A 286,289-nucleotide genomic window follows, 5' to 3' on the forward strand; every position below is an offset into this window, starting at 1 on the left:
TTCCCCGCCCTATAATTCCCTTTCCGTGATAGTATCCACACACCCTGGTCCTGGGTCTCCATTGACTGGTGCCCTTTCCTGTTAACACGCTGAGGGTGCTATGTCTGATGGCAAATGTCTGATGGCTATGTCTGATGTCCAGCCCAGTTTGCAGAATCGCCCCTCTGTGCTTGTCTCTGCTGTATGTGCAGGTTGGTGCTCGTCTGCCAACAGGAGCCTTATCCCAGGCTCAGTGGAGGAACAAACAACGGACTAGAACAGAGCTTGTAGGTCATGAGGGCCAGTCCCCAGCTCTTGCTGGCAACCCTGTCATATAATCCAAACTCCCATCTTAAAACCAGCTCAGTTTCGTGTCCCTGCTGCTCCTATTGCGAGGCTGTTCCAAAACCTCACTCCTCTGATGGTGAGAAACCTTTTAATTTCCAATTTACATTTAGTCATGGCCAGTTTAGCCCCATGTCTTCTTGACTCAATGTGACCTTTAGCTTCCATAGGTCTTCTCCCTCCCTGGTGTTTGCCACCCTAGTGTATATATAGAAAGCAATCAGATCTCCCCCCGCCCCCCGCTTGCAGTTTATTGGGCTAAACAAGACAAGCTCTTCCAGTGCCCCCTTGTAAAAATACTCGAGGGAATTCTGTGCCAAAAGAATACAAATTCTCACACACTATTTTAAAATTCTGCAAAATTCTGCATATTGTATTTGTCTATCAATAAATAAATCCCCACAGTATGACAGTGGGGAGCACAGGACACTGGCTGCACGGAGGTGGGCGCTCACCCTGCAGTCCCCCGCCCCGCCCCGCCCGGGACATGGACTCAGGGGTGAGGCTGCACCCAATCGTGACACAATGCAAGGACTGGGCCTGCCCCTCCACGCCAGGCACAACAAGATAGCAAGCAAGAGGGACAAAGTCTTACACACATAGAATCATAGAATATCAGGGTTGGAAGGGACCCCAGAAGGTCATCTAGTCCAACCCCCTGCTCGAAGCAGGACCAATTCCCAGTTAAATCATCCCAGCCAGGGCTTTGTCAAGCCTGACCTTAAAAACCTCTAAGGAAGGAGATTCTACCACCTCCCTAGGTAACGCATTCCAGTGTTTCACCACCCTCTTAGTGAAAAAGTTTTTCCTAATATCCAATCTAAACCTCCCCCACTGCAACTTGAGACCATTACTCCTCGTTCTGTCATCTGCTACCATTGAGAACAGTCTAGAGCCATCCTCTTTGGAACCCCCTTTCAGGTAGTTGAAAGCAGCTATCAAATCCCCCCTCATTCTTCTCTTCTGCAGGCTAAACAATCCCAGCTCCCTCAGCCTCTCCTCATAACTCATGTGTTCCAGTCCCCTAATCATTTTTGTTGCCCTTCGCTGGACTCTCTCCAATTTATCCACATCCTTCTTGTAGTGTGGGGCCCAAAACTGGACACAGTACTTCAGATGAGGCCTCACCAATGTCGAATAGAGGGGAACGATCATGTCCCTCGATCTCCTCGCTATGCCCCTACTTATACATCCCAAAATGCCATTGGCCTTCTTAGCAACAAGGGCACACTGCTGACTCATATCCAGCTTCTCGTCCACTGTCACCCCTAGGTCCTTTTCCGCAGAACTGCTGCCTAGCCATTCGGTCCCTAGTCTGTAGCGGTGCTTTGGATTCTTCCGTCCTAAGTGCAGGACCCTGCACTTATCCTTATTGAACCTCATCAGATTTCTTTTGGCCCAATCCTCCAATTTGTCTAGGTCCTTCTGTATCCTATCCCTCCCCTCCAGCATATCTACCACTCCTCCCAGTTTAGTATCATCCGCAAATTTGCTGAGAGTGCAATCCACACCATCCTCCAGATCATTTATGAAGATATTGAACAAAACCGGCCCCAACCGACCCTTGGGGCATTCCACTTGATACCGGCTGCCAACTAGACATGGAGCCATTGATCACTACCCGTTGAGCCCGACAATCTAGCCAGCTTTCTACCCACCTTATAGTGCATTCATCCAGCCCATACTTCCTTAACTTGCTGACAAGAATACTGTGGGAGACCGTGTCAAAAGCTTTGCTAAAGTCAAGAAACAATACATCCACTGCTTTCCCTTCATCCACAGAACCAGTAATCTCATCATAAAAGGCGATTAGATTAGTCAGGCATGACCTTCCCTTGGTGAATCCATGCTGGCTGTTCCTGATCACTTTCCTCTCATGCAAGTGCTTCAGGATTGATTCTTTGAGGACCTGCTCCATGATTTTTCCAGGAACTGAGGTGAGGCTGACTGGCCTGTAGTTCCCAGGATCCTCCTTCTTCCCTTTTTTAAAGATTGGCACTACATTAGCCTTTTTCCAGTCATCCGGGACTTCCCCGGTTCGCCACGAGTTTTCAAAGATAATGGCCAATGGCTCTGCAATCACAGCCACCAATTCCTTCAGCACTCTCGGATGCAACTCGTCCGGCCCCATGGACTTGTGCACGTCCAGCTTTTCTAAATAGTCCCTAACCACCTCTATCTCCACAGAGGGCTGGCCATCTCTTCCCCATTTTGTGATGCCCAGCGCAGAAGTCTGGGAGCTGACCTTGTTAGTGAAAACAGAGGCAAAAAAAGCATTGAGTACATTACCTTTTTCCACATCCTCTGTCACTAGGTTGGCCTCCCTCATTCAGTAAGGGGCCCACACATTCCTTGGCTTTCTTCTTGTTGCCAACATACCTGAAGAAACCCTTCTTTTTACTCTTAACATCTCTGGCTAGCTGCAGCTCCAGGTGTGATTTGGCCCTCCTGATATCATTCCTACATGCCCAGCCACAGACCCTGCTCCAGGTGTGGAGCAAACAGACTCAGGTCAGCAGGATCCAAGTGTGTGTGTGTGTGGCGGGGGGGTGAGGGGGGCAGCACTTAATGTGGGATGAGAGGGTTCTGTGTGGGGCAAGCTGGGTGTGGGTGGCTCAGTCAGGGGTCTGGGTGTGGTAGGGAGATCTGGATGTGCAGGGGCTTGTTGAGGGGTTCCAGGTGAAGGTGGTTGTAGCTCAGCAGGGGTTGTCTGGGTGTGGGGGAGGGTGGGGCTTAGCGGGGGTCTGGGTTCAGCTGGTTGGGGCTCACTGGGGTGGGAGTCTGAATATGGGGGAACTAAGTGGGAGGTGGTCTGTGTGCAGGGGGTAGAGGTCTGGATGCAGGAGGGTGGGGCTGGGCAGAGATGTCTGAGTGCAGGCAGACTCCAGGTGCCTGGGGGTTGGACAGACTGGGGAGCAGCTCCCCGTACAGTGACCCCCTCCCGCACAGCTGCGAAGAGACTATGAACTTTTCTATTGTGTTCCCTGTGCCCCTAGGGCAGATTCTTTGGTCCTTTAACCTTTTCCATTTCCCCTTATTCCTCTTACAATTGCGGTTTCATAAATTTGCTTTGAGCTTAATGTAGTGGTCAGTGGGTCAGGGAAATGCCTGGTGTGGAGAAAGCACCCTGGAGTGGGGACACCCTAGCCCCATTCTAAGTGACCATGAGAAGACTGGAGGTTAAGCTTTCCAGGAATCATGGGCCCAGCCTTGTCAGGGTTACGAGGACTCTGCCTCACAGGAGAGTGGAAGGGGAATCCTTGAGGTCAAGCAGGCCTCCAGGTAAAACAAGGTGGAGTGAGGACTCACATCCTTTTGGTATCCTAGTCCACTGGGGTAGTGCAGAAGCCAGGAAAGTTCTTCACAATAGCAGGACCATTCTCACACTTACATGGTCCTGCTTTGAGCAGGGGGTTGGACTAGATGACACGCCATTACAATCCCCCTCCAGCAATCCCTCCTTTTGCATTTATAGCCCTCTATACCTTTGTACCCATCCCCTTTTCTGAATATCTGAGTGCCTCACACTCTTTACTGTATTTATCCTCAGAAATTCCCTGTCCCTTACAGATGCGGAATTGAGGTACAGAAAGACCAGGTCACCTGTCCAGTGCCACAAAAGGGAGTCCTGTGCAGAGCAAAAAAATTGAGGCCAGGTCACCCTGTTATGAGAGAACTGGACTTGACATAACTGGAGACATTTTGGGATACAGCCACTATTGACTAAAAGCGGGAACATCTCAGTCAGGAATCATTTGTATTTGCATAAGCAGGCAAAACAGCTGCACAGCTGCAACTCTGCTAATAAGAATAGAGAAAGTAACAGATTCATGAGACTGGGAAGGAGTGTGGAGAGCTGATCTTGAAGCTGGGTGCTTCTGATTGTGAGTTCATTGCTGTTGCTATGACTAAAAGTTGCTTTGCTAATAAATAAAATTATGAGTTGTTTTTGCTAATGCTAGGAGAATAGTCAGCCCACTAGGGGTTACTAAAAGTTATGTGGATTATTTGAATAGTCTATTGAAAGATAAGTAAGAGTATGCAACGTGGAGCACTTCGAAGAAGCTTTTCTACAAGCAAGGAGCTGACATCTTACTCCCTAGCAGCTAGGAAGAAGGCTGGTCACCTGAAACCTGCTGTTGCCACTCAAAACCATGTCAGACTTTTGGTAACTATATCTGGGGTGCTCTATCCTATTGCATATGCTTGTGTGCTTAAGACTCAATGATGAAGGAGCTTTGGGTGAAAGCACTCTTTTTTGTACCATTCATTTATCAGCCAGAGGAGCTGTGACCTCCCCCTTGACTGAAATCTCCTAGAAAGATAATTGTAAATTACCATAGGTTTGGGTTCAGATACTCCCAGGTGACAGATTTGGCAAGCCACCCAGGACTGGTTTGTTGCAATAGGGACTAGAGGATGGAGAGACAGGGTCGCAACCTGTAATTCCCATGTTTTCGTCTTCAAGTAAATTTACGGATATATTCCATTATGGGGACTTAGGACTAAGGTTGGTAGCCTGGTCAAGGGAGAAAATATGACAGAAGGAAAGGGAACATCTGGAAAGGTTGGAAATGCTTTTGCGGTGCAGCTTGACAGAATATGGTAATGGTCTCTGGAAGCTTGAAGCTTCTACCAGTCCCATGGCATTCTTTAAAAAATGGGAAATGTGGGTCAGCATGGGAAACTCCAAATTTTAAGGCGAAGAAAAAGACTGCATTACAGGGATTGTGTGTGGTAGCAATACTATTAGATACAGAGATAGATACGTTAAAGGCAAGAGTGGATGAGTTAGACACAGATAAAGCTGGGAGAGAAAAAGAAACAACTTGCCTAAAGGCAGAGTCAGACACCCTCAGGGATACGACCCTCACTCAGGCACCATAGATAGTGGCAACGCAGAAGCAAGTGTGTGACCATGAGAGAGTGGAGCAGGAAGTATGCGAGTTGAAAAAACAGAGAACAGCAAGGCAGTGGTTAGAGTCTTATTGAAGAATACCCAGAGTAAGACCCAGGCAGACCATGGGGAATGTAAGAGTCAGATTTATGCCCTCAGAGTGGAGCTGGGAGGGCAGAGGGGAATAGTGGCTGCGATCAGAAGGTCTCATAGTCTAGGGAGGGGGGATGAGTCAGAAGAAGGCCCTGATTTTCATCCTCCTTATTAATGCTATGAGAAGGATAACTCTAATGAGTTTCTCCTGGGTCCTTTCAGGTAGTCCCCATATGGCTCTTTGCTCCAAACACTGGAAGAGCTGCAGAAGCCCCTGCCCATAGCCCCAATAGTAAACACCACAGTATGGTAGACTGGCCTCCCAGGAGGGTAATTTAAAGGGCCGGGGCGGTAGCGGTGGCTGGAGCCCCAGGGTCCTTTAAATCCCCGACAGAGCCCGGCCGCCACTACCCCAGGGCTCGGGCAGCAGGGCTCAGGTGGGGATGTAAAGGGCTCGGGGCTCCAGCAGCCGCTAGCACAGCAGAGCCCCAGGCCCTTTAAAGCTCTGCCAGAGGCCAAAGCCCCGGGGTAGAGGTGGCAGCCGGGAGCCCCCAGGGCTCCTCAGTGATTTAAAGGGCCCGGGGCTCCGCTGCAGTAGTGGCAGCTGGAGCCCTGGGCCCTTTAAATCACCCCTGAGCCCCGTGGCTCCCAGCCACCTCTGCAGCTGGTAGCTCGGGGGTGATTTAAAGGGCCCTGGGCTCCCAGCCGCCACTACCGCAGCTGGAGCCCTGGCCCTTTAAATCAAGATTTAAAGGGCCCGGTGATTTAAGGCCACGCCTCTTCCGGTTGAGGCCACGCCCCCTGCTCAGGACTCCGGCGTACCGGTAAGTCCTCTAACTTACTTTCACCCCTGCCTAGCACTGACATGCTGGATTCAGAGAAAATTCAATCGGTTGCAAGGCTTGTGCCTCTACAGACCATGGCACTTCCCAGGGGCAATTACATGAAGATTGGTCACTGATGAGGTAAACTCAGGAGCGAAAGCTGAGGGTGCCAGTGAGAAGATCTTCACTTGGTCTCAACTGAAAGCCTTGAACCCATGCTGGGGTCTCACTAGTAATCCACTGAATTTATTGTGTGACTGTGTATGTGCATGTGTGAATGTCTTAATTGTACTTTTATGACCTTCGAGGAGGGGAGTATTATGAGAAAACTGGACTTGACATTTTGGATATACAGCCATGTAGCAAGTTGGGACTCACCAAGCGCACCTCCTGCTGGTTGCTCCTGGGAATTAGCTCAGTCCAGTCCTGGAATGCCCTCTGCAGGTGGTGACTCGCCCATTCTGCTCTCTCTCCACCATCTGGGACCCACGTTGCTCTTGGAGCGCAGCATCCTCTTCAGAGCACAGCCCTCCAGTTCTGCCCCAACTCAGTTCTTCCCACTTCAGGGGGAATCAGCAGTCCTCAGTTCAGTCCCACCGCAATGGTGAACTGCAGCTACTTAGTGTAGCCCATCTCCCAAGTCCTTTATATGGCCACTCCCTCCAGTGGCCAGTGGGGCAAAGGTGAGGGAGACGCAGGCCCACCCACTACTCTGGGCTGTGGTCCAGGGACCCTTGAGCAGCAGCCGCTTGCTTCCTTCTTCCACTCCCCTTTACTGCCTGCCTTCACTGGGACACTTTCCTGTAGCCCTAGCACCCAGTCAGCCCTTGTTTCAAGGCCTGCAGTCAAGCAGGGGTCAGCCAGAGCTCCCGCTGCCCTGCTACGCTGCCCAGCACTGTTCTGTCCAGGGTGCTGTTCCTTCTACCAGGAGCCGGTCCTCCTCTCTTGCTGGTTGCAGGGAGACTGATCTCTCTTGCTCTGCTGGGCAGCCCTTGATATCTGGGCTGCACTAGCAGGCCCTTTCCTGATTGATGCCCTGTCAGGACTGGCTGCAGCTCTGTGCAGCCTCCCTGGCTGCTTCTGCCCCTCCCCCTTTGGAGCGGGCCACTGCACTGTGACAGGTTTCGCCTCTCTGGCTGCCCTGCTGGCTGGAGCTTTCTCCCTTGTGCTGCTGCGGTTGGCTGGGACCCCTTCCATAAGCTGCTGCTGTTGCTACTGTTGTGGGGAAAGGGGGCCCTGCCGGACTGCCCCCCCATCCCCACCCCTCCGGAGGGAGAGCATTATCATCACCACTGCTGCCACTACTTATCTGGGTCCTCACCTGGCTGGCTGGTCCTGGTCAGGGGCTTCAACACCACCCTTGAGGACTGGGACCACTCAGGACTTGAGAGCTGCGAGGCCACCATGGGCGTCCTCAGGGAGATCGTGATCTATCTTTCCCTGGTGGATGTCTGGCACGACCACCACCTGGACAATGATACCACCTTTACCTGTGTCCAGGTGGAGGACCATATTTATCTATCTTGTTTCCATCTGACATGAGCCCACTCCTCCAGCATCTGGCCGGCTCCATTCTTGGGCCACCACCTGGCAGCCATGGCAGCCTCTCTGAGTTCAGAGAGGCTGGGGCCGGCCTATTGGCATTTCAACAACAGCTTGCTGGAGGACAAGGGCTTCATGGCGTCCTTCCAGGAGTTCTGGCTGGCCTGGTGAGGGCAGAGGCGTGCCTTTCCCTTGGTGTGGTGGTGGTGGGATGTGGGGAAGGTGCGTGCCCGGCTCTTCTACCATGACTACACACGGGGCACCAGCCAGTGGAGGGATGCAGTGATAGGGCAGTTGGAGCGGGAGGTCTTGGAGCTGGAGAGGCGTCTGACCACCAGCCCTGAGGATCCATCCCTCTGCGCAGCGTACCAGGAGAAGTGGGAGGAGCTCCAGGCCCTGGAAGACCGCCAGGCCCAGTGTGCCTTCATTTGATCCCGCATCTGTCTCCTGCGGGAGATGGATCGTGGCTCCCACTTCTTCTATGCCCTGGAGAAAAAGAAGGGGACAAAGAAGCACATCACCTGCCTCCTGGCGGAGGACGACACCCCCCTCACGGATCCGGAGGAGATGTGTGGAAGGGCCAGGAATCTTCTCCCTGGATCCAACTGAAGCCAAAGCCTTCAGGGTGCTCTGGACCGAACTCCTGACGGTCAGTGTGGGCGACTGAGACCATATGGAGCTGCCTCTCACTCTGGTTGAGCTCTTGGAAGCCCTCCGCTGCATATCCACTAATAAATCCCCTGGCATGGACGGGCTGACTGTGGAGTTCTACCGCGTGTTCTGGGATGTCCTCAGCCCAGACCATGTCACCCTCTGGGCTGACTACTTGGAAAGTGGGGTCCTCCCTCTCTTGTGCAGGTGAGCCGTGCTCACCTTGTTGCCGAAGAAGGAGGACCTCCGCAACCTTCAGAACTGGTGTCCCGTCTCACTCCTCAGTATGGACTACAAGGTCATAGCGAAGGCCATCTCGCTGCAGCTGGGGTCCATGCTGATCAGACCTACACTGTCCCGGGCTGGACCATCTTTGATAATCTGTACTTGGTCCAGGACCTCTTGGCGCTCATTCACCCTCCTGTCCCTGGACCAGGAGAAGGTGTTTGACAGGATGGACCATGGGTATCTCCCGGGCACTCTGGGGGTGTTCGGCTTTAGGCCCCAGTTCGTGGGCTTTCTCCAGGTGCTGTACACTGACCTGGAGGGTCTGGCCAGGCTCGATTGGATCCTGACCGAGCCAGTCAGCTTCGGGCAGGGAGTACGGCAGAGGTGCCCCCTTTTGGGCCAGCTGTACGCTCTGGTGATTGAGCCCTTCCTCTGTCTCCTCTGCCAGCGGTTGACGAGGTTGGTGCTTTGGGAGCCGGAGATGCGGCTGGTTCTGTCGGCGTACGCCGACGATGTGCTCCTCGTGGTCCAGGATCCGGGCGACCTGGTTCAGGTAAAGGCTTGCCGGGCCATCTACTCAGCGGCCTCCTCCTCCTGGGTCAACTGGGTCAAGAGCTCTGGCCTGGTGGTTGGGGACGGGTGGCAGGTGAGCTCCCTCCCACCAGGGCTTCAAGCCATCCAGTGGCACGTGGGTCCACTGCTCTATCTCAGCGGCTATCTTTCTGCCATGCATCCTTCTCCACCGGCGAGCTGGCACAATTTGGTGGCCAGGGTGGGAGAGCAGCTGCAGAGATGGACGGGACTGCTCTGGAGTCTCTCCCTGGAAGGGAGGGCGCTGGTGCTGAACCAGCTATTCCTGTCCATGGTCTGGCACTGGCTCAACACCCTGAGCCCGGCCCCGGGGATCCTGGCCCAGCTCCGGAGAACAGCTCTGGAGTTTTTCTGGCCAGGACTGCACTGGGTCTCTGCAGGGGTCCTGAGTCTTCCCCTGGAGGAAGGAGGACAGGGCCTGGTCTGCCTTCATAGCCAGGTCCACATCTTCTGCCTCCAGGCCCTGCAGAGACTCCTTTATGGTGCAGGTAGTCAGGCATGGAGCACGTTGGCACACACCTTCCTCTGCCGCCTTTGAGGGCTCCAATACAATCAGCAGCTCCTTTTCTCCACCCGAGAAATCTTCCACGAGATGTCTCCAAGCTGCCGGTCTTCTACCAGGACCTCCTCCAGACCTGGAACCTGGTCTCAGTGACCAGGTCCATTGTGGCCATGGAGGGGGTGGACCTCCTTATGGAGCCCCTGCTACACAACCCCCAACTTTATGTGCAGGTGGCAGAGTCTCCCTCGTTGCGCCAGAGGCTGGTACTGGCAGAAACCACCAGGGTTGGAGACCTCCTGGACTACGACAGGGGGGGACTGGGTGGACCCCTGGGTGCTCGGTCGGCTCATGGGGCTCTCCACCCTTCTGACTCCCCTGTGCATGCTCCAGGAGGTGGGGGCAGCCTTATCGGCCACTTCTCTCATTTTTCTGCAGCGGGCCCTGCGAGAGAGAGCTCCCTGCCCACCCTCACCCCAGGCCCTCCGGACCTTTTTATTGGGCTCCTGTTCCACGAGTTCCCCCGGCACCCACCCTGTCACACTTCAAGCCGGCTGCATACCCTGCAGCCAGTTCGCTTCCAAACCGTGCCTAGGGACCAACTGTACATGCTCGTGCGCCACACGTTGCATTTCCTCATCCTCGTGTCCCGCCCCCCGACACCAAATGGTGGGGCTACCTTCCACCAGCCAATATTCCACCTTCTTCCCACGGCCCGCTGGGGCCATCAGTGGGTGGCTCCTTTGCAGAGACGTGAGCACGGGCATGTACCTGGCATGGTTCACCCCCATACCCGAGGCCTGCCCCTTCTGCAACATGAGGGAGAACCTGGCACAACTCCAACTGCCACCAGGTTGCAGCCCCTATTCCGGCTCCTCCAGAACCTCTTGCTGAGGTTCTGGCTGCACTTTTCCCCACGCCTGTTCATTTTTGCACACCCTATCCATGTCCCCATGAAGTCACGAGACCTCCTCGTCAACCTCCTCCTGGACCTAGCCAAGGTCACCATCTAAAACACCAGGAGGAGGATGCTAGACAAGGGGGTGCTCTGCGACTGTGGGGCCTATTTCCGGTCCTCCCTGATCTCATGTTTCTGGGCAGCGTTCCTCTGGGCAGCATCCGCTGGCTCCCTAGACACCTTTGAGGAGCAGTGGGCGCTGTCCATGATTGTGTCTCCATCTGGATCCCACATTTTGAACCTCTGACCATCACTCCCAAACCTGTTTTTCATTGGTGGTCCCAAGTACTCATTTGGAACCCAGGTCCAAGGTTCGAGCCGCTAGGCTAAGGGAGGGGCCTTTAGATGTGGGTGGGCACAAGCACCTCCCAGGCTTTTCCAATAAGACCACTACAGGTGTCGTCTCTCTGGCTGCTATACTGGCTGGAGCTTCTTCCCTCCCTGGACTGCTGCTGTTGTATGTGTGTTGGGGGAGGGGCACAGCCAGCGTACCCCATCCTATGGAGGGAGAAGCGAAGAGCCCACCACCATTTCTGGGTCCCTCCTGCTTGGCTGGCTGCCACCTGCTTGCTGCTGCTTCTGTCTTGGAGCCTGCTGCCCTCATTGAGGAGGAGGAAGGCTGCTGTGAGGGGCAGCACTGTGGAGGGGGTTTGTTTCTGCTTTTGGACTGAGTGACTATAACACCTGTGGTCCTGGGGGGGGCGTTAGCCTCTGCTGCTGTGGGGGGGCTGGGGGAGAGGCATGGAGCCCCTCCATGTGCCACCTACCCTGACCGCCACCTCCGGTACCATCCTTGGTGGCTGGGGTCCCATCCCCTCGCTGACTAGGAGGCACGGCGTCCGCTGCCTCCTGGTGTCCACCTCGCTCCATGTCGAAACTTACGTGCGGGTGCTGGCGCGGATGGTGGGGCCCAAGGCCATCGTGGCAGCCTCCAAAATGTATGGGAAGGTCATGGTCTTCCTGGCATTGGAGGCTGCCACTCAGGAGGTGGTGGAGAAGGGCCTTACAGTGGGGGTGGAGGAGCTGGGCGTATGGGTGGTACTGACCTCTGTCCCATCCTTCCTCCCCAGTGCTGTCCTCTTGCCTTCCCTCTCCACCCTGGGGGAAACCGTGTCCGTCATCAGCCCTCTCCCATTGGGCTGCAAGGACCCCGCCCTCCGTCACGTTCTGTCCTTCTGCCGGCTGGTGCAACTCCAACTGCCACCGGTGGCCCGTGACAGGGCAGCGCTCAAGGGCGTCCTTCCTGTTGCACTACTAGGGGGCCCATTACTGGGTCCACTACTCGATGGTGGAGGCCCGGTGCTTCCTCTGCCAGGCAATAAAGTAAGTAACGCAGTGCCTACTTGGACACTGCGTTGCCCTAACTATATTGACTGAAGCATTATGCCTCTTGTGGAGGTGGAATTATTAGATTGGTGTAGTGGACGACTTATAATTTTATAGTATAGACACTCAGTGTAAGTTGCCTTACGTCAATCTAACTTTGTAGCGTAGACCAGGCCTCAGATTTTGGTTTAAAAGGGATTAAAATTGATTTTGCTTAAATCCAACTTCAGCTAATTTAGTTTTGGGCCTGTCTGCATCAGCAACTTGCAGTGATGTGATTTTTAAACTGCTTATGTTAAATTGGTTTCAATTCCTGTGTGGACATCTTTATTCCAGGCTAAGGCTGACATTCTGGTTAAGCTGACTAGGAGTTGGGTTAAGCTAAACAGAAATAAGCCACTCTGACACTGAAATGAGAGTATTCACACAGGATTTTCAACTAGTTTAACTAAACAGTATAATTAAGCCAGTGGAAGTTTGAAAGCGGACTTGGCCTGAAATCACCTTTAAAATCAATTTAGTTAAATTACTGCAAAAATTACTGGAAAAAAAAAAAGGAAACTGGCCTTGTTTTGGTTCAGCTTAAATGTTTTCCCAACTGGTTTAAGATGAATTGATATAAAACATATTTATATCAGTGGAAGAGCTCAGCCTTAAACTGATTTAAATTAAACTGATCCAGTTTCTTTGTGTGGGTGTAATGTGCCCTAGCGGCAGTAGATTGAACCTGTGATTATATATAGAGCTAAAAGCATGAGCCTCTCCTACATGAGCTAAAAGACCTCTGTAGCCAAACGCAGCAGCAGGCTCATTTACCTGTCTGGTTCAACTATTGGCAGGAGGGAGACAGATGGTATCCTGTGTAACGGTGGGTTATATAGAGAAGGCTTAAAAAGTGGAACCGAGAAATCTTTGATAATTTTTTTTTCATTTTAAAATGCAGATTCATTGAACCAAGAATGGGACTGGGTTCAAAAATTTTCCTGACTCAAAAAAAAAATTTTTTTTTGAGAAAAATGTTTCAAAATTGTCAAGACATTTTGTTTGGAGATTTTCGAAATGAAAAAATTGTTTTCTGGTGCAAAATAACTTTTTGTTTCAGAATTGAAGCTGATTATACTGAAAACAAAAGGTTAAAAAGAGAAAAAATGAAATATTTCAAAGCTATCACAATGAAATGTTTCAATTGACCCAAAATGGAAAAACAAGGTTTTTTTAGTTTGTGAATATTTTGGGGATTTCGTCGTCTTGTCCTCATTCAAGGTGGGGGGAAATTTTGAAAAATCTTTTGAAAATATTCACAGAATGGGCAAACGCTATTAAAAGAATTCCTAGTCCAATTCATTTCACTAGAATGAAAAGATAATTTTCTCCCAAATGCCCACACCTAAGAGTGCACACACGCATAGACACGGACAGGGTTCGCTTGCACATTCTCACTTTCACAAAGTCTTCAAACCTGGTAATAACTAGACGAATGTGACACTTTCTTGTTCCATTGTTTACTGCGAGGCACAGGGAAATGTCTGCATTGAAAGCCAGGCGGAAAACGATACCTGCAAATATTTTTTCTAACACCTAAATTTCACATAGCTGCAAAACACTGAGCAGAGGCTCACAGATTGTAAGGCCAGAAGGGACCACTGTGATCACAGAGTCTGTGATACGGCGCATGCCATGACACTGCAAAAAGAACTGACGATTTCATCTGCTAAAGCCCAAGTAAAGAGCTAGAATACAATGGAGGGCGATTCGGACCAAGTCTGAGATAATGCACCACAGACTTTAAAAATTAGGGGCCTAATGCTCTGTTATCCATGGGGAATTCTCCTCCTCTGCTTTGCACTTTGTGTCATTCTTGCACCAAGAGAGGGCACCGTGGCTGCAAAGGACCTTTCTGATTTGGCGGTATTTTACACGCGCTTTGCTCAGGCGCAAATGACAGCAGTAGTAGCCAGGCTGAGAACCAGCCTTGCTGACTCCAGTGCAAGGCCTGGCCTACACTTGGAAGTTGGGTTGGCCTGACCATGTCCGTGAGGAGTGTGATCATTTTACCAAAATGCCCTAGACGGGGGTCAGTTACCCCTGTATGATAGCACCTGGCGCTTTTCATCTGTAGATGCCACAGCACTTTATGTAACAGATCAGTATCATTTCCCCCACTTTACTGAACAGAACATAGGTCTCCGGAGGGCTTGGCTACACTTGCAGCTGTAGAGCGCTTTGGGTTAAACCAGCCTTCGTACAGCGCAGCAGGGAAAGCGCCCCAGTCTGTCCACACTGACAGCTGCCAACGCACTGGCGTGGCCACATCTGCAGGCCTTGCAGCGGCATTGGGAGCGGTGCATTATGGGCAGCTATCCCAGCGCTCAAGCGGCTGCAACGTGCTTTTCAAATGGGAAGGGGGTGGAGTGTGTTGTGTGTATGTGGGGGGAGAGCGAGCGGGTTTTTGGGGTGCTGAGAGTGCATCACCATGCTGTCTTGTAAATTCAGACCCCCCTTTCCTCCCCCGCCACTCTCACTCACTCAAAGCAAACAGTAGCTGTTCGTTTTTTTCTCGGAGCTGATAAGCAGCTGGCTGTTTGAAAGGGAGCTTTGGAAGGGCCACTTCCGCATTCCTGCCGGAGTTCACAACAAAGACAAGAGAGGCCACTTCAGTTAATGGGATTATGGGAGGTTTCCAGAGGGCAGTCAGAGCGCTGTAGTGACGCTGCAGCGTCTCACCCAATATGCAGCAAACCGTATCCCTCTCGGGGAGGTGGAGTACCAGCAGCGCCCTAGCCAAAGAGTCAGAGCGCTCTATGTGCCTTGCCAGTGTGGACGGGGAGTGAGTTAGAGGGCTCTGGGCGCTTTGTTGTGGTATAACGTGCAAGTGTAGCCAAGGCCTGAGTCCCATTCCCCAGCCCTAGTTACCAGGCTTCAGTGCTTCCCCTTACAGATAAATGCACTTACAGAGGTATCGCTTATTCCCCTTATCGTTAAAGCACTATGTGTTGACAAGGCCCAAGTGGCACGAGAATCATGCCCATCATTTGTAGTTCTCGGTGGGTGAAATTCACTCGCTTGCAGAGAGCAACACGCAGAGCAACACTCGCAGAGCTGGTCATGCCCGTAACATCTCCACTCAAATTCCCGGGCCTAGGCACCACTTCAATCTGATTGATTCAAGTGATGCATCGGCCTCGTGATTTGAGACTCACTTCTTAAAGAAACTCTGCTTCCTAAATCTCTGCGGATTACAGGCGGGGCGCAGTAATTGGATTTGCTATCCACAGGAAACAATTCACGGACCCATTCACTCTTGGCTGTAGGAGCGGGTGTATGTTTTGTTGATTAGCACGGCAGTTTTCCACACTGAAATGACCTTCTTCAGCTGAAGGTCTGGGCTCACAGCGCTGGTCAGATTCATAATGTAATTTTCTTCTTTTCCCTCTTTTTCTAAATATTCTTGAAAGGTCTCCACTATCCTGTTCATAAAAGAGAACGAGATTGTAAATGTACAGGACACTGGTTCGGAAAGGCTAAGTGCCAAGTCTGACAGGCACACCCAGTTTCTTGAGTTCTCTTTTCACACTGCTGGTCACTTCAGATGGTATAAAGTAGGGTATTTTTCTGCAGCAAGTTTTGACTTTTTGTCAAAAAATGAACCCCCCCAAATCTGAAAATAGTTTGGTTTTCAGCAACTAAAAAGTAAACATTTTCAGCTCAACACTGCTGAAAAGTGAAATGTTGATGGCTCAAATAAATGAAAAATGTCTAAAAATTTCTGGTTTTCTGAACTAAATTTTTTTGAGGAAGGCAGATGCTTTCTGAGAAAATTTACATTTAATCCAAAACTCAATTTTTCATTCAAAAAAGCCCTACGTGTAACGTTTCTAAAGCCTCAATTAGTGAATATTCAAGAGTTGTCAGACAAGAGGTAACGTTTCCTTCCATCAATTTTTAAGCAAAACAGTGTGCTCTTAAACAGCAGTGGGTGAAATTATCCAGTACTGGAGATAATTCTGGGGAAGAAAACAAGGCATTAAAGGGTTATAAGGAATAGAAGATTCCAAAACTCCAGCCCTTACCTAAAGAATGAGATTTAATATCCCTGCTGGAATTTTTATCAACAACAACGGATGTTCTTATTATCCATAGACATGCCTAATCCATTCTTAAGTCTTACAAAATTCTCAGCCTCAGTGACTTCATGTGGCAGTGAGTTCCACAAGCCATGTAAAAAACTATTTCCTATGAATTTCCTACCTTTCAATTCCACTGAACATCCCTTTGTTCTTGTGTTATGGGAGTGGAAGAACAGATGCCTCCTGATCTTCCTTCTCTAGACCAGTCAGTATTTTATAGACCATTATTCAATCTCCTCTATTCCTAGGTAACAACCTCAATCGGTTCAGTCTCTCTTCATAGTAGTTTCTCCGCAAACCTGATCATTCTCATTGCTCTTCTCTAAGCCCCTCTAGTTCTGCAGTATGGAAAGCCTGAGAATCTCTAGCCAAGCAGGTTATCCAATTCTAAAGACTTGGAGATCTAGGGAAAAAGACCTTTTATACGTGATATGATTTGACCTTTCCCTTTTAATACAGCATACGAGTAATATACCAGCAATTTTAAGAGGCTGGGTTTCTTCCCCTACATTTGCCTTGATCTTTTAACCTGCATTTAAAAGAAAAAAACAACCAAACATACCCACAAAGTCTCTTAAATCAATAGGGAATCATATCTAAAGTGGTTTGTGCCTGCTCCAAATTAAAAGTAAAAAAAAAAAAAATTTTTTTCATCTGGATCTAAATGTTCGTGCAGAGGCCCTTCCCATATTCACAGACAAGAGAAACATGTTGTTACCCCCAACTGTTTTCGTAGCTTTCCAATGTCACTGTGATCATTTCGTGCAGCTCAATGATAAAGAACTCAATATTGACAGTGGATAGCGCAGTTGTCAGCTCCTCCCGCTCCTGGGCAGCCAGCTCGTCATGGAAGCCCTTGTCTATCAGGAAGAAGGGATTCTGAAATGAGAAGCACAGTGTCAGTGGGGGCAAGTGCAGAGGTGCTGCAGGAGTGGCTGGATGCCCCATGCACAGAGCAGTTGAGGATGTACCTAATGGAAGAGTCTCCTCATTTGGCTCAGAGTAGGTGTAGCCTGGTGACTCTCTTGCTTCTACCCTATGCATAGGGGGTGCTCCTGGGGTGGGATGGAGCAGGTGGCTCTGCACATGACCTCAGGCCAGTGCTGCAGTCCCTGTAGCCAGCAAAACTTTCATAGCTTTTATTGACTAATGTCTGTCCATCCATCTCACATAATCAATATTGATACCACAATGCATTAAACACACAATATCAATAGAACATTATATTGTAGATAAATTTCTAGCAATTGCCTGAATTGTCTGTCTTTTTATAATCCTGTTCTCTTGTGCTAAGTATCCCATAACACTTTGCAAAACTGAAGTCAGCTTTGGCATTAGAAAATAAGAAACTTGCCAAACACAAAATACATTAATGTTGTGCCCAGTACAAGCTGGACCAGTACCTGGAACACTAGTATCCAAAACAAAGTAAGGGAAGACACAGAACAACAAGTTAAGGAACTGACACAAGCTGATGGGCTGGATTTTTGTGACGTATAAAGCATTTTGTAACTTGTTAACCATCCTATAAATACTATTTGCTGAAATATGTAACTGGGAGCACACCTTCTGTGTAAAGTGAATTGAACAGCAGCACAAGACAGCTTCACGGAAACGGCTATATTACAAAGCCTTTCTTCCAGTACTATGCTATTATTGTCAGTGTTGTTGTAGCCATGTTGGTCCCAGGATATTAAAGAGATGAGTGGGTGAGGTATTCTCACTGGAACAACGTATGTTGCTCAAAGAGAGACACTTTTGAGATGCACTGAGCTCTTCTTCAGGTCAGGGAAAGACCAACAGACATCTCTCTATACTCTTCCTGACTTTTAGCAATAAACCCGACTGATCTCTTGAATATACTTAATAACTAACCAAGATGTGGACAAACAATTGTCTACGCAATTTATCAACAGTATTAAGACCATCAGGTCCCATCCAGCCCAGCCTCCTGCCAAATCCGGGCCAGAGAATCTCCCCCAGAGATTCCTGCCTCTGGCACAATAACTCCTGGATGAGCTAGAGTGCAACTTTGGGAAAGGGACGACGCACCTAGATTTACAGACTCCAAGTGATGGAGCCTGACAGCAGCAGGGGAGGGACTGCACAGCAAGTGAGCAGAGAATGTTGGTCATAACTAGAGCTGGTGGGGAAATGTTGGGATATTTTCCTGCACAAAAGTTTGACTTTTAATCAGAAAACAAAACAATAACTAAAATAATTGTATCTGTGGCTTGCAGCATGACATTTGACAGTGGGATGGCCCTTGGGCCAGGCAGGTGCCATTTGCTGTGATCAAGAAACTCTGTTCAGATCTGGTGGAGTTACAAGCAATTGAAAATCACCACCCATTTCACAGTGCAGCTGGCTTTCAGAAACATGTCCAAAAGAGGAATAGGTTTTCAGCTGGAAAGTTTTCATGTTTTCTTTTTGCAGCAAAGTCAAAATTTTCTGTGGGAAAAACTTCCGTTTGTCAAAAACCCAATTTTCTGATTTAAAAACAATTGCACTGAAAGTTCAGCCTTATCACAGCCCCATCCCAGGCACTCACTGGGGTGGGTTCCTCCATTACCTGGTTCATTTGTACAAGTAGCACTGATCTCTTTGCTGACAGGATCTGCCACAGAGACAGGATGTGCTTCAGCCGGGTTTGTGGGACAACCTGGGATGAAACAACACAGACAGGGATTTACCCAGACCTTGGCACCCAGAAAGCCTTTACACCATTACTTAAATCCTCATCGCGAAAGTGAGTACATTCTATATTTGTTTCACAGTTACCTTGCTACTGCCAAAGTTTTAAAGAATGTCAAACCACTGAGCTGGTGGGAGTCACTGGCTAAGCACCTGGAACCAGAGTTTGCTGAAGAGCAAAACCAGCTTTTGACAGCTTTTTGTCGGCACAGAGAAGATATTTTCTTTGTTTCAGTTTATTCAACTAGTTCAGTTCAATGAATAGTTCATTGAGTAGAATGGCCAAGCTCTGGTTTGAAAAGTTGGGATCCTGCTGGTTATCTTGGAAAACTCATGGCGATTGGGGGAGGTCCTGGAGGACTGGAGAAAGGCTAATGTAGTACCCAGCTTTAAAAATTAGAAGGAGGAGGATCAGGGGAACTACAGGCCAGTCAGCCTCACCTCAGTCTCTGGAAAAATCATGGAGCAGGTCCTCAAGGAATCAATTCTGAAGAGGAGAGGAAAGTGATCTGGAACAGTCAGCATGGATTCACCAAGGGCAAGTCATGCCTGACTAATCTAATTGCCTTCTATGATGAGATAACTGGCTCTGTGGATGAGGGGAAAGAAGTGGATGTGTTGTTCCTTGACTTTAGCAAAGCTTTTGACATAGGCTCCCACAGTATTCTTGCCAGCAAGTTAAAGAAGTATGGGCTGGATGAATGGACTATAAGGTAGATAGAAAGCTGGCTAGATTGTCAGGCTCAACGGGTAGTGATCAATGGCTCCATGTCTAGTTGGCAGCCGGTATCAAGTGGAGTGCCCCAAGGGTTGTCCTTGGGCCGGTTTTGTTCAATATCTTCATAAATGATCTGGAGGATGGTGTGGATTGCATCCTCAGCAAGTTTGCAGATGACACTCAACTGGGAGGAGTGGTAGATACGCTGGAGGGTAGGGATAGGATACAGAGGGACCTCGACAAATTAGAGGATTGGGCCAAAAGAAATCTGATGAGGTTCAACAAGGACAAGTGCAGAGTCCTGCACTTAGGACGGAAGAACCCAATGCACAGCTACAGACTAGGGACCGAATGGCTAGGCAGCAGTTCTGCGGAAAAGGACCTAGGGGTGACAGTGGACGAGAAGCTGGATATGAGTCAGCAGTGTGCCCTTGTTGCCAAGAATGCCAATGGCATTTTGGGATGTATAAGTACGGGCATAGCGAGCAGATTGAGGGACGTGATCGTTCCCCTCTATTCGACATTGGTGAGGCCTCATCTGGAGTACTGTGTCCAGTTTTGGGCCCCACACTTCAAGAAGGATGTGGATAAATTGGAGAGAGTCCAGCGAAGGGCAACAAAAATGATTAGGGGACTGGAACACATGAGTTATGAGGAGAGGCTGAGAGAGCTGGGATTGTTTAGCCTGCAGAAGAGAAGAATGAGGGGGGATTTGATAGCTGCTTTCAACTACCTGAAAGGGGGTTCCAAAGAGGATGGCTCTAGACTGTTCTCAATGGTAGCAGATGGCAGAACGAGGAGTAATGGTCTCAAGTTGCAGTGGGGGAGGTTTAGATTGGATATTAGGAAAAACTTTTTCACTAAGAGGGTGGTGAAACACTGGAATGCGTTACCTAGGGAGGTGGTAGAATCTCCTTCCTTAGAGGTTTTTAAGGTCAGGCTTGACAAAGCCCTGGCTGGGATGATTTAACTGGGAATTGGTCCTGCTTTGAGCAGGGGGTTGGACTAGATGACCTTCTGGGGTCCCTTCCAACCCTGATATTCTATGATTCTATGGTACCTGGCAGGCATTTTCAGAAACTGTGCCCATGTGGATTATTCATTAGTATTATTTATTTGTATAGCAATAGTGTCAAAAGGCACCGGTCACCATGTGCTGGGTTGTAACAAAGAGACAATGCATGTCTGCAAACGAATGCAAGGTAATCTTTTCAGAAGTGTCTAAATGATTTGGGAGCCTCCCATTCTGACCTGGGGCTATGGAGGAGCTGAAGAACCTGGGGAGGTAGGAGTCAGCTGAATTCCTGCAGATTGTTTCAGTTTAATCAAGTCGGCATTTTCTGACAGAAAAATCTACTCTACTCTAGAATTTATACAGTAGGGTTGGTCAGAGAACGGGTTTTCTTCCACAGAACATTTCAATGAAATGTTTTGTGGAAAATTTCAACCTTTCCTTAGAAACCTGAAAATTGATGTTTTTGTTTCCATTTTTGGGGGAAACTCAAAAGTTTTCATTTTTCTTTTTTGATGGAAAGTTGAAATTTTCCACAGAAAGCAAAAATATTCATTTAGTCAAAACCACAATTTTTTGCTCAAACAATAGTTTTGGAAAGAAACTGTACTCTATATTCATATATTCAGAATGTATAGTAGAAAGCATGAAAACAAAGAATATTTATTATAAAGAGCTTCGTTTTCATTGCTGTGAATTCAAACCAAAGTTAATCTCTTACTGGTAAGTCTCTGAACTGCTTTGCATTAGCCTCCATCTTCAGGTCATTTCTGACATACTCAGTCAGGAGCCGCTCTGGGTCCCCTCCAGTCACGGCCAGGAACTCTGCAGCCACTTTCAGGGTGGAGAGTGCTCTGGAAATGTCGTTCACTGAACTGGCCTCTTCCATAATGCGTTTCATTAGACTCATGCTCAGGGGTTCCTATGGATAGCAACAGGAGATGAAAGGCTGTCTGTAGGATTTCCACATCCAATTTCCATTACAATCAATAGCATCCAAATCCCCTAAGCAACTTTGAAAAACTCAGCCTTAAGTGTTTCCACACTGGCCTTATATGGTCTACGGGATTGTATACAATGTGTGAAGAACCTATGAGGAATTTTGTTAGAGATGCCATATATAAGACAAATGAATATTAAATTAATAGATTCTATGGCCAGAAGTGACTGCTGTGATGGTCTACTGAGTCTGACCTCCTGTGTAACACAAGCCACAGAACTTCCCCAAAATAATTTCTGTTTGAAGTACAGGTCTTTTAGAAAAGCATCCAATCTTGATTTAAAAATTGCTAGTGAGAGTGAATCCACCACAGCCCTCAGTAAATTATTCCAATGGCTAATTACTCTCACTGTTAAAAATGTTACTTCATTTCCTGTCTAACTTCAACTTCCAGCCACAAGATCACAGTTTACCTTTGTCTACTAGATTGAAAAGCCCTTTATTATCAAGTATTTGTTCCCCATGTTGGTACTTAGACTGTGATCAAGTCACCTCATCGTTAAGATGTGTTAATAATGCCGTGTTAATAATACACAAATACTTTCATGACGTATTTTATCTCATTCTGATAGTTAAGATTGTAAAGTTAGGTGACCCTCTAAGCAAAACTCCTATAGAATGTAAGTGCTATACGTTTGATGATTTTGCTATATAATTCAAGTGAGAATTCTATTCCTGCTTGGCATTCTAGGGGAAGGTGACAAAAACTATAGAAAGGATAGGAGTACTTGTGGCACCTTAGAGACTAACAAATTTATTTGAGCATAAGCTTTCGTGAGCTACAGCTCACTTCATCGGATGCATTCAGTGGAAAAAGGATATAATTCTCTATGAAACTGGAAAGATTTAGAGACCAGTTTCTATGGAATCACACTACAGAGACCTTTGGTTTCATCAGTACTAAATTCTATGGGACTTTACCAGAAGGGAACATGGGTATTGCCAGACGGGATCAATGCCAGGTCCGTCTAGTACAGTCACCTGTCTCTGACAACACGCAATAGCAGATGCCACAGAGGAAGGCATAGGAAATGCCCTCCCGCCCCAGATGGAAAATAATCTGCTCCCATGCTAGACCCCATCTGATCTCTGATAGTAAGAGACCGGCTCACACCCTAGAGTGGGAGGTTTAAAAATTTTTGTCATCACTAATTATTGCTAACTGTGGATATTTCTGTGATCTACAGAAATGTCCAATCATTTCTTGCTAACTTCTTGGCCTCAGTGACTTCTTGTGGCAATGAGTTCCACAGAATAGCCACATATTGTGTGGAAAAGTATGTCCTTTGATCAGTTTTAAATTTGCCACCTTTTAATTTAATTGAAAATCCTGTTTTTCCTGTGTCATGAGACAGGGAGAACAAACAGCCCTCAAGTCACCCTTCTCTAAATAATTATTTTATAATGGGAATTCTTTCAAAATGTGTTTGAACCAATAATGAGAGCATTACATCAGCGTAATTCAGGAGTAAAATCAGGGCAGTCAATGGAATAAAACTGTTGTGTAGCTGGCATACGAGGGAAGAGAACCAGCCCCCCTGACTCCAAGTGGCCAAGGAACTGTACAAAAATGTGCTTCTTAGTGGCTAAAGCTAGACCTTGATGGGCCACTTGGCTCATCATAGGCCTGATTCTGGCCTACTCTACGGCCGCTTTGTGCTGCTCCAATGTCTCAAGCTGAGCACTCAAATCCTGGAGGCACCCAGAAATGACTGGAGTGTTTAGAGAATGGTGCCCTTAATGGATGAGTGGACATACTGTAGGTTTGGGATATTTACTCAACCTTCTGACCCTATAGTGGCTATGAAAGCTATTTACAGTGGGGGAAAGAGAGAGGATTATCTGAGTCTGAAGCTGCGGGAAAACCCAGGGTTGTTTTTGATCTCACCTGGCGCGGTTGTTCTTTAACGTTATCTTTCGTGGAGTACAGAGTCTTCACATTGTTCAGCGTAATGGACGGAGTTGTCTGAAAATGAAAATGTTAGTGATTAATAACTGGTTTATGAAGTACAGCATTGTTCAGTACAGAAAAAAACCTGAAGCACACTCCAAGGGTTAAAGCATAATTTTCAAAATGCACCTAAGGGATTTAGGAGCCTATAGCCCATTTTGAAAAGTGTCTTAGGCTCTTAAGGCTGGATTTTTAAAAGTGCCCAATGTGATTTTAAAAAATCATCTATTGAAATCAATGGGAGTTCAGGCTAAAGTGTTCAGAATTGCCTAAGTGATTTTGGAATGTAAGAACCATTTTCAAAGATGATTTAGTCACTTGGGTGCCCAAATCCCATTGTTTTGCCGTGGGACTTAGGCATCTAACCTGCTCAGGTGCTTTTGAAAATTCCAATAGGCCCCTAGATGCCTAAATAATTTCAAAAAAGGAGGAGTCCGGTGGCACCTTAAAGACTAACAGATTTATTTGGGCATAAGCTTTCATGGGTAAAAAATCTAAAGAAAAACCTTGCATCTGAAGAAGTGGGTTTTTTACCCACGAAAGTTTATGTCCAAATAAATCTGTCTTTAAGATGCCACTGGACTACTCGTTGTTTCTGTGGATACAGACTAACACAGCTACCCCTCTGATAAATAATTTAAAAAATCTGGCCCCTAGGAGCCCAAGTCTCATTGCAAGTCAATGGGATTTAGACTCCTAAGCAGACCTGGGAGGGAAATGGTTTTGCTATCCTGAGAGAATTTGAGAGTTCAAAAACTTCTCTCTTACAAATTGATATGGGAACTCAAAATCTTGAAAATTTTCACAAACAGAAAAATGTTTTGGTTTGGGTCAATTGAAATGTTTTGTTTTGATAATTTCAAAAATGTTTAATTTTGATTTTGACTTTTTACTTTTATTTTTAAAATTTAAACTAATAAATAACTCTAATTTCAAAACACACAATTGTTTCAAACCAGAAATCAAATGAGGAAATGAGATGTTTTGATATTTTCAAAACATTTCTCCAATTTTCTTTTTTATTTAAACGAACAATTTGTCAAAATCAGCATGTTCCCATGGGAAGTTTTGGTCCTGATGAATTGGCATTTTCCAACAACAACAAAACTGCGTCAGCAAATTCCCAACCAGCTCTGCTCCTATGTCCCTTGTGAAAATGGGTCCTAGGCTCCTAAGTCACTTAGGCATGTTTGAATATTTTAACCTAAGTCTAAACACAGTGGGGCTGATTTGCCAATGCACTACCCCCAATTTACATCAATGTAACCCCACTGCAATCAATGGAGCTAAACAGGTGTAAATCTGGAAAAGGCCATAGTGGATCAGGTCTTTCACCGGTCATCACCATTCTACCTATGCGTTCTGAATTGTTTGTGGTTTGCACCCATTTTGTTCAGGTGTGAATGACTCCACACAGGTGCCAGGCAGCAGAGCAGCAAGCACTGAGAGTAAAATCCTGGCTGCACTGAAGTCTATGGCAAAGCACCGCCTCCATGATTTCATCCTGAACTCACCTGGGCTTTCACGACAGGCTTCCCGCTGATGAATCGGTGAATCGCTTGCCCCTGCAGAGTCAGAAAGTTATAGTGGGTGGTCTTGGTTCCATCTTCCTCGAGCACATACTGGAAGTTCAACAGCGCCATGGTGATCAAGTCGCTCTCAGTAACACTTAACACAGAGGCGTGCTTCACCTCTTCCGCTGAAACAGACCTGGAGAAAAGGGAAGAATAACATGAGGGGTCTTCTTCTTTACTGCCAAAAAAAATCTAAGATGGAACAAGCCCTGGTGGGCCATTTAGCACATCTCTCCAGCCTTACGCTCAGTTGCCAACTCTTGGGAGTCTCATGCTATTTGTGGTTCCAGCTCCTGGAGTCATGGGAGAAAAGCAACTCCCATTTTAAAAAAAGGCACGTTTCCCACTCTGGTAGCTGCAGGGAAAAGCTTGAAATCTTGACCCTGAGAGGAAAATAAAAGCACCTCCATCTTTATTATTGTTGACCCTTTGACCCAAGAAATTAGCCAGCATTTAGGGCCTTGTGGGATTGTTTCCATTAAGAGGAGAAATGGATGATACAGGTCAGGTATTTCTTTGGTGCAACCCTATTTATTTACAGAATGCACATGAAGTCCTGGTTCCCTGAACACAGCAGAAACATACAAGCAGGAGGCAGGTCCCTGGCTCACCATTTCCAGTCTGGAGGCTCTCTGTCTCTGCCATGTCTCTGGACCATGCTCACCACCACTTCTCTCGTTTTCTGCTGGCTTTTTTTCCCCTGTCTTTCTTCTTCTCACACATACACACAGTGTGAGAAACAATCCACTAGCCTTTTACATTTGCAGTCAGTCTCAGGGAAACCCCTCATCCAACATGGCTTACTCTCTGATTGGCCTTAGAATCATAGAATCATAGAATATCAGGGTTGGAAGGGACCTCAGGAAGTCATCTAGTCCAACCCCCTGCTCAAAAGCAGGACCCATACCCAATTAAATCATCCCAGCCAGGGCTTTGTCAAGCCTGACCTTAAAAACTTCTAAGGAAGGAGATTCCACCACCTCCCTAGGCAACGCATTCCAGTGTTTCACCACCCTCCTAGTGAAAAAGTTTTTCCTAATATCCAACCTAAACCTCCCCCACTGCAACTTGAGACCATTACTCCTTGTCCTGTCCTCTTCCACCACTGAGAATAGTCTAGAACCATCCTCTCTGGAACTACCTCTCAGGTAGTTGAAAGCAGCTATCAAATCCCCCCTCATTCTTCTCTTCTGCAGACTAAACAATCCCAGTTCCCTCGGCCTCTCCTCATAACTCATGTGTTCCAGTCCCCTAATCATTTTTGTTGCCCTTCGCTGGACTCTCTCCAATTTATCCACATCCTTCTTGAAGTGTGGGGCCCAAAACTGGACACAGTACTCCAGATGAGGCCTCACCAATGTCGAATAGAGGGGGACGATCACGTCCCTCGATCTGCTCGCTATGCCCCTACTTATACATCCCAAAATGCCACTGGCCTTCTTGGGAACAAGGGCACACTGCTGGCTCATATCCAGCTTCTCGTCCACTGTCACCCCTAGGTCCTTTTCCGCAGAACTGCTGCCTAGCCATTCGTTCCCTAGTCTGTAGCTGTGCATTGGGTTCTTCCGTCCTAAGTGCAGGACCCTGCACTTATCCTTATTGAACCTCATCAGATTTCTTTTGGCCCAATCCTCCAATTTGTCTAGGTCCCTCTGTATCCTATCCCTGCCCTCCAGCGTATCTACCACTCCTCCCAGTTTAGTATCATCCGCAAATTTGCTGAGAGTGCAATCCACACCATCCTCCAGATCATTTATGAAGATATTGAACAAAACCGGCCCCAGGACCGTCCCCTGGGGCACTCCACTTGACACCGGCTGCCACCTAGACATGTGGCCTAGTGCCTGGGGTGGTGTCTTCTATTGTTTCCATGTATCATTATACACAGGGGTAGTAAACCGCTCCTTCCATTCAGCCTGAAATAAAGGTGCTCCCTACAGTCATCAGCTTTAAGGAAGTCTGTGATTGTCTGTAGATCAAAGATCTGCTTGATGGCACCTTCTAGCATAACAGTATTTTTAAAAAATCTTGTGACTTTTGAGGAATCTTGTGATTTCTGGGGGGTGGACTCATGTTCTTTTTCATGCTTGGCAGAGCTGCTGACAGTGAGCCAAACGCTACTCTCCGTCACATCAGCGCAGTAGCTCCACGGGAGTCGGTGGAGGAAGAGCCCAAAGCTGCTCTTAATGATGCACTGCTAGGCTGATGTTCTTGCCACGTGCGGAAACAGCACTGGCTGGCTGTGTCGCTTGCTGAGTGAAAAAAGCCCTTGGCTTATATTAATACCTGTACACAGAGAAAATCACCGGTACTAAAGGGCTCTTTAATCTAGCAGGGAACAAAAACCAATGGCTAGAAGCTGAAGCCTGAGAAATTCAAATTGGAAATAAGGCACCAACTGTTGACAGTGAAGGTGACTAACCCTGGGATAAACTGCCAAGGGAAGTGGGGGATTTTCCATCCCTTGGTGGCTTCCAGTCCAGATGGGATGCCTTTCTGAAAGATACTTTAGCCAAACACAAATTGTTGGTCTTAGAGCTTGTAACTGGCTGATACTAATGGCCTGTGCTATACAGGAACTCAGACTAGATGATCCAAGAGTCCCTTCTGTCTTTAAACTCTGAACATGAACCTTCGCGACGTTTACCCTGACAGCACAACACCCCGTCAGTTTGGCCAACCCCACACATGCTGGGCTCCAACAATCATGCAGCTGGCTTAAGATTTAAAGACTATTATGTTCTGAGGCATTTCTATTCACCTCCTGGAGTTGGCAGACTTGGGGACCACATTTCCAGGCTTTTCCCCACAGCCACAAAGGCCAGAAATGGACAGGGAAGCGAGACTGGCAGTAAAACAGGGTGAGTTGGCAGCACAGTCATCCAGAGAGATGAGACAAGGGGAAAGCAAAGAGAGACTATGCAATCTCCAGCACTGAGCACCTTCGCTGTGTGAGCTAAAGGATCAAAGGTCAGCTTTACAACGGTCTTTGGGCACCTACAGATGCAGATAATAAGAAGTAATAACCTCTAGCTCTTAGAACTAAGTACCATTATCCCCATTTTACAGTTAGGAAGACTGAGGCACAGAGGAAGGCAATGGACTCACCCAACATGCCCCAGCAGAGCCAGGATTAGAACCCAGGTCTTCTGTGTCCACTAGCCTATAGTACCTCCCATTGCAACTATTGAAAACAATGGGAGTTTGGAGCCTAATCTGCCTTGGCACTTTGGAAAAATCCCACGAGGTGCCTCTTTGCACCTTCAGGTGCCTAAACACCGTTGTAAATCCCTAAGAATATGGCCCTAAGAGTTTCAACCTGCCCTGTTAAAGCCAGTGGAAGTTTTGCTCTTGTGGTTGTACCAGCTGAACTGAAATCAAGCGCTCCTTGAGCTGAAATCGGTTTTAAAAAATCAATGTAGTCGCACTGGTGCAAACCCCTGTGTGGATGCTCTTATATCCGTTTGCAGCTGTAGTATATCGGTTGAGCTAGCGTGTTCTACCAATAGATTTTGTACCAGTTTAACTATTTTTTGGGTTGTGCGAGATTTTTTTTTTTGCTAAATAGATTAATTGGTTCAACCCCTAGCCGGGTGCAGCTGCACTGGTATAAAGACGCTTACACTACTATAACTTGGAGTCCAGTGGCACCTTAAAGACTAACAGATTTATTTGGGCATAAGTTTATACCCAAATCAATCTGTTAGTCTTTAAGGTGCCACTGGACTCCTCCTTGTTTTTGTGGATACAGATTAACATGGCTACCCCTCTGATACCTGTCACCACTATAACTTATTACCCCAAATTTATGGGAAAACTACACTGCTGTCAACATCTTCATACTGGTACAGCTGCGATCACACTCTGGATTATATGCCGCTGAATGTCTGTGGCATGCCCAGGTTGGCTGTAAAAAGGCAGTTCCCTGTTGGGACCATAAGTATCTTGCTGTGCTCCTCAGTCCGTCCTTATAGTAACATGACAAGTTACCCTGGGGTCAGAATGGAGTCATCCCTTGATTGCTGTAGGGTCAGGGTTGGATTCGGATCTCAGCTACCCTAAGGTAAGTCTGGGACCAGGGTGCTGGGTGCTGAAAGCTATTGGACAAACCTGTAAACCCTGTATAGAATGGAAACCACTTTAAGCCAAAAGAAAAGGAGTACTTGTGGCACCTTAGAGACTAACCAATTTATTTGAGCATGAGCTTTCGTGAGCTACAGCTCACTTTTGTAGCTCACGAAAGCTCATGCTCAAATAAATTGGTTAGTCTCTAAGGTGCAAATTGGTTAGTCTCTAAGGTGCCACAAGTACTCCTTTTCTTTTTGCGAATACAGACTAACCCGGCTGTTACTCTGAAACCTGTCACTTTAAGCCAGGGGTGCTACAGGACCCCCTGCACCCCTAGTTCCAGCACCCCTGTCTGGGACACTAAAATAAGACCAAATCAACTTTACACGCCACCTGAGCACACCTTGGTACAGCTTCACCCTAACTGCCTCATTGCACAAGGTCGCAAGAGTTATGTTTTCTTCTTGGAGAAGTCTGGCCTGGCTCTCACACAGATGGCTGAAATGAGATGAGACTCAGGATCTATGTTTTAAGCTGAATAGTTGATTTATGGGTAACTAAAGTTACCTAGTCAGAGTGGTTCACCTCTAGGGGCGAGGATTGAAAGATACCTTTGCTTTTCCTTAGTGAGTTGAGCAGCGGTGTCAATGCAGCTGTTCTGGAGCTGTATTAAGAACCTCGTAACAATGGAAGTTATGGATGGAGTGGTTGGCAGGAGGTCCAGTATGGCAGTGTCAGCGTTGATCTCCTTGCACCACAGTTCCTCAGGGATATTGATTTCTGTAACAAAGCAAAGAATCTTTCACACTGTGTGCACGGAATCACAGGAACCAGGGGATCAAGTGGCAGGGGAGAAAGAAAATGGTTTTCACAAAATTATTCTCCACATTTTCCATGCCGTCTTTTTGTCAAAATTTCAAACTGAATCTAAATAAATAAACAAAATTCAACCAACTGGCTGGAAAAAAACCCAGCAAGTGTTTTATGAAAAAATAAGTTGTGAAAAACTTGCAACAGTTAGAAAAAAATTAAAAGTCACCCCCACTTCTAGCTAGCAATTTCCATATGCAAAAATGCTCAGTTAGCTTACACAACTGGGCAACCTGACTATCACTGCCCTTTCAGTACGCAGCTCCCTTCCTCACCAACCCTGCAAAGATTTACATCCATGCTGAGCTTTAGACATTTCGAGTAGCCCCAGTGAAGTCAGTGGAACCACTCAGAGTATGTTAAGGATGTTCATGTCTTTGCAGGATAGGGGGTAATTTGGGACCAGCTGCGTGTCAGGGAATACTTGGTAATTACTCTGGAGTAGACTCATACTCAGCTTCACAACTGAATCGTTTGTTTGTTACATGATAGAAAAATATCTAGAAAGTAGAGTAAGGAAAGTAAAGTAGAGTAAAGGAAAGTAAAATACCATGAAAGTCAAAATACCTGAGCTTCTGAGGCTTGATCTTATATTGCTCCAGACTTTCCGAACAGTTTGTATGGCTCTTTTGAAAGTCAAACGCTGATCATCTGAAGTTGGAAGAGAACATGGCATTTATCAACATATGTTTTCCAGGAAAAAGAAACAGTTTCCCTCTTGCAAAAATACTTCTCATAGTAAAAAGACTAATTGAAATGTTAACATACCTTGCAACATTAAAAAAGATTTACCAACAGGTATGAGGTAACATTTTGAAAAGTGCCTATGTTTTTTGGGAGCCTGACATTGATTTTTGAGAGATTTAGGCACTGAAGGCTAGATCCACAAAGGGATTTAGGCACCTAATTGTCATTTTGTGCACCTGAAGCCAAAATTTAGATATTTAAAATCACCACTCAGCTGCCACTTAACTCTGCAGTTGCTTAAACTCCCACTGGTAAAGTCCGCTAGGTGCCTAAATGTCTGCTAGGCGGCATGTACACAACCTTCAAAATCCTGACGCCACCCAAGCCCCAGCAGGGTTCATGGGAGGTCACCGATCCACTCGGCACTGCGGAGGCCTCAGCTGGATACTGTGTCCAGTTCTGGGCACCACACATGAGCGAAGATGTGGACAAACTGGAGCGAGTCCAGAGGGGAGCAACAGAAATGATAAAAGGTTTAGAGAACCTGACCTAGGAGGAACCTGGGCATGTTTAGACATGAGAAAAGAAGACTGAAGGGGGGGACCCGATAACAGTCTCCAGATATGTTAGGGGCCGTTATAAAGAGGACAGAGATCGAGTGTTCTCCATGAAGACAGGACAAGAAGTAATGGGTTTAATCTGCAGCAAGGGAGATTTAGGTTACACATTCCATACATTCTGGAATAGGCTTCCAAGGGAGGTTGTAAAATCTCCATTATTGGGGTGGGGTTTTTTTAGGAACATGCTGGACAAACACCTGTCAGAAATAATCTAGGTTTACTCGATCCTGGACTTGACGACGTCTCGAGGTCCCTTCCAGCCCTACATTTCTATGAGTCTATGAACTAGACATCTCTCCACCTATCTCATCTGCAGAAGCCCAACCCAGTAAGCATTCTCAGAGGCCTGCTTTCAAGACAGAGCTGAGACAGAAGAGGTAGTGATGGTGCCCTTGTATCAGTGGTTAGAGCACTCTCCCTGGAAAACCCCCATCTATCTTACTTAGAGCTGGGACTAGAACCCAGGGTCCCTAGGATTGCAAGTGAGTGACCTAACCACTGGACTATTGGGTATTCTGGGCTAGCATCCTCTCAATCTCTCCTGTTGAACCTGCTTCACTTTGTATAAACTACTTAAATATTAGCTGGAGCAGGGGGACTGGAGCCGGGCTCTCCCAGGTGGGTAACCTAATCACCAGGCTACAAAGCCGTTCTCTCTCTGGCCCAATCAGGGTAAGTATTAAGCTGTGGATTCCCTTAAGCAGCCTGGTGTGTAGCTGTCAGGCATTGCAATGCTGACTTTAAGTCCCCTTTGCGGATCTAGCCCTGAGAAGATCAAGGCCAGGTCTACACTTGGAGCACTTTGCCGGCGTGGCTATACCAGTATCCTGTTCCAGCAAAGCGCTCCTAGTGTGGACACCGCGTACAGCAGCCAAAGCACTTTTGCCGGTTTGGCTTATTCCTGCCTCCCTGAGCAAAATAAGTGGTCCTGGCAAAAGCACAGTGCAGCTGGTAGAACTGTCTCTGCACTAGGAGCTTTTGCCATCAAGCTCCATCAATCACAAAATTGCACCTCATCACACCTGACCAGCCTGGCCATGCTGTCAAATGTCTGTACTGTGGACCTGCCCACCGTCTTATGGAAAGCCAGTGGCTCTTAGCATTTTGATTGATTGCTCTCATTGGCTTCTTTGACTGGTGTTTATAATTTGCAAATAATTGCAGAACTGCAGGTGTTCTCTTTGATCCTGCTCCAAAGCCCACTGCAGCAAATGGGAGTTTTTCCCTTGATCTCTACACTGTCTGGCTCAAGCCCCAGGCATGTCAGTATTATCCCTTGTACAGAGACCATGCCTAGCTCAGCCATGAAGTTCCTTGGGTTCTTTATGGATGCTCAAGAAATAGGGTCATACAGATTCTTGGGCGCATTGAGGCTGACAGAGGTTGTCCCCACAATGCAAAGCTGCCCTAAAGCCACAAGAAGATCCCTGCAGCACTGAGGACTCCACAGGTTTATAAGGCCAGCGCACAGTAATGATTCACACCAGCTGGAGATTTGGCCCCACTGACTCCAACACAACTGTTCCAAGGGTGGATTTGGTACCATAACCCTAGAAGTATGACGTGTACCTGAGAGGTCATCCCGTTCCAAGAACTTTCTCACAGAAAGCCTTTCACCTTCATGGATATCGCCGTTTTGGAAAAAGTGGATCAGAGAGCACTGCAGAGCGAGAATTTCGGGCAGGTGCTGCACGTGTCGGATGTGCTGGTGCTGTAAGAGAAAAGTAGCCACCTCTTTAACGTGATGTCTGTGTTCAGTGGGAGAGAAAAGAGGTTACTGGGAAGGGCGTCGTGTGGTTTTGATGTTCCTGCAAACTTCATGGTTATGTGGGTATCTGGCTGCTTTGCATTACTGGAGCAGTGCAAAACAGCAGGCGGGGACCAGTCCATCTGGCTCAAAGCCCCTTTGGACTTTTTAATAGTAACCTACTTTACCCCTACAGTTCTCTATTGGACCCTAGGAAAGCTATACAAAGATCCTGCTACCTGCCAACCCCCTGGCGTTTCATACTGGTCATTGCTAGTACACCTGTTGTAATACAAACTCAAAATTGTCCATAGGCAAGCACTGCAATCAAATAAAGCTGCCTGACTGGAATGGAAGTAGCAGATCACACCTGCCTTGTTTCTTTGGGCCAGATTAAGAGGTGTAAACATAATGGTGTAAATTAACCCCCTTGTGAGGATAGCTGTCCTATTTCTTTACATGTGTAGCAGGAAGCCTGTTAGAAGGGGAGGAGTTTAAAGTAGGAAAAAATGGTGGTTTTTTAGAGTCAGCTAAAATGTATTAAGTGCTGTTCATAAGACATGTGAAACCTGCCTACACTAGGTTTTTTCCTAGTCTGGACAAAGAACATTAGGATTAGAGAGAGACAGCGGGCTACAGGGAAACTGTGAGTTTCTTTATTCTAGTATTCTTTATGCTGGTAATAGCTCATCGTAAGTGAGTGTGTATGATCACACAGAACATGAAAAAATGGGTGTTTATATAAATCTCCTCACTGTATTTTCCACTGAATGCATCCGATGAAGTGAGCTGTAGCTCATGAAAGCTTATGCTCAAATAAATTGGTTAGTCTCTAAGGTGCCACAAGTCCTCCTGTTCTTTTTGTGAATACAGACTAACACGGCTGCTACTCTGAAACCTTTTATTCTAATAAAGTTCCTTGTTCAGTGTGTGAAGAAAACAGCCATTGTCACATGACTCACTTGCACGTTGGTCAGTGCATAATTTACGGGCATAATTTAAACCTGTATGTTCATGTTTAAATACAGACATGATGGGAAACCTAGCATAATTATCTCCTGTCTTTAAATCAAGACCTCAGTCTCTTTCTAAAATATCCATTCTAGGTCACCCAGAAAACACTGGGTGAGGGTCTCTGGCCTGGGTTACACAGGAGGCCAGACTATAGACAATTATAACAGCCCCTTCTGGCCTCAAAATCGACAAATACTAGATTTTTTCTTTTACCTGGAATATCGCTTCATTACGGTGGAACAATGAGTTCAGGGGGGCGAATGCCAGGGAGGGAGAAGAGCTACTGAAGCTGAAGGACAATGTTGGCACAAGAACAAATGGAGATAAACTGGCCAAGAATAAATGTAGGCTGGAAACCGTCAGAGGAGGGAGGGTCTGGAACAACCTCCCAGAAGGAGTGGAGCCCAACACTAACTGGGTTTTAAGATGGAGTTTCATAGAATAATAGAAGATTAGGGTTGGAAGAGACCTCAGGAGGCTATCTAGTCCAACCCTCTGCTCAAAGCAGAACAAACACCAACTAAATAATCCCAACCAGGGCTTTGTCAAGGCGGGCCTTTAAAACCTCTAAGGATGGAGATTCCACCACCTCCCTAGGTAACTCATTCCAGTGCTTCACCACCCTCCTAGTGAAATAGTGTTTCCTAATATCCAACCTAGACCTTCCCCACTGCAACTTGAGACCATTGCTCCTTGTTCTGTCATCTGCCACCACTGAGAAGAGTCGAGCTCCATCCTCTTTGGAACCTCCCTTCAGGTAGTTGAAGACTGCTAGCAAATCCCCCCTCACTCTTCTCTTCTGCAGACTAAATAAGCTCAGTTCCCTTAGCCTCTCCTCGTAAGTCTGTGCCCCTGCCCCCTGATCATTCTCATTGCTCTCCGCTGGACTCTTTTCAATTTGTCCACATGCTTTGTGTAGTGGGGGGCCCAAAACTGGATGCAGTACTCCAGATGTGGCCTCACCATGCCGAATAGAGGGGAATAATCACTTCCCTTGATCTGCTGGCAATGCTCCTACTAATGCAGCCCAATATGCCATTAGCCTTCTTGGCAACAAGGGCATACTGTTGACTCATATCTGTCTTCTCATCCACTGTAATCCCCAGGTCCTTTTCTGAAGAACTGCTGCTTAGCCAGTTGGTCCCCAGCCTGTAGCGGTGCATGGGATTCTTCCGTCCTAAGTGCAGGACTCTGCACTTGTCCTTATTGAACCCCATCAGATTTCTTTTGGCCCACTCCTCCAATTTGTCTGGGTCACTCTGGACCCTATCCCTACCCTCCAGCTACCTCTCTCTCCAGCTTAAACAACAAGAAGTCCGGTGGCACCTTAAAGACTATACCATCATAGGACCCAACCACATCAGCCACACCAACAGGGGCTCATTCACCTGCACATCTACCAATGTGATAGATGCCATCATGTGCCAGCAATGCCCCTCTGCCACGTACACTGGCCAAACTGGACAGTCTCTACCTTAAAGAATAAATGGACACAAATCAGACATCAGGAATGGTAACATACAAAAGCCAGTAGGAGAACACTTCAATCTCCCTGGACACTCAGTAACAGATTTAAAAGTAGCCATCCTTCAACAAAAAAACATCAAAAACAAACTTCAAAGAAACTGCAGGCTGCAAATCATTTGCAAACTTAACACCATTAATTTGGGCTTGAATACGGACTGGGAGTGGCTGGCTCACTTCAGAAGCAATTTTCCCTCTCTTTGTATTGACACTTCCTCGTCAACTATTGGGAGTGGGCCACATCCACCCCGACTGAACTGGCCTTGTCAACACTGGTTCTGCACTTGTAAGGTAACTCCCTTCTTTTCATGTTCCTGTATATTCGTGCCTGTATCTGTAATTTCCACTCCATGCGTCTGATGAAGGGGGCTTTTTGCCCAGGAAAGCTTATTCCCAAATAAATGCGTTAGTCTTTAAGGTGCCACTGGACTCCTCGTTGTTTTTACGGATACAGACTAACACAGCTACCCCTCTGATACTTGCCCCCAGCTTAGTGTCATCTGCAAACTTGCTGAGGGTGCAATTCATTCCATCATCCAGATCATTAATAAAGATGCTGAAAAAAAACCAGCCCCAGGACCGACACTTGGGCACTCCACTTGATACCGGCTGCCAACTAGACATCGAGCCGTTGATCACTGCCCGTTGAGCCCAACAATCTAGCCAGCTTTCTATCCATCTTATAGTCCATTCATCCAATACATTCTTTTTTAACTTGCTGGCAAGAATACTGTGGAAGACCATATCAAAAGCTTTGCTAAAGTCAAGGTATATCACGTCCACTGCTTTCCCCATATCCACAGAGCCAGTTATCTCATCATTGATAAGCTATGAAGAAGTTTCTATGATGAACAACAGCAGGGGACTGGACACGATGACCCGGGAGTATATTTTTAACAATGAGAGTAATTAACCATTGGAATAATTTACCAAGGGTCATGGGGGAGTCTCGATCACTGACCACTTTAAAATCAAGATTGGATGTCTTTCTAAAAGCTCTGCTCTAGGAATTATTTTGGGGGCAGTTTTTTGCCTATGTTAGACAGGAGGTCAAACTAGATGGTCCCTTCTGGCCTTGGAATCTATGAGCTCCCTTCTAGTCCTAATGTTCCTATTACTCTAACTTTATAAATGAGTATTGTTATGAGCTGGGTGAAACCTTATTACGGGCGGAGTTAAAACCCTACTGAGATTGATAGGTGTGAACTCACCCTTCAGTTAACATAACTGTAAGTAAAAGCTCCAGCTAAGACAAAAGACATGTGTGAACCGGCCCAGGAGCTTTTGACTGAGTATTATTTTGGGTAGCTGTGTTTGTTTGTGGGAAGAGAGATCACAGAGGGCCTCCTGTTGACGTCGGGCGCATCTATACTGAAGTGCTACAGCGGCACAGCATTGTAGTGTAGACGAGCTCACAGAAACAGACAAGAACAGACAGAGAAGGAGGGAGCAGCTGCAAGCCAGTGGCAGAAACCTGGGAAGAGGTCAGGTGCAGGCTCTAAGATTGCTCCTGGTCCTGTGAGCAACAAAAGCTGTTTCCTGCTAGTTGATTCCCCCTGTGTTCAGAGAGACAGGACTTTGTATATTCTTTGTAAATGAACAAAACTGCAGTAAAGAAAATACCAGACTCCATCAATTTCTACTTCCAACTGGAACATCCACAAGGCCCCAAACTTTGACTAGCCTGTTGGGCTGAAAAAGGGTTACAATGTATTCACATCTGTGCGTGTGTGTGTGTTTGCTGTTCTAACGCATGTGCCGTTTGTGTGTACACATTAGTTCAAATCATCCCAGAGCACCTTGGACAGTAGTTCCAGGAGCACAGGGAACTGGTCTGCTCCATTTTCTTGTTGCACCAGATGGGTCAGGCGTTGGAGTGTCATCCTCTGTTCAAATCTCCACATGCAGGGCATGTTGATCAGCCAGCAGCTCGGCAGGTGGCTGAAAGGCGGGGACTGGCCATAGGCTACTTTCAGGAGAACATTTGAACTGTGAGCTCCCTCCTCTACGATCTGCTGCTTTGCAGAAGCAAGTTTCTGCTCCAGCACCTGTGGAAGTGAGATGTCAGTTAGCAATCGAGTCTTGTTATAAAGGGGCCAGCTCAGGGTTAAGGCACAAGACTAGAGATCTGGGTTCAATTCTTGGCTCTGCCACCGACTCCCTGTGTGATCTCTGAGAAGCTATTTCATGACTCTGTGTCTCCATTTCTCATCTGTAAAAAGGGACAATCATCCTGCCCTTGTCCATTTAGACTGTGAGCCCTTTGGGGCAGGGACTGTCTTTCACTGTGTGTCTGTGCAGCACCCAGCTAGGGATGATGGAAGCTCCCTAGGAGTGGGGGGGCCACCGGCCCCCAAAACATAGCCCCATCCTAACCCCTTCTCCCCAAGGACTTGGACCCCTGCTCTTCTCCTCCCCCTCCCCACTGTTGCTCGCCCTTATTGCTGGTAAAAAGTCGGAGGGCCATGGCTCCCTGGCCCCCATGCCCAGCACAAAGAGACTCTTTGTGTGTGTCTGTGAATTGCCTGGCAAAATGGGGCCCTGATCTTTGTTTAAGCCAACAGGCCCTACTGTGATGATAATAATAATAATAATAATAATAATTAATAATAATGAAATGCCAACAGAACTCTTGGAAATACAGAGTGGCAGGCCGTTTAATACCAGGTTTGTAGACACTCAAACACACAGGGTTTTCCTCTCTAGTACGCTGAACACAATGAACAAGTTTTGCATTGGAAAAGCGAGCTAGGCTTAATATAGTCTATGTTGTTCTATCAGGTTCTTATAACGCGCCCATCACTGTGGCACCTGAACACCAAGGGGTTCTTTGGAGGCAAAAAAATGGCATTTTAGAAATGTTTTGTGTGACTTCTGGTTTCATATTGTGGCATGGAAGTCTCAGGTGGGCTTTTTCTGGCTCTCTCTCTTACCCTGAGTAAACAGCTAGTTATATTTGTGATATTTACCATGTATAGAAAACCAGTCCTCACATACCTGGAAGAACGACTGAGTTACGGCTTTTAAGCAGCTTTCCCATTGTACTCTGTCTGCTTTTTCATGCATAAATTTAATAGTCATGTTTGTGTCTGTAAGAAATATACAATTACACGTAAGCTTTCATCATTTAACATAAAATAACGAGCAGATCTAAAGTAGAGGAGTTGCAGTAAATATTGTCGTTCAAAATAGTGAAATGAATTACAATGTTACCAGGCAACTGGATTCTTGAGTCATAAGATATAGGAACACATTAAAATATTAGCCAGTTAAAAATCAGTTTATTGATAGATTCATAGACTGTAAGGCCAGAAGAGAGCGTTATGATCATCTAGTCCTACCTCCTGCATAACACTGGCCATAGAACCTCACCCAGTGATTTCTACACCATGGCCATCACCTCTGTCTGAGCTATAGCAGACTTTTAGAAAGAAATATCAATTCTTAATGTCAAGGCTCCAAGTGCTGGGGAATCCACCTCATCCCTACATGAGCTGTCCTGATGGATCATGCCCCTCTCGGTTAAACATTTTGAACCTAATTTTAGTCTGAATTTGTCATAAATACAGCAGCAAAAAACAAAACAAAAGAAAAAATAACAGCCCCTAAAACGAGGCGTTCCTTTACCTGCTGTGCTGTCGAGGATGTATCTGAGGAAGAGGTGGACTGTCATTGTTGCATCGTCTATGTTTCCACTTAGTGACTCTGCGAGGAACTGGATGTCTTTTTCAAGGTGGTCACAAAAGAACTTTTCTGCGTCCTGGGGCTTCACTTTCATTAGCTCCAAAATGGACTAGAAGGCAAAGTATTTCCATAGCTTAGCTCTGAGGAAGCATTTCCCCTCTTAATTGTACAGACACCTCCACAAAGGCAATGTATAAGTCAGACAAAATTACCATTACAATTTATAGCCTGTTAGTGGTGTGTAACACTGATCAGTTACTGCAGACAGACAGACAGATGTTTTGCCGGGGGCATTTGTTTTCCCACCTGTCTATCGGTAAAAGTCCCCAGTAGCATTGAAGAATGGAGCAGTGCTCTGGCGATGGAGACTGAGGCTGCAGGCAGATCCCTCTCGGTCTCATTGTTCCGTGAGGACGGACTCCCCAGCACGTAGCCTCTCTCTGTTTTATCCTTCGTGCTGTATTAAGAAACCACAATTTATCTGACAGTCAGAGGTCAGACTTTTCTCCCAAACCGTGTACTTTTTGGTGTTTCACCCAAATCAGTTCACAACTATAGTGACCGTGGAGTCACACTGGGGTGGGGAAAATGATTGGAATTTTGAACTTTCAATGAAATTTCCCCTAAAATTGGCACCTATAGTTCACCCCAGTAGACAATTCCCAGACAGCTGTGTGGGTTTACGTTGACACAGTCTCATTCATTCCTTTTACATTACATGCAATGACTTTAAACTTACACATCTACTTCCTCAAATCCCTTCACCGGTTTGTGATCAGTCCCACCGACCTCGGAGCCACACACACATTTCATAATCTCCATGGGCAGTCCGCACTGTTGTCACAGGGATAAGGCCAGCTTTAGTCATTTTTTAAAGAATCAGCAATGCAACAATTGTACAATGGATTGCTCAGCTGCTAGCCAGACAGCATCACTCTGCAGCGGAGCAAGAAACAGACGTTGCACAAACCACTGGAGGCAGAAATGTTCAAAACAGTGAACAGGAAAGACAGTGAGTGTGCAATATACTGGCTTTGTGTGTAGGATCATGTTTCTCAGACTAGCCTAGTGGAGTTAGGGCTTGTCTACACAGCCCCTCAGTGCACGGGAGGTTGGGGTGTGAATGTACACGCACCAACTGTCTGCATGGCACCTGCTCCAGCACATGCTAGTGAATCAGCAGGACATCCAAGTGCAAGACGGAACTTTTAGTGCACAAGAGGCAGCAGCGTCCACACAGTGACAATGTGCAGGACAGTGTGCTGTAGTTCACACCCCGGCTTGCCGCACACACAAATGGACACGTAGACAAGCCCCCAGGCTCCCCAAACACACTGAAATTCGGGGGGGAGGGGGCAGCTCCCTTTGAGTGTATACAGCTGTGGTCTCACCAAATGTACGCAGAATGAGCATGACTGCTAGTGGCAAGGCAAAACCAGATCGGTCACTGTTGAAAACCATGTTGCTAGAACAGAGGAGGAGGATTAGGTGCAGGGTACTCAGACCTGCACTTGGGAAGGCCCAGATCCACCAGGGTACTTTGTGGCTAAGTCCCAATTTCAGGCATCACTGTGAGCCCCAAAACTCCTGCTCAGCTACCAACTAACCCTGTAGACATCTACACTCACTCCACGCCTCTGTTTTCAGGGTACAAGTTCCCTCAGTGCTAAGGCTTCTGCCTCTGGGCATGTGCACTGCTGCCCCACTCTTGGTGTCCAAATACTGATCTCTTGCCTCAGCTCCAGAGCAACCCATGAACTGGGGGAAGACAGGAAAAGGAGCCCGTTGAAAACCTAGCCAGAGGAGGAGGATCCTTCATACCTTTCAGGCCAGTGGTTAGAGCACTCACCCCAGGAAATCCAGGTTTAAATACTCCCTTGGCCCAAAGGATTTAAACTAGGGGCTCCCACCTCCCAGAAGGGAGCCGTAGACACTGAGCTATGGGAAATTCTGATGGGGCTTCCTCAATCTCTCCTTGTGATGCTGTTCCGCTGAGGCTAAACAATGAGTCATTGGAACAAGGGGACTGGTCCTCCACCTCCCTAATCACCGGACTGCAGACTCCTTCTCACCACCACTACCTCCTCCTCCTCCTCCTCCGGTTGTTTTGTGTGGAGTGACACAGGCTTCATACAGATGCAGCTTTGGATATGATGAAACTCTAGTGTCACAGGAAAGTAGCTTGAATGTACAGCAGTGAAAATCTCAATCTTTGTGCAGAGTGACACAGAAATGACTTAGGTGCCTACGCCCCTTTGGATCACTGAGCAGAGCTAGGTGCTTCCCTGCAGCCTGGACCAAGGAGTGGGGAAGGGCTTAGCACATACCCCACTGATCAGCATCTCCCACTGGCTGGCTTACGCAGCTCCTCGCCTGGCATGCTGGCTTGGTGTGTCACACTGTCCGGTGCCTGTCTCTGCCCAGGCATTGTACAGGGAGCTGGGTGCCTAACTCGGGCTCTGTGGATCCCACTGCTGCTCCAGCGCTTTTCTAAGCGACTAAAAGTTAGGTGTTGCCACGTGCAGCGTCACAACGTCCAACCCCTTTGTGAATCTGAGCCTAAGGCATTTTCAGGGCAAAAGCAACTAACTTTACAAATACCACATGTTTTGCTCTTATAGGCCATGCCATGGAACACTTTATCTTCAGTAACTGTCTCCACAGACCCATCTACACATGTAGCCCACGCTTACCAGTGTGGGGCCCTGCCCAGCTCTAGCGATGGCTGGGCCGTACATAGAGGTTGATGAGCCTGCTACAGCCTGGGCTAAGAGAGGTGGGTCTTTCGGCTCAGGCAGGAAAGACTTGTGCTCTTAGCTCTGGAGGAGGCAGGTTCAGCCCCCACCCAGGGGCTCTACCACCCTTACAGGGGTGCCCCAGGAAGGGGCTACATGTGGATACAGCTCCGGATAGGATACTCTCGAATCACAGGAGACTAGCTTGGGGATGCACAGCAGTGAAAAGCTCAAGCCCAGACACTACGTCAGCCCTAACGTGAAGATTTAGGTGCAATTTAAGTGCATGTTTTTAAGTAGGGAGATCAGGTTAGGAGTCAGCTTGGGCCTCTGGATCCTTGTGTCAATGGCAAGTAGCCCTGTCCCAAGAAATCCTACACGTACATCCCAGAGACACAGAGACGCAGCACGAGGCTGAAGATACACCCCCAACAAACAACAGCTACGAAGAGACACTTACAGCTCGAATGGGCCAGTGCTGCCCGCATCGGCATCCTGTGTGAGAGAGAGAATCAGACCAGTCAGCTACTGGTACAGTCACAAAAACAACAGTAATGAGAATGCACCAGAACCTCAGCTGGTGGATCAGCACAGCCCCACTGACTCCAATGGAGCGACAACCGATTCTCCTCAGCTGGGAATCTGGCTCACTGACTCCAACGGAGCAATGGCCAACTGACACCAGCCAGGGACCTGGTCCCAAATTTCCTGCTTCTGTAAAAAATGACCTTGTGAACCAACATTCTAAACCAGATTTCTGGTCCGTCTGAAATGCAGTCGCTGTTTTCAGCAGCCTTTACCCATCCCTTGCACCACGGCTGCCAGACCCATCTTTAACCTTGCTCTAATTTAAGACCAGCTTCCTATAGCCTCAGGGTACTTTTCTGCCAAGCAGGGATCAGCTGGTCTCAGCTGTGTCCCAGTCATGCCGCATTTTTCCCAGCCACACCTCCCCCCGGGGGCTTGGAAAGGAGCTGGCACAGGAACCTCTCTGTATGTAGGCACCATTTGGGTTAAGCGGAATGGCTGCCTCCTGGCAAGCACACCTGGTATTACAACAGTGGTGCACTTAAAAGCAGTAAGAAAAAATATTAATATAAAGTTTTTCTGAGACTTACTCCACATCTTTGTAAAGCCAACGTTTTTCCAATTCATCACATCAAAGAGAAGGTCGCCCGGCATGGTCGGAAGGTAGGTCCCCTTGTAAACAAACCACAGTTGGACACCTTTACTACAGCACTGGGGCAGAGTGGAAGGAAGAGTATGTGGATAGAGCGCTGGATGGAGACTTGGGAGATATAAGGTTTTGTTCAAGTTGCAGTGGGGGAGGTTTAGGTTGGATATTAGGAAAAGCTTTTTCACTAGGAGGGTGGTGAAACACTGGAATGCGTTACCTAGGGAGGTGGTAGAATCTCCTTCCTTAGAAGTTTTTAAGGTCAGGCTTGACAAAGCCCTGGCTGGGATGATTTAATTGGGGATTGGTCCTGCTTTGAGCAGGGGGTTGGACTAGATGACCTCCTGAGGTCCCTTCCAACCCTGATATTCTATGATTCTATGATTCCTGGCACCTTCCAGACACACAGTGAGTGAAGCTCAGAACCTCATTACACCAAGCGCTGCACAGACATACAGTTACCGAGATCAGGACCCCATCGTGCCGGGTGCCACACAGACACACAGTGACTGAGATCAGGGCCCCATCATGCCCCCATCAGAGTCCTGCACTTAGGAAGGAAGAATCCCATGCACCGCTACAGGCTGGGGACCGACTGGCTAAGCAGCAGTTCTGCAGAAAAGGACCCGGGGATTACAGTGGATGAGAAGCTGGATATGAATCAGCAGAGTGCCCTTGTTGCCAAGAAGGCTAATGGCACATTGGGCTGTATTAGTAGGAGCATTGCCAGCAGATCGAGGGAAGTGATTATTCCCCTCTATTCGGCACTGGTGAGGCCACATCTGGAGTACTGTGTCCAGTTTTGGTCCCTCCACTACAGAAGGGATGTGGACAAATTGGAGAGAGTCCAGCAGAGGGCAACGAAAATGATTAGGGGACTGGGGCACATGACTTATGAGGAGAGGCTAAGGGAACTGGAGTGAGGGGGGGATTTGCTAGCAGCCTTCAACTACCTGAAGGGGGTTCCAAAGAGAATGGAGCTTGGCTGTTCTCAGTGGTAGCAGATGACAGAACAAGAAACAATGGTCTCAAGTTGCAGTGGGGGAGGTCTAGGTTGGATATTAGGAAACACTATTTCATTAGGAGGGTGGTGAAGCACTGGAATGGGTTACCTAGGGAGGTGGTGGAATCTCCATCCTTAGAGGTTTTTAAGGCCCGGCTTGACAAAGCCCTGGCTGGGATCATTTAGTTGGTGTTGGTCCTGCTTTGAGCAGGGGGTTGGACTAGATGACCTCCTGAGGTCTCTTCCAACCCTGATAATCTATGATTCTGTGCCAGGCACGGCTCGGACACACAGCGACTGAGATCAGGGTTCTGTCGGGCTGGGCGCTGCACAGACTCACAGCGACCAAGGTCGGGGTCCTGTTGTGCCCAGCACCATACAGACATATAATGAGACAATCCCTGCCTCAACGAGTTACAAAATAAATAGACAAGAGGTGGGAGGAGAAACTAAGAAGGAGAAAGGTTCAGTGACTTGCCCAAGTCACCCAGGGAGAGGTGGGAAAAGAACCCAGGAAACCTGAGTATTAGTCCAGTGCCTGATCCCCCAATGATCCCCCACTGAATGAGTAATAAAATACTGGTATGGAATCATAAAGCAAAATGGGCTTGTAAAAGTGCTCAGCCTCCAAAGCAGGCTGCTGGCTAGGCCAGATCAATTCTCACAAGGGGTGTTTGTGCTACGCCAACCCAGCTTCATGCCAAATTCTCCCCCTTCGTCCCAGGTACAGGTTTCCATTTCCTTGTGCTGTGTGGCTTTCTCTGCCTAAACAAAGACCATATTCTTCCTCTGGGAATTTGGTGCCATAACTTGGGAAACCAGCCACATGAGCACAAAGGGAAAGAGTCATCGATGTCAAGGCCAGAAGGAACCTTTCTGACCATCCAACCCAGCCTCCTGCATAGCACAGTCCAGAGAATCTCACCCAGCAATTCCTGTATCCGGCCCAATGACCTGTGGAAACTTTGATTTCCCTTTTGATTTCAACAGGAAAATCTATCTTTATCAGCTGACATTAAGATAATGAGTCACTGCAAACAGACAGACACACACATACGGACAGACAGAGAGGCGAATAATTCAGGGCTCCAAACAATGGTAATTGAGTGAGATTCTCTGGCCTGGGTTATGCAGGGGTTATAATGGTTCTTTCTGTCCTTAAATTCTTTCGGTACTATTTCCCTGGGGCCCCCAGAACCTCAGGCAGGTGCTGTCATGCACATATCCCCAGCATGTGTCATTGGACAAAGGGGGAAATGCAAATAGTGACTTTGGAAGTTTTTGGACTAGAAAATCCAAAGTCTCTGGTTAGCGATTGAGTTAACAGAAAGAGACGAGAACCAGAAGAAAAGTGCAGGTGGGATGTGGCACGATGGCCATGATTTTGGATGATTTTAAATATATCTGTATTTATAGGGACAGATCTTAAGTTCCTCCCACACCCAAAAGCTGCTGTAACTGACACTTCAGACAGAAAGGGGCATAAAGGGGATTAGGTCACTGGCACTACAGAGCTGCTGGGGCCGAGGAGGAATACAATGGCTCTTTGCTTTAGACTCACCTTGACAGCGCTGGGCTGGAAGCAGATGGATTTGAACAGCTCGGTGAGTGGGTTCTGGGACAGGGTCAGCGTGAGAGCAGTATGCAGCACCACTTCCAGCAAGGCTGCATTTTCCTGGCTGCTCACGTCACTCATGATCTTTTCCAATTTGTTTTCCACGGATTCTTCTGATGGCAGCGGTGCCTGTAGGAGCCTCTCCATTTGCTTTGTGATGGCCTAAATGACAATCAAATAAAACAGAGAGAGGTTTATGGGCTCCACTTTGCACATTTCACTCCAGAGGGTCACACCACTGTCTGTTGTGTTTTATAATCAGGGTGAAATTCACCACTGTGCAGAGAAGCCAGCGCAAGACCAAGGTGTGGTGTTCAGTGATTGCTCAGTGCATAGAAGCTTGCAAAGAGATCTGCTTTGTTCTGTCTGTTTCCAACTGGCTATAATAACAAGAGATTCACAGCAGCCCACCTGACTGTCTGTCTGGGAAGCTCAGACCTTAAAGGCACATTCCCTATAATTACAGTAGGCACCAGTTAAGACCCATTGCCCACAAGAGCAAACTATCCCACTGCATAGGAATCATAGAATCATAGAATATCAGGGTTGGAAGGGACCTCAGGAGGTCATCTAGTCCAACCCCCTGCTCAAAGCAGGACCAATCCCCAACTAAACCATCCCAGCCAGGGCTTTGTCAAGCCTGACCTTAAAAACTTTTAAGGAAGGAGATTCCACCACCTTCCTAGGTAACGCATTCCAGTGTTTCACCACCCTCCTAGTGAAAAAGTTTTTCCTAATATCCAACCTAAACCTCCCCCACTGCAACTTGAGACCATTACTCCTTGTTCTGTCTTCTGCTACCACTGAGAACAGTCGAGGTCCATCCTCCTTGGAACCCCCTTTCAGGTAGTTGAAAGCAGCTATCAAATCCCCTCTCATTCTTCTATTCCGTAGACGAAACAATCCCAGTTCCCTCAGCCTCTCCTCATAAGTCATGTGTTCCAGTCCCCTAATCATTTTTGTTGCCCTCCACTGGACTCCTTCCAATTTTTCCACATCCTTCTTGTAGTGTGGGCCCAAAACTGTACTCCAGATGAGGCCTCACCAATGTCAAATAGAGGGGAACCATCATGTCCCTCGATCTGCTGGCAATGCCCCTACTTATACATCCCAAAATGCCATTGGCCTTCTTGGCAACAAGGGCACACTGTTGACTCAGATCCAGCTTCTCGTCCACTGTAACCCCTAGGTCCTTTTCTGCAGAACTGCTGCCTAGCCATTCGGTCCCTAGTCTGTAGCGGTGCATGGGATTCTTCCATCCTAAGTGCAGGAAAGACAGAAAGTATGGCTAGAGACCACCCTGACTTAATCAGGAGATCTTCAGTGATCTTAAAAAAAAAAAAAAAAAAAGAGTCCTTCAAAAAGTGGAAACTAGGTCAAATTAAATAGGATGAATATAAACAAATAACACAAGTATGTAGGGACAAAATTAGAAAGGCCAAGGCACAAAATGAGATCAAACTAGCTAGAGACATAAAGGCTGAAAACAAAACATTCTACAAATACATTAGAAGCAAGAGGAAGACCAAGGACAGGGTAGGCTGGTTACTCAGTGGGAGGAGGGAACAACAGAAAATGTAGAAATGGCAGAGGTGCTTAATGACTCCATTGATTTGGTTTTCACCACGAAGGTTGGTGGTGATTGGGCATTTAACGTAGTGAATGCAAGTGAAACTAAGATAGGATCAGAAGAGGCTAAAATAGGGAAAAAACAAGTTAAAAATTACTTGGACAAATTAGACGTCCCCAAGTCACCAAGGCCTGATGAAATGCATTCTAGAATACTCAAGGAGCTGACTGAGGAGATATCTGAGCCATTAGTGATTATCTTTGAAAAGTCATGGAAGATGGGAGAGATTCCAGAAGGCTGAAAAAGGGCAATTATAGTGCCCATCAATAAAAAGGGAAATAAGGACAACCCAGGGAATTACAGAGCAGTCAGCTTAACTTCTGTACCCAGAAAGATAATGGAGCAAATAATTAAGCAATTAGTTTGCAAACATCTAGAAGATAATAAGATGATAAGTAACAGTCAGCATGGATTTGTCAAAAACAAATTGTGTCAAACCAACCGGATAGCTTTCTTTGACAGGGTAACAAGACTTGTGGGGAAGCAACAGATGTGGTATATCTTGACTTTAATAAGGCTTTTGATACTGTCTCGCATGACCTTCTCATAAACAAAACTACGGAAATGCAACCTAGATGGAGCTACTATAAGGTGGGTGCATAACTGGCTGGAAAACCATTCCCAGAGAGTAGTTATCAGTGGTTCACAGTCATGCTGGAAGGGCATAACGAGTGGGGTCCCGCAGAGATCAGTTTTGGGTCCTGTTCATCAACAATTTAGATAATGGCATAGAGAGTATGCTTATAAAGTTTGTGGATGATACCAAGATGGGAGGGGTTGCAAATGCTTTGGAGGATAGGATTAAAATTCAAAATGATCTGGACAAACTGGAGAAATGGTCTGAGGTAAATAGGATGAAATTCAATAAGGACAAATGCAAAGTTCTCCACTGAAGAAGGAACAAACAGTTGCACACATACAGAATGAGCAATGACTGCCTAGGAAGGAGTACTGTGGAAAGGGATCTAGGGGTCATAGTGGACCACAAACTAAATATGAGTCATTCAATAGTGTAACACTGTTGCAAAAAAAGCAGACATCCTTCTGGGCTGTATTAGCAGGAGTGTTGAAAGCAAGACACGAAAAGTAATTCTTCCACTCTACTCCGCGCTGATTAGGCCTCAACTGAAGTATTGTGTCCAGTTCTGGGCACCACATTTCAGGAAGGATGTGGACAAATTAGAGAGTCCAGAGAAGAGCAAAACAATGATTAAAGGTCTAGAAAACATGACCTATAAGAGAAGATTGAAAAAATTGGGTTTGTTTAGTCTGGAGAAGAGAAGACTGAGACAGGACATGATAACAGTTTTCAAGTACCTAAAAGGTTGTTACAAGGAGGAGGAAGAAAAATTGCTTTTCTTAACCTCTGAAGATAGATCAAGAAGCAAAGGGCTTAAATTGCAGCAAGGGAGGTTTAGGTTGGACATTAGGGAAAACTTCCTAACTGTCAGGGCGGTTAGGCACTGGAATAAATTGCCTAGGGAGGTTGTGGAATCTCCATCACTGGAGATTTTTAAGAGCAGGTTTGACAGAAACCTGTCAGGGATGGTCTAGATGGTGCTTGGTCCTGCCATGAGTGGAGGGGGCTGGACTTGATGGCCTCTCGAGGTCCCTTCTAGTTCTCTGATTCAGGTCCTATGTGGCAGATCCTTAGCTGGTGTAAATTGTGCTGGCTCTCTGCACAGGGGTGAATTTCACTTGTACAGAATTTCACTTGTACAGAATCACAAACCAAACCATGTTCCATTAAAATAGAAAACAGACACTCACTGTTATTTGCTTGGCTTCTTCAGATTCTGTGTTTTTAATGTGGCCTCTTGCTCTGTCTAGCGTCACAAGCATCAGTGGTGTATTGGAGCTGATTTTTATGTCCTAAGGAAATAAAAATATTTTATACTTTTGTTATAAAGAAGCGGTTTATGTATTATTTAAGGCACATCATTTTACAGCAAGAGGCTGCTAAAGAATCCTATCAGACCAGTTACATTTGAAGGTTAATCAAAATGTTTTTCATGTATTTTATTATTAATTATTATTCTTATTTTATTTATTGGTTTATTATTTGTATTATGGCAGTGTCTAGAAGCCGTGATCTTGATTGAGGCCCATAGTGCCAGACATTGCCCAGACACACAGCGACTGACATCAGTCCCCCTGAGCGATGTAGTTATATCAACCAAACCATGTAGACAGTGTTATGTCAGTGAGCAGGAGAACCTCTCCTGCAGATGTAGCTACCGCCTGTCGGGGAGGAGGATTAACTACATCGACGGGAGAGCTCTCTCCTGTCAGCATAGGGCATCTTCATTAAAGAGCTACAGCGGGGCAGCTGCACCAGTGCAGTATTTTAAGTGTAAACCTGCCCACAGTAACTAAGATCAGAGCCCCATTGTGCAAGGCACTGCACCCACTTACTGAGAGACAGTCCCTGCCATAAAGAGCTCTCAGTCTAAATACCAACATCATTTTGAAAATAACACACAAAAGCAGAAAGGTCATGTCTTACCAATGTTATGGTTTGGAGCACTTTTTGCTTATCAAGAACAAAACTGCTTTCAGCAGAGCCATTGGACGGTTTGGGGTAGTTGCCCCAGGCCCCACACTTTGGGGGAGAGGTGGGGCAGGGGTTTGGGGGAAGGGGCAGAAAGAGGCAGGGTGGGGGCAGGGGCTGGAGGGAAGGGGCAGAATGGGGGTGGAGCAGGAAGGGGTGAAGCGGGAGCAGAGTGGGTGAGGGAAGAGGCGGGGCGGAGCGGGGGCAGGAAGAGGCGGGGGGGAGTGTTGTCCTAGGCCCTGCACCCCCTTAGGGATGCCCTTGGCTTTCAGGTGAATACAGGTCTCTTGAATTAACCATCCCGTAGAAAGGAGATACAGAAACTGTATGAATAGTTTGTAAGCATAAAATTCTGTTGCCTTTGGAAGCCACTTACCTGTGAAGTCTCAATCCCTCTGGGTAAAATCCACTGCTCTCGCTGAAGAATCTTCTGCATTATGTTCATCCCATAGAAATTACAAAGATTTCTAATAAGGAATATTTGAGGCCAAGGTGTTTGGGCCTTTTCAACCAGAGTTTTCATTGAATTCACAAGTTGGGACTGTTTTTCTGCAGTTTCAGCACTGGTCCCTGTATTCTGGTCTGCAGCTGCCAAGCAGAGTTCAGTATTAGCCCCAAACCAATGCAATATTGCTGCCTAGCTTCACGGTTGTTCAAAGCTCATATGCAATGAAATCCCTGCAGTAATGTTACCATAGTATTTAAGATAAAAGGGGAAAAAAGGAGAAAGTCAAGAAAGACCCCATTTGAATAGATACACTTCATCTGAACCAGAAGGAACAGTCCTTCCGTTAACCCTTCTGAAGTGAAGATTTACAGGTATAAAATGCAATACCACCTCCCAGTGAAAACTGCTTCATGGATAAAATTCATCCTGTAGGACTAAATGTGGCCACCATTAATTTTGTGGCAACAGTGAGTTTGGTCTTGCAGAGCCTACAGCATTCAGAGAGGTCAGACATTTTTAGGTCTCAGATTTTCAGGTCAAATGGGCTCATTGTATCCACCCAGTTCAGCCTCCTGCATAATCTTGTAAATCAAGATTGGATGTTTTTATAAAAAGTGCTGCTCTAGGAATTATTTGGGGGAAGTTCTGTGGCTTATGCTGCACTAGATGATCATAATAATCCCTTCTGATTTGGGAATCTATGAATAACCCAAGCCAGAGAATCTCGCCTGGTGATTCCTGCATCTGGCCCAATAATTCCTGGCTGAGCTAGAGTGGAGCTTTGAGAAACAGACTTAAATTCTTGACTTAAATACTTTAAAAACTCATTTAAAGAAGATTTTACCCTGTCTCTTTTAATTTGGTGACCTCATACCAAGTGAAATTGAGGGGAAAGATCATTTCACTAAAGTCAGCTGGGTAAACGTGCTGGCCATATAGAAGTGGGACATTTGTTTCTGTAGGTACCACACACTTTTGTACATCTTGTCATTTAAGGTTGTATTTTCCAGTAATGATCAGAGCTGGCTGGAAAATGGAATTTCTGTTCTGTGGGAAATTCTGACATTTCTAAATTTGTATTGGTCCCAAATGATGAGGAAAAGTCAAAATCTCAAAATATTTCATGTATGAAATATTCCGATTCAGAAAGATCTGTAAGCAGAGTCTGACTGAGCTCTCCCCTGACATCTAGTGATGAACTGGGGAAGAAGACATCAGGAGCCGACCTAGTTTGCATAGACATGCCCACTCTGCCTAAGTGTGCAGCATGATGGAGCAGCTTTGCCCAAATGATCACTTTTGGCTGGTGTTGGATTGCATTTTGGTATTGGGTGCAGGAGTAATACAGTTTTATTACCCTTGTTGTGTGAATAGAGGGCAGCAGATCTGTGCTTGGCATACCCTGACTGAGAGGTTCAACCTCAGCTGAACTCCACCTGCTAAGAAGGAGGTAGGAGAGCTGAAGCCCAGTGAAGAGGTGAGAGGGTGGGGACAGGTGTCTGTACATGGTGGTGTGAGCTCTGCCGAAGAGTTCTCGACACATTTGTCCTTCCCCCTCTCCACTGTTTAATGACAGAGCTGATTAAGATTCAGTTGAGAGTCTTTTGTTTTGGATCACTAGAGCTGAAATCACTGATAACCAGGTCCAAGCATTAGCGCTGCTATGGGACAGCGTCTCTGGTAAAAGTGACTGCCCAGCCTGCCCTAGCAATGAGGCTCCCCCTGTAACAGCTGAAATCACTGAGAGCTGTGTTAAGTGGGGGGACCTCAAGACATTCCAGAGGTTGCTCTAGAGGGCAGTGGTGGAGTGAGCGATGGCAGAGCAGCTGACATAGGAGTGAGCGGCTGCCAGAGCAAGCAACAGCAGAGTGAGCTGGTGGAGTGAGTGGCAGCAGAACGAGCGGCCAATAAAGTGGCTGATGGCTCCGCGAGCAGTGGTGGAGCGAGTGGCCAACAGTGGAGTGACAGCTGAAGCATTGCTGGGTGTCCTTCATCCCCTGGATGGGAGGTGAACTCACAGAGATGCACCTCTGAACTCTGGGTCTTCACTGACCAAGGACAACAACTGTGAGTGGGGTGCGGTGGAGGGACAGGGGAGTGGTGTGTTAAAGGGACATTTGTTTGTCAGACTTTCATACCACAAGGTGAGAGACTGAGGAAAAGGACACTCCCCTGTGTACTCTGGTGTGGGTGTTTTGTTCATGGCCATCTGTTTCTGAATCATGTTTGTCGTGTTTTCCCCAATTAATGCTGGGTTCCTTTACCCTTTTATTAAAAGTTTTCTTTTCCATACACAGACTCAGTGCTTGCAAGAGGGGAAGTACTGCCTCTTAGAGGCGCCCTGGGGGTGGTGTGTAATTGTCCCAGGTCACTGGGTGGGGGCTCAAGCCAGTTTTGTGTTGTACTGTCGAAAAGGAACCCCTAGATACTGAACCCGGCCCTTGTTGCTGCCAATTCCAACAGGCAGAAGGGTTTCACATAGAAACAACCTTATTGAAATGAAACGTTTGATAATGTCAAAACATTTCAGTTTGATCACGTCATACATAATATATGAAAGTCAAAATGAGAAAATTGAACTGAAATGATAACGTTAAAACAAAAAGTAAAAATCAAAATGAAACTGAATGAAAATGACAAAAATCAAATAAAACGCTTCATTTCAATTGCAAAATGTTTCAAAACTTTTCTGTTAAAAATTTCATCAAAATCGACGCATTCCCACAACACATTTCAGTTCGGATGGGACAGCGTTTTCCAATAGAAAACTGTTCAGCTGAAAATGTTTTGATCAGCTCTGGAAATTACTCTGGACAAACACAACCCTTAAAGCAAACAACATCCATGGAGCTGAACGGTTCTCTAACCAATCTTCCCTGATGTCCAGCACAACTGGAAAACGGTTAGAAACTCCACTTACCACTTGGCAGCTCTCTGCCAAGCACAGCTGCAACGTTACCGATGGCGAGTCGGAGCTTAGCAATGAACTGCAGGTTTTCAATGCTGGTGAGAGTGACAGAGCTGGGAGCAGACAGATCTGCAGTGGAGAACAAGTGCTCTGAATTCTGGCTGGCGTCTTCTTGAAAGGAGGAATACATAAAATCCTGTTCAAGAGAGAGAATTTTTAAAAATGTACAGTAGTGAACAGACAGTACCCCTGTGGTAAAGGGGATGCAGTTGGTTGGGCAGGTTTTTTTTAGTGACTCAACTTTTCCCTTCTCCCCGCACCACACAGCAGACATTAACTTTAAAGGCTACAAAAAATAAAATTGTTCTGGTCATTTTGAAACAATGCCACTGATTAAAAATAACAGCCTGGGGGTAAGAGCTCCTGTCTCTCTCCCGTCCACTTCTCCCCACCCTGGTTTCTATCCCCCCACATCTTTTGCCCCTCTCTGCGAGCCTAAGGGTAAAATTTTCCAAAGTGCCAACGTGATTTAGGAGCCAAAAGTCACTGAACATCTATGAGACTTAGACTCCTAAGTGACTTAGGCACCGCTGAATTTTCCCCTAAGTCTCATAAAGTCAGTGAGATTTAGGCTCCTAAGTACCAAAGTTATTTCTGAAAATGGGAGAACTGGCCATTAATTGTATGTTTCTCCATTTCTGGGTGCCCAACGTGAGATACCTGGGTCTGACTTGTACAAGTGCTGAGTATTCACAGCTGCAACTGAGGTCAATGGGAGCTGTGCTATGAACACATAAAAGGCTATAAAAATTCTAAGTACTCTGCTTGTCAGCCCTGGGGATCTCAAATCGGGCACCCAAAATTAGTGGAGACGTCTGACAATTTGGCAGAAATCTCTCTGTGTCTCAGTGCAACAGCTGTAAAATGGGCATAATAATATCACCTATTCTCACAGGGGCATTGTGAAGATGAATTCATTAACGTTTGTGAGGCACTCTGATACTCTAGCGAGAGCACCGTAGAATTAATACTTCTGAATTCGGTGCAGGGTCTGGGTGGTGTGCAGAGAATAAGGCGGGGGCACACAAGTTTGTACAGCATCTGGTACAATGCGGGGTAAATGGCCCATAACTAGTACTCCTAGGCGCTACAAAAATACAAATACATAAATAAATATTGAGTAACTTCATATACTGATTGAGGCAGGCATTCTGTGGAAAAAATAGTATCTGGTTATGTAACTTCAGACTGTATTGTAAAGCATATGCCAGAGCAAAAGTGAAGACTGCACAGGTAACCTTAATTTTAGCATTTCCTAACATTGGAGTACTTGACTTTGCAACCTTAACTATTCTTTTAACATAGTTATTATGGATGTAATAAAATGTCTACGTTTCTCCACAGACTCTTCATGGGACTCACCTCAAAGCAGCACACTACCATGAAATAGAAATCATTGCGACTGCTTTGATTTAATGATAATACTTCCTCCATCCTGGAGAGATACCCTTCCAGGTGTTCCTTCACATCGTCTAGTCTAGGAGGAAATGGACATAAGTTATAAAACTGAATATACCCAACGTGGATCTGTGAGTGAAACACAGTTAATATAGCCACTGGAAGAACTAGAACCAACCTGCACCGAAGCAGCATTTTCAAAAGGGAGGACTTGACAGTAGGACTCGGATCCATGCATTCTTCAAAGGGCGACAAGTCACTCGTTGGTTTGTACACTGAAAACAAAGAGTAGAATGGATTACTTTTTTTTTTTCTGAGCACAAGACCAGATCCCTCACTGGTGTGAACCCCCCATAGCTACACTGGAGTCAAAGGGTCAGACCCCCAGCTGGTGTGAATTGCCCTAAAAGCTCCAACACCAGAAGGCAAATAAAAAAACCTCGTATTTATTGTTTGGGTTTTTATCTCATGATTTTAAAGTCACTGTCATGAGTTTTGGGGCCTGACTCGGGATATCTGAACAACTGGGATTGGCAGGATCGAGCCGTTTCTGTGTTACACACATCACTCACCCTTTCTAACCCCTTGATGTTCTGCGTTAGAAGGTTTGCAAGCCACGAACTTAATCAGTTGTTCGATGATCTCTGCAGATGGAGGGATTTTGTCCCCAAAACAGTAACTACTGACAAACTCCACAAAGAAGGAGTTGCACTTCCTCCTGAATTTGTTGTGATTTGCAACTGCCTCCCTAGGGCGAGAAAAAGATTTTTTTTTTTAAATGTTACTATTTTAATATATAAGGTAGCAAACAAAATGAGAATGGCTGGAAGCTGAAGTTACATATATTGAGACTGGAACAAAGGCAAAAATTGTAACCTTGAGGATGATTAACCATTGGAGCAAGTTACCAAGGGAAGTGGTGGTTTTGCCATCATCTGAAATCTTTAAATCAAGACTGAATATGTTTCTAAAAGATCTGCTATAGCTCAAGCCAAAGTTATGTGCATGATGTAGACATCACTGGGTGAGATTCTCTGGCCTCATGACCTAATGGCACCTTCTGGCCTTAAAAATCTATGAATCTTCAAATCTCTCTGTGCTGAAACATGCACATAGCTCCACTACTCTTGCTAAGTTAAGAGGACTTGATCCTGTAAAGTCAATAATAATTCTGCCCGATATGAATTATTCCACATTCTGGGCAAAACAACTTTATTCACTGGGAGTTAATGTTGCCAAATTCTATCACACATTTCAGCCCTTCTCCCAGGAACGTCAGCCCAAAGCTAATCACCCAGTCCCCAGGGAGACAGTCCATTCTAAACAAGAGCCCAAGGCAGACAGCAAATTCTCCTGCTGCTCACACAACTCTCCCTACCCAAAACTCTGCATTATCGCAAAATAACAACACACATTGTCTTCCCTAGAATTGAAACCTGCTCGCATGCTGTGAAAAAACAGTGTGTGTAACAGCCCTACCTGGTGACAGCTGCCATAATGACACAATTCCAGAAAAATGCTTAAAAAATCATTTATGGCTCCTAAAAATGTATCTAAAAATAATTACCTAAAATCAGAAGAAGCTGACCCCTGACACTGGAGCCCTGGGCTCAAACCTCCAACGCGTGCTGGGTGAAGGTAAGATGGGGAGCACAGAGGGGTCACTTGCAGGTTTCTGAACCTGGGACCACCATAGCTTAGGGCTGCCTGTGAACGGATCAGCTGGCTATGAGTCTAAGGGCTGGATGTTCTGCAGCCAGCCGCCTGTCCCCCATACATGGCCTCTGCACCAGCTGCAAGGACAGGCTTGACACAGAACTCGCCACAGATACACAGGTGCTGACTTTTGTTTTTGACAGTAGGTGCCCCACCCCCACGCTGGGTGCCCCACCCCCACTCTGTCCCTCCCCCAAGGCTCCTCCCCTACTCTGCCCCTCCAGAGGCCCCGCCCCTACTCTGCCTCTTCCTGCCCCCTGAATGCCTCCCACTCCCTCTTTTCTGCCTCTGCCCCCGAGGCTCCCCCTCAACCCTGCTGCCGCTCGCTCCTCTTCACCCCCTCCCCCAAGGCCCCCCCTGCTCACTCCTCTCCGCCCCCTCCCCAAGGCTCCACCCACCTGCCCACCACTCACTCCTCTCTGCCCCCACTCCCGAGCACCTCTTGCCTGCTGCTTGGTCCTTTCTGCCCCCTCCTGCCTTAAGGGTGAGTGAGGAGAGTTGAGGGTGAAAAGGAGCAAGTGGCGGGAGCCACTGAAGCCATGGCCAGCCCCAGGGGCCACCGCACAGCTGATCAATGGCCAGCCCCGTGGGTACTGAGCACCCCCAATTTTTTTCTGGGGGTGCTTGAGCCCCAGAGCACCCACAGAGTCAGTGCCTATGCACAGATACCATTTTCAAAAGCATGATTTTTAATGGGACCTAGGTTCCTAAATCCTAAAGCCACATTGGAAAATGCTACTCTCCATCAGCTCTATGCGGGGAGATGCACCCGCTTTCAGTCCCCTTTGTGCCACCAGAGCCCCCTTTTATAATCTGCAACTTCAGATATTTACAATCCCAGGCCCCCAGTCCTGAAAAGGGATCAGTGTATGCAGACCCTGCATGCACGAAGTCCCATTAAAGTCATTGTTTACGGACAGACCTATCTCGGGAAATCCTTCAGCAGAACAAGGAGCTATGTCCGGTACCAGTCTTGGAGAGGGAGCAGCCCGTTTTTCTAAGAGCTCAAAGAAACGTAGTGGAGGGGTGTGGAAGAAAAGCAACCGTTCCGGCCACGCTGTCAGTAACAGAGATTAGCAGGAATATTACTGCTAAACAAGTGTCCCAAATCACAGAGTCAGGCAACTGTGCAGTACCTGGTGATCTGGGAGGCGGTGGGAATATAATCCTTGGGGACGCTCTCCTTGCAGATCTTGCACTGCCTGATGTTCCACTCCCGGATGCACTGTGTGCAGAAAATGTGACCACAGGGCAGCTCAGCTGGGTCAGTGATCTCGTTCTGGCAGCTTTTGCACTCGTTCACGCCCTTCCTGAAAGACACCACGAAAGCAAGATGCAATTCACGGGATCTGATTCTCCGCTGCCTTGTGCCTTACAGAGTTAATAAATAAATAATAATAAAGCCTTGCATAGCTGGGCCCAAGCTCCACGGCAATATACATAAGTCCGATTGCACAGGGTGGCTGGCTTCTTTCAATAAAGCAGGTCCTGCTCCCCTCTGCCAGAACAGGTGCTTTCAGTTTGGCCAATTACAATGCAGAACAGCACCTGGGGATATATAGGATCAGGGAGAATCAGAGAGGGAGGAAGTCCCTGAAGGAGGCTGCAGGAGGTTCCTGGGGAAAGGCTGAAGGCAGAGAAGCAGCAGAAGGGTTCCTTGGCTGACCTCCCCAAGCCAGAGAGCCAGGGCCAGAAAGGACTGAAGGCAAGGGGAGCAGCAGAGGGGATTACCTGCTGACATCACCACCCAGAAGAACTGGAAAAAGTTAGCGTAATAGGAGGAGTGATGGATGCTCCCCTGGTGAGGATGATCTCCCAGCAGAGAGGCTGGGGGAGTGGGGGTAGGCATTGCCACTGGGAAGAACAGGGTTGTACTCCAGCTGGAAGGGCTGGGGTGGTTTTCCTGGGAGAAGGACAGGAGAGGACTGACAAAGGGCTGTGGTGTGGTGGAAGATGCCAGAGAGTGGTATGTCCTGCTGCTGTCTTGTGATTTTAAGGACTATAGGTGCTGCGGGTTATAAATGGACAATGTTTTGGGACTCTTGTTCTGGGTTCTTTGCAGTAGTTTTTTGTAATAAGTTGGCCAGAAGGAGGAGTATTTTTTGAGGCAAGAGAGTCTGTTGGGGAGGCCTAAGGGGCCCGAGAGGAGAAGTGGGACATTAGTCCTGGTATGAAGGTGCCCAGCCGCAAGGGGGTGCTCAGGGGAGGGGGAATCGTTCAGACCTATGGTACATAATGCAAAATGTTTTCCATATGTGTGGGTACAGCACTGAACGCTGAGTTACATGGTACATGGAAATAAAAATATTGTCAGGAAATAAACTAATTTGCAAGCGTAATTAATAGACACATTGCCTGCTAAAAATGCTCTTGCTGAAAATTTACCCACAATGGTCTTTTTTGCTTGTTTGCTCGACTTACACAAGGTAGACGGTAGCAGCATTGTTGCTGCATCTCTTCAGCACTTTTGTCACAACTTCAAAAATCTTTGCTGGTTTATGGTCTTCAATTTTGTACAGTAACTACAGAAAATAAAGCACAGTGAATGTCATTACATTCTAAGTGACAAAAGAAGTGTTAAAAAAGTTACATTTGCAAAAGCAAGCACTCAAAAGTTAGGATATGCCAGCATCAAGGTTGCCCATTCAACCTTAACTCTGCCCCTTTAGCGCATGCATTCTGATAGTCTTGTACAACATCACATAGGAAGTCTGGGGCAGAGCCCAGATTAGATCCCAAGTCTTCTGAGTCCCAGCCCAGAGCCTTAAACATTCTCCCTCGTTCACTGTTCATCCTGTGCACTGAATGAGCCAGGAGTCTGACAGAACACATGGCACATGATCATGTAATTAAAGACTGTATCATAATGCAGAAGCACAGGGGGGCTGAATTAAGGTTACAAAGGTTTTCAGAAACACCTGGGGCCAAACTTTGAAAACTTGAGTGCCTGATGTTACACACACGTCTCCATTGCTGGGCACACCAGCTGAGAAAGGATGGTCAAAGCATGTTGTTGACGGAAAACTGGGTTATTGACTAACAAAAGCTTTAATGGATGTGTTCCTGCAAAAACTTGTTTTTTGTCGGAAAACCAAAACTCTGAAACACGGAAATTATATTTTACACTACAATACCCACATATTTTGTATAGTCTAATACCAAAATATTAAGAATCAAAACATTTGAATCAACCCAAAACTAATTTTTCTTTGTGGAAATTTAGAAATTTTCAGTTTTTGTTCCAATTGGGAATTAAGCCAAATTTCCAAATCCCTGTATCCTTTTGCCAAACAGATTTTCTGTCCTGTGTAAGGCTCTAATTCTGGGCTGAGGATTGCAGGGGGCCTGGGTGTAGTATCACTGTGTAACAGGGGCAGGAGACGGTATGTAGGGGAGCTGTGCAGAATCAGTGCAGCTTGGGCCACCTGCAGGCTACCTCCTGATCTCTTGTGGGGACACCATGTCTCATGTGGGTGAAGGTGGGGGTGGTTGAATCCTCTGAGGACAGGAATCCTCTCTAGAGCTGGGTGGATAATGGATTTTTCGGTTCACTCACAATTCCAAAAAAAATGGAGCCGGGGGGCGGAAACTAGCTTCATGTCAAATTTGTTTAGTATCGAACAAAATATTTTGGAGAAAGCCGAAACATTGTTTTGATTCCAACCATTTTTAATTTTTTAAAATTGTATTAAAAACTAAAATTAAAGGAACTTTTGAAATGGAAAAGTCATTTCGAACCAAAAAATGGAAATGTTTTGATTTTTTCCCCCTGATTTTTTTCTTTGTAGTTTTTTTTCTGACTGAAACTATTGAGATATAAAGTAGTATATGTTATAAACCGCTATAAGCCATTTGGCCTCGTATAAATGCAGTGTGCTTGACATGAGTACGTGAGTTGCGTTTTGGCAACTGAAGCGAGGATTTAAGGTTATGAGTGGTCAAGGATTGTCTGCGCAAAACAACTGTGTCATGTCCATAGGAGGAAATGGAATGTCCTGTATTATGGAGGCTTGCCAGGAACGGTCTTCCTGGAGTTATTGGTACAAGGCTTTAAACAGACAAAGAGCCAATGACGCAACAGATGGACTGGTCTATAAATAGTTGCCTGACATATCTGAAATTTGGAATCAGACATCGATCCAGAGCCCTGATAAAGAAGAGATGTGTAGTGCCAGGCTCCCCATGCCTCATGACTGGAGCAGACCTTGACTGGCCATTAGGACTTTGCTTTAATCTTCACACTCTGGTGTAATATGAAAGGGGTGTGAACATGGAGTGAGTGTGGAGTTATATTGTAATCAATACAACTATTTAGAGTATTATATACCAACACTGTATCTGGTATCTGCCTGCTCCCCCATCCGTATCAGAGCCTAACAAAACAATCTGACAAAACCAACATCAATTCAGGAAGCATTTTGGTATTGCCAAATCTGCATTTTTCTCCAAAAAAACTTTTGGATGAAAAAGTTCTTCTAGCGATCCTCCTTCCCTACTCTGCTGGGGCCTTAGTGCTGTAGCCTCTTGTTCCATGCGGTTTCAAAGGGGCAGCGGGGAGCTATTTTATACACCTACATTCCAGAGGAAGACAAACTGCTTCACAACGAGCTTTAGCAGCTTCTCGTTCATGTTGGTTTCATCATGTAGCAGGTGATCGATGAGCAGGTAGACAATGTTGGTGCAATTCCACTGGTGTCTGAAAAAGAGACAGAATTGCCTCACTGAGAGTAGCTGCGCCTTGTCTGCTGGGAAAAATAATTCTTCCCCACATCTTTGGACAAAAGCAGCCACCTGGAGATAGGAACTGAACATGTAAACAGGTCCTTTGGCTCACAATCCCCTCAGGCTAGGTGTGATGGCTTACAGTCAGGGACACCCTTTACCCGCTGCTCAGAGCGGTTTACAAAAGGAAGGGGAAGTGGATACAATGGGGAAATCAAAGGGAAAAAAACTTTGTCCTTTCCTCTGCTGTCTGTGTAACGCTTGGAAAGACTTGGTGGGATTATGGCCCAAGGTTTTTAAGTGGATTTGTTGATAGAACAAGCTCTAAAGAAAGGACCATAACAGGACTAATACCTGGGGTTTTAATAGGAACGTAGGACTGGAAGGGACAACTTGGGCCGTGGAATCCAGTCTTTGCTATCACTGGCAACCCCGTCAGATAATCCTGTTCATAAACTTATCAAGCTTCATCTTCAAACCAGTTAGGGTGTTTGCTCCCCTCCCGTCCCTCATCCTACTGGGGGCTCTTCCAGAGCCTCCCTGCCTCTGATGGTTAGAAACCTTCTTCTTATTTCCAGCCTAAATTCAGCCATGGCCAGTTTGTCCCCATTTGTTCTTGTGCCAACACTGTCATTTAGCTTCAATAGCTCTTCTCCCTCCCTGGCATTTACAGCCACCCTTCCGCCTCCCAATGTATTTATAGTGAGCAATCCCGATCCCCGCACAGCCTTCCTTGTGTTAGGCTCAACAAGCCAAGCTCCTTTAGTTTCCTGTCCTCAGGCTCTCCATTCCCCTGAGCATCTTCTTCTCTGTTCCTGGTCCAGTTTCATTCTCCTTCCCCACCTGGGGAAGCCGCTCTCCAATGCATACATTCAATTCTACAATATTAAAATGCAAGTTTCCAAAGGCAGGATTTGTGCCAGCAAAGCAAGCAGCCAGCTGTGGGCAGGTGACATAAAATACTGGACCTTTAGTGACAAGATGGCTCTGATCCTTCATGGACTGGTGCTCTGACCCATTATTACATGTGTAAAACATTCCCGGTGGTGTGAGAGGAGAAGTCTGATCTAGCAGACACTTACACGCAGTCTGCACAGATGTAAATAGCATCACAAAGGGCCAGATGTGAAAGTGGGCCGATATGGGCTGGTACAGCGTACCGGTAAGAAGTGGCCACTGGTACCGGTCTATACACAGCCTCAGTGCTGCTGGACTGTACCAGCAGGGTCGCTGATAGGGTGGGGGGAATGGCGGGCAGGGCCACCAACAGGGGGGAGCAAAAGGGGCAACTGCCCCAGGCCCCGAGATTTAAAAGACCCGGGGCTCCTGGCTGCCGCACTGAAGAGCTGGCTGAAGGAGTCTGGTCCCCAGCTCTGCCCCTTCCACCCGAGGCCCCACCCCTTCTGGGGGGTCCCAGAGCCACCCCCTGCACTGCGTACTGTAACTTTCATCCCTGCAAAGGGCCCAGAAGGGGGACATCAAGGACTAGTGAAGGGATCTAGGATGTTTCCTTTACCATTTGAACTAACAGAGTGTAACAGGACCTCCTGGCTCCTCCTTCTGTTCTGTTCTACAAACTACTCAAAGACCCTTCTGCTGGTCCAACAGGTTGTGCAAATGAATTCCCACCATCTTCATAATATATACAGCTCCCGGAACAAGCAAGGGAGAGCAATCTCTCTCTCGCCTGACTGCCTGCTTCCTTCTTTTCCAATTCCTTCCTGTGCCTGTTTGTGGGCTCGGCCTGATGACTTAATTAGCCTTTCTGCCCCGCCCCACCCACAAATCAGGCGCAGCCCTGCTTAATCAGCTCCATTCTGCCTTGCTTGATTGGAGCTGCCGGGAAGAGATTGCTGACTCAGCCTTTCTCGTCTGTCACACAGAGTAACACAGTGGCAAAGTAATGGGCTTTTATCTGCTATGTAGACCAGCCACTAATGGGGTCACAGCAAACACTGAGTCACCATGTGGAACATGGAAGGTTTTCCCCCACCCCGTGGAAAATTATGACTTTTCATTGAGAAAACAAAACGCATTTTTTCCCCAGTAACTGAAGGTTCTGGTTTAAAAAAAAATCAAAACATTTTTTGATTTCCAGCTGAAAACTGCTGGAAAATTTTTAGTTTTCAAGTTTTTCTACATGCATTTGGAAAATTCTGAGAAAATCTGACACTGTCTGCAAAAAATATTGTTTAAAGGAAAACCCATCTTTCTGTCTGGGGGAAAAAAGTTTTCATAGAAAAGTTTTGACTGTTATAGGCTTTAAAAATGTTTATATTCTTTAAAATACACAGTTTTTTGGGAGAAGGGGTAAAACTTACAATACGCTGTTCAATAATTCCTCTTTGTTACAGTAAAGTCTCATCTGGTAGTCATCCGATGTGATCAGCTCCACAGTGTGCTTAATGGACTTGATCCTTTTCAGCCAGCTCAGGCAGGCGTTGAATGGCAGAAGCTCCTTCTCTGTGGGCTGCAGCTGCTTCAGGATGACGCTCACGGCATCAAGAGCTACAAACTAAAATGACATTTAAAAACAAATCCCATGAGTTTCTGAGCTAGCCATTGTGTTCTGGGGTGAGGGGCAAAGAGGAGAGAAAACAACAGGGCAGGAGTATTGCTCGCTGAAGACCTGAAGCAACAGAACTGGAGCAGGTTACGAAGGAAGGACTGGTGGCTGCACACACACATATAGATACACACACACACACACACACACACAGAGGCACACCCATAGATACATGCACACACACACGCAAGATGTGCTCATCAGCCGGGACTGAGCTCTGGTGATTCGGCATCAGTGGCAAAGACTCCCACCACCTGAGCTAAAGGGATAACTCCATTAAATGCAAGACAGGAACAGGAGTCGAGATACAGTCACAACTACTGCGCCACCGTGTTACTCATCCCGCTGCCGAGGCAAAGGAACAAGGAAAGGAGGGAGAGAAATCCCACATTTGTTTCCAAGCAGTGCAGATTGTAACAGTGCCACAGAATATCATTCCCCCTCCCCTTCAGGACCTAAGTGCTCTGAGTCGAGGATCTTGTCACCTTATCAAGTTTTAAGCCTGATCTAACTCCCCATGAAATCAATCCATCTTCCCACTGACATCAATGAGAGTTGGGGCCAGCCTTTAACCACCATGGTATTAAATTGGTTCAGGCTGCCTTGGATTTAATCTGCTTTGGCTTGTTAATGTGAACCGGTCCATAGCAGGTATAAGCCATTTTTAAAGAATGGTTAAAACTGGTTTGGATAATGCAGCTCCTGGTCCAGTGTAAACAGCACTTGCATCAGACAAAACCAGCTGGCTTAAAATTGTAGTGACCACCTCCTAATGCCAAGGACATTATATTATACAAAGCACGTGGCTTAGCAGCAGCACTGCTGAGAAGGATCTGGGAGTTGTGGTGGATGTGATGTTAAAATATAACCATGTATATCATGTTGCTACCACTGTTATATAATTGCTACAAATATTACACAAAGTATATCATGTAAGGCGTGAATGGAAAAGTTATGATTCCTGAATATGATTATCCTATTTGTATGCATGTGTCATTGTTATATCTGTTATTATGAATATTGACTATGTACCAGTATTTCAAATGTGTTTGCTCCTGGGGTGACACCCACCAGGTAACAGGTTTCAGAGTGGTAGCCATGTTAGTCTGTATCAGCAAAAAGAATGAGAAGTACTCATGGCACCTTAGAGACTACCAAATGTATTTGAGCATAAGCTTTCGTGGGCTAAAACCCATTGGATGCATGCAGTGGAAAATACAGTAGGAAGATAGATATATACACACAGAGAACATGAAAAAATGGGTGTTGCCATACACACTATAAGAAGAGTGATCAATTAAGGTGAGCTATTATCAGCAGGAGAAAAAAAACCTTTTTCAGTGATAATCATGATGGCCCATTTCCAACAGTTGACAAGAAGGTGAGAGTAACAGTGGGGGGCCGGGGGAGGGAAATAGTTTTACTTTGTGTAATGACCCATCCACTCCCAGTCTTTATTCAAGCCTAATTTAATGGTGTCCAGTTTGCAAATTAATTCCAATTCAGCAATCTCTCGCTGGAGTCTGTTTCTTAAGTTTTTTTGTTGTAATATTGCAACTCTTAGGTCTGTAATCAAGTGACCAGGGAGACTGAAGTGATCTCGGACTGGTTTTTGAATGTTATAATTCAATAATAAGGTTAGGTAGTAATTACCACCAGGTAGTTTACATCCAGTCAGCACGCATGTTGTGAATGGGCTATTCAAGTTGATGGCCCATTTAGTAAAACAATGGGTCATTGAAGAAGCTTATCTCCACCTGATGGGCTTTCCTGGGGACGTTTTAGCCAGAATATGAATAATGGCTCTTGCTATGACTCATCGAAGCATGCAGGGGCATGTGACGAGCAATGTGACCCTAAACTCCATCTTGTGCCTGTACTTTTCCACAAACTATGCTGGGAGCTTTGGTTGGGACAATGAGTTTCCCTCCACATGGCAGAAGCTATAAAAGGCCCTGGAAATATCTCCATTTTCATCTTTCCTGCTCTGATCTCTGGACTAAGGACTTATATTAAAAGGAGCATTCTAACCAATGGATTGAGGACCTTCCAATCTTTTGGATGCCACCAGAGACTTAACAAGCCAGCAGTTTATTCCATCACTGCTTCAAATCTGATACAAGAACTTTGCAATGTGTGTATGTATTTGATTCCTTTGATCATTTTAACTCTCACCTCTTTCTTTTCCCTTATAAATGAATCTTTAGCTATTAGATACTAAAGGATTGGCAACAGCATGAATATTGGGTAAGATCTGACTATACATTGACCTGGGTATGTGACTGGTCCTTTGGGATCAGAAGAACCCTTTGGTTGATGAAACTGGTTTTAAATAACCACTCATCATTACCTCTAGTGTTTTGGTGATGAAACAAGGACTGGTATACCTAAGGAGACTGCATTTCTGACTTCGTTAACCAGTATGGTGAGACAGAAGTTTACTTTTGTTAGAGATGTGGTATATCTTATGGAAGAATAACCACCGGTTTGGGGTGAGTCTGCCCCATTTCTCAGCAGTTTGTCCTGAATTTGGTATTCTCAGCTGTGACCCACTGAGACACAGTGACAATAGATTACAACCTCAACATGAGTCAACAATGCAATGGTATTGCAAAAAAAAGCAAATGCAATTCTGGGTTGCATTAACAGAGGCAGAGCATGCAAGTCATGGGAGGTGACAGTACCGCTCTCCTCGGTGCTGGTTAGGCCTCAGCTGGAGTTCTGTGTATAGGATGTAGAGAAACTGGAAAGGATCCAGAGGTGAGCGACAAAGATGATCAGTGGGATGGAATGCAAACCATACGAACAAAGGCCGAAGGAACTGGGTATGTTTAGTTTGGAAAAGAGAAGATTAAGAGGGGACATGATAGTGGTCTTCAAACACTTGAAAGTCTGCTATAAAAATATGGAGAAAATTTGTTCTTTCTTGTCACAGAACAAGAGGCAGATCGAGAGACAATGGGTTCAAATTACAGCATGGCAGTTTAGGATTAAATCTCAGGAAAATCTTCCTAACTGTAAGAACAGCAAGACAAAGGAACAAACTGTCTAGGGAGGTCGTGGAAGCTCCTTCACTGGAGGCTTTCAAAAGGAATCATAGAATCATAGAATATCAGGGTTGGAAGGGACCTCAGGAGGTCATCTAGTCCAACCCCCTTGCTCAAAGCAGGACCAATCCCCAATTTTTGCCCCATATCCCTAAATGGCCTCCTCAAGGATTGAACTTACAACCCTGGGTTTAGCAGGCCAAAGCTCAAACCACTGAGCTATCCCTCCCCCCAGGAAGCTGGAGCCATCTGTTTTGGATGATTTAGACACAACAAATCCTGCATCTTGGCAGGGGGCTAGACTAGATGACCCTTGTGGTCCCTTCTAACCCTATGGCTCTACAGATTCTGAGATTGGAAGCAGGGAAATACATGGAAGATTCTTCGAATTAGAGATTCTAAGGCCAGAAGGAACCACTGTGATCACCTAGTCTGACCTCCTGCATAACACAGGCCATAGGATCTTGCTGAATTCATTCCTGTTTGAACCACAGCAGATGTTTTAGAAAAATGTCCAATCTTGACCAACTCACCCCTTAGCTTTCTTTTTTTAAATTAAGTAGATTGAGCTCTGTGAGTCTGTCACCATAAGGCAGGTTTTCTAATCATTAATCATTCTCATGGCTCTTCTCTGAACTCTCTCCAATTTATCAACATCCCTCTGGACTTGTGGGCACCAGAACTGGACACAGTATTCCAGCAGCAGCCACCCCAGTGCCAAATATAAAGGTAATGAAACCTCCCCACTCCTACTGGAGTTTTCCCTATTTATGCATCCCAGGATCGCATTAGCCCTTTTGGCCACAGTGTCTCAATGGGAGCTCTTGATCAACTGATTAACCACCATGACCCCCAGTCTTTTTCAGAGTCATTGCCTCCCGTGATAGTCCCCCATCCCATAAGTGTAGCCAAAAATCTTTGTTCCCATACATATACATTTAGCCATATTAAAATGCATATTGTTTTCTTCTACTGAGCTTACCAAGCGATCTAGATTGCTCTATATCAGTGACTGTTCCCTTCATTATTTACCATTCCCGCAATCTTTGTGTTCACTGAAAACTTTATCAGTGATGATTTTATGTTTTCTTCCAGACCATCAATAAAAATTTTAAATAGCATAGGGCCTAAAACCAGTCCCTGTGGGATCCAGTAGAAACACACCCTCTCAATGATGATTCCCATTTACAATTACAGGTTGAAAAGAGCAACAATGAAACACTGTTCAGGTAACCTCGCTCACCATTTTAGTTGTGTCTTCTTTATAAACTTTCTGCAGCTCATTGGCTACAGTCTCCTCATTCTTTACTAAATTGATGAATAGCTGATAATTCTCTTGTAGGTAGAAATATTCAATGTGCAGCCAAATCAGGGAAAACTCCACATCACCATGTGCCAAAGAGGTGCAGAGCCGTTTCGCACCAGTTACGAGAACATTAGACAAAATCTGGTGATAAAATAAAAAGTATTATTTCAACTCATCATCAACCACAAGAATAGAGATTGACCCATAGAATTAAGTTCTCTGTTGCTGCCATGTTTAATGAAAGATGTATGAAATTTTCATCATCACTAATTCTAACCCAAGTCAAAAAAACGACGTTAAAATGCAGTTAAAGTTGAGAGCACTTAGCAGTAATTTAAGAGCAAATACAGGGTTTCTGTAAAGTGCATTTATCAAAATACAGAACAGTTGGACAGGAAGTGATTTTATTTTTGGCAGAAAATTTTGACTGTTAAAAATCAAAACCAAAAACTTTTTTCCAAAATAACTCAGGCAAGACCTTTTTGATATGAAAAAAAAATCGACAAAAAATTGAAATGTTTTAAAGGAAATCAGACAATTTCTGCATTAGCTGGGGATCTGGCCCATTGAGTCCAATGTTCTTGTGGCTGATTGACACCAGCTGGGGATTTGCTCGCATTGACTCCAATGGAGACAGGGCCGATTTACACCAGTTGGGGATCTGGCGGTAAGGTTTTTATTTTTTCTGCATTAAGTCTAATATGTCTACTATATCGTTGGTAATCTCACCCCAACCATCCAGACTGATAATGTTTAAAAGTGCTTTTCTTCAGAAACCCGTTTACCTCATAAACCTGAACATCTTGCCCCGGAAAAGCCATCCTCACAAAATCACTGGCATAATGCTGAACCATTTCTGGATTATTGCCCTCTGGCACTGGCATGTTCAAGACAGAGCTTTGAAACATCACAGCAGAGTCCACAGTAGGGTCCTTTGGATAACCTAGGATGTCACAGAATGAACAAAGGAGGGGGGCTTATTCAATTATAGCAGATCACTATAAATATTGTTTGTTAATTATTAATATACAAGTGAAAGGGGGCAAGAGTATAAGCATGGTGGGGCAATGGGAATCCTGTTTTTCTCCATTATAAATGGCTACTTGTTAGAATTATGATGCAGAGTTCTAGGTCATTCTAGTTGGGTAGGGAGGTTCTAGGTTATTCTAGCTGGGTGGGGAGAGGAGCAATTGACTACCTTTCCAAGGAATGAAGGACTGGGCTTACAAAGGACAAGAAGGCTCAGACAGTCCTATAGGGCAATCTTCAACGAGGAACTCTTCCTGCTCCCACCAACAAGACTCCTCTAAGCAGCAGAAGATTAAGCACAGACCCTACTGATCTGCAAGTGTGAGACCCAGGCTGAGAGTACCTAGATCCCCAGATCTATCTACAGATTTCTTTCCCAAGTCACTGATTTCCAGGATACCGTCCGCCATCTGGTAAGAGTGACCTACATTCTTTGATCCTTGCATTTGGCTGAATTAAAAGTAGAGCTGGTCAGAAAACTTGATTTTTGTTCCATGAAAAATTTTGACATTGTGCATTTTTTTTGTCACAAATCGTGACAAAAAGACAAATTCTGAAAATTTTCACAAAATTAACTTATGATTTTTTTTGTTTGGGTCAATCAAAATTATTAATTTTGATAAATTTGCAATGGTTTATTTTGATTTGACCATTTTTATTTAATTTTACATGTATAAAATAAACTTCAAAAAAATATCCTTTAGAAACAAAAAAACGAAACTTTGTGAAAATGTTGAAACACGATGTCTTGACATTTTCTGAACATTTCTTCCCAATTTGTTTTCTAACAAAATTTCATCTAAATCAACAAAATATGATGAAAAGTTTCAGTTTTCTCAAAATGGCATTTTCTGATGCCAAACTGTTTTGACTAAAATTTTTGAACCAAATTTAGTTAAGCACTACCAAGACTCCAAGTGATGCGGATTCCACCCCATACCTAGGTGAACTGGGCCAATGACTCCTCCCTGTTAATTTCCCTCCCTGTTATAAATGTACTACTTATTTCCTGTGTGAATTTCAGAGTAACAGCCGTGTTAGTCTGTATTCGCAAAAAGAAAAGGAGTATGTGGCAGTACTCCTTTTCTTTCTGTGTGAATTTGTCTCCACTCAGCTCCTACCCAGTGGATCTCATTCTGCTTCTCTCTGTTAGATCACAGAGCTCTCTATTATGAGACATCTCCTCCCCATGCAGCTCTTCTATAAACCTGATCTGGATTTACCCTGGCAAAAGCAAGAGGAGAATTGGGTCCCGTATTTTCTTCCACTGCAATTAATTTTAATAGATGCAGAAAGTGTGAAGTTACCTTTCACCCGACGGACTGTCTCCCATATCTCATCCAGGCGAGCTTTCAGAACCCAGCTGAAAGGAAAGCAGCACTGTGTGGACCTGCTGGGGTCTTCGCTCATTGATAACACAGATATCTTAACATCAGGGGCCCTTTAGTGTTTAAAACAAACAAACATATCATATATATATATTTACACACACACATATCCATATAATCTTGCTAAGTTCTCAGCCTCAGTGACTTCATGTGGCAGTAGATTCCAGAGGATAATTACGTGTTGAGTGAAAAAAACATTTCCTTTGACGGGTTTTGAATTTGCTGCCTTTCAATTTCATCAATTGTCCCCTTTGTAAAAGGATGGTCTCCCGCTTCAGGGGCCATAGGCCTGGGGCCAGCCAGCCTATTCGTCAATCAGACCTGGCTAGGAAGGGGTTAAGTGTTCTCTCTCTTGTGGTCCCTTCTAACTCTATGGCTCTATGATTCCAACACTTCCTTCTGGTCTTATAATTTATGGATCCATAAATAAATAAGAAGAACAATAACAACAACTATAATAATGATGCACTTAAAAGCTGGCACAAATGACTTTGCCTGTAATTCTGTTCCCACAGTTGTCTGACTAAATTTCTGCCTTCTGATTCAGCGAGTTCCATACATTTCCAATACAGTGAGTTCCATGGCTTAAACTTCTATACGTCTGTTGCCTTCCCACTTCACTATGCATCTACTCATCTAATGAACGCACTCTCCACCATCCCAGACTCTCTCACTGCTCTCATTGCTATGGCACTGTACCTTTGCTGATCTGGAGAGAGGTTGGTTTTCTCAATCCTGAATAGAGATTGGTCAGGAATTTTCTGATTAAACATTATTTCATCTGAAAATCATGACTCATTGAAACCGAAACAGTTTGCAGGAAAAGGGTCGGTTTCACCAAGCCTCTTGATTTGAGCAATTTTTGGAAAAAAGTTTCAAAACCATTAAAACATCCTGTTTTGACATTTTTTGGGGGGAAAAAACAACAGTTTTGGTTTATAATTTGAAATGACTTTCCACTTAGCAATTGTAGTTAATTTATACTAAAAAAATGTAAAACCCTTTTTTAAAAATTTTAAAAATTTTAAAAATTCAATTTTACGATGGAGCCAAGATTATTTTCAGACTATCAGTTTGTGAAAATTTTCAAGATTTCAACTTTTTATTCCAATTCAGGATGGGGAAAAAATGTTGAAACCTCAAAAACTCTTGCAGTATGGGAACAGTGTTTCCCACTCAGATCTAATCCTGAGAGTCTGAGCTTTCCTAGTGGTTTCTTACTTGCTGGTATACTTAATCTTCAGAAATGATTCATCTTTGAACATCTGGAGCCAGAGGTCAGAGAAAGGAGTCTCCTGAGAGATATGATCCAAGTTGTTGTTTGCATCAATTACTGCTAGAATTTGAGCAAACATGTTTGCCACAATGTCTTCCAAATGAATCCAGACAACATGCCTTTAAAAGCAAGGAAAAACATGTCTTATAAAATAATTCTTTCGATTCCCCCCCTCAACCAGCTCATTCTGTGTGTCTGTAACATGAGGGTTGCTTTGCAGGGCTGAGCCCTAAGATACAACTATGTAAATATCCAACAATCAAAATAAGGCATAGTCATCCACACAGGACAAAACAGGGAGCAAATATAGCATTGGCTGGGTGATGTCTCTCAAGCAGATTGGGAGTCAGCTGTCTGCAGTGACTGAATACCATAAATATGAATTTCCAAAACTTTCAAGTTATCTGTAGGGTTCGGCACATTTCATACAGCTGATCAATTTTGTTCTTGTTCTTTGTTCTTGTTACAAACAAGACCCTTTAACTGTCCAATGACCTAAGATTTTGTTGCCAATACCCTGATTAATTCTGATTTTTAAAACATATGCTAGTCTTCTATATAAGTACTTATACCACCTCATCACTGTTGTACCCGAGCCCCGTAAAGGAATACTTTAAGTGACGTGATACAAACATATCACTTCTTGTTGGTATTCCAAAAATTTGAGCTATTTGAAATTCAAATGGCCAACATCATGCAACTATACAAGAACATACGTTACCTGAATGAGGTTCCTTCAAGTATGAACTCGCTAGACAGAGCTTTGCGGAAAATCCACTCTTTAGGCTTATGGCTCACCTTCTCTCGTTCTTGTAAAAGGTTACAAATTCTCCTTTTCAACACTTCCATAAAATGACAGGCAACTAGCCATAAAAGAAAAAGAAATCACTTATCCCACAATAGGGCTGGTCAACATTTTCTTAATGGAAAACTGTTTTCTACTAAATGAAAAGTAGGGTAGAAAGTCTCTGCTTTCCTCAAATTTTTGATTTTTTTTTGTCAGAAAGCCCCAAACCTGAAAAATTTCAGCCGAGAGCCAAAAATGTTTTGGATTTCAGCAGTTTTGGGCCAAAATTTTTTGGGTTTTCAGGTGTTTGGTTTCTGGAAAAAAAATTGAAAATTTCCATGGGGGAGGGGAGAAAAACATTTTCCAAGCAGTGCATCTAAAAGCATTTCCTATTTGTCTTCTTTGAAACAGTTCCTTTGGCCTAAGCAAGCTGACCTGCCAACTGAAATCAAGAAACTCTGAGATAAAGGGTTCATGGAAAAAAGTGAGCTGTAAGACCTGAGGGTTCCATGTGTCTCTCAGGTCTGGTCTACACTAGGGGTTTACATTGGCATAGCTACATCTCTCAAGCAGGTGAAAAATCCACACACCTCACAGATGTAGATATACCTACCTAATCCCCAGTGTAGACAGCATTAGGTCAATGGACAAAATTTTGCATTGCCCTAGCTACTGCCTCTCAGTGAGCTGGATTACCTGCACTGATGGTAGACGCCCATGCCTGTGCAGATAGTGTCACTAAAGCTCTACAGCGGGGTAACTGTGCTGTTGCAGAGTTTTAAGTGTAGACATACCCTCACTTTTTCCAGTTACTCTGGTGTAGCTCTGTAGTTACACTGTTGAATTCAGTGCAGTTACTTCCATGTTGTACTAATGTAACCAAGAGCAGAATCCACCCCCGGCCGGGCTAGAAACTGAAGCAGTCCACTGGTATTTAAAAGTACAGCTGGTTAGAACTTCTTTTCCCTCCACGGAAGATTTTGACTTTTTAGCAAAATAAATAAATCTAAAATGAAAAATGTTGATTCTGAAATGCCACCCTGGTGCCTCATGGGAGTTATCGTTTGTGTGCCTGTGACCGAGAGCTGGCTGCAGCACCCTGATCACTGACATCACGGCAGCACAGAAAAGGCTGAAGGCTCGGCTTGGAGCAATTAAACACTTTCAGCTGGGCAATTACAAACCCCTGGGTGGTAACTGCTGGACTGATGAAAATCACCAGTAATGGGGAGGATATAAAGGGGAGGAACAAGAAGAGGGTGTGCTGTGCAGAGGAGAGAGGCCTCGCGAAGTCTCCTCCTGCAGTGTCCCTGTGTCATGTACTGTTTTCTGGAGAACTGAAGGTTAAAGGTACATACAGTGAAAGGGAAACAAGTTGGGTGTGCTAATGACTGAGGGATCACGGAAACAGGCTAGGCAGCGTGGCACACCGGGCAGCTGAAGAAGCGCTCCGCAACACATGGGGGCTTGTCCAGGGTTTTATCCCTCTTGACTTGAGAAAAGGAGACTCAAGGAGTGACCGGTGCTTGGGCAGGAGGATCCAGATGCCAAGGAGGAAATGTAGTTGAGCAGCAGACAGAGAAGCAGAAGACCCTGCTGGCAGGCACTTCTTGGCTGGCAGATAGAGCAGCGGCAGACGTTACAGCAGTTTATTAAAAAGTGGTCTTGGGTACAGCAACAGCTCCTCTGGAGGCGGGTGAGTTCCAGTGAGAGAACTGGAAATCGTGCAGTGGGCCTGGGAGATGACCCTAATATGGTTTTGTTGATGTTTGAGCTGCTGGCTACCAGCACTGGATGGGACAAGGGAGTCTGGGCACTACGGTGAGCCCCTTGTCTGACCGGCCAGGCTCAGCTGGCTTATATGGCCCTGAGCGAGCACCAAGCTAAAGGCTGTGATACTGGCAAAAATGTAGAGCAGCCAGATGGCATGGCGGGATACATCCCAGGGCATTTGGGATAGGCAGGACAGACAGACCCTGATGAACTCTTAAACACAAAAAAGAAGCTTACAAGAAGTGGAAGACTGGACAAATGACCAGGGAGGAGTATAAAAATATTGCTCAGGCATGCAGGAGTGAAATCAGGAAGGCCAAATCACACTTGGAGTTGCAGCTAGCAAGGGATGTTAAGAGTAACAAGAAGGGTTTCTACAGGTATGCTAGCAACGAGAAGAAAGTCAAGGAAAGTGTGGGCCCCTTACTGAACGGCGGACGCAACATAGTGATAGAGGATGTGGAAAAAGCTAATGTACTCAATGCTTTTTTTGCCTCTGTCTTCACAAACAAGGTCAGCTCCCAGACTACTGCACTGAGGAGCACAGTATGGGGAGGAGGTGACCAGCCCTCTGTGGAGAAGGAAGTGGTTCAGGACTATTTAGAAAAGCTGGACGAGCACAAGTCCATGGGGCCGGATGTGCTGCATCCAAGGGTGCTAAAGGAGCTGGCGGATGTGATTGCAGAGCCATTGGCCATTATCTTTGAAAACTCATGGAGGTCCCGGACGACTGGAAAAGGGCTAACGTAGTGCCCATCTTTAAAAAAGGGAAGAAGGAGGATCGGGGAGACTCTGGCCAGTCAGCCTTACCTCAGTCCCCGGAAAAATCATGGAGCAGGTCCTCAAGGAATCCATTTTGAAGCACTTGTAAGAGAGGAAGGTGATCAGGAACAGTCAACATGGATTCACAAAGGGTAAGTCATACCTGACCAACCTGATTGCCTTCTATGATGAGATATGGGGAAAGTGGTGGACGTGATATATCTTGACTTTAGCAAAGCTTTTTGATATGGTCTCCCATGGTATTCTTGCCAGCGAGTTAAAAAAATATGGATTGGATGAATGGACTATAAGGTGGATAGAAAGCTGGCTAGATCGTCGGGCTGAACGGGTAGTGATCAATGGCTCAATGTCTAATTGGCAGGTGGTATCAAGCGGAGTGCCCCAGGGGTCGGTTCTGGGGCCAGTTTTGTTCAACATCTTCATTAATGATCTGGATGATGGGATGGATTGCACCCTCAGCAAGTTCACAGATGACACTAAACTGGGGGGAGAGGTAGATATGCTGGAGGGTAGGGATAGGGTCCAGAGTGACCTAAACAAATTGGAGGAGTGGACCAAAAGAAATCTGATGAGGTTCAACAAGGGAAGTGCAGAATCCTGCACTTAGGATGGAAGAATCCCATGCACTGATACAGACTGGGGACTGACTGGCTAAGCAGAAGTTCTGCAGAAAAGGACCTGGGGATTACAGTGGATGAGAAGCTGGATATGAGTCAGCAGTGTGCTCTTGTTGCCAAGAAGGTAATGGCATTTTGGGCTGCACTAGTAGGAGCATTGCCAGCAGATCGAAGGAAGTGATTATTCCCCTCTATTCAGCCCTGGTGAGGCTACATCTGGAGTATTGAGACCAGTTTTGGGGTCCCCCCACTACAGAAAAGATGTGGACAAACTAAGAGAATCCAGCGGAGGGCAACGAGAATGATTAGGGGGCTGAGGCACATGAATTATGAGGAGGGTCTGAGGGAACTGGACTTATTTAGTCTGCAGAAGAGAAGAGTGAGGGGGGATTTGAAAGCAGTCTTCAATTACCTGAAGGGGGGTTCCAAAGAAGATGGAACTAGGCTGTTCTCAGTGGTGGCAGATAACAGAACAAGGAGCAATGGTCTCAAGTTGCAGTGGGGGAGGTTTAGGTTGGATATTAGGAAACACTATTTCACTAGAAGGGTGGTGAAGCACTGGAATGTGTTACCTAGGGAGGTGGGGGAATCTCCAACCTTAGAGGTTTTTAAGGCCTGGCTTTACAAAGCCCTGGCTGGGATCATTTAGTTGGGGTTGGTCCTGCTTTGAGCAGGGGGTTGGACGAAATAACTTCCTGAGATCTCTTCCAGCCCTAATCTTCTATGATTCTATCACACGTGCCCTATAGCTCCATTCTTCTCTATGGACCAGATGACATCTCTCATGATGCACCATGGTGTCCCCACTTTCATGGTACTACTGCAGCCACAGTGCATGATGGGAAATGCAGTTGAGCTTGGAGCCCAGCCCACAGAAGAGAATGGGGGCTTGAGGTAACCAAACTTCAGCTCCCATGAGACATTTTAGTGGCATTTCCAAATGGAAAGGTTTTGGGTTTGGCTGTTTGGTTATTCAGTGAATGAAAAGTCAATATTTTCCAAGAAAAACAGACACTTTTCACAGAAATTGTTTTGTTAAAAATACAATTTTCCATTGAAAGTTTTCACAGTAAATTCTTGACAAGTTATGTGGCTCCTTCCTTTAGTTTTGGCAACGAAGATTAGACAAATCAGATTAGACATGCCATTACGAAAGCTTATGCTCAAATAAACTGGTTAGTCTCTAAGGTGCCACAAGTACTCCTTTTCTTTTTGCAAATACAGACTAACACGGTTGCTACTCTGAAACCTGTCATTAGACTATAGTTTCCCTCCATGAAAAAAGCACCTTCCATTTACTTAGTCTGAAATATTTACACATTTGTTTGCTTAAAGTTGGATCCCATTTAATCACTAAGGACGATTGCACAGTTGCCTTGAATAATTGTGTAGAACTTAACAAACATTGACAGCCACAGCAGCATGAAAGACCGCCACACTCATTTTTCATTTGCATTTGATGTCTAAATGGGATTTTTTCATCTAGGAATCCACAGATATAATACTAGTGCCCGAGCTGATTATACCACTAATCCAACCAGTTTGTTCTCAGAACATCTTGTAATATCCAGTCACACACAAATACAAGGTCTTTTGTTTATACTTACGTATATTCTTGCTCTGAGACTGAAAAAGTGCATCATAGAGAATCTGTATCCTTTTTGTAGCTCGTTGGCTGTTGTCTTTCTTATCCTCCAGCTGGATCACAGCTTTCTGGACACTTTGTTTGATCATGAATTCAGTGTTGATCAGCTGCAGCTGGAAAAATATTTGGCAGGGCAATGCTATTGTTCCCATTGGGCAGATGGGAACTGAGACATGGAGACTAAGGGATTGACTCTGGGTCACACAGGAAGTCAGCAGCAAAGCAAGGAATTGAACACAGATCTTCTGAGTCCCAGGCTAGTACCCAAAATACTATAGACCATCCTTCCTCTTCATTTTCATGGCCATCAGCAGAATAGCATCTGAGCTGTTCCCTGGCTATCTCTGTAGCAGTTTTAGGAGGCACGTGCTGCATCTCAAGTCTGCAGTTCCTGTATCTGTCTCATATAGCCCCATCTCTGCAGTATCTGAGCACCTCACAAACACCGATGAGTTTATCCTCATGAAATTGGCAGCCCTATTCCCCCTCCCAGTCACAGGGGGAAGCTGAGGCCCACAGACATTCAGTGACTTTCCCAAGGTCACACAGGAAGTCAGTGACAGAGACAGATATGGAACCCAGAAGTCCTGAAACTTAGTCCTAGTGCCTTACCACAGGGCCAACTTTGCCACACTACTTAACAAGGGAGAATGGCTGGTGATCACCTCTAAAATGCCAGGCATGATGCCCTGCAACCTTTCCTCCCTTGGGCAGGGACCTCCCCAATTTCAACCTGTTATATTTGAAAAGCTAACACTGGATTTGATAGTTCTCACTTATGGCAGGCAAGATAGATAAAACACTTACATTTTCCTCTGGGGAGTAATTGGCTTTTTCAGCATCTTCAGGGGCAATAGAATCCTCTGGACAACCTTGAATGATGAGCAATTGCATGTTACTTATCTGTTGCATCAAAACCTTCAGATATTAGATACTTAAGGACTGGCAACAGTGTGATTACTTGGTAAAATCGGAGTCCTACATTGACCTGGGTATGTGGCTGGTCCTTTGGATCAGAAGAACCCTTGGTTTGATTAAACTGGTTTTAAATAACCACTCATCATTAACTCTAGAGGTTCAACAAGGGCTGGAGTGCCTAAGGAGACTGCATTTCTGACTTCTTGTTAGCCAGTGTGGTGAGACTGAAGTTACTTTTGTGAGTGGTTTGGTAGCTCTCATGGAAGAATAACCACCGATTTGGGGTGAGTCTGCCCCGTTTCTCAGCAGTCTGGTATTCTCAGTTGTGACCCACTGAGGCACAGTGACAGCCCCTGCCAAGTGTGGGCCCAGTGCGATGGCACCATTGCCAGCATAGTAAACCCAATGACTGCCTCTGACTCCTGCGCAAGTGGACCCGTGGACTGGATGACCCAGGCAGGAGCATGACGGGATTCCCTACCCCCCTCTTATGTCTCTGTGCAGGTGTGTAGCCTAAATCACTACTGAGTCCTCACAGGGAATGTGCGTGGAACCCCACAGCTCCATTTGCACAGTCGCTTTTAAACGTACGGTGATGTCTCCTTATCTGATTAAACTTCACTCCACTGATGTTACCATCCCCTTATAGGGGCAGGGAAACGGCGGAAGGTAAAACAACACATCAGAGATGGGTTTAAAGCAAGAAGTCAGTTACTTGTGTCGGTTCCCTGCTGGGTGCTGATCATGAAAATCTCAGCAACTGTCATTCTGGAGAGCTGTCCCAGATTGGCTGCAAAGGTCTCGGGAGGCAGCAGGTCATCCAAGTGAACAGTGCGCCACTCACCTGCAGAGGCACAAATGGAATAGACCACAAAATGTCATTGAGTCACAGAGTTTTAGGCCAGAAGGGACCATTAGATCATCAGTCTGACCTCCTGTATAACACAGGCCATTAAATTGCACCAAGTTACCCCTGTATTGAGCCCAATAACTTGCGTATCTTTCCAGCCAGGCACGTAATCTGGATTTGAAGACATCAAGGGATGGAGAATCTATCACTTCCCTTGGTAGTTTGTTCCAGTGGTTAAGTCTCACACTGTAAGGCATTTTCTCCAGCCTTCACATAATTTTTGTATCTCTTCTCTGCACCTTCTCCAATTTTTAGCATCCTTTTTAAAACGTAAATATTAGAACTGGATGCAGTATTCTAATGTTTGCCTCACCAATGCCATATACAGGACTAAAATCATCTCCCTACTGCTCCTAACTCCTCCTGTTTATACACCCAAGGATCACATTAGCCGTTGTTGTCACAGCATTGCACTGGGAGCTCATGTTGAGCTACTTGGCCACTGTGACCCATAGATCCTTGCAGAGTCACTGCTTTCTCGTATACAGTCTGCCATTCTGTCCATGTGTGATTTTTATCATTTGGGGATAAAGCTCGATTTCTTGAGCACCCAGCACCACCAGCCTTTTCCCCTAAGAGTTCCCAACTAGAGCTAACAGAATTTTTTTTTATTGTTGACATTTTTGTGACATTTTTCATCAAAACTTCAAATTTTGATCAAAAACGGGGGTGGGGAATTCCCAACAAAAAGAAGCAGCTTTCCTTGGAAAAATTATTGTTTTTGTTGAAATTCCAGTTTTTGGTTGAATTTTGATAGCTCTCCCTCATGTGACTTAGGAACACAAGTTCCATGGAAACAGGGACTTATACTTCTAAGTCATTTAGGCCCAGATCTTTAAAGTTATTTAGCTGTTGCTGTGCTCAGCATTGCAACACCAAACTGATTTAGGAGCCTAAGTCTCAATGTCAAACATGATTTAAGCACCTAAGGTCTAAATCCCATTGACTGTCAGTGGGATTTTGGCTCCTAAGTGCCTAAATCCCTTTTGAAAATGGGACGGAGATGGTGCAATGCTGAGCACAGCAATGCCTAAATAATAGAAATCGGGGCCTTACATGCTATTGAAAATTCCACCCTAAAACAGTGAATAAGACAGTTAAAATTATTCAAATGTTGCAATAATGTTAATAATCCCTCTTACTTTCTCCTCTTCTTTCAAGCCTTTCCAAATCAAGGCACATTCTTACCAGCACTGAATGCCAGGTAGCTGCACCCCCCGAGTATCCTTGGGACTTTGGTTATGATGACGACGTGTGATGGACTGGTTGTTCCTGGTTTTCTTCTCTCATCCACTATGCAGTACCTGAAAACACAACAGAAGTAAGATTCATAGTTTCATAGATCTTCAGGTCAGAAGAGACCTTCTGATCATCCAGTCTGACCTCCTGCATGATAGCACAGGCAAAAAAATCTTACTTGGTGATTCCTGCATCCAGCCCAATAACTTCTGTGTGAGCTAGAGTGGAGCTTTTACAAAGAGATGCACGGCCATGATTTACAGACTCCCAGTGATGGAAAATTCACCCCATCCCTAGGTGAGCAGTTCCAGCCGTTAATTTCCCTCCCTGTCAACAATTTGCACCTTAGTTCTAGTCTGAATTTGTCTCATTTCAAAGCTCCCGGCCACTGGATCTCCTTCTGCCTTTTTCTGCCCTCAGAAATCTCCTCCCCATGTATGTCCTTTAGGCCATGATCAAGACAGAAAATGTGTTATTTGTCTCTCCATCCGTCTCTTCCCTCTGGGTGAAATCCTGATATCCTGAAGTCAATGGCAAAGCTCCCACTGACTTCAGTGAAGCCAGAATTTCACCCTGTTTCCATTCTCCACTGTAACGTCCTAGAGTAAAGCTATATCTACGCTTAAACTGCTACTGCAGCTGCACCGCTGTAGCGCTTTAGTGTAGACACTCACTACAGCAATGGGAGGGATTCTCCTGTCGCTATAGGTAATCCACCTCCCCAAGATGCGGCAGCTAGTTTGACAAAAGTATTCTTCCATCAACCTACTACTGTCTACACTGGGACTTCGGCTGGCTTAACTACATCCCTCAGGGGAGTGAGTTTTTCACACCCCTGAGACGTGTAGCTAGGTTGATCTAAGTTTTAGACCAGCCTTGAGTCTGCTTTTGACTTTTTGCCATTATATGAGGTGATACCAGCACAATCAGCCATCCCTGCTGTTTGCAATGGATACTGACTTGCCAAGTCTGGTGATTTTTCTCCAAGCCCCAGTTCCCAAAATGGCTAGATTATGGGAAAACCTGCTTTTGTTTAAGGTTGGGTGCCGAGCTGGCCTCCAAGATTCTTTTGACAGCTTTATTTTTCCCATTCAGCCTCCCTCAGACACTGCAATGGAGTGGAGCGCTGGAAATTCCACCAGCAGGAAGATCTACTAGCACAGAACCACCATGGTTATTTTATAAGGCCCCAATTCAGCAAATCATTGAAGCACATGCTTTACTCCTCCACTGTATTGGGACCTAAAATGATAAGAAAAGCTACTTACTTTGCACAGGCAAGAAGCCTTTTGCTGCTCTGCGGCTCGTCAAAGTTGAACTGGACAAAAAGCAGTTTCTCTTCAGTCGATTCTCTGAAAAACTTACTGCACATGATGAAAAAGTCTCTTTAGATACTTTTTAAAAAATCACACTGAAGACATAAAAAAAATCACATACAAGACTAAACAAAAAGAAAAAGAGTAGGACCAAAAAAACTCGTTACCTAAGTTCCCGGCGGAATGCATGTTCTGTGTCAAACTGACTAAGAAAAAGACAGCGGATTTTATTTTGGAAGTTCAGCCTCTTTCTTACCACTTCCAAATCTCTCTGGTTTAGAAGTCTGGCGTGTGTAGAAACCTATGAAAAAGAAGGTCAATTTAGGCAAGATTTTTGCACCTGATTTTGCTATTGTAAAGACATAGGAAAACTGCAATAAAAATCATTCCTTTACCGGACTTTTGAACGGTTGCCCAATAGAACTGATGTGAAAATGGGTTTTTCCCTCTCATGGAAAATGTTGATTCTTTTTGTTGAAAAACCAAAGCCATGAACCACCCCATTTCCTGCAGCGCAGCGCTCCCTAGCACTGCACTGGGGCATAGGGATCAGCACTGACTGAGAGGGGAGAGCACCCCCTACAGAGCCCCCACCCCACTCCCTACAGCACAGCGCCCTCTAGCACCACAACTGGGGCATTGGAGTCAGCACTGACTGGGAGGGGAGAAAGCCCTGTTCTGAAACATGTCCCCTCCAGACACATGCTGTATGGGTTTTGAGAAGACATAGCATGAGGTACCAACACCAAACATCAGTGGATCATAAGAATTTCCTTGCAATGGCCACAATAATAATGACTCTCATTCACTTTCTGGGCTTTGGGTCAGTGAAAAAGGCTGGAGGATCTTAGGCCGGGTTGGGATAGCTGGGTAAGATGCAGACAGAGCTGGGTAAGACGCAGAGAGTTAGGCAAATAGGCACTTAGCAGAAACCCACCTACAAATGAATTCAAAGTTGAGCAGGTGCAGAGCAGAGCTACTAGGATACTCAGGGGGATGGAGAGCTGATCTTACAAGATGACACTGGAAGAGTGGTTTAGCCTAACAAAATGAAGGCTGAGAGGGGATCCTATTGCTCTCTATAAATACATCAGGGGGTAAAAACCATGGTGAGAGAAGGGCTATTGAAGCTAAAGGACAATGCTGGCACAAAAATAAATGGGGATAAATTGGCCATGAATAAATTTAGAAGAAGGTTTCTCACCATCAGGTGAAGGAAGTTCTGGAAGTCACCCAATAGGAGCAGTGGGGGCAAGAAAACAAACTGATTTTAAGATGCAACTTGATACATTTATTAAGGGAATTATCTGACAGAATTGCCTATGTGAGCAAGGACGGAACTAGATGTTCCAGAAGGTCCCTTCCACTCCTATGTTCTTATATATAGAACTAACCTCTTCGTTTCTCAAAACCACAAACATTTTACCTGTAATGACAAAGTCAAAGAACCAAGAAAAACACTGCTCTGTAGAAAGACTGAAGGAGTGGGATTGTTACCACAGAAAGGAGATGAATAAAAGGGGTCTGGATCCAAATCTTTAAAATACTCACTGTTCTAGAGAAGGGAGATAAGGAGCATCTGTTCTCCCTGTCTCATAACACAGTAACAAGGGGACAGTCAATGAAAATAAAAGGTGGGGAATTCAAAACTGATAAAAAGAAATCATTTTTCACACATGTAATTAGCCTGTGGAACTCACTGCTGCAATAATTTGCTGAAGCCAAGAACTTCAGTTCATAGATTCCAAGACCAGAAGTGACCATTGTGATCATTTAGTCTGGCCTCCTGTATAACACAGGCTATAGGATTTCCCCAAAACAATTCCTGTTTGAAGCAGAATAGAACTTTTAAAAAAATCCAACCTCAATGTTAAGACTACGACTAATAGAGTCCAAACATAGCCCTTGGTAAGTTATTCCAATAGTTAATTATCCTCACTGTTAAAAATGTATGCTTCATTTCCAATCTGAATTTTGTCTTCCTTCAACTTCCAGCCATGGGATCATGTTATACCTAGCAAACTGAAGAGCCCATTATCAAATATTTATTCCCACTTATAGACTGTCATCAAGTCAGCTTTGGACTTTCTCTTAGTTAAGCTAAATAGATTGAGCTCCTTGAATCTCTCGCTATAAGGCTTGTGTTCTAATCCTTTCATCATTCTTATGACTCTTCTCTGAACACTCTCCAATTTATCAACATCCCTCCCACGTGTTTGTACAGTGCCTAGCATAATGGGGCTCCGATTGTGACTGGGGTCTATCGGTGCTACCTCCATACGAACGATAAATAAAAACAGTAGTTGTTGTCGTCTAATACTGTGTTTTCAGGGGTGCTGCGCACCTGCAGTTATCACGGAAATCAGCTGGAGTTCTGGTTGCCCCCACCTCTTAGAATCAGGCCCATTATAACAACACTAAAATAAAACCTCTCACCTCCAGGCACAGTCCATTGGTGTCATCTGCATTTGACTGTTGATTCACGGCTCCCCTGAGAATGTCAATCAGGCCATTGTGCTTCTGCTTTCCAAAGTACAGGTCCTGAATCTGCTCTGCGTCCTCCAGCGGAGAATATCTGAGGCGCAGGATGGAATCAGGGGTTGCACACTCGATGAGTTTGCTTTTAGAAGCTGCAAGGACTGACTCTTCATTGGGCAGACAGATCCCCTGAAGGCCACTCGGAGAGCACTGCAGAACAACAGTGGCAGAAGTGTCATCGCTGAAACCAATGAAAACATCATGTTCCTGGGGAGCCCGGTCTGCCGGCCTCGTGCAGCAGAAGTCCGTGTTCTTGATAGTGACGAACAACTTGGCCCATTTGTCCAGCTCCATCCTCAGGTCCTTCTGCTGCCAGTGTAGAATGGTGTTCATCTCCAAGCAGTGCTTCTCCAGCCTGTTCAACAGTGGAGTGGGGAACTGTTTGTAAACCACGTTCTTCTCCTCAATCACAATCAACCTAAACTCCTCCTTCACGCGGCATTTAACTCTGTGAGTTCCAAGGCCAAGGTCGACATAATAGTTTCCTCCTAATCTGACAAAGCACTGGTTCAGTGCATCATAAAGGCTTTCATACAGGTTGTGAATGTTTAAGAGAATGACGGGCCTGCCTGTCTCCATGCAGATTTTCACTCTGTTAACAGACCGACACACCTGTGAATATTCTTGGTCCCGTGGGAAACCCGAGCCAAATATAATATCACAGTTCTCTATGTCCATGAGTTTGGTCATCTGTATGATCTGGAAAGCCGCGTGGTTTGTTGTTAACAGCAACAAGTATCTAGATACAAACCCCATCTGTTTCTTGTCTAAATTTTCCTGTAACAAACGAACTGTATGGATGGTTTCTAAGTTGGAAGGCAGAGACATGGGTGAGTACTGTCTGAATAGCTCTAAAGGATTCAGAACTTTTAAACCTCCAAAGTTTCTCAGAATTGCTTTTGAAATAAGCTTCTTTTCTTGAGAGATGCTTTCTATGTTCTTGGCGTAGGACAGTATCATTTTGATGAGGCTGTAGAAGTCACGGAGCCCAAAAAATTCCATGGACTGTTCCTTTAACACTTCACAATAGAAGTCAGCCAGGGGGGGGAACAAATGCTCAATCTTGGTAACATGCATCTCGTCAGCACAGATTCCCTTGGCCGTCTTTACCAGCTCGTCATTGTTGAGGTCGGTCCGGAACACAAGGAGACCCCGGTTCATTTTAGCAGGGTCCAGGGCCCAGTTCGAAATGCCAACAAAGCCAACTTTTTTGTACGGTTCTGGGGCTTCATCATCAACGCAACCATCTTCAAGAAGAGGGTGCAGTGTCTTCAGGGGCATCTCAGGTGAGTCTTCTGCAAGGCCTATCTCATCCAGGATAACCACAGAGGCAAACTCCTCCAGTTTCTGGCCCCTTTGGAACTGTGCACATTGTCTGAAAGTGGAGATGATTCCTTCTGGCTTGGAATGAGGGCTGCACTGGAATGACACCAGCTGGACTTGCTTGCAGCGTTTGAACAATTCTGTTTTAGACAATCTGCCCTGCATTGCATCAGCGGCTATGGTCTTAGACAAGGATTTGGAGCTACCTGGCTTCCCGACAAGGAAGAGCGGCACTCTCAGGTCCATGCATATGACCATCATGAAGATGTTTTCCCTGAGGGCATCGTTCCGTGCTGTTGTCTTGGGAACAGAGAGGTTATCCAGGAACACCTCTTGGCAAAGTACAATCTCTTGCTGAAGCAGGGATTCAGGCACAGAGAAGCATTTCGCTATCTCTTTCAGATAATCTTGGCGACTCTCGAGAGATACATAATAGCAAACCCCAACTGCAAGAACCAGAGATCTTTGTGCTTTGTTTAATAGAGATATCTGATCTTTCTCACACCCCTTTGCAAGGGCATGAATGGATGGGTCTTGGTCCTGTGAATGTTGAGCCCCACTCTTTTTTTTGTCGATAAGTGGAAAAAGCAGGTCTCTTAAGTTATAAAACCACAGCAGCACCCCCATGCAGCGCTCTATGTCCCGGAGGCTGGCGATTCTGCATTCCTCTCTCTTTTCTCTTAAAAACTTCTGGGAGGTGGAAATGACGGAGGTAAAAACATCCATGTTGTCTTCGGGAAGCTTTTCTTTCACGATGGATTTAACAATCTGTCTGATGTACAGACTCTGAGTCTTTTCATTTAGTTCCCCAAAGTCCCAGACAAGAGGCAACATGCTCGGTGGAAGAGGCTGCACCCGATACACCAGCTGCCTCAAAGGGATATAGCCCAGCTTTTCTAGGGTGTCTTCACTCCGAACTCTGTACCCCAAGCCGGCTTTCTCTAGCTTCTCAATGGTTTCCTTGGTGTGCCTTTTGTAAGGGTTGCAAGCAGCCACCACTTTTAAGCGAGTGGTGGAGATTGGCTCTCCATTCACACTCTGGTCACACAGGACCTCTTTAATTGCAAACACGGCTTCGGTGGTGTTGGCTTCATCAAAGAACAGCACCGTGTCCATGTTGTGCGTCTCTTCATTGTAGCGCGCCAGCTCGATGGCTTCCTTGACTTTCTGGTGGATGATTTTGGAGCTGGTGCCTCCATGAACACGCACCAGGATCATATTCTGAACATCCCTTCCTGCTCTTTGCAAGCTGCACATGAACTGCACCAGCTTGGTCTTCCCACAGCCTGTTTCGCCCATGACGATCACGGGGATCCCACATTGGAACCTCAGGTGAATGGCCAGCATTTTCATGGTATTGTCCAGGGTCAGCTGGTAGGATTCATCTGGGTCCTGGGAGCTTCTCACACCGAATACGCTGCAGAGAGTTTCTAGCTGCTCTTGTCTGGACAGATCTTCAAACTTTTTATTGAAAGGGACTTTCTGAGCCTCAAGGGTGAGATATAAATGTCGGTCAATAACCTTCTTCTCCAGAACAACCTGTGAATGTGCGTCAACAGCATCAAAACTCCGATTGATATGGAAACCCAAGAACTCCATGGAGTGGTTGTCAGCATGAAAAATTATGTAGGGGTGAGACTCTTGCTCCCACTTGCGTCTTAACTGGTACCCTCTCAATACACTGTCCTCATCCATTTTATCCTCTTCACTGGGTGAGCTTTCATCTGCCATGGCTAGGGAAGGCAAGGCAAAGTCCTTGGACATGGTGATCATAAATTTTACAATAAATGCTTTAAACCCCTTAAATTCCTCTCCGGCTAATTTGCTGTTGCAGAACACTGAGTTTTCACACTTCATCAGCTGGAGATTTAGGAAGCGTGTGAAGTTGCTGAGCTCAGTCCAGGAAGGGTTTTTTCTCCCGCAGGACTCCAACAAGAGCCTCAGACACTGTTCCTGGGTCCCTTCAACCCTCCCAGGGGTGAAACAGAAGCTGTCAAGATTAGCCTTTCGCTGGTATCTGCTGATGTACTGGTATGACCTTTGGAAGCCATCACCCCTGAACGTGTCACTGTCCAGCAGCTGCTGTTCCACTTCAGCAGCAGCTCCAGAACTGTTATTGGTAAGCATCTCTAGTACTTCTATTGGTGATATGCATTTCACAGCAGGAAGGAGACCTAGAAATACTTTCTCCATTTCACTGGTCATCTAAAAGCCAAATGACAAGGAGTTAAAGGTTTAAAAACACTGAAGTTACCCGCACAAACTGAAGAAATCATCTACACATTGACACTAATATTATTCATGAGGACATGGCTTAATGAGCAGAGCACAAAGAATTTGGATAAGGTAGCACCATGTTACACAGTGCATATCATTCACTGATACAGCCAAATTTAGATTTTTGAAGTAACTTACCTAATCCTCAAATATAAATGATACCATCTCATCTTCCTATATGATAGTGTTTAATTCACAGGATTTTAAAGATGAGAAGTAGCCCATTTTAGGTAAACCTTAACCCTTGCTATGAAAAAAGCCTTACTCTAATATAGTCCAATGGTCTTGCCTCTTGCACACTTCTGTGTGTAGTTGACACTCTAAACAAGCTAAGTACCAATCTTGAGGTCTGATTTTCCATTGGTTGGCACCTTGTGCTATCATTTGTACAACAGTATTAGATTAGAATGGTAGCATCATATACGTATAAACAGCTTCACAAGATTCAAGGCAGGATGCTTAACTGTAACATATACATACACAATGTGGCCAACCTAATGCTCCTCTGGATACTGACTAGAGCTGGCCAAATTTTTTGACTGAAAAAATTTCCTGACAAAAAATGTGGTTTCACTGAAATTTTCTGCAGGAAAGGGTTGATTTTGATTACATTTTTATTACATTTTTCAATTTTCCATAAAAAAAACAACATTTTTGTTTTGAATCACATGTCCAAAAATGGTTTTGATTTGGTAATATTAAAATGAAAAAAAAATCTTTTTGACCTGTCTGAATATTTTCTTTCAGTCAGAAATGTTGCCATTTTTCATTTTGATATTTCTGAATCAAAACTTCGCAGAACTTTCCAAAGTTAGGGTAAAAAGTTGAAATAGCAGATTTTCCCACAGGATGGAAGTTCCAGTATCCAAACAGCTCTAATACTGACAATATGTGTCTCCTCCATCAACAATTTTATACAGCTCACTCATTTTTCTCTATTTTTGGACAGTACAATACTGGCCAAAGATTTGTAGTTCCATCAAGGTCTTCTCACTTTGAATTTTAACATGCTGCTATCACACGCACTTTGCTAGGTTTCTGAGAAAACCTGCCATTCACTATCATTTGGAGAGTACCTCTTGTTTTCTTGTGCTGCTTATGCCTTTTCCTCTCACCAGGTATTCAATCAAATAAAGATGGGACTCTCTGCACTTCCAGACCATGCCATCAGGGCTTTGGATGTGTCTCAGAATGCACAGCTCAATCAGTAACTTGTAAAGACCCTTCGAGACCTGTCAAGAAAGATGCAGGAGTGGTCAGTTTTGCTTCATCACAATGTCAACTGTTCATTGCTTCCCATAGTTACTAAAGTTTCTCTAAGGTGCCATAAGTACTCCTTTTCTTTTTGTAAACTTTCTAAGTTATTGAAGACCCAATAAATCAATGAGAAGAGATGCTCCATGAAAGTACACCCCAGGTAGAACCTCAGCTAGTGTAAAACAGGCACAGCACCATTGACTTCAAGCAAGCTACATCGATTTACACCAGCCAAGGATTTGACCCATTGTGTGGTCTCCCTGCTGATATGACAGTAAATGCTGGGCTGTCGCTGTGCCAGTGACAGAGACAATGGCAATATAAAGAGATTTGCTGGCATTGTGACAGAGTAGCAGGTCCTGGGAAACTGCACAGTGATGCAGAGTTAAAATCTACTGTGAGCATCATCTTCTTCTGGCATCACAAGTGGGTGGGTTGAGTTTGGTTTGTGGTGGAACTTCTGGTAAGACAACTACATTTTTGTGATACCCCTGTTCACAGTTTAACTGTTTGTTACAGAAATTGGATGGTATTAACTGCTTTCCATAACTACCAGTGGAAGGAGTTTATTTATCTGACACTGACAGGCACATTCACAGTTTGAATGAGAAAATCCATCTTCACTGTATATCATGGCATGGACATTGCGCTCGGTAAAGAGACACTTACCACAGGGGATACGTCAATATGGAAGATCCTGGGCCCAGCCTCAGTTGGTTTCTGTTCCAGTGAGCGAAGCTCTTCCAGGAGAAATCCAAAATCTATTTCCGACTCTGTCAGCCTAATGGTTTTGTGGTGCAGTCCTGCGTTCTCTGGTCGGGTTTTGGCTTTTCTGGTGGTATTTGCGACAAACAAAGACTTCCCTAAAATGAGAGAGAAGGTCAAGATTCAATTTCTACAGTGCTCTGCTGTCTCAGATTCTGTCTTTAATGTTTCCATTTCTTCCCCTGAAACAGAGAAGACCTGATCCCCAGCTAGTGTATCATAGAATCATAGGATACCAGGGTTGGAAGAGACCTTGTGAGGTCATCTAGTCCAACCCCCTGCTCAAAGCAGGACCAATCCCCAATTTTTGCCCCAGATCCCTAAATGGCCCCCTCAAGGATTGAACTCACACCCCTGGGTTTAGCAGGCCAATGCTCAAACCACTGAGCTATCCCTCCCCCCATCAGCCATAGCTCTATTGGCATCAATGGGCCAGACCCCCAGCTAGTATAAATGGACATAAGTCAGCTGGAGTCAATGGTGCAGATCCCCAGCTGGTGTGAATGGGTGTGGTGCCATTGGAGTGAGTGGAGCTGCGCTCATGTACACAGGCTGAAGATCTGGCCTTTTTATATAATTTTTCTTCAGCTGGGGAGCTAAAAGAAGTTTCTACACTGGAGAAATCTCACCTTTGCTCCACAGGCCAGGCATGGTACAACTTGCTGTAACTTGAGCTTTCTACATGGTAAAGGCCCAGTGACTGTGGTACCAGTTCAGGTTCTGAATCCCCACCCCCTCAATAAAGAGCATAAAGCAGAGCTAAAACTGAGGGCAGATTTTCTGCTCCACTCTGATGTAGATTCTCTTCAGCCAGCTCCTTTGCCACCCCCTGCAGCCCCAGAGCCAAGTCTGGACCCAACAGCCCATTTGATTAACAGGGTCAAAAGATACGCAGGAGCCTCACAGGGAAAGTGTGCCCATGGCTACACCTCCAGCTAGACCTTGACCCCCATGTGTAGGCCATGGGTCTACCTGTTCCCTATGTACTCTGGGGCATCGCCAGAGGAGCTGGGACAGAGAAGACTGATTCTGCTCCATCTCCCAGTGCATAAAGGATAAGCAGAATCTAGCCGTTAATCTGTATTCAATTCATACTTATCGGGACAACGATAATCCCGATTAAGGGCTTGGCTACATTTGCAGATGTAGAGCGCTGGGAGTTAAACCAGCCTCCGGAGACCGCAGCAGGGAAAACGCTGCTGTGTGTTTACACTGTCAGCTGCAAGCGCACTGGCGTGGCCACAATAGCAGCTCCTGCAACGCCACAAAGAGCAGTGCATTGTGGTAGCTAGCCCAGTGTGCAAGTGGCTGCAGCGTGCTTTTCAAATGGGGGTGGGGGTGGGGTGGAGTGCGACAGGGAGTGTGTTGTGTGTCTCTGGGGGGAGAGACAGTGTGTTTTGGGGGGCAGAGAGTGTGTCAGCATGCTGTCTTGTAAATTCAGACAGCAGCAGACCTCCCCTCCCCCAGCCTCTCTCTCACACACTCACAGCAGCCGCATTCCACAGCAATGGTTGCTTTGTCCCGGAGCAGATAAGCATGTCGGCTGTCAGAAACGGAGCTTTGAAAGGGGATATCCGCACACCTGCAGCCGAGTTCAAAACAATGAGAAGAGTGGCCACTTGACTTCAGGGGATTATGGGACATTTCTGGAGGCCAATCAGAATGCAGTAATGCAACATGTCATCCACACTGACGCCTGGGCGTTCAGCCGGGGCACAGCAAGCTTTATGCGTCTCGTGGAGGTGGATTACCAAGAGCGCTCCAGCTGCAGAGTCCAGGCACTCTAAGTGCCTTGCCAGTGTGGACACCTCACGAGTTAGGGCGCCTGGGGCTGATTTAATGTGCTCTAACTGGCAAGTGTAGCCAAGCCCTCAATCTCTACTAAAACCTACCCATGCCAGCTCGCTCTGAAAATACAATCTTCACGTTCTGTTGAAAGGGCTCTTCAAAGACCTGAGCAACAGGTGCCACCCCACTGGGCACTCTCAGATGTGTCTTCAGGTATTTCTGAATGTCTACCCCCGAATCACAAGAAAAGGAGACTTTGTATGTGTCGAAGGCCGTCATAACATAAGAATTGTGAGCTTTGGCGTCACAGAAGATAAGAAACCTGTAATTGGCATTGCTGCAAGATTGTGCGAAGAGGAAGAAGAGGGACTCCAGTTTCTTGGAGACTTTGTAAACTAATTTTTCTGCACCAAGCAAGCAATAGATCTTTTTGTGTCTGGGGTCTGGGGAAAGAGCTCTCCTCACAATCAGCTCAATGTCTTCTTCCTCTGTCTCAGGGGTACAGACCAGCACCTCATCATACGTTGGAAGAGGTGCCCCCTCAGAGTGCGTATAGACTGACAGCAGGAGAAGTAACATCTGCTCTTCTTTACATGTGACAAGGCAAGGCTTCCCCGCTTCCAAACCCACTGGTAAATTTCTCTCAGTGACAGCGGTTTCAGGAGACGTCAGGTATTTCAGCATTTCACCGAAAACATCCAGGCTGATGTATTTGTCCGACACCAAGCCAGTGAGCTTGCTGCAGTAAGCGTTCCAGAGAAAATGCACCTTGGCATGGATAGACGGCAAACTCTCAAAGGAAGTGGCCAGTTCATCTTTCGCAAGGCTTTGGAAGGTGGATGGATCCACATCTCTGTTCCTATTTTTAAACTTCATGGACTTCTGCAGAAAGGCTTCTCTCTGCTTGTCATATAATTTGCTCAGCTCTTCAATCTTTTCCTCTTCATCAGCATAGTCTAAGGCAAATTCCATGAGCATTTGCTCTGTGATGGCTGAGTTTGGCAGATAATTCTGCAGAGCTGCCTTACCCACCGATTCGTCATACCCAGACTCAACCAGACCTTGGATGAGCTGAGGAAATTTAACAATGTAGTCATTCCAGGACACGGACTGATCATCTTTCTCAGATATATCAACGGATTCTGCAGGAGTTTCAATTGCTCTCTTTAATGCCTCTCCGATATCCTCTGCTTTAACATCATGCTTGAAAACAGAAAGCATATTGAGAACCTGTGGGTCTGTTTGTCCTTCATGCAGTTGGGCTAACTTGCTACACAAGTAGAAGAGTTGGCGTGCAGTGAACATGTTTAGATGGCAATAATTGTTCCTTTGAGTCTCCAGATATTTTTTCCACTCTACAAGGCAATGCTCCATGACTTTGCAAATGCCATCTAATTCTTCCAGGAGGGGTTTGTTGGTCTGAACAAGGATTCCGGCTATTCCAAACTCAGCGTAGATTGTTACTTTGCGTTTGGGGTTACAATAAATTTCAGCTTTCCAGTCTATGAAAAGGATGTTGCCAACGCTGAGAAGTTGCAAGTAGAGCTTCCCAACCATTTCAATTTTTTCCAGGATCTGTAATGTGTCAAATACATAATGGGAAAATAGAATTTATAAAATACTGCTAGTTTTCAAGATCATTAGGACACTATGAATATTATACTTTCTTTTAAGGATCTTTACAACTTAACCTAAGTAATTTGAATCATTTGATTAAGTGGGGATTCATCTTGGGACACCCAACTTTTCTCATTTTACATTTTACAGAATGCTGACATGAAAAGGACCTGCTTTCTGTGGAATATTTTGATTTTTCATCAAAACCTAAAATCTGGAAATCACAATATTTCCATTTGGCTATCCTTCTATAGTGCCTTATGGGAGTTGTAGTTCAGCTGTTGTCTCATGTCCCTGTTCTCCTCTATGGGCTGGGCTCCTCAGCGGGTCATCATCTTCCATGATGCAACCATTTCTCCTTGACATGGCCGGTGCATCATGGGAGATGTAGTCCAACTAGGGAGCCCAGCCTTTAGAGGAGAATGGGAACATGAGTCACCCAAACTACAATTCCCATGAGACAGTACAGTGGCATTTTGAGAGGAAGGATGTTTCAGTGGTTTGGGCACTAGCCTAGGACTTAAAAGACCCAGGTGCAATTCCCTGGTCTACCTCAGACTTTCAGTTTGACCTTGCACAAATCATTCAGCCTCTCAGTTCCCCCTCTGTACAATGGGGATAACTGCCCTGCCTCACAGGAGAGTTGTGAGGATAAAGACATTAAAAACTGTAAATTCTTTAAGATCTACTGATTAAAAGGTGCTACATATTATTTCAGAATCAAAATATTTGGGTTTTCAGCTGAAAATTTCTGGTTTTTGATTTTTCACCAAAAAGTCAAAGTTTTCCTTGAAAATTTTCAGTGAAAACAATTCCCCCTCCCATTTTTCTTGAAATTCTCCATGAGCAAAATTTTTTTTTCCACCAGCTCCACTCAAGAATCTTGGCTGATCTCACCACAGAACTAAGATAACTTCTAAGAGAGCCAAGCCCCAACCTTTTAGGGCCTAATTTTGGTAGGTGCTGAGCATGGACCACACAACTAAGTTAGTGACAACTAAAAGTGGGAAAAGAAACATTTTGGCTGAAGTTTTTTTCACCAAAAAACGCACTTTTGGGTCAACTAAAACCTTTCATGAATTCAAATCAAATTCGTCAAATTGTTTGGTCAATCTCCCCGACAAAAAAATTGCAATATTTAGTTTAGATATTTTCTAAATGAAACTTTTCTGTTTTTCAATTCAAAACCATTTTTTGTTTTGAAATTCAATTTTATTTTAAAAACTCAGAAAACATGTTTGAAAGCTCAAAAATAAAATGAAATGTTTTATTTTGGGTGAATCAAAATATTTTGTTCGACCCAAAATGAATTTTTCTTCAACTTTTTGGTGGGCTGAAAATATTTTAAAAAATCATTTTAGGTTGACTCTTTTTAATATTATTTTTCGGAACAGCCAGTGGACAACAAAATCAGTCATTCACGTAGCTCTTGTGAGCCCTTCTGACAATCAGAGACTTAGTGCTTTGTTGATCAAACCCAACATAGCTCCCATTGATGTCAATGGAACTGAATAAAAACTTCTCTCCCTTTCTTAAGGTGCTTAAATGCCACCATTTTTCATTCATTGCCACAATTTATAACTGAGGCCAAGAGTGCGCAGGATTAAAAGAAGAAGAGTTGGGATGGTTGGTGTAACAGAAGGAGGCAGGTCCATACCAAGTTATGCCATGCTTTTTGCTTGCTTGTATCAAACTATGCCATGCATGAGGCAATGCCAAGATATGTGCTCTACCTAGGAGGGGATGTTGTGGAACTGTCAGGGAACATGCCACCCTGGCCCATCCCCAGTGAACAGATGAGCCCTGTATGGGTGAAGGATGGAGCTTGGCAATACAAATACATGGTTGAGGGAAGAATTTCTCAGGCTGGGATTTTATTTAAAAATGGGGTTTCTCTGCCCCTTCCTACAGATTGACGTAGGGGAGGGGGATTGATGTGGTGGAAGGGCTTGAATGCTCATGACCCTGAGAGCTGAGCCAGCGGTAGCTTTGCTGCCAACAGAGTCTCCCACATTGGATAGGATAGGTGCAGGCCATTGGTTCTCCATGTTGGGGGTTGGAATAAGGCTAACAATCTTATCCCATATAAAGTACATCTGTTAAGGATTTCTCAAATAAACCTGGGAAAAACACAAATGATGATAACGAGAAGTCCTGTGGCACCTTAAAGACTAACAAATTTATTTGGGCATAAGCTTTCATGGGCTGGAACCCACTTCGTCAGATGCATAAAGTGGAAACTTCAGTTTGGCAGGCATATATATACATACAAAGATGGGTGTGTTACATGATTATGTGGAGGACCAGTGATAACTAGGTCAATTCAATTAGGGTGGATGTGGCCCACTCCTACCAGTTGATGAGAAAGTGTGAATATGAAAAGAGGGAAAATCACTTTATTCTAGCTCACTACAAAAAGCAATTTTCCTTTTTTGGTATTCACACCTTCTCATCAACTGTTACGAGTGGGCCAAATCCACCCTGACTGAATTGACCTCGTTAGCACTGGTCCTCCGCATAGTAATGTACCACAGCCATCTTTGTATGCATATATATATCTGTCAAACTGAAGTTTCCACTTCATGCATCTGACTAAGTGGGTTCCAGCCCATGAAAGCTTATCCCAAACAAATTTATTAGCCTTAAGGTGCCACAGGACTCCTCGTTGCTTTTGCTGAAACAGACTAACACGGCTACCCCTCTGAAACCTATCCTCCAAAGTGTTGGCAGTCCCCTCAGCTTTGAGTCATCTGCAAATCTGATCAGTACGCTCTCTATTCCTACATCCAGATCATTAATAAAGATGTTTGGTTTGGTAAATCCGCTCAGGTTTACAAAGGCTGCTGCATATCCACTTTCCATTGATGAAGTGGTGAACCAATTAATAAACTTGCACGGCTCGTCTTGAGTAGTGCAAGATGGTATATTCCTGAGGTGCAAGGCTGGGAGCTGGGGGGATTCAGCTGATGCATTTCTCTGTGTGATTCATGAGTGGCTCTGGGAGCGTTCGTGCAATCTAGCTGGGTGCGGGGCGCCATATGCAGTTGTGCTGAGTGATGATAGCACCTGGAGGGGTTTGCTGCTGGTCACTAGCAAAGCATTGTGAGAGACAGCCCAGGCTGGAGAGTTAAGGGGACTCAGTGGTCCCACAGTTCCAGGCTGCACCCTCGGGATCTCGTCACATTGGGATCCGCAGTTCAGCTGCCCTGGACCTAGAAATAAGTGCTGAGACCTCTCGAGAAAGCAGGTAAGAAATTTTTTGACAAAACATTTTTTCACCAAAAAATGCCAATTTGTCAAAATCAAAACTGTTCACGAAACAGAGATGGTTGTGACAAATTTTCCAACTCAAAAAAAGTAGAGAAAAAATGTTCCAAATTATTGATACATCCCATTTTTATATTTTTGAAACGAAAAGTTCCAATTTTTTTACTTCAAAAAGACTTTTTGTTCTGAAATTTAACTTAATTTACACTAAAAAAATGAAAATGAAAAAGATAAAAATCAGAACAAATTGTTTTGACAGTATTGCAAGAACACATTTTAATTGACCTGAACTTAAAAAATGCTTTGGATTTTCAGTTAGTGAAACATTTTGACATTTTGACTTTTTGTCCCAGTTCCTGTAGGGAAAATTTTTCAACATATTAAAAATTCTCTCAGGATGGGAAAATTACTTCCCACCCAGCCCTCCTCCCAAGTTCCCCCAGCTTCCTGCTTGCAACCTCAGAGCTGCACCTGGTCTATGGCAACTCTGAGTTTGTGTTTCAAAAATTTAATTTCATCTGACATTTTCTTTTTTGTTGTTGTTTTTGTTCCTATTTGGAATGAAAACAAATGTCAAAATATTGGAATTTCCCATGGAATGGAAATTCTGAGTTTTGACCAGCTTTAGTTTCTACCTTGGCCTCCTAACACTGAACTAAAGGCATGAGACAGTCTCCTCCAAAACATCAGTTCTACAACAGGAAGGCATGTTGCTGGAGAAAGGGAACTTCCCATCAAAAAGAAGCACAAATATAAAGGAGTACAAAAAGTCACATTTCCTGGTTAATGCAGAGATCAGGATTTACCTCCAGGAACCTGTTCACCTCTTCTCTCCCCTGCTCAGCCTTTGTGGCTATCAGCATGAGCTTGTTCTGCAGCTCAGTGAGCTGCGCCAGGCTGTACGTTCTAGAGTCCGTCTTGTCTGTCTGGTGTCCTTGAGCAGCCTTTTCAGCAATATCCCCTGGTAGCAGCAGTGAAATGCAATTATCGAGAGAAGGCTGGAGGGAAAACAGAGTTAAAAAAGATAAATGCTGCTGTGTCTTTATTCTGTGGGACCAATATGTGCACCCATCAAGGCCAATACAAAGCATTTCAGAATCTGTTATTGTGCAAGGGTTTTAATCTTAGAAATCTACTCATTACCTGTGCAAGACAGTAAAGGTGGAAGAATCATTCTAGATCTTTGAAGGTATTATGTATAGCAGACCAAAGATATGCAGAAGCAAAATGAACTATTTGGAGTGCTATGATTTTTTGGGACCAACTTGAAACATCTTAAAGGAGCCTGATTTTCAGACCCATCCGAGCACGCATTGTTAAGGTGCTTCCAACTGGATATTCAAAATCATTGGTCGCTTCTGAAAATCATGGCCAGGTTCCAGCTCTTGGGTCTCGAGCTTCTAGTATGAACCAGGTCTGAATGGGGAAAAGGGATAATTCTAAGTCTGTAGACTCAGTGACTAGTGATTTTGGGAGCCAGTGTGGCTCCTTTTAAAAGAGGCTGATTTTCAGACAGTGCCAAGCTCCTGTTATGTTCATGGCACACACGGAGAAGTTAAATAAATATATAAAATACTCTTGCTGGAAGTTTGCATCATAACACTACTTTACTTCTTAGAATTCATCACAATAACACGCAAGGATCCCAACAGAGAGAGAGAGAGAACAGGCTGCTCCCTAAGGCAGAGAGGCACAACTCACTCCACCTTGTTCCAGGCTGGCTCTTTCCAGACTGACTCTGATTGCATGTTTCCCTAGAGCCTGCAAGCAGGATCAGGAAAAACTTAATTTTTAAAGGTTTCAGAGTAGCAGCCGTGTTAGTCTGTATTCACAAAAAGAAAAGGAGGACTTGTGGCACCTTAGAGACTAACCAATTTATTTGAACATAAGCTTTTGTGAGCATCCAATGCATCCGATGAAGTGAGGTGTAGCTCACGAAAGCTTATGCTCAAATAAATTGGTTAGTCTCTAAGGTGCCACAAGTCCTCCTTTTCTTTTTTTAATTTTTAAAGTGACGGCCTCCCATTTTAACAGAGCTTTTAATATACCACAGCCCCCACCCTTGAAAACTAGGCCTCTTTCAGGCAGCTCAAGCTGGGCAGCCAAAGTCCCTCTGAAAATGTGGGCCCTTGTATTAAATGCTGCTGAACTTTTACCTTGAATTTCTGAGGTGTGGAGATCATAAAAATCCCACTGCCATTGATGGCCCTGGCCTGAGACATCGAGGAGCGCTCCACGGACCCGTGACAATCGTGGACCATTTGCAGCCACTCTCTGTTGTGACAGGAATCTTTCTATTGAAAACAATTAATGTGTTAGTTCCTGAAGAAGGAATAAAGCTACACACACCAGAACGCTATAGCATCGTTTGCTGAGATACCCATAGTACCCCAGTCGCTGGAGTGTTCGCTCCCCTCACAACTTCCCAGAGAGAAAGAGTTAGAATCATTTCCATTGGCAAGATGGCAAAGGAAGTGGTAGCACATAGGAGTTGTGAAGGGCACAAATGATAGACAGAAACACATGTGGGGAAAGACGCTAGAGCAGAGGTGGTCAAACTATGGCCCGTGGGACCATCCTGGCTGGCCCCTGAGCTTCCAGCCGGGGAGGCTAGCCCCCGGCCCCTCCCCTGCTGTCCCCCCTTCCCCGCAGCCTCAGCTCACTGCGCCACCGCTCTCTAGCCCACCGCTACTGCCGGGCAGCGCAGCGGCGTGGCTGGCTCCAGCATGGTAAGGGGGTGGGGAGTGGGGGAGTCCCAGGGGACAGTCAGGGGACAGGGGGCAGTTGGATGGGGCAGAGGTTCTGGGGGCAGCAGTCAGGGACGGGAAACACGGGGGGTTGGATAGGCGTGGGAGTCCTGGGGGGCCTGTTGGGGTGGGGGTGTGGATGGGGTCAGGGCAGTCAGGGGACAGGGAGCAGGGGGGGGTTGAATGGGGGTGGGGTCCCAGGGGGGCGGTTAGGGGCGGGGGATCCTGGGGGGGTGGTCAGGAGACAAAAGCAGGGGGCGTTGGATGGGACAGGGGTTCAGAGGGGGGCAGTCAGGGGGTGGGAAGTGAGAGGGGATGGATGGATGGAGGGCAGGGGCCAGGCTGTTTGGGGAGGCACAGACTTCCCTACCCGGCCCTCCATACAGTTTTGCAACCCTGATGTGGCCCTCAGGCCAAAAAGTTTGCCCACCCCTGGGCTAGAGGAATACTGCGGTAACATTATATATAACTATTGCACTCCTCTTTTTCCTTCACCTCATAGAATATCAGGGTTGGAAGGGACCCCAGAAGGTCATCTAGTCCAACCCCCTGCTCAAAGCAGGACCAATTCCCAGTTAAATCATCCCAGCCAGGGCTTTGTCAAGCCTGACCTTAAAAACCTCTAAGGAAGGAGATTCTACCACCTCCCTAGGTAACGCATTCCAGTGTTTCACCACCCTCTTAGTGAAAAAGTTTTTCCTAATATCCAATCTAAACCTCCCCCACTGCAACTTGAGACCATTACAGCTTAACTCTGCCAAAGTTTTCTCTTTCCAGCATGTGTCATTTAAAAAAAAAGGATCACACCACATTAAACCTACCACTCTCCTAGTGAGGATACAGTTAAATCGATGTAATTGTCCTTATACCAGCATAGTTATTCCTGTATTGGAAGGGGAATAAGTGTAGGGCACCAGTATAACTATGCTCATGGTAGGGGCTATGCTGAGTTAAATATTTTGGTTAAAAAAAATCACTCCTATGACTGAAACAATTATACAGAACAAAACGGTGCGGAGAGCAAGCGTATCATTTTCAAGGGACCAAACTCCTAAGTACCTTTTTCAAAAGAGACTTAAGCACTTAGGACTAGCGCTGAACGAAAAATTGATTTTATTTTTTTTGGGGGGTTAAGAGAGGAGGAAGGGGCAGCAAACTGAAAAGTCCAAATCCAAATTCAGTTCAGTTCAATTCAAATCAAAATTGATTTTTTTTGTCACTATGACAGAATGTACCCGTGTCCATACTCTACACACTATTGTAATAATCTTTCTACAAAGTATGCCTTGCAATGTATCATCTGAAAATGTATAATTTGAAGGTGAATATTCTCCTAATAAAATATGTGTGGCAACATTGTATGTGAAGTTACAAGATTTCTTTTTATAATGTTCTTAACACATGTTCCAAACCACAGCAGAAGTTGGCAAACAGCTCTGTCTCAAACAAAGAAATGGGTGCTCTGCTTAATTTGCATTTCAGTGGTAAAGAGAACCATCAAGCAGGAAGGGTAGACATAGAAACCTCAAACAGGTGAGGAAAAGCAGCAGAGAACATCCTTCTCCATAAAGAACGAGGAGTACTTGCGGCACCTTAGACACTAACAAATTTATTTGGGCATAAGCTTTTGTGGACTAAAACTTACTTCATCAGATCTGTGCAGTGGAAAATACAGCAGGAAGATATATATACAAGATATATATACAGAAAACATGAAAAAATGGGGGTTGCCATAGCAACTCTAACGAGACTAATCAATTAAGGAGGGCTATTATCAGCAGGAGAAAAAAAACTTTTGTCGTGATAATCAGGATGGCCCATTTCAAACAGTTGACAAGAAGGTGTGAGTAACAGTAGGGGGAAAAATTAGCATGGGGAAATAGTTTTTACTTTGTGTAATGACCCATCCACTCCCAGTCTTTATTCAAGCCTAATTTAATGGTGTCCAGTTTGCAAATTAATTCCAGTTTTGCAGTTTCTCGTTGGAGTCTGTTTCTGAAGTTTTTTTGTTGAAGAATTGCACCTTTTAGGTCTGTAATTGAGTGTCCAGGGAGGTTGAAGTGTTCTCACACCTTCTTGTCACCTTCTCACACCTTCTTGTCAACTGTTTGAAATGGGCCATCCTGATTATCACTACAAAAGTTGTTTTTCTCCTGCTGATAATAGCCCTCCTTAATTGATTAGTCTTGTTAGACTAATGGCAACCCCCACTTTTTCATGTTCTCTCTGTATATAGATAGATAGATAGATAGATAGATAGATAGATAGATAGATAGATAGATCTTCCTACTGTATTTTCCACTGCATGCATCTGATGAAGTGGGTTTTAGCCTACGAAACTTATGCCCAAATAAATTTGTTAGTCTCTAAGCTGCCACAAGTACTCCTCTTCTTTTTGCTGATACAGACTAGCATGGCTACCACTCTGAAACCTGTCATCCTTCTCCATAGACTCTTTGTCTCCTGAGTCTCTGCTGGAAATGTTTCTCAAGGGAGGGACTATAAAAAGGAGAGACAAGCACCCCAAGACACCCCTCGCCCCCTGCCCATCGATTCACTGCACCAGAAAGGACAAAGGAAGCAGTCATTGAACAGGAAAAGGGGTCCTGACCTAAGAAGTTTGGTCAGTAACACTGCTGAAAGCATGCAGTGAGAAAAGTTTGCTTTGAATTTAACATAATTTATTAAGTTAGGCACTAGTAGTGTTTTTATCTTTATTATTCTCATAACCATTTCTGACTTTTATGCTTCATTACTTGTACTCCTTTAAAATCTCTCTCTTTGTAGTTAATAAACTTGCTTTCTTGTTTTTTTCTAATCCAATGTGTTTAGAGTAAAGTGTCTGGGAAACTCTATTGGGGGTGACAAGATGCATGCATATTATTTCTATTAGGGCTGTCAAGCAATTAAAAAAATGTATTGTGATTAATCACGCTGTTAAACAATAATAGAATACCATTTATTTAAATATTTTGGATGATTTCTACATTTTTAAATATATTGATTTCAGTTACAACATAGAACAGAAAGTGGACAGTGCTCACTTTGTATTTATTTTTCATTACAAATATTTGCACTGTAAAAAACAAAAGAAATAGTATTTTTCAATTCACCTAATGCAAGTACTGAAGTGCAATCCTTTATCATGAAAGTTGAACTTACAAATGTAGAATTATGTACAAAAATATAATTTCATTCAAAAATAAAAAAATGTAAAACTTTAGAGCCTACAAGTCCGCTCAGTCCTACTTCTTGTTCAGCCAATTGCTCAGACAAACAAGTTTGTTTACATTTGCAGGAGATAATGCTGCCCCCTTGTTGTTTACAATGTCACCTGAAAGTGATAACAGGTGTTTGCGTGGCACTGTTTTAGCCAGCATTGCACGACATTTACATGCCAGATTCATAAAGACTCATATGTCCCTTCCTGCTTCAACCAGCATTCCAGAGGACATGCATCCATGCTGATGACAGGTTCTGCTTAATAACAATCCAAAGCAGGGCAGACCAACGCATGTTCATTTTCATCGTCTGAGTCAGATGCCACCAGCAGAAGGCTGATTTTCTTTTTGGTGGTTTGGGTTCTGTAGTTTCCACATTGGAGTGTTGCTCTTTTAAAACTTCTGAAATCATACTCCACACCTCATCCCCCTCAGATTTTGGAAGGCACTTCAGATTCTTAAACTTTGGGTCGAGTGCTGTAGCTATCTTTGGAAATCTCACATTCGTATCTTATTTTGTTTTTTGTCAAATCTGCAGTGAAAATGTTCTTAAAACGAACAACATGTGCTGGGTCATCATCCAAGATTGCTAGAACATAAACTATCTGGCAGAATGCAGGTAAAACAGAGTGTGGCCAAAGCATGAAGGGGCATATAAATGTTTAGCATATTTGACATGTAAATACCTTGCAATGTGGGTTACAAAAGTGCCATGAAAATGCCTGTTCTTTCTTTCAGGTGACAATGTAAATAAGAAGTGGTTAGCATTATGTCCTGCAAATGTAAACAAACTTGTTTGTCTGAGCGATTGGCTGAACAAGAAGTAGGACTGAGTAGACTTGTAGGCTCTAAAGTTTCACGTTGTTTTGGTTTTGAGTGCAGTTATGTAACAAAAAAAATCTATATTTGTAAGTTGCACTTTTATGACACAGGGATTGCACAATGTCAGTACTTGTATGAGGTGAACTGAAAAATGCTATTTCTTTTGTCATTTTTACAGTGCAAATATTTGTAATAAAAATAATAATATAAGGTGAGCACTGTACACTTTGTGTTCTGTGTTGTAATTGACATCAATATATTTTAAAATGTAGAAAAACATCCAGAAATATTTAATAAATTTCAGTTGGTATTCTACTGTTCAACAGTGCGATCAAAACTGTGATTAATTGTGTTTATTTTTTTAATCACGATTAATTCTTTTGAGTTAATCGCCTGATTTAACTCTGATTAATTGACAGCCCTACTTTCTATTGAAGAAATACAGAATTTACATAAACTTGTATTGTCCAGGAGAGGGCTGGGCAGTACAAGACATAGATTTCTGGGGGGAAATCTGAGATTGGGAGTGAGTTGGAATCACCCTGCAGTATAACCAAGGCTGGTAAGAGCCAAGGAGTGGCTGGCTGGCTGCAGCACACAGACCTTGCTGGGAGTGATTTGCATGCTGGAGACTGTTTGTGAGCAGTCCAGGCTGGAGGCTACAGCAGAAAAGCCATGTAAAGGGCACCCCAGGTTAGAAATCAGGGGTGACACAGGTACTCATTAGTCTGGATTGTACCCGGGTACATCACAATCATCAAAACAAAAAACTGGGAGGAAAAAATTCGTTTTGGATTGAACAAAATGTTTCATTTGACCTGAAACTAACTAACTTTGTTTCAGAGTAGCAGCCATGTTAGTCTGTATCTGTAAAAAAAAAAAAGAGGAATACTTGTGGCACCTTAGAGACTAACAAATTTATTAGAGCATAAACTTTCATGAGCTACAGCTTACTTCATCACTATGCATCCGATGAAGTGAGCTGTAGCTCACGAAAGCTTATGCTCTAATAAATTCGTTAGTCTCTAACTTTGTTTGTTTACTTAATTGTGGGTCATTTTTGTGGTTTTCACCTTTTTTGTGTTTTGTTGTTGTTGTTTGTTTAAACTAGCTATATTTTAAAATGAAATGCCATTTCAAAATGAAAAATCCAAACAAAATGTTTCAAAATGGCTGAAACAAAGCACAGAAATGTTAACACACCATTTCAACCTGAAAAAAAAAACCTTTCCTTTTTTTTTGGCCAAAACTATTCATGAAATTCACCCCAAATTCACCATTTTGGTGCCCTCAGAATGCATTTTGCAGCTAATGTACTAGTCACCATGCTCTGTTTAGGAACCTGACTGCCATTAAATTTCCATGAGGCATTAGGCTCCTAAGTGCCTAAATCACTTCTAAAAATGTGACAGTCTCCTAAGTCAACTAGACATTTCTGAAACTTTTACCCCAGGACTTAATAATAGAATCAGAGAAATATAGGGCTGGAAGGGACCACAAGGGTTCATCAAGTCCAGCCTTCTGTACCGAGGCAGGACCATCCCTGACAAACGTTTGCCCAACCTGCTCCATCCTCCAAAGATAGGCTCCCTTGGAAGCCAATTCCAGAGCTTAAATATCCTTATAGCTAGAAAGTTTTTCCTAATCTCCCTTGCTGCAGATTAAGCCCATTACTTCTTGTCCTACCTCCAGCAGACATAGAGGACAGCTGATTACAGTCCTCTTTATAACATATTTGAAGACCACCAGGTCCCCCCTCAATCTTATTTTCTCAAAATTAAACATGCCCAAGTTTTTTTTAACCTTTCCTCACAGGTCAGGTTTTCTAACCCTTTTGTCATTTTTGTTGCTGTCCTCTGGACTCTCTCCAATTTGTCCACATCTCTCCTAAAGTGTAGCACCCAGAACTGGACACAGTAATCCAGCTGAGGCCTTACCAGCCCCGAGTAGAGCAGGACAATTACCTCCCATGTCTTACATACAACAGTCCTGTTAATACACCCCTGAATGATATTAGCCTTTTTTGCAACTGCACCACATTGTTGACTCACACTCAGTTTGTGATTTCCTATAACCCCCAGATCCTTTTCAGCAGTACTCCACCTTGCCAGGTATTCCCCACTTTACAGTTGCACATTTGATTTTTCCTTCCTAAGTGTTGTACTTTGCAATTGTCTTCACTGAATTTCATTTTGTTGATTTCAGATCAATTCTCCAATTTGTCAAGGTTATTTTGAATTCTAATCCTGCCCTCCGAAGTGCTTGCAACCCTTCCCTGCTTGATATAATCTGTAAATTTTATAAGCACACTCTCCACTCCATTATCAAAGTCATTAATGAAAATATTGAATAGTACTGGACCTACAGGACACCATTAGATACATCCTCCCAGTGTAACAGTGAACCATTGATAACTACTTTTTGAGTACAGTCTTTCAACCGATTGTGCACCCACCCACCTTGTAATAATTTTGTCTAGATTTCAGCCATTACTTGTTTTAAAATTCCACCAAGTGTCACGTCACAATGTCTCTTTAAGATATTTATTTTGAGCAGAAAACAGAAAAACTTACTAGCTTCTTTGGAAGGTTATTGTCATTTTCTACAGCGTCTCTGATGGGATTTAGAGCTGAGGAAAAAGCTTCAAATCCTGATTCGGGAGTCAAGTCGAATAAGATGGGCACAGAGGCAGAGACAGCATCTCGGAAGAACCTCACTTTGTCAATGTCCATGTCGTTTTCTCCTGCAGAAATGGACGCCAGCTCCACAAAGGTAGGAAGTTCCGTTTTGTCTGCAAGAAGAAAAATCCAGCAATGCACGTGAAACAAGCAATCTAAGCTCAAGAATCTACAAATAGTTTTAATCAAAAGCTTCAATGTCTTTGCCCTCCAAAGCTGAAAAATCCCTGTTGTTGCTCCATTTGGATACATCAATTAAATCAAACAAATAAAATCTCAGATCTAGGAGTGGCCAGAAATTTTCCATCAAAACTTTTTTAGAAATAAAATTGTGTTTTTGACTAAACAAATTTTTTGTAGAAAGTCTCTGTTTTCCTCAGAATTTTTTTATTTGTGATTGGAAAACCAGAAACTTGGGAAAATGATTATTTTTTTCTTCATTTTTTAGATTTTTGGCAGTTTTCAACCACAAGTTTTTGGTTGCCAATAGTCAAGATTTTTTCCAGGTTTTAAAGCTGCTCATTTCCACGAACAGTAAAAGTATCAGGGGCTCGCTGTGTTAGTCTGTATCCACAAAAACAACGAGGAGTCCGGTGGCACTTGATGAGGAGATGTCAATACCAAGAGAGGGAAAATTGCTTTTGTAGTGAGCCAGCCACTCCCAGTCCCTATTTAAGCCCAAATTAACAGTGTTAAATCTGCAAATGAATTGCAGCTATGCAGTTTCTCTTTTAAGTCCGTTTCTGAAGTTTTTTTGTTGAAGGATGGCTACTTTTAAATCTGTGTCCAGGGAGCATCCAGGAGATTGAAGTGTTCCCCTACTGGTTTTTTGTATGTTACAATTCCTGAGGTCTGATTTGTGTCCATTTATTCTTTTACGTAGAGACTGTCAGGTTTGGCCAATGTACATGGTAGAGGGGCATTGCTGACATCTATCACATTACTGGTATTGACACCTCCTCATCAACTATTGGGAGTGGGCCACATCCACCCTGACTGAATTGGCTTTGTCAACATGGTTCTGCACTTATAAGGTAACTCCCTTCTTTTCACGTGCCAGCATATTTATGCCTGTATCTGTAACTTCCACTCCATGCATCTGACAAAGCTTTTTGCCCATGAAAAAGCTTATGCCCAAATAAATCTGTTAGTCTTTAAGGTGCCACCAGACTCCTTGTTGTTTTTTTACCAACAGTTCAGGCACCTTCTCTGGCAGCTCACCTCTTACTGTGCTCAGAAAGTGCAACATTACAAGTGCAACGTGTAACGTCTTTCCTACTGACCTTACAGAGCGCTCTGCTACTGGACACCTTACGACATATGCGGGAGAAAAATATTTTGCTCCATTTCATAATTTCCTACCCCAAACCAATGCCTGTCCAAGTGTTCTTACTACACATAAAAATGTCCAGCAACAACCCCCATGGCAGTGAGTTCCACAGTCTCATTATTAGTTTCCTTTACTAAAAAAAGAAGGAAATTGCTGCATAAAGATCTTGATTTTTTTCCAGCTACAGTCACAGAACTATTGAATAGAACCCTTATGTGAGAACGAACTCCAGAATTATCTTTAACATAATCTGATCTTCAGAAAGACAATGAAGGACCAATTAGGGAAATTTTCAGTGATATTTTATAACTGTTACCATTCAAACACGTGAAAACTCACCATATGCATTACAATCACAAACCTATCTCCGACCCACTGTGAACTTATGAACTCAAGCACGTGAGGGCTACAACATTGGCTCTACATTCTTACTTAGTTTATAAATACTGGTCTAAAGCGCACCTTTTATGACGGTTGTGATCCAAGAGATAAAGTCTTTCTTTGCACACTCAAGAAGTTCCTTCAAGAAGTCAAGCACACTCTCAGGGATGTTACTCAGAGTATCTTTAACCTTTATAATATCATCAGTCATATAATCAAGAGTCTTGTCCTTGAAGTCCTCATCTTCCTGTTAAAATACAGGATAAAGAACTGTGTTTCTTAGCAAAGAAATGAGACAAGCATTTATTTTAATTAATTTACTGTTTGTGTTGCACTAGGAGCTGCACAAACACAGAGAAGAAAACTGTCCTTGCCCCCAAAACTTTGTTAATGCCGCGTTAAGGTTGCCCAGTGCTGCTTTGTGCCCTTCTAGAATGTGGAGAGTGCCCATACTTAAACCTCTGAAACATAAACCTCTGAAAACAAGGAAATCCAAAATTAAAGTACATGCCACTCCCACTATGCAACCTTAGCTCTGCTTCCAAAAGCTGGCAACAGTTAATAATATAATCCTGTGGGAGTCTATAAAAATCTGCTCAGCCATTTACTATTGTGGATTTTTAGGACTGATCTACACACAAACATTCATTGGTTTAACTAAATCAGGTTCTTAGAACTCATTTAGTTATTTTGGTGGAAATCTGTTTGTTGGACACTCTCATTTTGGAATAAAAGTGGTTAAAGTTGAGTTAACTAAAGTCACTTTTGACTTGGCCTACTCTTATCCAAGAAAAGAACTGTCCACTGAATTGGTTCTAACTCACACCCTTTTAGTCTCTAAGGTGCCACAAGTTCTCCTTTTCTTTTTGCAGATACAGACTAACACGGCTGCTACTCTGAAATTTGTTATTAATGTGACTAAATTTATTGCAAAAATGTTTTAGTCACTGAACCCCAAAGAGGGTTCTCAGCTGTGAATCCCTGAAAGAGATAGGTGCCTCCATGCAGCTCTGACTTCGGCACCTATGTCTGAAAGAGGGGCAGAGCCTGCACATACCCCTTGTTGTAGGCATCTCCCACTGGATACCTTAGGTTGCTCCCCATTCGTAGGCACCTATCTCTCTCCACTCATTGTACAAGGAGCCTGGGCCCTAACCCAGGCTATGTGGATTGCAGTGTTGTTCTCTAGGCACCTAAAAGTTCAGTAGCTTTGTGAATCTAAGACTGAAAGTCTGTGCAGCTCCTAGCGCAATGGTGCCCTGATCTCTGTCACTGAGTCTGTGCAGCATCCAGCCTAACAGGGCCCTGATCTCAGGTTATTGCTTCTAGTAGCTGCATAATACAAAAAATTTTTAAAAAATTCATCTTGCTTATGCCATTTTTACATCACTGGAACTCCAGTGTTTTCCATGGAGTCACTCCAGGCTTTCACCTGAGTATATGAGATCACAATGAGTAGATGCGTAAAATGAGACTGCATTTGTCTAACTAATTGCCCTAATGATATTTATGAGAGTCCTACGTACATATTTGGTCAGGTCATCAAGGAGCTGGAAATCTCCACCAAGTCCCAGTGTCCTTCGTAGCTCATCTATCATTTTGGCTGTGTTCACCACCATGGAGAGTTTCATGTAGTTATGAATCTTAACCACCGCAGCCTCAGCCCATTCAGACTTGCTGCCAGGTCCTCCCTCGCTCTCCTCCATGATTTTAAATTCCTTTCTGAGCACCTGTTCATCTTTTAGCAGCTTTCCAAACTGACTCTCAATGTCACCAAGGCTGATGGAAAAATCTTTAAGGGCCCGATAGGTGTCTCGAAAATCGTCCATGGCCGGGATGTAAACGTTTTCCTGCACTTCATCCAGGGAAAGAAGGGCTTTGTCTGGGAATTCATTCTTGGCAAGTTCCGCTTTCAGCTTCCACAGTTTCCGGAAGAACTGGCTTTCCTGGAGGGTATGAACTTTTCTAACCATGTTGTTGTGTTTAGCGAGTGGGTTCGACTGCAGACCTTCACTTTTCTCCTTTCCATGTATGGAGTATTTCTTCACCAGCATCTGATTCTTAATGCTTTGTTTAATTGCAACACTGAGTTTCATGGCACCTATGTCAACTAAACAGTGTGGGGATAGAAATTTATTAACATGTAATTAATAGATTCCAAGGCCAGAAAGAATCAGTGTGATTATCTAGTCTGACCATCTGTGTAACACAGGCCAAAGACTTCCCCAAAATAATCCTGTGTGAACTAGAACAGATCTTGTAGAAAAACATTTAATAGAAGATTAGGGTTGGAAGGGACCTCAGGAGGTCATCTAGTCCAACCCCCTGCTCAAAGCAGGACCAATCCCCAACTAAATCATCCCAGTCAGGGCTTTGTCAAGCCTGACCTTAAAAACCTCTTAGGAAGGAGATTCCACCACCTCCCTAGGTAACCCATTCCAGTGCTTCACCACCCTCCTAGTGAAATACTATTTCCTGATATCCAACCTAAACCTCCTCCACTACAACTTGAGACCATTACTCCTTGTTCTGTCATCTGCTACTACTGAAAACAGTCTAGATCCATCCTCTTTGGAACCCCCTTTCAGGTAGTTGAAGGCTGTTATCAAATCCCCCCTCATTCTTCTCTTCTACAGACTAAATAACCCCAGTTCCCTCAGCCTCTCCTCATAAGTCATGTGCTCCAGACCCCTAATCATTTTTGTTGCCTTCCGCTGGACTGTTTCCAAAACTGGACACAGTACGCCAGATGAGGCTTCACCAATGCCGAATAGAGGGGAACGATCACGTCCCTCGATCTGCTGGCAATGCTCCTACTTATACAGCCCAAAATGCCGTTAGCCTTCTTGGCAACAAAGGCACACTGTTGACTCATATACAGCTTCTTGTCCACTGACACCCCTAGATCCTTTAAATTTGCCCTTTAAATGGCCATGACAACTAGATTTTTATATGAACATTCACAATTCTCATGGTCTTTTAATAAAATAATGACATGGTAATCTGGGATAGCAGCTAACTGTGTGTGTAGCAGAGTCATAGGGGGTGGGACAGTAAACATTATGAATATAATTAAATACAGAGAGCTACACCAAAAGAAGGTTACAGTTGCAAAGTATTCAAGTATTAGGAAATTCCCAGGGTCACAAAGAAGACCATCTAAATGTAACCTGTGTGTAACCACTGCTGTGACATCTGCCTGAGTCTGCAGAGACCCTGTGACAATCATTCTGAAAGGAGGAACTGCCCCAAGTGTAACCGTTCCACAGAGGAAAATTTTTCTCAATCTAACTGTAAAGCAGATTCACAGAGGCCATAAAGGATTATTCCGATCTTCCAATCCAGCTTCCGGCATAACCCAGGCCAGAGACTCTTCCCCAGTGACTCCTGCATCCGGCCCAGTAACTCCTGGCTGAGCTATAGCGGAGCATTGAGAAAGAGACACCTCATCTCCATTGACAGATTCCCAGTGATGGAGAATCCATCCTGTCCCTAGGGCAGCTATTCCAGTAGTGAATTCCCCTTGCTGGTAAACACAAGCCCCTTATTCCCAGCCAAAATTTGTCTCCCTTCAGTTCCCAGCCAGCAGGTCTGGCTTTGTCTTTGTCTGGAAGTTAAAGACCTCTCTGCTCCCAGCTATTTCTTCCTTGTGTTGGTCCTTATAGACCAGGATCATGTCACCTCTTAACCTTCTTTTGGATAAGCCCAGTAGGTTGAGCTCCCTCACTCTCTCACTGGGAGGCAGGTTTTCCAGACCTCGAATCATTCTTGTAGCTCTTTCCTGAAACCTTTCAGTTTTGCAACATCCTTTTGGAAGTATGGACACCAGAACTGGACACAGAGTATACAGTAATGGCCTCACCAGTGCCATATACAGAGGTAATATCATCTCCCTTCTTCTATTCTATATTCCCCTGCTCATACAACCCAGGACTGTATTTGCCCTCTTAGTCACTGAACTGCACTGGGAGTTCATATTCAGTTGATTTCCATCAGAATCCCCTTTCTAGTGTTGCTGCTTTCCAGGATATAGTCCTCCCTCTGACATTGCACCCGATAATGCTTTATGGAAATATGCTCATGAATGTAAATATGACATAACTGGAATATGTTTTATGCTACATATGCCATGTTACATATCTCTGTAAAGGTTATGATCTACTGAATATATTCATCCTATTTGTATCCATGTGTCATTTTTGTACTCAACGTTATGAATATTGGCTGTGTACTTGCTTGATTTTAAGTAGCCTTAGCAAAGCATTTGGTCAGCTTCTTGAGAAATGAATGTGCAAGTTACGTGCCCAATGAAGAAACACTTAATGGACAATGGATCTTGGAAGGCTCCAATCCACATAAGAAGTCTACTTGAAGATGTTCGAGGTAGCATGTGAGCCATGGCTGCTACCTGTAAGTCCTGAGTCATGCATGGACATGTGACTTGCCCATGTGACTTCAAAACTCCATCTTGGAGCTGGGATTCTACACAGGGGCAGGGAGGGGTGTCCACCCACAAGAGAAAATCTATTTAAACCCCTGGGAGACCCCTCCATTTTGTCTTCAGCTGGCTCAAGAGATAGCCTCTCCACCCCCAAAGGATACCTGAAAGAAACTGGAACAAAGGACAGTAACCACAGGGGGTGGGAGTGATTGCCGGACCCAGACTAGAAGGAGTCTAGCCTGTAAAAGGAAGCTTACTGGAACACCTCTGAGGGTGAGGTTTTATCTGTATTCAGCTTTCTTACGGTATTAGGCATAGACTTGTATGTTCTATTTTATATTGCTTGGTAATTCACTTTGTTCTGTCTGTTACTACTTGGAACCACTTAAAATCCTACTTTCTGTATTTAATAAAATCACTTTTTACTTATTATTTAACCCAGAGTATGCATTAATACCTTGTGGGGGAGGCAAACAGCTGTGCATATCTCTCTATCAGTGTTATAGAGGGCGAACAATTTATGAGTTTACCCTGTATAAGCTTTATACAGGGTAAAACGGATTTATTTGGGGTTTGGACCCCATTAGGAGTTGGGCATCTGAGTGTCAGAGACAGGAACACTTTTTAAGCCTCCTTCAGTTAAGCCTGCAGCTGTTCCGGGACATGGTTCTGACTTGGGTCTGGGTTTGCAGCAGGCTAGCGTGTCTGGCTCAAACCAGGCCGGACACTGAAGTCCCAAGCTGCCAGGGCAAAAAAGCAGGGGCAGAAGTAATCTCAACACATCAGTTGGCAGTTCCCAAGGGGTTTTCTGTGATCCAACCCATCACACCCCCCATCCAGTAAGTGTGTAAGAAATTCTATTATTATGTACTGTAGGAGAACAGAACAGGATGGTACCATTTATGATGCCCGAGATGCAGATGCATAGATACAGAAATGCTTGTCTTTGCTCTGTCTGCTTTTTCAGCTGCTCAAACTCATTTCTTCTGACATCCAGCACTTCCTTTATATATTGAGAATAAGATGGCTCTGGAAAAGAGATACACAAGATTTTTGAGACAATCTCTATGATATGGGGAAGGTGCTCTGAATTTAACTGATGCAACAACAAATATCTGCCTGAGTCTGCAGAGTGCCTCAGATAATAGCACTGAGAACTACTGGGTGGAGCTTATGTTGTGGGAAGAGCTTGGAAGAGAACTTTTGTCCCTCAACTTCTTACAAATCATACAAACATTTTGCAAGCAGCATGAAGTATTGGAGTTCCTGATATAATCAGCATAAATAGCCAAAACTGAATATTGTAAATGTCTAGAATGTAACTGCATTTTTAAAATAAATGGTAAGGGTGCTGCAAATATCTAGCTGCTACCAGGTGTTCATAAAGAAGGAGTGTTTTAACTTAAAAAATGTCAATCCATCACATTTAACACAGTGGTTTTCAATTACCCCCCCCCCCATATTTTAAGACTCCACCTTTGAATATTTTATTTATTAACAACAACTGGTTTTATGATATTCTATAGAAGTTGCAATAACATACGGTTTGCATTTTATATTCATTTTTCTTTTCTGACTGTATTAGAAAAAAATTAATATGTTTAAGGCACCTCTTAGGGATAAAAGTATGAAGCTGCAAACTCACCGATGAGAGTCAGCATCTCGGCAAATTCCTGTGTGTGTTGTAGAATGGCAGGTAGCATCTCGAATGGGATGTCTCCAGAAAATACACTAAGACCCACAAAGGAGAACAACTCAGACACCTTTGAAAACAGCAGTTGTGCGTCTCCGTTGATTTGATTTTGAACCTTGGGCTTCAAATTTTCTGCAAAATACAAAAATACAAAAAATATAGTGAGATACTGGGAATGATTTCAGAAAATGCACTGGAGTTTTCTTCTTTATTTTAACAATAAACCCCAGAAAATATTAACAGTTTCTCACTTCCTTGACTTCATTGGGACAACTCAGCTGCATTATGATAAGCCCTGGCCTACTCCTAAGTAGAGCTGGGCAAATAATAGATTTATCAGTTCACCGGTAATTCAAAAAAAATCCGGGGGAAAATCATTTTGAGTAGACCCAAAATTGAAATTTTTTGAAACTTTTGGTGAATCAAAAAGTTGAAATAATTTTATTTCCTGGCAAAACCATTTTGTTATGCGTTTGTGTGTTTTTAATGGTTTTTTTAATTTTATTTTTATAAAATTGAAGGTAATTTCAACATAAACAGTTGTTTCAAACTCAAAAATTGGAACTTTTTTTCCAAAATGTCAAAACAAAACATTTCAATTTTTTTTGTTTCCCCCCCTCCCTCAAAACAGTTTGGTGAAATGGACACAAATTCATAAAACGATGATGCTGAATCTATATTTTTTGCCAAAAAAAGGTTGTGTCTAAAAAATTTTAACCATTTTTAGTCTTAAATCTCTAAGGGCCAGATTTTCAAATGCATTTAAGGCATCTACAGCTGGAGATAGATGACTAGTGGGATTTGGCACCCAGCCAACTCCTTTTCACTTAACTATGATCCCAATAAGTTGAACCCATTCTGAGATCACTGGAACAAAATGTCCACATAGAAACTCACGGACAGCTGAGATAATATCCAAGCCCATGGAGGAGTTGAGTAGCCATTTGAGAACTCTGGCTGTGTTCTCTTCAAACCGGTTAGCATTTGCTATCTGATTCAATTCTTCAGTCCACGTACTTTCAATGATAATAGATACGATCTGTGCAAGAACTGGCTTGTTTGTCTTTGAAAATTTGTGAAGAATTTCTTTCAACATTGACTTCTATAAGAAAGAATATTTTCTAACTATATGGGTAGAGATATTTTACACACACACACACAGAGCTTAAAACCATCTCTCAAATTCTGCTGATGTTTTTGTACAGTGTATAAAGCACTACTCACATCTGTAACATAACTACAGCTGAGGGAATAATGGATTTTTGGGTTTAGGGGCTGAACTAAAACCCCTTTATTAAGTTTCTTGTTGAACTTAAAACTCAGAAAATGCCATTTTGAATCAAACAGTTTCTGGTTGACTCAAAAATTAATTATTTAAAAGCAGGGGCAACTCGTGGGAGGGGAGAAGTGGGTCACATGATGGCCTGCACGTTGGCGTGGCCCACGGTGAGCCCCCCACACACACTTTTCCAGAGGTGCCCCCCCCCCCCGCAGCGTTGCCACTGTTTAAAGGGTTTTGATTTGATTTAAGTCAACCAAAACATTTTAGTCAACTTGAATAGTCAGGGTTTAGCTGATAGCCATATTTGGGGTTGGGAAGGAATTTTCCTCCAGGGCAGACTGGAAGAGGCCCTGGAGGTTTTTCGCCTTCCCCTGTAGCATGGGGCACGGTTCACTTGCTGGAGGATTCTCTGCTCCTTGAAGTCTTTAAACCATGATTTGAGGACTTCAATAGCACAGACATAGGTGAAAGGTTTTTTGCAGGAGTGGTGGGTGAAATTCTGTGGCCTGCGTTGTGCAGGAGGTCTGACTAGATGATCATAATGGTCCCTTCTGACCTTAATATCTATGAATCTATGAATAGACATTGTTTTTGAGTTTTTCATTTTGATTTGGCTATTTTGGGATGTTTTGCACTTTTTGGGGGGGTCCATGTGTATTTTTTTTAATTGACCAACTTTGAGAATAAAATGCCATTTCAAAATGAAAAGTCGCAATGTTTTGAAAAAGCGAAAATGTTCAATTTTTATGATTTTTTTCAGTTTTTCCCCCCAGAACTATTTGTTGAATTTGACCCAAATTTGTGAATAGCTTTGGAGCTCCAAAAAATGCATTTTGGGGGCAGAAAAACTATTTGCCCCTCCAAAAAATTGCCCCTTATAACACCTATTAATCATTTAGTAACACTTTATAATCTATTTGTAAGTGTTCCCCTCATATAAAGTGTGACCAATAGTATAATAAACATGCACAAAACCATCCAACATGACAGAGTGGGGAACAGAGCTCAGGATTTCCTGGCTTCTGGTCCCTCTCTTCAGTGAAGGTCAGGCAGGTGCTACACAGGAGGGAAGAGAGAGATTCTGCTATACCTTGCTTTTTGTCAGCCCTTTGATACTCTGAATGATGTGTTGTGAAAAGCAGTTTTCCAATTCTGTATCTCGGAACTTGTTAATGTTAATGAAAACCAAGTAGTGATCAAACAGATGTTTATGGTTCACCTAGAACAAGGAAACATTTGTTATGCAACCATCCTTTATACCCTCAGAAAAACCTTTCTTAAAGCTCATGATGAGTCAGATAGGAACATAACAACGGCCACACTGACCAATGGTACTCCTGGGGGAATTCTGTGCCAAAAAATTAAAAATTCTGCGCACAATATTTTAAAATTCTGCAAATTTTATTTGTTAAAATAACACTACATAATCACATCAGATTCAATTATTTTGGTAATTTATTTCAAAATACCTGTCAGCAAGTATGTCTGTAACAATACAGACACACGAAAGATTTTCCCCCAGGAGTAGAGAGTTAAAGAAACCCCTATGACAACCCAAGTTCCTGTTTCTCTGCCCCCTCCCCTGGCCAGAGCCCAGCCAGGAGGCTAGACACCCACAACTCCTCTCAGGCAGAGCCCAGCTGTGGGGGGCCCCCTTGTCCAGATATCCACAGCCTCTCCCCCCGCCCCCGCCCCCCCCCCGAGGGTCCAGCCACCCACCCCTTGCCCCTCAGGACACAGGGATCCAGAGGTAGAAACAGCCTGATGCTGGGTCCCAGGTTTGTGTGGAGTTTGCTGCACACCACCCTCTCCTTCTCTCAGGGCATGCAGGGAACAGCAGCAAGAACCCTCTAGCTCCTTCCCCTTCCCTCCCAGCAGTGTCTTCTATGTGCGAGCTGGGCTCTGCCAGGTCCAGAGGCCCCTAGTGGCAGTCAGCAGCACTGCAACCCATTTCTGTAGGGGAAAGGAAACTGTGCAAAAAACATTAATTTCTGCAAAATTCTGCATTGTGCAGTGGCGCAGAATTCCCCCAGGAGTACAATGGTTCAGCTAACCTAGGATACCGGGCTAGATGAACCATTGTACTCCTGGGGGAGTGGCCAATGCCAGGTGCTTCAAAGGTAACAAACAGATCAGGGCAATTATCAAGTGATCCTTCCCCTGTCATCAGATCCTCAGCTGGTGTAAATCAGTAGGTCCACACTGGAGTCACACCAACGTATACCAGCTGAGGACATCATTCGCTGCAATGTCAAGTGCGGGTGAAATGACACCTGATCATGCCCCTGATGGTAGCAATTTACATTCCCTTTGCACAGATGTAAATGATGCACAGGTTGCAAATCCATGAGGAATCAGGTCATAGTTTTCAAGGCCAGAAGGACCATTGTGATCATCTAGTCTGACGGCCTGTATAATACAGGCCAGAGAAGGGGAGGTAACTTACCTGTAACTGGAGATTCTTCAAGATGTGTGGTCCCTATCTGTATTGCACTGAAGGGTGCCCAGAGCTGGAGCTTTTCAAAGTACTAGTATCCATCATTGCCTTACACTGTGGTTTTGCCTGAGGCAATAAAGGGCGGGGTGGACTGACTGTGTCTTCGGTTCCTTCTTCACTGCAGACCTATCAGATCCGCAGCAAAGGGGAAGGAGGGTGGGTTTGGAATACAGATAGGGACCACACATCTCAAAGAACCTCCAGTTACAGGTAAATAACCTCCCCTTCTTCTTCAAGTAATTAACAAGCAGTACCTAGGTAGGCGGGGGTGTGAGGAAGACAATGGAATCGTTGAGGGAGAACAAACAAGGGTAGAAAGTTCAGAGACTTACAGAACTTTCAGAAACAAGAAAATTACTACTGAACACCATGGAAGGTCCTGTCTACATGCAGTACCCAGACATGGGTGCTGGAGGGGGCAGGGGTGTTTTTGGTTGGAAACTGCCAAAATGGTGTCTCCAGCTGTTAACTCTATGAAACTCTCAGAAACAAGAAACTACTACATAAACCATTAAAATTCCTAACTAAAGAGTAAAAACCATTTTATTTGGAAAATGCATCACCAAGGATGAGAGGCCAGCAGAATCTGTGACTGAGACCACGCGGCAGTAAGAAGGAACTGAAGACGCAGTCAGTCCACCCCATCCTTTATCATCTTGGGCAAAACCACCAGGCAATGTAAGGACACATGCATGGACCGACAGTCACCACTACACTGAAAAACTCTGGGTGCATGGTGCACACACATTGCCTTCAGTGAAATACAACAGGGACCCTCCATCACTGAAAGAACTTCCCTGATTTCTTCCCTTTAAAAAAGGGAAGAAGGAGGATCCTGGGAACTACAGGCCAGTCAGCCTCACCTCAGTCCCTGGAAAAATCATGGAGCAGGTCCTCAAAGAATCAATCCTGAAGCACTTGCATGAGAGGAAAGTTATCAGGAACAGCCAGCATGGATTCACCAAGGGAAGGTCATGCCTGACTAATCTAATCACCTTTTATGATGAGATTACTGGTTCTGTGGATGAAGGGAAAGCAGTGGATGTATTGTTTCTTGACTTTAGCAAAGCTTTTGACACGGTCTCCCACAGTATTCTTGTCAGCAAGTTAAGGAAGTATGGGCTGGATGAATGCACTATAAGGTGGGTAGAAAGCTGGCTAGATTGTCAGGCTCAACGGGTAGTGATCAATGGCTCCATGTCTAGTTGGCAGCCGGTATCAAGTGGAGTGCCCCAAGGGTCGGTCCTGGGTCCGGTTTTGTTCAATATCTTCATAAATGAAGGTGTGGATTGCACTCTCAGCAAATTTGCGGATGATACTAAACTGGGAGGAGTGGTAGATACGCTGGAGGGGAGGGATAGGATACAGAAGGACCTAGACAAATTGGAGGATTGGGCCAAAAGAAATCTGATGAGGTTCAATAAGGATAAGTGCAGGGTCCTGCACTTAGGACAGAAGAACCCAATGCACAGCTACAGACTAGGGACCGAATGGCTAGGCAGCAGTTCTGCAGAAAAGGACCTAGGGGTGACAGTGGACGAGAAGCTGGATATGAGTCAGCAGTGTGCCCTTGTTGCCAAGAAGGCCAATGGCATTTTGGGATGTATAAGTAGGGGCATAGCGAGCAGATCGAGGGACGTGATCGTTCCCCTCTATTCGACATTGGTGAGGCCTCATCTGGAGTACTGTGTCCAGTTTTGGGCCCCACACTACAAGAAGGATGTGGATAAATTGGAGAGAGTCCAGCGAAGGGCAACAAAAATGATTAGGGGTCTAGAACACATGACTTATGAGGAGAGGCTGAGGGAGCTGGGATTGTTTAGCCTGCAGAAGAGAAGAATGAGGGGGGATTTGATAGCTGCTTTCAACTACCTGAAAGGGGGTTCCAAAGAGGATGGCTCTAGACTGTTCTCAATGGTAGCAGATGACAGAACGAGGAGTAATGGTCTCAAGTTGCAGTGGGGGAGGTTTAGATTGGATATTAGGAAAAACTTTTTCACTAAGAGGGTGGTGAAACACTGGAATGCGTTACCTAGGGAGGTGGTAGAATCTCCTTCCTTAGAGGTTTTTAAGGTCAGGCTTGACAAAGCCCTGGCTGGGATGATTTAACTGGGAATTGGTCCTGCTTCAAGCAGGGGGTTGGACTAGATGACCTTCTGGGGTCCCTTCCAACCCTGATATTCTACGATTCTATGATTCTATGATTTAATTCCTATTTGAACTAGAGCAGATATCTTAGAAAAAACATCCAAACTTGATTTTAAAATAGCCAGTGATGGAGAATCCACCAAAACACTTAGTAAATTGTTCCAATGGTTTATTCCCCTCACTGATAACATTTTACACATTTCCAGTCTGAATTTTTCTAGCTTCAACTTCCAGCCATTGGATTATATTAGACCTTTCTCTGTTAGACTGAAGAGCCCATTATTTAATATTTGTTCCCCATGTAGGTGCTTAGAGACTGTGATCAAGTCACCCCTTAACCTTCTCATCTAGCCCCTCATCATCTCGTGCTTATACAGCTGTAACCTCCTCCTCTCTGGCCTGGACAAATCCCATCTTCTTCACTGAATCTGTTCAAAACCCTGCCACAAGGATCATTGTCCTGGCTCGTCACTTTGCTCACATCACACCCAACACTGTGGCATTTTCTCTGCTCCATCATATCAAGCACAAAGTACTTGTCTTCACTTTCATGGACCTGCACTGCTGGTACTCACCCTGCCTCTCATCTCTCTTTTTCTAAATATTTCCTTAAACACAACTGATGCTATGACGCCTAGAGCTGTGTGAATCATGGTTGTGGGGTTATTTTGGTTTGCTGACAATTCCAGAAAAAATCAGGAACAATATTTGTTTTGGGTCAAACATTTCATTTTGATTTCAAGCATGTTTAAACTATTTTTAAAAAAATAAAATCAAAGGAAATTTCTAAATGAAAAGTCACAGTTCAAATCAAAAACTTGAAACGTTTCAGTTGATAAATATCAAAACAAAAATGTTGTTTTTTTTCTGTTTGGTTTGGTTTTGTTTTCAACCAACCAAAGCAACTGAGGGAAATCAACACAAACTTGCAATATTGTTTTGATGTCACCGAATTTGCTTTTTTCAGCAAAAAAAATTTTGTCCAAAAATGTTCCCCAACTCTACTTTCAAGGACCTTCACAGCTGGTCCCTACTCTGTCCCTCATACTCCATCTCCCTCTAAATCTCTCCTTAAAAACAATGGATGCTGTGATGGTCCCCCATGGTACGCTGCTACTGTTGCTTATTCTTCCAATAATAATCATCCCACTGCTCTCTTCCCCATCTGTCTGTACCTCCGTTTCAGTTCTCTGAGGGAAAGACCATCTTTCTGATTTTCAGTTAGTCAACTCACCCTTTTTATCCACTCCGCAAACAAAGATTTAATAAGTTTTTGCCAGTCACGGGTCCACTCTTCACAGAACAGCCCAGTGGAAATGAGCTGCTGCCATTTCTAAGAACAGAATAAACCTATCAGTTGACTATTTTTAATAGGAATGAAAAAATCAGTTTCACTGGAATTTTTTGGACTCACGTCAATATAATCAAAAAAGACTTTTTCCTGTTCAGACAATTTGGGGAATAACTCCTTGATCCATAATTCTGCTACATTCATAAATTCCTTGAGCCCCTGGGTCCGCTTAAGGTCCTGGAAATCCTTGAAAATAAAAAAAGAAGCAAGTTACAGAAGTGGTAAACTCAGCTTTTCATCTCCTTTATAGACATTAAATCAAACACTTGAAAAGAAAGTCACCAATTTCAAGACTGCATTTCAAGATTTGGTACTATTCAGAAGCCTAAATATCAGGTCATTGGAAAATTCAGTTGTGCAAAACTCATTATCAGATGGCTGGAGAAACGACAGATTTAAGTAGTTCTGGGAGCTACAAGAGAAAATAACTGAAACCAAGGGCCTGTCTACATTGGGAAGCTACTGCGCTGAAACTTTCTTGCTCAAGGGTGTGAAAACTCACCACCACCACCCCCAAGCGCAACAAGCGTCAGTGCTGTAAAGCACCAGTGTAGACAGGATCCGAGTGCTGGGAGCGCAAAGTGGTTTACCTAGAGCGCTGGGAGAGCTGTCTTCCCGGTGCTCACGTACAACCACACTGTCCCTTTAAGCACTGCCATGGCAGTGCTTTAAACTGCTAAGCGTAGACTTAGCTCAAGAGACAAATTGGGCCAAGTTGAAGTGATTCAGTGAGCAAACCCTTTTTTTAGGTTTCAGAGTAACAGCCGTGTTAGTCTGCATTCGCATCCGATGAAGTGAGCTGTAGCTCACAAAAGCTCATGCTCAAATAAATTGGTTAGTCTCTAAGGTGCCAAAAGTACTCCTTTTTTTAGGGTTGCCATCTTGCGCTTCAGAATCTAAACTTAATTAAAAATAAAGTCATTCTTCTAAGGCCTTAAGGGTGCTAATAAACCCTCCGAATTGTGAACAAAGCGCGATTCATAGTTTGATAGATTTAAAAGTCAGAAGGGACCATCGTCATGACCTGGCCTGACCTCCTGTAAACACAGGCCAGAGAACTTTCCCAAAATAATTCCTGTTTGAACTAGAGTATATCTTTAAAAAAAAAAATCCAATCTTGATTTAAAAGCTGCTAGTGACAGGGAGAATATTTCAGTGGGGTGTTAACTCTGAATCATAGAATATCAGGGTTGGAAGGGACCTCAGGAGGTCATCTAGTCCAAGTCCCTGCTTAAAGCAGGACCAAGCCCCAGTTTTTGCCCCAGATCCCTAAATAGCCCCCTCAAGGACTGAACTCACAACCCTGGGTTTAGCAGGCCAATGCTCAAACCACTGAGCTATCCCTCCCCATTGTAATTGAAGCCTCATTGTAATTGAAAGGACCACATTGTCAGCTATTTTACTGCTGATCAAAACATCCAAGAGATGAGGTCACATTGTGAAGCTTCTCCACTATCTACTGAGAAGCACTTTCTTGCGCCCTTCCAGAGCATCTACACTTAAATCTCTGAAAGCCAGGCAGTTTCAGAATTAATGTAACACAAACTTAAACGTCTGAAAACCAGGAAATACAGTGTTAACGTCCAGGCCACCCCCACAAAACAACCTTAAATCTTTGAGCAATGTATGCCCCAACACCCCCAACAACACACACATCAGCGCTCTGCCCTGACAGATGCAACAGAAAGTGTGAGCACTGTAGGACACAGTCTAACACATAGGCACCGACTCGGTGGGTGCTCCGGGGCTCGAGTACCCATGGAAAAAAAATTGTGGGTACTCAGTGCCCACTGGCAGCCAGCTCCTCCTGCCCCCCAGCACCTCCCATCTGCTGGCGGCCTCGCCGATCGACTCCTTCCCCTCCCCTGCAACGCCTCCCGCCTACCACGATAAGCTGTTCAGTGGCATGCAAGAGGCACTGGGGGGAGGGACCAGAGCGGGGGCGGGAAGATGTGGGGCAGGGTGGAAAGAGGCAGGGCAGGGGTGGTGCTTTGGGAGACGGGTGGAGTGGGGGTGGGGCCTGGGGTGGAGCGGGAGTCGAGCACCCCACCCCTCCCGCCCCCGGGAACTCAGAAACTCAGCGCCTCTGGTCTAACATGTTCTCTTTTCTAGAGCAAAATTCAGTTTTCAGTCAGGCGTAGCAAACAGGAGCTACCTACCCCTGGCCTACACCCCAACACTGAGCCTGCTCTACACAAACCACCCCTGACAGGCAAACAGTTCCCTGCCCTTCACCTGTGCACAGAGAATTCCTCCTGAGACGTTGCTTTCGCTTGCCCCTCAGAGACCACAGGATGTGTGCGACCAGATTACTGACCACCCCCACTGCTACTGACACAGGCTAACGACCTCAGCCCTCATCCTGGATCCCTCACATTACACATGCACTGTGCCTCAGATCGCAGTCACCGCCCTTCCAAGCTGCTCCAATGAATCTCTCCACCACACAGTACAGCTGCACTTAACACAATGTGGCGGGATTGGTTAGAACAGGCTGGCAGAGCTGGTTGATCAGTAGCTGGTGTAAATTGGCAACAGCTCCACTGCAGTCAATGATACCACAGCTGGTATGAATCATCCAAAGGTCCACTGGAATCAATGGAGCTGTGGCAACCAGAGGAGGACCTGGCCCACTGAGTGCACACTAGGAAATTGTATAACAAGATTCCACCATTGCTACCACTGGTTCACCAGTGGGAGCCCTGGTGTAGACAAGGCTCTGGGGGTTTCTGGCATGTTTGCCATGCTTCCAATTAGCCTGCTCTGAGCAGTTTTATTTGAGAAGGTTTATGCGGGTTCTCTGCCAGATCACATATGGCACCTCGGTGACAATTCATGGTTTTACAAATGGACATTTTTGGCACAGCAAAGTTCATGGCCGCTAATAAGGGTATGAGCATCCTGAAAGAAACCTTGGAACATTTAGAGAAAATTCCTCATAAAATCATAGAGTATCAGGGTTGAAAGGGACCTCAGGAGGTCATCTAGTCCAACCCCCTGCTCAAAGCAGGACCAATCCTCAATTTTTGCCCCAGATCCCAAATGGCCCCCTCAAGGATTGAACTCACAACCCTGGGTTTAGCAAGCCAATGCTCAAACCACTGAGCTATCCCTCATCAATAACTTAAAATGTTCATTTTACCCGTTTGGTTTGCAGTAAATCTTCTGTTCCAGAGAACAATTCAAAAATCTGCAGTGACGTCATCACGGGGTTGAATGGTATTTTCTTTGGGTGTTTCAAGAACTTTCTCACCAAAGTAAATGTTAAATTAAGGCACTGCAGAACATCCTCCAACTCCTTTGGCTGCAGAGCATCCTCTGCACTTCCTGTCTGATGTCTGTGGATACAGCAAGGGAAATAGCATTGAAAACTCAGCTCTTCAATAATTTACGGCAGGGTTTATCTTCAAATCAACAACTCTGGAGTGGGTACATCTATACCAGGTGTAGCAATGGGCGTAAATCAGCTCTGTATGCAGTATACGACACCATCCTATAATTATAGGATTGGAAAAGGTCCCACATTTCACCAAGGATTAGCAATAGCTACATTGTATTGTAAATTACTGTTTTTAAAACAGGAAACAGGAAAAGCCACTTGTTTAATTCTTGAAGTGCCACTGAAAGCAATTCAGGTCTGGGGTCTGTAACACTGCACCCTAATTAAAACTCTTATTTAACTAAGATTATCATGGCAAAATCTTGTGTGTCCTGTTCACAGCCTCGTTGCCTGTGTTCAATCCAGGTGAGAATGTGTTCGGTCACTTGGCAGTTACCCACTCAGTAGGTCACCTTGAAGACAATGTCTCTAATAAATGCAGCAATGTATCTCATCTGGTAGTTTATCACCCAAACAGAAAAATTCCACCGATGGCCTGTTGCTCTGAAGAGGGGTATCAGCACATTGGCAGATAAAATATATTTGAGGTGGACACACCACGGTGTGGTCAGAAAGAAGGTACCATAAAATCCGTTGTCATCGTTGGTAGCCTGCCAGGCTAACCAAGCCGTCATAGGCGCCGACTCCGTAGGTTGGAACACCCATGGGGAAAAATTAGTGGATGCTCTGCACCCACCAGCAGCCAAGCTCTCCTCAACCCCTGCCCCACCCCCTCCTCCCCTTAGCGCACCACGTCCCCAGTCCTCCGCCTACCTCCCAGCGCTTCCGCCCTGGCCGCCATCAAACAGCTGTTTGGCAGCGTTAGCACACTCCGGGAGGGAGGGGAGGAGTGGGAAGATGGTGCGCTCAGGGGAGGAGGCGAAGAAGAGGTGGGGTCAGGGCAGGGATTTGGGGAAGGGGTTGGAATGGGGGTGGGGAAGGGGTGGGAAGAGGCAGGGCAGGGGCAGGGGCAGGGCCTCATGGAAGGGGTGGAGTGGGGGTGGGGCCGGGGGCGGAGTGGGGTCGAGCACCCATGGGAAAGTGAGGAAGTCAGCGCCTATGCTAGCAATAGGCTTGGATGTAGAGGGTAACATATAGTGAAGTGGCTGGTATTCTATTATTGCAATATACCTTAAAACTACTCTTTTGGTCAACTGGAGTGCAGGATCACAGGGTTAAATTTTTGCCAAACCCCAAAGGCACATATACACCTATACTAATTAAGTAGGTGGCAATTCCCATTTTCCTGTTATCTATTGTGTTAAGGATAAAGTCCTCATCTTATGTAATAGGGACAAGGGTTCATTAACACCCATAGCCTAGTGGGCTAGTTGGCCTTTGTTATATTCACTGCTACTGCAGCCCAGTGGGCTAGCTTGCCTTTATTATATTTACTGCTTTACATTATATTCTGCTTTGCATTATATTCAGCAGTAATGCAGGCAACCTACAGGCCTGTATCCTGGAAGACATTAGCTTCTACAAGTTAGCATAAGGCTTAAGGCCTATGAACTTTGAACAGATAAACATTGCACAAATAAACAGCCCAACAGAAAACCCCAAGTATTTGGGGAGCTGAAAATAAAGGTTAAGGGCCTCAGTACATCTGTAGATGTAATGTGTTTGAGACAGACACTGTTTTGTGTGGTAAGACTGACCAAGTGGAAGACTCTGATGGAGAGGGTGACCTATGCTGGAAATAGCCCATTTTGCATGGTAACCAATTGTAAGGAGACCTCATAAAAATTATTAACGATATGTATAAAGCCAAACAAGCTATTACCCAATTAATGAATGAAGGTGATGAGTCTTCAACAATCCCCAAGGTAGATTTTGAAGTAAAAGACTGGGTTACGGTCCAAGGAATTGCAATAGAGATTATTTTCCTTATTTTAGGTTGCACTCAGTGTAAATTCAATTGGTATAAGCAAAAAAAACCTAAACAGGTACCAAACATTAATGATGGCAAATATATATATATGGTACCCATTCCAAAAATGCACTAGGATCTAGAGTATCATCTTCATGATACCCTTCCTCCACCCCAAGCGGTGGAAAATGGCATTGAAACTGTTCCCACAGATGTTTGACCATCTACATCTGCACCTGTGGTGATGGGGTTCATTTACAAAGGGGGGCATGTAGCCTATAGGCTAGCCTGTTTGCTTGCCTATATATCTTTTCTTATAAGTTTCTTATTTTCTTATAGGTTTGACTATTTGTTTTATTAATAGGTTGAGCTAAGGCAAAGTTAGCAAACATATGTCCGGGACCTTTCACCCAGATAGCAAAGTTAGTATACACACTGATGAGCTGCCAAAATCTTAACAACGGGTTCCCTATAAAAAGTTCTGATTTAAGGGATGTGCCCCAGTATGTATTTTTTGTATCCACAGGGTTATCATACGTCCGCATTTGCCCGGGAGGAATTTTTAAAATTCAGGGCAGGGCGTGTGGGATCAGGAGCCCCAGGGCCAGGGGAGCAGCAGCAGCAACAGGGCTCCTGCAGCGCAGCGCTCCTGGTGGCCGGAGGAGGAATTACATCACTTCCCGGCCAGAGCCCATCAAAGCCTCAGCGCCCCCTGCAGGGAAGCAGGTTAACAATCGGTTCTAAAACCGGTTCAAAATTTAACAACCGGTTCGCGAGAACCGGTGAGAACCAGCTCCAGCTCACCACTGAGTATACATATATTTGGGACCTTTCACCTAGATAGGTGGTTATGAGCTAATGCATAAGGTCCATGTATGGCTGTGACTTTTAGTATAGAGGATGCATTAAAGCAGGTTAGCATAGGGGCTTTCCTAAGTTCATACCCTTTTAAACTTAACAGATACACCACAACTTGGAACTTGGAAAGAACCAAAATAAGCAAGTAGGACAGAAACAACAAATGTGATACCTAACCACAAAAGGGCCATGGTAACGAATTGACATATATGATACTAAGTTAAGATCACTGATGTACTAACCTATAGGAAAAAGACATTCCAATATTAGTAAGATGAGGAAAGCAAATAAGGAAAAGGGGGGAAATCCCCTACTAAATATGCATCTAACATAGTGGTGTCAGCATAACATATTATAAAAGTAGCATCCCAGCCTAGGGAAGGTAGGAGAAAGAGATGTAGTCATTGGGAGGTGCCAGAATGATGGCCACTGGCAATGGTGGGGAAGGTGATGGTGATGAGGAAGATGATGGCTAACACTTCAGGTTGTTCTGCAAGGGATGATGTGAGTATCTGGAAGTGCAGATGTACATTCTGTAGCATCTCTATTTTACTAAGTTGGGGTGTTTGTGACTGTGCTAAATGTACTAATAAACTATATTTGTAAATATAAAAGAGTTCCTATAGTGTGAGTTGTTGCAACTGTGCACATTGGGGTTCCCAACTATATAACAATTTAAATAATACTGGGCCTGATCTTGGGACAAGAACCTGTCAACCCTCAAAGTGATAACTGGGGATTCTTAAGTAATCTATATAATTAATACACAATCTAAAGATCAGGCAACAGCACCATCACCTCCTCCTGCGTCTCCCCATGATGGTGGTGGCTGCTTTCTGTTTCTTTGCTACCTTGTTAAGAAGTTTGGATGTAAAATACTCACCTGGTACCAAGCCAAGCCTCTGTCCTTCTGGCAATGTCCTGCAAAGCTACATTGACATCACTTTCCTGAAACCACAGAAAGAGCGCATAGCATGGAAACGGGTCAACTTTAAAGCTCATCACAAATTACATCTCTTCCATGGAGAACTTCAACTTTTTGGAAGAAAGAAAGAAAGAAAGAAAGAAAGAAAGAAAGAAAGAAAGAAAGAAAGAAAGAAAGAAAGAAAGAAAGAAAGAAAGAAAGAAAGAAAGAAAGAAAGAAAGAAAGAAAGAAAGAAAGGAAGCCCAGTGTCTTCAGGTGAAAGCCAAAACCTTTTGGATATTTGTTTCTCCTATGAACAATCAAAAATTTTACACCAAAAGGAAAAACAAAACAAAGATTTGTTGAAAACCCAAACTTTCTTGAAAAACAGTTTTGACAGAAAATTTTCAGTGAGCCCTAGTCACCTTTATTCTCCCAGACTTTGCAGATCCTGCACCTCGCATGGCTAAGCCACACCTAAGGATCATGTACTCCATGCCCAAAATATTTAGCTTGTGTCCTGATCCAGCTCCCATTGAAATCAATGGACAAATTCTCATTACACTGGTGTGACAGCACCTCTAGACTTAAAGCTGATTAAGTTCAATAGTGGTAGGGTTACCAGATAGCAACTGAGAAAAAACTGGACAGGGGGTGGGGGGTAATAGGCACCTATATGAGAAAAAGTCCCCAAAAATGGCACTGTCCCTTTAAAAATGGGACATCTGGTCACCCTAAATGGTGGAGACTGAGCCCTATGCTATTCAGTTAGACAAGCTGTGGTGGGAAGGCTTGGGTTGGGAAACAAGCAATGAAACCCAAGCAAGGCACCTCACCAAGGCCTTACAGGAAATTACTAGGGCTGCTCAAAAGTTTTCCTCCAGCATTTTGTTCCAATGGAAAATTGTAGTTTTGACTAAATGAAAGTTTCACCAAAGGTGAAATTGACAATTCCAATTTTTTGTCAAGAAACACTACACACACACCTCTAAAATTTGCGATTTGGGTCATTTTTTCAATTTTTGGCCCTTTATGGCTGCAAAAAATTTTGGGCTCAGTTTGGTGAAATCTGAAAAAATTTCACTATCTTGGATTTTGTTTTTTTGATGAAAAGTCAAAATTTTTGACAGGAATTTTGATTAAATTATTTTTTCCTGTTTTTGTCTAAATTCCCAGATTCAATTCTAGTGTCCCTTAGACCCCTGTCCCCCAATATTTGCCCCCTTCTTTATTTTGTTTTAATTTACATTTTCCATAGGAAAAACAAAGATTTTATGACCAGCTAGAAAATATGGTTTAGGAAATAAAGATTAATGGGAGGTGGCCCCATTAACGTGCTTGTTGTCCATCAACCTTACGTTTATTCCGCGACCCTCTGCTAGGCGATTGGTGATCCGCTGGTAGACGTTGTTCAAAAGAAGCTGCAGGGGCACATAAATGTGAGGAACAGGCTCTCTACAAAAATTCTTCAGGGCAAGCATCTCAATGACTTTCTCTGCCAGAGGAGCGCAGCTCCCGATGAAGGTCTGATGGTCTTTTATCATCGCCAGAACTTTCCTGTACAGGTGGGATATCGCTTGATGTTAATAAAAGTCTGCATTTGGGGAGGTATTTGCTGTGGGCAGACTGGTTTATTTTTTTAAACTACACTAACTACACTAACTATCATTACAGTTTTGGCCCAAGGAGCAGGACAAGAGGCAATGGGTTTGAACTACAGCTTAGCAGATTTAGATGAAATCTCAGGAAAAACTTCTCAGGAGTAATTCTCTCCTCAATACTGTTGCTTTACAGTGACCTGCAAAGGAAAACAAAAATTGGGCTGGCGATGTTTGTGGCCTCTTTAGGATGGATGATGATTTGTACTGTTCTGTGCTATAGCTGCTGTTTATGTCAGTCACTTGCAAGACAGCATGTTGTATTTTGTATATGTCTACAGTGTGATGTTTGAACATCTATAAAACTACTGATTACAGACTGGAGTGGTTCTTGGTGAATTCATCAACCTGTGGATTGATTAAGAATAACTACTTGTCCAGCTCTGAGAAACACTGTCTAAGGTAAAAGTAGACCTGAAAGGAACCTAGAATTAAAAATATAGATTAATAGATTCATAAATTCTGAGGCCAGAAGGACCACTGTGATTATCTGTTCTGACCTCCTGTATAACACAGACCACAGGACTTCCTTGAAATGATTCCTTTTTGAATTACAGCAGACCTTTTAGAGAAACATCCAGTTTTGATTTATACAGTAAATTGCCACTGGTGGAGAATCCACCACAGTCCTTGGTAAATTCTTCCAATAATTAACTACTCTCACTATTCAAAACTTATGCCATTTCTAGTCTAAATTTGTCTAGCTTCAACATCCAGCCATTGGATCTTGTTATTCCTTTGGGCTGGTCTACACAACCGCGGTAAATCAATCTTAACTTACGCAACTTCAGTTACATGAATAGCGTAACTGAAGTCGAGGTTGTTAGATCCATTTACCGCGGAGGCTACATTGCGCTGTGTCAATGGGAGAGTGTCTCCTGTTGACTTCGTTTATGCTTCTCAAGGAGCTGGAGTATACAAATTGATGAGGGAGTGCTCTTCCATTGATTTAGCATGTCTTCACCAGACCCACTAAATCGACACTCACTGCATCGATTGCAGCAGTACCAATCTACCGGCAAATGTAGACATACCCTTTGTCTGCTAGACTGAAGAGTCCTCTATTCTCAAATTGCTGTTCCCCATGCAGATACTTATAGACAGTGATCAAGTCACCTCATAAACTTCTCTTTGTTAAGCTAAATAGATTGAGCTCCTGGAATCTCTCACTATAAGGCCTTTACAATCCTTTAATAATTCTCCTGGCTCTTTTTTGAACCCTCTTGAATTTCTCAAAATTAGTAAGCTCACACTCCCTGGGCTCAATAAAAAGGGTTATCCTAATGAAATCCCTCTCCAATATTGCCTGTAACATTAATCAAATTGGCAAATTTAGTTTACTAGATTTCAGCTTTAAAATCTAAAATCAGCAAATTCATAACATAGACACTCCCGCCCCATGGTGGATTCTCCATCACTGAGAATTTTTAAATCAAGTTTAGAAGGTTTTCTAAATGGTCGGCTCTAGTTCGAATAGGAATTAATTCAGGGAAGTCCTCTGGCCTCTGTTAAACCAGAGTCAGACTAAATGATCACAGTGGTCTTTTCTGGCCTTGGGATCTATGAACCAAAGCACTCTGAAGCCACATCATTATCCCCATGTTACAGATGGAGGAACAGAGGAGGTGAAGGGATTTGCCCAAGGTCTCCTAGCAGACCAATGGCATGTCCAGGACCCAGGCCAGTTGCTCTAACCACTAGCCCACACAGTCTTCAGGGGTACTACCCATTTGGAGGCAGCAAGCAAAGTGCTTCCAAATCATTATACCACAAATAATGATATTACATTTTGCGAGACAAAAGAACGACAACGTTCTTTCACAGAATATTTCCCTTGTAGACTCACGTTTGCTTCTCTTCATCATGCCTCAGCTGAGCAAAGGGCAGAGACTGCATGTCTTCTGAAGTTAAAGGGTCCTCTGCCTTTTCAAACGATTCCCTTTGAATTTCATACAGCAAAGGAAGCAGCCAGACCCAACACGCGCTCTTAGAGTTTTTGGAGCTTTGGATGCAAACATGCTTCAGAGCTAAAATACATTCCCTGCAATGACGGGGATGCAAAATGTTAAACAAACAAACAAAAAAATTCCTTGTATTCAGACAAATTGTATCCACAATTATGTCAGTGCATCTCTTAATGAGTTTGAACTTCAGCTGCAAACTGGGTGGCTGGACGGGTGACAAGGCAAAGATACACATGCAGCTGCACAAATAGGGCCACGGTCATTTTGAGAGCTGCGTGAATAACTGATGTTTTTGTTCCAAAATATTGTGGGGGGGGGAATATTCGGTTCAGGTAGAACCGAATGCGAAAATTCCAACGAATTTCAACGAATCCAAAAAGTCTATTTTGGGTCAAATGAAACATGGCACTCAACCCAAAACAGTTTGTTTCCAGGCATTTTAAAGGGCTAGCCACAAAACAGCCAGAGGAGGACATGCTGCCTGCTGTTGACTTTTTGTCCCACTTTGTAAATTCTGCTTTCTGATAATAAGGTTGCAGTAGCTGGAAAGCTGGCAGATGTTCCTCCCCTCACATCTGTATGTCCATCTTCCCTGGATTCAATGGGCATTCTACAAACCACAGGTTAAAGACTCCTGCACCTAAGACCATCACAGAAAACAGGTTTGGGCTCTTGTGTCAATCAGCTTAATGCAGATTGGGCAGCCCTGCCAGAGCTCTCACCCATCTGGGGACAGCACCTCTAGCAGCCAACTGGAGACCTGTTCCTTGGAAGCACTAACCCTCTGCTCCCATTGACTTTAAGGCTGTCAGATCTGAGGGATAGACTAGGTTTCCATCTGACGAACATTAGAGGAGAGCTAGGACGCATTACCTGCCACACAGCAGCCTCTAAATTTGGTCTTGCTGGTTCAGTTTGTGGTTTCTAGGTGCTACTGCAGTACAAATAATAAACTATAGTAATTGTCACTCTAGGGTTAACCCTGAAGAGGGTGATCCCATGCTGAGCCCCTATTATACATAATGAAAACCCATAAACAATTAAGTCTTCTACTTTCCAAGCTGTGTGCTTTGCAAATATGTCAGTTCAGAGCATTTAAAGGGAAGTAAATGTGTTACCTTTAAAACCACAGACAGAGTTCAAGCAAATAAAACTAAATATTTAGTGAGTTAGATATTACCTTTTTCTTGGTTCTTTCAGGTTCATGAATTTGCCTTCCTGCAAGCCAACATTTTGGGCCATTTGTTCAATCTTGCTCATGGCCTCTGCACTTATATGGATACTGTGGTGAAATACTGTGCATAATGCAAAGAGGAGAACATCCATTGCTGAAATAGCAGGATTCTGAAATTTGGGGTTTCCGAGTACATTTTCAATGAATTTGCGGATGTAGTCATAAACCTAGACAAACACAGTAATAACATGCATATTTTACCGGAAGCATCAGACATGCCTGAAATACAGTTCTCCCAGCATTGTCTCAGCTGCACTGGCCAGTGGATGGGGACGGATGATAGAGGAGGTATTTACCATTACTTGCAGAGTGGAAAGGTGGCCTTGAGGCTAAAGGCTCTAGCATAGTATTCAGGAGATGTATGTTCAATTCCTCCCTTTGCTACAGACTTCCTGTATGACTTGGTCAAGTCAGTTAATCTCAAACTTTTCTATTTACATTGTAAGATCTTCAAGGCAGGGACTGTTCTTGAGTTTGTGACTGTTCAGCACCTGTGTGACAGGACCCCAAACTTGGTCACTGTGTGTTTGTGCAGCACCCAGCACAATGGAGCCCCCATCTTGGTTACTATGGCCTGGTCTGCACCTAAAATTTCGGTTGACCTAGCTATGTCACTCAGGGGTGTGAAAAGTGTACACACCTGAGAGATTCAGTTAAGCCGACCTAAGCCTCAGTGTAGACACTGCTAGGTCAAGCGAAGAATTCTTCTGTCGACCAAGCTACCACCTCTTGCAGGGGTGGATTAACTACAGAGATGGGAAAACACCTTCTGTAGCTATAGGAAGTGGGTACCCTACGGCGGAACGGCTGCAGCGCAGTAGCTGTACTACTGTAGCACCTGTAGTGTAGACAGAGCCTGTGTGTCTACATAGCCACTTCTCACCATGGTACGAGTGCCTTTGTCAGGACCGTAGACAGGATGGAAGCTCTGCTTTGTGGAGGATTTTGAAATTTGGCTTCGTTCTGAATTAGAACAAAACCCAAACATTTCAAAGCCCACGAGTAGAGACACTGTCTGCTCGTTTTCTGTCAGAAGAAGCTATAAATACAGATTCCAGGAAAGATCCTTCATCTATGGACTGTTTGGACTTTTACAGGGAAGTGTACCAGATGTAAAGCGGAGATCACCAGAGACAATCTGGGTACCCTGAAAGACTTTTGGGAGACTGGCAGTTTATTACATCACTGTCAGTTTGGAATTACAAACTGTGATTCACATGTGCATATATTTTACCTGCTTTAACCTCTCAATAACTCTCATTTCCTTTTCTTAGCTCATAAACTTTTGGTTTACTATAGGATTGGCTGCCAGGGTGGTCTTTGGTGTAAGATCTGGAGTACCATTTGACCTGGGATAAGTGACTGGTCTCTTGGGACTGGGAGCAAACTGATGTGGTGTTATTTTTGGTTTAAGGGACAATTTATCACAAAGTCCAGGTTGTCTGGGTGGCAAGATAGACTGGAGTGTCTAAAGGGACTCTCTGGTAAGACTAGTATAATGATCCAGGATACACATTTGTCACTGGCTTGGCGAAATCTAATTATAGAACACACCACCAGTCTGGGGTGTCTGCCCTGTTTTCTGACAATCTGCCCTGAGGTCATCACTCACAGTTGTGAGCCACTCCAGACAACGTGACAGCGCTCACTCTGTTCTATGTTTTAGAACTCCCCAGAAACGAGTCAGAGCAGTGGTGTGTGTAGCTGAGACTGGTGTGTCTGTGTATAGTTAGTAAACATGGCTATTTGGGACCTAGCTCCACCTGTCTGGATTCTTCATATTGTTACTGTGTAAAGATCAAGGGACACAACAGACAGTCTCTGCCCTATGACTGGTTTAGGTATTGGATGTAAGGGACCGGGGCGCAGGCAGCCTTGCCTAGCAGTCGCAGCTGAGCTGAGGTCTGCCCACCAGGGACAGGAGTCGCCAGGCCAGGAGCCAGGTCCCATAAACAAGAGTCAGGGTCAGAGCCAGGCTGTGGTCGGAGGCCAGAGATCAGAGGTAGTACCAGGTTGGAATCGAGAGGCAGGAATCAGGGTCAAAGTCAGGCTGGAGTCAGAGACCAGGAGACAAAGCAAAGTCTGGCATTGCAGCAGGCCAAGATCTGGGTGGTTTCCCAAACAAATTCCTAGGGCAACACCTGGGATTACAAGGGGCACTTGGGCAAACAGAGGGCTGCAGGGGTACTGTCATTCTGGCTCTTGTGGGCGGTACTTCGTGTGGCACCTACTCTCCACAGTGCGCCCTGGCTGTATCTTTCCCTGGCCTGGGTTCTAGTCCCCAGGCCCTTACGGTAGGGCTTGATTAAAGCAGCAGGTTTGTCACAGTGCAGAAAATGTCACAGATACCAGATTTCTCCATTTGTCCGTGACTTCCTGAAGGTGGGTCCCTGGCTCAGCGCTGAAGGGAGCATCTGATGGGGGGGCAGCAGGGCCAAACCTGAGCAAATGGTGCTGCAGCCACACGCATTAGATCACAACTCCCAGAGTGGGGAGCTGGGGACCAGCCACACAAAAGAGCTGCCTGAGCCTGGGCTGAGTGCGGGGCAGGGCCTTGCCCCCTCCCCAAGCGGAGATTAGGGTTGTGGTGTTGGGGCAGAGGGGGCTGCTATGGGTGGTCAATGCCCCCTCATTTGTCAGGGCATTATCTAGTCAAATTCATGGAGCAAACACTAAACCTATGAATTTTACGATATTGACCATGACCGCTCTGTGATTTTTGATTAAAAAAATGCCATGACACATCTGCAGCCCTCATCATAATGAATGAGATTTTGCCAAATTTAAAGCCACCCTGCCTTTTATGGAGGCAGCTCGTTCAAGAATAAACTCTGGAAATCAGGTCCAAAGCTGGTACAGATGATTCTTGTGGCAGCCCAGTCCAGCTCCCATGAAAGCTGATGGAAATCCTTCCATCTCAACAGGAGTTAGATTGGGCCGTTAGGATCTCATCCAAAGCCTGTGAAGTCAATGGAAAGACTGCTGTAACTCCAATGGGCTGCTGTAACTCCAATGAGCAGACCCTGAGGCTGGAGAGGGAAAGAACACCAAAAGTAACGTTCAGCTTTTAATGATTCTTGGATGATTGTCAATGCACCATGCACAGGTAGAGCTATCTCCAGAAAGGTTCAGTGGGGGCCTTTCCAGCTATTGTGGAGCTGCCATGAGAGATGGGCACTGCTCACTTACCTTTGTCTCGTCAAAGTCAGTTTGGTGATCATTTATTTTTCGCTCTGCATCACCGATGTTGCTGGTTTTCAAGCACTCCTTGTAGCAGTCAAGCTTCCTTTCCACATCACCAAAGTCCTTTCGGTGAGAAAGTTCTCGATATAGCTCATTTTCCAGGAATTGTAGGATAGGCTCACTAGCTTTCTCTTTGGACTTTCCTCTTGATAAAAAGCCAAACCAGGACTTTTCTGGAAACTGACAGATGTCATCAAATTGGGTCCACATACCTAGTGGGAAATAAACATGTATACACCTTCAAATAAATGCTTGTAAACTTTCAAACTTGCAAGGGAGCAGACTGTGGGAGCAAGCAGTCCACAATCGTCACAGAGCTAATATTTTCATTTGCCATTTTATAGTGCTGTTTGTGCCATTCAGTTAATAGATTCCAAGGCCAGCAGGGCCCTTTGTACCCATCCAGCCGAGCCTCCTGCCTAACCCAGGCCAGAGAATCTCCTCCAGTGATTCCTGCCTCCAGCCCAGTCACTCCTGGCTGAGCTAGAGCAGAGCTTTGAGACAGGGATGCCCCATCTCACTGACAGACTCCCAGTGACGCAGAATCCATCCTGTTGTAGGGGAGCTAATCCAAAGGCTAATTCTTTCCCCTGGTAAACACGGGCTTCTTATTCCCACACTGAATTAGTCTCCCTTCTGCTCCCAGCCATTCGCTCTCGCTCTGCCTTTGTGAGCTTAAACTGCCCTCTCCTCTCAAAAATCTCTTTCCCACGTAGGCGCTTGTAGACCAGGATCATGTCACCTCTTAACTTTCTCTTAGATAAACAAAATATATCAAGCTCCTTCAATCTCTCACTCTAAGGCAGGTTTTCCAACACCTCGGACTGTTCTCATAGCTCTTCTCTGAGCCCTCGCCAATTGGTCAAAGTCCTTTTGGACGTGCAGACAGCAGAACTGGACAATGTGGATACCAGAACAGGGCCTGAGACTAGAGAGGATGGCCAGGCCAGAGTTCCACCTCCTTCCCATGTCCCTGCTCGCATTATGGCACTAACATAAAGGAGGGAGTAAGCTGCAGCTCATGAAGGTGTGCAGCTGCGCCGATGTAGCTCTTCTAGTGTAGACCGGCCCACAGATTCATAGATACCAAGGCCAAAAGAGACCACTGTGAGCATTTGGTCTGACTTCCTGTCAGACAAGCCAAAGAATGATCCCAAAATAATTCCTAAAACATATATTTTAGAAAAACCACTTACCCAAAGAATTGGGCACATCCCACATGCCCCTGGAATCTCTGGGAGGTATTTTGCCTCCCCAAACCAAAATGTTTCCTGGAGCTCTCCTAATTATGGGCTACATCTAAACGGAACAGTATCATTCATTACTTATTGGGCTGCTCAAAAAAGTTTCCACCTAAATTTATTTTCTATGTGAAATTGACTTGTCAACCAAACAACGAAATGCACTGAAAATGTCTTATTTCCTTGATTTTCTTTTATTTTCATTGGAAAACCCAAACCCTGAAAACTGAACATTTATGGCTGAAAACCCCATTTTTTTTTTCCTTTAGACAAAAGCCCCATTTTCTAACCAGCTCTAATTATTTATATTGTAGAAGCACCTGAAAGCTCCAGTCATGGACCAGGATCCCACTGCATTAGGCACTATAGATTACTTATTGGGTTTGGGTGTATTATGGTATTGCCTAGGCACCCCAGTCACGGACCGGGACCCATTGTTCTAGGCACTGTATAAACACAGTCCCTGCCCCAAGAGCTCACAATCTAACACCCAACAATGACCATGGAGATTCTGTGCTCGAACACTCACTGCACAAACTGCCCACGTTTTCCATTTATTCAGACTGATTCTCATGCTGCTGTAAATCAGAAATGGTTCCACTGAAGTCAATGACATTACAATCAGATTCACTTGTACTTATACTTGGAGAGCCTGCAAGCCTGGACCTTCAGTCATCATTTTCCACAGGGCTAAACGTGATTCTTACCTCCTGCTTTGATGGCCGAATCGGGCACAATTAGAACTCGATGGGACTCTGCCTTTTCATTTTTTTGCACTGTTTTATAAATATGCTCTACTCGAACTGCTCTCGGATCAGTGTAGGTATCAATAATCCCATATTTATAATAGATGGGTTGTCTGCTTTGCAGATACGAAACAGGAATTTTTGCTTGGCCTACGGTAAGGACGCCGTAATTATTCTTGAAACTAGGAAAGTAAAACAAAACAGAAGAGTTGGCTGTTTATTTTAAATCATAAAGAGTTTATTTTAAATCAAATAAATAATAGTAAATATATTATATATTAAATAGAATTTAATTTATATATATAAATTATAGGATTTAATTAATAAATTAAATATTAAATAAAATATTTTAAATCAAAGAAAATAAATTTAAGTTTATTTGGAATAAAGAGATTATTTTAAATCAAAGTCAATAGCAACCTCCCTTTGACCTCAATGGGCTCATGATCAAAGCCAAATAAGGCCTTGATTCTGCAGTGAGGTCAGTGCAACAAGACCAGAGTTACCAGCACTCAGAATTTATTGCAAGCTGAGAATCTCAGCTCTCATTTAAACAAAAGGTAAGATTCTAGCCCTCATGATTGCGGAGAAGAGCTTGAAAATGTGACCTGTAAGGGCTGAGAAACCAGAAGATAAATAAAATGAACCCATGACATTTATTCTGTAAAAATCTCATGAGTTTTAAGCCGCTCTCATGATATTAACGGAGAACCTCCGCCCTGTTGCTCGCTTCCCCATCCCCGGGACTCACCTGCCACCTGCAGAGCCAGACTGGGAGGAGCTGACACGGAGCCTGCCCAATCAGGGCCCGGCGAGGCACAGCAGGAGTCAGTCCCCAGAGCGAGGGGCTGGGGCAGGGAAATTGGGGCACAGTGGGGTGGGGGTGGGGGACAGCCAGGATACACACACAACCAGTTCTCTCCATCAGGGCTGGGGGCGGGAAGAGCAGCAGCTGCTAAGCAGAACTGCTCCTCCAGGCTCCAGCAGCCGGTGCTGCTCTTCCCACTCCCCGGTAGTAGAGGACGGTTACTGCAGGTAACCGGAGTTTTAGCATCTGGGCAGTGGTGCTGGCCGGACGCTGCCAGTTTCCCTTTTCGACCAGACATTCTGGTCGAAAACTGGACATCTGGCAACCCTAGTTACAGAGTCCCCTCTCTGCCAATCCACACAGGAAATGAGTCTGCTGCAGCCACCGGCTATGGGGTGTTAGTTCAAGCTGTAGCAGCATAGGCTTTTCATTCTGGCGGGTCCCTGGTTCAGTCCCCAGTGTGTTGGCTCTTACAATCCTCCCATGGCTCACAGGAGCTGGATACAGCTCTCCCCCTGCTGCAGGGATATAGCTAGCTGTCCTAATTGGCTCTGTGCCACTCCATTTTGACTCCTGGACCTACTCACAGCAGCCATTATAGGGATGTGGCAGGTCACTTTGCTTCCCAGAAATCCCAGGCTGATTGTTCCAGCCCACACAAGTTAGAGCTGCCCTAAGTTGTGCCGGGGGCCAAACCATCCCTGGACAGCTCCCAGGAATGGGGAAAACTGAGATGACAGTTGCCAAAGTCTCCCCCGACAGAGGTGCCAAATGGAGCTGTGGTGGTGGACATTTGATTCTGCTCTTGCATTTCATCATGGCTGCCCCTCCCTTACTCCATTCCCAGTCCCAGTTGCTTTCTACAGGCCAGTGGTGACTCTACCCATGGGAATTCCCCAGCTGCTGCCTGAAATATGTCTCATTATCACATCCTCCCACCTTCCCCACCAAGAAAGATCTAATGACCTGTCAGTGTAATCCAACTCCAGTGTCATTTTACCTTATTTCCATCCTAGCAAATTCTTGGTATCTCCCGGGATGACTGTAGGCTGCAACAATAATCTTGTCAAACGGTTCATTAACTTTAAAATGTTCAGACCATATGGCAACGAACTCCAGAGTCATCGTGTCTTCCACTGAGGAAATGGTGCTTGAAAAATATGGATTCTCTGATAAAATACTAGAAAAAATGAAAATGCCATAAGATAGTCTCCAAACCATCTTCCACACAGCCACCCAGGCATGAAAACCATGAGCAGCTAGGCCCCTCCCCTCTCCCCAACTATGCCCTAAAAAGAGGAGAGATGGTTTGGAATTAAGGCACTGAAGTAGGACTCAGGGGATCTGACTTCAGATCCTGAATAATCTTAGGCAAGAGATTTCATCTTCCTCTGCTCAGTCCCCCACCCATAGCCTTCTTCTTACTACTTAACTAATCACCTCCTAACACAACCCTTCCCAAACAAAAATATGTGGCACTAACATGACATTTGCCAACCATCCCGCTGCTGTACGTTGAATCCCAACTCCTCCCCTGTCCTGTCTATTTCAACTATGAGCCCTTTGGGGCAGAGGGTGTTTCTTACTCTGTATCTGTTCAGCCTCCAGCACAACAGAGCTCCGACTTTAGTTGTTTCCTAGGTATAACTGTAACAAATACCCTGTGGCTCAGTTCCCCATCTGGGAAGAATAACCCTTCCTCCATATTTTACATAGTTTTCAAAGTAAGTAACCTCAGTCTTTTCATTCTCTCTTCTTGCGAGAGTGCAAAGCAGGTGGGAAAGGCTAGCAGATCAGCATGGGAGTGCGTCCTACCTATTTTGCACTCAGTGTACACAGCGGTAAATGAGTACACAAGGGATAAGGCCACAGAGACTCAGGCCCTGAAGCTCTACTTTAATTCAAAAAGTGAACACAGCTTAACTGCAGATTGGCTCTTGGTGCCCCATAACATTTCTATGGGTTAAATTAAAGTTCTCCTACACATGCTATCACATTAGTTAAAAGGTTTTAAGGACAGAGACTGCATCCAGCCTGGCCCCCACGTAATCTCCCTCAGCAATTCCTGCCTTTGGCCCAATAACTCCTGCCTGAGCTGGAGCAGAGATGCCCCATCTCCACTGACACACTCGGAGTGATGGAGAATCCACCCCGTCTCTCGGAGAGTCGTTCCAAGAGTTAATTTCCTTCCTTGTTAAACATTGGCTCTTTGTTGCCAGTCTGAATTTGTCTCCCTTCAGCAACTGGCCAGTGGATCTCGCTCTGACTCTGTCTGGGGAGAGCCCTCTGTTCTCAGAAATCCCCTCCCCACGTCAGTGCTTACAGACAAGCATCACGTTACCTCTTCACCTTCTTAACTGAATAGATTGAGCCACTTCAGTCTCTCACTCCAAATCCTGTTTTCCAGACCCTGAATTGTTCTTGTAGCTATTCTCTGAACCCTTAACAATTTGGCAGCATCCTGTTTGAGTCGTGGACACCAGAACTGGGCACAGGATCCAGTCATGCTCTTGTCAATGCTGCACACAGAGGGGATGCCGCTGCCCGCTTCTACTTGGGATTCTTTCTAAAGACTCTCAATTTTATTACTATGACTGAACATTTATGTTATGGTAGCACCCAGATGTCTCAGCTCGGGATCAGGATCCCATTGTGCTGGGTGCTGCACAAAAGGAAGACAGAGAATACGTCTACGCTGCCGTCAGGAAATGTGACTGCAGCTCATGTAGGTCTAGAATCATAGAAGAATCATACAATCATGGACGATTAGGGTTGGAAGAGACCTCAGGACGTCATCTACTCCAACCCCCTGCTCAAAGCAGGACCAACCCCAACTAAATCATCCCAGCCAGGGCTTTGTCAAATGGCTAATTTGTACCCAAGCTGGTTTTGATATAGCTAGGGTTAGGGTTAGAGCAAAGCTGGCTCGATTAAGAATAGCCAAGAGCTCACTACATAGCACTTGACTCTCGGGTCTCAAGCTTCATTGATTTTCAAGTAAAATCCCTAGTACATCATCTGCTTCTTTTACACTCTTATTTGCACTGCATTTGCTTCACAACATCCATTTCTGAACCACGCGACACACCTCTCCTCCGATGCCGAGTTCTCTTCGTTTCCCTTACGATCTGCAATTTTTAATAAAGAGCTTTCAGTTAAACTTGCAAAGGGCGAGTAAAAATTTCATGTGCTAAAAATAAAGAAAAGAAACTTCCAATTTACAACATATACAGCTCAGAAGTTGCATCTTCATTACAAAAACGGGGCCTAGCCACAGGTCAAAGTGCCTCAGAATACTTTGTTACACCTTAGCTCACATGCAGTCGGTAGAATGCATTTGACATCTGCTGCTCCAATTGTCCTATTACCCCTTCACCCAACTCCATTTCTTTAGCCAGTGGGTGAGTGGGTGAGACAGGCCCCCATTTGTGCCCGATCCACAGAGGATGTGGGGCTTGTTGTAGCCCCATTCGGGCACAGTTAGCTGTGTAGCTCAAGCTGCAGCAGCACGTGCTTTTAGCTCTGGGAGGCCCCGGTTAAATCCCCGATGTGTTGGCTGTCACATTTGCAGCAGATAAAGTTTTCTCTCATTATGGTAAAATTGAAAAAAAAAAGTCCCATTAAAATATTTTGCTAAAGCTAAAGTTCGTCTGGGGAGCAGACATGCGGAGCAGGAGTCCCTGAGAGAAAGGGAGGGTTTGGAAGAACAGATCCCTTAGCTCCTTCAAGGGGGGCATCCCCACGAGAAGAGCTGGGAAGGAGCTGTTAGTGCTGAACCTCTTGGCACACGGCGTGATCTAGATGCCTCCCCGCACCACACCTGAGGCCGCTGGAAACCAGCTGCCTTGCCTTGTAAGCAGAGATCCCCTCCCTATGGGCACTCGTTGCTAGGCACCATAGTCCTGGATGTCTTTGTAAGAACCAGGCTGCAGACATGTGTCGGTGAGACTGCACACGCAGCGATGGCTTCTTGTGCCCCCAAGGAGAAATGTTTCAGCTCAACAGACTTTAGGGAAAAATTGGGCAGATTTTTAAACCAGATTCACGGATCTGAACACCAGCAGGGACCAGACTCCAAGTGATGGAGAATCCACCGCGTTCCCTAGGTGAGTTGTTCCAATGATTCCCCTCCCTGTTAAACATTGGCCTCTTATTTTCAGGCTGTATTCTTCTAGCTTCAGCTCCCAGCCCTGGGTCTTGTTCTGCCTAGGTCTACTAGATTTAAGAGCTCTCCACTATCAGAAATCTCCTTCCCAGGTAGGTATTTGTAGATCGTGAGATCAGGTTACCTCTTAACCTTCTTTAGGATTAACTAAATAGATTGAGCTTCCGAGTCTCTCACTACAAGGTTTTTTCCAGACCTCAAATAATTCTTGCAGCTTTTTTCTGAACCCTTAACAGTCGCTCACCATCAATGTGGACACTGAACACACCCCTAGTCTACACTACAAAATTACTTTGGTATAACTCGCAAAAAGAAAAGGAGTACTTGTGGCACCTTAGAGACTAACCAATTTATTTGAGCATGAGCTTTCGTGAGCTACAGCTCACTTCATCAGATGTTTACCGTGGAAACTGCAGCAGACTTTATATACACACAGAAATCATGAAACAATACCTCCTCCCACCCCACTGTCCTGCTGGTAATAGCTTATCTAAAGTGATCAACAGGTGGGCCATTTCCAGCACAAATCCAGGTTTTCTCACCCTCCACCCCCCCACACAAATTCACTCTCCTGCTGGTGCTAGCCCATCCAAAGTGACAACTCTTTACATAATCAAGTCGGGCTATTTCCTGCATAGATCAAGGTTTTCTCACATCCCCCCCCACCCCCATACACACACAAACTCACTCTCCTGCTGGTAATAGCTCATCTAAACTGACCATTCTCCAGGTTTAAATCCAAGTTAAACCAGAACATCTGGGGGGGGGGGTAGGAAAAAACAAGAGGAAACAGGCTACCTTGCATAATGACTTAGCCACTCCCAGTCTCTATTTAAGCCTAAATTAATAGTATCCAATTTGCAAATGAATTCCAATTCAGCAGTTTCTCGCTGGAGTCTGGATTTGAAGTTTTTTTGTTTTAAGATAGCGACCTTCATGTCTGTGATTGCGTGACCAGAGAGATTGAAGTGTTCTCCGACTGGTTTATGAATGTTATAATTCTTGACATCTGATTTGTGTCCATTTATTCTTTTACGTAGAGACTGTCCAGTTTGACCAATGTACATGGCAGAGGGGCATTGCTGGCACATGATGGCATAGATCACATTGGTGGATGTGCAGGTGAACGAGCCTCTGATAGTGTGGCTGATGTTATTAGGCCCTGTGATGGTGTCCCCTGAATAGATATGTGGGCACAATTGGCAACGGGCTTTGTTGCAAGGATAAGTGAATAATCCACACCCCTGCGTGACGCAGTTTTACCGACCTAATCGCTGGTGTAGATGAGGGCTATGTCTGCGGGAGAGCTTCTCCCACCAACATAACTACCACCTCTTGCGGAGATGGAGTTATTAAGCTGACAGGAAAGCCGGGGGGAGGGGCATGCGGGACCATGTGTCCCCCTCAATTTCTGTGAGCACCAAGCTGCCCTTGTAAAGCTTGCTCTGCTCGGCCTGCTGGGAGGGGAAGGAGAGGGGCTCTGTCCTTCTCCTGTTGTACCTCCCTCCCTCCCCTTCCCCCTGCACGTTTCCGGCTCACTTGGCCCCTGTCCCTGGTAGCTGGGCCCAGGTGGGGAGTGGAGAGGATGGGATGGAGACACTTCTCATGCTGAATGAGGGTGGCCTCTCTGGGTCACCCCAGTGGCTGCCTGCAAGAACCCAGCTGGGGAGGCAGTGGCAGCCGTCTCCCCGCCCGGGCCTGGCTGCCAGTCAGAGGTGCCAAGCAAGCCGGAGCCCCCTCCCCGCACTTCTCTCCGGCACATTTCCGGCTCAGTTGGCCCCAGTCCCTGGCAGCCAGGCCCAGGCAGTGAAGTGGGTGGGCTGCCCCCATGTCCCCAGCCAGGCTCTCTCACAGGCAGCTGCCGTGGTGCACAGAAGCAGCGACATGGAGAGACAACCCTCACCCGGTGTGAGGAGCAGCTCCGTCCCACCCCTACTGCTCCCCACCCTGGCCTGGCTGCCAGGGAGAGGGGCCGAGCGAACCGGAAATGTGCCAGGTGGGGAGGTGCAGCAGGAGAAGGACAGAGCCTCCCCCATCCCGTGCAAGTAACTCTGGCGGGGAGTGCACAGTGGCCCCAGGCTGGGGGGGCCAAGAGGGGGCGTCACTGGGGAAGGTGCCAGGAGCAGGTTCCTCTTGTTCAGCCCAAGTTAGGGACATTGCCTGCGTGCCTTCCCCTGCTGAGGTGTCCGCAATGGCACCAGAGCTCTGAGGAGTAGGGAAAACTGTGTTGTTGTGAGCCTCTCCTCCCCGCACACCCCGCCCTTGGCCCGGCCCAGAGGCACGTGCTCCCCACTCCTGTGGCCCCAGCCCCCCAGAAGGCAGCGGGATTGGCTGCTCTGGCCCAGGGAGGTGGGGCTGGAAGTTCCTCCCAGAGGTGACCCATGTAGTAGTCCCGTGCCGCCCCCCCCTCCCCCCCGCCCGCTATCAGCAGATTTGAGTCATCTCTACCCCGTCGGCTTAGAGTGTCTTCACCAGAAGCACCACTGTAAATGTGTCGTGTAGACCTGCCACAGTCTCCAGGAACAATCTCTTTAATGCCAAGTACAGAAGTAACCCCGCCCCTCTGCTCCTACTCGATATCCCACTGCTTCTCTCTCCAGGGATCGCCTTGCCACCTTAGGCACAGCATCGCACAGGGAGCTCCTGTTCAGCAGGTTTCCACAGGACCCCCTTCTGCCCTTCCCAGGCAGAGCTCCTGCTTTCAAGGATACAGCCCCGCATTTGGCAAGTGCGGCCTATGTTCTTGCTTCCTGAACCTTGCCTCTGGGCTGTATTAAAATGCGTGTTCCCATGGGCCCAGCTGATCCCGAATGCTCTGTGTAACCACTCTGCTTTGGGCCAAGCTTTGGGCCAAGGACAAATGAACACGTTTGTGCTGAAATAATGGAATGGTTACCTGCTCTGTGAGGTTTCTCCTCCAGCTCCATTGGCTCCTTTCTCATTGAGCTGCCAGGACTCTGGGTCTTTGAAAAGAAAGTTTTAAAACATAAATACCAGTTAAAGCACCAAAGTGGTGACCCTTTAACGGCAGGGCCTACGGTGTAACTGAGATGGAAGGCATTGGCCTGTTCCCTGTCTCTGTGTAGCAGGGAATGTACTCCTGGCATAAGAGTCATCTCTGCGTTAACTGAAAATGAGAGAAGCAAGCAGCCTAGTAAAATGGGTGTCTTGGGGGTCTGGCTTTCATTGTAGTGCCAGAGGGCTGGGCTTGAATCCTGAGGCAACCCTGATGGTGAAAGTTATGGGACTCTTAATTTATAAAATTCTGACCAGGTTAGAGAAGGGAGATTGGTCACACCTGTTCTCCCCATCCCCACAGGAACAAAGGAACGTTCGATGAAACTGCAAGATGGAAAATTCGAAACTGATCAAAAGAAATACTTTTTCACACAACATGTGATTAGTCTGTGGAACTCACTGCCACAGGAATTAAGACCAATACCTTGCTATCAGGGACCAGGATGAACTCTGGCATAGTGGGCAGATTATCCCACATCTGTTTCTGTGGGTTTTTTTATCCCTTCCCCTGAAATACCTGGTGCTGGGAACTGTCAGAGACAGGGCAAGATGGACCTTGGGTCTGATTCTGTCTGGCAATTTGTATGCTCCTAAACTGTGGGTTAGTTTCTGGGGTTTGGTGTGGACAAAACACAGAGGAAATGTCTGTCTTACCCAAAGCACTTAGAGAATGGCTGATGCAGATTTAATTCTCTTACGTATTGTGCCCCAGTCTGAAGTAAGAGCTGATGTTTTCATTATCTTTATAAAAGTCCAGTTCTTCTTTGAATCTTGCTAAGCTTTTGGCTTTGGTGATGGATAGTGACAGTGAGTTCCACAGGCTAATTACACATTGTATGAATAAGTGTTTCCCTTGCTCAGTTTTGAATTTCTCACTTTCAATTTCATTGAAGGTACTCTTGTTCTTTTGTTATGAGGCAGGGAGAACAGAAGTGACGAATCTCCCTTCTCCAAACCACTCAATGCAGGCTTTTATCATGTGTCCTCTTACTCATCTCCTCACTAAAGGAACCACTCTTCCAGTCTTTTCAAACTCTCTTCATAGAAGAGTATTTCCAGGCCCCTGATCATTCTCATCACCCTTTTGTGAACTTCCCTTAGGCCAAGTCTACACTATAAATTTACATCAGTATAACTAAGTTGCTCAGGGGTGTGAAAATCAGCACCCTAACCCCTGGTGTAGACTGTGCTATGTCTATGGGAGGACACAGCTACTGAGTCTCACAGAGGTGGATGAACTACACCAACGGGAGTCTCCTGTAAGCCCAGTAGAGTCTGCACTGAAGGGCTTCAGCGGCACAGCTGCCATATTTTATGTGTACACCTGCCCTAATTCTGCAATAACCCACATGAGATGGGTTGACCCAGCACTGCACACAGTATCCAGATGGGGCAGCCACACTAGTTTATACAACAGCATCAGAACAGTCTCTGTAATATTCTCCATCCTGTCCTACTACATCTGAACATTTCGTTTGCTTTTTTGAACGCAGCTGCACTTTGAGCAGAGGTATTCACTAAGTTGTCTATAATGGACCCAAGGACTTCTTCTAAGCTGGCACAGTTACAATGAACTCCTGTAAGGTTTATCAGTGTTTGAAATTGCTCCTTCTAACGTCCATTACTTTGCCTTTATCATCACTGAATTCCAGTGGTGCAAGTAGAAATCATTTCTTGCCATTACGGCACTCATGGGAGGGACACAAGGCGGGGGGCACGTGACCTCCCCAAGTGATCCTCCATGTGACTCCTCTCTGCCCAGCCCGGGGCCCCCACACTCTTCCCGTCCTCTCCGACATCCCCCGTTGTATATACAAACATCAACATGCTTAACTACTCACTTGCACCCCACATATGTAGTATTCATTTTGTTTATATGGAATATGGGAGTTGGGTGAGGAGCCATTTCAGCATACGTATGACTTATTAAAAGATAAATTTTAAGTAGAACTGTATCCTAAACCGCTTTATGGTATTGTACCCAAACATTGCATTTCAATGTGGGATTCAACTTCCTTTATAGGAACAGACTCCTGAAACTCTTACCACAAAAGTGGTCCATACTCATGCAAATAGTCCCATTGTCTTCAATGGGATTGATCAAATGATTAAGGGTTTACAGAATTAGATCCCAAGTTTGTAAATTGTTCTGGATGAAACTGACAATGTCTGAGCTGTCAGATCAGAAGGAGCTTCATTCAAATAAAGGTGGGCAGATGTGTGATAAGTCTTAGATCCGTTGCTAAGATGAGGAACATATTTTCAGCAAAGTTCTTGGAGATTCCTGAGGCAGCTGGTTTAAGGCCGTCAGTGTCCAGCATTATAATCTTCACTTATAGTTCTCTCACACACAAAGCTGGAAAATGAGGCATTTGTATTCTTTGTTTTACTGCTCCAGTTCCAGTTAACAAAAGGCATGTTCGACTAGTTTGGCTGGAAAGAAGAATTCTATGTACACTGAGGACAACACCTGATTCCCATCAGGCTGCAGCACTGGGCTGACATCAGAATTCAAACATCCGCTGGTCAATGCAAGCAGAGGCATTCCTCTAGTGATTTGGACTTGATGTGATGCAGTATGGATGTCATGGATAATTCAGACCAAGGGGGAGAAACAGAATAAAAAGCACTGTTTAAACACCTTCCGTCCCTCCCCCACCCCTCCTTTTTGGGGACTCCTGACCAATGTAACAGCACAATACATATGCTAGCAAACTTAAACAAAGCCTTTACGTTTGTTAGCATATGTATTGTGCTGTTAAAGCCATATAAAGAATGAATGCCCTCCCTAGCCATGTTCTGCTCCTTTAAGGAGCAGAGCACAGCCCCCATCCCCACCTCTCCAGAGCGGGGGGCTAGCTCCAAGATTTTCCAGTACCCCATACCTGCTAAAATGTCTTGCCAGTACTGCGTACTGGAGAGTACCACCCTACTTGCACTCCTGCTGAATTCCCTCTGCCTGGATATTGCCCATTCACCTTGCTTAGTTAGGTCTCACTGATTTTCTTCACAGGCTTCTGCAAATTTTGCTCCCTTCCTACTTAGCCCCCTATCCAGATATTTACTAAATATATTAAACCACAGTTTCCTCCCACAGACCCTTCTGACACCTCCATAGTTAAGCTATAGCCACATTGGGAATAGTGTCTTTTGTGCTTTACACAACAACAACAACATGGAGAACCCTCCTCCAGGCACAAATGATCTCAAATAGAGCTGGGCAAAAGTTTTCTACTTAAACCTTTTTTTCAGTTAAAAAATGCAGATTCAGTGACACCAAAATATTTACCAAATTCATGAAGATTTTGCCAAATTGTTTCAGTTAAAAATACTTTTTAAAATATATTTAAAATGAAGCATTTCATTTTGATATTTCCTAAACAAAATGTTTCAATTTTTCAGACCGAAACAAACTTTACTTAAAATATAAAATTAAGGAAATTTCATAATTTAACCATTAAAATCCATTTTAAAAGGCTCAAAATTGAAATGAAAGAAAATGTTTACTTCAACCTGCAATGAAAATTTTTTCAACTTTTCGATTAACCAAAAAAATGGAAAGGTTTTTTTTTTTTTTTGCTTTGACACAAATTTTTCAGCATTTCCAGTGAACCGGGAAAAAACGTTATTCACTCAGCTCTAGTCCCAAATAACTATGTCCACTGAGCATGCAAAGACAAGGCTCAGCTACATACACGTGGTTGCTCCAGCTGGTTCCTAGCAGCTTCCAAAACACAGAACACAGTGAGCACCACTAGAGGGCTCCCATACTAGTTAAAGAGATGCTACCTTATGCACTACAGAAATCATCTGTTTTTTCCTTCTCTTTGTTTTCTTTCTTTTAGACAATATCGGATCCATGATAGAACTTTGCTTCTTTATCAACCAGGTTATTGAAAGTTTAAATACATTTCCCATTTATCTGGGATTTAGAGGCTACATGTGGCTGATCCAAATGTTTATGACCCAACCTTTCTTTCACCTCCTTTGGCTGGGAAGCGGAGCCTGTGAGGTTGTTTCTCTCCACCTTCAGACCAGGGAAGAGTATAAAAATATTGCTTGGGCATGCAGGAGTGAAATCAGGAAGGCCAAATCACACCTGGAGTTGCAGCTAGCAAGGGATGTTAAGAGTAACAAGAAGGGTTTCTTCAGGTATGTTAGCAACAAGAAGAAGGTCAAGGAAAGTGTGGGCCCCTTACTGAATGGAGGAGGCAACCTAGTGACAGAGGATGTGGAAAAAGCTAATGTACTCAACGCTTTTTTTGCCTCTGTCTTCACGAACAAGGTCAGCTCCCAGACTACTGCACTGGGCAGCACAGCATGGGGAGGAGGAAGCGGAGAAAGAAGTGGTTCAAGACTATTTAGAAAAGCTCGACTAGCACAAGTCCATGGGGCCGGATGCGCTGCCTCCGAGGGTGCTCAAGGAGTTGGCGGATGTGATTGCAGAGCCATTGGCCATTATCTTTGAAAACTCATGGTGATTGGGGGAGGTCCCGGATGACTGGAAAAAGACTAATGTAGTGCCCATCTTTAAAAAACGGAAGAAGGAGGATCCAGGGAACTACAGGTCAATCAGCCTCACCTCAGTCCCTGGAAAAATCATGGAGCAGGTCCTCAAGGAATCAATTCTGAAGAGGAGAGGAAAGTGATCAGGAACAGTCAGCATGGATTCACTAAGGGTAAGTCATGCCTGACTAACTTAATTGCCTTCTATGATGAGATAACTGGCTCTGTGGATGAGGGGAAAGCAGTGGACATGTTATTCCTTGACTTTAGCAAAGCTTTTGGTATGGTCTCCCACAGTATTCTTGCCAACAAGTTAAAGAAGTATGGGCTGGATGAATGGACTATACTGTAATGTGGATAGAAATCTGGCTAGATCATTGGGCTCACTGGGTAACGATCAATGGCTCCATGTCTAGTTGGCAGCCGATATCAAGCGGAGTGCCCCAAGGGTCAGTCCTAGGGCCGGTTTTGTTCAATATCTTCATTAATGATCTGGAGGATGGCGTGGACTGCACCCTCAGCAAGTTTGCAGATGACACTAAACTGGGAGGAGTGGTAGATACACTGGAGGGTAGGGATAGGATACAGAGGGATCTAGACAAATTAGAGGATTGGGCCAAAAGAAATCTGATGAGGTTCAACAAGGACAAGTGCAGAGTCCTGCACTTAGGACGGAAGAATCCCATACACTGCTACAGACTAGGGACTGAATGGCTAGGCAGCAGTTCTACAGAAAAGGACCTAGGGGTTACAGTGAAAAAGAAGCTGGATATGAGTCAACAGTATGCCCTTGTTGCCAAGAAGGCTTACGGCATTTTGGGCTGAAAAGTAGGAGCATTGCCAGCAGATCGAGGGACGTGATTATTCCCCGCTATTCGGCATTGGTGAGGCCTCATCTGGAGTACTGTGTCCAGTTTTGGGCCCCACACTACAAGAAGGATGTGGAAAAATTGGAAAGAGTCCAGCGGAGGGCAACAAAAATAATTAGGGGACTGGAGCACATGATTTATGAGGAGAGGTTGAGGGAACTGGGATTATTTAGTCTGCAAAAGAGAAGAGTGAAGGGGGATTTGATAGCTGCTTTCAACTACCTGAAAGGGGGTTCCAAAGAGGATGGATCCAGACTGTTCTCAGTGGTAGCAGATGACAGAACAAGGAGTAATGGTCTCAAGTTTCAGTGGGGGAGGTTTAGGTTGGATATTAGGAAAAACTTTTTCACTAGGAGGGTGGTGAAGCACTGGAACAGGTTACCTAGGGAGGTGGTGGAATCTCCTTCCTAAGAGGTTTTTAAGGTCAGGCTTGACAAAGCCCTGACTGGGATGATTTAGTTGGGGATTCGTCCTGCTTTGAGCAGGGGTTGGACTAGATGACCTCCTGAGGTACCTTCCAACCCTGATATTCTATAATTCTATGATCTATGATTCTTCACTGGTGACTCCTGCTGGTGTTGAATGCTGGTCTCTTGTCCTGGCGATAGCAGAAGCCTCTTGTTGGGGGGAGATATGATTTTATTGAAGGATGCAGCCTTTCCTCTGGGATGTGGTGCAAAGGCCAGTCACCCTGGCCTTTGTCACAACTAAATGACCCCAATCCAAGTTGTTTTTCATGGAGTTACAACTTAAGAACCCTCATAAATAGAGCTGGGCACATTTCATAGAATCATAGAATCATAGAATATCAGGGTTGGAAGGGACAACCCTTTTAGGGACAACCTAAAATTTTTTTAGGTGAATAATATATTGGCCAAAAAATGCATTTTTGAGGCAACAAAACTATTCCAAAAATTTGATCTAATCTGGCAAATTGTTTTGGCTGGAAAAAAACAGGGAAAGAATTTGAAGACATTGAAGTAGCTTATTGTTGGCAATTTCAAAACAAAACATTTCAACTTTTCACCCTGAGTTTTCATTTCAAAATGGCAATTTGTTTTGAAATTTAGCTGAGTTAAAAAATGAAAAAACACGTAAAACAAACCCAAAATTAAATAAAAAATCCTTCAACTCAAAATGGGGGGCTTTTTCAGATTTTTTTAGTTCAACCCCTGAATTGAAAAATCAGGTATTTGCTCAGCTCTGCTCATAAAGTCAATTGAGATGCAGGCTGTGGCTGCGCTCTTGGTACGCCGTGCATCACAGTTAGGCCCATATACCAGGGCTCCAAGGTCAGCACTGGCTGCTGATTGGCAGTGCAGTTTAGGATTTTGGATGTGACCCAGAAAGCCATAAGTGGCTTGGGATCTTACTGTTGAATATTCCGTTCTCTCCCCATGAGATACCTCTACAGCTACGACCAGCGAAGTAGGCCCCTGGTTTAACAAACAGGGATACTTTCTGCAAGGAATTCACAATCTTGCAACTCACTTCACACCTCCAGATCTGTTGACCTTCGGGGATTACAAAACTCATCTGTTTTCTTGGCTTGCAGGACTGGGATAATCTGCTCTAACTCAGCCAGGTGTTATAGGGCTGGATGCAGAAATGGCTGGGAGAGATTCTTTCGCCTGGGTTATGCTGGAGGCCAGATTGGACAAACATTGGGCCCTGCTGGCCTTGGAATTGATGAGCGTGTGAATTGTGGGTTATTGGTTTTTCATTTACGTGTCTTTGAACAGAAGTACTTGGTGCTTCTAAGGCTATTAAAACCTACAGTCAGAGATAAATATGCTTTGCATAAATCGGCCTAAATTTTCAGAAGAGGCCGACTAATATTTGGGCATCACCACAATGTTTGGCTGCCCAGCTAGGGTACGTCTACACTAAGACCAGGTTTTCACTCAGGTTTAAGCCTAAACCCACTTCCGTTCACACAAAATCAGTCTGACTCAGATCAGCCAGCACTCCAGACCCTGCTAGGGGATGGGTCAGAGCCCGAATCCCACCTTGACTGTCATTTTACAGTGTGGACGCAGACCCAAGTCAGAAGGTCCGTGTAGTGCAGCATGGAAGTGTTAGCATGGCTGTGAGACCCAGGCCCAGCAATTGTAAACACAGCTTTACAATGCAGTGTGGACGCTCAACTTCACTTAGTTGAAAATCCAATTTTCCATTAAAAACCAGTTTGGATGGAAATATTTTGACCCGCCCTAGCTGAAAGAAATAATCATAAATAGCAAGAAATCTCAAGGCAGATTAACAGTAATAAATCTAGATCCATTTGCCATTAAAAAACAAAATTAAAAGACTCCGTTCTAGGGTCTGCTCTGGATTCTCTGTGTAGGAGCAATCTCGGGTATTTTAAGAGCTGCTGGAGCAGCTTTACAGCCCTCACCTCCCAGCCCGCTGGCCCGCAGGGTGCTCCCAGGGTAAGGGGATGCCAGTGCAGCATCCCTATGAGAGACTCTGGGCCATTTAGAGGTCACTTGAGGTAACGGAGAGTGATGCCATATTCACCCCTGACATGAGGTTGGGTGAGGTTCTCTGGCCTGGGTTATGTAGGAACCAAACTTAGATGATCATAACAGTCCCTGTGAATTTAAACTAAAAAAGTTTGCTGGCCAGACTTGAACTGGGATCTTGCCCTGGGCCACCAACCAAGCCAGCTTGCCTGCTAATTGTTGGAATAACGATGCTCAGCTGATGTTGATCAGGTTAAATAAAACTCCCACCTCATCTGTTACCCCAGCAGCACGGCACTGCAGCTGGGATCCAGGTCCCAATTCCCGTCCTGAACCCAGCAGACGTGCTTCGTCTTGGTTCGGTTCTGAAGTTCTCCGTTCTGGGTGCAAAACAAACAACAAGTGAAGATCACCAGTTTTTACCCATCCCAGCATCCTTCACACATGCCTCGTGCCCCTCCTTTCCGGAGCTGTCCTGCAGGACACAGGAAATGAGGAAACCGTTTGGTTCTCTATAGTTTGGACAGGACTTTCTCCAATTGGCTGCTTGTTCCAACCCTCCCCCTCCCCAAAGTCTCTTCACCTCCGTTTCAATCCACACCTGCCCCTTTTATCCTCTTCTCTCCTGCCCTGTCCCCCTCAGCCTCTCTTCTGGGTCCCCTCTCACTTCTCTTTTCTGTCCATGTAGCTGGTCCCCACCTAACTAAACCCTCTGGAAAATAGAAAATTGATTTGCCACCATCCCATTGGTCACTCTGCTGGTGTGTCCTACCCTTTCCCTCACCCTGGGTCTGTCTGGTTTGTTGAGATCGTCAACTCTTCGGGACAAGGACATCTACCACTCTGTGTCTGTGCAGCGCCTAGCACAATGAGGCCACATTTTTGGTTGACCCGAGACACTGTCCTAACAAACATGATTCCTAATGACAATAAGGAAACAGGCTCTCAACTTCCTTTGAATCTGAAGACAAGGCCATTGTGGAGAAGCTAAAAGAATTCTTTGCATTGGTTTTCACTGCGGAAGAGCTGAGGGAGATTCCCACACCTGAGCCATTCCTTTTAGGTGACAAATCTGAGGAACTGTCCCACGTTGAGGTGTCAGTAGAGGAGGTTTTGGAACGAATTGAGAAGTTACATAGCAATTAGTCACCAGGACCAGATGGTATTCACCCAAGAGTTCTGAAGGAACGCAGATAAGAAGTCACAGAACTACTAACTGTGATTTGTAACCTATCACCTAAATCAGCTTCTGTACCAGATGACTGGAGGTTAGCCAATGGGCTGCCAAATTTTTTAAAAGGCTCCACAGGTGATCCAGGCAAGTACAGGCCAGTAAGCCTGACTTCAGTACCGGGCAAACTGGTTGAAACTATAGTAAAGAACAGAATAATCAGACACAGAGATGAACACGATTTGCTGGGGACAAGTCAACATGGCTTTTGTAAAGGGAAATCATGCCTCACCACTCTACTAGAATTCTTTGAGGAGGGTCAACAAACAGGTGGACAAGGGTGATCCAGTGGATACAGTGCACTTGAACTTTCAGAAAGCCTTTGACAAGGTTCCTCACCACAGGTTTTTAAGCAAAGTAACCAGCCATGGGATAAGAGGGAGGGTCCACTCATAGATCAGTAACTGGTTAAAAGATGGGAAAGAAACAGTAGGAATAAATGGTAATTTTTTCAGAAGGGAGAGAGGTAAATAGTGGTGTCCCCTAGTGGTCGATACTTGGACATATTCATAAATGATCTGGAAAAAGGGGTAAGCAGTAAGGTGGCAAAATTTACAGATGATACAAAGCTACTCAAGACAGTTAAGTCCAAAGCAGACTGTGAAGAGTTACAAAGGGATCTCACAAAACTGGTTGACTAGGCAACAAAATGGCAGATGAAATTCAGTGTTGATAAATGCAAAAGTGATGCACATTGGAAAATATAATCCCAACTGTACATGCAAAATAATGGGATCTAAATTAACTGCTATCATTCAAGAAGAAGATCTTGGAGTCCTAGAAAACATCCACTTATTGTGCAGCAGTAGTTAAAAAAGCTGACCTATAAGGAGAGATTAAAAAGACGGGGACTGTTCAGCCTGAAAAGAGATGACAAATGACAAAGGTCTATAAAGTCATGAATGGTGGAGGGGAAAGTGCATAAGGACATGTTATTTACCCCTTCACATAGCAGAAGAACCAGGACGCACCCAGTGAAATGAATAGGCAGCTGGTTTAAAAACAAACAAAAGGAAGTCCTTCTTCACACAAAGAATCAACCTGTGGAACTCATTGCCAGGGGATGTTGTGAAAGCCAAAAGTATAACTGAGTTCAAAAAAGAATTAGATAAGTTCATGGAGGATAGATCTATTAGCCAAAATGGTTAGGGATGCAACCCCATGCTCTCGGTGTCCCTAAGCCTCTGACTGCCAGATGCTGGGCCTGGATGACAAGGGATGGCTCACTTGATAATTGCCCTGTTCTGTTCATTCCCTCTGAAGCACCTGGCATTGGCCACTGCTGGAAGACAGGATACTGGGCTAGATGGACTATTGGTCTGACCCAGTAAGGCCATTCTTACGTTCTGCAAGGGTAGCTATAGTACATCCTGCGCCCCCCTGGAGCTCGGCTCACTCACACGTGGCTCGGACTTCGGGGGGGGGCGGGGGGAGGCGCATGCCAGCATAGGCGCCGACTCCGGGAACACCCATGGGGGAAAGTTAGTGCGTGCTCAGCTCCCACCAACAGTCAAGCTCCCCACACTCAGCACCTCCTGCCCACCACGAACAGCTGTTACACAGAGTTCAGGATGCTCCGGGAGGAAGGGGGAGGAGCGGGGATGGGGAGTGCTTGGGGGAGGAGGCAGGGAAGAGGCGTGTCGGGGCGGGGATTTGGGGGAAGTGTTGGAATGGGGCAGTGTGGGGGCGGAGCAGGGGCAGGAATAGGAAGGGGTGAGGGGCAGGGCCTAGGACGGAGGCAGGGCCGAGCATCCCCTGGCTAGAGGGGAAGTCAGCACCTATGCATGCCAGAGTTTGTCGTGCTCGTGTGAGCTCCACCTCTCTAGAATGGCTTTCACAGTGTACGGTGGGAAAACTTGCCTGTCCCTCCTGGGGATGGTGGGGGACAATGGCATGAGCTCTTCAAATGGAGTGGTGAAAGGTGCAGCCCCAAAGACTCAGCGTGTAATTTGATGATACTCACAGCATCAGCTGTACATCTCAGACACTAGACACCAGTGTAAGGACAGAGTCTGCCTGAGCTATGCACATTCTCCACTTCCTGTGCCAGGGTGCAGGCAGGGTCCAACTGGCAGCTCTGCGACCTTACACCAGCTGAGAACTTCCCCAGAGAGGGGAACTCTCAGCTGGCCAGCATGGGCAAGACTCCACCACTGGGCCCCACCTGAGTGGCACAAAGTATCCAGAACAAAAGAGTAGAATCTGGGCCATTATTTGGGGTTTTACCTTGGCATGAGAATGCTGCTGTTTGCTCTGCTCTCTGTATATTAATTTCTGCTACAGGAGCCTCTCCATCTTCATCATCTGAAAGTCAGGGGAACTGATCACAGGAGGAGCTTAAGCAGAAAATGAAAGGGGCTAAGCCCATCTAGCCCAGTATCCAGTCTTCCAACAGTGGCCATTGCCAGATGCTTCAGAGGGAATGAACAGAACCGGTAATCATCAAGTGATCCATCCCCTGTCGCCCATTCCCAGCTTCTGGCAAACAGAGGCTAGGGACACCATTCCTGCTCATCCTGGCTAATAGCCATTGATTGACCTATCCTCCATGAATGTATCTAGTTCTTTTTTGAACCCTGTTATAGTCTTGGCCTTCACAATATCCTCTGGCAAAGAGTTCCACAGGTTGACTGTGTGTTTTGTGAAGAAATACTTCCTTTTATTTGCTTTAAAACTGCTGCCTATTCATTTCATTTGGCGACCCCTAGTTTTTGTGTTATCATAGAATCATAGAATCATAGAATATCAGGGTTGGAAGGGACCTCAGGAGGTCATCTAGTCCAACTCCCTGCTCAAAGCAGGACCAATCCCCAATTAAATCATCCCAGCCAGGGCTTTGTCAAGCCTGACCTTAAAAACTTCTAAGGAAGGAGATTCTACCACCTCCTAGGTAATGCATTCCAGTGTTTCACCACCCTCCTAGTGAAGAAGTTTTTCCTAATATCCAACGTAAACCTCTCCCACTGCAACTTGAGACCATTACTCCTTGTCCTGTCCTCTTCTACCACTGAGAATAGTCTAGAACCATCCTCTCTGGAACCACCTCTCAGGTAGTTGAAAGCAGCTATCAAATCCCCCCTCATCCTTCTCTTCTGCAGACTAAACAATCCCAGTTCCCTCAGCATCTCCTCATAAATCATGTGCTCCAGTCCCCTAATCATTTTTGTTGCCCTTCGCTGGACTCTCTCCAATTTATCCACATCCTTTTTGTAGTGTGGGGCCCAAAACTGGACACAGTACTCCAGATGAGGCCTCACCAATGTCGAATAGAGGGGAACAATCACGTCCCTCGATCTGCTCGCTATGCCCCTACTTATACATCCCAAAATGCCATTGGCCTTCTTGGCAACAAGGGCACACTGCTGACTCATATCCAGCTTCTCGTCCACTGTCACCCCTAGGTCCTTTTCTGCAGAACTGCTGCCTAGCCATTCGGTCCCTAGTCTGTAGCTGTGCATTGGGTTCTTCCATCCTAAGTGCAGGACCCTGCACTTATCCTTATTGAACCTCATCAGATTTCTTTTGGCCCAATCCTCCAATTTGTCTAGGTCCCTCTGTATCCTATCCCTGCCCTCCAGCGTATCTACCACTCCTCCCAGTTTAGTATCATCCGCAAATTTGCTGAGAGTGCAATCCACACCATCCTCCAGATCATTTATGAAGATATTGAACAAAACTGGCCCCAGGACCGACCCCTGGGGCACTCCACTTGACACCGGCTGCCAACTAGACATGGAGCCATTGATCACTACCCGTTGAGCCCGACAATCTAGCCAACTTTCTACCCACCTTATAGTGCATTCATCCAGCCCGTACTTCTTTAACTTGCTGACAAGAATACTGTGGGAGACCGTGTCAAAAGCTTTGCTAAAGTCAAGAAACAATACATCCACTGCTTTCCCTTCATCCACAGAACCAGTAATCTCATCATAGAAGGCAATTAGATTAGTCAGGCATGACCTTCCCTTGGTGAATCCATGCTGACTGTTCCTGATCATTTTCCTCTCATGTAAGTGTTTCAGGATTGATTCCTTGAGGACCTGCTCCATGATTTTTCCGGGGACTGAGGTGAGGCTGACTGGCCTGTAGTTCCCAGGATCCTCCTTCTTCCCTTTTTTAAAGATTGGCACTACATTAGCCTTTTTCCAGTCATCTGGGACTTCCCCCGTTCGCCACGAGTTTTCAAAGATAATGGCCAATGGCTCTGCAACCACAGCCGCCAATTCCTTCAGCACTCTCGGATGCAACTCATCCGGCCCCATGGACTTGTGCATGTCCAGCTTTTCTAAATAGTCCCTTACCACCTCTTTCTCCACAGAGGGCTGGTCACCTCCTCCCCATGCTGTGATGCCCAGCGCAGCAGTCTGGGAGCTGTCCTTGTTAGTGAAGACAGAGGCAAAAAAAGCATTGAGCACATTAGCTTTTTCCACATCCTCTGTCACTAGGATGCCTCCCTCATTCAGTAAGGGGCCCACACTTTCCTTGGCTTTCTTCTTGTTGCCAACATACCTGAAGAAACCCTTCTTGTTACTCTTGACATCTCTTGCTAGCTGCAGCTCCAGGAGCGATTTGGCCCTCCTGATTTCATTCCTACATGCCCGAGCAATATTTTTATACTCTTCCCTGGTCATATGTCCAACCTTCCACTTATGAGAAGGAGTAAATAACACTTCCTTATTTACTTTCTCCACACCAGTCATGATTTTAAGGACCTGTATGATATCCCCCTAGATGTAGCTTTTGCAAGCTGAAAAGTTCCAATCTTACTAATCTCTCCTCATACGGAAGCTGTTCCATACCCCTAATCATTTTGGTTGCCTTTTTCTGAACCTTTTCCAGTTCCAATATATATTTTTTGAGATGGGGCAGCCACATCTGCACACAGTATTCAAAATGTGGGCATACTATAGATTTTTATAGAGGCAATATGATATTTTCAGTCTCATGGGATGAATGAAATAGATTGAGCTTCTGAGTCTCTCACTACGAGGTTTTTTCCAGACCTCTAATAATCCTTGCAGCTTTTTTCTGAACCATTAACAGTTGGTCACCATCCGTGTGGACACCAGAACTGAACACAGCCCTGGTCTACACTGCAAAATTACTTCAGTATAACCAGGTCACTTCGGGGTATGTACAATCCACACCCCTGAGTGATGTAGTTATACCGAGCTAAGCACCGGTGTGGACAGCGAGCGCTATGTCAGCAGGAGAGCTGCCACCAGCGTCGCCATCGCCTCTCGCGGAGGTGGAGCTATGAAGCGGATGGGAGGGCTCTCTCCCGCCACTTAGTGTGTCTTCACCAGAAGCACCACAGCAGCCCAGCTGTATCAGGTCTGTACGTTTGTAGTGTAGACCTGCCACAGTCTCCAGGAACAATCTCTTTAATGCCATGTACAGAAGTAACCCGGCCCCTCTGCCCCTGCTCGATATCCCACTGCTTCTCTCTCCAGGGATCGCCTTGCCACCATAGGCACAGCATCGCACAGGGAGCTCCTGTTAGGCAGGTTTCCACCGGACCCCCTTCTGCCCTTCCCAGGCAGAGCCCCTGCTTTCAAGGATACAGCCCCCATTTGGCAAGTGCGGCCTATGTTCTTGCTTCCTGAACCTTGCCCCTGGGCTGTATTAAAATGCATGTTCCCATGGGCCCAGCCAGGGCCGGCCCACATTTTGGCACCTGAGGCCGGGAGCTCAAATGACGCCCCCATGCCCCCTCACTTGGGCCAAAACTTTGAAAGGTCTCAATTCTGCCTTCTTCCTGTTCTTCTCCTCTCATGGTACTGCTCTGCTATCTACCCCAATAAGGGAAAACTAACAACTTAAAATGCCTTGTTCACAAATTTTAAGTAACTCTTAACTTTCAAACCTCTGAACAGCAAATGTAGTTTTTCTTGTCTGCATAGTAAACATTGGCATTTTTATCTGTTTGAATAATCAAAGTGGTGCTTTCCGTGCCTTCTTGGTTGCAAAGATTTGAACTGCTTCCTGAAGGTCCACAGTCTGGGCCAGCTCATGCTCTATCAAGATGGTTGCAAGGCCAACCAGCCTCTCCTGTGTCATTGTGGAGCGCAGATGTGTTTTTATTAACTTCAGCTTGGAGAAGCTGCATTCTCCACTGGCAACTGTTACAGGAAGTTTAGAAGTATGCGCAGAGCAACAAAAGCATTTGGAAAGAGGGTGGTCATCTTATTTGTGCACATATATTCCAGAACAGCCTTTGGAGTTGATCCTGCTGAAATGTATCTTGAAAGGGCTTTCAGTTCATCACCTAAATCACTCGCATCAATATCGCACATTTCATCATGTGTCAATACTGTCTCTAGTGCCCTGAATTGCTGGTGTAGATCTTCTTCAGGTATAGTGAGGAGTTTGGGAATATCATACAACATCCCAAATATACTGCTGCGTTCCTTGAGCTGCATGAAACGTTCTTCAACTGACTGTATTGCACAATCTAGCACCTGGTTAAAGAATTCAACTTTGAATTGTTGTTTGGGGTCTCTTATGGGATTATCCCATGCTTCATAATCAAAATGTCTTCTTCTTCGGTGACTCTTGTATTCTTGAATGGGTGGGAAAATAGCTTCAGTGTGAAGGTCCTCTGCCAACTTCTGTGCACTCTTCAGAACGTTTTGAAATCCCTCATGTGACCAGTAAGACTCCAGATATGACTTTGCTTTGTCCAGTTGTTCCATTGCTCCAGATATATCAAGATCAACACCTTGGAGTCTCTTGCTTACAACATTTATTTCAAACACTATGTCATACCACAAAACTAAGCCACACAGAAATTTGAAGTCATGTATGTTTCTGGTGATTCCATTTCCCTCTAAGAAGAAAAGGAGTACTTGTTTCACCTTAGAGACTAACCAATTTATTTGAGCATAAGCTTTCGTGAGCTACAGCTCACTTCATCGGATGCATACTGTGGAAAATACAGAAGATCTTTTTATACACACAAACCATGAAAAAATGGGTGTTTGCCACTACAAAAGGTTTTCTCTCCCCCGACCCCACTCTCCTGTTGGTAATAGCTTATCTAAAGTGATCACCCTCCTTACAATGTGTATGATAATCAAGGTGGGCCATTTCCAGCACAAATCCAGGGTTTAACAAGAATGTCTGGGGGGGGGAAGGCTAGGAAAAAACAAGGGGAAATAGGTTACCTTGCATAACGACTTAGCCACTCCCAGTCTCTATTCAAGCCTAAGTTAATTGTATCCAATTTGCAAATGAATTCTAATTCAACAGTCTCTCGCTGGAGTCTGGTTTTGAAGTTTTTCTGTTGTAATATCTCAACTTTCATGTCTGTAATAGCGTGACCAGAGAGATTGAAGTGTTCTCCGACTGGTTTATGAATGTTATAATTCTTGACATCTGATTTGTCATCCCTCTGCCACTGTTCTCCCATGAACAGCTCCTGTCATAGCATTATCCTCCATAAGGACAACTATGGTATCATCTATCTTCCCAATTTGGTGTTTGATAGGCTTTATCGCCTCCACTCGAATGTCCCAGCGTGTGGCACTCAGTGATTTCAGTGTCAGAGATGATGTTCCCAGATGTTGCTTCAAAATTTGCCATCGATGAGTTGATGCAGAGAAAAATACATAGATGCTTTGAATTACATTTGAAAATTCAGCAGCCTCACTAGAAGCTGATGCTGCACCACTGACCACCAAGTTCAATGAATGAGAACTGCATGGGACAAAAAAAGCTTGAGGGTTTAACTCTTGGATCCGTGTCTGCACTCCTCTGTTCTTTCCTCTCATGTTGGCACCATATCATAGCCCTGACCTCTCATGTCAGCTATCGCAATTCCCGTATCTTCCAGCTCTTAAGAAGCACATTTGTCATACCAGCTCCTGTACTATCATCAATGTCAATAAATTCTAGAGAATGCTCTCTGACAGTCACCATGGCAGGGACGTTTTCACTAGGTTCTGTTGTTGTTACAAAATGCACCATTAAAGTCATTTGTTCCATATGGCTGATGTCAGGTGTGCAGTCCAGAATAACAGAGTAATATCTTGCTGACTTCAGATCTGCCACAATCTTCTGTTTGACTTTTGTTCCCAGTAACTGTATGATCTCATTTTGAATGGTTTTTCCAAAGTAGTGGTGTGTGTACATTTCTTGGGTGGTAACTCTTCTTAGATGCTCCTGGAGTACAGCATCAAACTCAGCAAGCATTCTCACAATGGCAATGAGCCTTTTCAGAACATTTTGTCAGTAAAGAGACTCTGATGCAATCTTCTCTTCAGGCTGGTCATCTATGGTGGCTTTTAACCTTAGTCTCATCTCAACCTCTTTCCACCTATGGAATGCTCTCTGGTGATTTGCTGCCTTCTCATGGCATGCCAGATTTTTAGCCAGATTTTTCCAGTCCTTTGTTCCTGTAGAACCCAATGTGGCTGGAACATTAGACTGCAAGAGTTTGCAACAAAAACAGTATGCAACATTCTGGGTTTCTGAGTACATAAGTCATGGCCTCTCCACTTTGTCACCATTGGGGATTTCACGCCAGAAATGTGTTGGATGAAAAATTCTATTTTCATTGTCTTTGGGGAACAGAAAGTTTTTCACTTGCTGTGTCCCATGCAGTACAAGGAAGTCCCTCAGGCTACTCCTCAAGGGGTCCACAGTCCTGGATCATCGAGACTTAAGGAACTAAACTCAGCAGCAGCTGTTTCTTGCACCTCCTCCACACCCTTCTCTGATCTTCACTTTTCTTCAGGAATGTGCATGATTACATCCATTTGAGATGGAGATACGGATGCTGCAGTAGTTGCCAGGTCATCTGCACTCTGACTAACTGGAAGATCAGGCATCTCCTCACCACTCACATCCTCACTGGGGCCAGGAGGCTCACCGTGAACGTTTGTGTCTATGTATCTCAGGAGAGCTCCTTCCTGCTTAGATAGAAAAGCTTCCTTTGCTTTCTTTCTTTCTCTGAATGCTGCACCAGAGGGGAGTTTTCTTCTTTCACTCATGACTGCTGTTCTGTGCTAGCTATAGTGGCTCTCAACACCCAGTTGAAGGGGACAAATAAGCAGGCTGGTAGCAGGGCCTGAGTGAGGGAAGATGTCAGCATCTTAAGGGCCTAACTGGCTCCTACCACTTCAGTTTACTGCCTGTTCTCCTCAAGTGGGTTCAGGGAAGCAGCAGGAAACAGGAAGCCCCCTGAGAAGCTGGTGTTAATCAGTCCAGGCTCCTGGCAGTGCTGGAGAGGTGCACAAGAGGCTCCTCCTCTTCTCTCTCCCTGCAGCTCCTGCTGCTTTCTGTTATTCCCTCTCACCTTTTCTCCTGCCTGCCTGTTCTGTCTCTAGTGCCCTCCTTCCTCCAGCACAGCTCTCCACCATCTCTGTGCATCTAGAGCAGAGAATACATACGCACCAGCAGCAGACACAATTTTCTACACTCTGGGTCCTAGTGGCCCCCCTCCCCGCCCCCAGTCTGGCACCTGAGGTGGCTGCCTCAGTTCGCCTCATGGTAAGGCCAGCCCTGGGCCCAGCTGATCCCGAATGCTCTGTGGAATTGCTCTGATTCCAACACTCACTGCCCACTGATTGTTGTGTCATCTGGGAACCACATCAGCAGTGATTTTGTATTTCCTTCTGGATCATTGAGAATGATATCGAATAGCATTGGGCCAAGGACAGATGAACAAGATCATACTGAAATAATGGAATGGTTACCTGCTCTGTGGGATTTCACCTCCAGCTCCACAGACTCTTCTCTCACTGCACTGCCAGGGACCTGCTTCTTTGAAAAGAAAGTTTTAAAACATTCCAGTTAAAGTGCCAAAGCAGTGACCTTTTAACAGCAGTGTGGCCCTACGATGTAACCGAGATGGAAGGAGTGCATTGGCCTGTTCTGTGCCTTCCTGCAGCAGGGAATGTAGTCCTGCATGAGGGTCATCTTTATGTTAATTGAAAAAGGGAGATGTAAGCAGCCCTGTAAAATGGGTATCTTGGGGATCTGATTTTCACTTTGGTGCCAGAAGGCTGGGCTTGAGTCCTGGGGAAGCCCTGATGGTAAAAGTTATGGGACTCTTGATTTGTAAAATTCTGACTGGATTAGGGAAGGGAGATTGATCACATCTGTTCTCCCCATCCCGGAACTCAAAGGAACACACAATGAAACTGCAAGGTGGAAAATGTAAAACTGATTTAAAAAATACTTTTTAACACAATGAGTGATTAGTCTGTGGAACTCACTGCCACAAGAATTAAGCCAATGTCCTGTTATCAGAGACAACGATGAACTCTATCATAGGAGGAAGATTATCCCACATATCCCATAGGATACTGTGGTGGTTTTTATCCCTTTCCCTGAAGTACCCGGTGCTGGGAACTGTCGGAGACAGGAGATTGGGCTAGATGGACCTTGGGTCTGATTCTGTCTGGCAATTTGTATGCTACTAAACTGTAGGTTAGTTCCTAGCATTTGGTGTGGACAAAACACAGAGGAAATGTCTTCCTTACCAAAGGCACTTAGAGAATGGCTCGTGCAGATTTAATTCTATTATGTATTGTACTCCCATCTGAAGTAACAGCTGATGTTTTCATTATCTTTATAAAAATCCAGTTCTTCTTTGAATCTTGCTAAGCTTTTGGCTTTGGTGATGGATACTGACAGTGAGTTCCACCAGCTAATTACACATTGTGTGAGTAAGTATTTCCTTTGTTCAGTTTAGAATTTCTCACTTTCAATTTCATTGAATGTTGTCTTGTTTCTTTGTTATGAGGCAGGGAGAATAGAAGTGACCAATCTCCCTTCTCTAGATCACTCAGAGCAGGCTTTTATCATGTGTCCTCTTACCCATCTCCTCGCTGAAGGAACCACCCTCCCAGTCTTTTCAAACTCTCTTCATCGAAGAATATTTCCAGGCTCTTGAGCATTCTCATCACCCTTCTGTGAACCTCTCTAAGGTCAGGTCTACACTATAAACTTACATCAGTATAACTAAGTCCTTCAGGGATGAGAAAATCCACACCCTAACCCCTGGTGTAGACAGCGCTATGTCGATGGGAGGACTTCTCCCATCGACATAACTATGGTGCATCTCGCAGAGGTGGATTAACTAAGCCTGGGGTTGGCAACCTTTGGCTCGCGGCCCATCAGGCTAAGCCACTGGCAGGCCGCGAGACAGTTTGTTTGCCTTGAGTGTCCACAGGCACAGAGCCCCGCAGCTCCCAGTGGCTGCGGTTCACCATTCCCGGCCAATGGGAGCTGCGGGAAGTGGCACAGGCTGCCCGCTGCTTCCCGCAGCTCCAATTGGAGCCAAAGGTTGCTGACCCCTGAACTAAGCCAACAGGAGAAGCTCTCCTGTCGGCATAGTAGCATCTTCATTGAAGTGCTACAGCAGCTCAGCTGCCATGTTTTATGTGTAGACCTGCCCAAATTCTGCAATATCCCACATGAGATGGGTTGACCCAGCACTGCTCCCAGTATCCAGTTGGGGCAGCTCCACCGATTTATACAAAGGCATCAGAACATTCTCTGTAAAATTCTCCATCCTGTCCTTCTGCATCTAAACCTCTCGTTTGCTTTTTTTTTTTACACACAGCTGCACTTTGAGCAGAGGTATTCACTAAGCTACAATGGACCCACTTTTTCTGAGCTGGCACAGTTACAATATACCCCTGTAAGGTGTATTTGAAATTGCTCCTTCTCATGTGTATTAGTTTGGGTTTATCATCGCTGAATTCCCCTGCCAGGGTGTTTCCCATTCACTTTGCTTGGTTAGGTCTCACCCATTTTCTTCACAGACTTCTGCAAAATTTTCCTCCCTTCCTCCTTAGCCCCCTTGCCAGATATTTACTAAATATTTTAAACCACAGTTTCCTCCCACAAACCCTTCTGACATCTCCATAGTTAAGCTGTAGCCGCATTGGGAATTGTGTCTTTTGTGCTTTACACAACACCAACAATATGGAGAACCTTCTCCCGGACACAGCTGATCTTAAATAGAGCTGGGCAAATTTTTTCTGCTTAAACATTTTTTCAGTTAAAATATTCAGATTCAGTGACACCAAAATATTTAGCAAATTCACATAGATTTTACCAAACTGTTTCAGTTGAAAAAAACCTTTGGAATATATAATAAAAATGAAACACTTAATTTTTTAAACAATATGTTTCAATTTTTCAGACTGAAACAAACTTTACTTCTGAAATGGCCTTGATTTTATTTTTTAACAATTAAAATACATTTAAAAATGCTCAAAATTGAAATGAAACCAAATGTTTAGTTCAATCTACAATGGAAATGTTTTCAACTTTTTGATTCACCAAAATACTTGGAAAATGTTGTTTTGGGTTTGACACAAAACAATTGTTTTCCAATTTTTCAGCATTTCCAGTAAACCAGAAAAAACTTTATTCGCCCACTCCTCATCCAAATTAACTGTGTTCACTGAACATGCAAAGACAAGGCCCAGCTACATACACATGGCTGCTCCTGCTGGTCCCTGGCACAGAAAACAGTGAGCACCACTAGAGGGCTCCCATACTAGTTAAAGGGGTGCTCCCTTATGTACTACAGGGATAGTCTGTTTTTTCCTTCTCTTTGTTTTCTTTCTTTTAGACAACATCTGATCCATGATAGAACTTTGCTTCTTTATCAACCAGGTTATTGAAAGTTTAAATACATTTCCCATTTACCTGGGATTTAGAGGCTACATGTGGCTGATCCAAACGTTTACGACCCAACTTTTTTTTCTGCTCCTTTGGCTGGGAAGCGGAGCCTGTGAGGTTGTCTCTCTCCATCTTCTTTGGTGACTCCGGCTGGTGCCCAGAGAACTGTTGAATTCTGGTCTCTTGTCCCAGCGACAGCACAAGCTGGGGGAAATATGATTTTATTGAAGGAACCAGCCTTTCCTCTGGGATGTGGTGCTTCCTACAGTCACCCTGGCCTTTGTCACAACTAGATGACCCCAATCCAAGGTGCTTTTCATGGAGTTACAACTTAAGAACCCTCATAAATAAAGCTGGGCACATTTTTTTAGGTGAATAATATATTTGCCAAAAAATGCATTTTTGAGGCAACAAAACTATTTAAAAAAGTGGATCTAATCCAGCAAATTGTTTTGGCAGAAAAAAAACGGGGAAAGAATTTGAAGACCTTGAAATGGTTCATTTTTGGCAACTTCAAAACAAAACATTTCAACTTTTCACCCTGAACTATTTCATTCTGACCACTTTGAAATGAACCGTTCTGAGTTTTCATTTCAAAATGGCCATTTGTTTTTTAATTTAAAAAGTGAAAAACACCTAAAACCAACCCAAAATTAAATGAAAAATCCTTCAACTCAAAATGAATTTTTTCTTCACATATTTTTGGTTCAACCCCTGAATTGAAAAATCAGATTTTTGCTCAGCTCTGCTCATGAAGTCAAGTCGATGCAGGCTGTGGCTGCGCTCTTGGTATGCCGTGCATCACAGTTAGGCCACATACCAGGGCTCCAAGGTCAGCACTGGCTGCTGATTGGCAGTGCAGTTTAGGATGTTGGTTGTGACCCAGAAAGCCCAAAATGGCTTGGGACCTTCCCATTGAAAATTCCGTTCTCTCCCCATGGGATACCTCTACAGCTACGACCAGCAAAGGCAACCAAGCTCGTAGGTCCCTGGTTTAACAAACAGGGATATTTTCTGCAAGGAATTCACAACCTTGCCACTCACTTCACGCCTCCAGATCTGTTGACCTTCAGGGATTACAAAACTCATCTGTTTTCTTGGCTTGCAGGACTGAGTTAATCTGCTCTAACTCAGCCAGGCGTTATAGGGCTGGATGCAGAAATGGCTGGGAGAGATTCTTTGGCCTGGGTTATGCCAGAGGCCAGACTGCTCAGACATTGCGCGCTGCTGGCCTTGGAACTGATGAGCATGTGAATTGTGGGCTATTGGTTTTTCATTTACGTGAAGGCTTCAGGTATCAAAGGGGCTTTTATTATGTTGTACAGCGTCTTTGGGCAGTAGAACTTAGTGCTTCTACAACTATTAAAACCTACAGGCAGTGATAAATATGCTTTGTACAAATCGGCCTAAATTTTCAGAAATGGCCACTAATATTTGGGCACCACGTTTGACTGCCCAGCGAGGGTACATCTACACTAAGACCAGGTTTTCACTCAGGTTTAAGCCTAAACCCACTTCCGTTCACACAAAATCAGTCTGACTCAGATCAGCCAGCACTCCAGACCCTGCTAGGGGATGGGTCAGAGCCCGAATCCCACCTTGACTGTCATTTTACAGTGTGGACGCAGACCCAAGTCAGAAGGTCCGTGTAGTGCAGCATGGAAGTGTTAGCATGGCTGTGAGACCCAGGCCCAGCAATTGTAAACGCAGCTTTACAATGCAGTGTGGACGCTCAACTTCACTTAGTTGAAAATCCAATTTTCCATTAAAAACCAGTTTGGATGGAAATATTTTGACCCGCCCTAGCTGAAAGAAATAATCATAAATAGCAAGAAATCTCAAGGCAGATTAACAGTAATAAATCTAGATCCATTTGCCATTAAAAAACAAAATTAAAAGACTCCGTTCTAGGGTCTGCTCTGGATTCTCTGTGTAGGAGCAATCTCGGGTATTTTAAGAGCTGCTGGAGCAGCTTTACAGCCCTCACCTCCCAGCCCGCTGGCCCGCAGGGTGCTCCCAGGGTAAGGGGATGCCAGTGCAGCATCCCTATGAGAGACTCTGGGCCAGTGTTTGAAAATAAGCCATCCATTTAGCAGTCACTTGAGGGTAACAGAGAGTGGTGCCATATTCATCCCTGACGTGAGGTTGGGTGAGGTTCTCTGGCCTGGGTTATGTAGGAGACCAAATTTAGATGATCATAACAGTCTCTGTGAATTTAGACCCTCTTGGACCAAAATAAGTATTACACTGGCCAGATGTGAATTGGGATCTTGCCCTGGGGCACCACCCTGTGCCACCAGCCAAGCCAGCTTGCCTGCTAATTGTTGGAATAACGATGCTCAACTGATGTTGATCAGGTTAAATAAAACTCCCACCTCATCTGTTACCCCAGCAGCACGGCACTGCAGCTGGGATCCAGGTCCCAATTCCCGTCCTGAACCCAGCAGACGTGCTTCGTCTTGGTTCGGTTCTGAAGTTCTCCATTCTGGGTGCAAAACAAACAACAAGTGAAGATCACCAGTTTTTACCCATCCCAGCATCCTTCACACATGCCTCGTGCCCCTCCTTTCCGGAGCTGTCCTGCAGGACACAGGAAATGAGGAAACCGTTTGGTTCTCTATAGTTTGGACAGGACTTTCTCCAATTGGCTGCTTGTTCCAACCCTCCCCCTCCCCAAAGTCTCTTCACCTCCGTTTCAATCCACACCTGCCCCTTTTATCCTCTTCTCTCCTGCCCTGTCCCCCTCAGCCTCTCTTCTGGGTCCCCTCTCACTTCTCTTTTCTGTCCATGTAGCTGGTCCCCACCTAACTAAACCCTCTGGAAAATAGAAAATTGTTTTGCCACCATCCCATTGGTCACCCTGCTGGTGTGTCCTACCCCTTCCCTCACCCTGGGTCTGTCTGGTTTGTTGAGATTGTCAACTCTTCGGGACAAGGACATCTACCACTCTGTGTCTGTGCAGCATCTAGCACAATGAGGCCACATTTTTGGTTGACCCGAGACACTGTCCTAACAAACATGATTCCTAATGACAATAAGGAAACAGGCTCTCAACTTCCTTTGAATCTGAAGACAAGGCCATTGTGGAGAAGCTAAAAGAATTCTTTGCATTGGTTTTCACTGCGGAAGAGCTGAGGGAGATTCCCACACCTGAGCCATTCCTTTTAGGTGACAAATCTGAGGAACTGTCCCACGTTGAGGTGTCAGTAGAGGAGGTTTTGGAACGAATTGAGAAGTTACATAGCAATTAGTCACCAGGACCAGATGGTATTCACCCAAGAGTTCTGAAGGAACGCAGATAAGAAGTCACAGAACTACTAACTGTGATTTGTAACCTATCACCTAAATCAGCTTCTGTACCAGATGACTGGAGGTTAGCCAATGGGCTGCCAAATTTTTTAAAAGGCTCCACAGGTGATCCAGGCAAGTACAGGCCAGTAAGCCTGACTTCAGTACCGGGCAAACTGGTTGAAACTATAGTAAAGAACAGAATAATCAGACACAGAGATGAACACGATTTGCTGGGGACAAGTCAACATGGCTTTTGTAAAGGGAAATCATGCCTCACCACTCTACTAGAATTCTTTGAGGAGGGTCAACAAACAGGTGGACAAGGGTGATCCAGTGGATACAGTGCACTTGAACTTTCAGAAAGCCTTTGACAAGGTTCCTCACCACAGGTTTTTAAGCAAAGTAACCAGCCATGGGATAAGAGGGAGGGTCCACTCATAGATCAGTAACTGGTTAAAAGATGGGAAAGAAACAGTAAGAATAAATGGTAATTTTTTCAGAAGGGAGAGAGGTAAATAGTGGTGTCCCCTAGCGGTCGGTACTTAGACATATTCATAAATTATCTGGAAAAAGGGGTAAGTAGTAAGGTGGAAAAATTTACAGAAGATACAAAGCTACTCAAGACAGTTAAGTCCAAAGCAGACTGTGAAGAGTTACAAAGGGATCTCACAAAACTGGTTGACTGGACAACAAAATGGCAGATGAAATTCAGTGTTGACAAATGCAAAGTAATACACATTGGAAAATATAATCCCGACTGTACATGCAAAATAATGTACAGTTATTTTACAAGGGACTTGGGGGAAGGGTTGGAATGGGGAAGCACGGGGGTGCAGCAGGGGTGGAAATAGGTGGGGTGAGGGCTGGGGGGAAGGGGTGGAGGGGCGGGGCTTGGGGCACAGTGGGGATCGAGCACCCCCTGGCTAGAGGGGAAGTCAGCACCTATGCATGCCAGGGTTTGTAGTGCTTGTGTGAGCTCCACCTTTCTAGAATGGCTTTCACAGTGTACGGTGGGAAAACTTGCCTGTCCCTCCTGGGGATGATGGGGGGCAATGGCATGAGCTCTTCAAATGGAGTGGTGAAAGGTGCAGCCCCAAGACTCAGCGTGTAATTTGATGATACTCACAGCATCAGCTGTACATCTCAGACACTAGACACCAGTGCAAGGACAGAGTCTGCCTGAGCTATGCTCATTCTCCACTTCCTGTGCCAGGGTGCAGGCAAGGTCCAGTTGGCAGCTCTGCGACCTTACACCAGCTGAGAACTTCCCCAGAGAGGGGAACTCTCAGCTGGCCAGCATAGGCAAGACTCCACCACTGGGCCCCACTTGAATGGCACAAAGTGTCCAGAACAAAAGAGTAGAATCTGGGCCATTATTTGGGGTTTTACCTTGGCATGAGAATGCTGCTGTTTGCTCTGCTCTCTGTATATTAATTTCTGCTACAGGAGCCTCTCCATCTTCACCATCTGAAAGTTAGAGGAGGGCGGCATTACCGAACTGATCACAGGAGGAGCTTAAGCAGGAAATGAAAGGGGCTAGGAGAGTATTTTCCCCAAGTGAGTCATTTTCAACCCAATATATTTATTTCCTGGGTCAGAGCAGCTTAGATGGTAAGAGGCTGCAGTGAATTCTACACCTGGTTCAGCTACTGAATGATCTTGAGCATGTCACATCACTTCCCTGTGCCTCAGTTTCCCCATCTGTAGAATGGGGATGATGGTACTGACCTCTGTGGAGCTGGCATGATGGCTCCTTCCCCTTGCCCCTCCCTGCCACTGTGCACAAACCTGACTGGCTGCAGGGAGTGCCAGCCAAAGGCATAGCATTAACTCTGACCCTTGCAAGGGTTTGAGTGAATGAGCAGGCAGGAATCAGGATGAGAGACAAGCCTGGAAACTGGAAAAGAAAACAAAGAAGAAAGAGGAGCCTGAAGCTAGGGCAGAGGGGAAGCTGCTTGGAGGAGAACCCGCTGCTTGCAAAAGGGATTCTCGTAAACTCTCAGCCAGGAGCTGAGTCCACGTTACCAACACACCGTCCTGAGCTCACCCTGCCAGCCAGCACCAGACTGCAGGGAGAGGTTGGATTGACCCAAGGTAGGGAGGGGATTGCGTTGGTGCGGGGTCAAAAGTCTGTGTGTGTCTAGCCGGGCGAGGAAGAGCTGTTTTGTTGTGTGCTGTGCCTGGGGGAGGCAGTCTGAAATCCCCGCTAGAGATCCTGGCCTGGGTCTGTTCCTGGCTTTGCCTGGGTTATATAAAAGTGTTGTTCTATCATTAAGTGTGGTACTTGTTCCAGGGGTTCACTCTGACCCCTCTGGGAGGGAGGCACAGGTGTCATTTCAGATTTGGGGGGCAACTTTAACCGTGATTCCAGGGGCTACTTAGGCACCTGAAAACTCTAGGTTTTTTGCGGATAATAACTTAGAAATTAGCTGACAGGAACACTGTACCTAATTCCTATATGAAGAAAGAAAAAAATATATACAAACACCTATTAAAGCCGTATTTTAAGTTTATATGCAAGTTTAGGGTGTGGGGCTCAGCAATTTGGGAGAGCCCCCGAGAACAGCCACTACTCCAGTTCGAGAGGAGTCAGCTGAGGTGGTTCGGGCACTTGATAAGGATGCCCCTTAGGAGGCTTCCTTTGGAATTCTACCAGGCACATCCTACTGGGAGGAGGCCCTGAGGCCAACCCAGGACACACTGGCGGGATTATATCTCCCAGCTGGCCTAGGCACGCTTGGGAATCCCCCAGGAGGAGCTGGAACCTGTTGCGGAGGATGGAGGTCTGGTCCTCCCTTCTCTCCATGCTGCTGCCGTGACCCACACCAGGAAAAGCAGCATAAAGGAAAAAGAAGAAGAAAAAAGAAAGATGTAAGTTTAGAACCATCAGGAGATAATACAGCAAAACAGTCCCCATCCGAAACCGGGACGTCTCAATTCTGGAGCCTTAACGCAGATAACAGAAACCCAAGTTTGATACTTTGCACACTATCTTTAGTAGAGATAACTCAAAATAAATAAAATTTGCTTAAAATCTGCTTAACAGACACACTCACTCACTCTATTTTAATCAATTGCTTTTCACTCTCCTAAAAATGTATTTATTTAACTTTAACATCTGTGGTTTTTAATCTTTTATTAAGAACAGGGATTTGTTTTTCTAATTATTTTGTTGTTTATGCTCCCTGATCACAATCGTGTGCGTGAGTCACTAACTTCTGACTCCATCGCTGCTTTTAGTATCAGACTGGGAACCACATTTAGTTTTGTACGGATTTTAAGTTATTTTACAGCTATAACTAAAAATACAATTTGAAAATAAGCGACCTTCATCTGCACTGTGTCTAAAGTCATGTGTTTAGCTAAGTTTTTTGGTGTGTGGTTTTTTTTTTAAACTGGTGAGTTTACAAGCTAAATTTGAGTACAAGCTACAAAAGTTTGAGTACAAAAGGTGAGTACAAGCTAAATTTACATTCTAGAAGGATACTATTATTTGATTGTACCACTTTAAATAATGAATGACAAAGCACAATATGGTAATAAAAGTAATAATGATAAATTAATCCAGCAGGGACAGGTTCGGCATTTTAGAACTCACTACTCAAAGAATTACATTTAAGCATAAGAGAGAAATAAAATGATGAAATACACAGACCAGTCAAAAAACTAATATAACAGCACTGTAATCCTTGACGAACTTTGAAAGAATAAAATTACAGAGACCATATGTGCATTGCACATTTCAACAGGAAGTACCAAGAAGTAACAACAACAATAACAACATAAGTGTGTGTGTCTGTGTGCAAGAGAGTGTGTGGTGGGGAGTGTGTGTATGTGAAAGAGTTTGCATGTTGGGGGGAAGTGTTTGTGTACCTGAGTGTGTCAGCTCGCTGTCTCTGTAAGATGAGCACTTAGAAGCCTGAACACTTGTTCAATACAGCAGTCATGGGCGGCACATGACTCTGGCATTTGGGGAGGCTGGTGCGAACCCCGGAAGCTCCCCCAGTGCCCAGACCGGGGCCTCGCCCCTGCTCTCCCCAGAGACCTGTCTCCGCTCAGCCTCGTCCCCCCGAGGCCCTGCCGCTCGCCTTCACCACTCACTCCTCTCCTCTGCAGCAGAGGAGAGGAGTAAGCGGCAACAAGGAGTGGGAGAGGGGGCCTAGAGGGAGGGAAACGAGTGGCTCCACCCTTTTCCCCAAGGCCTCCCCACCTGCTGCTCGCTCCTCTCCTTCACCCCCTCCCACTCCTGAGTTCGAGGCACAGACAGGCTCCCTGTGTGCCAACCGCAGCTCAGCGGAGACTGGGTACATGGACGGGGGAAGGGAACACTCCAACATCAGCCCCCTCTCCCAGCTCTGCACAGCAGACCAGGAGTCTCTGCCCAGTGTACTCTACGGCCTGGCCAGTTTGTGTGGCCTCACAGTCACAAACACACACCGGATTGTTACCCTTCCACCGAAGTGCATATTTATTCTTTCCTTGCCAAGTAGAACGGTGTACTGGGGGTTTATGGCAAGAGGAGACTTCCACAAAGCCTTCTTTCCTCAGCCCAGGCTCACCCTCTGAGCTTTTCTTCTGAGCTTCCCCTTTGCCTCCTGTTCCTTCCACTTGTAACCTCCCAATTACGTCGTTACCTCTCTCCATTCTGAAAACCGACCATTAATTCCTACCCTTTGTTTCCCATCTTTTAACCAATTAGTGATCGATGAGAGAACCTTCCCTCTTATCCCATGACAGGTTATTTTGCTTAAGAGTCTTTGGTGAGGAACCTCATCAAAGGCCTTCCAAATATCTAAGTACACTATGTACACTGGATCCCCCTTGTCCACATGCTTTTTGACCCCCTCAAAGAATTCTAATAGATTAGTGAGGCATGATTTACCTTTACAAAAATCATGTTGACTCTTCCCCAACAAATTATGTTCATCTATGTGTCTGACAATTCTGTTCTTTACTATAGTTTCAACCAGTTTGCCAGGTACCGCAGTCAGGCTTCCCAGCCTGTACTTGCCTAGATCACAAGTGGAGCCTTTAAAGACAATTGGCATCACATTAGCTATCCTCCAGTCATCTGATACAGAGGCTGATTGAAAGGACAGGTTACAAACCAAAGTTAGTAGTTCTGCAATATCACATTTGAGTTATTTCAGAACTCTTGGGTGAATAGCATCTGGTCCTTGTGACTGTTTAATTTATCAATTTGTTCTAAAACCTCCTCTAATGACACCTCAATCTGGGACAGTTGCTCAGATTTGTCAGAAAAGAATGGCTCAGGTTTGGGAATCTCCCTCATATCCTCAGCCATGCAGACTGATGCAAAGAAATGCATTTAGTTTCTTCGCAGTGGCCTTATTTTCCTTGAGTGCTCCTTTACCACCTCGATCGTCCAGTGGCCGCACTGGTTATTTAGCAGGCTTTCTGCTTTTGATGTACTTAAAAAGAAAATTGTTGTTACTTTCTGAGTCTTTGGCTAGCTGTTGCTCAAATGCTTTTTTGGCCTTTCTAACTATATTTTTACATTTCACCTGCCAGAATTTATGCTCCTTTCCATCTTCCTCACTAGGATTTAACTTCCACTTTTTAAAGGATGCCTTTTTGCCTCTCACTGCTTCTTTTACTTTGTTGTTTAGCCACGGTGGCACTTTTTTGATTCTCTTACTATGGTTTTTAATTTGGGGCACACATTTAAGTTGAGGCTCTATTATAGTGTCTTTACAAATGTTCCATGCAGTTTGCAGGGATTTCACTTTTGGTGCTGTACCTTTTCATTTCTGTTTAACTAACCTCCTCATTTTTCTGTAGTTCCCCTTTCCGAAATTAAGGGCTACCTTGGTGGGCTCCTGTGGTGTTTTTCCTGCCACAGGGATGTTAAATTTAATTATATTATAGGCACTATTACCAAGTGGACTAGCTATATTCACTTCCTGTGCTCCACTTAGGACTAAATCAAGAATTGCCTCTTCCCTTGTGGGCTCCAGGACCAGCTGCTCCAAGAAGCCGTAATTTCAGGTGCCAAGAAACTTTATCTCTACATCCTCACCAACAGTGTTTAATTGATCATAGCAGAGCTTGCAGTCTTCTTCAGGATGCAGTGACATCAGTGACCAGGGTGCTGCTAATAGTACCCTGTCGCACCCCCTTAGTCAAGCACTTTGAGATAGATGATAAGAGTCAGATGTTGTTTTAATTTTGCTCCCAATTTGGACATAAAAGGCTAGAAGACATGCCCCTCTGGTCTGCAGAATGAATTGGTTTGCGTCAAGAAAGACATTACAGGAGAGCAGGACTGGTGGGAAAGGATCAGTTGTTCTTTTCTGGAAAAAGAAATTCTAAATAAAGATTTTTCCTAAGCAAATTGTTTGAAGCTGGTTACCTGCGCTGTCAGGTACCAGCACCCAGAGGTCATCTTCCTGCTGCAGCAGGTCATCACCTCTCCCTGCCTCAGCGAGGTTGCTGTCTGAGCTGGTGTCCTTGTGTTCCTTTGAAAAGGAAAGTTAAAGGCTAGGAAATAAAGGCCATACAGCCCTGAGAAAGGCCAAATGTGTCCTGCCTCAGATCACATGTTCCGACTAGATAATACCTCGAGGTCCCTTCCAGCCCTAAGTTTCTGTGATTCTATGTCCTGTAACAGGCATTCAGATGGGGTGAAATTTAGGCCTAGACAGAAATCCAAAGGCAAAATAGCTGCCTGGGCCCCCAGGAAGCTCTCTGAGATCTTGAGCTTGAAGAAAACTTGAGGAAACTTTACCATCAGCCCCAAATAAGGGGCAATGCATCACTGTGTCAGGCCAGGAGCAGCCCAGGGAGTGCACTGTCTCTCGCACACAAGGACTGTACGCTGCTAAGTCCTTTCAGGATTGAGGCGGTACCTAGAATTTGTGCTGGGGCAAATTTCATCCATAAAAACTTTTTCCCTCTCATCTTTTGTTGGCTGGACACAGGAGAGTGTTATGTTGAACAGGTCATTCACTGGAGGGCAATTTCCTGGGACTTGCTATGGACAAAACAGATCCATAGATTCCAAGGTGAGAGAGGACCACGGTGATCATCTACTCTGGCCTCCTGTGTATCATAGGCCAGAACATTTCACCCCGTGATTCTTTCTGACTCTTCACATCACCTGTGAGAACCCATCTACCCACCAAGCCACTGAAACCTACTTTCCATCATCATGTTTCCTTCCAGGAGCCATGGTATCAAATCAGCTCCTAGAAGCCCTTCCTTCCACACACTTGACAAGGCATTCGATAACACAGAAGCAGGATCCAAGCAGCATCGTTGTTAATGCATGAGTCAGACTAATGATCCATCCAGCCCAGCAGACTCCAATGGTCAGTGTCAGCTCTTACATAGGACGGAACCACCATGCGGATAGTTATGGAATAACGTATTCCTATCCACAGACAGTTAATGGGTGGCTTGTTCCCCAGAGGAGGTGGGTTTATGTTTATTATAAAGTTTTACCAGATTTACTTGAACTATGCGTAAATTTATCCTTATAAATGTCCATTCCCTTTTTTGGGACTCCCACTAAGTTCTTGCCCTCAAAGATACCTTTGTGTCGGTGAGTTCCACAGGCTAACTCTCTCTCCAAAAAAGAAATAGCTACTTTGGTCAGTTTTAAACTCACTGCCTTTCAATTTAATTTATTCTGTCCTTTTCTCTTGCATCATTAAACAGCGTTCATGGAAGTCAATTCATTATGTTAAAGTCCTCCATCATGCCCCCTCTTATTTATCTCTGGTATTTAGATGGCCCCTGTTACCATAATACATGAGCATCTCACAACCTTTACTGTATTAATCCTCACGATACCCCTAGAAGGTAGGAAATGGCTACAACGCTTCTTGTACACATGAGAAACTGAGGCACTGACATAGAATCATAGAATCATAGAATATCAGGATTGGAAGGGACCTCAGGAGGTCATCTAGTCCAACCCCCTGCTCAAAGCAGGACCAATCCCCAATTTTTGCCCCAAATGGCCCCCTCAAGGATTGAACTCACAACCCTGGGTTTAGCAGGCCAATGCTCAAACCACTGAGCATGACCAAGCTCACACAAGAAGTCAGTGGTGGAGCAAGGAATTGAACCATTACATCCCCAGGGGCTAAGCTAATACCCTAACCTCCCTTCACCACCCCTCCAAGCTAAACCTATTTCGACTGTAAGTGCTGTGAGGCTGGGATCATCTTTTGTTCTCTGTTTGTACAGCTCCCAGCACACTGGGACTGTGCCCGTAGGCACTGTCACAGATAGATAATAATAATCATGATCTTTCCAATCTTTCTTCGCACATAAGTCTCAAGCCCCTGATCCTCCAGGGCTGGAGCACCCACGCAGAAAAATTAGTGGGTGCTCTGCACCCACCGGCAGCCAACCTCCCCTCACCCCCCACCCCACCTCCTCCCGCTCCTCCCCCTCTCCTGAGCAGGTTGCGTCCCCTCTCCTCCACCTATCTCCCAGCGCTTCCCACCCGGCTATCGCCAAACAGCTGTCTGTCAGTGTTAGCAAGCTCCGGGAGGGAGGGAGAGGAGTGGGAACATGGCGTGCTCAGGGGAGGAGGTGGGGAAGAGGCGGGGCCGGGGCAGGGATTTGGGGAAGGGGTTGGAATAGGGGCGAAGAAGAGGCAGGGCAGGGCCTTATGGAAGGGGTGGAGTGGGGGCAGGGAGGGGGCGGAGTTGGGGCAGGGACTTTGGGAAAGGGGTTGGAATGGGGGCGAGGAAGAGGCAGGGCGGGGCCTCATGGAAGAGGTGGAGTGGGGGCAGGGCTGGGGGCAGAGGGGGTGTCGAGCACCCACAGAAAAGAGGGGAAGTTGGCGCCTATGTGACCAGAACTGAATGCAGTATCCATAGGAAGGTGTAACATTGGCACTAGAATATCTCCTTACGCATCCTGACATTTTGTTTTTCACTCTGTTGGGAAATGGGAGGAATTCCCACAGCTGTAATTTACCTCCTATATCTTGGAGTAACTGATTTAAAACATAAATCTGGAAATAACTCCTACCTCTGTTTTTGCCTGAAGCTGGGATCCAGGTCCTGATTCCTGTCCAAACAGGTCATCTTTCAAAAGTCCTGGACTCTCAGGTTTTCCTTCATTTTCTTCATTTCCTTCATTTATTTCTGGTTCTAAACTTCCAGATCCTGGTTAAAGCAAATGTTAATAAAAACAACACTAATATTAAGAATAATAAACAGGGCTGTTGATTAATCACAGTTAACTCACGTGATTAATTTTTTTTTAAAAAATCGCAGTTTCAATCACACTGTTAAACAATAGAATACCAACTGAAATGTATTACATATTTTGGGGTGTTTTTCTACATTTTCAAATATATTGATTTCAATTACAACACAGAACACAAAGTGTACAGTGCTCACTTTGGATCTTGGAGTGCATCTGGTATGTAAATATCTTGTGATGCTGGCTACAACAGTGCCATAGGGAACACCTGTTCTCACTTTCAGGTGACATTGTAAACAAGAAGCAGGCAGCATTATTTCCTGTAAATGTAAACAAACTTGTTTGTCTGAGCAATTGGCTGAACAAGAAGTAGGACTGAGTGGACTTGCAGGCTCTAAAGTTTTACATTGTTTAATTTTTGAATGCTGTTATTTTTGTACATAATTCTACATTTGTAAGTTGCAATTTCATGATAAAGAGATTGCATTACAATACTTGTTTGAGGTGAACTGAAAAATACTATTATTTTATCATTTTTACAATGCAAATATTTGTAATAAAAATAAAGTGAGCACTGTTCACTTTGTATTCGGTGTTGTAATTGAAATCAATATATTTGAAAATGTAGAAAACATCCACAAATATTTAAAATGGCATTCCATTATTGTTTAATAGTACGATTAATCACATGATTAATCGTGAATACTTTTTTTAATCACATGATTAATCGTGATTAATTTTTGTAATTGCTTGACAGTCCTAAAAAAACCTAGTTTTCCCCCTCAGTTATCAGCCTCCCATTTAGTCCAGCCCCATCCCTGGCCCCTTTCTTTAGCTAATTTTGGTAAAAATTGAAAAATATCTACTTAAAAAAATTATTTCAGTTAGAGCTGGTCAGAAATTATTAATCAAAATGCTTTTTCAAGGGAAAATTTTGTCTTTATCTTAAACATTTTTGCAGAATGTGTCTATTAAAAAATTTTGTGTTGCAAAACTGAAAACTTTTCAGTTTCTGGCTGCTGAAAACTGAAATTTTTTGTTTATTTTTAAGTTTTCAACAAAATGTTTTAAAAAAATATATTTTCCTCTAAATTTTTCCCAGAAAAAAACCCTTGCTGATATTCTGATGAGCAAAACTCTCAGCCACAGGCAGTGGCTGAACCCTCCATTCAGGGGGGCTAGGCCACCAGCCTCACCCCATCTGCCTGAGGCCCCAGCCACCCCGACCCCCACCAGCCACCCTGCACCAGCGGGCCTGACCCTTGAGCTGCTCTGGCCTGCAACAGCAGGCCTGACCCCCAAGCTGGCCTGAGCTGCCCTGGCTGGCCCAAGACACCCCAGCCATGCTGGCCCCAGCTGCCCCAGCCGTGCTGGCCTGAGCCGCACCATGTCTAAGTCCACCAGAGACCACACTGCAGTGATCCCATCCCAGCTACTAGACCCCATTCTTCTGGCTGTCCAATTAAGGCACTAGCTGTGTCTCTGTGAGATTGTGCACACATCTTCGCTTGCTTCCAGGCGGTAATGGTTCACATCAGCTTAGGCCACGTCTACACTGGCAAGCTAAAACTCTCTAACTTGTTGGCTCAGGGGTGTGAAAAATCACACACACACACCCCAAGCGCATCAAGTTTGAGCACTTTAAAGCGCTCGTGTGGACAGGCTCCGAGCACGGGGAGCCGCACTCCCAGCGCTCGGAGCTATTCCCCTCATGGAGGGGGGTTACCAGGAGTGACCACACTTGCACACCAAGGCGCTGCCGTAGGAGCGTTCCCACAGCAGCGCTTTCACTTCTGTAGTGTAGACTTAGTTTTAGGCTTTACCGGTGGAAGGGGCAGATTTTTGGATTCCATTTATCTTTTTAAATGAAAAACTTGTAAATAGAATTACCACAGCTGCTCAGGAAAGGGAATTTCTATTCTGGGGGAAACTGACATTTCAAAAAAATGTTCTGAATTGGAATGAAAAGCTGAAATGATGAAATTTCCTAAAATATGAAAATTTCAAAATTTTTATTTTCAGGAACATTGAAATGTATTATTTCAACGGTGTCATTTTGATTCATTTTATTTTGACTTTTACATTCTATTAAACATTTAATAGCATATATACATTTTATTAAGTATCATACATGTAATACTAAATTTAATATTTAATATAAAAGTCAAAACAAAGTGAATCAAAGCAACATTATCAAAACAAATCATTATGACATTTTCTAAATGAGATGTTTCATTTTGGACAAAACTGCATGGAAACTCTTCTGTCTAAAATTTTCACCCAGCTCTAAAAAAAAAAATCACACGGGGAAATGAAATGGTTACCGCTACTATCCGGGATTTTCCCCTCTTTCTGCTCCTCTGTCTCTGCTTCTCCAGTGGCTCGGTCTGTTCCAACCTTGCATTCCTTGGAAAAGGAAGGTCATCAAAGCATGAATGGGGTGATTCTTTAAACGTAGCAGAGGCTTGATTTAGGCCAAATGCAGCCCTTTGACAGGCGTGAGGGTACCTGCATGAACAACTCCTCTGCTAACCGACGGCAGAAACAGGTTAACTGAGCAGGTTAAGAGCTGCTGGGTTATTGTGGCTAACATTTTCAAAAACAGGAGGCTAATGTTAGGCTCCTACTTCCATATTTAGGCAATTAAATAAGTGGACTCATTTTCAGATGTGCTGAGCTGGAAAATGGGAGGGCTTTTCACAGGAAAAAACAGCTATTTGTCAAAACCCTGCTAAGCCCCAAAACATTCTCAGCCCAACACCTCCAAAAACTCAAACAATTTTGGCCAAAATCTGTAAAAATTTTGGCCCCAAATTGCCAAAAAACTAAAAAAAATTGGTCAATAACTATTAAAAACTAAATAATTTTCGACCCAAATGGCCAAAAATCAAAAGATTTTAATGAAAGTGGACACTTTTCTGGAAAGTTTGGTTTAGTCAAAAATCCACATTTTTCAACAAAAAGAAAAAAGTTTGGAAAGATTTCCAACAGCATAAGCCAGCAGATCCCGCTTACTACACTGGGAGCTGCTGGGTGCCCAATGCTTCTGAAAAGTAGACCATTTAGGGCCTAATCCAAAGGTCATGGAAGTCAGTGGAAAGATTCCCCACGATTTCACTAAGACTTTGGATCAGGCTTTTATGAGATGTCTAAATATTAGAGATGGTTAGAAAATTGAAATTGTTTCTAGTGAGGACAGCCTAGAAATTTCAAAATTTCCCATGGGAAAAAAATTAATTTGTTCCAGGAAAATCAACAGTTTTCAATTTGACTTTTTTAAAACAAAACATGTAGCAGCTGCCCACCTACAACGGACTCCTTAGGCTGCTGTTGATGCTTTGAGGGGCACCCAGCCCCAGGAATCCCCCACAGTCAGAAACTGCCCAGAAAGTCCCCCGCTGCAGAGTGACAAGCCTAGAAGACCTGAGAGCAGCTTCCAGGGCTGCTACACTCCACTGAACCCATAGATCCTGAAATGGCAGGCCCCCGAACACCCCGCCAGGTCAGCTGGTAGGAAACCAGGCCTGTGTTTTTCCTTCCTGTCCCGCAAGGAATTTCAGTTTCAATAAATCAGCATTTTCATACAAAAAAAAATCATTGGAAAATTTCTGAGCAGCCATAAAACTAAGCTCAGTTCCCACTGATCCTAAGGAAACGAACGCCCCACCTCAATGGCTGCTTCCGCAGAATCAGCTGGTGGCTGGAGTCCAGGTCCTGGATCCTGTTCAGCGGCAGGGGCATCTTCTGACAGTCCTGAACTCAGAGGGTTTGGTTCATTTGTATCTAGCTCTAAAGATTTAGCTCCTGGTACTGAAAAAGTCAAAAACAGAAAAACAGTATCTGTTCACTGAGTGTGAGGGCAAATTCCCAGTGTTCACTTAAATGACCGTCTTAGAGTCTCCAGCACCGGAAAAGTCTTTCCCCTCTTTTACCCCACTGCTGAGTAAAATGGGGAAATATACAGTTGTCAGTATGTTAACTCTTCACAGTGTGGCCAGTGTCTTTGTATGTATCTGTGCAGCACCCAGCACAACGGGACCCAAATCTCAATCACTGTTTGTTGGTGCAGCCTGCCAGGGCCCCGATCTCAGTGGACGTGAACCTGTGCAGCACCCAGCAAGACGGGGCCGTGATCTCAGTCACTGTGTGTCCGTGTAACGCTGGCACAGTGGGGCCCCTATATCACTTAATGTGTGTAGCAGATGTTCTGGAAGATGTTCAAACATGTAGGAATCTTTTTGCAGTGGTTTCTTTTCACCTTTCCTAAATATTTTTAATGAGGTTTTGGAAAATATGATATTAACAGCTCTTGGTATAAAGCATCGACAACACAGCAAGTCCAACAGAAAGAAATACGATCACAACACACTCGGGGGCTCAGCTTTGCATCAGAGTCTTAACTTGGTAAGTCTATCAAATCGAGCTGCTCTAAAAAAAACAGTGAATATGTTAATATTAAAATTGGACAGCTAAAGAAATATCCCCCCAACCCCGCACTGTGGCATGCATTCCATCAGCCAGTGACAGCAATCCTGCTACAAAACACCTTTCCCTACTGTATGCTACAGATAACCACTCTGCAGGGCTAACTGTCCACGCCTTGCAAAGTGAGGAAGATCAGCATTGTTCACTTGCTTTCCCTGCTGGTAGCGTTGGCACACGTGTGAATGAAAACACCAGGCACAAGTATAACCCGCTGCTGAGTGGACTATAGGTCCCCCTTTCACATGCCGATCCACGGGGAGTGTGAGTTGCCACAGCCCACAGTTGCAGTGAGAGAGCAGTCTTTTTAGCTCAAACTGTAGCAGCTTGTGCTGTTAGTGCGGGAGGTCCCTGGTTCAATCCCCAGAGTATCATCCCAGAAAGTGGCCATCACACAAGAATAAAAAACTGGCTGGCTTAAGGATTTGCCTGTACGACGGGGGCTATAGCAGGATAGTGACGGTGCTGTTGCTATGCTGGCATAACCCCATGGTATACAGGCAGCCTGCAGAGACAGAAGGGGTTTTTCCATGCCTGTAGATAAACCACCTCTCTGAGCAATGGTGGCTCAGCAGAAGCATTCTTCCATCATCCTAGCTGCATCTACACCAGGGATTAGGTTGGCATAGCTACGGTGCTCAGAAGTATAAACCAGACAGCTATGCGTGTCATGTCCCTTTTTAGTGCCTTAACCACTTAAGGGGAGGTTTTCATAGGTGCAAATTGCAGGTAGGCACCTAACATCCATGTCTTTGAAAATCTAGCTGACAAAGGATAAAAGTCTACTGTTGTTTCCAGCTAACAGAGTTGCTCCTTCAGCTTAATGGTACAAGCCTGCGCTGTGGAGGTGAAGATCTTTGGGTTTCTCTCTACACCAGAAAATCAAATCCTGTGAATCTATTTGTAAAAGACTTAAGATTAGAATGGATCAAAAAAAATTAGGTGGAAATGTTTTGTCAAAAATGAAATTTTTCACAAGAAAATGAAAATTTTCAATTTTCTTGCAGAAAATGTCACAATATTTTTTTTTCATTTTGAATTGACCGTTTATTTAATTTCAGCATCAAAATGGTATGTTATTTGAGATTTTGGAAACTGAAAAATTTTGATTTGGGGATCTTCTGGCGTTTTCCCTCCCTTTTACTTTCACAGGAAGAGGAAAGTTTTAAGAGTGAGAGGCAGTGTGTGGAGAAGGAATCTACTTCTTTTCTTTTCTTTCCAGCTTGGGAAATAACTAAAAAGAGTAAGAAACGGTTTTGGAGGGGAAGACTTTTCACACTTTTTTTAAACTGAAAAGGAGTGAATTTTTTTTTAGACAGAAAATAATGAGATTTTACAACATAACAAGGCTGGGCGGGGTCTTTCTATTCAATACGTATTTGGACTTTCCCGGGTTTCCTGGTGGAAGAACTCCCCATTCTATAAATCAAATGAGTGGCTGACAAGGAATGTTCAACCCACCAGTAACACATGTAAAGCTTTACGTTACCTTCTGTCAGACGCTGCGACCCATTTGTGCCCTTCAGAGGCTGCTGACATTCCGGACAGAGTGTTCCTCCTTCCAGACATTTGCCATCGCATTCTGCACATTTCATTTTTATGGCTTATCCTAGAAAGTTAACCTTAACCAAAGAGCTGTATCAGCAGGGATTCATGAGACAAACACCAAAAGATCATGAGATTGGCTTTAAAAATCATGAGGCTTTTAAAAAATAATATGTCAGGGTCTTTTTTCCTTTGCCTCCTGGTTTTTGAGCCTTTTGGGGATCATGTTTTGTAGCTTTTCTCCCCAGTGACGAGAGATAGAATCTGGCTTTGTTTTGAAAGGAAAGCTGAGAGTCTTACATAACTACCTGACTCCAGGAGCTGAGGATTTTATAAAAGCACCAACTATCACAAAACAATAAAATTATGAGAGCAGCCAACATGGTATTAGTTACAAACCTAAAAACCTAGTGCCTCCCCCTTACTTTTCAGGTAAGAGAAGTAGAGTGATGTAGGTAGGGTTTTTTTTAACATTGTAATTAATTCTGAATCTCTGATTTCATCGGCCTTAATTCTCTCAACAATTGATCCCAGCTTTTCATTTTAAGATTTGAATTTCAAGGCATAAGCTATCCAGGAAGAAGCTGTTCATGTGAAGATCCCTGGAAGTGACAGAGCTGTGTCAAAAGTATCATATGTGAAAACAAACCTAACAAATTCAGCTCAGCTTGCACAATAAAGGGCATAAAATGAAGAGGTAAAACCAAAAATGCATTCTCTCTCTCCCTTCTCTTTCATCCTTCTACCAACACAACAGCTTTAGCAAAAAATGATATTTGTCAAATATAATCAGCAGCATCAAGACAAATGGAATTGGGTGACACTGATAAATCATGTGCAGTAGACAAGCAAATAATAATTTCCAGTAAACGCAAAACTGTTCTCCTCATGAAAAGGACAGTGGAAGATGGGCTGTAATTTGGGACTATCAGCTGCTAATATTTTACTTTCTTTTTCATGCAGTTAATACTCCTAATGCATTATGCACAATGGACATAGGCCCTGGTCAGGCAAACACATACACACAATTTACAAGCTCAACATTGCATTGAATTTGTCGACGTTATTAACCCCTAGCAGGTGGGAACAGAGATGTTATTCTCCTTTCCCCACCCCAACCCCTCTTTCCCCTCCCCTCCTGTTCCTTTATCTTTCTGGTCTCTGGCCTTGCTTTTTTTAAAAAAAACCTTTACTTGTTCGCACTCTTTTCTATGTGGTTTTGTACCTAACACTGATTGGATCACTGAGTAGCAGGAGTAAACTTATAGTCAGCTAAAGGAAATCATATAATTTCACATACCACCCACTATCTTTGTCAGTGAAGCACCTAGCACCATGGGGCCCCATCTTTGGTTGGCGTTTCTGATCAGTACACCTAGCAAGTCCATCTGTGACACAGAACAGGTGGTGCTGACATATAATGGATCTGTATATGTTTATCGTTCGGTCTGGCAGAATTTTTTGTATATAATTCTGACAGATAATACTGATGTTTATTTTTACGCATTTATTCTTTTTATTTATTTAAGTTTGCACTGAAAATGCATGTGCAAAATTATGTTTTTAAGAAATTTTTAAAGATTTTTAATCTATTTAAGTTTTCACATGTGTGGGAAGTGGTAAGGGATCAGCAAAGTGGGGGTCAGACAATAATTATTTAATGACGCAGATGTTGTTATTCAAAAAGTTAAAGCTTTCTCACCATTTAAACACAAATTGTCAGTCTCACATATCAAAATATACCAGGTAAATAGCATTAAATCAAACTCCTGGGCCCCAGTCCAGTGCTCTATCCTCATTTTGCACTGGTGTTAATGATGGCACAAGGTGAAGGGCAGAGAGGTTTGCCCCAAATTGCACACAACACATCACAGCGATGTGCTATGAGTACAGCAATTAGATCTGATTCTGCTCTCAGTGACCTCGGGATAAATCCTGAGTCATCCACTGACTGCAGGGGGATTGGAGCCAGATTCTGATCTCAGCTCCCCTGGAGTCAATCTGGAGTCAGCCACAGACTGCCATGGGGTCAGGGTAAATTGTGATCTCAGTGACACCAGTATTATAAATCTAGGGTGACTCTGGAGAAGTTAATGTCATTATCCGAGTTTTTAAAGGATGTAAATAAGGAAGCACATCTATGTTAAAGGCATATATCACAATTTATACCATAATCCCTGTGAATCAGAATTTATAAGAGAACTTTCTATAAATGGTCAATCATCCATTTTAGTCAACAATGCCATTTCACCAAGAGCAGGAAATGTCATTCTAATTTCAACATAATACGGCTCATACAGAGGAAAGATCCGTCTATTTGTTTGCCCTTAATTTAAAGGTTTGTTATAAATTTCAGAAGCACAGGGAAATCCTGCAGTCTCTCCTCAGGCATCAGTCCCATCACAAATCAACTGAGGAAATCATGCAAGTTTAGCAGTTTAAAAAGTCTTAACACGCATTTACCCTACCTTGTAGCAGACTCCCTGGCCATAAAGATGCCTGCTGGTGCACGTTATCTTCACCAGGAAATACATCTGTTTCATGTCTGCCTATATATACTGTATTTGAATTGGCTTCCCAAAACACGTGATTTCTTTGTTCTCTTTCTATTTCTTGTAAGAGCTATGGAAGTAACTATTCATTTTGAAAGTGAAAGTAATTCAGTAACATTTGTAGTCTGCAACAGCAATAGGCCCATATGCAGGGTTTTCAGTTACTTCTGCCTTCAAGATGAAACTGTAGCTCAGGCTGCTGAAGTCAGTTTGGTTACAGTGTAACCAATAAAACTGGAACCCTAAGAAACAGGGTTGTCAGTGTCACCAACCATTCAAAAAAGTGTCCTTTAGATCTTCTGGCACCTTAGAGACTAACCAATTTATTTGAGCATAAGCTTTCGTGAGCTACAGCTCACTTCATCGGATGCATTGGATGCTCACGAAAGCTTATGCTCAGATAAATTGGTTAGTCTCTAAGGTGCCACAAGTACTCCTTTTCTTTTTGCGAATACAGACTAACATGGCTGCTACTCTGAAACCTATCCTTTAGATCTGTTACTGTCCAGGCTTAGCGAAGCAGGGTGGAATTTCATCTCACTTCCTGACTACATTTGTGCAAAATGTTTGCGCAGAAAGATTTTTCCACTGAAAAAAAGCAGATTCAGGACCACCAAAAATTTTGCAGATTTGTGTTGAATTGTTTCAGTTGGTAAAAAAAAGAAAAGAAAAACGAAAGTGATTTGTTTCAATATGTTCAAAATTAAATGGTTCCACTTTTTTTATATAAAGCAGCTTTTTGTTATAAAACTTAATGACATTTTATTTTTAGAAAGATAAAAATGTTTATAAAAACTCAGAGCTGAAATGAAACATTTGGATTTAGGTTAAACAAAGTTTCATTCAATGCAAACGGAATTATTTATTTTACTTTTTGGTTTACTGAAAATTTTGTGGGGTTTTTTTTTTATTTCAAGTTGACCTGAAGGTGTGTGTTGGGGATGGCCAGCAAACCAAAAGTTAAATATTCACCCAGCTCTATTCCAGCCTTTCTTACCAGGGGCTGTTACTGAGCTTTGTGTCACTTTCCTACCGGTTTCATATCAGACCTACTATAGTATTAAACTAAATCAATGTACAGTGGCCAGGCAACTCTTTCCCCATGTCAGCCTCAGCGTTTCTTCTTCTGGCAGCAGGGAGGTACTGGAGTACAGCAGGGAGTAAATCCGTCCTACTCCAGAGCTTTTTAATTCTTACCTTTGGTATATTTACGATGTTTACGAGGCAAACCTCAGGGTAGACCCATGTCGGTTTTTTTACACCCCTGAGCGAGAAAGTTTCAGCACTGTAAAGTGGAGACAAGGCCTAATAATTTTATTAAGATGACGTTGAAGTAAAAAGAAAACGGTACAGAGTTTAAGTATAGAAGTTTCTGGTTATCAGGGAATAAGGTACAGATTATCAAGGGGTGCAAAATTCGGTTTAGGAACGGGTGGTGTAAGGAATACATAATCTGAAATCTCTCTGATTGGGGTTAAAGTCTAACAGGTCAAAGTACAGACATTGAGATATGGGGATATGTTGTTCATATAATGGCTATGTTCAGGTGTGGAGTATAATGAGTGGATATGATGATGAGGATGGATTTACCCTCATTTGGTGGGATTTAATGTTCAGTGAGTTTATGGTTCCAGTTCATATGGTCCAATGGAAAAAGTCTCTCAGTCCCTTTCCCATAGTGGATGCACAAGGTCGTACCGGCTCACGCCTCCTGGTACTGACAGTGGCCGGTGATGTGTTTGATGTAGATGTCCCTGGACCATCGGATGGTGTCCGAGACCATGAGGCGCCGCATGAGCCGTGCGTAGCGTCGACCAATCCCACGGGTGCGCAGCACCCGCTCGTTGCAGGGGTCCCAAGCGCCCAGGGCTCCGACAATCAGGGCATCCATCTGCACCTCGTAGCCCTTCGCTCTCAGGGTGTCAGCCAGAGGGGCGTATTTTTCCAGCTTACGAGCTCAGGCTTCGCGGAAAGCCGGGGTCCTGTTCTCAGAGGAGACCGTGACATCGACGAGGATGATCTTTTTCTGGGCCTCGTCAGTGACAACCACGTCGGGTCGCAGCGGGCTGTCAGTACCGGGGATGGCGCAGTCCACAGCGACCTCCCCCAGGCGCGGTGCGATGGCTTTCCCCAGGCGGTTCTGGACGGCGTTGTGGCGCAGCTGCCAGGCTCTGGAGTGGGGCTTGTAGCTGCACAGGACGTGGGGCAGGGTCTCGTTGGAGTAGCCGCACTTCCTGCAACACTTGTCTCGGTTCCCGTGGCGGACGGCTCCATTGAGCGGGACACAGTTGAGCCAGGCGCGGTGGATGAACCGCCAGTTGGCGAAGCGGGTGAAGGCGCCCCCGACGAGGAAGTGGTTGCTGGCATCCCACTTGCTGGTCAGTTCGAAGGCTTTTCCCTGGTCCAGTTTACACTTCAGAGTTTTCATGTACAGTGAGTGGATGGCCGCCTTCAGGGTCCTCTCCAGCAGGCCCCTGGCACTCGGGGTGATGATGGTGTTGTCGTCGGACCTGATCTGCGGCACCAGGACTCCCAGCTCCTGGCGCTCCTCGCACCACTCCCAGCGGCAGCCGATGCACTTCCCCAGGCGACACGTGGCATTGCGAGTGCGGGACCACAGTGAAGCGATGTCCCCTCCGAATTCGCCATCCAGGGAACCGCCCAGGAAGCTGGCGGTGTCTTGGTTGGAGGGGGCTCTGCCGATCCACTTCTTTGTTGCGTCATGAAGGGCGTTTGCCACGTCATGAAGGGCGTTTGCTGCGATGTTCCTTACCATAGCGTCGGGACACGTCAGCAGGCGGAAGGCAGGGGTGATCACCACGATATCACACAGGTCACCCATACAGGGGATATTGGCACCGCCATGCCTGTGGGCAATGTAGACCAGCTCATTGCTGGCTCTCTGGGGAAGGAACAGCCACTTCTTCACCAGCTGCTGGACGATCTTGTCTGCCTTGTTAAGGGGTATCTTTGCCATGGCGGATCCCCTTAGGACGAACAAGATACGGGGGATCAGGAAGGTGTTCAGGGCGTTTATCTTCTGCCACGGTGCTAGGAGGGAGACATCGATCTTGGTGGCATCCTGCGAGACCTCCTGGATGGTGTCCTCGGGTGTCTGCCGGACACGGAAACCCGTTGGCGTGCCAAGGTGCTAGTACACCTGCCCCTCTGCCAGGGGGATGACGGGCTCGCCCTGGATCCGGAACCCTGTCGTCTGCATCGAGTCCCTTTTGCTGCCGTCGATGTGGAGGGTTGCGCACTTCTTTGCATTGAAGCGGAGCCCCATCCAGTCGGCAGCTCGACTGGTGGCATCTAGCATACGTTGGAGGTTCTCTGGGTCGTCCGCGGTCAGGACCAGCTCATCCGCGTAAGCCAGGACGCTCACCCTCTCACCGTGGAGGTTGAAGCCATCTGTGCCATTGGAGATCGCTCGCAGCAATGGCTCCATGGTGAGGTTAAAGATGATGGGGCTGAGAGGACAGCCCTGCTTAACTCCGCTCCGGATCGGGATCTCGGCGGTCTCCCCTTTGACCGAGCGAATGGTGGTGCTGCCTCCCTCGTACACCTCTCGGATCACACAAAGAAAGTTCTCTGGCATCCCAAACTCCTGGAGCGTGGCAAAGATGTGGTGGTGGGGCATGGACCCAAAGGCGTCAGTCAGGTCGAGCCACACTACCATGCACTGCCTCCGCGCCCTTCTGGCCATTTCGATGGTGGTTTGGAGGACAAGGTTGTGTTCATAGCAGCCCTCGCAGGACATGAAGCCTTTCTGGATGAAACTGATGGCTCCCCCACTCACCGACCACTCACACCGATCCTCGACGCCAGGCAGCTGGCATAGAGCTTGTACATTGTGGAGCAGAGGGAGATGGGCCTCCAGTTGCTGGGGTCATCCCGCTCTCCCTTCCTGTACACCAGGACTGTCATGGCCTTCTTACAGGAGCTGGGAGTCCAGCAGAATCGCTTGTGTAAGCAGTGTCAGGATGAGCTCCACCCTGACATCTGGTGGTGAGGTGTGGCAAGTTGTGGAAAAGAACTTCAGGGGCTGATCTCATTTGCATAGGCACACCCACCACGCCTAGAATGAGACCATAGCTGCCCAAATGGTCACTTTGGCTGCTGTGGGATCCCCAGTGTCTCTGTTATTGGGGCAGGAAGAATAAATTGTTATTACCCTGATTATGGGAACTGTGCTTGGAACTGTACGTGGCCTTTTGTTATGATGGAGGGATTCACCATCAACTAAGTAGCACTCGCTAGGCAAGGGTCATGGGTTCCAAAACTGTGTGAATGGAGAGAGGCTGGGGACAAGTATTAATACTTGGTGGCATGGGCCCCTTGGTGAGGGCCTTACATGCTGATTGCACTTCCTCCTCTCTCCACTGTGGAATATCAGAGCTAATTTTGATTTCATTAGAAGTCTAGTTATAGGCTGCTGAGCTCACTTTGGGCTGACAGTGCACCAGCACTGGGGCTCCCCTACTATAAGCTGAATTCACCTAAGAGCTGAAATCACTGAGTGTTGTGTTAAGTAGTGGGGGAGCCTGAAGATATATTGTGGAGCAGGTTGCGGGACGGCTGGTGAAGCAGTTCGACGCGGAGCAGTGTGTGGATGGCAGGAGCTGCTTGTGGGCCGTGCAGCTGAGCGAAGGAGTTCGTGGGGCGGCTGGCGGAGCGGAGCGCAGCTGAGCGAAGGAGTTCGTGGGGCGGCTGGCGGAGCGGAGCGCAGCTGAGCGAAGGAGTTCGTGGGGCGGCTGGCGGAGCGGAGCGCAGCTGAGCGAAGGAGTTCGTGGGGCGGCTGGCGGAGCGGAGCGCAGCTGAGCGAAGGAGTTCGTGGGGCGGCTGGCGGAGCGGAGTGCAGCTGAGCGAAGGAGTTTTGTGGGGCGGCTGGCGGAGCGGAGCGCCGCTATGGAGCTATGGGGCGGTCAGCTTCAGATCACGTAAGGTGCCTCTTACCCCCCATTTCCACCCAGGTTGGGAGGTAAAGCTCCGCCGATAAACTTTCGAACTCTGGGGCTGCCCTGACCAGGGACAGAGACTTTTGGGGCATTGGACTTTTGGGACTTTGGGTGATTTGGGGTTGCTGGACTCAAGAACCAAAGGGAAAAGGGCATGCCCCAATTTGCCTGGGGTGGGGTTGTTTTTGCTCATGGGTTGTGTTATGAATCCTGTTGGTGGTGTTTCCCCAACATAATGCCACATTGTTTCTCTCTGTTATTAAAAGACTTTTGCTACACTCAGACTATGTGCTTGCGAGAGGGGAAGTATTGCCTCTTGGAGGCGCCCAGCGGGGGTGGTATATATTTGTCCCAGGTACTGGGTGGGGGCTCGAGCCGGTTTGCATTGTGTTATTGGAATGGAACCCCTAGATATTGAACCCGGCCCTTGTTGCTGCCAACTCTGACGGGCAGAAGGGTTACACTTGCACTGGTTGAAGAGTGTGGCGAGGACCAGGCAGCCGGGATCTTGCTTTTTCAGGAGGCCGTAGGGGACGCTGTCTTTCCCAGGAGCTGTGTTTTTTGTTTTTGAGAGTCTGGCCATCACTTCCTTGGGCGTATAGTCAGTTTCCACCTGCTTCGTCGACACGGGGCAGGGGGCGGAGACACTCTGGGCGCTGCGCTTCATTCCGGACTATGCAGTCGAATACATCCTTGACGTAGCTGTAGAGATGCTCAGATGGGATCGTGCAGTAGGGCGAGGGCCCATCGAGGATCTCCCTCATGGCCTTGGAGCGGTTTGCCCAGCTTTTGGATCCTTGAAGCTGCTGCTGGATCGTAGCAGCGGCTGGCGTCTCTACTTCTGGCTCCCCTGGTGGTGGTGTTGTGGTCAGGAGCAGGCTTTCTGTGGGCAGGCGGGGCATTCTCCTGGTTCAAACTTCTCCTGGGAGCGGTTTCCGCAGACAGTTCTTGGGTGAGCCTGTCTAGGAGGAGGTCGAAGTCGTCAAAGGAAGCTGCCGCTTGTAGCTCCTCGGTCCAGGCAGTCTGCCACGGAGTGGCAGCCCTCACCATCGGCTGCTGGCCCTCGTGGTCCTCGACCTCGTCTAGTGCAGGCTCAAAGCCTGCGGGATCGGCCTGCCGTCTATCTCGTGGGTCAGGATTCCCTTCGATTGGGCGCTGGGGCGGGATCTCCGGCGGGATGCTGGCATTGCTAGTGGTCGGAGAGACGCAGTCTGGCTCGGGGGTTGCTGGGACACCGCTGATCCTTCTAGGAGTGGCTGCTGTCTGGGCGGTTGCTGCTGGAGAGTGAGATCTCCCGTAGGCAGTGTCCCGCAGAATGGACTCGGGGGCCGTGCTGGGCCATCTGGCGATGAAGGCCCAGTGCTTTGCTGTGGCTGCGGGGCTGGTTCCTCCAGCAACGTCTGGTGTTTGTAGGGCGATCTGGGGCGTGGCACTGGCTCCTCTGGCTGCTGGAGCTCGTAGGGCGGTCTGAGGGGCGGCTCTGGCTCTTCCGGCGGTTGGAGTTCGCAGGGCGGCCCAAGGGTGACGCTGGTTCTTCCGGCGACAGGATCTCAAGCAGCTAGGCACGGCGGGGTGCTGATCCTTCTGGGGATGGGGACGTGCTGGGCAGGGGGCAAGGTAGCACTGAGTCGTCTCAGTATGGAGATTTGATTGGCGACATGAGAGGGTGAGACGGGCCTCCTGCTGGCGAGGACCTGGGTGGTGTTCCCTGAGGCAGCAGGTACCTTCTCGATCACAGCATCCCATTGCGCTGGCCTGGCGACGGGGGCCGGCTTCTTGATGGCAGCTTGCAAGGTCGCTTTTCTTGGTTGAGACCCAGGAGCAGCAGGCCGGCGTGCAGCAGGAGGGATGGGAGCCGGGGCAGGAGACTGTGTTGTTCCCTTGAGGCGTTTCCTGCAGGCGACTTGGTGCGTCTTGCATTGCTTCTGCGTCTCGAAGGGCAGGCTGCAGAGGGCACAGCTGAAGGCAACCCGCTTGCTGTGGCATCTCTTCAGGTGCCTGGTGACGCCACCGAGGAGGTGGAAGCTTCGGGACGGAGAGCAGATGGGGCAGATGAGCACGTCCGCAGCGAGGGGGTACTGCAGGTAGACGGTGTCCTCGTTGCCTTGCAGCGGGGGGGTTCCAGCAGCATCAGCAGTATCACTAGCCGGTTTATCCTGGTGTGGGCGGGTGGGGTTGAGAGGTCCGGCTGGGCGGGCATCCGGCAAGGTCCTGGGGTCCCTCTGTGTGGTTTCTGAGGCTGGGCAGGCATCCGGCGAGGCGCTGGTGACCCTCTGGGTGGTCTCTGGAGAGATGCTGGCCCCGTCTATGGAGATTCCTCTCTTGATGGTGTGTAGAGCAGCGAGAGCATCACCAGCATCAGGGACATGGGCAGCTGCGGGGGTGGGAGGTGCTGGCTTTTTGTCGCCAGCCCTTCCCCTGTCAACTCAGTGTTTACTGAGAGAGGAGAACAGCTCTTTGCAGAGGACCTTTCTCTCTACTTCTCCAAACCTTGCAGCCGTCACTTCTCATCCCTCTTCCTCCTTCTCTCGTTGGAAGAGGGGGTTTTTATCGGTCACCAGGGCCCCTTAATTGGACTTAGGAGTCTCTGATTAGCCCGAGGTAACCTCTTTTCAGTTCATAGGGAAAAGGGCCTTCACCATTCTAGGACTGGTAGACCTCCCTTCACCAGCTCTGAATCTGTCACCTATCTGCACCTCCTTCCCACACAATACTATGAGGTTGGGATCTGTGAGAAACAGTTTATCCTCCCAGCATTGCTGGGCCTGACTCCTGCCCTGTGCAGCACTTTGCAGTAAAAGGGTTGTAGCAACAGGAACTATCTTGTTACTCTTGCATTTTTTTCCTTTGTTCTGGTGCATCCACTTAAGAGGCATATGGGCAATAACAAGGGTAAACCTCTGTCCGAGCAGATAATACCAGGGGGTTTCCATGGCCCATTTTACCACAAGGCACTCCTTCTCCACTACGGTGTACCTTTCTTCTCTGGGTAGGTGTTTTCTGAGGTACAAGATGGGGTGTTCTTCCTCTCCTTCCAGTTGAGAAAGTATGGCTCCCCACCCTACTTCAGAGGTATCCATTTATAGGCTGAATTCCTTCTCAACATTTGGAGCTACGAGCACTGGGTTTACTGCAGATGGCTGTCAGATGTGCAAAACCTTATTCTGCTGCACCAGTCCATTTTACCATGCCTGGGCCTCTGGTCTTTATCAGATCTGTCAAAGGGTATGCCCTGGTGCCAAAGTGGGGAATGAAGTGCTCTAATATCGCACTATCCCCAGAAGTATTCTGACCAGTTTCTTACTGAGCAGTTGAGGCCAACTTTGTATTACCTCTAACTTGTTCAGCTGGGGTTTCACTATGCCCCTCCGTATGATGTACCTGAGGTATTTGGCTTCTACTAGCCCAGCGGTTCTCACACTGTGAATTGGGAACCCAAAGTGGGTCACAACCCCATTTTATTGGGGTCACCAGGGTTGGCATTAGACTTGCTGGGGCCCTGGCCTCAAGCCAAAGTCTGAGCCCCACCGCCTGGAGCCGGAGCCAAAGCCCAAGCCCCATTGCTCAGGGCCAAAGCTGAAGCCCTAGGACTTCAGCCTTGGGTGGCAGGACTCAGGTTACAGGCCCCCTGCTGGGGCCAAAGCCCTTGGGCTTTGGGTTTGGCCTCCTCACCTGAAGTGGCAGGGTTCAGGCTTTGGCCCCACCTTTGGGGGCAGCAGGGCTCAGGCTTAAATCCCCCCTGCTGGGGTTGTGTAGTAATTTTTGTTGTCAGAAGTGTATCGCGGTGCAATTAAGTTTGAGAAATTGGCCATGCTTATGTACTTATGTCCTCTTGAGCTGCGGTCACTCCTCTGACTGCGCTGTAGATGTCCCCTAAGTGAATTAGGAGCCTACACTAGAAATTTTTGCTGGTATAACAATGTTGATTGAAGGTGATTTTTGCGACATTTCTGTGCTAGAAAATTCCATACTGTGGATGCAGTTATAGTGACGTAAACTTTAACTGTTATAGCTTATTTCACTTGGGGAACTAAGTGGGTGGGTGAGATTCTGTGGCCTGCATTGTGCAGGAGGTCAGACTAGATGATCATAATGGTCCCTTCTGACCTTAATATCTATGAATCTATGAAACTGGCATAAGCTACACCAGCAAAAGTATTCTGCCACTGTAAACTGCATCTGCATTAAGCGGGCTTTAGACTGACAAACCTTTTAAGTCCAGCAGGGTTGCTGTTATCTGTGCTGTAAACCCTCTGTTTACTGGTGTAATGTTACACTTTGGGTGTGGTCTGCAGTTTCCTGTCAAGTTATTGCTGGTGACTACCAGGGCAATTGCCTCCACCAAAAACCCTCCCAAAAGGTAAACTCTTATTAAACACTCATAAGAATGATGCTAAAGCGTTTGAAATGTAAAGCAGTGAGTAAAGCTTTTGTTGTAATAATATCCCATACCCCCTTTCTCTTACAGAAGTGTTTTCTCTTGGGGGAACCCCTACTTCACAGCATTTGATGGTATTAAAGGTATGGTCCTTTTGGGGAGAAAAGTGTCAGTTTCAATAATCTGGAGCGATGGTTGTTGCTGCTGGAGTCTAATCCTGTTCCCTTTCATACAAAACAAGACGAGCTTGTTCTGAGAGAAAGGTCAAAAGGTAGAAAATGCAGTTTCCTGTCTCTGGTGCTCACACTTGTAGCCTTGCTGCTGGAAAAAAACAAGCCCAGCATTGTGCTCTGAGCCACTTTGATAGGAGAGATTCTTTTACCAGGCTGTTTAAGGCGTTGTGTTTAGCTTCTTATCCAGTCAGGCTCACCGCTTTGTGGAGTGAAGTTTTTCTTGATGACTCATCCAGATTCTTACTACACAGAAGGCAGAAAGAGAAGTGAAGAGAGGGTGCAAGGTGAAACACCCTCACAACTCAAGTGTTGGTCAGGATTTACCCTGAGCCAGTGGACATGGCAATGTCATGTTCCTACTCTCTGGCCTGGTCTGGTCAGGGCACCTTTCAGGGTCAGGACAATGAAGGCCCAATGGTCTCAGGGTAGGTCCCACGGTGAGGGTGGAGATAGGGAAGTAGCCACAATGCTAAAGCTTGCTCCTTCCAGCCCACATCTCCAGCTGCTCGACCCCAAACAACATCCAGAAAGGGGGTGGCAGCCTCATCCCAGGAACACTATCCAATCAGAATGAATCTGGGGCTGATTATAACTCTGAAACATTTCCTCCCATTTCTAGAACCTTTCATCTCACCTTCCTGCCAACCCAAGCTGCCTTAGAGTCCAAGACCAGAAGGGACCATTTGTGACACTGGTCAGAGAACTTCCCCAAAATCGTTCCTTGAGCAGATCTTTTAGAAAAAACTTCCAGTCCTGATTTGAAAATTGTCAGTGATGGAGAATTCACCATGATCCTTATAAATTGTTCTATTAACTAATTATTCTCACTATTAAAAATTTAAACCTCTTCTCATGGCTCCTTTCCCTGGAACAATCTGAGTTCATACCAGTCTTTCTCCATCTTCTGCTGGTTTCCACGAACAATATGATAACCTAGCTGGTCTTCTGTTACTCCTTTAATGTGGGTTTCTTGTGCCATGGGGTGGGGTGTGTGGTGGCTAATTGGAGTGAGTGCTTCTTGTGAGCAGACATCTGAGTTTTCTGAAGTACAGCTGTTAGTGCTCTCTGAAAGTCATGAGAATCAGCCCTACTTAGGGAGATCAGGGAAGGGGTTTTTGTGAAGGCAGCTGCGTTCTTTAACCCAGGGCACATTTTTCTGATCAATCAAATAACAGAACCAGGCTCAGCTTGGTGGATTAGAAATTCACTTCACTTTTGAATTCACTGTACTACCAACTCCCTAGTGTTCAAAAAACCTGAGATTAATCATGAACTGTTTTAAACATAATCATGAATTTTGGGTTCTTTCTAATTGCCTGTTGGGTTTTAAAGCTTTCAGATGCCCTCAAACTTTTCACCATAGCCATGAGGGCTAGAAATTTATTTATAAAAATAGAAAAAGCTAATAATAATATGTAGCTCTGGTAAAGCACATTTCATCAGTAGATCTCAAAGCACTTTACAAAGGAAGGAAGTATAATTATCCCCATTTTACAGATAGGGAAACTGAGGCACAGGGCAGGGAAGTGACTTGCCCAAGGTCACCCAGGAAGCCAATGGCAGAGTTTGGGATAGAACCCAGTCCAGTGCTTTACCTCCATGACTCCCAGACTTGGGGTTTTAATAAAAACACCAGCTATTGTGAGATTTATGATCAAATTGCAAAAGCTGGCAACTTCTCCCAAGTGAAAGATGAATGAAGCAAGTTTCATCCATTTGAAGAGAGTGGATACATTTTAAAACCTTACCTGTTCCTCTGATATGGATGAGTGACTAAGAAAGAGCCCTGAATAAATCAACCAATTTGCAATTCTCCTTCCAATGTATAACATACAAAACAGATCCAAATCCAGTATGCAGGCATCACTTAGTATTGATGCCCCTTTTCTGGCATTGTGCCCATCCGACACAGCTTCCTGCATAACCCAGGCCAGAGATTCTCATCCACTAATTTCTGCATCCAGTCCAACAGTTTCTGTTTGACCTATAGCATGCTTTAAAAAGACACTCAGTCTTGCTGACAGACTCCATATTTATTCAGAGAATCACTCTGTTCACAGCAAATGTTTCAATGGTTCATTCCCCTCCTGTTAACATCTTGAACCTTACTAGTCTGAATTTGTCTCGCATCCGCTCCCAGCCATTGTCTCGCCTTCTGCTTTTGTCTGCTGGATCTTAACAGAGCTGTCTATGTCAGCTATGATCAAATGACCTCTTAGTCTTCTCTTGGATAAACTAAATTGTGATTCTTGCAGTATTTGGCATTTTTCTTAAAGCTCCCAGACTTCTGTGATTCTGCTGGACAAATTTCTCAGCTTTCATTACAGAAAAAAGAAAATTTTTACCCTTCATGGTTGTAAAGAAAAGCTTGAAAACCTGCATCCTAAAGACTCCATCACCAGCATGCAAATAAACACAATCCCAAAGGTTTTTTTTTTTTAAAAAATTCATGATTTTAAGTCAATCTCGTGATTTTCTGCTGGCATGATTTGTTCAGCAAAACAGTCTGAACTTCCCGGAGAGCTGGAGAAATGACTATGTTAGATAGACCAGGGTCCTGGGCTCCCAAACACCCTGATTCATTCTATGATTTAACAAATACAAAAGAAGTCCTTTGGCATAAGAAAGTGAAGGGAAAAAAGGCACAGTACTGTCCAAGTCCACTTTATAATAAGCGGAATTGGGCTTGTTTCCCACTTTAATTTTTGGAAAGTTCCGGGTTGTGGTTTTCTGGTCTTGTTTTATCTGGAGATCACTTATTTGCGCTTTTTTATTCCACCCCTGCTTCTGCCTTCAGAACTAGGTGCCTGGCCAGCCACCGATGCTCTCCGGCCGCCCAGCGAAGGCGGTGCTGTCACCAGCAGCAGCGCAAAAGTAAGGGTGGCAATCCACCATGCCATGGCACCCTGACTTCCGCACTGCTGCCAGCAGCATGCCCGGCCAGCAGCCGGCGCTCTCCTGCCACCCAGCCAGAGCTAAATTTCTGCTGGGGCTAGCCGGGCCTGTGCCCAAGCACCTGTTTCGTTACACATTAAACACATGAAATCAATGAGTTGTAGGCACCCAGGTGATTTAGAAAATAGATGCCTAAATGCCTTTAAAAATCTGGCCTTCTGTGTCTCCGTTCCCCATCAGAACAATGAGTTAATGGCCCTGCTCTGTCTCACCGGGGGATTGTGAGGATAAAGACTTTAAAGATTGGTAGGATATTATGGTGATGGGGTGTGGTGGATTACCATATAGGCCCCACAGGTACACCGGCACTCTGGCCCCGCCCCCTGCTGCTCCTTCCACCCCGCCCCCAGCCCCACTTCTCTGCCCTGCGCGTCTTCTTCCCTCTGAGGCCCCGCCCCCAGCCAGGCTGGAAGACAGTGGGCACCTGCGTAGAGAGTGAATGAGAGTATCCCCACCCCCCGCCCGCCCACCCCCTGAGTCTCTTTTCCCCCCCTTCCCAAGTGTAGCCAGCCTGAGCCACTTGCCCAAACCCCCTCCTGCCCTAGGCAGGGCTGGCCTGAGCCCTGCCTTTTGCCACCCGTGAGCCCCACTACTCCCCCCCCCCAACTCCATTTTGGCAAAACTGTATCATTTGTGCTGTATGGCTCTTGCCAGCTGGTGATCAGTTGACAAGAGCAAATGGGACAAATCCAGTTTTGCCAAAAAAGTTGGGACATCCAGGGCCAAAACGGTAGGTATGGTTACCCTAACAGGGGTCCCCAAACTTTTTTGTTGGGCCTCCCCTTACCTGGTCCGTGCCCCCCTGGGAGCTGGGGCCAGAGCCGGGAGTGGGAACTGGGGGTTGCAGTGGGGCCAGGGGCTGGGGTCAGGGGCCAGGAGTGGGGCTGTGGCTGGGAGTGATGCTGGAGGTGAGGCTGGGGGCAGGGCTGGAGTGGGGCCAGAGCAAGGACGAGTGCCATTCATTCCCTGCCCCCACTCCCCCCCATGTGAGCTGACCTGGGCCCCACTGCACTCACAGTGACCAAAATGTTCCTCCGTGCCCTCCTAGGCTGAGGTAAAAGTCACCCAGGGAGCCCAGGCAGCTGTGAGGAGACCATGCCCTCCGTGTGCCCTGGGTGGGGGACCAGGGTGCCCAAGAGACAAGAGCAGCCCCCAGCCCATGTTCCTGTCCCCCACAGTGCATTGCCCAGGGCAGATAGAGGGTCCAGGGCTCCCCACAGTGCCCCAGGCTCCCTGGGTAGCTCTTACCCTGGCCCTGGCTTCTGGCCAGACCAGAGGGCAGAGCCTTGGAGGAAGCAGAGGAGCAGAGTGTGGGGCCCTATGGCAGGGGGGATGTTGGGGGCCCCAATGTCCTTTGTGCCCAGGGGGCCCCAATAAATCTTAATCCACCTCTGGTGATGGGGTCTAGATAAATACCTAAGACCTGGTCTACACTTAAAAGTTTTACCAGTATAACTACTTTGGTTAGAGATGTGATTTTTTTTTTTCTGAAATAGGTATACAGGTAAAAATTCCAGTGTGGACACAGCTACACTGGTATAAATGTGGTGTTTACCAGTATAGTCATTCATCTTCCTGTATTGAACTGGACTTGATGAACTCTCAAGGTCCCTTCCAGTTCTACGATTCTACGACGGCACAGCTATACTGCTGTTAGCATCTTTATACTGCTATAACTCCGTCCACACTCGGGGGGAGGAAGTGGGACCACGTTAGCTATACCAGCAGTGTTAAAAAGCCGGACAACTTTCTAAGGTAGATGAGGTCTTCGATTCATAGATTCCAGGAACAGAAGGGACCATTGTGGTCATCTCCTCTGACCGCCTGCGTAACACAGGCCAGAGACCGGCCCTGAATCATTCCTAGAGCAGAGTTTGTAGAACAAACATCCAGTCTTGATTTAAAAATTGGCAGGGATAGAGAATCCACCGTCACCCTGGCTGAAAAGAAAAGGAGTACTTGTGGCACCTTAGAGACTAACAAATTTATAGGAGCGTAAGCAGTGAGCTGTAGCTCACGAAAGCTTATACTCAAATAAATTGGTTAGTCTCTAAGGTGCCACGAGTCCTCCTTTGCTTTTTGCGGATACAGAGAACAGGGCTGCTGCTCTGCACCCTGGGTGAGTTGTTCCAATGGTTAATTACTCTCAGGGTTAAAAATGTACACTTTATCTCCAGCCTGATTTTGCACCGTTGGATCATGTTATACCTTCCTCTGCTAGATTGAAGAGCCCTTCGTTTGTTCCCCCTGGAGGTAGGAGTCGAGATTGGGATCAAGTCACTCCTCCGTCTTCTCTTTGCTCAACGAAAGCGATTGATCTCCTTGAGTCCGTCACGATAACGCCTGTGCTCCCTGGGGCTCTGTCTCTGGCGTTGCAAAGGAGGGAAGGATTCGGGCTAGATCTGACTTTGTGCCCTGTGGGTCTGTGCTCGGGGTGCCGGTGGGGAAAGGGGCCAGCGGCTGCAGCCACTAGAGGGCCCCGGTTGTGGCTAAGAGACAGGAGTCTGCTCTCTCGGCTCAGCTTACCAGGGCCGGCTGAGCTTCCGCTGCCGCTGCATCCGGGCTGATGGTTGGCCGCTGCTGCCCAGCGGGGTCTGGTGCGCGGCTTCCCAGCTGCGGCAGGGACCGTCGCTGGCTGGGCCGAGCCCCCCGCCGGGCTCTGCCAACCCTAGCTCCAGAGCCCAGGTGACAGAGAGCGCAGGGGGTGGGGCTCTGTGCAGCGCCGGACGCCGCGAGCGCCCAGAGCGGCTGCCCGAGGCAGAGCTCGTGGCCCTGGGGAGGGGAGGTTCCCCGCCGAGGGGGCAGGGAGAGAGAGACTGAAAGGGGAGAAACAAGTGGAGAGAGGGGATCTGCTACCAGCAGCTCCCCTGGCATTGCGCCACCCCTGGCACCCCTGCACACACTGACACGCTCGCAGTCGCACGCACACACTCGCCGACGCCGATGGGACCTTAGCACACCCACAGGCTGACGCGCTCGGGCACCGTGGCGCACACAGACCCATGCACGCATAGGTACTCTGACACTTCGCACAGACGCACAAGTCATACACATGCACTGTCTGACACACAAACTTACACAGACACCCTCAGGCACCCACCCACACTCTCACAGGCGGAGGTCCCAGTTTCCCGTCCATTCCCAGGGCTCCCTCCGTTAGCTCCGTCCATTCGACAGACTGTTGGGGTCCGCGGAACAGGACGTATTTTATAGATGCCAAGGCCAACAGGACCCGTTGTGCCCAGAGAATCTCCCCCAGCAATTCTTGCACCTGGCCCAGTAACTCCTGGGTGAGCGGTACCTCCCACAGGGCGCGTACCCAGCCCCAGCGGGCCTCTAGCTCCCCATTTGTGATGCCATGTCCCTGGCACATTCCCTGAAACACCTATCAAGCCCTGAACTCACCTTGATTCTTTCCTTCACATTGAGCTGGATTCCCAACAGCAAATCTGACGTGGTTCCCCAGACAGAGGGAAGGGAAGAGCCACGTATCCTGGATTTCTAGGGTCTGGGCATGGGGTGGATTCTCCATCACTGGAAGTCTGTTAAAATAGAGATGCGGCATCTCTTTCTCAAAGTCAGGAGTCACTGGGCCAGAGGCAGGAATGACTGGGGGAGATTCTCTGGCCTGGGTGAGATAGGAGGCCAGGCTGGAAGGGCACAGTGGGCCTTCAGGCCTAGATATCTATTTCCCTAGAGACAGCAGCACAGCGGAGAGGTACAAAAATTGAAACCAGCTCAAAGTATTTGTGAGTGCAGTGAAACAGCTGGGATCCCACAGAGCTGCCGTGAACTTCCACAGCTCTGCCCCCATCTCAGCCAGGCTGAGGCTGTACCCAGCAACTGTGGCAGGCATCACTGGAAGTCTGGCAGCTGCTCCCCTGCTCTGCTACCTTTCCCCTGGGTGTTTGGAAGAGACATGGAGGCAGATGTATTGTCTTCCTGCTTCCCCTCTGGGAACTTGAGGGGTATCCAGCTGCCGATTTTTTTTTGATCTATCCAACAATTATTCCTTTCACTGCCTTGGCCACTCCCCATTGTGAAGATCTCCTTTGTGTCCCCCACCATTGCCCAGCGGAGGGACTGACTCACATCCAGATTCTTTCTCGTCCCAGCAGGAGCTGAGATTTAAGAGCGAGGATGAGGAGGGAATCGGCAGCAGGGAGGTGATGAGACAATGGATCCAGATGGGACCGCCTCAGGAATCTCTGAAGCTGATGAACACCAGAGTCCTGGGCAGGGAGAAGCCCGCAAGGATCACAGCGGGTTGGAAGAGCAGGCAGATGGCAATCCTGACACTGTCAGGAGAAGTTTAAATGTCCAGGATGGCAGCCTGCCAGGGGAGGACCCAGCCACATGGGCTGAGCCAGGGGGAAGCCCCAGTGGGAGCTCAGAACATAGGACCCAGGAAAGAACCCAGCTGCGGCAGAAGTCCCATCGCTGCCCTGACTGCGGGAAGGCATTCAGCTGGAGCTCCCACCTCATTCAGCACCAGCGGGTCCACACAGGGCAGAGGCCCTACAAATGCCCCGACTGCGGGAAGGGCTTCACCCAGAGCTCAGACCTCATTACCCACCAGAGAACTCACACAGGCGAAAAACCCCACCGCTGCCACCAGTGTGGGAAGGGCTTCACTGTCAGCTCGGGGTTGGCCCGGCACCGGCGAGTCCACACTGGAGAGCGCCCCTACAAGTGCCCTGAGTGTGGGAAGAGCTTTGGTCGCAGCTCCAACCTGCTGACCCACCAGCGCACGCACACAGGGGAGCGCCCCTACCAGTGTGGGGAATGCGGGCAGAGCTTCAGCCTCAGCTCCACCCTTGCCAAGCACCGGCGGCTGCACACGGGGGAACGCCCCTACTCCTGTGCCGACTGCGGGCAGTGCTTCAGCCTGGGCTCCACCCTGGCACTGCATCGGCGCAGCCTGCACACGGGGGAGCGCCCCTACCAGTGCCCTGACTGCGGCAAGCGCTTCAGCCGTAGCTCCAGCCTGACCACCCACCGCCGCAGCCTGCACACAAATGACCGGCCCTACAGCTGTGCAGAGTGCAGCAAAGGATTTGGTCGCAGCTCAGACTTGCTCGCCCACCAACGCAGCCACTCCACGGAGCGGCCCCACCGCTGTGCCCAGTGTGGCAAGGGTTTCGCCCGCCGCTCCAATCTCCTGGCGCATCAGAGCAGCCACACTGGGGAGCGGCCCTATCCATGCGGGGAGTGTGGGAGGTGCTTCAGCCGGCGCTCCGACCTCGTCAGCCACCGCAGGACCCACACCGGGGAGCGGCCCTACCTGTGCGCCCAGTGCCCCAAGAGCTTTGGGCAGAGCGCCGACCTGCTGACCCACCAGCGTACCCACACTGGGGAGCGACCCTACCGCTGCCACCAATGTGGCCAGAGCTTCAGCCTCAGCTCCAACCTCCTGGCCCACCACAGGGTTCACACCGGGGAGCGGCCCTACCACTGTGCCCAGTGTGGGAGGGGATTCACTCGCAGCGGCAACCTCCTGGCACATCAGCGGCGGCAGCATGCAGTGGGAGAGACCACCTGATGGCACAGAACACATGCAGGGAGAGAGAGCCCACCTGAGGGCACAGTTCATGCTTGGGGAGAGAGAGTCCCCCTGCCAGCACAGAACATGCACAGGGGAGAGAAAGAGAGAGTGACCGCCTGATGGCACAGAACATGGCATGGAAGAAAATTATCTTGAATGCTTATGACTCAATGTCCTAAGAGATAAAGAACAAGAAGGGGTTATTAGTTGGTGTCTGCTACAGACCACCAAATCACACTAGGGGACAGGGAGACCGGCTCCTTATACAGCTATCTATAATGTGTAGATAAAAAAGCTGCGTGATCCTGGCGGATTTCAATCTGAGTGACATAAGCTGAAGGTCTCATGCTGCCAGTACTAAAACATCCTTGAAATTTCTAAATGTTATAGATAATGTCCTAATTCAAAAAGTGTTGCATCCAACATGGGGGAATTTATATTAGACCTTGACAGATAAAGAGGAAATAATCACAGAACTAAAAATTAATGGTAACTTAGGTACAAGTGATCATGACTTGATCAGATTTATACTGTGCAAACGGAATGCAGTCCAGACCAGTGATTTATATATATATACTTGGTGCTTTAAAAGAGCCAATTTCAAAAAGCTGAAAACAATTATGAACCAAATCAATTGGGAGGAAGAATTGAATCAGAAAAATATGATTGATAATTGGGAATTGTTTAAGAACACTTTATTAGATGTCTAAAAAGCCAAAGTCCCACAACTGAGGAAGAAGGCCACTGATCTGGTTTAGCGGGGAAGTGAAGGCAACTGTAGAAAATAGAAAAAAAAAGGTATATAACAAAATGGAAGAAAGGGGAAGTTGATGAATATAAATCAGAAGCTAGGAATTGTAGAAAATTGATTAGAGAAGCAAAGGGAGGCAAGGAAAAACCTATGGCCAGCACAGTTAAGGACCATAAGAAGGAGTTTTTAAAGTATATTAGGAACAAAAAGAATCCTGACAATGGTCTTGGTCCATAACTAGATGGAAATGGTAGAATTGTCAATAATAATGCAGAAACGGCAGAAATGTTCAACAAATATTTCTGTTCTGTATTTGGGAAAAAATAAATGATGTCTTATATCATATGATAACATTTCATTCCACTAGTGTCTCAGGAAGATGTTAAACTGTAGCTACTAAGGTCAGACATTTTTAAATATATAACTTGCATCCAGAAGTTTTAAAAGAGCTGGCTGAGGAGCTTGCTGGACCATTAATCGTGATTTTCAATAAGTCTTGGAACACTGGGAAAGTTCCAGAAGACTGGAACAAAGCTAATGTTGTGCCAATATCTAAATAGGATAAATGAGATGACTGGATAATATGGGACTGTCAGTCTGACACTGATCCTAGGCAAGATAATAGAGCACTTGATACAGGACTCGATTAATAAAGAATTAAAAGAGGGTAATATAATACGTGCCAATCAACATGGGTTTATGGAAAATAAATCCCGTCAAACTAGATATCATTTTTGATGGGATTACAAGTTTGATTGACAAAGGTAATAGTGGTTGATGTAATCTACTTAGACATCTGTAAGGCATTTGACTTGGTACCACATGACAGTTTGATTAAAAAACTAGAAAGATATAAAATTAACATGGCACACATTAAGTGGATTGAAAGCTGACTCACTAATAGGTGTTAAAAGGTAATAAGTGGAGAATCATCCCTGAATGGATGTATTAGGGGAGTCCTGCAGGGATCAGTTCTTGACCCTACCCCATTGAGCATTTTTAGTAATGACCTGAAAGAAAACATAAAATCATCACTGGTAATGTTCGCAGATGACATAAAAACTGAGGGATGGTAAATAATGAAGAGATGGTCGCTGATTCAGAGCAAGCTGGATTGCTTGGTAAACTGGATGCTAGCAAACAAAATGTGTTTTAATCTAGGAACACAGAATGTAGGCCAGACTTACAGGATGGGGGACTCTATCCTGGGAAGCAGTGACTCTGAAAAAGATTTAGGGGCCCTTGTGCAGAATCAGCTGATCCTGAGCTCCCCTTGCAACGCTGTGGCCAAAAGCACTAATGCAAATCTTGGATGCATAAATGGGAATCCCAAGTAGGAGCTGAGAGGTTATTTTACTTCTGTATTTATCACTAGTGGAATTCTGTGTCCAGTTCTGGTGTCCACAATTCAAGAAGGATGTTTACAAATTGAAGAGGGTTTCAGAGAAGAGCCATGAGAATGATTAAAGGATTAGAAAACCTGCCTTATGGTGATAGACTCAAGATGCTCAATCTATTTAGTTTAACAAAGAGAAGGTTAAAAGGTGACTTGATTACAGTCTATAAGAACCTACATGGGGAACAAATATTTAATAATGGCCTCTCCAATCTAGCAGAGAAAGGTATAACACGATCCAATGGCTGGAAGTTGAAGTTATACAATTCAAACAGGAAAAAAGGTGAACATTTTTAACAGTGAAAGTAATTAGCCATTGTAATAACTTACCAAGGATCGTGGTGGTTTCTCCATCACTGACAATTTTTCAATCAAGATTGGACGATTTTCTCAAAAATCTGCTCTAGGAATTATTTTGGAGAAGTTCTCTGGCCTGTGGTGCTCAGACTAGATGATCACAATGGTCCCTGCTGGCCTCGGTACCTATGACCTTGTGCAAGGAGAGAGAGAGAGACCCCCTAACACCATAGAAGACGTGTGCGGGGAAGAGAGAGAAAGAGACCACCTGATGACACAGAACACGTGTCAGAATGTGTGTTCTGTGGTCTCCATTGCAGAGGCAAGGTCAGAGCTTGGCTGGCAGCCAGACCCTGCTGCTGGGCCATTCTATCCCCTGCTCATCTGGCATTTGTCAGACTTAGATGGAGATGTTCACCCCCTGTGACAGCAGTGGGGACAATGACAACACACTGATGGGTCCGAGACACGGGCCCTGTGCCCTGCCTCACAAGACAAGATGTTGGCAGAGGAGGGGTACCCATTATGGTCCCTGGTCATTGTATGCTTTGCTGGAGCCCTAAGCATCAATCACAATGTGAACCAAAAGCTGTGAACTAGAGGAGGCCTGGCTTTGGTAAAATGGTAAAAAGCCCCCCTTCCACCCCCACCCCCCAACTCCCAATCTGGTTTGCTGGGATCTATTGGCCTCATCGTGCAGGAATAGAATAAAACAGGAACCTTTCCATTAGCTCTAATGGCCACTGAATCTGTATCTGACTATACCCATACACATCTATCTATCAGATTGCACTAAATTAAGTTTATGGTTTAATTTGGTTTCTTACTTTGAACTGGAGCTAATAAAGCAGGACCGAGTTTCCCAGCATCGCGTTGCGTCAACTTCTTTATCCTGAAAGCGAAAATACTTGTGATTGTAAGTGGGGGTGAGATAGCACTTGCTGCAAAGCCTGTTTTAGGGTTTAATGATAGATTCATAGTGAGGAGCAAAATTTATGTAGGTGGCAAATTATCCCACATCTGCTAGGTTCTTACACTTTTCTGTGTAGCATCTGGTGCTGGGCACTATCAGAACCAGGAGACTGGATAAGGTGGACCTCAGCTCTGATCCCGTTTGGCAATACCCATGTTCCTACCTCTGCTGGACCAGATAATTTGCACCCAAGAGTTTTAAAAGAATTGTCTGAGGAGTGAGAAAATGTAGATATAATTGATGCCAACCAATATGGTTTAATGGAAATAACTCATCACATGGCTTGTATAGGTGGTCACAAATTTTTTAACACAAAATATATTTGGTTGAAAACAAAAGAAATTGTGAAAAAATATTGGCATTTTTGTCTTCTGTGAAAACTTTGACTTTTTAATAATTTTTTTCTCAAACACGGTATAGAAAACAATATATCTATATCAGCCCTTCCCAAACTGCAGCTGGGGTTGTGCCGATCCCGAGTGTACAGATGATTCCATTTTGCTCTGCACAGCATGCCCTCACATAGACGGTGCATGCGATGTCATGGGCATGTATGCGGTGCTCTACAAAATGGTTTTTTTGAATGAATTGACTAGGGTAAAAATTTTTCACAGAAAATGTTGCTGAAAAATGGCCTTTTCCCAAAAATGAAATCTTTTGCACACAAAAAATATTTCATATTTTCATGTCATTTTTTTTTACAAAACATTGTGACATTTCTTAATTGAATGTTGTATCAAACGTATAATGCTATTGAAATGTTATTAGAAAATTATTGTTTACTGTAAATGAAAAATTTCTCTAACTATGTTTACAATGACAGGTTTCAGAGGAGCAGCCGTGTTAGTCTGTATCCGCAAAAAGAAAAGGAGGACGTGTGGCACCGTAGAGACTAACCCATTTATTTGAGCATAAGCTTTCGTGAGCTACAGCAATCCGATGAAGTGAGCTGTAGCTCACGAACGCTTATGCTCAAATAAATGGGTTAGTCTCTAAGGTGCCACAAGTCCTCCTGTTCTATTTATTTTTACAATGGTTTTGATTAATGTTATGAAAAATGAAAAACATTGCTTGAACCTTTGGCATGAAAACAACCTCAACATTTCTTCTGAACTGAACTATGTATTTTAATTTAGATTCTGACCCTCTTCACAAACTTGCTATAATTTTAAAACAAGCCGACACTTTTAGCCAATCTGTGTAACTGTGTGGATATGATAGACTTGACTTCTACAGGCTCTTTGACTTAGAATATAGAATAGAATATCAGGGTTGGAAGGGACCTCAGAAGGTCATCTAGTCCAACCCCCTGCTCAAAGCAGGACCAATCCCCAATTTTTGCCCCAGATCTCAAATGGCCCCCTCAAGGATTAAACTCACAACCCTGGGTTTAGCAGGCCAATGCTCAAACCACTGAGCTATCCCTCCCACCAACCACTGAGCTATCCCTCCCCCTGCAGCACAGGGTTCTGAGTAAAAATCGAGCTCAGTGCAAAATCGGCATAGAAAGAGTTACATGGAATAAAACCTGGGTAACCAGGCTAAAATGCATAACCCTAACCCAAATCCTAATGTGCACAGCTCCACCCATAATCTATATCTTCCTAACCTGCAGAACCTGAGCCCTATCCTTCATCTGCTCAGCTCTAACTCCAAACCCAATCTGCTCATTGCTACCCCCGGCTCCCTAATCTGCATCACCCGAATTTGCATCACCCCAATCCCAGACCTAATCCGCCTGTATCCCCAACTCCAGCTCTAATCCACACAGCCCTATCCCTGACCTGCACCACCCTAACCCGGGAGAAAGGGCTGAAAACTCCTCCCCTTCGCAGCGCAGGCAGGGCTGGGTGGGACCGGAATAACAGAGGGACCTTCCTGTGCCGGCCCCCAGGCAGCTGGGGCCCCACCCCTGAGCCGGCTCCCGGCCCGTGCGGGCGCGAGGAGCGGGCCCGTCTGCAGCGCGGCCCCCGGGGAATCGCCCCGGCCCGGCGGTGAGTGGGGGCGCCGGGGAGACCCAGAGTCGCGGCGAGAGGCGGCCCCGGGGCGGGAGGGAAACAGACGCAGCAACAGAGGCAGGACATCGCTGCCTGGAGGAAGCGGCAGAGCGAGGTGGGGATCGGAGCCCGGGGGGCAGAGAGAGACACCCCCACTCGGCCAGCTCCGGGGCATCACGGGCTGGGGGGGGTCTGTGCAGCTGAGCCCTGCAGGGGCCCCCAACCCAACCACGTTAGCGGTACCCCCCAGCCAGCCAGTCCCCCTGGGGCTGGATCAGAGATTCCCCCCTTTCTTCCCCCCCCCCCCGTGTCCCATTCCCCGCATCTCTGAGCCAGCCAGGACACCCCCCCCCCAGATCCCATGTCCAATATTCTCCCACACCCCTCAGCCAGCCAGCCACTCTCCTGCTCAGAGCCAATCAGACAGCAGCCGTGGTGGCTTGTGAGTGGAGGGGCCCAGTCACTTGCCTTCTTCATAGATGCTCAAGGCCACTGAGCCCATCCAGCCCGGCCTCCTGCGTCATCTAGGCCGGAGGGTCTCCCCCAGCGATTCCTGCCTCTGGCCCACCAGCTCGGTAAATAGCGCTAAGGGCAGGTCAGTTATACAGAGCCACCCTATTGAGTGTGTGTCTTAACAGGGCCAAATGCATGGTTACACATCTAGGACAGAGGGGGTAGCCTACACTTAATAGATGAGGGGCTGTATCCTGGAAAGGAGAAGCCCTGGGAAAGGCTTACGGGTCATGGTGGAAACCTGCCTTACAGCAAGAGGCTAAGGGCTTGTCTACACAGGGAAATTTACTGGTACAGCTATATAATTATACAGCTGTCACTATACTGGTCCCACTCACAAAGAGACACTTTGCACCACGTCTAATACCTTAATGCTCTTTGACCTAATCACGGAGAGCACAGATCACACAGAGCAATAAACATCTGAAAGTGCAATGTCGGTAGCTCAGACAGGATGCAAGAATTGTTAGCGGGGGGCTGGGATGGAGGGGCAAAATGGGCCTTTCTTCTGGCCTTAACGTTTCTGAAATGTGCTGTTCTTCAGAGTCCAGCGGCCTTTGCAGGGACAGAGCTAATGGAGGGAGCTCTGGGAATGGATAGGAAACCGCGATCTTTGTGTGAGTGCCCATGTGAAAGCGAATCTATGAATGTGTGTGTCTGTGCGTGGCCATAGCGGTGATGGTGCCCGGGCTCTCTGCTCCAGCAGGTCTGAACGTGGCTGTCACTCCAGGCGTGGTGAGCTGAGGATGAAGAAGGTGTCAAGGAAGAGCCAGAATGAGAAGTACCGGCTGAAGTACAGCCGGCTGCGCCGGGCGGCCAAGGCCATGGTGTTCGAGAATGCAGCACTGTGCGATGAGATTGCCCGGCTGGAGGAGAAATTCCTGCGGGCGAGAGAGGAGCGTCGATTCCTCTTCACCAAGCTGCTGCAGCTGCAGGCGCTGACGGCCGAGGAGGAGAGCCCGGCCGTGCCACTGGGGGGCATTTCAGCAGGGTACAGCGTGGCACCAACGCCTGGCCCAGATGACCCAGCACCTGCGGGGAAGCGGCCCAAGAAGGGCAAGGAGAACGGGCGTGCGGCCAAGCGGCGGGCAGCGCCAGACAGGGGGGTGCGGCGGCTGGTGCAGCCAGTGCCGCTGGACCCCTCGGGTCGGCCTGTCTTCCCCATCGCGCTAGGTGGGCTGACGGTCTACAGCCTGGGGGAGATCGTGGCCGACCGGCCAGGCTTCCACGATGAGGGGGCCATCTACCCAGTGGGCTTCTGCAGCACCCGGGTCTACGCCAGCATGCGGCGCCCTGACCAGCGCTGCCTCTACACCTGCCAGATCAAAGATGGCGGGGCAGGCCCCCGCTTTGAGATCGTGCCTGAGGATGAGCCGGGCAGTGCCCTGGCGGGCACCACGGCTGACACCTGCCACACCCAGCTGCTGGCGGCCATCAGCGCTGCCCGTGGGCGGCCCTACCCTGAGCTGGAGCCAGCCGGGGCTGATTTCTTTGGCTTCTCGCACCCGGCCGTGCACAACCTGATCCAGAGCTGCCCCGGGGCCCGCAAGTGCGGGGCCTACCGCTGGGTGCGCTTCGAGGTGTGTCGTCCCGGGGACGGGCAGGTGCCTCAGGGGCTGCCCGACAACTGCGCCGCCATCGACTTCCAGTCCTTCCGCCGCCGCGCCCAGGAGGAAGAGGAACGGGACCACGGAGGGGGCAGGCCTGGGGGGCGCGCCCTGGGGCTGACCCCTGCCCAGGCTTTCACTTCCCCCCGCTCCTACGGGGACGTGTTCCTGAGCCGCCCTCCCACGTCCCCCGGCCATGGCAGCCCCGATGGCTCTGATGACTGAGACCCCGTCTCCCCCTCGACCCTGGTGTGGCCTCCATGGAGCCCCTCCCCCCTCCCGTTATGGCCTGCACAGCTCTTCCTGTGGAGCCCTCCCCCCCCTCCATCCCAGCGTGGCCCCCATGGCGCCTCCCACTGAGCCCCCGTCCGTGGCAGCCCTGACCACCGAGACCTCCATCTCCCACCAGCACAGCAGGGCCCCACAGCTCCTTGCACTGACTCCCCCCTCCCCCCGTGTGGGCCTCACTTGCCCCTGGCATGATCCCCACAGCTCCTCCCACTGAGGAGCTCTCCACCCCAGCATGACGCCCTCCCCCAGCACTGCTGGCCCTGGTGATGGTGCTTTCTGTGGGAACGTGTGCAGCTGACTCCAGGTGGGGCTTGTCCCCGCCCTGTGTGAACACTGCTCACTAATAAAGATGATGGTGGAAGCCACATCCCTGGCTCTGTCTGCTCCCTTTCCTGGGTCTGGGAGGGAGGGGAACAAAGGGGAAGCCGGACGGGTGAGCTACCCCTGCCTTGTTCTTGTGGCCCTTCCCTGGCTTATCCAGTGTTAGCAGCAGGATCCAAATCTGGATCCCCATCCCTGTGCACTCAGCCATGTGGAGTGTGAGCCTAAGGGGTCACCCAGAGCTGGGCAGCGGGGTTCGGACAGATGGGGCAGCCAGTCCCCTCCCTAGCGGCATCCTGGGGCTGCCCCCTCCCTCCAAACTAGACTCAGCCACTCCTCTCCAACCTAGGCACAAACAGACCCTTCCTCCATTGGATTGGGGTGCAGACCCATATCTCACCCACATCCACCCTCTGCCTTTCAGAGTAAATGTGCCAGAGCTATGTGCCAGCCAGACCCATTCCCCTTCCCTCAGAGCCGGCTCCCCGCCCGTCTATAACCCTGTGCCTTCCTGCTGTGCTGAGACGGTGTCTCCTGGGAGATCAAGCAATGTGTCCCACTCGCCACACGCTCACACACACACACTGCATTTCCCATCAGACCCCCCCCCCCATGTCAGGGCAGACCCTGTCTCAGGTGACCAGGCTATCCCTGGCTCTGGGAGGGGAATGAGGTCTAGTGAGCTGGGAGGGGAGTGGAACTCAGGACTCCTGGGTTCTCTTTGCAGCTTGGGGGGAGGAGGGGAGTCTAGTTGGTTAGAGCAGGGGGGGGCTGGGTTTTATTCCCAGCTGTGGCAGCCATAACCCATGGGCTGCCTCCGATTTTGTACCACGCTGCCGCCTCTGCGCCCCCTGCCCCGGGTTCAAATCCTCCCACCAGGAATCTCCCTCCTCGTTTCCCCCCCCCCTTCCCCAGCGAGCCGGGGCACGAATGGGTTAAAGACACCAAGCGCCTGGCGTGTAGCCTGGAGCAGGGAGGGGGACGGGATAGCGGAGGGACCTTCCTGTGCCAGCCTCGGACACCTGGGTCCCGAGCCCAGCTGCCCTCCCGCCGCAGTCTGCAGCTCCGGGGGATCGCCCCGGCCCGGCGGTGAGTAGGGGCGCGGGGAGAGGCGGCCTTGGGAGGGAGGGAAACAGCCGCAGAGGCAGGAAATCGCTGCCTGGAGGAAGCGGCTTCAGGGCCGGGGGGGGATCGGAGTCGAACCGCGGCTGGGACTAGAGAGATTCTCCCCCCCCCCCCCAATCCCTGGGCAGCCCCGGGGTCTGTGCAGCTAGCTCCGCAGTGCAGGGGTTAAGCAAGCTGTGCAGCAGGCGAGGCAATGGCCTGCCCGGGGGAATGGCTCTGCCAGCGATGATCCCGGGTGTGGGCTGACTTAGGCTGGGGGGAGGAACCCGGCTGTGGAGAAGGCATGAGGGAAGGGGGGGCTGGTGTCTGGTGGAGCAATGACTGCCTGCTCCCTGCCCACACTGCCTGCCAAGGGTGAGTTAGTTTGTGGTGTGGCAGCTGGAGCTGGGGCTTGCCCAACTCCTCTCGATGCCCACGTGGTGGGAACAGGGGCTGGGCTGGGGCTTAGTTAGTGGCCCCCTGTTAGTGGGGCTTCTGCTTTTGGGGTTCATTAACGTCAGTTTTTCGGGCGTTATTTTTAACAGTTTTTGAGTTCTGTGTAGCTATCCAAAAGCTTGGGAGGGGTGTGTTTCAGGCCTTTCCCTTTGTATCAATATTCTTCATTTTGCAATTTAAACTTTGAGTAAATCAACAGAGTATTATCACTTTAATGTATTATCAATATTATATTGTAATGAGGAATTTATTTGCTATAGCCCCTTACGCGCTTTTACCTAGCACTGTTTCAAACAGCACTATGTTAGAGCACACTAGGGAGCTTCTAGTGCGCACCAGCAGGGTCCATGTGGACCAATTAATGCTCAACACATTCCTTCATTTGAGAAATCATACTCCTGTAGTGCACATGACTGCTCCGTCTAGACAAGTCCTTATAACCCTTTCCAATGTTTGATTTCTTTTCTTTGTATTGGGTGTTTTGTTCGTGTTTATCAGCTAAAACCTAAAATCAGATGCCCTACCCATTAGCAATGCCCCGGGCATCCCGTGCCCAAGTAATGGCAATTTAGGAGGACATCATGTCTCTTGCGATACACAGCATAGCTGTAGCTGTGTTGGTCCCAGGATTTCAGAGAGACAGAGTGGGTGAGGTAATATCTTTTATCTGGGGTTGTCAAATGATTAAAAAAATAATCACAATTAATCACGAGATTAAAAAAACAGGCACGATTAATCACAGTTTTAATCTCAGTGTTAAACAATAACAGAGTATCAATTTAAATGTATTATAAATATTTTTGGAGGTTTTTCTACATTTTCAAACATATTGATTTCAATCACAACACGGAATACAAAGTGTACAGTGCGCACTGCATATTATTTTTCAGTTCACCTCATGCAAGTTCTGTGGTGCAACCTCTTTATAGTGAAAGTGCAATTTATAAATGTAGAATTATTTTTTTACATAAACTACACTCAAAAGCAAAACAATGGAAAACTTTAGAGCCTACAAGTCCACTCAGTCCTATTTCTTGTTCAGCCAATCGCTAAGACACACAAGTTTGTTTACATTGACAGGCGATAATGCTGCCCGCTTCTTATTTGCAATGTCCCCTGAAAATGAGAACAGGCGTTCTCATGGTACTGTGGTAGCTGGCATGGCAAGGTGTTTATGTGCCAGATGCGCTAAACTTTAGCATGCCCCTTCGTGCTTCGACTTGCAGATTCTAAAGTAATAATAATAACTCTACATTTGTAAGTTGCGCTTTCACAATAAAGAGATTGCGCTACGGTACTTGTATGAGGTGAACTGAAAACCACCATTTCTTTTGTTTATATTTTTTACAGTGCAAATATTTCTAATCAAAAATACTAATATAACGTGAGCACTGTACCCTTTGTATTCCATGTTGTAATTGAAATCTGGATGTTTTGCTACATTTTCAAATATATTGAAGTATTTATAATACATTTAAATTGGTATTCTATTATTGTTTAACAGTGCGATTAAAACTGTGATTGATCGTGACTATTTTTTAATCTAGTTAATTTGTTTTCCGTTAATTGCTTGCGTTAACTGCAATTAATTGACAGCCCTGCTTTTATTGGACCTAACTTGTGACACTGGCACTGGCTGAGTGCTGGGCAAGGACTCCGAACTCCTGGGTTCGATTCATGGTTCTGCTATAGACCTTGGACAAATCATCTTTCCTCTCTGGGCCTCAGTTTATACTCCTGCACTTTGTCTATTTAGAGCAGACAGTAAGCTGTTCAGGGCAGGGAGTGTCTTCCACTGCGTACCTGTACAGCACCCAGGGCAACAGAGCCCCAAACTCGGTCGTTGGGTGCTCATGCGGTCCCTGGCACAATGGGGCCCTGATCTCTGCCGGGGTTTCTAGGTGCTACTGTTGCTAGTGACAGTAAGAAGTTCTCAGTGCTGTGATAATCTCCAATGCCTCCTCTCTGCTGTTCTAGGGGCAGGCGTCCCCGTTCCCAAACCCGACCTCGTGTCACACATGGAGCCATGGGAAGAGCTGCAAGTCCCAGATCCCCAGTGCTCCAAGGAACAGGAGATGCCAAGAGGCACCCAAGAAGGTGAGGGTATTCGGAGACCATCTGTGAGGGACCATCCTTTGATTTCACTCCTGGCACTCTGGCAGGTGAATAGGGAGGAGAGGATAACAAACTCCCTCATCTTCCATGCTAGGCAGGCTTAGCTTCCTTGAGACACTCCCAGCTCAGGAGATTCAGGGAGGCAGTTTCTCCCCCTTAACCATCATGTAAAACCAGTCTCTCAGGGAGTGTGTGTCTCTTCAACATCTCGCTCACCCTCGGTCTTTTGACTGTCCCCTCCCCCCTTCATGGGGGCGGGGGTGATTCAGGCACAGATCCTCAAAGGTTCCCATTGATTTCAGTGGAAGTTAGGAGTTGGAAGTACCTTTGAGGATCTGGATCTCAGCCCTAGGAAGGTGGGTCTGGCTCACCAGAAGTGGGAGGGCAGAGGTCGCTAGTCCTGGGTGTGCATCTCAAGAGCTCTGACCTGGGCTATTGTCCAGCCATGGTTCCTGACTGCCAGGATATGGAACTGACCCGATAGATGCTGCAGTAACCTTCTGTACATTAGGCAGATAAACATCTAGAGCGGCTATAGATTATTACAGGCCACTCCTGATCTGCCCCAGGGCACCTCCTCTGGGCATCAGTGCAGCAATGACTCCCATCTGGCTCCTCTTACAGGTGCCGAGATCCCATGTAGAAGCAAGGAAGAGACTTTGCAGCATGAAAGGGAAGCAGCCAGTTGCAAAGGGAGTGTGTCCTGTAGACTCAAGGGGGGCGATGGCTGGGTGGAAGGGCAGCAGGATCCTGGACCTCTGGGCTCCATTTGCGTGAAGAGTGGTTTGAGCGACGGGTCAGTGGGTGGCATCCCAAGCCCCATCACCTGCCCCATGTGCGGGAAGAGCTTCAGCCGCAGGTCGAACCTCACGAAGCACCAGCGGGTCCACACGGGGGAGCGTCCCTTCTGCTGCACCCAGTGTGGGAAATGCTTCACTCAGAGCTCCAACCTCTGCCGGCACCAGAGCCTCCACGCAGCGGGCGAGGGGCCCTGGCGCTGCCCTGAGTGTGGGGAGAGCTTCACAGGGAGCGCAGGGCTGGCCAGGCACCAAAGAACGCATGTCGTAGGGGAGAGATCCCACTTCTGCCACCAATGTGGGAAAGGCTTTGCCAGCCACTCACTCCTGACCATCCACCGGCGCAGCCACTCGGGGGAACGGCCATTCTCATGTGCCCAGTGCGGGCGCAGCTTTGACCGCAGCTCCCTACTGGTGGAGCACCAGCGCACCCACACTGGGGAGCGCCCCTACCGCTGCCACCAATGCAGCCAGGGCTTCACCCGCGCCACCCACCTCAGCCGGCACCAGCTAATCCACCGTGGCGAGCGACCTCACGGCTGCCCGGAGTGTGGCCGGCGCTTCCGGCTCCGGGCTGCGTTAGTCAAGCACGTGCGGAGCCACACAGGAGAGCGACCCTATAAGTGTGCTGAGTGTGGGGCGGTCTTCGCCAGTGTCTCCTCCCTGGCTCGGCACCGCCGGAGCCACGCCGGCGAGAAGCCCCACTGCTGCCCTGACTGTGGCAAGAGGTTCGGGCAGAGCACTGCCTTCGCTGAGCACTGCCGCACCCACACCGGGGAGCGCCCCTACCGCTGCCTGGAGTGCGGCCGCGCCTTCGCCGGCAGCTCCAACTTCATCCGGCACCAGAGAGTCCACACCGGGGAGCGGCCCTACCAGTGTCAGGGCTGCGGCCGCACCTTCCGGGTCAGCTCCAACCTGGCCAGGCACCAGAGGACTCACCACCAGGGGCTGGTGGCCACTGAGTGTGGAGATACTCCCTTGCTGGGACAGGCAGGACAGAGCTAGGGCCACTGGGGGCATGGGCCAAGCTAGGGCCACTGGGGGCAAGCCAAAGGCCAGGGGAGCTGGACAGGGCTGGGCCATTGCAGGTGTAGGCTGAGGTGGAGCTGAAGGCCGGGCGGGGGCTGGCTGGGGCTGGGCCATGGCGGGCATAGGCCGAGGTGGAGCCAAAGGCTGGGGGGGGTTGGTTGGGGCTGGGCCATGTCAAGTGTAGGCTGAGGTGGAACCAAAGGCCAGGGGTGTGGGTTGGGGCTGGGGCCATGGCAGGCGTAAGCTGCGATGGTCAGAGCACAAGGCAGGAGCAAGTGGCTGGATTCTCTGCAGCCCTGAGCCAAGCAACACCCCATGGAGCAGGATCAGATGGCCTCAGGGAAGGTGGCTCCTCCATCTTGCCACACCAGCCCTCTCTTCCCTGCCATGGTGCTGAACTCTCCGTCCAGTAGGAAGCGCTGCCTCCTAAACCCTCCTCCTACCATTACTGCCAACTTAGGCCAGGCCTGCTGGGGCAGAGCTCTCTCCTTTCATCCCCCCAAGGAAGAAAGGGCCAGTGTTGGCCCCTGGCTCCAGTCTGCTGCTCACAGGGCTGCGCCATGGCGACAAACTCAGAGGTGCCCCAGGGGCAATCCTGCCCTAGGAGAGCTGCCCGTCTTTGCTGTATGGACCGGCATCAGGCAGGCTGGGCCCTGCCCACAGTGCCGCAGGTCTCCGTGGGTTGTGTGCCACCCCCCGCCCCGAGCCAATGCCGCTTGAGCCGCAGCAGGTTTCTTGATATTAAAAACAAAAGCCCGTGGTTCCCAGGTGAAACGTGGGGTCGGCCGACACACTGAGCCCCGGAGCTGCCTGCTGAGCCATGCTCATCCTCGTTGCACTTGTCAAACCAACCCAAATAGCTTTCTTCGACAGGGTACCAAGTCTCGTGGATGGGGGGACGTGGTATATCTTGATTTTAGTAAAGCTTTTGATACTGTCCTGCATGATCTTATAAATAAACGGGAAATACAACCTAGATGGAGCTACTATAAGGTGGGTGCAAAACTGGTTGGAAAACCATTCCCAGAGAGTAGTTATCAGCGGTTCACAGTCATGCTGGAAGGTCCTAACGAGTGGGGTCCCACAGGGATCAGTTCTGGGTCCGGTTCTTCATCAATGATTTAGATAATGGCATAGAGAGTACACTTATAAAGTTTGCGGATGGTACTAAACTAGGAAGGATTGCAAGTGCTTTGGAGGACCGGATTAAAATTCAAAACGATCTGGACAAACTGGAGAAATGGTCTGAAGTAAATAGGATGAAATTCAATAAGGACAAATGCAAAGTACTCCACTTAGGAAGGAACAATCAGTTGCACACATACAAAATGGGAAATGACTGCCTAGGAAGGAGTACTGCGAGAAGGGATCTGGGGGTCATAGTGGACCACAAACTAAATACGAGTCAATAATGCTGTTGCAAAAAAAGCGAACATCATTCTGGGATGTATTAGCAGGAGTGTTGTAAACAAGACACGAGAAGTAATTCTGCCACTCTAATTAGGCCTCAACTTGTGTCCAGGTCTGGGCACCACATTTCAGGAAGGACGTGGACAATTTGAGGAGAGTCCAGAGAAGATCAACAAAAATGATTAAAGGTCTATAAAATATGACCTACGAGGGAAGATTGAAAAAATTGGGTTTGTTTAGTCTGGAAAAGAGAAGACTGAGAGGGGACATGATAACCGTTTTCAAGTATGTAAAAGGTGGTTACCAGGAGGAGGAAGAAAAATTGTTTTTTCTTAACCACTGAGGCTAGGACAAGAAGCAATGGGCTTCAGTTGCAGCAAGGGAAGTTTAGGTTGGACATTAGCAAAAACTTCCTAACTGTCAGGGTGGTTAGGCACTGGAATAAATTGCCTAGGGAGGTTGTGGAATCTCCATCATTGGAGATTTTTAAGAACAGGTTAGACAAACCTGTCAGGGATGGTCTGGACAATTAGTCCTGCCTCAAGTGCAGGGGACTGGACTAGTTGACCTCTTGAGGTCCCTTCCAGTTCTATGATTCTGTGATGGTTGTGGTGGTCCCTTCCGGACTGCTGTCCAAGCAGGGTCACCTGTATTGCCCTCTGCATGCTCATAACACTCAGGTCTGCATGAAGACAAGGGCAGTAATCCAATCTTATACTTCCGCCAGTGGCCTGCAGGGGTCAGGCATGACGTTTTCCCCCCAGCGGCACAATTGGGCAATGGATTCTGGGTTATTTGTTTTATTCACCTTTCTCTGTATCATTAGGGATTGACCACATCTGGAGGTAGGACACCGGAGGGTGGACCAGTGCTCAGAGCTGATGTGCCTTGTTTGCATGCTCATGGTATAACTGCTCACCAAATTTGTGGTCAGGAATGAATTCCCCCCCAGGTCATGCTGGCAGGGAGAGCGCACACCATTCCTGGAAGTACTGGAATATCCAGTACTCTGGGGAGGTGTGAGTGACCACCCTATCTCCCCCAACTCTAATCCCCTAGACGCCACTCCCTTTGCAGAGCTAGGCCTAGAACCAGGAGTCCTGACTTCCTGCATCCCTACTTAACCCACTAGACCCCACTCCCTTCGCAGAGCTGGGGATAGAAACCAGGAATCCTGGCTCCCACCTCTAACTCACTAGACCCCATTTCCTTCCCAGAGCTGGGAATAATTGGATCAATGGAGATGGGGTCTGCTCCTGAAATGGATGCTCTGACAGGGAGCATTTCTGGGGGGTTGCTCTTTCAGGGAGACAATGTCAGTATAGCAGGAAGGCACAGTGTTATAGAGGGGGTGGGGAGCTGGCTCCGGGGGTCTCCGGGGTGCGGGTGAGGTCTGGCTGGCACATAGCTCTGGCACATTCACTCTGAACAGCAGTGGTGCGTGTGGGGGAGATCTGGGTCTGAGCCCCATTCCGATGTGGGAAGGATCTGTTTGTGCTGAGGTTGGAAGGGAGCAGCTGAATCCAGTCTGGCTGAATGCCACGATGCTGCTAGGGGGCGGGGACGAGCTGCCCACGTGTCAGACCCAGGAGACCAGTTATGATGTGTTGGGAACCTGAGCTGGAGATGCCCTGAGAATTCACAGCATCTGACAGCTCACTGCATGGATCACAACTGCACAGACATTCCTGTACTGCTTACTCCCATCCCTAGACTGGGAATAGAACCCAAGAGTTCAGACTCTGCACCCTCACCAGCTCCACATTCTCTCAGTAGCTTTGACAGCGTGGTCTAGCCGCAAGGACACTGGCCTGGGAATTAAACCTGCTGAGGGATTGTGAATCGGACTGTTTACACCTTTTTACACCTGTTTACTTCTTTTTTGTTCTTTTGGGAAATCAAGTGACTGAGCAGCAGTTTGGAGAAAAGATGTCTGAGTTAAAATTGTTAAACAACAACAAAAACCACCAAAGAAAGAAAGAAACAAATAAAAACTCGACCAAGAACCAGGACAAAAATGCAGGGAACTTCTTATGGAAATGGCAAGTCTTATTAATTGAATAAAGAGAGAAAAATAGGAACCCACATGTAACTGACCCAGACAGGATTTAGGGCAAGGTGCAAACAAAAGAGGGACTGAAAAAGATATTCCAAAGGAAAAAAGTTTGGAAGAGGGTTTGGCAAGTAGAAAACATTAAAGCCTCCAAATGCAGCTTGGTAACATCCAAGTCCCACCTCCTCATGAGATTAGGGTTGCCAATTTTGTTTCGACTTATTCCGGGAGGTTTCATCATGACATAATCTTTAATTAAAGATGAATCTTTAATTCCTGGAGACTCCAGGACAATCCTGGAAGAATGGCAACCCTACATCAGATGCTAGCAGTTGTTGCTAAACCCACAGATAAATATAACCTATGACGGGCACAGGTGAGGTTAATAACAAATATCCCTTAATTTACTGCATCATTGTTAGAGTCCTTGAGTTAAAAGCAAAATTCAACCTCTAGGGCAGAGTTAAGGTCATGAGTGCACATCCCTCCATTTCTGACGGCACTGTTAGAATGCTGTAGCTAAAAGTGAACAAATACCGCAGATATTTGGGAGTTCGGACTTAATACCTTCTGCCAAGATTTTCAGAAGTGACTAGAGATTTTGAGGCTGTGTGTGCCCCAGCTCAATACCTTAAAGGGGGCCTGATTTTGGGAAGAAAAGTGCTCAACCCTTTATTCAGAATCAAGCCCTTTTAAAGATGTCCCAAACCTTTTAGGCTACAGAGGTCCAATCCTGAAAGGATCATAGCAATTACGGCTTCTATCAACACTTCACAAGAAGCAGCCAGGTCCTGGATGCATCTGCGAAGAGATTCTTAGGTGCCTCTAAAGTGGCACCTAATAAATATGGTTATGGAGGATTCAGGAAAGAAGAGTTTAACCCAAACATTGTCTAAATTGGGATTTGTGCTGATTCCAGCTGCTCGTCATGTATCTGTCCCAATGTAAACCCCTAAGGAAGACTATGGAAATCATTACTTCTATTGGTGCAGGGGATGTCTTGAATTGGGGCAGATTTCCAGCATACAAAAGATCTTGAAATCCCCTCAGGAAATCTGATCTAGAACTTGTTAAAATAACGAAATTTTTCACCATGAAAAATTTCATTTTTTTGAGAAAGAAAAGAAAGAAAGAAATGTAAAAACATTTTATTTTCAAATCACAATTTCGGTCTGGATTTTCAAAGAAAAAAGTTTTCAATTTGGGGACTTTTGAGTTATTTTTCTCTCCCCTCCTTTTTTCCTCACTGCAAATGATGGGTGAAAGTAGAAGTGAGACAGAAAGCGTGCTTGATGAGAGGAGAGCAAAGCAAAAAAAATCCAATTTGAAATTAAACAAAAATGTGCATTTTGTGATCACCAGTCAAAATTTTTTGTTGAAAATAACGTTTTCATGAGAAAAACTCCATTTTTCACTAAACTTCATTTTTTGCCAGGAATATGTTTTGCTTACAAAATATCAATTCACTCTGATTAATTTAATCCCATTGAATTTAGAAACCAAATTCTCTTCAACTCCTTTGAAAAATCCCAGCTGGGAAGGCTAACTCCTAACATCCAAATCCAAGTGGTGGAGTCCTAACAACAGTAGCTCAGTCTTTAACAAAACACTTCCTGAAAGGCGGAGTTAAGGTTATTAATGGCTATCCATTAGGGATCTGGGGCAAAAATTGGGGGTTGGTCCTGCTTTGAACAGGGGGTTGGACTAGGTGACCTCCTGAGGTCCCTTCCAAGCCTGATATTCTATGATTCTATGATCCCTTAATTTGTGATACTATTCTTAGAATCCTGCAGTTAACAAAGTTTTTTGCCTGTGGAAAACAAACCTTTCCTTGGTTTTTATTGTTCATTTTTTGTTTTGTGTTTTAACAAATAAAACAAAAAGTGTACGTTGTTATTTCTAATCTTCCCTAAGTACTATTTTTAAGTGTTAGTTTTCTAAAAAATTAAATACATAAAAGTTTTGGGAAAAGAATGGAGGAAAATGTTAATTTTCATATTACAAATATATATACATAATATATATAAAACCAGGGAGGTTAAGCAAATAGGAGTGACACTTCCAAAAAGTCTTGAAAAGCAAGGAGCCAATTCCATTGTGATGTGTTGTTTATTCTTGTATATCCAACTCATGGGGTCTCAGCCCCCAAAGGTGATTGTTACAGGATCTGAAGGAATTTGGGCACATGACTCTCTTCCAAAGCTGATCAAATGCTGGTCTGTCCCGTCCCCGTCCCCACCCCCTTTTTTTTTTTTTTTTGGACAAAACAGATATTTTCCCCCCCTAGAAATTTCCATTCCACGGAAAGGTTGATGGGATTCATTGAAAAATACCTGGAAACTGTTTGGGTTTTAAGGGGGAGGGATAGCTCAGTGGTTTGAGCATTGGCCTGCTAAACCCAGGCTTGTGAGTTCAATCGTTGAGGGGGGCCATTTAGGGATCAGGGGCAAAAATTGGGGATTGGTCCTGCTTTGACCAGGGGGTTGGACTAGATGACCTCCTGAGGTCCCTTCCCACCCTGATATTCTATGAACCCAAATTTTCTCACCTTTAGGTTTGTTGACAAAAACCCTGAACATTTTCCACAAACGTTTAGATGAAAAATTTCAAGGAAACACATTTTTCCCAACCTTGTTTTCATTAAAAAATTTATGGGGACACACAAATCATTTCCTGACCAGCTCTTATCCGTTAGACCCAATCCCAACCCAAATGCATGATCCCATGCTACCCTGAGCTAAAGGGGTAACTCCCCCAGCTGTGAGTGAGCAGTGGGATGTTGTAGTAGCCAGGGCTGTGCACTAGAGGGAGACATGGCCACAGGCATTAAGCCCACGAATTACACCTGAGCCTTAGAATCCTGGCTATAAATTCAGCCTCTGGTGGATTCCTAAACCCTTCACAACTGTGAGACACATGAACAAATTCCACCAACTCCATTGGGATTGGAGCAGGTTCACAAATGCCTCCAAAATTTAACCCCACCAGCCTGGCCACTCTAAGCATTCACAAATCATGAGTCAGCCCCCAGAATAATCATGGCTTGAAAACATCATGAGATGTTGAAAATCATAAATGTAAGGGTCTGTCCCAACCATGAGGATCAGAAAATTCAGAAATCAGATCTTTCTCCCCAACCATGAGGATCAGAAAATGACTTTTTTAAAAAGCTGAGATTTTCCTATAGTCACAAGACTTTTGGGGGGAAAATATCACCAACAATTTTGATTAAAAGAAAAAAGGTGTCTTGTTCCAGAACCAAATTGACTTAGTGAAACTGTTTTTCTTTCTGTCCCTTGATCAGCTCTAGCACTACACCTGCTCCCTGTCCCTCTCTAGTGGCTGGATAAAGGATTACAAGTCTGTATCACCCTCTTGGCCTGGTAACTCAAGTAACAGAGGAGTCCCGGGTTCAATCCCCACCCAGGGCAGCCAGGGAATGGAGGGGCTTAGTTCGCAGGTGGGGAGGGGAGTTCATTATCACCATCGTCCACCACAATAACAGTGGCATGGAACTTCTGATGCTGCGCCAGCTGCGAGGGAAAGCAGAACCCTTTGCCGCATTGGTGGCAGCGGTGGGGCCGCTCCCCGGTGTGGATGGCCTGGTGTTGCACCAGGTTGGAGCTCTGGGCAAAGGTGCGGCCACACTGCCCACAGGCAAAGGGCCGCTCACCGCTATGGGTCAGTTGGTGCTTGCGCAGCACCTTGCCATCAGCGAAGCCCTTGCCGCATTGGTGGCAGCAGTAGGGCCGCTCCCCACTGTGCAGCCGCTGGTGCCTCAAGAAGCTGGAGCTATCACTGAAGGCCCGGCCACATTTCGGGCACTTGTATGGGCGCTCCCCAGTATGGGTGCGCAGGTGCTGTGTCAGGTTGGAGCTCTGGGCAAACGCCTTGCCGCATTGGTGGCAGCGGTGGGGTTTCTCACCAGTGTGGACTCGCTGATGCTGTGTGAGGTGTGAACTCATGCTGAAAGTCTTCCCACACTCAGTGCACCGGAAGGGCCGCTCCCCGGTGTGGATCCTCAGGTGCTTAAGGAGCGGCGATCGGTCCACAAAGCCCTTGTGGCACTGGGGACAGCGGTGGGGGTTGTCAGGGCTATGGAGCCGCTGGTGTTTGGCCAACTGGGAGTGCAGACAGAACCCCTTCCCGCACTGTGGGCAGATGAAAGGCTTCTCCGCCAGGTGGGTCTTCTGGTGCTGCGTCAGGTTGGAGCTCTGGCTGAACCCTTTGCCACACTGGTGGCAGCGGTGGGGTTTCTCGCCAGTGTGCGTGTACCGGTGCTCAATCAGGTGTGCCCGACGGCCGAATGCCCTCCCACAGTCGGGGCAGCGGTAAGGTCGCTCCCCAGCATGGGTGCGTCGGTGCTGGGCCAGCCGGGAGCTGTCGGCGAAGCTGCGCCCACAGCTGGGGCAACAGTAGGGGCGTTCGCCTGTGTGGGTACGGGCATGCTTGGTGAGCGACGAGCTGTCCACAAAGCCTTTGCCACACTGGGGGCAGGTGTAGGGGCGCTCTCCCGTGTGGGTCCTGCCGTGCTTAACTAGGGACGAGCTGTCGGCGAAGCCTTTGCCGCAGTCGACACAGCGGTAAGGGCGCTCACCTGTGTGCATGCGCCGATGCTGCACCAGGTGAGAGGGCCAGGTGAAGGCTTTGCCGCAGTCGGCACATTTGTAGGGTTTCCCTGAGTTGGCAGCGGGGAGCGTCATTGGTGGCCATTCCTGGTCGGGGCTGGGGGACAACTCCCACTCGGACCCGCTTGACAGCGCCCCGTCCTCCGGGCCAGGACTCCCCTCCTTGTCTCTGCTCTGCACCTCGTCGCCAGCTGGAACAACATGGAAACAGATCACCACTCACGGGGCTGAAAAACCGTCTCCCAACCCACCCTCTAGAGATGGAGCTGGCTGGGAGCCCGTGTCCCAGCATGACACGCAGGCTAGGAGAGGGATTGTGGGCTGAAATCCAGGATGTGCTGGAGTCCAGAGTGCAGCTCCCATAGGGCTTATGAGGCATGCTTTTTTTAACAATGAGTGTAATCAACCATAGGGACAACCTACCAAGGGTTGTGGCGGATTCTCCATGACAAGATTTAAAGCAAGTGTGGCGGTTTTTCTAAAAGATCAGGCCTAGTTCAAACAGGAATTAACTCAGGGAAATTCTCTGGCCTGTGTGATACAGCAGAGACTAGATAATCACAGTGGTCCCTTCTGGCCTTGGAATCCATGATTCCATGGGCTACAATGGGGTCAGGACTTCACCTGTGGATGTCAAGGCCAGAAGAGCCCATTGTGCCCATCCAGTCCAGCCTGAGAACCCAGGCCAGAGAACTTCAACCAGTATCAAGATCCTTGGCTGTATAACTTCATAGATTCCAAGGCCACAAGAGACCATTGTGATCATCTAGTCTGACCTTCTGTGTAACACAGGCCAAAGACCTGCCCCCAAATCATTCCTTGGGCAGAGCTTTTAGAAAAGCATCTAAACTTGATTTTAAAACGGTCAGGGATAGAGAATCCACCATGACCCTTAGTAAATTGTTCCAATGGTTCATTACTCTCAATGGTAAAAATTTACACCTTCCTTCCAGCCTGAATTTGTCTAAGCTTCAACTCCCAACCACTGGATTGTGTTAGACCTTTCTCTATCCCAGTGTAGACTTATAGACTGTGGTCAAGTCACTCCTTAACCGTCTCTTTACTAAATTAAATAGATTGAGCTTCTGGAGTCTCTCACTATAAGGCAGGTTTCCTAATCATTTAATCATTCTTGTGGCTCTTCTCTGAAACCCTCTCCAATTTTTAAGCATCCTTCTTGGATTGTGGACACCAGAACTGGACACAGAATTCTAAGAGCAGATGGATCAATGACAAATACAGAGATACAATAACCTCTCTGCTTCTCTTAGAGATTCCCTTGTGTATGCATCCAAGGATTGCACTAGCCCCTTTGGCCACAGCCAATGTTTACTAGAGGGGAATTAACCCCTAGGATTCTCCAAAAGATGAGTACACCTGGGGTAGATGGGCAGAGAGATGAACCTGGATGGAGATAGCCTGACAGGGTTCTGTAACTCGCCAATGTAGCCCAGTTTGTGAGTTGTGTACACTTCTATAGCAATCACTGTTAGCATGATCTGCCAACCAAGAATTAATTTAAGGCCAGCAGGGCCCATCATAACCATCCAGTCCACCCTCCAATGGCTATTAGCCAAGATAGTTAGAGATGCAACCCCATGCTCTGGGTGTCCCTAAACCTCTGGCTGACAGAAGCTGGGACTGGACAACAGGGGATGGATCACTCAATAAGTTGCCCTGTTCTGTTCATTCCCTCTGAAGCATCTGGCATCTGCCACTGTCAGAAGACAGGATACTGGGCAACATTGACCATTGGTCTGACCAGTCTGGCCATTGTTGTGTTCTCCTGCCTCACCTAACTCCCCAGCGATTCCTTCCTCCACCCAGTAACTCCTGGCTGAGCGACACGTGCCTATTTAACTGGAGAAATCTGAGAAACATTTTGTTTGACAAATCTGAGAATTCACAAGGCCCAAAAAGTTGGTTCCACTTTATCATAAGGCTCCATCTATAAATGATTCCTCGATGTCTTAAAGAACGGTGACTGAATAGATAGAGTGCCCAGCAGCTCAATACGCTCCTGAAACCCATGGGGTATAATTATTATTACTATTAGTCTGATTTATTTGTATTACTGTAGCACTTAGGAGCCCAAGTGGTGGACCAAGACCTCCTTGTCCTAGGCACTATACAAACACCGAACAAAACCATCTACACACCTTCCAGCGCTTATAATCATCCACCACACGTGCCTGTTCCATGCTTTCAACAGCTGGGCCTCGGTGATTAACACTTTACCTGTCATTTATAAACAGAATCGCTATATAAAGTGTGTCTGAAAAAACAAATCCATCCAGTATGTCTCAGATTACTTATCCAGCTGGAGTCACAACTGACCCCGTCACATTGATGTGGCAGCTCTTGGTTCCCGTGCTGAACTGGACGAGATGAGGCAGGAGTGGATAGGCTCACTGTGTCCTGGGGAGCCAGGGTTAGTTAGGAAGTGTCTCTCACCTGTGCCTGCAGGGACGGGGCTGTCACTGGAGCACTGGGGATCCAGCGTGCACGGCTCTACCTCTGGCTCCATCTGGGACTCACGGCTGGTCTGGGGGTTGGGAATCCGGCCCTGAGGACAGAAAAGAGGGGCTGGGTTAAACAGCTGTTACAAAGGACGCTCTGTTTCAGAGTAACAGCCGTGTTAGTCTGTATTCGCAAAAAGAAAAGGAGGACTTGTGGCACCTTAGAGACTAACCAATTTATTAGAGCATAAGCTTTCGTGAGCTACAGCTCACTTCCTCAGATGCTCTGTGAGTTTGAGGGACTGGAGGGACATATGATGGCGGGACATGGCAAAAAGGGTCAGGGGACCCGTGGGCACAGCAGGGGGGGTCCTGAAGACAAAACGTCTGGGTGGAAGAAGCGCTAATGTGACAGGCAATGGGGATCAAAGGAGGGATCTTGGCTGCCTGCTGTAGTTAGGCCCAAAACAGATGTGGCCAGCTCAAGGAGAGAAGTCCTCCCTGGGCCCAGCTACTGCCTCTGGGAGAGGTGCATAAGCGACATCCCTTCCAGCGCTGCAGGAAGCGCCTCTGCTCCGGAGTTCCCAGGACAGCGCGGTCCCTGTGCCCCTGCAGTGTGGACGTGCCCCGAGCGCAGCCACACTCCGCCGCAGGGGCTGGAACGGAGACGCCTCGAGCGGGGCCCCTGCGCGCGGCCCCGGGGGCTCAGCAGAGAGCCCCGGGAGCGGGGGAGCTTGGAGCTTCCTTGGGACCAGCTGGCTGGGAGCCGGGAATCTGCCTGGTCCCAGCCACAGGGCAGCTCCGCCCCCCCCGGCCCTGCGGCCGCTTCCTCCGGGCAGCGATTTCCTCCCTCCCGCCCCGGAGCCGCGTCTCCGCCGCGCCCCGCTCACCGCCCTGCCGGGGCCCGGGGCTGCAGCCGGGGACTCGCCCTGCGCACACACAGGCCGGGAGCCGGGCTGGGGACCCAAGTGTCGGCCGGGGCTGGCACAGGAAGGTCCCTCTAGTTATTACGTCCCCCTGCCGGGCCGGCTTCTCCGGCTCTGAGCTGGGATGAGGAACTCGCTGGGTTTAACCCATCCCTCCCCAGGCGGCAAGGGGGCGGGTGTCTCTCCCTCTCGGGCCTCTGGCTGCCTGCGGGAGCGAGCGGCTGGGTCCGCACAGGGTGTCACGTGGCTCATCAACGTGGGTGCCAACCCCAGGGCAGAGGGACGCAGGCCCGGGCCCAGACCCCAGACCGGTTGTGTGTTCTGTACCTCAGATGTCACCAAGCAAGTGTCAGAGGTGAACTCCTCAAGCCCTAGAATAACTGGCGTCACTGGCAGTTGCCCTGGGCACTCTGGCTAGCCTGCCACCCCGGGCAAACCTGCTTTTGTGCGAGAGGGTCCCTTACCCCAAAAATCACAACAATATTCAGGTTTCAGAGTAGCAGCCGTGTCAGTCTGTGTTCGCAAAAAGAAAAGGAGTATTTGTGGCACCTTAGAGACTAACCAATTTATTTGAGCATAAGCTTTCGTGAGCTACAGCCCTGAGCTGCAGCTCAGGAAAGCTTATGCTCAAATAAATTGGTTAGTCTCTAAGGTGCCAGAAGTCCTCCTTTCCTTTTAACAATATTCAGGCTACTGGCAGTCCCAAAGGACCAGTCACTTACCCCAGGTCAGTTGCACCTTAGATCTTCCCCCAAAGATAACACTTGTAGCCAATCCTTTAATTAACTAAAGATTTATTAACTAAAAAAAGGAAACAGGAGAGTTGTTCACTGTGAAAGTAGAATGAATTATATTGAAATTATAATTCATTAAAGAAATGCTACTTGAAGGGTTTGTTGAAATATAGTTGTCAGGAAGAGAAACATTAAGGAGTGTGAGACAATGGGTCCTCAAGCTAATTAACTTAGAGCTTCTACTGAGCTAGGAGATTGGTAAAGGTTAGTATGCAAATAAGATATGCATGTATATTTGTCAGTTTTTGCTTCCTTTTGTCTCTTATGTTAAATTGGCTTTGGCTTACCTGTATAAATAAGTTAGCTTGAACCTCAGAGCGGGGCTCACATATCTGGGTGCATTGGCAAAGCGCTTTGCTAATAAACAGAGTGGGCTGACAAATTATGTGAGTCCTGAATCTGACTTTGACATCACAAAGTTGAAGCCGGTAACTTACACACACAAATGAGTTACAGTCTTAGGTTCCAAAAGGTGATAAAAATCTGTTGTAATGTGCAAGCACTATAAATCCTCTGGAGCTAAGCAGCTTGCTTCAACTCAGTAATATCGCCCTCTCTGCATTCCAAGCAGCAGAGTGATGACAATTTCTTCTTGAGGGGGATTTGATTCCCTTCCCCCAGAGTTCAGACCCTGCTGGGACAAGCGCATGTCCCCTTTTTGTGGGGAAAACAATCAACAAAGTATTTTGGTTCCACTCCACAATGGTTTGTCTGGTGTCTATGGGCCTTCTTTTGTTGGGCAGGAGGTGACACCTCTCGTGGTAAACGAGTATCGCACACGTGGTAATGCTTGTCTCCTGACTGTAAGGGTTTCCAGTTTCATAGCAAACACTTTAATAGTTACAGAGCAAACACTTAAATATTACCTTATAATAGAAGATTCAGATATTATAATTGAGATCAATGCCTGCAGCAACTCACAAGCATTTTATAAAGTCCCCAAACACAGAACACATTTCTATGAAGCTAATATATATTTTAACAATGCTAACACACAGGCGAACCGGTCTGGTTTCCAGCTATGCATCTGTCAGTATTCAGTGAGGCCTAGGGGCCTTGGCATGAGCTGGCACCTTGTCTATTGGTGTCACAGCACTGTTCTCACAAAGGTCTATCGGGGGAAATCCCAGGGAAGTGAGAGCAGCATTTGGGCCTTTGATGGCAAAGCACAGCTCTCCCACCATTGGAGAAGGGTTTCAGAGACGAGCTACAGGAGCTATTTGAGGTCTGGAAAACCTGCTCTATAGTTAAGATTATATTTTTATTGGTAACTGCCGATAAATGTCAATTTCACCATCCACACACACCCATAGATGAAAAACAATTTCCGCTGTAATAATAAAAATTTACAGATAGGTAAAGCAAGAAACATGCTGCTTGAGAACTAGAGTTTGATTTAAGGCTACATGCCTTGTTTTATTTTGACATGTGACATTGACCATTAGTGTTTTAGTAACTATAAAACTTTAACTTTTTTAATCTCGAGGTCTACCATCATTAAATAATTATTGTCTGATATCTCGCCCCCACACACCTTGTTGGACCTTCTATAATTTCCCACAATTGTGAAAATTTATATAAATTTTGAAAAAATTGCTTCACACCAAACTGATGTGATACATCGACGTTATTTTAAAAAATAAAATCCTGCCACACCTGCCAATAGTGAGGTACCAAAGGACTTCAATGGGTTTCGTTTATTCGAGAAAAGGTTAAGAGGTGACGTGATCCCAGTGTAAGCACTGACATGAAGGGGATGGCTGAGAGCAGAGGGCTCTTTATCCTCCAGTCTTTGCAGAGCATGATCCACTGGCTGGGAGCAGAAGGGAGACAAATGGAGGCTGGGAATTAGGGGGCAGTGTTTATCTGGGAGGGGAATGAACCATTGGGAGAGCTCCCCTTAGGATGGGGTGAATTCTCCATCCCTGGGAGTCTGTCAGTGGAGGTGGGGCGTCTCTCTCTCAAAGCTCTGCTCTAGCTCAGCCAGGAGTTACTGGGCCAGAGGCAGGAATCCTGGGGGAGATTCTCTGGCCTGGGTGAGGCAGGAGCCTGACCCAGATGGGCACAATGGGCCCTTCTGGCCATGAGCTCCATGACTCTAAATCCAAGCTGTTATAAACAACTGTAGGGCAGGAGGCAGAGGTTGCCCACAGAATACACCAGCAGTATAAGAGGGAGTCTAGTCTCTCAGGTGTTGAGGGAGAAACTTCCAAGCCACGTGTGGAGGCTGCAATGACATTTGGCCAGAGGAATAGCGGAAAGACAGACAATAGGCCGAAAGGCTAGGACAGAGAGAAGGCCTGAAGGGTGGCAAGATAATTCTGGGGAATTTTTGCCTAACACAGAGATGTCAAAGATGCCCCAGGGTCAGATCCTTCGCTGGTGTAAATCAGTGTCACCTCAATGGAGTGTTGCCGATTTACATCAGTTGGGGATCTGCCCCCATTAGGGTGACCAGATGTCCCGATTTTATAGGGACAGTCCCGAACTTCAGAGCCTTTTTCTTATATAGGTGCCTATTACCCTGCACCCTTTATCCCAATTTTTCACACTTGCTCTCTGGTCACCCTAGCCCCCATTGAGCCCAGTTTACACCCGTGGGGGATCTGCCACATTTCTCACAATGCATTGAGCGGCTCATGCAGCGTCATGGCTGGGGTGGGAAGGGTTAAGCCCAGTGACTCCTGGGTCTGCCACTTCACAGAGCAGACGGCTGGGACGGGGACAGGATAGCGGAGGGACCTTCCTGACCGCGCGGTCCCCGGGTCCCCAGGTCTGGCCCGCGCGTGAGCAGCGGGGTCTGGGGGGATCGCCCCAGCCGGGCGGTGAGTGCGGGGCGCCGGGCGGCCGCGAGAGGCGGCACCCGGGGAGGGAGGCAGGAAATCGCTGCCCGGGAGAAGCCGCTGCCGGGAGGAGGGGACCGGCCTGGAGAGACCCCCGCTCCCCCAGCCAGCTCCGGGGCAGTATGGGCTGGGAACGGGGCTGGGGTAGTGGGGGCGGGCTGGGGGCCGGGGAGCATCGGCTGAGCTGTGCCTGGGGGAGGCTCCGACAGACCCAGCCTGGCTCCAGCCAAGGCTACCGGCCTCTCCAGCCCCCACAGCGCCCCCTGCTGGCTCTGGGGATTGAGCGCGGGTCTGTGCTCCCCTCCCCCGGCTCTGGGGCACATTCCCTGCAGTCTCCCCTCTCCCCCGTGGGTCCTCCCAGGCCCTGGCTCCATGGTGACCTGTTCGGCTCCTCCCCAGGTCAGGGTGCATGCCGGTGAAGGTTGAACAAGTGGCCCGGGAGAAGATGGCATCCCCTGGGGCATTATGGGAATCTCCCGGTTCCCAGCTGGACCAGCCGCAGCTCCATCCAGAATGTCTATCCCAGAAGGAGGAGGGAAAGGGTAAACCTGCAAGACCCCACTATGAGCTGCTTTCTATCCCCAAAGAGAAGCCCCAAGCTCTCCCGGAAACAGGACACCAACGTGAGCTTCTTTGTGACATAAAGGAGGAACCCCTGGAAACGGGTAACAAATCACTTCTCCATCCCCCGCCCTTACTGCGTATCTGTGCATCGCCCAGCATGACGGGGCCCTGATCTCAGTCACTGGGTGTCTGTGCAGCGCCCGGCCTGATGGGTCCCTGATCTCAGTCACTGTGTCTGGGCATCGCCCGGCCTGATGGGTCCCTGATCTCGGTCACTGGGTGTCTGTGCATCGCCCGGCCTGATGGGTCCCTGATCTCGGTCACTGGGTGTCTGTGCAGCGCCCAACATGACAGGGCCCCACTCTCCGTCACTCTGTCTGTGCAGTGCCCGGCCCAACGGGGCCCTGCTCTTATTTGGCACATGTATCTATCCGTGTTATTTATCTGGCCTCACCGGTGCCAGGTCTGAGCATCTCACAGTCATTTGTGAGTTTAGCCACACGCAGCCCCTGTGAGGCTAGGAAGGATCAGGCTAAAGGTGAGGCCCAGAGAGGTTCACCCAGCATCACTCAGGAAGTTCGTTTCAGAGCAGGAAATTGAACCCAGATCTCCTGACTCCCGGTCCAGTGCCCTAAGCCCTGCACCATCCCCATTCATAGGTGCCCCTGCCGTAGATGTTATAACAACAGACTGACTCTCATCTGGATTGTCTCTTCATTCCAGCTGTTGACAGGAAGCTGAGCAAGGAAGGTACCAACACTGCCCCCTCTGCCCTCAGCTCCCTGTGCCCATTCTCCCTCTGGGAGAACCTGGCAGACTCCACTGGCTGTGGGGACGAAGTACCCAGGGATCCCACTGCTAACCCCCAGCAGGACAAGCCCTTCCGGTGCAACAAAGAAGAGGTGTTTGAGGATCCCACCCTTGCCCCTCAGCTGGATGGGGCACTTGGAGATCTCACCTCTGCCCCCCAGCCAGCCGAGAAGCCATTCAGGTGCAGCGAGTGCGACAAGACCTTTGGGCAGAGCTCCCACCTGCTGCAGCACCAGATCACGCACACCGGGGAGCGCCCCTACCAGTGCCCTGACTGCGGCAAGCGCTTCAGCTGGAGCTCAGCCCTGTGCCAACACCAGCGCATTCACCGCGGGGAGCGCCCCTACCAGTGCCCTGACTGCGGCAAGCGCTTCGCCCAGAGCTCCAACCTGACCACCCACCGGCGCACCCACACGGGCGAGAAGCCCTACCGCTGCCCACAGTGCGGCCGCGGATTCAGCCAGAATGCCAACCTGCTGACCCACCAGCGGGTGCACGCGGGGGTCAAGCGCCACGAGTGCCCCCAGTGTGGACGGGTCTTCGTGGAGCGCTCGTCCCTGCTCAAGCACCAAGGCGTGCACCTGGCGGAGAAGCCGTACCAGTGCCCCGAGTGCGGGCGCAGCTTCACACAGGGCTCCACACTGGCCCAGCACCTTCGCATCCACACCGGCGAGAAACCATACCAATGCGGTGAGTGCGGGAAGTGCTTTGGGCAGAGCTCGGCCCTGGCCCAGCACCGCCGGGCCCACACAGGTGAGAGATCCTACCACTGCCACCAATGCGGCAAAGCCTTCAGCCAGAGCTCCAACCTCATCACTCACCAGGCCTCACACACCGGTGAGCGGCCCTACAAGTGCCCGGACTGCGGGCGCGCCTTTGGGCGCAGCGCCCATCTGGTTACCCACCAGCGCACCCACACTGGGGAGCGACCCTACCGCTGTCACCAATGCGGCAAGGGCTTCAGCCAGAGCTCCACCTACATCCAGCACCAGACCACCCACACCGGTGAACGCCCATACAAGTGCCCGCAGTGTGGCAAGGCCTTCAGCCAGAACTCCAACCTGCTCACCCACCAGCGCATCCACACCGGTGAAAAACCTTACCGCTGCCACCAATGCGGCAAGAGCTTCCGGCAGAGCTCAGGCTATCTGCAGCACCAAAGGACCCACACAGCCTTGCAGCCCTCCACCACACCCACATAATGGTGCTCGCCATGGGGACTATGGGTCTAACATCACAAGCCTCCAATGTTTGTGCTAACTCAGAGACATGGTGGGAATTACAAACCACAATATGCTGCCTGGGCAGCAGAGGGTTACACACAGTTGGACATGCAACTGCCTCTCCTGATAGGGCTAAAGCAGCGACACAGTGGACTCATAGATGGATCTGGACTGAACATGGGTTTTCCATTTTATGGGAAATTCTGTGATTTTTTGGGGGGGAAATATCCATTCCAAAACAGAATGAAAAGAAACAAATTCAGAACTTCCCCTAAAACAAAATCTGTGGGGGAGGGGGAGGGAACATCTAGTGTTAGCAAAAACAATTTGTTCTGGGTTAGACTCTCTCATTCTTTATTATATACCATAATATACAATTTTTAAAATATATGTAATACGCAATTTAAAAAATTGAAAAGAAACATCATCTGGAAATGGGAAATCAAAATGTTCCGCTAAAGGTCAAAGCATTTTGTTCCAGTTTTTTTCCTAAATGAAATTTCATTGAAATCGATGTATTTCCACTCAATGAAATGGCATTTGCTGACGGAGACATATGGCATCACAAAAGTTCCAACCGGCTCTTTTCAATAAAGGCTATACATTGCCCTGCCAACACAACCTGTGGTTGCACCCAGGCAGATGTGCACTGGGAACATCAAACAGATCTTCTTGTGCTGACTTGTCCCACAATCCGCTTAGAACTCACTCCCCAACTAGATTCATTTCTCTCGATTTCTGAGGGGTCTTTGATCTCACAGACAAAGGCAGAAAGAGATCTGCTGGCTGGGAGCTTCCCCAGGCAGAACTGCATTGGGAGAGCAAAAACTTTTCATCCAGGGGAAGATTGAAAGGCTGGAATCAAAACATTTAAACTATTCAGTCACTGAGTTTGGGTCACTAGTAACAGCCTATGTCTCTGAGATCTCAGCTTGCAGATCTAACTAGACAAGGAGTATAGTCTGCTAAACTAGATTCCCAGCTGGCATAAATCAGGTATAGCCCCAACAGAGTCAATGGGGCCAGATCCCCAGCTGGTGTCAATTGTCTGTAGCTTCATTAGAGTCAATGGCCCAGATCCCCAGCTGGAGTAAGTTGGCCATAGCTCCACTGGGGAGATCTTGTCAGGCTGCTTGGAGATTTGAACACTCACTGGGATGTGAAGGAGGCTGTGAGTTAGAGTCACACGTCCCGTATTTGTGTTGTGGATAACAAATCGGTTAACCTCTACCATGCTCTCAGCTGTGGAGGCTGTATTGAGATGACTGGCTGTGATGGAAATGTTGCATTCCCAATATTTGTACTTTTAACATTTGTTTTGTGAGGTGGTTGTTTTTTCTGGAACTTTCAAATAAATTGAAGGAAAAACTCAGAACAAAATACCAGTTTTTCTATAGCATTGTCATGGTTTGTCATTGTAATCAACTTCTCAACTTTGTAAAGTGCCCAGGGTCAAGGAATATTGACATGAAATGAAATCCCAAATCACATACGTTTTATTAAGTAAAACACAGTGGTACAAACACGCAAAGTTAGGTTAAAGTCCAGTGAATTCCCGCCTATGAACAATAACCCACATGTTCAATGGCGGAAAAGGCGGGGCTTATTGTTTGTCTTCAGGTCCAACCTTGTGTTGTAGGTGGCGCTTGGGAAGGGCACCACCTGTTGCTCCTCGGTGGGCCCCCTGCTGTGCGGGTGACTGTTGCTATGGGACCCCGCATGCCATGCTGACCCTAACTTGGCCCGCGGGCAGGGTCCAGGAGCACATGCAGTGGAATGAATCGGGAAAGGCGGCCGATGCAGCCACCCCAGCATGGTTGCCCGACCCTTGAGCCTGGCCTACTTTCAGGGGCCCTCACAATACACAGCCTGGAGGGCAATGGGAGTGCTGCTTAGCCCAGTAACCCAGCGTGGTGCTAGGGAGCACTGCAGAGAGTGGGATGGGTGCTCAGTAGGGGGCATTGTGATGCAAGGAGTGGAGTGGGGGCTCAGTAGGGGGGGCTGTGCTGCAGGGAGCGGGAAGGGGGGGCTCTGTAGTGGGCATCATGATGCAGGGAGCAGGGCAGGGTCCTCTTACGCTTTCCCAATTCTGGGACTTCTCTGATTCCTGTGGCCCCTATTTGGATGCAGGATTCATCTTCAGTGCCCGTCCCAAAGCTCCATCTGGCTGAGACACCCCCCAGGGGCGAGTGACAGGAGAGAAACACCATTTTTCACTTCACTCTTTCCTTTTGTCTCACACTGAATTATTACCAGACAACATTGGTTTCCTTTTTCGGTTTAAGGTAATGGAAGAATACAATCAATTTGTATTCTGGTCCAGGGACCCTCTATCCTTTGATGACTCGGGGGGGGGGGTCCTTCTACCAGTCCAATATCTTCATTATTGGCAGCACAAGGCAAGCAATTATTTACATACTGCTCCATATCAGTTCTCATATTTGGCCACCAGCTGCTGCTTGCAGCCTGCTGAGTGTTTTCTCCATGTCTAGATGTCCATTATTATGGACTAGGGTTATCACTTCAGATCTTGTTTCAGTTGGGACAACCCTTACTGGCACATTTTCCCCATTTTGGTAGCTAAAATGAATCCTGTATTATGCAGCCAAATTTTCCACCCTTGATATTCCCCTTTAGCTACAAGCCTTTTTATTGCTGGATCTTTTTTTCCTGTAGGGATATTAGACCTATTTGTTCTGTTTTATCCCCTTCTACTGCTACTGGAACTAACTGGAATTACGGTTGCCACAATGTCCCCTCGTTAGCGCCTTCCTTAGCCTCCGCATCTGCACTGTTATTCCACTGAGCCTCCTCAGTCTCTTTCTTATGACCCCTTACCTTTCCCATTTGTACCAGCTGTTCTCTCTGCTGTGCTAAATTCCAAAGGTAAGACAATTTCTTGGCATGGGCAACAGGCTTGTTACCTGCTGATCTCATTTCTCTTTTTGCCACTGGGACATCCAGTCTACTATAGCTCTTAGTACCCACTCAGAATCTGTGAAAAGACCTACTTTTAAAAAATCGATCAGGTACCCTGATCTAAATGTGCCACCAAGCCAGCAGGATCTTGTGCTGATACTGCGAAAACAGGGGTGTCCAGCCTCCCTATGCTATTTTCTTGGCAGGCAGGGGAGCTGTAGGTGCAGCTTTTTCGTGGTATGCCAGCCTTTGAAGCAGTTCTGCAGTGGGTGGCCTGTCAGTTTGGTCCCTGTTCTCATACTTCAACAATAGTTTCCAAACTAAACTCTTCAATGAGTCAGGGGTTCTCCACTGTCTCCTACTAAAATGTCTACCTTCATTGTCCTCTTTATCTCGCTTCCCCCCATTCTGTCTACCTTGCTGGCTGCCAAGGGGTGCAGAACACCCACTAATTTTCCCCTATGGGTGATCCAGCCCCGGAGCACACATGGAGTCGGCACCTATGGTCTGTGTTAACATAATGACAGGTTTCAGAGTAACAGCCGTGTTAGTCTGTATTCGCAAAAAAGAAAAGGAGGACTTGTGGCACCCTAGAGACTAACCAATTTATTTGAGCATAAGCTTTCGTGAGCTACAGCTCACTACAGCTCACTTCACCGATGAAGTGAGCTGTAGCTCACGAAAGCTTATGCTCAAATAAATTGGTTAGTTGCTAAGGTGCCACAAGTCCTCCTTTTCTTTTTGTGTTAACATAGTAACTCTCAGCACATCAGCCTCCACTCTTAGACTAGCCAATTCCTTGTCCCTTGCTACCTTGTCTTCCTCTAGCTTCTGTAATTTTAAACCATACTTCTTTTCTCTCGCTATTTCTTTCTCCTGTAATTCCTGCATCCTTATCCTCAGACTACTTACTTCTTTATTTAATACTGCAGCTACCATTTGCAAACCTGTCTGGAGCTCTTGAAAAGATTCTTTTTCTCTCAGGCTTAACTCACTGATCCCATTGCTTCCATAGTTGATATGCATCAGGACGGATAAAAGCACCACACTTCGAAGGACTGTCTCCATATTTTAAAACAAAATCCTTTAGCTCTTTTCCTAATACCATGTCTTTAATAGTACTTAATTCTACTTTCTTTGCTGTCATTCTGATATTTTTACACACGTAGCCAGGTAATAATACCAGAGTCTTAAGTTTCCTGAGTGGACTATAGCAGAAACATAGTTTATGCCCCTAGTTCCTACCCTCTTGCTTGCTTATGGGATTGTCTCTCATAGTTCTGCACCTCCCCGACCTATGCTGTAACAACAACAGATAAAAGTTTCACAGGACTCCTCAGTCATGCATGCCTGGTCCTAATAGGAAGATCCTTATTCACAAGGTCATACATACGGGACTGTGTCAGTGCCTGGTCCTTACAAGACCATCCCCATCCACAAGGCCACGCACATGGGATTATAGTAGCCCCAAGTCTTTATTGAGACAGTCCTTGTCCACAAGGTCATGTGCCACTCTCAATTGTCCCACAAATTTATCTATACCACTAACTGCCTTGTGTTAAACTGACTCTTTCAATCGTCCTTCTTTCCTTAACAACTCCTGGATGGCTCACCAGTTTGTTATTCCGAGAAACTGGTGTTGGGGCACCCTTAAATAACCTGCCTATCGCCCTCTTAATCTATCCTTCCCGCGGTCTGGGTCTCCAAAGTAGTTAGGGAAAAACTTGGCCAACACAGATATAACTTTCTGATAAAATGATTGACACAAGCAGTATTCTTTCCAAAACTAGGCTCCTTTTTATTGGTGAAAATAATAATCCCTTATATACTAATATCTAAAGGCACAAATCCCTTATTAACACAAGTTAAAGAGCATTTAAACTGCAATAGTATACAGTTTAAATGATTCTAAGTGGTTGCGCTCCATTACAGATGGCCAGTCTGCAACAGATCACTCACAGCAATCTTAAAATGTACTTTGAGTTTTACATATATAAAGCAAAATTAACACTCATACATCCTCACGCACACACATATTAATACTACACTGTATTGTGCTATACTAGAATTGTAACTAACAGACTCACCTTATCTGCTGATTTTGCTGTGTTGACTCTGCTGCTGGTTTTTCAGGTTGCTTCACTCCATTTGGCTCCACCCTTTCAGGTCACCTCTCTGCTCGATCTTTTCATTCACTCCACTCCTAACTGTTTGAATAGTCTTAACCATTTGCCTTTTATACTGTCCTGTCAGCTATCAGATCTTTAGGGTGCATATTTATTGCTAGTTGTTTATCACTGAGTTATTCTGCACCTTTTCGGCTTTCTACCAATTCTATTCCACACTTCCCTCCCCCCGCTGAACTTTCGACCTTTTGGCCTACTTTCAGCAGTGAAGTACCATGTGAACTGCAGCTTCTAATGGTGGAGTGACTTTTGCCTATTCAAAATGGAAGCTAGGGACACAAAATGAAGTCTGGGGAATCTTTGCGGTATCACCTCTGACGCAATAACTCCTGGCTGAGCTAGACTGGGGCTTTGAAAAAGAGACACCCCATCTCCACTGACAGACTCCCAGTGATGGAAAATCCACCCCCTCATAGGGAAGCTGTTCCAATGGTGAAGTCCCCTCTCTGAGAAACACTGGCCCCTTGTTCCCAGCATGAATTTTTCTCCCTTCAGCTCCCATCCTGTGGATTTTGCTCTGCCTTTGTCTGGGAATTAAACAGCCTTCTGCTCTCAGCAATTCCCTCCTCATTTAGGTGCTTACAGACCATGTCACCTCTTAACCTTCTCTTCACTAAATAGATCATGCTCCTCCACTCTCTCACTATACAGCAGATTTTCCAGACCTCAAATCATTCTTGTGGTTCTTTTGAACCATTAACAGTTTGTCACCATCCCGTTTACCTGCCAGTCAACTGCTCATTCAACACCCATACTCTGTGACCCCCAAAAGGCCCCCTTCTCCTAATGCTGCACCCTCTGCCCTTCCTGGTGCATTTGCATTTGGATGGACATACCAACACTTTAGTGAGAACCAAGTTATGGACAAAGTCTCCCCAGCACTGACAAGCAAACCATTTATTAAGCAGTGTATGGGAAAGGCAGCCCGCCCTGGACAGTACATTTGGAGGGTGGGATGCACTCCCTATTGTTCTCCTGCTGGGGGTGCGAACAGGGGGTCACACAACAGGGAGGTGTTAAGTCCGTAGGTTGTCATTGCCTTGGCACACTGTTACTCTTTATCCACAGAGCATTCGGTGCTGCATGGGTGCAGAGGAAGCTCCCTCCACCCACCATGGTGGGAGAGAGGCAAGGGGTGGGGGACGTGCCAGAACATCATGCTTACTGCAGAAGGCCTGCTGGATCAGATTCAAGAGGGGAGCCGAGGCATTCAGGTCACGAATCCCAGGGGACGGAGTTAAGAGCCATAAGGTGCCTCAGAGAACACGCCCCATCCTCAGGAGCAAGGACTTCTGCTCCTGAGAGGGCCGCCAGACTGCACCCAGTGCTGGCACCTAGAGAACTGCACCTGTTACTAATGGCCTGACAGCCATGGGGATGGTTCAACCTGGGAAGAAATCTCAAATTAAGCCCGATCTTGGGCTGAGCCCTAAACCACGTGGAGTTCAGGGGTCCAATCCCAGGGCAGGATGAGGCAGAGTCCTGAACTGGTTGCCCCAGGGCCTCCTGATCCAATGGACTAGGCCAAGTTGTGAACCACACACAGGTTGCCGTCCATACGAGAGGATCTCAGGCTGTCAACCGTTGCCCTCCATATGGGCTGATCTTAGGCCAGGACTAGGTCAAGCTGGGAACGACATGCCTGGTCACCATCTATCTGGGCGGATTTCCATCTGCTACCCCCCTGCACTGGCCCCTACTCGATGTTGTCGTAAACCCGGATCACCTCCTGGCAGTCGCCCAGCGTGGCCAGCAGCTGGGATGCCCGCTCCATCTCCTCATCTGACAGCCGCACCCTGGCATTGGGGATGAACTCCAGGGCAGTGGAGAGCGACTGTAGCCCCCGTGAGTCCAGCTTCTCCCGCACCCGGTGCAGAGATGGCACCTCACACACAAACTGAGGGGAGAGGACAGGACAGGGGCTGTGAGGGGCTGCAAACCTGCCCGCTGGCCCCCTGGGCTGCAGCATAGGTGCCCGCTGAACAGACCATGCCACCCCCACGGGGCTTGATTTGTAGAGCCTGCCTCTTCAGACCAGGCTGTTGCCAGTTCAATGCCTGGTGCTGGCCACCATCTAACTCGCCGTCTGACCCACATTCACCCTGTCCCTGCACTGCGGCTCCAGGGGATTTAACCCGCCCACCCGAGGAATAACGGCAGCAAAGGGGGGCCCATGCAGTCACTCCGGTGGGACAGGGCGTACAGGACGAGCCCCTAGGTGTATGCTAGAGCAGCCTTGGGGCAGCTCTCACTCATACACAGGCCCCCTGGGGAAGCAGGGAATGGGACAGAGGGCAGCATGCGATGCCCATGCCAGCCAGGGAAGACCCTGGGGAGGGCAGGTTTACAACCTCCTTATGCTCCCATAGCATTCTCGAGGGTAAATGCAAAGCATACCCTCCCAATGCCTCCCACGGATCCCGTGTATAATACGCCTGAGCCAGAGCCACGCCAGCCAGACCCCCACATCTCTCCCCTCCCCTGGGCCGGAGCAATGCCAGATCCCCACGATTCCTCCCCTTCCCCGGCCATATCAGCAGCAACCAGACCCTCATGTATCTCCCCTGTCACCTGGGCTGGATCAGAACCAGCCAGATCCCCACATATCTCCACACCTGTCCCCCGAGGCAGATTAGCACCAGGTGGGCCCCGATTGGTGCCTGAGCAATTACAACAGCCGCTGCCCCCCACTGGCTGATGGTATCTCCCACTCCGGAGTCCCACGTTCTCCCAGCAATCTGCCCTGCAGCAGTGGGAGGGCCCTGTGGCAAGGGCCACAATGGACTTGCCACTATGACAGGGGCACCCTGGCTAACACACACACACCTTCAGAACTGCTCGCTCCTCCTCCTCATCTTCTTCCCACACGTCCTGGGCCCCGGCCTCGATCGCCAGCTCCAGGGCCTGCTCCAGGGCCACTGGCCTCTGCTGACAGTCCTGCCCACTGACTATGATCACCCCCTTCTTGTCAAAGCTGTGCCGGGCCCCCTCGGACATCTGTGCCCTGCATGGGAACAGGGGGACATCAAGGGACAGGGAGTCACTTCAATACAGCATGAGAGACCATTCCTGGATGCTGGTCCAGGGGGTTCGTGCTTCGCACAGGATAGAGACGAGCGAGGAAAGGCTCAGAGAAGAGCCACAAGAATGAATCACCTGCCTCACAGAGAGAGCTTGAAGGCTCCCAGTGTACTGAATTTATCTCAGAGATGTCAAAGGCCCATTGTGCCCATCCTGCCTAACCCAGGCCAGAGAATCTCCTCCAGCGATTCCTGCCTCCAGCCCAGTAACTCCTGGCTGAGCTAGAGCAGAGCTTTGAGAAAAGACATCTCATCTCCACTGACAGACTCCCTGTGATGGAGAATCCACCTCGTCCCTTGGGGAGCTGTTCCAATGGTTCATTCCCCTCCCTGGTAACCTTGGGCTCCTTGTTCCAGCCTGAATTTGTCTCCCTTCAGCTCCCAGCCAGTGGATCTCGCTCTGCTTTTGTCTGAAGGTTGAAGAACCCTCTGGTCTCAGAAAACCCCTCCCCATGTCGGTGCTTATAGACCAGGATCACATGACAGGTTTCAGAGTAGCAGCCGTGTTAGTCTGTATTCGCAAAAAGAAAAGGAGTACTTGTGGCACCTTAGAGACTAACCAATTTATTTGAGCATGAGCTTTCGTGAGCTACTCATGAAAGCTTATGCTCAAATAAATTGGTTAGTCTCTAAGGTGCCACAAGTACTCCTTTTCTTTTTGCAGGATCACATGACGTCTTAACCTTCTCTGAGATAAACTACATTGATCGAGCTCCTTCAGTCCTTGGCTATGAGGCAGGTTTTCCAGCCCTCAGATTGCTCTTGCAGCTCTTCTCTGAATCCATAACAATGTAAATGGTTTGGGAAGAGGTTTAAGCTACCTCCAATTAAGCCTTTCTTGCACGGATATAAGAGAGTCCACCCAGAGATGTGTTGTGATAAGTGGGCTGGCAAATTTACCCTAATTGTGAGATCAACTGTAAAAAAAATGTAAAAATTCATAAGATGTCACAGTACTCTATATAATCATAGAACTGGAAGGGACCTTGAGAGGTCAGCTAGTCCAGTGCCCTGCACTCAATGCAAGACTAAGTATTACCTAGACCAGCGGTTCTCAAATTTTAGCAACCCAAGAACCCCCATTTTGATTTAAACATTTTCAGGAATCCCCAAGTCCCCACACTCTGCCCACTTCCCTGAGGCCATGCCCCGCCCTGCTCCTTCTTGGAGGCCCTGCCCCTCGCTCATTCCACCCCCAGCTCACTCCACCCGCTCCTTCCGTCGCTCGCTCTCTCCTACCCTCACCTACTTTCACCAGGCTGGGGTAGGGTGTTGGGGTGCACAAGGGAGTTCGGGGTGTGGGCTCTGGGAGGGATTTTGGATGTGGGGTGTGGGCTCTGGGCTGGGGGTACGGGCTCTGTCCGGGAGGCACTTACCTCGGGCGGCTCCCGAAAGCGACCGGCACATCCCTCTGGCAGCGGCTCCTAGGTTGGGGGGCCAGGGGATCTCTGCGAGCTGCCCGTGCCCACAGACACCGCCCCCACAGCTCCCATTGGCCGCAGTTCCCAGCCAATGGGAGCTGCAGAGTTGGCGCTCAGGGCTGGGGCAGTGTGCCGAGACCCCTTGGCCCCCCCAGGGGCCACAGGGACTTGCCAGCAGCATCCAGGAGTGATGTGGAGCCAGGGCATGTAGGAAGCCTGCCTTAGCCCCACTGCACCCCCGGATCTTTAGCGTGCAGGAGGTGCTGGGACGAAGGGGGAGGAGTTTTGGGAGGGACGGGGAGAAGTTGATCAGCGGGGCCTGCGGACACCCAGGGGTACCCTCGGGGACCCCTGTTTGAGAAACGCTGATCTAGACCATACCTGACAGGTGTTTATCTAACCTGCTCTTAAAAATCTCCAATGATGCAGATTCCACAACATTCCCAGGTAATTTATTCCAGTGGTTTACCACCCTGACAGTTACGAAGTTTTTCCTAATATCCAACCTAAACTGCCCTTGCTGCAATTTATGCCCGTTGTTTCTTATCCTTGTGACATTATCTGATTAAAATATGATCAGGTATATTATTGTTGCTACCACGGTTATACAATTGCAATAAATCTTATACAAGTATGTCATGTAAGGGGTCAAAGGAAAGGTTATGGTTTGCTGACTATGATTACCCTATTTGTATGCATGTATCGTTTTAGTACCTGAAGTTATGAATATTGACTATGTACCTGTATTTCAAATGTGTTCGCTCCTGTGGTAACACCCACAAGGTATTTACATCCAGTCTAGCCAGCACATTGTGAATGGAGTATTCAAGTTGATGACCCATCAACAAATACAATGGGCCATAGCAGAAGCTTATCCCCACCTGATGGACTTTCCAGCCAGAATATTGCTCATGGCCCCTGCTATGACTCATTGAAGCATGCAAGGGCATATGACTAGATCAGTGGTTCTTGAACTTTTGTACCGGTGACCCCTTTCACACAGCAAGCCTCTGAGTGTGACTCCCCTTATAAATTAAAAACACTTTTTATATATATTTAACACCATTATAAATGCTAGAGGCAAAGCAGGATTTGGGGTGGAGGCTGAAGCTTGTGACCCCCCCATGTAATAACCTCGCGACCTCCTGAGGGGTCCCGACCCCCAGTTTGAGAACCCCTGGACTAGATCATGTGGTGCTGAACTCCATCTCGGCCTGTACTTTTAAACAGATTGTGCTGAGGGCTTTGCTTGGAACAATGGGTTTCCCTCCATAGGGCAGAAGCTATAAAAGGCCCTGGAAACATCTCAATTTTGCCTCTTTCCTGCTGTGATCTCTGGACTATGCACTTATACTAATGGGAGCATCCAAAGGACTGAGGACCTTCCAATCATTTGGAAGCAACCAGAGACTTAACAGGCCAACGGTTTATTTCAAGCCTGACACAAGAACTTTGCAACATGTGTATGTATTTGATTCCTTTAACCAATTTTAACTCTCACCTTTTTCTTTTCTCTTATAAATAAACCTTTAGATAGTAGATACTAAAGGATTGGTAAGAGTGTGATTATTGGGTAAAATCTGAGTTATATATTGACCTGGGTATGTGGCTCCTTCTTTGGGCTCAGAATAATCCTTTGGTTGATAAAATTGGTTTTAAATAACCACTCCTCATTAAGTCGAGCGTCTGGGTGTTGAAAAAAGGACTGGAATGCCTAAGGAGGCTGCAGTTCTGACTTCTCGTTAGCCAGTGTGGTGAGACAGAAGTTTAACTTTCAGAGTAACAGCCGTGTTAGTCTGTATTCGCAAAAAGAAAAGGAGTACTTGTGGCACCTTAGAGACTAACCAATTTATGTGAGCATGAGCTTTCGTGAGCTACAGCTCACTTCATCGGATGCATACCGTGGAAACTGCAGCAGACTTTATATACACACAGAGAATATGAAACAATACCTCCTCCCAGCCCACTGTCCTGCTGGTAATAGCTTATCTAAAGTGATCATCAGGTTGGGCCATTTCCAGCACAAATCCAGGTTTTCTCACCCTCCACCCCCCACACACAAATTCACTCTCCTGCTGGTGATAGCCCATCCAAAGTGACAACTCTTTACACAATGTGCATGATAATCAAGTTGGGCCATTTCCTGCACAAATCCAGGTTCTCTCTCCAGGGCTGGGAGGAGGTATTGTTTCATATTCTCTGTGTGTATATAAAGTCTGCTGCAGTTTCCACGGTATGCATCCGATGAAGTGAGCTGTAGCTCACGAAAGCTCATGCTCAAATAAATTGGTTAGTCTCTAAGGTGCCACAAGTACTCTTTTTCTTTTTAAGTTTAACTTTGTTGCTGGTTTGGTTTATCTTATGGAAGAATAACCACAAGTTTTGGAGTAATTCAGCTCTATTTCTCAGCAGTTTGTCCTGAATTTGGTATTCTCAGTTATGACCCACTGAGGCACGGTGATAGTCCTGTCCTCAGAGAACAATTTTTCTCCCTTCTCCTTGTGACAACCTGTTACATACTTGAAAACTGTTATGACCTCTCTCTGTTTTCTCTTCTGCAGACTAAACAAACCCAGTTTTTTCAGTCTTCCCTCATTGGTCACGTTTTCTAGATCTTTAATCATTTTTGTCACTCTTCTCTGGACTTTCTCCAATTTGTCCACATCCTTCCTGAAATGTGGCGCCCAGAACTGGACACAATACTCCAGTTGAAGCCTAATCAGCACCGGAGTAGAGTGGAAGAATTACTTCTCGTGTCTTGCTTACAACACTCCTGCTAATACATCCCAGAACAATGTCCCCTTTTTTTGCAGCAGTCACAGAATCAAAGAAGATTAGGGTTGGAAGAGACCTCAGGAGGTCATATAGTCCAATCCCCTCCTCAAATCAGTGCCAACACCAACTAAATCATCCCAGCCAGGGCTTTTTCAAGCCAGGACTTAAAAACTTCTAAGGAAGGAGATTCCACTACCTCCCTAGGTAACCCATTCCAGTGCTTCACCACCCCCCTAGTGAAATAGTGTTTCCTAATATCCAACCTAGACCTCCCTCACTGCAACTTGAGACCATTGCTCCTTGTTCTGTTATCTGCAATCACTGAGAACAGCCAAGCTCCATTCTCTCTGGAACCCTCTTTCAGGTAGTTGAAGGCTGCTATCAAATCCACCCTCACTCATCTGCAGACTAAACGAGCCGAGTTCCCTCAGCCTCTCCTCATAAGTCATGTGCCCCGACCCCTAATCATTTTCATTTCCCTCCGCTGGACTCTCTCCAATTTGTCCACATCCTTTCTGTAGTGGGGGGGCCCAAAACTGGACGCAATACTCCAGATGTGGCCTCACCAGTGCCAAATAGAGGGGAATAATCACTTCCCTCGATCTGCTGGCAATGCTCCTACTAATGCAGCCCAATATGCCGTTAGCCTTCTTGGCAACAAGGGCACATTGTTGACTCATATCCAGCTGTCTGTCCGCTGTAATCCCCAGGTCCTTTTCTGCAGAACTGCTGCTTGCCAGTCAGTCCCCAGCCTGTAGCAGTGGATGGGATTCTTCCATCCTAAGGACTCTGCACTTGTCCTTGTTGAACATCATCAGATTTCTTTTGGCCCAATCCTCCAATTTGTCTAGGTCACTCTGAACCCTATCCCTACCCTCCAGCATATCTACCTCTCCCCCCAGCCGTGTTACACTGTTGACTCATATTTAGCTTGTGGTCCACTCTGACCCCCCCAGATCCCTTCCTGCAGTACTCTTTCCTAGGCAGTCATTTCCCATTTTGTATGTGTGCAACTGATTGTTCCTTCCTAAATGGAGTACTTTGCATTTGTCCTTATTGAATTTCATCCTATTTACTTCAGACCATTTCTCCAGTAGGTCCAGATCATTTTGAATATTAATCCTACCCTCCAAAGCACTTGCAACCCCTCTCAGCTTGGTATCATCTGCAAACTTTATAAGTGTACTCTTCTATGCCATTATTTAAATCATTGATGAAGATATGGAACAGAACCAAACTCAGAAGTTATCCCTGTAGAACCCTCCCTTGATATGCCCTTCCAGATTGACTATGAACCAGTGATAACTACTCTGGGAACAGTTTTCCAACCAGTTATGCACTCACCTAGCTCCATCTAGGTGGTATTTCCCTAGTTTGTTTATGAAAAGGTCATCGAAGACAGTATCAAAATCCTTACTAAAGTCAAGATATACCACATCTACCGCTCCCCCACTATCCACATGGCTTGTTACCCTGTCAGAGAAAGCTATTAAGTTGGTTTGACATGATCTGTTCTTGACAAATCCATGCTGACTGTTATTTATCACCTTCTTATCTTCTAGGTGTTTGCAAACTGATTGCTTAATTCGTTTTTCTATTATCTCTCCAGGTACTGAAGTTAAGGTGACTGGTCTGTAATTCCCTGGGTTTTCCTTATTTCCCTTTTTATAGATTGGCACTATATTTGCCCTAATAACAAATGCTGATGGGAAAAGGTATGAAAGAGAAAGAAAGAATGAAGTAGTTTAAAACAAAAAAGTCAGACTAGTATAACTCAAGGGCTATATTAAAATCATCCTTGCTAAACACCAAAGATGTGCAACTAGAAATTAATGAACCAAAATTGGTGAATCGGAAATTAGGCCTAATTGCTGAACAGGATAACAAGGGGCCGGGCTATTCCACACATCAGTACATTCTGGGGTCCTTAAAGCAATTTAGGGGAAAATATGGGAAGAACAGATGGAGACTATTGGACCCAGACCCCTTTCATCCTAATCCTCGGGGATGTCCTGACCAGACCAGGCCAAAGATAGGGATTCAGATGACATCACCACCCCTACCAGCTCGACCTGAATCCCAGGTTATGTCTACACTGCAATTGGACAACTGCGTCTGGCCCGTGCCAGTTGACTCGGGCTCGCGCTAAGGGGCTGTTTAATTGCCGTGTAGACATCCGAGCCCGAGCTCTGGGACCTTCCCCCCTCATGGGGTCCCGGAACTCGGACTCCAGCCTGAGCCTGAATGTCTACACCACAGTTAAACAGCCTCTTAGCCCAAGCCGGCTCGTGTGTCTCTTTGCAGTGCAGACAAAGCCCCAAACATGAGATAAAATGCGATCAGACTTTAGCAGCAGCAGTAACAGCTTCAGCTCATCTCAACTAACTTATCTTTTAGCACAAAGACCAGTAATCACCATCTTTGTGACCATCTAAGAGACTAGAGAAACCCTTGTTTGACGTCTAAAGACTCTCTCCAACTAGAAGGGAAGCTGTTAAAATGAAAGCCTTACTCACTACTTTACATCTCAAAGGTTTTAACTGTTTTGCCTTCTTTTCTGAATCTTTAACAAAAGGATTTTTAGTGGAGTATTTGCTGTGCGGCTAAGCAGCATAAGCTCTCTGTATATCAAACCCCGAACCTTGTTTAACACTTTTTTGTGTTGGACAGTGATGTTGTTAGGTTAACACCTTTGGCCCCTTTATTCCATCTAAATTAATGCCACAGATGTGCACCAGTTTAATTAAACCCATTTAAATTAACCCGGTGCACCTGTTCTAGTTAACCAGTGGTAACATTTTCCAAACAACCTACATGACTTAGGAACCTGAATCCCATTGATTTGCTAAGACTTGGGCTCCTAAAGGCCAAAAGTCACTTTTGAAAATGGGACTATGGCTCCTAAATCACTTAGGTGCTTTTGATAATTCAACCCAAGGCCTTGCTTATTACAACCTCATGTACAGACCAGCCCTGATCCCCATGTAGACTGTATGTTCCATGTCTCCCACTTGTGGCCAGGCTGCAGAGAGCATTAGCTAACTATTGCCCTTGAACTCATGCATTGTGTTTATCTCAACCACGAGACAATCATGTTTTAAGACCCAGAAGCGTCGGATTTGGTCATTGCATGGAGCACGGGAAGGGCCTTTGTGCAATGAAATGCAGGACTGTCGGGCTCGGCAGGGAAGGACTGACCCATTGCGGCTCAGGATGAGCCGGATATCCTGGTAGGCTCGCTTTGCATTGTTCGTCAGCACCTCAATGAGCAGCGCAGATCCCCCAGGGCCTCTGGCTTCGTAGAGCAGGTACGAGGAGCTCTTCCCTTTGTCCTGCAGCGAGAAGGGGCAGATTCAGCTCTGCAGCTGGGCTTATGTCTTGGGAGGTGTTAGGGGGCTTTCCCTTCACACATACCCCACCCCCAGTCCTTGCCATGCAGACAGAAAGCAGAAGACTGGAAGTCCAAAGTGCAGGCAATCTGTGTTCTCCGCGCAGCCAGCAACGTGTGTTCAGGTGCCCCTCCCCTCCCATTGCTCTGTCCTGCAGCTGCTCCCGAGACCCTCCTGCTGCCTATGCAGACTAGGGGTGGAGGGAGGAGGATACTGATGTCAGGGTGTCCCCCTCCCCCAGTACTCCATCTCCACAGAGCAGAGGGGACAGCCTGGCTCAGGACTCAGAGCTGCTGCAGTCTGAGGTCTGAATGGTGAGTGTCTGGGCACCTTTCTTAAAGAGACAGTGCACGGTTCCTGAGATTTCCCCAGCAGCCAGCTCACAGTCTCAGTCTCTCTCTCTCTCTCTCTCACACACACACACACACACACACACTCTCTCTCTCTCTCCCTCTCCCCCTGTAGCCCATCTCCACAGAGCAGGGGAGGCGAAACAGGGCTCAGGACAGAGCAGGAGAGCTTTCAGTGAGTGTCTTAAAGAGACAGTGCATGGCTTTCTCCAGCAGCCAGCATACACCCAGAGTCTGTCACACACACACAGCATCTGTGTGTGTGTGTGTGTGTCTCTCTCTCTCATACACACGCACAGTCTCATTCACACTCACCTCCCAACACATACTTGTATTATTGTTGTTGGTACTTCTTGGTACTTCCCGCAATTCGCATATATTCTCTGTAATTTTATTCTTTCAAAGTGTGTTATTTTAGTGTTTTGAGTGGTCTATGCATTTAATAATTTTTATTTCTCTCTTACATTTAAATTTAATTCTTTGAGTAGTGAGTTCTAAAATGCCTAACCAGTCCAGGCTGGAGTAATTAGCCCTGGTAACTGTTAAAAATATATATATATAATATCTAGGGTTTTTGTTTCCACTGGTGGTGCACATCCGCACATACCTCGGTGCACATAACAAAATTTATTCCGCACATGGATGGAAAAAATTAGAGGGAACATTGCAGGCAATGCATTGTTTATTGGGGTTAGTTTCAAGCAAGCATATCCATGGCTCTGATGCCACAGATCCTTTACCTGTATCCCCGTTCCCTATTCCCACCTCCTTAGCAGGCCCAAATATATCGATAGTGCACACCCCTGGTCCTACCCCTTACAATGTATGGTCATGTTCCTTTTCAGAGGGTCGTGAGTCTAGGGTCATGGTATCACCTCTTTTGTATCCCATGGGAGGGATAAGGAGTGGTGTTGTGTTCTGGCCAACGCCAGGCCTTTCTTTGGCCTTCAGTGTTTCTTATGTCTCCCCTCAATCCCCTCTTGCCCCTCCTAACTGGTTGCTTGAACTTGGCTTGAGAGAAGTGCCAGGCAAACCAGGATATGCTCGTATGTTATACTCCTCACCATACCCAATAACCCTTTTAACTCTCTTTCTTCTCATTATACTAACAAGCCCATCTGGCTGGGTAGAAGTAACACACAGTGTCTTTGTTCACAATTATTAGTAAGGATATAAGAACATCAGAAGTCAAGCCCAAAATTCTGCCCCAGGCTAACAAACAGGCCCATATACTAACAGGAAGGCCTGGGGTTAAACAATAAAGGCCAAGTCTCCATCCAACAGCAGGCCCCAGATATACGTTACTGGTGGCTCCTGCACTACCCAGGAATGGCTCCTGCTTCCTCTCTGGACACACATACATGAGGGACACAACCGCAAACTGGAGCCATAGAAACACTCTGAATTTTTATGGTATGGAGTGGAGCACCGGTCAGACCTGGAAACTGGGGTAAAGGAGGGGGCCCTCTGGAGCAATAGATTGTAGGCTTTGCCATATGGGAACACCACCAAGATCATAGAATCCTAGAAGATTAGGGTTGGAAGAGACCTCAGGAGGTCATCTAGTCCAACCCCCTGCTCACAGCAGGACCAACCCCAACTAAATCATCCCAGCCAGGGCTTTGTCAAGGATGGGCAAAAACCTCCAAGGATGGAGATTCCACCACCTCCCTAGGTAACCCATTCCAGTGCTTCACCACCCTCCTAGTGAAATAGTGTTTCCTAATATCCAATCTACACCTCCCCCACTGCAACTTGAGACCATTGCTCCTTGTTCTGTCATCCGCCACCACTGAGAACAGCCAAGCTCCATCCTCTTTGGAACCCCCCTTTAGGTAACTGAAGGCTGCTATCAAATCCCACCTCATTCTTCTCTTCTGCAGACTAAATAACCCCGGTTCCCTCAGCCTCTCCTCATAAGTCATGTGCCCCAGACCCCTAATCATTTTCGTTTCCCTACGCTGGACTCTCCAATTTGTCCACATCCTTTCTGTAGTGGGGGGGGGGCCCAAAACTGGACGCAATACTCCAGATGTGGCCTCACCAGTGCCAAATAGAGGGGAATAATCACTTCCCTCGATCTGCTGGCAATGCTCCTACTAATGCAGCCCATTATGCCGTTAGCCTTCTTGGCAACAAGGGCACATTGTTGACTCATATCCAGCTTCCTGTCCACTGTAATCCCCAGGTCCTTTTCTGCAGAACTGCTGCTTAGCCACTCTGCCTGTAGCAGCGCATGGGATTCTTCCATCCTAAGTGCAGGACTCTGCACTTGTCCTTGTTGAACATCACCAGATTTCTTTTAGCCCAATCCTCCAATTTGTCTAGGTCACTCTGGACCCTATCCCTACCCTCCAGCATATCTACCCCTACCCCCGGCTTAGTGTCATCTGTGAACTTGCTGAGGGCGCAGTCCACCCCATCATCCAGATCATTAATGAAGATGTTGAACAAAACTGGCCCCAGGACAGACCCCCTGGGGCACTCTGCTTGATACCGGCTGCCAACTAGATGTCGAGCCGTTGATCACTACTCATTGAGCCCGACGATCTAGGCCCATCTAGCCCAGTCTCCTATCACTGACAGCACCCAGAGCCTAGACTTCAGCCCAAACCCAAATGTCTACGTGGCAATTTTATAGCCTTGCAGCCCAAGCCCCATGAGCTCAAGTCAGCTGACTGAGCCCAGCCACATATTTCATTGCTGTGTAGACATACCCATGGCAGTGGCCCCTCTAATTTTTCCCACCAGCGTGCGGAATGAAGTTTGTTACGGGCACCAAAATGGAGGTGATGTGTGACGCATCATCTTCATATTGGTGCACGTAACAAAATCCATGTGGTGGGAGTGGGGCTGAGGGGTTCTTGTGGGAGGGGGCTGAGGGCTGGGGCAGAGGGTTGGGGTGCAGGGGTGTGAGGGCTCTGGCTGGTGGTGCAGGCTCTCGGGTGGGGCCAGGGATGAGGGGCTCAGGGCTGGGACAGAGGGTTGGGTGCAGGGGGTGAGGGCTCTGGCTGGGGGTGCAGGCTCTGGGGTGGAGCTGAGGAGTTTGGGGTACAGGAGGGTGCTCCAGGGCTACTGCGGGGAGAGAGGACTCCCCCCGCCCCCAGTGCTCTCTCCCCACAGCAACACCTGGGCGAGGCCAGGGGGAGAGGCGCCTCTCCCTGCCGTGGGAGCTCTGGGGCTGGAGGATAGGCATCCCTCCCCCGGCCCCAACAGGGCCGGGTCAGGCCACGCCTGGGCCCGATCTGGCTGCAGCTGGGTCTGTGCCACCCTGCCTGCGCCTGATCCGGCTTCAGCTGGGTCTGTGCCGCCCCGCCCGCACCTGGGCCTGATCCGGCTGCAGCCGGGTCAGGGCCGCAGGGTGAATTGGGGCTGGGGAAGGGGCACCCCTCCTCCTGTAGGTCCCCAGGCTGCTTCCCTCAGCGCCTGCGCGGCACTAAATAGACTGCTGCATGGCTGCACAGCTTACGGGGAACTTAGACTCATGGTGAACGAGGCTGGACGCAGCCCAGACACACCATGACTAAGAGCGTAGCCCTGGCCCACTGGGCACGGCAGAGACATCTCGGAACTGAGATTTGGTCCCCATTGTGCCGGGCGCTGTTCTGACACATGGTGACTGAGAAAAAGTCCCCGTCAGACCGGGCGTGCACAGATACACGGCGACCAAGATCAGGTCCCCCATCGCAACAAGTGCTGCACAGATACACCAAGTAGTTGACAGCCCCTGCCTCAAAGAACGTATAATCTAAATAGACAGGACGCAGGGTGCAGAAAATGGGCACCACAGACTATTCCTGTGCAATAGTACTTGAGTTTTCACTAAATCTTTCACAATTATTTTTGCTATTCTTTTTCCCGCCCTCTGAAAGAAGCCCCCCCCGACACATTTTTTGAACCAGGACATTTTCAAAAATGAATTTACAAGAGAAGAAGATTAGATGCACATTCCCCTCAGCCCCCAGAAAAACATAACAGTACTGTGTGACCAAACTAACCAATCAAAAGGTACTGGTAGCAATACCGGGGCAGGGTGGGGGATTTTTCCATTTGCTCTAGTTCATTTTGCAGTCTTCACCCCTGTGCATGTGTGTGTGTTTTGCAACTGGGTGACTTTTGATTGGGCAAATACGAATGGGTTTATTAGCTCAGACCCTATTTGCAAATGGGAAAACTGAGGCACAGACAAACCAAAGCCACATTTATTACATGTTCGCTGTTGGGCTGTCCTGGGTCTATGACAGATATGTTTCAACCCTAACTCTAGGGCTGAATAGACTCAGGGGGAAATGGAGGCAGGCCACTTATTTTTGGGCCCAAACAGGGTTGGGGCCCCAATTTGAGAGGGCATGAAGGAGTACGACTTCCAGAGACTGGGACCTCGGCAGTTCCTGAGAACCAAGTCCCTTTATACAATCCCAAGATGGGGCAGCTTGAAGTCAAGGATGCTCTTGAGCTAACTGAAGGTTAGGATAGAGAAAGGAGATTGAGAGCATCTGCTCTCCCCACCCTATAACCACAGATGGTCAAAACACTGGTAGCAAAACAGTCTTCCATTAGAAAAGGTAATTTTGTTAGAATCTAAACATTTCACAGGAGCTTGTAAATTTCAATGAAATTTGATGTGAAAATGAATCACTTCAATTTTCTCAGTTCAAGAATACAAAAAATGTGTTTTGCTAAGGTAACACTTCATTTTGACTGTATTGTTCCAGTTCATTCCAATTTTACATTATATTATGTTAATTTCAACGTAGGTTTAATATTTTGTATTAAATTACAAGGTTATGGCATTAGTGAAAGGAAATAATTCAGTGTGTCTGAACTTTCTTTCCACTAAACATTTTAAAATCTAAATTTTCTAATCTGATTCAGAATGAAAACAAATTTAGAAGTGTCAGAATTTCCTGTGGGATGGACATTCCTTTTCCCAATCATCTCTATTCGTAACACAAGGATGAGAGGATGTTCAGCAAAATAAAAGGTGGGAAATTCAAAGCTGATCATAGAAAATACTTTTTCACACAATGGGTGATTATCCTGTGGAACTCACTGCCACATGATGTCACAGGGGGCAAGAACTTAGCAAGATTCAAAGAGGGACTGTATATTTCTATGAACCATAAGAACATCCAGTCTTGGAATAATTAATGTAAACAACTTCTGGCAGGGATATTAAACCTCCTGCTTCAGGGCTTGAGCTGACTGTAACTATTACAGACCAAACTGAGACCTAACTTATCTCCACATCTGCTACTGCAGAATTCTTACACCTGCCTCTGCAGCCTCTGGTGCTGGAAACAGGATACTGGAGTGGACACACCTCTGCTCTGATCCCGTCTGGCAATTCGCTATGACCCAAGTGATCTTCCCAAGGTCAGAGGGAACAAGTGGCAGAGCTAGGAATAGAAACCACAAGTCCTGTAGCCCAGCCCAGGACCATAGCCAAAAGCCCAGCCTCACTCTCTCATTCAAGGCTCGCAATGCCCCTTTGCATAGCCTGGCCTGGCCCAGAGAATACAGAAAGGCTGCAGCCCATGAGCCGGGCTGGCAGGACCCGGCTACATACCCCTCCCTTGATAGCCGCCTCAATGGATGCTTTGGGCATGCTCTTGCTCCGGCACTGCTCGATGATGTTGGCCAGGTTGGTGTTGAGATCAGGGTTGGGTCCCCCCTCTGCAACAGGAGAGAAAGGGGGCATCACAAGGGAAACATGGCTGGGATCCCATTCCAGGGCAGTCCTGACTCCCCGCCCCCACTGCTATAACCCACCAGCCTCCACTCCTCTCCAAGAGCCAGGGATAGAATCCAGGTGTCCTGACTCTGAGACCCCCCTGCTCTAACCCACTATCCCCCGTCCAGAGCTGGGGATGGGACCCAGGAGTCCTGAGGTCCCTGGTGACCCTCCCTGCCCCAAACCACCTGTCCCAAGGCCCCTCCTCTCTTCAGACACCGTTAGCTGTTACCTCCGGCTGCCTGAACCACAGGGACTGGACTGCCCCCCTCTTATGTGAAACAGCTGCTAGAGTGGAGCACAGACCCAGCCACCTTAGGGGAGGTGCTGTGGGACAAAGGAAAGATCGAGTGGAGAAAGGATGAGAAGGGGAGACACTACCCCTCAGACCAGCATCCTCTGCTCCAGCAGCCAGGGAGGTTGCTGGCTTCGGGCTAACAGAGGTTAGGGGGTGTGGGAGTTAGGGTCGTGCTAGTGGTCAAGGCTGGGCTGGCAGGGCTCTGTAGCCACAGCCTCTGGCGAAGGCTGGGCCCCATCAAGTGCCGGGAGGCCAGGAAGTCTCTGTAATGCCCCCTCTGGCTGCAGCGGGGCCTGTGGGGCACGGGGAAGCTGGCAGGGCTCCGTAGCGCTCCCTCTGGCTGGGGCTGGGTCACGCACAGGAACGGTCTCTCCCGCTCGGTACCTTTCACAGCGAAGCGCAGCAGCATGGTGAGTTTCTGGAAGAGCCGGCTGCGCTCGGCGTCCCGCGGGCCCTTGATGTGCTTCACCTTGGACCATTTGTTGTGGCCGGCGGGGGTGGCACCTGTGGTGTGCAGGGCCCGGCACGATGAGCGGGGGGCAGGGGCAGCCAGCCTGGGCGCCAGCACCGAGGCCAGAACACGGCATCTGTATGGGGCAGCTGCCCTCCCCATGGCGCTGGGCAGGGACATGGGTGTGAGCTCCTGAAACGCACACAGACAGCTGGGTGGGACCTCTTGTCACACACACACACACAACACACACACACTGCTCAGCCCCCCTGAAGCACACATACACACTACAGGCAAGTGTGAGCTCCTGTCACGCTCACCCATACACTGGCCTCCTCTAACACACACACACACACACACATTACACAGCAGCCGGGGGTGCGAGCCGCTGTAACACACACACACACACACCGTCACACAGCCCGACCCGTCTCTTTCCGTGACACTCCCACGCTGCACAGCCGGGCCTGGGCCCTCTTGTACCTACTAGTCCCCGCTCCCCGCCCAGAGCCGGGAGAGAACCCAGGAGTCCGGGCTCCCCAGGGCGCAGCGGGGCTCCCCAGGGCGCAGCGGGGCCCCGCGCACAGCCCAGGGGCGGGGACCGGGCTGCCCTGCAAGGGGCTCCTACCGCCCGGGGACCGGGTGCCGCGAGCGCTCCAGCGGCCGGACCCGGGACCCAGGCATCCGGCGGGGCTCTGGGCCGGAAGGTCGCTGCGCTGGGGCCTCCCCGGGCTGCTGGAGCTGGCGGCGCAGGCGCGGGGCCCTTGAGCCGGGGGGCGGGGAGCGCAGCGGAGCTGGAGCGGGGCGGGGCCTTCCCGGGCCAGCCCGGCCCCCTGGGTCCCAGCCCGGACTTGCCCGTGCGCAGGGCGGGTCGCGGCTGCAGCCCCAGGGCGGGGAGCGGGCAGAGAAGTCGCTGCCCGGGCGGAGGAAGCGGCCGGGGCCGGAGCCGGAGCCGGAGCCGAGCCCGGCGATGGCTGCAGCGGGGCCGGCGCAGGTAGGACGCGGGGCGGGGACTCCCCGGCCGGGCACTGGCTGGTCCCGGCTGGGGCCGAGGGGGGCCGGGACCGGGTCCCTCCCGCGCTAGTGACCCCGGGGCTGGGAGCGGCTCAGCGCGGCCAGGCAGAGCCCGGGGCCCCGCTTTGCACCAGCGCAGCCCGGGGCCGCTGGAGTCGGGGAGCTGCTTTGGGGCCCCCAGGGCTGGGGGGGCCTGGCCCGGCGGACATGCAGAGCCGGGCGCGGCCCCTTCATAGAATCACAGAATATCAGGGTTGGAAGGGACCTCAGGAGGTCATCTAGTCCAACCCCCTGCTCAAAGCAGGACCAATCCCCAACTAAATCATCCCAGCCAGGGCTTTGTCAAGCCTGACCTTAAAAACCTCAAAGGAAGGAGATTCCACCATCTCCCTAGGGAACCCATTCCAGTGCTTCATCACCCTCCTAGTGAAACAGTGTTTCCTAATATCCAACCTAAACCTCCCCCACTGCAACTTGAGACCATTGCTCCTCGTTCTGTCATCTGCCACCACTGAGAACAGTCTAGATCCATCCTCTCTGGAACCCCCTTTCAGGTAGTTGAAGGCTGCTAGCAAATCCCCCCTCACTCTTCTTTTCTAGAGACTAAATAACCCCGGTTCCCTCAGCCTCACCTCGTAAGTCATGTGCCCCAGCCCCCTGATAATTTTCGTTGCCGTCCGCTGGACTCTCTCCAATTTGTCTACATCCTTTCTGTAGTGGGGGGACCAAAACTGGACACAGTACTCCAGCTGCGGCCTCACCAGTGCCGAATAGAGGGGAATAATCACGTCCCTCGATCTGTTGGCAATACTCCTACTAATGTAGCCCAATATGCCATTAGCCTTCTTGGCTCCTGAGCTAGGAGTGGGAGCTGGGCTGAGCACAGGCCTGGGGCGGAGGCGGGGACTCCGGCTGGGGAGGGGAGAGGAGCGGAGCCTGTTCCCTGCCCTGGGATTGGGGCCCTTCCCAGCGTCCCACCCCATATCCCCATAGGAAGCCAAGGGTGACTCCTGTCCCCGGCCAGCAGGGCCCCAAGTCCTTGGGGGGCTGTGCGGGGTTGGGAGGGGAGAGTCTCCGTGGGTCACAGCTGCTGGACTGGGGGTTTCCCTGGGAGTCGCTCCCCTAGAAACCTCATCCCCCACTGAGACTCCAGGCTGGGGCTGGAGTGGAAGGTGCTGTAACGCTTGTGCCCACAGGTCCAGGTGGCGTTTGAGGAGGTGGCTCTGTATTTCACCCGGGAGGAGTGGGAGCTCTTATCCCAGCGAGAGAAGCATCTGTACCGGGACCAGATGCTGAGGAATTATTGGGCCCTCATTTCCCTGGGTAAGGACCAATTTATCTTCTTTTTAACAGCTGTGAAATGTCTGGGTTCCCTCGATGCCATGTGCAACCCTGGGCTGAGTGGTGGCAAATGCCAGCCTCTTTCAGGCCGGCTTCCTGTTGGAGCAGAAATCAGGGCTATAAAGCCTGGGGCTAATCTTAGGGCTTGTCTACACTTCCGCGCGGGGTCGATCGAAGATACGCAATTTCAGCTATGTGACTAGCGTAGCTGAAGTCAACGTACTTAGATCTACTTACCTGCCTTCACTGCAGTAAGTCGACAGCTGATACTCTCCCGTCGACTCCGCTTGCGCTGCTCGTTCCGGTGGAGTATTGGAGTCGACGGGAGAGCACTCAGCGGTCAATTTATTGCGTCTAGGCTAGATGCGATAAATCGACCCCCACTGGATCGATCGCTGCCTGCCGATCCAGCGGGTAGTGTAGACAAGCCCTTAGTGGGACTTGTTTATTTGCATTCCCTACCTCAGTCCTGGCACAAAAGTGGTAGCCAACAGTCACATGAGTAACAAGTGTGCCTCATGACAGGTTTCAGAGTAACAGCCGTGTTAGTCTGTATTTGCAAAAAGAAAAGGAGTACTTGTGGCACCTTAGAGACTAACCAATTTATTAGAGCATAAGCTTTCGTGAACTACAGCTCACGCAGGAACTGACTCGAGTTAAATAAGGCAGGGGAAAAATGTTGCTGTTACAACAGCTCCCCACCTCCCCCCAAAGAATGAACATAGTAAATTTAACAACTGTACAGCTGAACAATGCTTGCACCCTATGTGAAAGAACTGGTAGCTCTGAATGGCGCCACCTGGCGACACTTGCCATGACACGTTGTAGCCAGTGCCTTATAATGACCTACTGCAAACTGTTTGCAACAGCTATAAGATGGCAAAGGAGCAAAGTTCCCTTCTTCCAAAATCTTCCCCCATGATAAATTTTTCAGGTGGGTAAGTGAATGACCAAAGAGAAGGTGTTTGAGGACTTTCTACTCACCCTGTCTCTTAATCTGAGAGTAATGGGTGTTCAATGGTGTTTCAACTCGTTAAAGAAAATCTGTGTCACACACTTGTCCTATGGAACGTAGTGCCACAAGATAGCATAGAGGCCAAGGTGTTAGCAGCATGGGATATTTCTATGGAACATCTGGAGTTACCCTAGTAAGGATTTAAAACTCAGCCCCCACTGCAAATTGAGATGGGTCATAGACGTTGCTGCTTCAGAGTATGAACTGAACTTGCCTGGTGGGAGACGGGAAGAAATCTCCTCTAAGGAAGGTTTATTTCATTATTCTCCTGCTTGGGATCTCTTGTGCTTTCCTCTGAAGCAGCGACCGAGAGCAGTGTCCCGTTGTGCCAGGTGCTGTGCAGACACACTCTGACCGAGGTCGGGGCCCTGTTGTGCTGGGCTGCACCAACATATAATTGAGCCCCTGCAGCCAAAACTTTAGTAATAAAACTTCCCCCCCAAAACAGGCTATTCAGGTTCCAAACCAGACTTAATCCACCGGATCGAGGTAGGGGAGGCAGAGCTCTGGATCTGGGATGCCGAGGGCTCCAGGGAAAGCTCCGGGCCTGAGAGCCCCTCCTCAGGTGAGTCGTCATAATCCAGTCCCTTCTGATTTACACACGTGCTAATGAAGGGCTCCTTGACAAAGGCAAATGAGCTGAAGAGAGACAAATTGAGGCTGGGAATTAGGGGCCCGTATTTATCTTAATGGAAATGAACCACTGGGAGAGCTTCCCTCAGGACACAATGATTCTCCATCACTAGGAGTATTAGACCCTCAGTAGAAGTCTCCCTTACGGGATGGGGAGCAGATAGATAATGGACACAGTGTTGGTATATAATAATCTAAATGCTCTTTATTGATTACAAAACAAACCTTAGTCACTCCACGTTCACATCCCAAACATACTATCCCAGAGACCAAAGGTCAGAATGGGCTCGATGGCCAGTAGAGATTCCTTCCGATCATAAGATATGGGGAGCCGGCGAAAACCACATCTATATCCACATGGAGCTCTGGATCAATAAATAACTTCGATTTGCAGAAGTCATAGGCAACTATTTTTAGTCCATTCTGTCATGTCATTGGTTCTTTGCCTTTGTTTACTAGGCCTTCTACCCACACAATTCCAAAGAGACAATCCTGGGCAGGCTGCCATGGTTCAAGGCGTGCCATTTCCTCCAATTCTTATACAATTTTATATCAGTCCAGCTGACAGTTTCCTTTTCTGCTCATTTTCCGTATTTTTCTCTGAAACATAACAAGATTGTTTTTGCACAGATAGTTCTAACAGTCCTTGACCATAAGATCTTGCTTCGGTTGCCAACTTGCAATGCACATATTCATGTCAAGTATGCGTCATTCATACCAGGCCTCAATGACATATCCATGTAATATGTTAGAGATGAATCACACTGTGTGTGTGTGTGTGTGTAATATATATACATCTCCCAACATTTCCCCCCTCAATACATGATTAATGCCATTAATTATTGTATCACTTTATAATTTCACAAGCAATTCAATTTTATATATCGCTTGCTCCAAAACTTCTTGTCGCTTTCTTATTCGGCAGTATAAACATAGCATAATAAAGGTTAACAAAATAATTCATGCAAATAATATCACAATAGGATATAGCATTAAATTTAGAAGAGCTGTGGCACTGGGAGACCATCCTTTGAAAATATCATACCAATGAGAAATTGCCAATTCTTCTTCTTCTTTCCCCAATTTTAATATTTGACCTTTGTGGCTCAAAATGTTTATTTTTCCTAGCTGAGCAGACTTAGATACATCTTTTGCATATTGCCTGATTTTTTCTCTTTCATCAATAAATTTTTCCCATTGTTCCCAATGTATCCTCAAATCAAAGTACCAGTCCACATCTTTTGGTTCCCAAACAATTTCCTTTTTTAAAAATAGAGGACCTCGGTAAATAATTCCATTAATAATGATCTCTATTACATTACATTTACATGACTTAATTGGGCCTTTTTCTGTCATACTTCCCCAAAATACATGTTTTTCAGTGGTTACCACACAAATACAACCGTTGCCTAAATCAAACACTCTTGTGCCATGAGAGGCTAAGTATTGCATGGTACATTGTCTGCTTGAATGGTTCAAATGACATGCCTCTAGGGACCAAGTTAGTTGTGGGCACACCCATTTACTTCATCCCCACTCTTCACAATGTTTCGTTAATGTTACTAATTTATAATCCCCTTCTTCTTGAATCAGGTGTGTCCCACTTATTTCTATTTGCCATAACTCTTCGTTCATAATTTTTGGCAGCACCAATGCCATTGCTGCGTTCCTTTGCTTCCCTGTGTTGTGTAACAGCATTCTGCCTTTCCACACTCCACCTTCAGAGTGGCTTGATCCCAATTAAATGCCATATATTTCTTCCATACTGCAATTTGCTGATTCCATATATGAGGATCTTTGAACCACTCAAAAGGCCATTGTCCGTTACTTAACAGATTAACCATTCTCTCTATCTGTTGTATCCCATAAGTTTGCCTCTGTACGCCTCTATTGCTTGTACAGTTTTATTGTCCATCTCAGACACAACAAATAGATTTACATTTAGAGACATTTTGAAGGGTTGGGCTTGTTTCAACTGGAGTTCCACACTACTTATTCCTTGTTCCGATAATGCACCAAAATTTTGTTCACATGTGTCTGTATAACCCCCAAAATCTTACCCAAAGCTGACATTTTCCCTTGTAATGTCTCAATATCAAATCTTTTGGCTTTAAATATTCCCGTGTCACATTTTTGCCATCTTCCCGCCATATTTCAAATTTTACCTCAAAAGGTTTTTTTTACATCTGGTTTTGTTTGGTCCTGTTTTTTCCATTCTGTCCCGCGAATAGTCTAATGTATTTTGACCTTTGATCCTTACCTCCATCCTAGAGGTGCTCCCATATGTATATCCATGTACCCCTACATTTCCCCAAATATTCAAAAAACATAAAAGCCAAAAACTATATTTCCACCCTTTTTGAATTATTAGGAGCCTCAATATTGAAGTCATGGCCATTATTCCATAGGAATAATGTCCAATGCTTCCAGCCGTATTATTCTAAATACTTACTCTAACCCTCTTCTATCTTTACTCGAGCTTTGGTATTATTTTTTTTCTTCCTAAAATATAACACCCACAACACAATTCTTCTACTAAGCACAAAATGCAAAGCAAAGCAAGCATAAGCAATAAACCAATTACAAAAATTGTAGCACCGTATCCACACTCCAGATCCAAGGTTCGTACAGGATAATCTCCTGTGCAATTGGGCATTCCTTTCTCTCTGTAAGATAAACTAAAAGAAAAAGAAAGGAACATTATTTAATCTTTAGGCCATAACTTTAATTGTGATGTGTGGATCCACTTTCCCTTTTCCCCCTTGTTAATCTGCACTACAGTAAGTGAAATTTTATTCATGATGGGAAATGGTCCAACCCATCTAGACTCCAGGACGTGATTTTTCGATAATTTCAAATACATTACTCTATCTCCGATTTTCCATAATTTACTGTCCTGAGCCACATGAGAATCCAGTGTCTCTTGCTTTTTCAATGGCATCAGTCAGTTTAAATTCCATTTTCTTAAGTTCTATTGGTAACACCCTTACCCATTGCATAACTGATACCTCCTCTTCTTCTTCGGGGTACAATAAAGGGCTCCACTATCTCATAGGCCTTCCAAAGAGAATTTGATAAGCCTGGTAGCCAGTACCCAATAGATCACTACTTCGGATGACCTCCAACAAATTGGCAATTTATCGTCCCAATCTTTGCCAGTTTCTTGCACTACTTTGCGTAAAGCTTGTTGAATAGTTTGATTCATCCTTTCTACTGTCCCTAACGATTGAGGATGATAGGGGATATGTAGTTGTTGCTTTATTCCTAAAGCTTTTAATAAACTTTTAATTACTCCTCCTACAAAATGTGGCCCATTATCTGAATCAATTACTTTTGGAGTTCATAGAATCATAGAAGATTAGGGTTGGAAGAGACCTCAGGAGGTCATCTAGTCCAGCCCCCTGCTCAAAGCAGGACCAACACCAACTAAATCATCCTAGCCAGGGCTTTGTCAAGCCGGGCCTTAAAAACCTCAAAGGATGGAGATTCCACCACCTCCCTAAGTAACCCCTTCCAGTGCTTCACCACCCTCCGAGTGAAACAGTGTTTCCTAATATCCAACCTAGACCTCCCCCACATAATAGTCCATATCTACTAAGCACTACTTCCCACAGCTTTTTGGCAGTGGTCTCTGCAGTATGATTTCTGGTGGGAATTGCCTCCCCCCATCCAGAAAAGGAATCTACTATCACTAATAAATACCGATTCCTCCTTTGAGTCTTAGGCAATTTATCAGTATAATCAACCTGTATTCTATTCCATGGCTCCACAATTCTTTGGTGTCACAAGGGTCTCAAATTCACTGGTGTATTCCCGTCTGCTGCACACCTTATGCAGTTTTTAACAAAATTGTCTACGTCATTTCGCACCTGAGCCATATTCCAATTTGTTTTACCTTAAAGAGAGTATTCTCTATTCTCTATTCCTTGATGCATCATAGAGTGACACAGGTTAATAATCTCTTCTCTTTGAAGTTTGTCAGGTGTCCACTTTACCTCTCCTGTTTTTTTTTATTCACCGCATAGTTACCTTGTATATTCCAGTTTCCCCTTCTTTCCTCAGGTTTAACCTCCCTGTTTTATGGCTTGAGCTCTAGTAACTTCCATAACTCCCAAAGGTTCCTTTGCTGTTAATTTAGCTAAAGCATCCGCTTTATCATTCCAATATTTTTCATTCCCTTCTCTCTTTTGATGACCTTTAATATGTCTTACTCTTAATTTTCCTGGGTGTTTTTTCAACCAATCCATTAGATTTCCAATCCTCCTTTTGGACCAAATTTTTCCCCTCGACTGTTTGCCAAGGATTCTTTTTCCAAATCTCAATCCAGTATCCCAGTCTTTGTACCACAAAGTCTGAATCCATTTAGACATAAAGAGAATCCGTAACATTATTTTTCTATTTAAGCAGGTCACTAAGAGCTCTGACCTCTGCTCCCTGAGCTGCAGTCATACTCATAGAACCAGAAATAGTTTCCCCGTCAATTTGTACAGCAGCATATCCCATATGTTTCTTAGAGTTCCAATGGCACGAACTACCATCTGTAAACCAAACCTCTTTTTCTCCGAGACTTAACGTCTACCAGGGGTGCTGCTTCAACTAACTTAGGTTCGGTTTCTGGAAGTGGTCTCTGTAGTATGGAGGGCATATGGTAACATCATGGCTAGTTTGTTGTTCTCATAAGTAACATCTGTGTTAGTTAACATCAAGGTACCTTGGGCCATTCTGCAATTCAATACTCCTTTCCCCTGCAGTTTACCTGATAAAATATACTTCAGTGGAAAGTGAGGTGTTTGTATTATAACAGGGGCTGTGCCAGTATTCAAAGCAAAAGCTTCGCTGGCCCACACAGCAGCTAAATATTCTCTTTCACAGATCCCAAACTACTGCTCCATAGGGGTTAATCTTCTAGACTTGTATGCTACCGGTATTAACTTTCCGTCAATTTCCTGCATTAGTTCCAATGCTAGACTTTGTTGGGTGCTGCCAACTTAATCACAAACGGCTTGTTTATCTCTGGGAATTTCAATGCTGGAGCTTGCATCAATGCTTGTTTTAAATGACAGAGAGCTTTTTCTTGTTCAGGCCCCCACTCCCATTCTCCTTTCTTTTTTAGTAAACGCCACAAGGGTCCAGTTATAGTGGCAAAATTCCATATGTTTCCTTAAATAGTTAAACCCTCCTACCATCACCCTCAATGCACGAGAATCCTCTGGCCTTGGTAAATTCACTAATGATTTCACCTTTTGTTGATCCGCCTGAATTCCTTGTTCCCTGGGGGTCACCCCCAAATAAATCACTCTCCTTTGCACTAGTCGGGCTTTCTCTTTATTAGCCTTGAAACCCGTTTCCTGGATGACTCTTTTTTAGTCCGCTCAGCCACCTCTTCTTCAGTGTCTGCCCACGCTAATATGTCATCTACATTTGAGGTGACGTTCTCCTGATCCTCTTTGGATAACTGATCCAGCAAGCACACCACATATTAGTGTGCAATAGCCAGAGTGCAGCTTAGGCCCTGGGGAATTCTTTTAAACAAGTACTGTTGTCCCTTAAACATAAACGCAAAGCAGGCCCAAGAATCGGGATGCAACAGGATGGTAAACAAACAATTTGCCAAATCTATGACAGAGAACCATTTAGGGGGCCCCTGTATTCTTGCCGTCACCTGAAGCAGATCTGCTATTATCGGTGACATGGGCGGGGTAGCTTTATTAATTTGTCTAAAATCCACTGTCAATCTCCTGAGGCTTTTAATACAGGCCAAACTGGGCTATTGTGTGTGGAATTCCCCTTTTCAATCACTCCCTGTTCTAATGATTCGACTATTTTCTCAATTCCTGCCTCTGCTTGCGCAGGATATTTATATTGTATCTGTGGTGACGCTTTGTCCCCCACAATTTTAACACGTGCTTTGATTTTATTATATTCTGCTTTATTCTTAATCCATACACTGGGAAACTCCTTTACCCCCATCCTGTTGATCCAGTATAATCTCCTCCACTGCTTCTGCAGCCCGTATTCGTGGAATGTCCCCTGCTGTCGGGACGCTTTCCGTCCAGCCGGGCACACGCCCCAGAACTCCGTTCGTTAAATCCAAAACGAACCGATTCCTCTTCAAAAAAGGAGTCCCCAATATCACTGGCTCAGCCGCCTGATCTATCTGAAGCATTTGTTCTTTACAACGAACATCCCCCGCTCTCTGGGTATAGCTATTTCTACTGAATGATACATTTTTCCTGTCACTCCTTCCCCAATACAGGAGGCTGCTATAATAATCTCTGACACGTATCGAGTCAAATCACAACTTCCATTTACACCAGCCCCACTAAGTCAAAGTCAAAGCTTTGGCTTTGACTTTTTTGAGTTTCAGGTCTTGTTGGCACAGAAATCGTTGACTTTCAGCCAAGTCCATCCTGGGGAGTCATGGGCCAGAAGCCCTGGACTCCCCCTCTTCCAGTCCCCCCCAAGCAGACTCCCGGAGTGACCGGACCTCCAACACCCCCCTGTTGCTCCTCCTCCTTGTCTTTGTCTCGCTTCCTGGGCAGAGTGTCACCTGGTCCTCACCTGGCTGCATCCCCCTCTTGGGTCTCAGGTTACAAAGGGCCCCGGTTATAGCATACATGCAGACAGCTGGAGCAGCCTCACCTGCCCCAGAGGTCTCAGCCAAAGTCACACACCCCTATTCCCACCACTGAGATATTGGTGCAGCACACAGGGAAACTGAGGCACATATTATTCATGCAAAACAGTAAAACTCACATAGGCTCAACAGTAAGACTCACGTACAACATAACAAGGGTGTCAGGTTTCCCTCCCCACTCTGAACTCTGGGGTGCAGATATGGGGACCCGCATGAAAGACCCCTAAGCTTATTTCTACCAGCTTAGGTTAAAACTTCCCCAAGGCACAAATCCTTTCCTTGTCTTTGGATGGTATTTCTGCCAACACCAAGTGATTTAGACAAAGATTCAGGAAAAAGGACCACTTGGAGTTCCTATTTCCCCAAAATATCCCCCCAAGCCCCTTTCACCCCCTTTCCTGGGGATGCTTGAGGCTAATATACCAACCAATTACCTTTAATAAAAGTACAAACCAGACCCTTTATGTTTAGGACACTAAAATCAATCAGGTTCTTAAAAGAAGAACTTTATTATAAAGAAAAAAAGTAAAAGAAGCACCTCTGTAAAATCAGGATGGAAGGTAATTTTACAGGGTAATAAAAAGATTTAAAACACAGAGGATTCCCCTCTAGGCTCAACTTCAAAGTTACAAAAACAGGAATAAACCTCCCTCTTAGCATAGGGAAAATTCACATGCTAAAACAAAAGATAATCTAACCATTTCCTTGCTATTACATCTAAAATTTCAGAAATTGTAAGTATCATTTCGTAGGAGCTGGGTTACCTGCTTAGTCTCTCTCTTTGTCCCGAGAGGGAACCAACAAAGAGAGCACAAACAACCCCCCCACCCCCATTTGAAAGTATCTTCTTTCCTTATTGGTCCTTTTGGTCAGGTGTCAACCAGGTTATCTGAGCTTCTTAACCCCTTCCAGGTAAAGGAGGGATTTTATGCTACCCTTAGCTGTATGTTTATGACAAAGGGGAAATCCCCACTTCGTCACAAGCCTATAAGGTATTACATGGAGATATATAATCTCCCAACAATAGTAACTTTGCCTACCCTATATTTCTCTAGTTGGTTTACTAGAAGGTCATGTAAGACAGTATCAAAAGCTTTACTAAAGTCAAGATATGTGACATCTACTTCTCCCCTATCCACAAGGCTTGTTACCTGTCTAAGGATATTGGGTTGGTTTGACATAATTTGTTATTGACAAATCCATGCTGACTGTTAGTTATCCCTTTATTTCCTTCTAGGTGCTCACAAATAGAATGTTTGATTACTTGGTCCATTATCTTTCCAGGTACTGAAGTTAAGCTGACTGATCTATAATTCCCTGAGTTGTCCTTATTCCCCTGTCTATAGCTAGGTACTATATTTGCCCTTTTCCAGTCCTTGGGTCTCTCTACCATCCTCCACAAGTTCTCAGAGATAATCGCAAATGGCTCAGAGATCTCTTCATCCAGTTCCTTAAGTATTCTAGGACGTATTTCATCACGCCCTGCCGACTTGAAGACCTCTAACTTGTCTAAGTAATTCATAACTATTTTCCTTTCCTATTTTAGGCTCAGATCCTACTCCATTGACACTGATGTTCACTATGTTAGTCGAACAATCACTGCTAACTTTTTGTTGAAAACTGAAACAAAAGAGGCATTTACCAGTTTGGCCATTGCTGTGTTTTCTCTTATTGTCTTTCCCTCCTCATTTAGTAATGGGTCTATCCTGTCCTTGGTCTTATCATAGAATATCAGGGTTGGAAAGCACCTCAGGAGGTCATCTAGTCCAGCCCCCTGCTCAAAGCAGGACTAATCCCCAACTAAATCATCCCAGCCAGGGCTTTGTCAAGCCTGACCTTAAAAACCTCAAAGGTGGGAGATTCCACCACTTCCCTAGGTAACCCATTCCAGTGCTTCACCACCCTCCTAGTGAAAAAGTTTTTCTTAATATCCAACCTAACCTCCCCTCCACCCCACTGCAACTTGAGACCATTACTCCTTGTTCTGTCATCTGCTACCACTGAGAACAGTCTAGATGCATCCTCTTTGGAACCCCCTTTCAGGTAGTTGAAAGCAGCTATCAAATCCCCCCTCATTCTTCTCTTCCGCAGACTAAACAATCCCAGTTCCCTCAACCTCTCCTCATAAGTCATGTGTTCCAGTCCCCTCATCATTTTTGTTGCCCTTCGCTGGACTCTCTCCAATTTATCCATATCCTTCTTGTAGTGTGGGGCCCAAAACTGGACACAGTACTCCAGATGAGGCCTCACCAATGTCGAATAGAGGGGAACGATCATGTCCCTCGATCTGCTGGCAATGCCCCTACTTATACAGCCCAAAATGCCGTTAGCCTTTTTGCCAACAACGGCACACTGTTGACTCCTATCCAGCTTCTCATCCACTGTCACCCCTAGGTCCTTTTCTGCAGAACTGCTGCCTAGCCATTCGGTCCCTAGTCTGTAGCAGTGCTTGGGATTCTTCAGTCCTAAGTGCAGAACTCTGCACTTATCCTTGTTGAACCTCATCAGATTTCTTTTGGCCCAATCCTCCAATTTATCTAGGTCCCTCTGTATCCTATCCCTCCCCTCCAGCGTATCTACCACTCCTCCCAGTTTAGTGTCCTCTGCAAACTTGCTGAGGGTGCAATCCACGCCCTCCTCCAGATCATTAATGAAGATATTGAACAAAACCAGCCCCAGGACCGACCCTTGGGGCACTCCACTTGACACCAGCTGCCAACTAGACATGGAGCCGTTGATCACTACCCGTTGAGCCTGACAATCTAGCCAGCTTTCTAGCCACCTTATAGTGCATTTATCCAGCCCATACTTCTTTAACTAGCTGGCAAGAATACTGTGGGAGACCATATCAAAAGCTTTGCTAAAGTCAAGGAATAACACGTTCACTGCTTTCCCCTCATCCACAGAGCCAATTATCTCATCATAGAAGGCAATTAGATTAGTCAGGCATGACTTGCCCTTGGTGAATCTATGCTGACTGTTCCTGATCACTTTTCTCTCGTGTAAGTGCTTCAGAATTGATTCCTTGAGGACCTGCTCCATGATTTTTTTAGGGATTGAGGTGAGGCTAACTGGCCTGTAGTTCTCAGGATCCTCCTCCTTCCCTTTTTTAAAGATGGGCACTACATTAGTCTTCCTCTTGCTTCCCATATATTTGTAAAATGCTTTCTTGTTACCCTTTATATCCCTAGCTAGTTTAGTTTTGTTTTTTGCCTTGGCCTTTCTAATTTTGTCCCTACATGCTTGTGTTGGTTTTTTTTTTGTAATACTCATCTTTGTAATTTGACCTAGTTTCCACTTCTTGTATGACTCTTTTTTTTGAGTTTCAGGTCATTGAAGATCTCCTGGTTAAGCCGGGGAGGCCTCTTACAATACTTCCTATCTCTCCTACACATTGCTAATCTTTGGCTCTAGGATGTGACCTAAAAATGACGGGGTCTCTAAGCCACAACAAAGAAATGGATCGGAGATGGGGCTGCGATGAAATGGGAAGAGGGATGGAATTGTGATATGGGACAATCTGGGGTGGTGGATTTGCGGGGTGCTAAAGTAAAGAGAGGTCTCCGTGGTGTGGGGGAGCATAGGGGGGCTGCATTTACCTAGTGGGTAGGACATGCAGTAGAATTCAGAAGACCTTGGTTCAGTTCTAGAAGCGAGTCACTACATGCCTCAGATTCCCCAGCTCTGTAATGGAGAGGACATTGGGGTTGTGAGGATAAAATCCATTTGTGTGTGTCAGTGGATCTGGCACTGGGGGTCAGACAAGCACCTGGCTGGAAAGACACACCTGTCGTTCCATAGACCACACCACCGCCTTCTAGGCTTCCCACACTTCAGAAAATCATACCAAGGCAGGGGTGCCCTAGAGATTTTTCAAATGGGCTTCATGCCTCTGCCCCTCCTGTCTCAAGTTGTGTGCTGGTGTCTTATGGCCCTGGGACATCTGGATCCAGACATAGCTCAGAGAGGGGCAAAAACCTGCTCGCAGCCTGGGAGAGCATCCCTGAGTGACTGACCCTTGGCAGAGAAGGCGCTGTCCTCTCCAGGTTTCCACCCCACCCCCTCTCTGCCATTTCACTTCGCACATGACCTCTCAGAGTGCAGAAACCTGCCCCAGCGAGCAAGGAGAAAGCTGGGAATGACTCAGGGCCGGGCAAGATCCGTCACATATGATGAGTGCGAGGTCACGCCAGGTAGAGGACGCAATTTTGTAGAGCAGGTTTCAGGCACTTGCAGCGTTTCACTGTAATGCTCTAAAACTGCCCCGCGTTCCAGGCTGCTGCTATGGGGAGAGTGAACATGTTTGGGGGCCAGGCAAAAGGCTCGTGTGGGCCATGACTTGGAGTACCCTGGTGTATGGGCTGGGTGTGAGGGAGAGGGGGTGGGATGGCCTTTGTCACCTACCCCCTGCTCTCTTGGTGGTATGAAATCGTTGTCACCTACGTTACTTCAGTGTCCGGGCTTAGCACAGCCCTCAGCCTGAACTCGTCTGTGACTGGCTGTAGATCAGAGGCCTGCTGGGTGGCAGCCATTATCCCCCTCCAGCTCAGCAGTGCCAGGGAGCGGGTTGTGACACAATACAGACCTGTTTTTCAGGTTACATCACACAAACCCTGAGTGACTTCCCACCCCCCAAAACCCCCTACCCTCTTGCGGATTTTAGTTTCAGTCTTTGTGCAAAACTAAAACTAAACATCAGGCGCAGGGTAAATGACTTCTTTAGAAGGAATTCCAAAAAAGGACTCTCTCCCACAGGAATAAACTACGTTGTTCTAAGCAGCTTTAAACCAGTCTCACTGCGTCCACATGAGAGGATTGCAGCCCCTCAACGAAACTAGTTTCAAACCAATATAATTAAAACAGTACGGAAACTGGGGAACAGGCCTCACGCTGTAAAACAGAAGAAAGTGAAGAACCAGCACCATGTAAATAAACCCCTCTGATTAAAATAACAAGAGAATCAGTTTGAAAACAAAACCAGGGCTGCGTTGTGCCACGCACTGCCTGTATCCTGGGCAGGCTACAATTTAAGCATAAAACGAGACCCAAGAGGTGCATGGCGCACGAGGGAGCAGGCGCTAGGCGCTGCACAAACAACATTGGGTAGAATCACCCTGAGTCAGGCTGCAGATTTGTCACAGCGTTTTGTATGAGAAATTACAGAGCAGTTATAATAAGTTTAGTAAAAGTCACAAGTCCTTAAATTTACTGTGACTGTTCCATGATTTTTAATAAAACCTGCCCACCTCCTCGCCCTGCCCAAGGGGCACCAGCCACCCAAAGAAGCACCTTCCCCCTAGCGCTGCAACCCTAACCCCAGCCTGGTGTAGAGGGGTAGGGGTGAGCTACAGTGGATCTGGGTGGCAAGGCTCTTCACTGAAGTTTGGCCCACCTCCCCCACCATCATGACTGGGGGCGGGGGAAAATCTGAGTGGCACTGGAACTCCACAGGCCAGGTCTCAGTGCCCGGAGTGAGGTGTTGGGTCCAGGCCCGTGGGAGAGGAGCTGCCATTGCAGAGTGAGGCACCCATCCCAAAAACAGTCATGGAGGAATGGGGAAATCGCTCCATCCGTGACATTTTTCCGTCTTTGTTGAAGGTGTAGCTTTAACCATGAACTAACGCCTGGATTGCCTCTGCTCTCTCCAGCAGGGCACAGGATCCCGGGAGGAATGAGGGCACAGCCTGAATGTGGGGAGAGCGCGGCAGGAAAGCAGGATCCCACATCCCACAGAGGGATCCATGCACAGGACGCAGTCCATCCCTGGGGTAAACTCAGCCAGAGACCAGATGTGACTACACACCAGAGACTCCCCGTGGGCCAGCGTCCCCACCGCTGCATCGACTGCGGCAAGAGGTTCAGCAACCCGTCCGCGCTGAACCAGCACCAGTGCACGCACACCGGGGAGCGGCCGCACCGCTGCGCCGACTGTGACAAGGACTTTGCAGAGATTGCACACCTGAGAATACACCAGCGCACGCACAACGGGGAGCGGCCGCACCGCTGCGCCAACTGCGACAAGAGCTTTGCCCAGATTGCACACCTGAGAAGACACCAGCGCACGCACACCGGGGAGTTGCCACACCACTGCGCTGACTGCGGCAAGGGCTTTGCACAGATTACCTATCTGAGAATACACCAGCGCACGCACACCGGGGAGCGGCCGTACCGCTGCGCTGACTGCGGCAAGGGCTTTGCCCAGATCGCACACCTGAGAACACACCAGCGCACGCACAGCGGGGAGCGGCCCTACCGCTGCATCGACTGTGGGAAGAGCTTTGCCGAGAACTCAAAACTGAGAATACACCAGCGCACGCACACCGGGGAGCGGCCCTACTGCTGCGCTGACTGCGGCAAGGGCTTTGCAGAGAGCTCAAGCCTGAGAACACACCAGCGCACGCACACCAGGGAGCGGCCGCACCGCTGCGCCGACTGTGACAAGGACTTTGCAGAGATTGCACACCTGAGAATACACCAGCGCACGCACAACGGGGAGCGGCCGCACCGCTGCGCCAACTGCGACAAGAGCTTTGCCCAGATTGCACACCTGAGAAGACACCAGCGCACGCACACCGGGGAGTTGCCACACCACTGCGCTGACTGCGGCAAGGGCTTTGCACAGATTGCCTATCTGAGAATACACCAGCGCACGCACACCGGGGAGCGGCCGTACCGCTGCGCTGACTGCGGCAAGGGCTTTGCCCAGATCGCACACCTGAGAACACACCAGCGCACGCACAGCGGGGAGCGGCCCTACCGCTGCATCGACTGTGGGAAGAGCTTTGCCGAGAACTCAAAACTGAGAATACACCAGCGCACGCACACTGGGGAGCGGCCCTACTGCTGCGCTGACTGCGGCAAGGGCTTTGCAGAGAGCTCAAGCCTGAGAATACACCAGCGCACCCACACCGGGGAGCGGCCCTACCGCTGTGACGAATGCGGCAAGGGCTTTGCACAGATTGGACACCTGAGGAAACACCAGCGTACGCACACGGGAGCGGCCGCCTCGCTGTGACGATTGCTGCAAGAGCTTCAGCAATGCCAGGACGCTGACAAACCAGCCACGCACGGACACCGGGGAGCGGCCGTGCAGCTGTGCTGGTTGGCAAACGCTTTGCTCAATTGGGCAACCTCGCCCAGCACCAGTTGGCTCACCAATGCCCCTCTGCCACCGCCAGGGCCTGAGGGGCTTCTGGCAGCCCGTGGAACTGGCACAGCGGCAGCTGGTGGAGGCCAGGGAGCGATCCTGTCCCCATGATGCCCCACAGAGAGACTGTGTGGGGCAGGGAAGGGGACTTGGCCAAGCAGTGTGGGGAAGAGCAGACAGGTGGGGGGATGTTAGAGCAGATGGTCACAGCCTACTCCATTAGGGCCCCCCTGCATCTACCTGGGGTCCACCCAGGTGTCTGTGTCCCCCTCTGCCCCCCCTCCCCACATATCTAGCTGTGAGGCAGCCAGGACAACCCTCCCCCATCTAGATGCGACCGTGTCAGGAACTTCCCCCCACTCCTACCTTGGTTCCAAGCAGGGGCTGACTCTTAGGGGACATCTGGAGATGGGATTGCAGTCCTGCCTCCGCATGGATTGGTCTGAGGAGGCGGGGGGGGGTAGGACAGCCTGGTGTGTGAGATTGAAAGAAGACTCAGGAACTGCTCATGCTAGTCTACTTTAAATTCAAATGTGATGAAGAAGAACTACATACCTAATCTGTAACAAAGGTCTGTCTAACCAGGTGTTTCTTCGCTATTAAAGGAGCTGATGCATTCGGATGGCATAGGAAAAGCCAACGTGAAGTGTAAATCTTTAAAATAAACCAATCAAAATGTTATGAGGCCTGATGAACTATGTGACTGGCAGGTGCACACAGAGACTTTTGCATTACTCCTTGGGGAATTCTGTGCTAAAAAATTTAACATTCTGCACACCATATTTTAAAATTCTGCATATTTTATTTGTCAAAATAACACAATATAATCACAGTTCCAATTATTTTGGTGATTCATTTCAAACTACCTATCAGCAACTGTGTCTAAGCTGAAATCGCAACTGAAGTGTGTTTACCAGACACGTCTGGGGAGTGGGTAAAACCGTTTCTCAAAAACAAAGAAGTTAACACTTCTGGCCAAGGTATCATCAAAGCTGATGGGTCATCACCTATCAGGTAGCCATTGTTTGGAAAGGAAGGCAATCAGGAACAAACAAACCTGCATTTTAGAAAACAACAGCATGAAACCTCTTCCCCACCAAAATTCGTCTCCCCACTCAGCTGTGAACTTTATCTAGGGGTTGCTTGGAGAAAAATGCATTTTAAAGGGAGATGGAACTATAAAAGAGAGGGGCAAAAACAGCTCTTGTTATTTCTCCCTGTTCATCTCTCCTTATCACCTAAGAGGACAAACAAAAGAAAAGAAAAGCAGCTCTTGGACCTCAGGAACTGATCCTGACCTGAAAATTTGGTCAGCAATGCTCCTGGAAACCTATTCTAAGGGACTTCACTTCGCCCCAAGTCTAGTTTGTTCAGTTTGGTACTAAGAAGTGTTTTTCTTTTTTTTTTCTTGCAACCATTTCTGACTTTGATGCTTCATCATTGTACTCACTTGAAATCTACCTTTGTGATTAAATAAATTTTTCTTCTTTTAATTGAAATGAATCCAGTATTGTGAACTCTGCGGCTATCTCCATTTGGGGTGGGAAACTGTTATATCTTGATCCCCTGGGAGAGGCAATGGACCTATTGTATCAGGACTGTCCAGGAAAAGGCTGGACAATACAGGCCACACATTTTGGGTAGGAAATCTGTGACTGTGAGTGTTTTGGGGTCACCCTGGAGTAATAACCAAGGCTGTGAAAACCAGAGTGTGAGCTGAGCGTGGCTGGCAGGCAGCAGCTACACACAGACACTCGGGGTACAACTGGAATGCTGGAGGCTATTTGTGAGTGGGCCGGGTTGGGAGCTACAGCAGCAAAGCGTTACTGGGCCCCCCAGGTTACAGGGCGGGCGGTGACACTGCTCCCCACTGGTCTGGATTACACTTTGGATTGTGATTGCCCCATTGGACAATGAGAATGGACACAACTCATATCCTGGTTGGATGTTCCAAGCTTTTGCCATGAGTATGGGTCATTTCCTGATTGGTCCAGGCCAGCTTTGCCCAGCAGAGTGACCAGGCTGCACCACTCAGCAGAAATGGTATAAAATGTCCCATGTTGTTCAAAGTGTTGCTTCCTGAAGTCAAAATGTCTGCATGAACAAGATGGTGAGTGTGACCATCATGGCCTGGCCAGGGAGAGCACCCCCTGCTGGGTAACAACTGCACTCTGATTGCTGAAAAGCACCCTACTAACGCCATCTTTTAAAGTCAAGTGTTGGGCAACTGCTGAGAAATCCACCCAGAGAACAGGCGTCTGGCTGTCACAGCACCTTGCGTGAATCGCCTGAATGAACTCCCTCTCCGTCTCTAGAACCAGCCACTGCAACGGTGAAACTGAGCTAGAGAAGTCACCTGCATGCCAGCTCCAACAGATATGTAGGGGAAAAAAAAAGTCATTTTGTATATTTACATATGTGTTAATGAACCATATTTACACACTGGTTAATGAATTGACAGCGTGGTTGTGTTAAGTGAACTGCTTCATATCTGAGTTAACACCCTCTGGGCGCCTAAAATGTCTGATGCGCAGAGGCGAGTGGTAATAGCTGGCAGTGCGGGGGGCACAATGTAAAGGCTCTGGTGCTCCGCTGCAGGGTCAGGGCAGGTACTCAAGCGCCAAAGGAGTTTTGATTTCTAGACCTACTTTTGATGTCATTGTGTCGGGTTCTCCCCCTACCCCCGGGTGCCACCTGATGTACTGGGGAACCACTGAGCCCACCTGCTCCACCAGCCTGGGCTCCCTTACCCTGTCCTGCTGAGCCAGGCCCTCAAGCCTCCTTCAGCGCACACCGATAGGGCTACACCCAGCTGCAGAAAGACACCGACACTGAAACCAGCACTGCAGGGGAAGGCTTCAACTAAGGAATTGCTCAGCACTCAAGTGCACAACCCCTCTGGAGTGTAAACCCAAAATTACATAGTCTTGCACTGCATAGAGAACTATATGGCGTGAACTATATGGCATAAGCCAGTGGTTCTCAAACTTTTGTACTGGTGACCCCTTTCACACAGCAAGCCTCTGAGTGTGACCCCTCTTATAAATTAAAAACACTTATTTATAAGGGTGTTAAATATATAAAAGCTGGAGGCAAAGGGGGGTTTGGGGTGGAGGCTGACAGCTTGCAACCCCCCCTGTAATAACCTCCTGACTCCCAGTTTGAGAACCCCTGGCATAAGCTCATGAAATTCACCCCCTCCCTCAATGTGGAGGAAGATATGCATGGCTTTTGCCCCCCAGTTATGAATTTCACAAACTGGTTTTAGAGAAAACAAGTTTATTAACTACAAAAGATCAATTTTCAGTTATTATAAGGGATAACACAGAAATCAAAGCAGATTACCTAGCAAATAAAACAAACATGCAAGCTAAGCTCAATGTGCTAAAGAAACTGGTTATATGCATCAATTTCTCACCCTAAATGTTATTTTGGGCAGATTGCAGAGGTTCTTGAAGGAAAGCTGCTCTTGCTTGCAGTTTAAAACTTGAGATGTTTCTTTCGAAGGCTAGACCGCTTTCCAGCTCTTCTCCCCCCCTCCCCCCCCTGCATCTTTGTTTCTTAAATGTTCACAGCAAACATCTTGGGCGGGGATTCAGTGAAGAACAAACACTGATTATGTCACTCCCCTGCCTTAAATAGATTTTACATATGGCTGGAATCCTTTGTTTTCCAGTATGATCCCCACCCCAATCTACGGTCAGTGGAAAAGTACTAATTTTATCATGGAGTCCCATATCAGGTGACGTGATCACATGACTCCACAGCCACAGCTGAAAGTCTGTTTGCTGGGTCCACAGGAAGGCTTTCCAGGAAGGTGGGACATTAGCAGGGACGTTCCAGTCACCTATCTGAGCTTGCCTACAATTCTATTTTCTCTTTACAGTTCACTTTTAACTAGAGATGGACCCCAAACTAGGGCACAGAATCCAGACCGCTCCGAAACATGAGAAAAGTCAGATCTAGGTGCAGATTTCAACTTCACAGCTCAGGTTTATTTTTATGAGGGGCCATTTCAGAACTCAAATCCCAACACTCTTGTGAAGTGACTTGGGTTTGGATCTGAAGTTTAGGAACTTGAATTTGGATCAAAGCTTCACAACGGACCTCCTTTTGCTATTAACGTTATTAACGTTAACGTTACAAAGTGTGACTTTCCAGTTCATAATTATTACTCAATATATTCCAACATTAAGGCCCCAGTCCAGCAAACTCTTAAGCATATGGTCAATTATAAGCATGTGATTAGTCCCAATGAAATCAATGGTAGTGCTCAAGTGCTTGGATTTAAGCCCACTGAAGTACTCTGCCGGGTGAGGGCCTTTAGAAAAAATGAAATACAATACTGTCAGTTTCAGGGGAACTGCACTTGTATTCCCCTCATCTTCCCATTTCCCCTGGCTCCTACTGCCTCCCCCAGTTCCTCCCACCCCACCTCCCCTTTTCCCTTGACCCTGCTGCCTCCCTGGGCTTCATACCCATTCCCTGCATTGCCCCTGGCCACCACTGCCTCCTTGGGGCTCCCCACCCATCCCCCAGGCCAGTGCTGCCTCCTTGGGGCTCCCCAGCCATTTCCCCAGACTCCCGTTGCCTCCCTGGGGCTCCCCACCCATCAATTCACATGTAAACAGGTAGAACGATAAACATCTTTTGTCCCAAGAAAACCTTGTTTTCATCTTTTCTGGTGACCAGCTACCCAAGTTGCAGACCTTAAGAACATGGTTTGCAGTATCGATATCTAACTCCTTACATTGTCTCTGTACAAGCATTTCACAATGATTACGATGCTCATTGCAACACAAGCTTTCATTAGAAATCTTACATGCCACCCTCAGGTGAACCATTTGTGACACACCGGGGTACAAATCCAGACCAGGAAGTGGGGGGCTGTGTCACCCCTGCCCTGTAACCTGGGTGCCCTTTACACTGCTTTGCTGCTCTAGCCTCCAACCTGGACTGCTCACAAGCCGCCACCAGCATGCAGGTCCCTCCCAGCTACGTCTGTGTGTGCTGCAGCCAGCCAGCTAGCCACTCCTTGGCTCTCACCAGCCTGGATTATTATCGCAGGGTGACCCCAACACACTTCCAATCCCTGGTTTGCCTGCAGAAATGTACGTCCAGCCATGCCCAACCCTCTGCCAGACAGTCCAGAAATATGAAATCCATTATTCCTTTAAGGAAATAATATACACTAGTTTACTACCATAAATGGAGTTACCCTGACACTTGAAACACACTGGAGCCCCAGAGAGGCAGTGATGGCCATGGGCAATGCAAGGAATGGTCTGGAGCCTAGGGAGTCAGCAGGGTCAAGGGCAGTTTATTACCAACAAAGAGAAATGTTAAGTGAGTACAAGCAATGAGGCATTACAGTCAGAAAATGTTACAAGAATAATAAAGATAAAATGCTGTCTAGTGCCTACTAACAAACTATATTAGATTCAAAGGAAAGTTTCTCACCACATGCTCCCAGCAGCATTGCTGACCAAACATGTAGGTCAGGACCCCTCCTCCAGCATCCAATGGCTGTTTCCTTTGTCTTCTCAGATGCAGAGAGTGAGATGGGCAGGAAGAGAGAGAAGGGGTGTCTTGGAGTGTTTGCCCCTCCTTTTTATACTTGCAGTTCCTCTTTGGAAAGCTTTTCCAGCTGAGAACCAAGAGACAGGGGATCTGGTGGCAGAAGGAGATCCACAACCTTTGCAACAGGCAGACAAGTCACCATATGGTTTTCCCGGTCATCACAAACCCAGCTATCTATATTTCTAGTGATCGACGCTCCAATTACTAACACCTGTCTTTTCCTAATGACTGGAGTTACCCCAATATCATCTGGAAGGAGGGTCCCAACTATGGTAAGGTTTCCCTCTGCTCCTGTTGACTGCTCTCCTTCCCTGAGCCTTTTATCCTCCTTAACAGCGCAGGGGCTGTCTGACCGGACAGAACCAAGAGACGGGGGCCTGGTGGAGGAAAGAGACTTCATAGTATTTCTTTGTTAAAATGCAGATCTCTTTGTCCCTGCCCCCCTTTCTGGCCAAAGAATGGCCTCTTGGCAGGTAATGGCCCGTCAGCAGGGCCGGTGCAAGGATGTTTCGTGCCCTAGGCGAAACTTCCACCTTGCACCCGCCCCCAGTCCTGTGGCAGCTCCACCCACCCCCCTCGCCCTGAGGTGCCCCACTGTCCCCTCGGCCCGGGGAGCCGTGTGGCAACTCCCCGCCACCCCCTCTCTCCCTCCCTCCCCTCGGCCAGGGAGCCATGCGGCAACTCCCCATGGCCGTCCCCCCCTCGGCCCGGGAAGCCGCATGCGGCAACTCCCCGCCGTGCAGCAGCTCCCCTGGCCCGGGGAGCCGTGGGGCAACTCCCTGCCCTAGCTCACCTTTGCTCCACCTCCTCCCCGAGCACACCACCGCTTCTCCCACCTCCCAGGCTTGCAGCGCCAATCAGCTGTTTGGCACACAAGCCTGGGAGGGAGAGAAGCAGAGCGGGGCAGCGATATCAGGGGAGGAGGCGGAGCAGAGATGAGCTGGGGCGGGGAGCGGTTCTCCTGTGCACCGCCCCCCTGTTACTTGCTGCAGTCGGCCCTCCCCGCACCCCCTGCCCCAGCTCACCTCCACTCCACCACCGCCCACAACCGCTTGGCGCCCTCGGTGACCGCCTAGTTTGCCTAGTGGTTGCACCGGCCCTGCCCATCAGCTTTGTTGGCACCCAGCTGGGGCCTCAGTTTGCCCTTTGTGTCTGAGAACCTGGCTTAGCCATTCCCCAGACTTATCTGGGAAACACACGTCAGTCATGCTCTCAGCTTATGTTCAGAACTTTAACTATAACGTTGCTACATGCATTTTACCATGATACTGTATTACTGCTCAGCAAGGAATGAGTTTTCAAATGATACTTCCGAAGACATGCCTTGTACAAAGTTTATCACAATAATGAGTAAGGTGTGACTACAGGAGTATATTCTGTCACACCATTATGTAAATATCAGACCATGGGGATGCCTTTAATCCCTATGCACCCCCTCTTTGCCAGGTGGCATCAAGAGGTTTCAATTTCCTCAGTTTATTTCAATGATCTAAAAGAATTGTTTTGCTAATGTAACATTTTATTTTGACTATTGTTCCAGTTCATTCCAATTTTCCATTTTATTCATTTTAATGCAGAGTCAATGTTTTCTATTAAATTAGAAGGTTTTGACATTAGTGAAAGGAAATAATTCAATGTTTCTGAATTGGGTTTTTTTCTGAATTTTCTTTCCACTAAAAATGTTGACATTTCAATTTTTGATCCGATTCAGAAGGAAAACAAATTTAGAAGTGTCAGAATTTCCCACGGGATGGACATTCTATTTCCCAATCATCTCTCCTCATAATACAATGACTAGAGGATGTTAAGTGAAATAAAACGTGGGAAATT

The 286,289-nt window shown here is 46.7% G+C and overlaps 7 protein-coding genes across 27 annotated transcripts; 4 read left to right on the top strand and 3 right to left on the bottom strand.

Annotated features, from left to right (window-relative positions):
• Positions 1-13,419: 13,419 nt before the first annotated feature.
• LOC140913636 (E3 ubiquitin-protein ligase rnf213-alpha) lies at positions 13,420-189,057 on the bottom strand. 7 transcript variants are annotated; one of them, XM_073350364.2, is made up of 74 exons: positions 188,980-189,057; positions 186,456-186,588; positions 184,152-184,294; positions 182,809-182,890; positions 180,308-180,444; positions 177,672-177,777; positions 172,688-172,765; positions 170,383-170,492; positions 168,035-168,211; positions 165,064-165,127; positions 154,405-154,514; positions 146,173-146,239; positions 142,200-142,239; positions 140,112-140,291; positions 138,265-138,485; positions 136,263-136,528; positions 133,020-133,240; positions 131,722-131,916; positions 129,576-129,774; positions 128,197-128,261; positions 124,349-124,544; positions 121,270-121,392; positions 121,090-121,188; positions 116,301-116,429; positions 114,826-115,030; positions 113,881-114,060; positions 113,133-113,264; positions 109,321-109,904; positions 107,876-108,041; positions 105,979-106,196; positions 98,772-98,909; positions 97,422-97,613; positions 91,836-93,306; positions 89,848-90,041; positions 88,998-89,153; positions 84,220-87,849; positions 81,951-82,084; positions 81,736-81,831; positions 80,417-80,532; positions 79,034-79,162; positions 78,208-78,272; positions 77,363-77,513; positions 72,517-72,658; positions 71,741-71,914; positions 70,439-70,572; positions 68,888-69,045; positions 68,040-68,243; positions 63,505-63,698; positions 61,037-61,157; positions 58,883-58,983; positions 57,598-57,771; positions 55,318-55,493; positions 54,924-55,020; positions 54,710-54,824; positions 53,300-53,483; positions 50,308-50,519; positions 49,151-49,252; positions 45,697-45,912; positions 43,077-43,158; positions 42,419-42,453; positions 39,963-40,057; positions 39,530-39,680; positions 39,167-39,332; positions 38,537-38,628; positions 37,339-37,587; positions 32,824-32,965; positions 30,515-30,598; positions 29,689-29,857; positions 24,950-25,145; positions 23,373-23,450; positions 21,206-21,406; positions 18,633-18,722; positions 16,779-16,939; positions 13,420-15,400 (listed from the first exon to the last, which is right to left on the bottom strand). In XM_073350364.2, exons 2-74 carry the CDS (start codon positions 186,559-186,561, stop codon positions 15,229-15,231), a joined length of 15,738 nt encoding a protein of 5,245 aa, XP_073206465.2. In that variant the 5' UTR covers positions 186,562-186,588; positions 188,980-189,057; the 3' UTR covers positions 13,420-15,228. The 7 variants fall into 7 exon arrangements, with proteins under 7 accessions (XP_073206465.2, XP_073206463.2, XP_073206464.2 ...); XM_073350362.2 differs by having other exon boundaries at positions 165,064-165,130; XM_073350363.2 differs by having other exon boundaries at positions 165,064-165,130; positions 186,456-186,601; positions 188,980-189,032.
• Positions 189,058-204,042: 14,985 nt separating this feature from the next.
• LOC144930690 (uncharacterized) lies at positions 204,043-210,441 on the top strand. Of its 2 annotated transcripts, none has more exons than XM_078853465.1 (2): positions 204,043-204,272; positions 205,703-210,441. In XM_078853465.1, the coding sequence occupies exon 2, from the start codon at positions 205,765-205,767 to the stop codon at positions 207,127-207,129; it is 1,365 nt and encodes a 454-aa protein (XP_078709591.1). In that variant the 5' UTR covers positions 204,043-204,272; positions 205,703-205,764; the 3' UTR covers positions 207,130-210,441. The 2 variants fall into 2 exon arrangements, with proteins under 2 accessions (XP_078709591.1, XP_078709590.1); XM_078853464.1 differs by having other exon boundaries at positions 205,706-210,441.
• A 1,972-nt stretch (positions 210,442-212,413) lies between these two features.
• TBRG1 (transforming growth factor beta regulator 1) lies at positions 212,414-215,324 on the top strand. 8 transcript variants are annotated; one of them, XM_073350474.2, is made up of 3 exons: positions 212,414-212,661; positions 213,604-213,676; positions 213,763-215,324. In XM_073350474.2, exon 3 carries the CDS (start codon positions 213,806-213,808, stop codon positions 214,889-214,891), a length of 1,086 nt encoding a protein of 361 aa, XP_073206575.1. In that variant the 5' UTR covers positions 212,414-212,661; positions 213,604-213,676; positions 213,763-213,805; the 3' UTR covers positions 214,892-215,324. The 8 variants fall into 8 exon arrangements, with proteins under 8 accessions (XP_073206575.1, XP_073206576.1, XP_073206579.1 ...); XM_073350475.2 differs by having other exon boundaries at positions 213,766-215,324; XM_073350478.2 differs by having other exon boundaries at positions 212,414-212,543.
• A 90-nt stretch (positions 215,325-215,414) lies between these two features.
• LOC140913056 (uncharacterized) lies at positions 215,415-239,883 on the top strand. Its single transcript, XM_078853187.1, has 5 exons — positions 215,415-216,367; positions 218,816-218,935; positions 219,578-220,750; positions 236,273-236,557; positions 237,180-239,883. The coding sequence occupies exons 1-5, from the start codon at positions 216,085-216,087 to the stop codon at positions 238,466-238,468; spliced, it is 3,150 nt and encodes a 1,049-aa protein (XP_078709313.1). The 5' UTR covers positions 215,415-216,084; the 3' UTR covers positions 238,469-239,883.
• On the bottom strand, positions 225,376-232,404 carry LOC140913672 (uncharacterized). Of its 3 annotated transcripts, none has more exons than XM_073350450.2 (3): positions 232,220-232,404; positions 231,325-231,436; positions 225,376-229,061 (listed from the first exon to the last, which is right to left on the bottom strand). In XM_073350450.2, exons 2-3 carry the CDS (start codon positions 231,395-231,397, stop codon positions 227,692-227,694), a joined length of 1,443 nt encoding a protein of 480 aa, XP_073206551.1. In that variant the 5' UTR covers positions 231,398-231,436; positions 232,220-232,404; the 3' UTR covers positions 225,376-227,691. The 3 variants fall into 3 exon arrangements, with proteins under 3 accessions (XP_073206551.1, XP_073206554.1, XP_073206552.1); XM_073350453.2 differs by lacking the exon at positions 232,220-232,404 and adding an exon at positions 231,030-231,108 and having other exon boundaries at positions 231,325-231,412; XM_073350451.2 differs by lacking the exon at positions 232,220-232,404 and having other exon boundaries at positions 231,325-232,177.
• Positions 239,884-244,473: 4,590 nt separating the features above from the next.
• On the bottom strand, positions 244,474-261,862 carry TACO1 (translational activator of cytochrome c oxidase I). Of its 4 annotated transcripts, none has more exons than XM_073350491.2 (6): positions 261,721-261,862; positions 261,026-261,284; positions 260,179-260,285; positions 254,069-254,202; positions 246,421-246,598; positions 244,474-245,491 (listed from the first exon to the last, which is right to left on the bottom strand). In XM_073350491.2, exons 2-6 carry the CDS (start codon positions 261,270-261,272, stop codon positions 245,291-245,293), a joined length of 867 nt encoding a protein of 288 aa, XP_073206592.1. In that variant the 5' UTR covers positions 261,273-261,284; positions 261,721-261,862; the 3' UTR covers positions 244,474-245,290. The 4 variants fall into 4 exon arrangements, with proteins under 4 accessions (XP_073206592.1, XP_078709592.1, XP_073206589.1 ...); XM_078853466.1 differs by having other exon boundaries at positions 261,580-261,862; XM_073350488.2 differs by having other exon boundaries at positions 261,576-261,862.
• A 20-nt stretch (positions 261,863-261,882) lies between these two features.
• Positions 261,883-278,837, top strand: LOC140913670 (uncharacterized). 2 transcript variants are annotated; one of them, XM_078853463.1, is made up of 5 exons: positions 261,883-262,086; positions 263,303-263,429; positions 264,911-265,027; positions 265,555-265,662; positions 277,381-278,837. In XM_078853463.1, the coding sequence occupies exons 1-5, from the start codon at positions 262,063-262,065 to the stop codon at positions 278,745-278,747; spliced, it is 1,743 nt and encodes a 580-aa protein (XP_078709589.1). In that variant the 5' UTR covers positions 261,883-262,062; the 3' UTR covers positions 278,748-278,837. The 2 variants fall into 2 exon arrangements, with proteins under 2 accessions (XP_078709589.1, XP_073206548.1); XM_073350447.2 differs by lacking the exon at positions 265,555-265,662 and having other exon boundaries at positions 261,885-262,086.
• Positions 278,838-286,289: the final 7,452 nt, after the last annotated feature.

This window comes from Lepidochelys kempii, chromosome 6, assembly GCF_965140285.1.
Source record: "Lepidochelys kempii isolate rLepKem1 chromosome 6, rLepKem1.hap1, whole genome shotgun sequence".
NCBI classification, from domain to species: Eukaryota; Metazoa; Chordata; order Testudines; family Cheloniidae; genus Lepidochelys; species Lepidochelys kempii.

Excerpts from the sequence above, each read along its gene's own strand:
- LOC144930690 (XM_078853465.1), top strand. The coding sequence starts at position 205,765 with ATGGATCCAGATGGGACCGCCTCAGGAATCTCTGAAGCTGATGAACAC.
- TBRG1 (XM_073350474.2), top strand. The coding sequence starts at position 213,806 with ATGAAGAAGGTGTCAAGGAAGAGCCAGAATGAGAAGTACCGGCTGAAG.
- LOC140913672 (XM_073350450.2), bottom strand. The coding sequence starts at position 231,397 with ATGGAGCCAGAGGTAGAGCCGTGCACGCTGGATCCCCAGTGCTCCAGT. Across the intron at positions 229,062-231,324 it reads CCCCGTCCCTGCAGGCACAG|CTGGCGACGAGGTGCAGAGC; the intron begins GTGAGAGACACT and ends ATGTTGTTCCAG.
- LOC140913636 (XM_073350362.2), bottom strand. The coding sequence starts at position 186,561 with ATGAAATGTGCAGAATGCGATGGCAAATGTCTGGAAGGAGGAACACTC. Across the intron at positions 154,515-165,063 it reads GGTGAAATCCCACAGAGCAG|AACGGAGAACTTCAGAACCG; the intron begins GTAACCATTCCA and ends TTTTGCACCCAG. Across the intron at positions 80,533-81,735 it reads AGGCTTCTTGCCTGTGCAAA|GTACTGCATAGTGGATGAGA; the intron begins GTAAGTAGCTTT and ends TTGTGTTTTCAG.
- TACO1 (XM_073350491.2), bottom strand. The coding sequence starts at position 261,272 with ATGTCCCTGCCCAGCGCCATGGGGAGGGCAGCTGCCCCATACAGATGC. Across the intron at positions 260,286-261,025 it reads GCTGCGCTTCGCTGTGAAAG|AGGGGGGACCCAACCCTGAT; the intron begins GTACCGAGCGGG and ends CTCCTGTTGCAG. Across the intron at positions 254,203-260,178 it reads AGGCGGCTATCAAGGGAGGG|GACAAAGGGAAGAGCTCCTC; the intron begins GTATGTAGCCGG and ends TTCTCGCTGCAG.
- LOC140913056 (XM_078853187.1), top strand. The coding sequence starts at position 216,085 with ATGGGCTGCCTCCGATTTTGTACCACGCTGCCGCCTCTGCGCCCCCTG. Across the intron at positions 218,936-219,577 it reads GCCAAGAGGCACCCAAGAAG|GTGCCGAGATCCCATGTAGA; the intron begins GTGAGGGTATTC and ends CTCCTCTTACAG. Across the intron at positions 236,558-237,179 it reads GGAGGAACCCCTGGAAACGG|CTGTTGACAGGAAGCTGAGC; the intron begins GTAACAAATCAC and ends TCTTCATTCCAG.
- LOC140913670 (XM_078853463.1), top strand. The coding sequence starts at position 262,063 with ATGGCTGCAGCGGGGCCGGCGCAG. Across the intron at positions 262,087-263,302 it reads CTGCAGCGGGGCCGGCGCAG|GTCCAGGTGGCGTTTGAGGA; the intron begins GTAGGACGCGGG and ends TTGTGCCCACAG. Across the intron at positions 263,430-264,910 it reads TTGGGCCCTCATTTCCCTGG|GCTATTCAGGTTCCAAACCA; the intron begins GTAAGGACCAAT and ends CCCCCAAAACAG.